Here is a 288358-nt window from a genome sequence, read left to right as displayed (position 1 = left end):
CGTGGGAAAAAATTTGGGTTAGAAATGTTAAATTCACATGAGGCACAGAATCTGAGGAAAATTTTTAAAAATGTTTTATAAATGGCAGCTAGAACCTGAAAAATTATCGTGTATGTATCCAGAAATGCTAGCTAAATGATGGAGATGTAATTGTGATGACGCTACATATTTTCACATTTGGTGGACTTGTAAGGACATTAAGGCCTGTTGGATAAAAATTTGGTGGATGTTACAAAAAGTTGTGTAAAAGAAGATAAAGTTCCTGCATAATTTTTCTTGTAGGGTATTATAACGGATTGTACAGTATCTGAGACTATATAGATTTTAAATCTAATAACTGCAGCAAGATTACTAATAGGACAATATTGGAAGAAAAAGAAGTACCAACAATAGAAGAATGGATATTGAAAGTTGCCAATTTGGCTGAGATGGCGAAGATATCAGCCTTTTGAAAGACAATACGCAAGAAAGATACTTAAAGGAATGGAAAAATGGATTGACTATATTCAACGTAGATATCAGACTAAGAGTTATCAGACTGTTTTGAATGATTATGATGTATTATTTTGATTGCTTTTGGGGAAGTTAGGAATTGATGATTGTAGGGTACAATTAAGTTGGGATGAAAATTTTTTAGCATATGTTTGTTTTATTTTTAACTATACCTTGTGCTCGTTCCGGGAAGTCGGGGGGGGGGGGAGGGGGGTTGTGAAGGGAGGGGGGAGGGGGGGCGGAAAGGGGGGAAAAAATTTTGTAAAACTTTTTGAATAAAAAAAAAAAAATACATGCACACACGCACGCACACACTCAAAGGTGGGACATTTTTCAATGGAGGGTTGCTCAGAGTGGAAATGGGAGGGCCCTTGGTGCTCTCTTGCTTATTTTCTTGCAGAAATTTCATTATCCAAGCTAGGTAATGGCTGCAAGAAAACAAGCAAGCTCAGAGAGCACCAAAGACACCCCCCCTCCATTTCAACCCTGAAGTACAAATATTCTCCTTTATTGGTACCACATTTTTCAATGAAAGGAATAATTACAGCCAAGTTAAATACTACACAACAGTACTTGAGCCAGCAGAAAACTATACCAGGACAAACTTTAATTTTCCTACCAGTGATTCCTAACAAATGGTGCTCTCCTTGTTGCGCTGTACAGGGCACATTAAGGATAGATTCTTCCTACAGTGGCCTGGGGTTGGAGTTTGGGAGGAGAAGAGGTTGACAGATGACTAGAGCAGGAATTTTAGCTATGTGTCAAAATTCACTGGGTTTTGTGTGCAGGCATGGAAGCATGACTATCAGCTGATATATCTTTTCAATAGCATTAAATTCATGTCCAAAAGGAGCTCTTCCAAGTTTAGTGCCATTCCAGAAAAATGCCAAACCCACTTTCAGAAGCATCCTGAACATCAGCTAAGAGGTGCTGCTTAGTAGTGCCATAAAGCAGCTCGCACAAGTTTTAATAAGCGGCCCACTCCCTAACTACGTCTCTACTTCTGGTCAGATGCTGATCATTCCTGATGGATTTTCACCACTTAAAGCTGATACTCTGGGAGGCACTAGGACGCAGGTTCCATCAGCCCAAAGTCACCACACCTCCTAGAATTCACTTGACAGCCTTTTGACAGCAGGAAGCTTTGCTTTTCACTTTGGTCAGTGAAGCTTATCAGAGTTTGCATTCATGGCGAAATTTGGTGGGAGAAGGAAATGGGGGGGGGGACACTGCTTTGACATCAGTACAGACTTACGGCTGCCACGGATACTGGTTGGGGAAGAGATGAAGTCCGCGACATCATCTCACAGCCGAAAAGGAACAAGGAACTTGCGAATACACAGCAACAACAAACCTTGGTTTACACCTAAACTTAAGCAGCTACGACATTCCAAAGAGGAAGCCTACAGAAAAGGTGATAAAATGCTGTACAATCAGGCCAGAAATGCACTAACAAGGGAGATAAGAGCAGCAAAAAGAAGCTACTCTGAAAAGCTAAAGAATCAGTTTTCAGCAAATGAACCAGCAAACATGTGGAAAACTCTTAAAAATATCACCGGCTATGGCAAACCTCCTTCCCAGGCTGAAGGTAAGCAACAACTGGCAGATGACCTGAATGAGTTTTACTGCAGGTTTGAAAGGAAACTACAGCCACCTATCTCCACAACCCCCATCTCAGACACACCAACAACAGCCAAGCCTCCTACAACTGACCCCATTTCATTGGGTTCACAACCCCTAGTGATCACAGAAAAGGAAGTGCAGGACCTATTTCACAGATAAAAGCCAGGAAAAGCTCCAGGCCCAGACAAGATAACTCCTTCTTGCTTAAAAGTCTGTGCTGACCAATTGGCCCCCATCTTCACCCATATTTTCAATAAATCACTAGAGATGTGTTATGTTCCTTCTTGCTTCAAACGCTCCACCATCATCCCAGTGCCGAAGAAGCCCACCATCAAGGAACTGAATGACTACAGACCAGTTGCTTTAACATCTGTAGTCATGAAAACCTTTGAAAGGCTAGTGCTTTCCTACCTGAAAACCATCACGGATCCGCTGTTAGACCCCTTGCAATTTGCATACCGAGCAAATAGATCAACAGATGATGCTGTTAATATGGCTCTGCACTACATCCTACAACATCTTGAGTCTCCAAAGACCTATGCAAGGGTCCTTTTTGTAGACTTTAGTTCAGCATTCAATACCATCATTCCAGACATTCTTCTAACTAAGCTAAACCAGCTACAGGTACCGGAACAGGCTTGTAAGTGGATCACAAGCTTCCTAACAAACAGGAAGCAGCAGGTGAAGCTAAGCAAGATCACATCAAATACCTGTACAATTAGCACAGGGGCCCCCTAAGGCTGTGTGCTCTCCCCACTTCTCTTCTCTCTGTATACCAATGACTGCATCTCCAATGATCCATCTGTTAAGCTACTGAAGTTCGCAGATGACACAACAGTGATTGGTCTCATTCGAGACAATGACGAATCCGCATATAGACGAGAGGTCGAACAACTAGCCTTGTGGTGCAACCAAAACAATCTGGAACTGAACACACTCAAAACCGTAGAAATGGTGGTAGACTTTAGGAAAAACCCTTCCATACTTCCACCTCTCACAATACTTGACAACACAGTATCAACAGTAGAAACCTTCAAATTTCTGGGTTCTATCATATCGCAAGATCTCAAATGGACAGCTAACATCAAAAACATTAAAAAAGGACAACAAAGAATGTTCTTTCTGCGCCAACTCAGTAAGCTCAAACTGCCCAAGGAGCTGCTGATCCAATTCTACAGAGGAATTATTGAGTCTGTCATTTGCACCTCTATAACTGTCTGGTTCGGTTCTGCAACCCAACAAGAAAAGCACAGACTTCAGAGGATAATTAGAACTGCAGAAAAATAATTGCTACCAACTTGCCTTCCATTGAGGACCTGTATACTGCATGAGTCAAGAAGAGGGCCGTGAAAATATTTGCAGATCTCTCGCATCCAGGACATAAACTGTTTCAACTCCTACCCTCAAAACGACGCTATAGAGCACTGCACACCAGAACAACTAGACACAAGAACAATTTTTTCCCGAAGGCCATCACTCTGCTAAACAAATAATTCCCTCAACACTGTCAGACTATTTACTGAATCTGCACTACTATTAATCGTTTCATAGTTCCCATCACCAATCTCTTTCCACTTATGACTGTATGACTATAACTTGTTGCTGGCAATCCTTATGATTTATATTGATATATTGACCATCAATTGTGTTGTAAATGTTGTACCTTGATGAACGTATCTTTTCTTTTATGTACACTGAGAGCATATGCACCAAGACAAATTCCTTGTGTGTCCAATCACACTTGGCCAATAAAAAAATAATAATTCTATTCTATTCTAAAAAGGACTTGCTGAGGGAGCTCGGGAAGCAGCCGGATGCAAGTGGAAAGAGGTTCTGCCTTCCCTCCCCAAAGAAAAGGCAGCAGCCGGCCAAACCGTACTGTGCCCCCTTCCTTTGCGGCCCTGCTGGACCCAGGAGTCGCCCCGGGTGCCTGGCCCTCTTCACCTCGGATAACCAACTTCCATTTCGCCGTCCTTAGCCAGCACCTTGGCGAAGAGCCCCGCCCAGTCTCCTCTCAAAGGCGGAGCGGCGCTATTCATGGAACCGGCCAAACAGCCAACCGAGGGGTGAGGAAATAGGCCAGGCAATGGCGCTTTCCTTCCTCTCCGCCATCTGCCTAACAGACTCGCCGCCGCCTTGATTCAAACAAAACCCCGAACCCCCTAAACAGCAACGCCCGAAGGGCGGCAACGGCAGGCAGGCGGGTGGGGGGAGCTCGGAGCTTTCTCTGCTTCAGGCGGAGCTGAGTCCGCGCCTTCTACGTTTTCCCGGGCAGAGTCACGCGCCGGCCCGCCCGCCGGTGCGCGGGCTTGTCTTGTCTTACACAAGTTGGTGTGGCGTGGATGAGGCAGAGCCGCTTTGGGACAGGGCCGCTCCTTCTGCTCAGCTTACGCATTTGAAAAGACCCCGCGGTTCCACGTCCACAGCCGATCCCCGCCTCGCTTGGAGGCGTGTCCCAGGACGGGAAAGGTAGGGCAGTTCGGCGCTACGGGCCCGTCTTGGCATGAAAAAAGTTCTCCTCCTTCCGGGGAAATCGCCGTGACATCCTGGCGCTTAGTCCCGGTGGGTTTCCAGCGGGGTGTTTGGTTGTTACTTCTTTCCTTCCCTTCTTCCTCTGCCAACCGCAGAAACAAGTTTCGTTTCCGTAGACGAAGCCGTGGAGAAGAGGTTCTTGGCTCTTCCCTCTTTCTAGGGGCCCCCTTGGAGCACCATCAGCCGATAGCCACATTGTAGATGCTACCGAGTTTGCTTACTGCCCAGTTCTTCGGTGGTTACCATTTTGACTGTCCCTTTTGTTGATTTATTCTTGCTAGATCCAAAACTGGTCTTTTTTTCTGCTTTGTTTTTCATCACCTGGTAAACAGGAACTAAATTTAGGTAACCACCTTGAAAGCTGAGCGTTTGTATTTCTTTACAGATGAAGTGTGTCCTCATTTCCAGTGAGGGTGCTGAAGTCCTTTTCTACTGGGCAGATCCCGACTTTTTGGCAATCCTACAGCAGCGATTTGGAATCCAGGATCAGAATGATGATGAAGTACGATCCGAAGAGAGAATTAGTACAAATGCAGGAGCAGGAGATTGATGCTCTTGGGTTCAGCTCCATTTAGAAATTGTAACTCTTGAAGCATTAGAGCAAGTGTACCTAAGGTTTCTTTAGATGCCAAAATGGCAGTCTGCCAGCTTTTGCAGGCTCCAGAGCCCCATGGGAATAGAAGGAGTCAAATGTTTTCAGGCCTGTTTCTACAGTATATGTTTTGTAGTTCAGGGGATTAAAGAGCACAATGGGTCCTTTAAGCCTTGCCAAATCACTCAAGAGAGGAGTAGTGGCCCTGTAAACTTTTGATATATTACTTCTTGATCTGCTGTGCAAGGCCTAATGTGGTTAGGTATGTTAATAGTTACATGTTCCTGTTTAAGAGATCATGTATAACCTCTTGGAAGGATATTGGGTTTCTGCTAGTCGAAGATATGTGTGCTAATTGGAAGACAGGAATATTTGCTGGTTTTCCTTCTTTTCGCAGATACCTTCTGTGGAAGACAGCATCAACACATTGTTTGCCCCCATGATAATCTCCTGTGCAACTATGCTAGAAAAGTTAGGAGACACATACACTTGCTTCTCTGCTGAAAATGGCAAGCATCTCTATGTGCTGCATATGGTAATTATTCACTGCTCTGTATTACAAGTAATTGGTGAACTTCTAACAAAAAGGGGATAAATATCTTCTGGATGTGCCAACTTGTTTTAGGACAGAAATGAACTGTCCGGTTTCAAAATAATATTTTCTCTCTTCTCCCAAAAGAATTTTGTTTCTATGTAAAATAGAATCTTCTCTACAACTTTGACTTTTTAAAAAGCCACAAATCAATCAATAAAATTGTGTTAAACAACATAGTTTAAAACATCAATAAGTAAAGATCATAATATTTTCCCTGACCTGGGGCCTTCTTATGTGAATTGCATTTTAGTTTTCATAAACATTAGTTCACATATCATTTGGACACAATTAGGGGAGTATTTCAGTCAAAAAGGAGAGCCAACCAGATTATTTCCTACAGTTTAGCTGGGGAATCTCTCAGTCTTCTCAGTTCTGAGTCTTTCAGTTGTAAGCAGATTTGTATCTGAGGATGTCACAGCCTAATGACTATGGCCTCAAGTCAATTTGGACTTGTTAATTGATAACTTAGATGCCATGGATATCTAAACCACATGTATCCATATATGTGCATATGAAGTCCCAAGAGAATCATCCTTCAGTATATAGTTCAACTCCTCTTAGATCCAAACTTGAAGGGAGGAGAGGGCTCTCCAAAAGGGATTTCTTGCCTGCAATGCCAGAGAGATTAATTGTTTGCAGAGCAAGTGAAAGGTCTATGTGGAAGCATTTTAAATAACTTTATTCTAATATCCTCCTTGAAGATCAAATTGGTGTAGGAGGATGTTGAGTACATGCTTTCTTAAAGTTGGCTGTCCAGGGCTATTTGCCATATTTGCTGTTGTTAGGCAAATCCTGCATGGTCAGGTGATCACCATTTGGAACCTCCTGCTGGCTTCCCCATTGACTTTGCCAGAAGCCAGCAGTAAAGATCAGAAATGGCAATCACATGACCGTGGGAAGCGACCAACATAATGTGAGTTGGTTGCCAAGTGCCAGTCATGGTCATATGACCATGGGACATTGCAATGGCTGCACCTATGAGAAACAGTCCTCTCAATCAATGATGTCATAATTTTGAACAGTTGCTAAATGAGTGATCACTGAACTATCTGTATTCTTTTCCTTATCTTTTGGTTTCAGTGTTTGAAACTAAACTTGGTTTTTATAAAAATAATTTATAAATGTCATTTTTTTGTCAACCACAAGTCAAATGCACCCTGGTCAAATGCACCATGTGGGCATGGCTTTGTGGTCAGATGACCAGGTAGGCATGGCCAATAACAATAAATAATAAAAATAATAAACAAAGTACACGAAACAATAAGAGGTACCAAAAACTAACTTTCACACTTTACACACACACACCACAACTGACTCACACACAATATAAAAGCAGCTGCACCTCACCCAAAATGGCCCCTGCAACAAGCAGGAACCTCACAGCCACAAAAAGCCACAAAACCAACTTTCACACTTTACACACACACACAACACAACACAATACAACTGACTCACACACAATGTAAAAGCAGCTGTATCTCACCCAAAATGGCCCCTGCAACAAGCAGGAACCTCACACCCACAAAAAGCCCAAAAACCAACTTTCACACTTTACATACACACAACACAACACAACTGACTCATACACACACACACAAAATGCCACATACAGCTTTGTGAGATTTTGGGTGTTTCTGTAGTTAGAGTGAAACACTACAGAAACCAAATCTCAGAAAGCTGCACAAATATTTTATTATTTCATTTTATTTATATTTTTAGATAAAAGCAGCAAATTTAAAACTTCCTTAACTTTAAATTGCTATGTCTAAAAAAAAATAAAACTCCTTAAAAAAAACCCAATTAACTATTTTTTTAAAGCTTCCCCCCCCCTTACTTACCCAATTCAAGGCAGGCAGATTGAGTTGCACACCATTGAGATGGATTGCAGGCAGGCAGATTCAGTTGCTAGCTGATGCAATTGATTGCAGCAGCCGAAGCAAGGCTTAGTGAGCCCGAAAGAAGCAGCAAGTAGGCAAGTGGGGACCGGGCGATTGGGTGGGCATGGTGGGGGGCAGGGATTTTTGCTCCGTTCTGAACCGGGAGCATTTCACCCCTGAATAAATCTCAAACAATGTTCTCTAAAGTGAACTCAGTGACTTTAATCATCATCAGTAAACTGCCTTTGACTTCAAACACGGTTTATTTAAAAATAAAAATGTGCTTAGAGTTTTGGAGCAGTAAAAAGGGCTTTTAAGTAATGTTAGTTTTATGGTAAATGTTACTAGTAGTATACTGTTGATTTTATTTTCATGTCCTTGTAGTTAATGCAGTTCTGTAGGTGTGTCTTGCTTGTTTTTCAGTTTGGTGAATGCCTGTACATTGCCATGAATGGAGACGGCCGTGAGAGTGAGGATGACTTGCGCCGTCAGCTCTATGTGCTTAGAAGATTAACTGAGGCTCACTTTGGCCTGGTCACACTGGACAGCCACCTCTTCCATCGGGAGTGAGTGACGGGATGAAGATGGGATTTTTGTTTTGCTGGACTTTTTCATTGTGGCCTTTTCTTGGATGGAACATCAACTATGCTTTTTATATGTTGATGTTCTGCTCTACTAACATTAAGCTCCACTTTTGTAATTGTGCTAAGTAACACACGAGCAAGATCTTTTTCATTTTTCTCACTCTTGGAATTTAGATTTGTATGCATTAGTAATCCTGGCCCTACTGCTGTAATATAATGTTTATCAACTTTGGCAACTTTAAGATGTTTGGACTTCCAACTCTGAAAATTCTCCAGCCAGGAGCTGGCTAGAGAATTATAGGAATTGAAGTCCATATGTTTTGAAGTTGCCACAGTCGAGACCCATTGCTGTAATACAACCATCTAGCCAATGGCAGTTCTAGGCATTGTAATTTTCAGGTACTCCATGTTGGGAATACCAGCTTCATGAAAGTCAGTCTAATATATTCTCTAATGCCTATCACCTATGTGTTAGAAGTTGGTCATAAGGTTCTGAGACAGAAAAGTTGGCATTATTTGTAATTGATAGGCAAGGACAGCAACATAAAGACTTGTATGCTAATGGTACTTATCAAGAACTGTGTTGTATTGCTTGATATATTAAGGAAGACTGAATAGTTGGGTTAAGGATAATGATTGTGGAATGTAGTAGCATTTTCCACTCTAGATAGAAGGGGGACCAATGGCAAAGTATGGAGGGGAAGGTGGTAAAAGGGAAAATTAGCAGTGGCTGTACTCAGCTAATTGGCTGGGTTTTTTGTTTTTTGTTTAGACTTCGCCCAGTAGAAACTGGACAACGAGCTCACATCTGGGGGCTTTTTCAGAGCTTGCTGCAGACTTATAACCAGCTGCGTGAGGAAGACCAGAGTTTTGCTGTAGAGGTAAAGTAGAATGGAGTTGTTGAAATGCTTGTGAGATGCATCATTTTAAGAATGGAGACGGGATGAAGGAATTTATCCTACATTTGTTTAGAGGAACAGAAATGTACTTTATGTTCTATAGGGGAATTCAAAGGCCCACAAATCCACAAGTAGGAGTGGAGAGGCTTTTGAAATATAAATGTCCTTCTGCTCATTTTTATCAGGCTGTAGAGCGGCTGATCCACCCGCAGCTTTGTGAACAGTGTATTGAATTCTTGGAGCGCCAAGTTGTACAGTACATCAATAGCAACACTGAACGTGCTGGACATGAAGTAGTGCATGCTTTTCTGCTCATACACACTAAACTACTTGCCTTTTACTCCAGGTAAAATCCTAGTTCTCTTCAGTCATCTTCTGTCCAATGCAGGTGCCACTTTTCCCAATAAAATATTTAATGCTTCCCACTATCTGGGCCTCCTCCTCTGATACCTCCCATTGTCTGGGCTTTCTCTCAATTTGCTTTCTCTGTCCCTTTGGGAAGTTAGTATATGGCTTCCCTAACAATTACATTCTTTTTCTCGGGGGCACTTTGTTTCCAGCCGGAATGCCAGCTCTCTGCGACCTGCTGACTTGCTCACTCTGCTCCTGATTGTGCAGGATCTATATCCCAGCTCTTTTAAGGACCAGCCTGTTCCCGAAGTGCTTGCCCAGGTAAAGAAATAACTATTCCATATAAAGGGAATAAGAATCTCTTGGTTCATTACCCTCTTCTTCCCTCTCTCTATCTGAAAATCCCTTTGACAACTTTTTTGGGATGGAATGTCAAAGTAGAATTAGGTAGAAACAGAATTCTGTGATAGGAATCTTGAATTAAGAACTTTTATTCATATAAATATTTATGTGCCAGATATAGAGATATATGCCACTTTTCCTTTGGAGGTTTAAGACAACAAGCATAAGCACTTCCTTCTCCAGTTTTTCTCTTAACAATAAAAGGAATTAGGCTACAAAATAGTGACTGATCAAAAGTCTTCTGGTGAGCTCTTTTGGTTGAAAATGAACTTAAATCAGCTTCTCTTCAGATCTAGTATCTTAATTACTAAACAGCATTGGCTCTATGAGATTTGCACAAATGCCCGAATGTTTGAGTCTTTCTTGACTGACATTGTTCGTTAATGATTAGACTGTTAAACTAGAATTCAGAAGATTAGTTCAAATCCTCATCAGCTGTAAATGTCATTGATATTCACTCAACCTATGTAAAATGAAGTTGAAAGATGTAATCAATATATGTTATCCTAAGTTCTTTAAAAGAAGAATGGGATGAATGTGACAATTTCTATTTATAGTCTTAGCTCCTGTAAATGCTTATTTTCCCATCTTTTTCTACTATTTTAATTTCCCACAGGGCTACAAAATTAAGTTATGATTAGGCATTGTGAAAAATTAAACACTGGAAAAATAGCTTTTTATAGTGGAACTGGATGCTGATGCCAAACCTGTCTGTTCAGCCTATAGAAGGAGAAATAAGTCTTCAGAGACCTCAAAGCAGTGAGAGTATTCCAGTGAACAGTCCCCTTTACCACAGCACTTCTGAAGAGCAGGTGAGTACTGGCTAGTCTTTGGTCCGATCTTTCAGATACTTAATGTGGCTTGGGATTTGGATGCTGATGTGGACTGGATTTCAAAAATTAGAATAGCTAGAAAACAAGAAAGCTTCTCTGAGGTTTGGGACAAGCTGTATGAGACCCATTCTTTGCCCCGACTGGTTAATCTCTGTTGCACACTATAAGAATTTCTTCAGGGTCATATGGGAGGAAGCCATGTTGAACTCTGGCTGAGTCAGTTCCATTCCGCCTTCCCTCAGATAGTGGATGATCTCTCTATGCCTGAAGAGTTCTTCACCCCCAAGGCTTCCCCTAGCCAACAGAGCACGGGTGAGTTTGAGTTCAATTGTGGAGATCATTGAGATGAGATGGAGAATGAGGGGCATTCTGTTATGGCTCTGAGTAGGACTCTTTCAGAAGAAGTGGGTTGCATATTAATTGGCTGTAGTAAATGGCAACTGCTATTATCTTAGCTGGCTGGCTGTCTTGCTGTCTTGCTTGCTTGCTTGCTTGCTTGCTTGCTTGCTTGCTTGCTTGCTTGCTTGCTTGCTTGCTTGCTAGGGACAGAGCTCTACTACTATTGTGACATTAGAAAAATAATGTCCTAAAGCTGAGAAAACTTGTGGAAAAAGGGATAGGTATTGCTTCAGTTGCTTGGATTAGATAGGGATGGTCAAAATTTCTTCTGCTAGTTACTGTCTTTTTTACTTCTTTTCCATTCTTGGAGGTAAGGGTATCTTGAGTGCTTATAAGGACCATCAATAAATAGTTATTATGCAGCTATTCCACATTTATTTTTAATGGATTTTTGTGGAAAAAAGAAAATATGTGAGAACACGGAGGCTCCAAGTGGAAGATGATTGTGACTGAACATGTCAGTAAAATTTTGTATTTGAGGCAGGGCAAAAATATAAGAAGGCTCTGTTTGGAAGCACTCTTAGACTGTATTTTTCTGCTAACTGAAGGAAGTGCCTGGACTGAGGGTGTGGATTCACAGAGTGATGGAGAGGTAAATTCTGCTGATTTCTTGGTAAGTACTTGGATTACGGTTGGTAGTGTTATAATCCATTTTTGTACTTTCATCTTTTGGGGATTTACTCTTTCCTACACTTTTCTCTAACCTTCATCTATTTTATCACCAAAGCAGAAATGATTTTAGGGTACCACCCACTCACTGCCCTTCTGTGAGCCAAGCCTTTAGCATAGGCTTGTGTTCACCTGTTGTCCCCATATGAAGAAAAGAATAAAATGAAATCTCTCAAACTCTATAAAACTCTACAAAAGATAAAATGTAGCCATAGAGAAACTCATCAGTAGAAGATGGAGAGTGGCTAGGGACTATTCTATAATGAATCAAAGAGTTCAAGACAGAAGAGCTAACAAGGGATTTTCTTTATAGTAGCTTTCCCAGACATGGTATCCCCCAGATGCATTAGACTGCAATCTCCATAATCTTCAACCAGTACAGACAATCCTCCTGGCTAGAGGATTTTGGGAGACTTGTTCTGTGATACAATACATAACTTCCATTTTGCATAATATAGATGGATAGTCTACCTATCCTGATAAGCATCCTCCAACCCAATTCTTTTTTGTCCTGGAAGAATAATTTAAGCTTTGAATAAGTTACCCCATCCTAATTGAGAAAGAAACAAACTCTGGGTAAGTGTTATTCAAGTGTGAGGAAAAGTGTGGGAAAGTTAGCTTCCTAGAACTCAGTTCTGACGAGTATGTGCCTCCTTGTGATCTGCTCTCCACATATTCCCTACTTGCTTCTTCAAATTGTCAGTAGTTGGAGCTATTGCTTTACATTGCCATCACAAATTCAAAGTAATAGAGGATTATCTTGGCACATCCTTAAATCATAATGAAACAAGTCTTGGAACATTAATCTGAATATATACTGCAGTTCATTTTATTTTAATTCCATGACACCTGGTACATTTTCTTCCTAGCTGGCTGAGGATATGCTGCACATTGTAGAATCCCCAGCCTCAGAAGCTACAAATCCCCGGAGAATATTTTTGGATGTCAATTTGAAAGAAGGCTACTGCCCCATGATGCCACACACAATGCATTGCCTTTCACTCTGGCCAGGCATCTTGCTGGTACTCCTCACAAAGGTGAACAGACTCCACAGACATTCATTTGATACCCCACACAGACTGGTGGTTTCTGAATGTCCATCCTTTAACTGTCTACCCTCTTTGCCTTTTAGAACCCCAGTTCCCAAGTGGCCCTTTCTCTCTACCAATTGCTGGATGGAATCCTGATGATAGAGAAGAAATTGAAAGAGGGACAGGAGACCCGGCAACCTCTGCGTTCTCAGCCATTATTTTTGGAGCTCCGACATAGAATGGACAAATTTGTCAAGAAGCTGGGTGGACAAGAATCGCAGGTAAAAATTAAGTTCATCTACACAGAAAACAAGTATTCTATTCTATTCTATTCTATTCTATTCTATTCTATTCTATTCTATTCTATTCTATTCTAATATGAGGAGGGTTGGGTTAATTACTGATAAAATCTAATCCAGCATGAGATAGAATTGAGTAGAGTATTGGTTGAGATCCCACTTTACTTTGGGAATGATAATGAGATTCTTAGATAAGAAAGGAGCTGAACTCTGTTGTGCAATGGATTCTGAATGCAGCTTGTTTCTCAATGTCCCTTAGTTGCAGAATACTTGGCAGGAGTTAAAGAACAAAATTTCCTCTCGAAGTGAGCCTGGGACTTCCTTGGAGTGAGTATTAGTCAAAATTATCATACCTGCTGACTGATATGCACAAGTAAATTCATCCAGAATACATCTATGGCATAGTTTAAATTTTGCACCTGTGAATATTGAGAATAGATATCTTGTTTAAAAGAATTAACAAAGAAGAAACAAAGACGTTCAAAATTATATATAGCATATAGCAAGAACTAAAATGTAAAAGATAGAATAAGCAGGAGTGGGCAACTTGTTGCTTTCAGAGCTCCAACTGATTAAGCTTGCTAAAAGCTGGAGGGACAGGAGACCATTTCCTGAGGTGGGAAGCAGATGAAAACTATAGTTTAAAGCTTAAAATCGGAATTTTATAATTAAACAAAACAAGAGCTTGTTTTGTCCAATGTCCCTCCTAAAGTTAAAGAGTGTAGTACTTCAGCTAATACTTTCATGCAGCAAAGAAAATATACAGAAAACATACTCAAATATTAGGAAAAAGAAAGGAAAAGAATTCCATATGGATAACTAGTTTTCCTGGGTTGCTGATATGCTCCTTATACAAAGTAATTGTAGAAAAAAATGCAAGTCCAAATCAGGTGTGACATGTAGAGTGAGTGTTCTAAAAACATATTGATATTTATTTTGTTTCAGGCTTTTGCAGGCATTTTGCAACGTCCGGCGGCAGCTCTGTGCTGTATACCGGCTTCTCTTCCTTGGATCTCCAGGGGCCCAAGGCCTGCCTCAGAACTTGCTGGAGCGGGTGCAGCAATTCACACAGTGAGTGAGAAGGAGCAGAAAGATGAAATTACAGCTGAGAGTCTGGTGGGTTGCAGGATTTGTAGGTGCCAAGCACTGTTGTTCATGACTTGTGTGCATAAACAACATTAATATTTTATTTATTTATTTTTCTCCACCTTGTATTGTCAGGGACAAGCTCCAAGACTGGAAAGACTTCTTACTGGTGAAGAGCAAGCGTAATGTCACCATGGTGTCATATCCTTTAATGTTTACCATTTTTTCCCCATCTTTCCATTTTGGTGGGGGATGCTGGAAGACTTATAGGAAAATAGAGAGGCTCCAGAGAAGGGAGAGGAAAGCACTGGGCAAAATACTGTTTTGAAACAAGTATGGAAGTTATGTTGGCAGAGAAGGAATTTCTTGGGAAAACAGCCTTGAAAACAAGAATTTCTTTTCCATCTTCACATGCACAAAACCTATTTAGTGTTTCCCTTAGGCATGTGGCAGAACAGGAATAAAAGAGCACAGTTCTTAAGTTTCTCAAGTTTTGGAACAGAGCCATAAAAACATTGTGTTGAAGGATAACAGAAATACAGCAAGAAGGTGCCCATACTCCTAGACAAACATTAAACTCTAAAGAAATTAAATGATATCTCTGAATAGAATCATTCAATTCTATGTTTTAAAAAATAGGGATTGGGCTCTTGACTCAAAAAATTCTATGAAGCGTTTAAATATTGTTGTAGAGAGTGTTGTTGTTTTCAAGACTGTTTTCCCAAGAAATTCCTTCTCTGGCAACGTAGCTTCCATACTTGTTTAAGTCTACTGTTTGAGCTGGTCATGGCCAAAATGGAAAAGATGCCTATCTTTAACCACGTTCTTAACTTGCTTTCATCCACATATTTGGAAAATTTCCCAGGGCTTGTGCATTTCATCTATGTGGATCGTACAGTAGGACAAATGGTGGCTCCATCACTTGGCATATCAGAGGAATCTTCTTCAGAATTAGGCAAAGGACCTCTGCTTGAATTTATAAAGAAGAAGGTAATGATTGGTGATTGACAAGTGTCTGTATTCACATAATTTCAGTGGGAGATTTTGAATTTGAGGTTTGAGCTGACTCTTAAGGAAACGTTTACCTTCCTTTTTCTGCCTTTGGTCCACAGGTATGGTCACTGGTGGCTTTGTCTCGAAGCTACTTGCAGAAGGGCTACACTACACTGATGGTCCGGGATGGAGACTATTATTGTACCTACTTCCTCTGGTTTGAGAATGAGCTGGTAATTGTGGAGGAACCTGGAGCTCAGAGGAGAAGGGATGGGCAGGATGCTATTTTACAACTTAGTATATAAAAGAGGTTGATACAGAAGCTGAAGACCCTTTCTTCAGAGTGGTGCAAATGATATACAGAGATTTGCTTTGGTATACCCAAATTAAATTCATAATTCTTCCCCTTAAATCCACAACTGGCTACTCCTAGTTTCTTTATTTAATTGGTATAATTTATGTCCAGGGAGAGTCTCTTTTTCTCCTGCTGCTGCTTAAACAACTTGGAATCAGAAAGCCTTCCTGATTTATTGCAGGTCTTTCAGATACTTACCAGTAAAGCCAGATTTACTCATCTTTGATGAGGTATTGGCCTTTCCCAGCTTTGGGGATGAACAACTAATGTGGCAATTAAGTATTGAGGACAGGAACATAGTACAGACTGACTTCAGTCCAGTCTTTCTGAAGAGCATTAAGATGAGGATGCCTTCTTTAGCCATGAACTAAAAATACATACATCTGCTTCGGTTCGAAACATCTTTTCCCTGACAATTTCTTTCTGTTTCCATGTAGGGATATAAGCTGGAGGTTATGGAAGTGCCAGTACTTTCTGATGATTCAGTTCCCATTGGGACACTAGCAGGTGATTATTACAGGTAAGCAAGGTTTCTGACTCCATAGATACTGATGGGTGCAGAAGGGATTTGATTCAAGCTCTGTGATTAGATGAAAAGGACAGTGTTTACAGCTTAATTAACTGCCTCTTCCTCCTAGCAATGGTATAATTCACAACTTTGAAGTGTACTGCCTCCAACATTAGGTCTAAACCTATACTGTAGTTATCTTTGTGTGATATGAAGTTGAAAGGTGTTGTAACCATCAATATTCTTGCAACTTTGTCTTTTACTTTGCATAACATTGGGAGATATCTTTAAATTGCCTAAAATTGTATGGCTATATTTTAAATTTTTGTAAGCCTGTTGATAGTTGAAGTCCAGGGCTTTTGTCTTTTCCTGGAAGGACCATTCAGGCTTTGTAGAACTTTCTTAATTTCACTCTTTCACCACCACCCACATTTACCCATTTTCTGACCCTCTCATACAGGAAACTGCTCCGTTATTTTGGCAGGAAGCATGCCAATGAAGTGGTGAAGTGCTATGAGCTGCTGACCATCCATCTGGGCATCATGCCAAATGAACTTATGATCCAGCAGGCACGCAGTTTGGCCCAGCAACTGTGGGAGCCAACACGCATCCCTTTGCTTTGAGAGCTTGACTGGTGCTCAGTGCAATTTGGCTGTTTTCTTCTTTCTGGACTATGTTGCATCTCAGGTCTCTGCTGATTTTAATTCAGTGGGACAGGTCTAACTTGGGCAGTGTTTTAACTTGACCTCCATTGGATTTTCAGAGCTAGGAGATCAAAGTGTTCATTTGTTTTCCTTTACAACATCGAAGAGCTCTGTCTTGGATACCAAAAGCGATTCATGTCAGAGCACAGCTACTGACATAGCATTGGCCCTTGGTGTGAACTTGTGTTGGAGAACTTGCAGTACAGAACTTCCTTTCTTGTAACTGCACATCAGAATTTTGACTCAGAAGCCCATTGGGCGCAGCTTGTAAACTTATATGTTTAGTATAGTGCCTTATTTTGTTAGGCACTTCATTATCATTAAATATTTATCCTAAACTTGAGAAATGTAATATACAATAACTTAGAGCAGAAAAGATAACATTTTAGGCCTCTTATAAAATACAGAAGTAAATCAAGAGAGTGCCATCCACCACCCTGGCTAGATCCTAGCTATCAGTCTCTTATCACTCCAATTCAGTTTTTTAAATCTTCTTTGTACGTGTCTACATATCCAATGAGAGTTCTAAATTGCAACCATTCTGGTTTTTTAAGCATTTTTAAAGAATATCTATGGGACCCAGACAGCCCTCGATTAATGCTTAAGCAAATTAAGTACATGCTCAGGGTCCCAATGGAAGGGGTGGGTGGGATGCCACAGAGTTTTTTCACCCAGTTATTATCATGCCCTTAATTCTTTCACTGCCACATTCAATTCAGTCTTTTTTTTTTTTTTGCGCAATTATTTACCTACCATGTTCAACTTTAACTGTATTATTAAAAATATTTCCTTTTGCATGGTGACTGACTAATGTTAAAAAGTGTCAATCTTAACGTAAATTAAGCAACGGAAGGACTGTAATGCATGTTGGGCTATGTTTAGGGCATCAGTTGGCCTTTATCCCTGAAGGCATAGAAGATCCTGGGGCATATTTTTTTTAAAAAAATTTCCAGAGGCTTTTTGATGGTTTTTTGGTCTATGTCTTACTTTGCAGCATGCTAGCTTCCCATGTATTTATTTTATTCTTTTAAATACAATTTCAAAAAGGTGGGCAGGGAATTTTTTGGAACACATACACAAGTACCATATTCTCCCTCTTTGATTTACAAATGTTTGTTAAGCTTGTATGCAAAAAGAGACATGAACATAATGAAAATGATGTCCATAGAAAAAGAGCTAAGGATTCTCAGCTTTAATAGTTTATACCATATCAGCTTTCATATTCTAATTGTCTAATAAAGATTGAGGCAGCTTGGCAAAGCTGGCTGTATTTGTGGTTAAAATCATCTACAGCCTCTACTATACTGTTGTTTCAGTACAGGCCAGTGATATGGAATCGGTTGCGGAAGGCAGAAATATCAAAAAATTTCTTTTATTGGCTAGGGGATTATTACAGTTGAAGTTAAGCACATCTGGAACATGGTAAGCTGGTTACGATGGAACTTAATTTTTTTCAGGTCTGATCGAAAACAGCTATTTGTCTATTCTTAGCCATGTCTGTTGTTGCCATTTTCCGTAGAACATGCTCTTACACTATTTTATAACCAGATAGATGAGCACATTTCTCTGGCTGTGTCTGGTATGAAGATGAAATTTCTACATAATGTGCAGCTGTTTTATTTTGTCTGTTTCATGTTTATCTGGAAACTGTTTCAGTATGACAGCCTATTTATCCAGGAAAAATGATAATTATACTTATAAGGATTACTGTATAGGAAAGCGAGAACCAATGTTTATTCATAATTCTTGGCAGGGGATTTCTTTATTAATAATGAAATAATTCTACAGTTCTTCTCTCCCACCTGAATTACTGTAGTCACCTGTTCTAGAACTGGCAGAAAACTACTATTCCCGTAGCTGCCCTGCCTTGTATCTGTTACCTTTGGGTTGGCTTATTGCCAAGCAGTGGTATCCTGATATTGCACATGCAGGTCATATTAAGCCTGGGAAACTGGTGAAGCCCTCTGGCTTTGCTGCATACTCATGTTTTGGCAGGAAAGCATTGGCAGGGTGGGGGTTTCAGGAGGCAGGAAATATTGACCGCTGACCCCCATCTCCTGTTTTATCAAGTATATCATCTAGTTTTCAGATGACATTGATAACCCAGTTGCCTCTTCCTCTCGTGATAAAGCAGGAGAAGCAGCTTTCTAATAAGCAGCTGCACCCCACAGCTCTGCCAGGCACCAATCAGCTGTCCATGAGCAGGGCTGTAAGTATGTCCAGTACTTTCTGCCAGGAAATGGAACAAAGGAATGGTGGGAGAGGAGACTGGAACCAGAGGAGTTAGGCAGTGACCACTACACAAGCCTGATGTTGCTAATGAGTGTTTGCTACTTCATCCCTAACAATCACCTGGCCTGCTGGCAGGATAGTCAGCAAAGCATGTCAGGTTTCATACGTCTGGAAACTGCTATAGGTTGAGCACCACTTAACACTGTCCCATACATAGGTTGACAATGAGATGAAGGCCATTTGATGGGGGTAGTGCAAAATAAAGTATGTGTTGGTACATGGTTAAGATGCAAATGAAGAGAGCTGGGCTGTATAACCAAAGGAGTCCCAAGTGAAGTCTAGCAATAGGGTGAAGGAAACCTGAGGATGTGAATGCAATCTTTAGCAAAAAAAGATCTCAAAAGAAAACTGCCCTCCCCACTCTAAAGAACCCAGGAAGGACAGCATGCTCAGCAGCCTCAACCTAGAACATTCAGTGTGTTGGAAGGAGATGGAATAGTAAATAAGGTGGAAGAGAAAAAAGGGTCTTATGTGGAGGGGGACATAACTGGGATTCTGAATGAGATGCAACATTTTGATTCCGGTTTTTCCTCCTGAAATAATGTACAAGTGCTGCAGTTAAAGGTTGACAAGAATAAAGCAATGAGATATATTCTGCATTGGCATCTGCGGGTAAACAATCTGTTTTAAACACTGGGGGGAAAAACCCTTTGTGGGTAGATTTTCATTAATGCTGGAAAGCAGAAATATTCTTCCAACCACTTAGAAGAAAGGGTGGGGACTGATAACACAGGAGCATGTGAAAGATGGCCAGGCGAGCCAAGTGGAAGATGTAATTATACCAATAGATATCAGAAGTTAATTATTTCTTTAAACGCTTGACTGGAAGCCCTCTTAATCTCAGCTGCCTGCAAATGTTGGCAATGGCTGTGATTATCCAGCTTGGGGATGGGTGGGTACTGCCTGCATTGCTGAGAAACTGAGAAAGCTGATGCTCCAGTTCTGCCTGGATCAGGTTGTCTTTTTTGGTTGCAAGCAAAGGCTCTCAAGATTTTGATTTCGTGTTAGTATGTGTATTGTACACCACCTTTTCTGCCACTTAGTTAAGTTTACCCTTAGGGCTTTCTCTATCCCTTGAAAACAGCCTTCCTTCAGGTTGTGTGTGCTGGATGGAAAATCTAGAAGCTGAATGGGGCCGAAAGAGAAGGCTCCCAGGTTAAGGAAAAAACCCTGTGTGGGGGTACCTAAAGTGCCCTTGAGAATACACTTTCCTGGTTATTTCACATTTCTGGAGCATGTAAGGTGATATGAGGACTTTGAAAGAGGCTCGTTAATTATCCATCCACAATTATTACTATGTAATGCTGGGAGGGACAAAAGGTGTTTCTGAAATTTCAGGTATCAGGTACCAAACTAATGTGGTGGACTTGATGTGAGTCTCGAGCTGGAAAGCAGCTCTGCTTTGGATTACGTCACAAAACACACCTAGTTTTTGGCTTGTTGTGCTGAGACATAGCATTGTTGATGAAGTAAAATAACACGGAAACATTTAAGCAACGACTCCCCCTCTCTCTATACTTGTGCAGCCGGGACGGTTTCCGGGCACTCCCCCTCCCTCCTCCTCCCCGCCTTCCTGAAAGCTCGTAGGACCTCCCCTGTTTCTTCCCCCGAAAGTGCGATCCGAAATGCAAAATTCAGTACGTGTAAAATGGCAAGCAGGCATTGTTGCCGCCTGGGCCCGACTGGCATTAGCCGGATTTTGGCGGGCTGCAGGGCAAACCATTCGCGGGCTGCGGCCTCGTTGAAGCGGGAATATGATGCTGTCGTGATCGGGGCAGGTGAGCGTCAGATGAATGAAGGCCATTTAACACATACGGGAGCGAAGGAGACTCCCCGACGCCAGCTATAGAGATGGTCCACTGCCCAGATAGAATTGCCTTGGTTTGGAATCAGTGTCTATCTTGGTGTCAAGAGTCTTCTTTGACATGCAAAGATCAAGCCTTGAAGTTTTAAACTAAAAAGTATTGGCCATGGAGCTTTAAAAAGTAAAGCTTCCTAGGAGCTTGCTGCAATTTTCTTGACAACAGTATAAACTTAGTTTGCCAGGATATTTTTCTACTTCCCAGGTATTTTCTAATAGTGTCCCAACCAAGTGCTGCTGTTTGCCAATATTGCATATTTATCTGGAGTTCTGCATTTCCCTTTAGATATAGCATCTAAGCAACCTTGGCTGATCTCAGTTAAGCATAGTCACTTTTGGTCATTCAAAAGGTCAGGACTAGACTGGAATATTAAAAGGCCACTTCATTATAGTTGCTAAGATAACTCTCTGAAAGGGTTAATGCAGCCTTCAAATTCAAGTATAGTTTGGAGACTTACTTTAATTCTGTACCAAACATATACAGGGATCAGCAACCTCTGATGTTTCTCCAGCTGGCTGGGGAATATTGGGAGTAAAATCCACTTGTTTTAAAATCGCCAAGATTGAGAAACACTGGTTTAGATACTGCCGAATTATAATTCCAGCATCTTCATTCCTGACCATGCTGGCTTGAGGGTGGCCGGGCAAGGCAATTCATTTGCATCTGCAGTCCTTACTGTTGATTTTAAATGTTTTCATATAACCTGTTCTTAATTGTACTATAAATTATAACTTTTCAAATGAATCTTTTTTCCTTGACCCTTTCAGGGTTGAGAAAAGTGACAAAAATGCTTGTATAAATAAAATATGTACACCTATATAAGAAGCAGCATATGATAAGTAGCTTTTCATTCTGGGAAATCTCTTTACAGGACACAATGGACTAGTGGCTGTAAGTACTGAGGGTGATGAGAAGAGGTGACACCTTACATCTGACATCGTCTAGAACAGGTCCCAGGTGCTTAAACTGTACTTGGGGAGAATCTGTTCTTCGCTGGGGATGTTTGGTTTTATAATTATGAGGTTCCACAGCAGGGATTCTTGGAAGGCAGCAGGTAGGACTATTCAGGACCAAGTTAATACTCACTGCATCCCCAGGCTGCTTATCTGCAAAAGGGAGGGTTGAAAACAGTCGTGCTGGAGAGAAGATACATTGTGGGAGGTGCTGCAATCACTGAAGAAGTCATTCCAGGTAAGAGTTAAAATTATCCAATACTTCCCTTTCCCAAGCATATAAACTTCTGGTATACCTGATCTCCACTATTCTGCAGGCTTTCACTTCTCCAGAGCCTCTTACCTGCTCAGTTTGCTGAGACCCCAGATTTACACTGAGCTGGAGCTGAAGGTATGGATTGTGCTTTGAGTAGCACTAGGAAATGCTTGGTATTGTTTGATTTCTTTTTTCCAAATTGTGCTTGTCATTTTTTTCCTGAAACCTGTTATATCCTGATCCCAGATCTGGCATGCTGTGGGTACCATTGACTGGGGACCTTCATTTGGTGGGTCCCAGGAGATGTGCCTTCTCTGCTGTAGCACCTGCCTTATGGAACATTCTTCTTCCCCCTGAATTTAGATTAGCTCCATCCCTTTTGACATTTATTTGTTTTATTTTATATTTGTAAAATTTATTGGCCCCCCGTCTTACCTCAATGTAACTGGGAGGTTTACAATCATAAAAGAAAACTATATAAATTAAAAACATAAAAAGTTAATACAAAAAGCCAAACACTGCAGTCCAATTAAAAGATAGGGAAGACAGCAGCAGTGGGGGGGGGATGTGGGGGGGGAGGGAAATAGGATTTGCTCTTAATCTATCAACCACCTCCATTGTGATGCTCTCCAATTGGAGCCCCAAGCTAACTGGCAGAGCTCATTTTTCTTCGGCGGAAAAAATGCTTTTAAAAGGAAAAAAAAAAGTTGCCCATGCCCACCCAGTCACATTACCCCCCCACCAAGCCACGCCCACAGAACCAGTAGTAATAAATTTTACATTTCACCACTGGGCCAATCCCAGTGAGATGAAATGGTCATTCTGGAAACCTGTCAAGTTTTGACTATGTTTTCAGGCCTGGGACTCCCAGGCAACTGGAACTTGCTCAGATGACTCCATTATTGAGGTGGCCATTTTTCTCTTCCTGCTCCTGTTGTTTGTATTTTTCACTTTTATGGTATTTGTTAATAAGGTTTTTTATATTGGAAATTTTTGTTTTTATTTATTGTTTTATCTGGTTGTTGCTTACTGCCCAGAATTGCCTTCTGTGAAATGGTGTGTGTATAATATATAAAAAATAAATACATTTAATTAACATTTCAATAATCAAAGAAGCAAATTCTTGAAATCAGAAACCAACAGATTATAGGTTTAAAAAAGGAGCATCTTCATGTTGAGGAGCTTACCAGGAATTAAGTCCCACTATATTTGATGACGTTTACCCCACATGTAAACATTTTTAAAGAATGCAGCCTAAATTAGCTGGTGGCCATTTGTACAATTGTTAGCGGTGTAACGCAATCGTTCTTCTATTGTATGCCAGAAAAGGGTAATTCTGGGTCCATTGTATAACATACGCTTTGGCATAGTCATCTATATGTCTGAGCGCTGTACAGAAATCTCTCTACTGTGTGTGTGTGATAATTCTGTCTTGCAGAAACATGGCTTAAAAGTCCTTCTACGTGACCCATATTCCTTCACTCCAATCCTGGAGGACAGCCAGGGTGGGCAAGTTCCTCGCTCGCTGTTGCTGGGGAACAGCATGGCTGAGACACAGAAACAGATTGCCCAGTTCTCCCTAAAGGATGCCCAGGTATTTGGGGAGGACTGATCTTGAAGGCAGAGGGGAAAGGAGCATGGAACATATCACAGTCACATGATACAAGAAATACAATAATATTTGTGAGTGCTTGGGGTGCGGAGCTGTAAGAAAAGGCTTACTCTAGAAACGAGCTGAATAGTTTCTCTTCCTTTAAATAAAAAAATTAAAAAAATATTTACAAACCCTCACATCCTGGACATAAACTGTTTCAACTGCTACCCTCAAAATGACGCTACAGAGCACTGCACACCAGAACAATTAGACACAAGAACAGTTTTTTCCCGAACGCCATCACTCTGCTAAAAAAATAATTCTCTCAACACTGTCAAATTAGTTACTAAGTCTGCATTACTATTAATCTCATTGTTCCTATCACCCATCTCCTCCCACTTACATGACTGTAACTTTGTTGCCTGTATCCTTACAATTCGTATTGATATTGTTTCCTGATTGCTTATTTGCACCCTATGACTATCATTAAGTGTTGTACCTTATGATTCTTGATGAAAGTATCTTTTCTTTTATGAGGACTGAGAGCATATGCACCAAGATAAATTCCTTGTGTATCCAATCACACTTGCCCAATAAAAAATTCTATTCTGTTCTATTTACTTTTGCAGGCTTTTCCCAAGTATGAGGCGTTTATGAACCGCTTGGTGACAGCCATTGACCCTCTACTTGATATCTGTCCAATGGATGTCGCTGCACTCACCCAGGGCTCCTTGCGTCAGCGATTCAGGGCCTTGGTGGGATTGAGAGCCCTGTTCCGTGCGGGTGAGAGACAGGTGGCCCAGGCCCTGCCATTTGTGATGCATATCCAGATTTCTCTTCAGTGGCTGTTGTGTTGAATTACGTAGATGATTAGAATCTCACCCAACCACATAGACTTTGTACTTGAATAACATTCTCTCCTTTTACCTTGCTGTAAGGTAAGAAGGAGTAAATGGAATCCCAAGGCCAAATATATTATATACCCTAGATTATTTTTTTTTGGCATGATCAGTTTCTGATCATGTTTACTAAAATTTGGCACCCAGTTTCCAACAATTTTGAGAAGAAATCACGTGGACAGTAGCATTGGCCTTAAAATAAAACCTAGCCTCACCCACATGTGTAACCTTATCTAACCCAAAAGCATTTTAACAAAAGATTACTTGTTTCTATCTTGGAACAAGAAAACAACCATATAACCCTTGGAAACTACATTGGCTGATAAATTGAGGACTGCACTCGTTTGCACACTTTGTTCTACTAATACATGTGTGCACTAATGCACGAAGAAGACTATGCTAGTTTAGTTAAGGTTACTTTGCATCTTCCCTAAATTTGATTGTTGAAATCAACATTTTCATAAATTGAAAATTGGTACTAACATCATAACCTCTGGAGGAGTTTGTGAAGATTTTTTGCCGAAGGGGTGGTAACCAAGAAATGTGATCTTGAAAGTATTTAAGCAACATGCATGGCATATCACCTGTGTATGAACAGCAGTGGAAGATGAGAGAGAGAGAGAGAGGGCGGAGAGGAGTTTTCCTGGTATGATCTTTTACTGGGGATCTTCTGCAGCTATAAGTCTGTCTTTGTGTGGGATGTTAACTAGAGTAGTTTCCCTTTTGGTTCTATATTTGAAAGGCATGAATCACCTTATTCGTTTATTTATTTTCTATAGCTGTCCATCTCAAAACACATGACTCTTGGGGTGGGGTGGGCGAACAATAACCTTGTTTTCTTCTTGCTAGGATTTGCTTTGAGAAAACAACTTCCACAGTATTATGAGGTTCTCACAGCTCCCATTTCCAAGGTGAATGGCACTGGTCAACCTGAAATAGGGGGATTGTTTGCATAGCCTTTTATTTGTATAACTGTACTATCTCCCTAATTCAGTAGGTGCTCAATTTTGGATAACTTTAATTTGAACTGTAAAAGGGTCCTAAGATTAGCCTAGCACCTGTGGGTCAGAGTAAGGCAATAAGTAAATAGAATGTATATAAATTCCTTCAGTTTCCATACAAGGCTTGTTTCTCATTCTCTTGCAGATTTTGGATTTCTGGTTTGAATCAGAGCCCTTAAAAGCAACATTGGCCACAGATGCGGTGATTGGTGCCATGGCTGGTCCACACACACCAGGCAGTGGGTAATAATATTGATCTTAATTCTTATTGCTCTTTTATAACTTAACCTCTCCCTCCTATCTCTGCACATAGCATTTCTTTCATCCTTTCATATTCATCCCCAGCCTTTATATCTTGTTGGCAATCAGTAGCCCTCTATATACCAGCATTGCTGGACACAAGGAAAATAGCTAGTAAGTTGTACCAAGCAACATTACATTTTATTTCTATAATACTCTACATTTTTGTAAGCCCTTGGGAAGTGAAGTGTAGTTATTGTAATGCACACAATTACTGTAATGCATACAGTTATAAAGACTAAGTTGTATTTGAGGCAGAAGACTGGAATTGAAAAAGGTATATAGAAAGACAAGCCCAAGCTGCTGGCCAGCATCTACATTAAAAATAAAATTGCAGCCTTCATAATATTACTTGGCAGTCCCTAATTCTTGTCCTTTCTCATAGGTATGTTCTGCTGCACCATGTCATGGGAGGAGTAGAGGGGCGCAAGGGTGCTTGGGGTTATGTGTCTGGTGGCATGGGGGCACTTTCCGGGTCCTTGGCTCGTGCTGCAACTACATTTGGGGCTGAGATCTTTACTGACAAGGTGAGTAGATTTATCAAATCTTGATCTGAGGGGTGCCAGAAAGGCCTCCAGGAAAGAGGACACTGACAAAGAACAATGAACCAAGAAAAGAGGCAGAAAATGCAATTGTTTGCTGTTATGTAAGGAACTGGGTTCTCTTTGACCCACAGGGCAGGACACAGATATTCAAACTTGGGTTTCTTTATGGAGGGGACAGCCTGAAGTCAGGATCCCTTCTACCACCAGATTAAGTGGGCAGTTTTTACTAATCACGTGAGAACCCATACTTACTTGCTGATCATTTTGTTTTTCCTCCTCAGGCAGTTTCCCAGATTCTTCTGAGTTCTGATAAGAAGGTTCAAGGAGTTTGTCTCCAGGATGGAACTGAAGTGAAGTGCCGCTTGGTGCTGTCCAATGCATCTCCACATCATACCTTTTTGGAGCTTACTCCACAAGTATGTTTAGCTTTCTGACAAAACAGGGAAGGCCTCAGGAGGATTTGTTAGAAAACCATCACCATTACCCTTATTTTTTTTCCTTCTCTTAAAAACCACGATGCCTAGATCTTGCCCCAAATATTTGATGGATTTATTTGCATTCTAGTTCTGGATAAGCAATGTGCATCTCTTGCCACAATCCAAAAGAAAGCAGAGACTATAATTTGCCTAGAAGAGAACTGGACTATGGATTTTCAGCCAAATAAGATTATTGAGAGTTCCTTTAATTGATATAAGAGAAAGACTGATAAATGCTTGGAAAGAGGAAAATGTTCCAAACGGAAAGGGGGAAAAGACTGAGCCATGTGGTCCCAGTATATGTTTCTCCATCTTCCTTTTCCAGGATTCCTACCTAATGCCGGGCAAATCTAAAGAGTGCCACTGGTATCTTAAGATTCTTCTAATTCTAGTTTGTATTGATTAACACTTTTTTTCAGAACAGTGGATTGCTTTCATATTAAACACTGAACCTCCAACTGTATTGCATTCCAGAAATGGAGGGGACCATATTCTCTGGCATAAAGTCCTTATTCTGTAAATGAACTGCCCTATCTGAGGTGTGGGTACTAACTGAACTAAAAACCCTTTTAGTGTTTTTAATTCATTTATATATGAAATAATGATCCTGTGAAACTGGGACATTTTCTGTACAGAATATGTGATATGGCACTTTATCATGACCCTTGATTAACCCTTGATGTAGGGCTTACTTGGTCAACTGCTATCATTAGGACAGTTGTCATACTATCATTCTTGGCAACTGCATACAGAAAGGGGTTGAGTGGCTGTGTGTGCCAATCATGTATGCATTCTTTACATAGTATAAAATATATGAAGAATGAGAAAAGTGAGTTTGGGGAGTTAAACTCCAAACTATTTTCCAATTTGCTTCAAAACCAAGCATTTGTGCTTCTTCTTTCTAGGAGCATCTGCCCATGGAGTTTGTACAAAGAATCTCACAGTTTGACACACGTTCTCCAGTCACCAAGATCAATGGTGAGGACCGTAAGGCAGTGAATAGGTGAGACGCTTCCATGTAAAATGTCTTAGTGGTACAATAATTTCCATGGTCCTGGGCGCAACAGGCAGAGTTCTCCCGATCTAATACCGGGTAAATTTAATAGGGCCAACTGAAACATTACAAAACGGGTAACAAATTTCTGTTTTTCAGACAGGATAGTACATGTGAAGAATAGAAAGAGCAAAAAAGAAAGAAAGAAAGAGGAATTATCTTTTGTTCTTCCAATTCAATTGTTCAGATAATTGGAAGTCTATTTTTATTTCCCCCCCTGCTTCCCACTCCAACTTTAGGGGGCTGGTGATTTAAAAAACAATGTTGACAAAATGGGAATCAGTGGCTCTCAAACTATACAGAACAGTTTATAAACACTGATCACATGTCCCAGTCTCAAAGCAGAGAAGAAAGCAGACTTGAAAAGGTAGGAGCAAAAGGCCTAGAATTTAAATCTTAAAATAGAAATTATGTAGGACTTGATTTCTGTTGCAATAGGTAGGTGTTCTGCATAAGTATGGCTTCCATTTTATCTGCAATAAATGACTTATCTATCTATGTTCTTTTGTGAGTTTCTGTTGTGGGCAAATTCCTGAATGTTGTATTAAATATCTGGAGAACTGAAATTTATTGTACTGCCTAGCGTCGTTTATAACGTCAACTTTTACTGCCCGTATCCCCAGTGGCTGTGGATCGGTTGCCCAGTTTTCTGGCAGTCTCAAACACTACCAGCAACGACCCCTTGCCTCACCATCAATGCTCCATCCATCTCAATTGTGAAAACACTCATGCCTTGCACCAGGCCTTTGAAGATGCTTGCAATGGGAGGCCCTCGAGAAGGTATGATCAGCAATTCTAAGTGGCCTCAATAGAGTTGGGGATGGAGCACCCACCTCCAAAAAACCCTGGATATTTCCAGTTACATTAGATTTTAGTTCCTATAATTCCCAGCCAACATGGCAAAGAATGGTGATTGAGAATTATGTAAACTGAGGTCCTCTTAGCTTTGAGGGAGACAACTTTATAATCTGCCTTTTCCTACCCTGTCGGCTATTCAATTCAAGTCAATTCAATTCTAATATATGAAATTATATATGCTAAAATATGCTACTATTATTTAATATATATTTAAAACTGTTACAGTTGGACCTGCTCCCAGCTATCCTTTTAGGTAGTCTTCCTAGTATTCAACCTGGAAGTGCCCTGCAGTTAAATTTACTATTTTCCTACACTTGAGAGCACAGACTTAAACTGTTAACACAAATTTCACCTCTCCAGAATTTCTAATCTAAAACCCTTACTATGATCCAATCCTGGTCTAATAAGCGGAAACTCATTTTGTAGCAAAACAAATATTATTTTCTGTTATATGACTGAATTTTATATACATCTACACAGTTTCATTAGCTATTTTAGGCACTGCAACATCTGTCAGGCTTTTTGTTCCTGTTATGAATGTAGTGCAGAAATTCTAATTTAGATGCACATTCTGCATTGCTGGTTTGATCTTCCAGTGCCATCTCTTTGCAACAACAAAGAGTTTGCTGGTGTTTTCTGTTTTTCCCATGTCTCGGTATTATCATTTATTCAACAGTTTTAAGTGCACAATACCATTTAAAATCCAGAATAGTAATTCACCTTGACACTCAATCTGTGCCTTGTGTAGAAAGGAAATTAACAGCCCAATTATATGCTTGTTTACTCACTAGAATTAAGTTCATGAAATTACTGAGGCCAACTCCCAAATAAATTGTATGTGGAATTGCATTGTTAGGTTAAAGTATACTATTTCAATCCCATAATAAATAAAATTGGAATATTAGGCCTTATGCTGGAAATCATATACTCCAGATAAGATGGTATCTATTATCTATAATGAAAACTGCCTTTTTAAAATTTGTATTTTCTTGGTTTTATGAGAATAGCAAATGGGACCCAGAACCAACAAAATGTGGATGGTACTCTAGACCAACCTTTTCTGTTTAATCTGTCGTCTGTCCAATTTCCTTCTGGTTTCCTGTTCTATTGGTCAGAAGAGCTGAATTTGCTACTAGTATTTGCTAGGGATGGGAGATTCCCTCCCCCATGTTGCTGAATTTCAATTCCGAGCAACCCCAACCAGTCTGATTAAAGATGATGCTAGAAGTTGACATTCTGCAAGAACTGGAGTGCTACTTCTTGTTCACCCTGGATTTATGTGTATTGTTTTCAGTGAGTTTTTGCAAACTCAGTACATATTATGAAACAAGTAGGACTTTGTCCTGTCACGTTATCCTTCGGTAGACTTTAGGTCTTCTCAAAAGATTTGTTTCGAGGCCTGGGCTATCTTCATGGCTTGGTGCCGAGTACCTTATTTAGTTCCCTTCTGTTGGAAACTGTTGGCAGGATTGTTTAGGGCAAATCCAGCATGTTAGTATAAAACCAAGGCATGATCTTAGCAGCCATAGGAAGAGAACTGTCAGCCAGTGTCTCTGGGGATGAGAGTCACAAGTTGCCTTCTTTCTTGTTGTTTAGGCCCATGATTGAGATGTGCATTCCATCAGTCTTGGATCCTACCCTGGCTCCCCCAGGCTGCCATGTGATTTCACTTTTTACCCAATACACCCCCTATTTTCTTGCCGAAGAAAAACACTGGGACTCCCGTGACCGAGAGGACTATGCCAATCGAGGTACAGCCAATGGCTAAACCCTGGCAGGGATAAAGGGCAAATCTTGCATTTACCTAAGGAGCATCTTCCATTTGCAAGAATGACTTCCCCTTTTCTACTCATGCATACCTTATCACTGTATCCTTGACAAAATGTTAATTCCCTTACTCTTTTAGAAGGATTTATTGTTCTCAGTTGCTGTTTCAGTACACAGAGATAACCTCTGAGAATAGCTGTGTGCATTTCCTGATGATGAACAGGGAAGTTCTTGGAATGAACAGGAGCCTAGCAGCAACTGAAGGATAATTTAATCACAGAGCATCCCTAGCTTTATGTTCTTGAAGGTTTGCACTCCAACCTGTCTAAAAGGTAGATGTTGGGGGACCACCTAGATAAATAATGATTGATTTGCCTTGAACCAAGAAACAAGTATTTTATTCTATTCGGCCAATGAGAAGACTGCCTTATATTATATCAGACCATGGATCCAACTGTTTAATGCAATGGTAACTGGGAGGAGATTCCAAGATTAAAGATAGAGGTTCTCCAGTTCAACCTGGACATTCCAGAGATTAATGTTTGGAAGTTCTGTTCTACTCCTGATTTATGGTCCCTACCAGATGTCTTCTCTCTCTGTAGTATTTGACAGTATTGAAGCCTATGCACCTGGGTTCAAAGCATCCATCATTGGGATAGATGTTTTAACACCTCCAGACCTTGAGTTCGTTCCAGGCGTCGGTGCTCCCACAGAAGGCCCTACCCTGGGAGCCGCCAGCCGACATTGTTTGGCGGACGGCACCTGAGAAGGCCCTCTGTGAGAGCGTCTGGTCGATGGGAGGCATACGGTAACAGCAGGCGGTCTCGTAAGTACCGGGTCCTAAGCCATGGAGCGCTTTAAAGGTGGTAACCAGGATCTTGAAGCGCACCCGAAAGACCACAGGAAGCCAGTGCAACCACGGAGCAGTGGTGTTACGTGGGAGCCTCGGCGGCTCCCATTACCACTCGCAGCTGCATTCTGACTAACTGCAGCCTCCGGGTGCACCTCAAGGGCAGCCCCATGTAGAGAGCATTGCAATAATCCAGCCGAGACGTAACCAGAGCGTGAGTGACCGTGCATAAGGCATCCCGTCAAGGAAGGGACGCAACTGGCGAACCAAGCGAACTTGGTAAAAGCCCTCCTGGTGACGGCCGCCAGATGTTCCTCAAAGGACAGCCGCCATCCAGGAGGACGCCAAGTTGCGAACCACCTCCTTTGGGGCCACTAACTCGCCCCAACAGTCAGCTGCGGATGCAGCTGACTGTACCGTGCCGGAATCCACAGCCACTCTGTCTTGGAGGATTGAGCTTGAGTCTGTTTCTCCCCATCCAGACCCGTCGGCTTCCAGGCACCGGGACAGCACTGACCGCCGTTGGGGTGGTCCGGGTGGAAAAGTACAGCTGAGTGTCATCAGCGTACAGATGATAACTCACCCGAACCCACTGATGACCTCGCCCAGCGGCTTCATGTAGATGTTGAACAGGGTAGGCGAGAGAATCGACCCTGGGGTACCCCACAAGTGAGGCCCCTCGAGGACGACCTCTGCCCCCTGTCAACACCGACTGCGACCGGTCAGAGAGATAGGAGGAGAACCACCGATAAACGGTGCCTCCCACTCCCAATCCTCCAACTGGCGCAGCAGGATACCATGGTCGATGGTATCAAAAGCCGCTGAAAGATCTAATAGGACCAAGGCAGAGGAACAGCCCCTGTCCCTGGCCCTCCAGAGGTCATCCACCAACGCGACCAAAGCCGTCTCCGTGCTATAACCGGGCCGGAAGCCGGACTGGAACGGGTCTAGATAGACAGCTTCCTCCAGGTGCCGGGGAAGCTGCCATGCAACCACACTCTCTACAACCTTCGCTAAGAAGCGAAGGTTGGAGACTGGACGATAATTTCCCAAAATAGCTGGGTCCAGGGAAGGCTTCTTCAGGAGAGGTCTCACCACCGCCTCCTTCAAGGCGGCGGGGAAAACCCCTTCAGCTAAAGAAGCATTTATAATCCCCTGGAACCAGCCTCGTGTCACTTCCTGAGCAGCCAGTACTAACCAGGAAGGACACGGGTCCAGTAAACACGTGGTCGCATTTTCTGTTATATGACTGAATTTTATATACATCTACACAGTTTCAGTAGCTATTTTAGGCACTGCAACATCTGTCAGGCTTTTTGTTCCTGTTATGAATGTAGTGCAGAAATTCTAATTTAGATGCACATTCTGCATTGCTGGTTTGATCTTCCAGTGCCATCTCTTTGCAACAACAAAGAGTTTGCTGGTGTTTTCTGTTTTTCCCATCTCTCGGTATTATCATTTATTCAACAGTTTTAAGTGCACAATACCATTTAAAATCCAGAATAGTAATTCACCTTGACACTCAATCTGTGCCTTGTGTAGAAAGGAAATTAACAGCCCAATTATATGCTTGTTTACTCACTAGAATTAAGTTCATGAAATTACTGAGGCCAACTCCCAAATAAATTGTATGTGGAATTGCATTGTTAGGTTAAAGTATACTATTTCAATCCCATAATAAATAAAATTGGAATATTAGGCCTTATGCTGGAAATCATATACTCCAGATAAGATGGTATCTATTATCTATAATGAAAACTGCCTTTTTAAAATTTGTATTTTCTTGGTTTTATGAGAATAGCAAATGGGACCCAGAACCAACAAAATGTGGATGGTACTCTAGACCAACCTTTTCTGTTTAATCTGTCGTCTGTCCAATTTCCTTCTGGTTTCCTGTTCTATTGGTCAGAAGAGCTGAATTTGCTACTAGTATTTGCTAGGGATGGGAGATTCCCTCCCCCATGTTGCTGAATTTCAATTCCAAGCAACCCCAACCAGTCTGATTAAAGATGATGCTAGAAGTTGACATTCTGCAAGAACTGGAGTGCTACTTCTTGTTCACCCTGGATTTATGTGTATTGTTTTCAGTGAGTTTTTGCAAACTCAGTACATATTATGAAACAAGTAGGACTTTGTCCTGTCACGTTATCCTTCGGTAGACTTTAGGTCTTCTCAAAAGATTTGTTTCGAGGCCTGGGCTATCTTCATGGCTTGGTGCCGAGTACCTTATTTAGTTCCCTTCTGTTGGAAACTGTTGGCAGGATTGTTTAGGGCAAATCCAGCATGTTAGTATAAAACCAAGGCATGATCTTAGCAGCCATAGGAAGAGAACTGTCAGCCAGTGTCTCTGGGGATGAGAGTCACAAGTTGCCTTCTTTCTTGTTGTTTAGGCCCATGATTGAGATGTGCATTCCATCAGTCTTGGATCCTACCCTGGCTCCCCCAGGCTGCCATGTGATTTCACTTTTTACCCAATACACCCCCTATTTTCTTGCCGAAGAAAAACACTGGGACTCCCGTGACCGAGAGGACTATGCCAATCGAGGTACAGCCAATGGCTAAACCCTGGCAGAGATAAAGGGCAAATCTTGCATTTACCTAAGGAGCATCTTCCATTTGCAAGAATGACTTCCCCTTTTCTACTCATGCATACCTTATCACTGTATCCTTGACAAAATGTTAATTCCCTTACTCTTTTAGAAGGATTTATTGCTCTCAGTTGCTGTTTCAGTACATAGAGATAACCTCTGAGAATAGCCGTGTGCATTTCCTGATGATGAACAGGGAAGTTCTTGGAATGAACAGGAGCCTAGCAGCAACTGAAGGATAATTTAATCACAGAGCATCCCTAGCTTTATGTTCTTGAAGGTTTGCACTCCAACCTGTCTAAAAGGTAGATGTTGGGGGACCACCTAGATAAATAATGATTGATTTGCCTTGAACCAAGAAACAAGTATTTTATTCTATTCGGCCAATGAGAAGACTGCCTTATATTATATCAGACCATGGATCCAACTGTTTAAGTGTCTTCAATGGTAACTGGGAGGAGATTCCAAGATTAAAGATAGAGGTTCTCCAGTTCAACCTGGACATTCCAGAGATTAATGTTTGGAAGTTCTGTTCTACTCCTGATTTATGGTCCCTACCAGATGTCTTCTCTCTCTGTAGTATTTGACAGTATTGAAGCCTATGCACCTGGGTTCAAAGCATCCATCATTGGGATAGATGTTTTAACACCTCCAGACCTTGAGCAGATCTTTGGCCTACCTGGTGGGGTATGTATTTCCTCAAAATCACCCCCCCATCAATTTAGGAGACTATATAGCTTGATTCTTACACAGTAACATTGTCTAAAACCCACCCACCACTCTCTTACAAATTACCATAAGGCTTGTTTTTAGCCTTCCTGCCTTTGACTGTAAAATAGTCTTGGAAATCTATCCTATATGCTATTCTTAGAATCTGAATGCCACAGGGTAGCCATTCCCTTTCTCTACGCTAGGAAATGGACAAGGACCCCTGTCTCTTCAGCAATGTCTCATCTGACACTGCCTCTGACTTTCAGAATATATTCCATGGAGCCATGTCTTTGGATCAGTTATATTTTGCCCGACCAGTGCCAGCTTACTCCAGTTACCAATCTCCAATCCAAGGCCTATACCTTTGTGGAAGCGGTGCTCATCCTGGTATGTCTGGGAGGGGCAGGGTGAGTGGTACATGAAAGGCTGCAATTTTTAAAAAAAGACATAAAAGGTGTTTGCCCATAGTGTCATTATGGGAACCTCGTTTTTTGCAATATAGTCCTGGAAGGGGCTGCTAATTGGGCTGAAAGAGTTGGGGGTTATTTGTTCAGGCCTGCCTGTCAATCACAAATATTTCTGAGTGCTGCCATTTTACTTTCTGTTGTAGTCAAGCCTCTTTCTTCCTTCAATGCCTCAATTTTCTTCCTAGGAGGAGGTGTGATGGGAGCAGTGGGACGCAATGCTGCTAGAGTAGCCTTGGAGGATTTCAAGAATCTGTGAACCAATAGGATGATTTACTGCATTGGCTCAAAACGAGAGAAATCTGGGCATTCTCCAATCCAAGCCTTTGAAACGAACTCTCTTATTTGGGGGCCTGTTTTACTAGCGTCCTCTCATATTTTTTCATCACGAACTACTCAATATACCACTACAATACATTTCTCCTGCAGTAGCATAGTCACTAAGCAAGTAAGAGCCACTGCTGTTTCATGTGGGACACAAAACATGCTATGAACACAATGGCTGAGCTTTTCTGGCAAATTTGTTTTGATTTTATAATCAAGTAACATGCTTCCCATGTTGCATTATTTAACCAGGAGTTTGTACCTCTATCTTGTTCCACAACTTACTCATCTTCTTTGGATCATTGAAGGGATGCACACTGCTATAGTTCTCCTATAGTTAGAGGGACGCTTAAAGCCATGCGAGAAGGAGAGCCCACAGTGTAGCTTTCTCTCTGGTTGAATAAGCCAATTATACTGAGGTTCGTTTAGTTCAGATTGTCTTGGACTGCTCTTTAGCAATTTCTTTTCTTCCAAAACTCCCAGCTGTGCTATTTATCTTGCTTTTTGCTTCTTGACCTATGAAAATGCAGCCATTCTGAAATGCTGCTCCTGAGAACCAGTTTATAACATAGATGATGAGTCATGCTTTCCAGAAGATCAAAACCAAGGCCAGGTTGTAACAAAATCACCTCAGCAGAGGGTTAAGGAGAGTCTGCTGCCATTCATGTCATCTAACCTTGTGCTCCCCATCCAAAGCCAGATATGCCTGACTGAGCCAGCGTCCCAAAGAGTCATATTTCTCACTAGCAAAAAGCAGCTGCTTGCAAACACCTCTCTGCAATCTGACTGCAAATCCAGTCAGGAAGTGGCCAGAAGCCAGCTGCCCTTGCTGATTCGGCCTCAGTTGGATTTTCTGCACCAGCTAATCTCAGTCACAAAGCATGGGAGCCAGAATACTTGGCTGCTATCCGTTCCATTCCATTGAAATCAGTGAGAATAAATCAGTTTAAATCTAATACTCCACTTCAGTTTTACACTTGGATTGCAAGCAAAATGTGTTGACATAATGAAGAATGTCAGTAGCTCCTCTCCCTGCATGTGATGAATGAATTTCATATGAAGCACTGATGATAAAATCATTGCCTACTAGAAAATATCCAGAGATTAATAAAGAGTTTGAAAAACGCCTTCCTTTCCCCAATCATCTTTTGTAATACTGTAATATTTCTCTTTTTTTATGGGAGCACATCAGTCATTGGCTGCTGGATTCAAAGCAAGCACAGACAATGCTGGTTGTGGGGTTTGTGGATGGGGGTTGCCATTGGTCTCACACTTTCTCAACTGCAGTTTATGAGCAACAGCCATTCATCTTGATGTGGCTTCCTTAGGAACTGGCACAAACATCGACTGACATAAATTGAAATTGTATGCGGCAGTAGGTAGATTTTTCCAAGGAAAAGGAAATTGTTAAAGGCTGACAAGTTTGTTATGTAAAGCCACATAATTTCTGAGATATCATACAAAATGATGAAATATCAGCTTTATTCTTAGGAAACAGGAAGCATGTTACATAAAATAATAGAGCCTTCTACTTCCCAAACATGTCAATCCCAAATATCCAGTCTCGGTTGTAATGCAACCCAGGGCAACTACTCCCTATGTTACCACCACTGCTGGTTCACATTGGAGATATTTCTTTGTTAAACCTAAGTTCCCCCCACCGTCCTATACATATAATTCCTGTGTTCCTGGAATTAGTGCAGGAATAATTAACTTTTCTTAATGGTTCATAGTAACGTGAGTTTGTAAATATTTATTTATACGAAGATTGTAAAGCCCCCATTTTATATCTCATCCCATGGCAACCATCTTGTGTGGTATCTGGTCAAGAAGTGTGTGCTTTAGCAGAGGAACTTTTCAGAACTGAATTGAACCCAGAACAAACAACACAGTGGAAAGAATCAAAAATTGGGCTTCATTTTTCTGCTAAGTCATGACTAATTTAGTCACAGTTAATTAAATAAACTGAAAGTGGATATGGCACAGCTTCTAGGGTCATTCAGCCTGAAAGTTCATCACTGCTATACACAAGTTACTGTATTTCATCATAACCCAACAGCCACAGTCTGTGCAACTCCTTTTTTGGCTAGACCAAAGATGGCCACAAGAGGGAAGCATTGCTGCTTAAATTTAGGGGGTTTAAAAAAGCCAAGGGCAGAATAGCCCTATTCTAATGCAGTTCCATAGTCTTACTAAGGCAGCTGTATTTTTCATTTGTTGGTGTCATATTCACATTTTGCACAGCTATTTTGGTACTACTGGTAGTATCTGGCAGTACTGTGTCCATAGCATCTGGCTTGCAACACAGTGTCTAATAATGATGGACATATGAGATTTGGCCTAGCCTGAGCTAAAACATGGGTCATCTGCCATTACCCCTTTTCCACAAACAGAAAATGCTAATGATGGAAACATTTATAATGGATTATAATAGTCGGTGCTGAGGTCCCAAAGAAAAGCAAAATCCAGTTTTCAGTACATTTCCCAGAAAATATGTGTTTACATAGACAGCTAGGCTATGAGTTGACCAATGATGGCTTAGCAATTACATAACTGGTTAGTGCAGAGTATGATAAACCCTGGGTTATGATTTATAAAGCACAGCAATGTCAGAGTTCATTCTCTAAATATATTTTTCTTTTGCCTTCAGTTTTGCCCCATGAAGATGAAAATCTTAATATACTAAGGAAATATACACCAGGTTTAAGTGTCATCCTTCACTTTTTCTGGAAGTAACTCCAAGATTTCTGGCAGAGAACATCTTTTTCATTATTTTTGACTTGATCCCTTTATCGTAAAGATATCAAGAGCTGAATCCAGAACTTCCAGATCAACTTTATTTTTGAGCTATGATCCCTCTCACTGCTCTTGCCATAAATAGCACAGGTATGAGAGAGGACTAGAACAGGCCTGTGCAAGTCAGTTTCAAGACAGACCTAAGTGCTTTACTAAGGTGTTTCATTTTGCCCTACCTGCCATTGGCATCCCAGGAGAGGGGAAAATGCTGTAATCACATAAACCAGGGGTCTCCAACCTTGATAACTTTAAGACTTGTGGACTTCAACTCCCAGAGTTCCTAAGCTTTGCTGGATCTCTGGGAGTTGAAGTCTCTGGGAGTTGAAGTCCACAAGTCATAAAGTTGCCAAGGTTGGAGACCCCTGACATAAACCGTGGAACTTTCTATTCGCATCAAGCATCCTAAGGCAAATATATGTCATATTTGTATCACTGTGTTTCTATTTTGATGACACGTGGTTTGTTGCATATGCTTTTGTTAAAACTGCATTTGCAGCAGCTTCTTAGCTGACTGCTGGAAAGGCTGAAAAAGGCAGCCACAGCAATGCACAGCATGCTGCAGGAGTTTTCCCTCCCTTTAGAAACAAAAAGGCCATGCTGTTTTCTGAAGAAGCTGCTTAAGAGGGTAGCTGACAGCAGCAATTATTTCCCTGTGCCTTCCCTTCCAAATCAGACTGGGTGATGGAACTCGCTGCTCTGTTTGTACAACATGCTTAACCAGGTCTGTTAAAGCTTTAAATAACTGCATTTGCATATCATGTAAAAGCTGGCAAATTTTAACCCTTGTTAGGCTTCCTTGTGGCTTAAAATGTGTAAATCCAGCCACTTTGGGTAGTTTATATATTGTGCCAATGTATAAAACAAATACAATTTAAATGAGTTTCATGAGTGCAGCCAGAGTTGGTCATGTCACCCAGTAGGTTGAAAACAGCAGGCTTTTCCTCATTTTTCATCCCTTTGTGTATTTCTTGAGACTTCATATTTGCACATGCCATATAGAGAGGGAGGGGCAATCTCTTTCGCCGGGGCAATGAATAAAAATTAAAAGCAGCACCAGTTTGTTTACTATACACACCAGAGATTATCCATATTTTTTTTTAATTTGAATTTATATCCCGCCCTTCTCTGAAGACTCAGGGCGGCTTACATTGTGTAAGGCAATAGTCTCATCCTATTTGTATATTTTATATAAAGTCAACTTATTGCCCCCCCAACAATCTGGGTCCTCATTTTACCTACCTTATAAAAGATGTCATCTGCCAGGTTTCTTCCAATCTCAAGAGACCGCCCTGGCATTCTGCTTCAGGTTGAAGGGTTTCTCGTGTGTTTGACCTCCTCTGATTGCAGTGTTGGTGGCAGAGGAGAGTCACAGGGTTAGCATATAAACGTTCAACATTATCCAGAAATGCTTCATGGATAGATGGATATGAATACAGATGGACTCTTATGCAGCATTTCTGATTGAAAGTAAGAAACGGGCTTAAAGGTTTTCTTACCCCCAGCTTCTGTTAGGAAGAAAATGATTACTCTGGAGGGAGGAACTGTCATAATTTATGACAAAAAGGAGGGTGAAACTGCAGTCAAATCTGGCTAGTCTGCCTTTTCTTTTGCAGTCTTTTTGGCAGTAGATTGGGCCGCTGTTTGATTGGCAGTGTGAGAGGTAGCGTGGAAAGTGTTCTCTTCCATTAGAAACCACACACCATCTCAAAAGTAATATTGTAATTTTCAAGCACTTTTCACTAGTGTAAAGCACTTAGATTTATATACCGCTTCATAGTGGTTTACAGCCCTCTCTAAATGGTTTACAAATTCAGCAGATTAGAGGAATATATGCAGGAATTAAGAAAAAGTGGAGAGAATATAGGCTTTTTATAATTCTCAATCATAATTTAGAAAGCAGAATAACACCTTAAAAATAAGTGCAGGAAGTCCATAACCAATAAATGAAAGTCCTCCTTTATCTAGCACAATAAAACTGGAACTCGCTGCAATCAGATCTGGAATTGGCTGCTAATATATAATATATATCCAGTTCAAGGGGAACTGGATAATTCCCGGAGGATTGGGCTACTAATCCGAAATGCCATACAATCCCAGGCAGCACACTTTTAAACATCTTTTCTGAAACTGATGGCTGGGGAATTCTGGGAGTTGAAGTCCACACATCTTAAAGCTGACACGTTTGAGAAGCACTGCGTTAAAAGGCAGCGTTAGATATGAGCCCCCTTTTGGGCTTTTGGCTCTGGGGCTCTTTTGGCCCCATGGCGCCTCTCAGCCTCTGCCAATTTCCTCTTCCTCGCTTTCGTCGGCGCCCCACCCCACCTGCTCAAGCGGCCCACCCTCGGCCCCCTCACTTTTTCTCGCTGCTGCTGCTGCGGCGGCGAAACAAGGGGCTCCCACCCCTCGGTTCGGCCTCGAAGCCACTTCCGCCGTGTGACGCTTCAGCCCATCGCCCCCGCCGCTGGAACTCCCACCAGCCCTTAAATAAAAGCTTCCCTGGCGCGAGGTGCTGCACCTGAGACGGCTATATAAATATTGACGGGCTGAGAATAGCTCCCGCCTGAGCTGTTTTTAGCGCCGCCTGAACTGCTCCCCAGGCTTAACCGCAGGATACATCCCGAGCCCAGGGGCTGACACGTGCTCGCCCTGCGCCTGGCGCTCGGAAGGCGGAGGAGCGCCTGCTCCTCTCCGCATTGCCACGTCGGCCGGGCGAATGGCCCTGGGTCCAGGCCATGGCTTCAGGGCAGCCTCCCGCCCCCGCAGGCGGCAGCGGGGCAGAAAGGGCCGCGGGCCTGTCGAGGACCGCCAGAAGGACGGAGAGAGGCTAGAAAACCGCTGCCGGAGGAAAGGAAGAGCAGCTTCGCCCCTGTCGGCGTCTCCCGCCTGCCTGGAAGGACAAACCCCAGATCTCATTAATCTCTGGCTCGACGTTTCCGATCGGAGGACCGTCCAGGGGCGGTCCTTTCTCCCCTTAAAAGCCTGAGAGTTGTCGCTCTGCCAGTGAAAGACAGACGGCAAAATCACATTAAGCCGGAGGATCTCTGGATCCTCCCAATAGGTCCTCCATGCAAGCGCCCTAGCTTGTTTGGAGGTTCTAGCTGGGGAGCGCAGCCGAATCAACCCTGGCGATCAATGGGGTGACAGATGTCGCAGCCGGGTCGCCCATTTGACAAAAAGCGATGTGGGGAGGAAAGAGGCTCGTTTATACCCTGCCTGAAAAAATTAAGTGGACCAAGTCAGTGGGGTGGCAGAACTCCATAGGTTACTTGCACCCCCAAGATATTTCCTTTGCATGGGCATTGGTGCGGGCATGTTTGCTGCTCTCAGAGCAGCAAACCTGGCTCGTTTGGGGGTGGATGGGGAGGAAGCAAGATTTATTTTTGTTCGTAATTCCTCTTGACCAAATTAGAGACATTTTTCCCATTCTGTCCTACCTGTTAATGCTTGATTGATGCTAGTTCACTTCGTCTAAGAAATGAGAGAGAAGGTTGATAGGGATTGATTATTTATTTATGTGATTAATACCTTTATCCCTAGAATACTTCAAGACGTTAACAATAAAAAGTAAAACAGGAAAAGTGTTAAAAATCATTATTCAGGGTATCATTATAAAAAATCATTATAGAGGGAAGGGAACTGGTTGAAAAGGAGGGTCTTGATTATGGAAGATCTGAAGAGCTTTCTTGAAAGCAGACGTGGGAGGGGTCTCAACATAACTCCCAGGGAAGGCTTGGGCATAGCAATGTGGGGCATGATGAGTTTGCAGGTGGCTCCTTCATATTCTCAACTAGGACACCTGAGAGAAAGCAGAATGTCTTCTTTTTTTGGGAAAGAGGAGGGATTCAGTTCTGATAGTGAAACCAAGTTGCTGATCTGAGCCATATATTTGAAATCACCCTTTTATTTATGATATTTGGTGCAGGCCTGTTCTTGGTGACCATTTAGTCATAGCCAATATTGTTTTCGGGATGTGGTGGCTCAGTGGCTAAGACACTGAGCTTGTCAATCAGAAAGGTCGGCAGTTTGAATCCCTAGCGCTGCATAACGGGGTAAGCTCCTGTTACTTGCCCCAGCTTCTGCCAACCTAGCAGTTTGAAACCATGTAAAAATGCAAGTAGAAAAATAGGGACCACCTTTGGTGGGAAGGTAACGGTGTTCCATGTGCCTTTGGCATTTAGTCATGCCGGCCACATGACCGCGGAATTGTCTTCAGACAGTGCTGGCTCTTCAGTTTAGAAACGGAGATGAGCACCGCCCCCTAGAGTCGGGAACGACTAGCACATATGTGTGACGGGAACCTTTACCTTTAATATTGTTTTAGAACACATGACTAATATGTACAGTATGTTGATACCAGCTCTTAACATCAAGTCCATACATGATGTGAGTAAATTGATATCTAACTACCACCACACCATCTCTTTCCTTGGATGAAAAGCAGCTGTGGGGGAAACGAGTGATTTGGGGATAGGCTACAGATGAATTCCCACTCTCTTGCCACAATTCCCATCCAGGCCTTATCCCTGGGCTCTTGGCTCCAAGAAAGAAGAAAAGTAGAGCATGGTGAAAGTATCACAGTGATGGATGTTCCCCCAAACAAATAGCACAGGGGAGAGGAATTTTGAATAAGGCATCCACATGGGAAAAAAGATTAACCTCAGCCCTCTCCCCAGTTTCCTGCTGCTACACCATAATTCTTATTTCTAATCGGCTCCCCTCCCCAACCAAATATGTTTAGTTAAAGAACAAGGTGCTGTAAGATATGCCTAGATCTCCAAGACATGAAAAAGAACCTTCCACTTTTCCAGAAAAGGACGTCCTTTTAAGTTCAGTGAATACACCTGAACCGAGAAATTATTTCTGTCCCTACTTGTAGTTGATAGTCATTCCTTGACAGCAATCATTCTCACTCATCCCTACCACGTTGCCTTCATCTTGTTCCCTAGTCCACCAGTGGCAGGCTTACGTCCAGCTTCCTCCTCAATATGTGTTCTTTCTATTATAATTCTCCAGTTGCAACATGGAAGCAAAGGAAGATGAATAGTAGAATAAGTGATCAGAAAGAGCTGCTTATTCAGACTGATGAAGGTGCATCCCTTTTCTGCTGGTCAGAGTCTTCTGCCAATCACTCCCTGGACACAAAACATGAAGCCTACTTGATATGTTGCTGCTGCCCAAATAATATAACATGAAATGGTGTAACAAACAGGAAGAGTGACATGCTGCCCTCCCTCTTTCCCTCTTCTGCATTCACTTCTAGAACGCAAAGGAACAGTTACTATGTAAAAAAAGGAGAGAAGTGGGAGATAAATTTCAAATAAATGTGATATTCCCTTTCAACCACTGCCAGCAACCCAACTCCATTTGTGATACTTGGTTTGTTTTTTCGATTTTATGATGACAGAATGGAGCTAAGGAGGGAGCAGCAGATGATGCCGTCTGGCAAAATCCTGGTGCTGGACCCAGCCAATTTCTGCTGCAGGGCCCTGGGTGGCAGATGTTTTTCCTGTGTGATGGCATATTGAAAAGGAGGACGGCAAAGCTGGAGGAGTCAGCCATCACTCTTGCCTAGCCTGCATTGCATATGCATAATCAGGACAACATTTTTTGGAATACATTAGAGGCAGGATGGGGATCAGCAATGGGGTATAATTTTATGTTGGATTTATGCTAGAAACTCAAGAATGGATAGAAAGCAATTTAACTCAGCAGTGGGCATTCTAAGAGGAGAAAAAATGCTATATAAACCTGTCTTCTTGTAACATTGAATATAATATATTTTGGCATTTTTTTCTATCTCTGGAATTAATTGTACGCACAAGTAAACTAAAGTATTTATAATTTAGATTTTTTTAATATTCCCAAATAAACATCTTCCTTTATTTATATTATTCCCCTTGTTTATTAAAAAAATCTAACTTTGTGGACATACAATTAGGAAAAATATGGCCAAGACTTGAAAGACTATGGATCAAATCTAAAATTACTGTCAAAGCTCTCAATGATAGGACCAGTTAGTTTCACTTAGTCTAACTTGTCTCATAATTTTTTTGCAATAGAGAGAGAACTGAGCTTTGAATTTCTTGAATTACAAAGCAATGGATACTGTTTGCATTCCTCTATTTTTCCCCCCAAATTTAACTATAACTAAGTTACTGACTTAATTGCGCTAACTCAGCATAGGAATTCTGGGGACTGCAGTCCCATTTGAAAGATACCAATTTGGATAAGGTTGTGTTAAACAAATTTTATTTGGATAAATAAGTGATGAAGTGAAAGCAGTTACAGTACATTAAAGTGTCATTTTAAACTTGATTAATCTACTCTATTTTTTCCATGCTTCAAATCACACCTAGAGGTTGGGCCTTTGATTATAAGAAATGTGCTGGCTCAGTTCGATCAGGAGAGGGAACCATAATATTTACAAATCTCCATGCACTGGTTTGCCCTGGCAAATCTCTCCAGAGTTGACATTGTGTCCTGAAAACAAGTTGCCCTTCCAGGGTTCTTGGGAAGGTAACAGCTCTTCTCATGATACATTCTGCCCCATCATTCATAATTTGCCTCTTCTGGGTCATAGCAATACATTTGGAAAAATCTGGTACTTTGGCAATTGCTAAGTCCCCTGTAAATTCCCTGTAAGGCACCTTTGCTCAGCTGGGCTCTTGCAGATGGGTGGGGCTAACTCCATTTATGGGAACTCAAGTTGGAAGGCACAGTTTGGGACTGTTAAAAAATTATTCATCCCAGATGGGTCTTTCCCTGAAAAGAGAGAAAAGGACTTGCCCAGAATGATGAGCTCAGGGCTATTTTGAGGCTTCCCTCCCTCCGGCCCTTCATGTCAGCAACCTACTCTTTAATTTCTAAGCAAACAGGCAGTTGCCACTAGCACATTTTTGCCTGGGATGCGGGCTACAGCCAAGGCAACAAGCTTCCTGTTTACTGCTCGTTGCTCCACTGGGCAGTGGGGAGGGAGCAGCTACTGCCAGGATGAGGCCACAGAATCTGAGCCAGTAGCAGGTGTCCAGGAGGTGCTGCGAATGTGTTGCTACTTGGAGGAGTCAGCAGTCCAACAAATCACAGCAAAGGTGGAACTGGATTACAGGGAGCTGTGGGACGAACTCAAGGTCAAGGAATGCGGAGCAAGACTGACTCATCTGGCAGGTTGCAGGTTGAGAGCTGTGTAGTGGCTACAGCCTGATCGTTTGCCTGATCCTAAAAAGAGAGAAACCTGGAGAGAATAGGCAGCAATGCCATTAAAGCAAAAGGTCAGACCTGAAATTTAGGGCTTCTCTCAGCAGGACAACTAGAAAATCCCTCAATGCAAAATGTATTCATGTTTACAGGACACATTTACCCATGGTTAACATTAACTGAGAATAGCTCCCTGAGAATCTGAGAAGAGACTTGAATATGCCTACAAAATTATTATAGAAACCGAACCTGGAATATTCTGCATCCAAAGTTTACATTTTGCCACTGAACCACACATATTCTTAGCACATTAAAAATATTTGTTGCATCCAGTAATACTACCACCCCCAAGAAACTGAAGATTGGGGGAAAGTAACCATATTTTCCAGATACATATTTGCTGTGGGTGGGATAGATATTTTTTAATATACCAATTAAGGAGAATTCCAGTCATCATAGGCAAATCAGTTTATGTTAGCAAAGCATTAAAAAGCTCTGCTTAACGCTAGGATGCATTTGTGACATCTCAGTAACATCATGGAAATATCCAATTATTGCCCATGATACTAAACCAAACACAACCAAAATATCCTGATGGTTGCTGATGACTTTATCTCAGTAAGCCTGCCAAAAAATTGTTGAGTTGCTTGTTTTGCTTGGACATCTATTTCAAGCTCTTTCCTGTTGGTACCATTGGAAATGATGGAACCAATAGTACATGCACTAAAGGGATGGTAGACAAACTAGGAGCCTCCAGATGTTTTGGACTATAACTCATGTAATTCCTTGAAGTGGCTTTTCTGGATAAGGCTGAATGAACATGGGAGCTAAAATATTTGAAGGAAAACATGATGGCCTTTTCTTATCCTCTATTAAGGCAAGACAGGCTCTGATTGGATTGGAGATGACAAAGCTGTCTACATTTTTCTTTCTTCAAGTTTTTCTCAATGCATTTAAAAAGAAACAAGCTTCATCCTGATACAGAACAGATGCCATGGATTATCTTTGCTGGTTTTGGTTGAGAAATGCAAACCATGATTCAAATGAGAGCCACTCCTTTCAGCCAAATAATAATTCTTTTCAAGATTGATTGTAGTACAGATTGTGATTAATTTTTAATGTTGTTGAAGATGAGTTGTTCATACTGAAGAACAGCATAAAGAATAAAGTTGCTAGCAAGAACTAAACAAAGAGTAGCAGTGTTCTCAGATCCTTTATTCAGTGGCTCTTAGCTGTCTAGTGACCAATCTCCAATTTCCTAAGAAGTACAACTATCATTGCTATGCTACAGAGTGTGCACATTCGATGTTAAGGAGTATAAGTATAGCTGTGTTTACATGAATTCGATGACACTGAATTTATCCAGTGAGCAATAATGTAACAAACAGGCTCTGGTGGCTCAGACTGCTAAGACAGTCTGTTATTAACACAGCTGCTTGCAATTACTACAGGTTCAAGTCCCACCAGGCCCAAGGTTGACTCAGCCTTCCATCCTTTATAAGGTAGGTAACATGAGGACCCAGATTGTTGGGGGCAATAAGTTGACTTTGTATATAATATACAAATGGATGAAGACTATTGCTTAACATAGTGTAAGCCGCCCTGAGTCTTCGGAGAAGGACGGAATATAAATGCAAATAATAATTTAAAAAAAGAACATTGCACAACATTGTAAATCACCAGAAAAGCAGGTGGTGGTGATGGGAATAGACCCCTAAAGGTTACTACTACAAACTAAGAACTATATCCATTGAGAAGTCCATAGAAGAACAAGACACTCCCACAGGCTTTTGAAAACAACTTTCATCCTCCATTATTGAGTTGCAGTTGGAGATGGAAGTGGAGCTCTTTCAGACCATAATGCAAAGCGCTGGACACTCTTTGGGTGCAGGAGGATCACTGAAAAGAAGCATTTCACCGAGTCCACCAAATCAGAGATGTACAGAAACGACTATGGTAGTGCTTTAGGTCCTCTGGTGCAGGGGTCTCCAACCTTGGCAACTTTAAGCCTGGTGGACTTCAACTCCCAGAATTCTCCAGCCAGCAAAGCTAAGATTGGAGACCCCTGCTCTAGTGGTTATCTAGATTTCAGCAGTTCAGATCTGGTAGCTGTGTCTTGGAAAGCCATCTCTTCATCTTCTAACCTTGCAATAGCCTTTCAAAATCCATTTTGTATTTCTGATGGCCTGATTAGTCCATGAGGTCCCCGATTTGAGGGCCATCCATCGGGGAACCTGCATCCTGCAAATCTTCCATCCTTGAGATGTGAACTACCCAACGTTGCCCCCACCCTTTCCTCTTGCAAAATGCCTCTCTGCCCTTCCTGCTGCTAACGTTTTTAAGTACTGCAGAAACCCAACAGGTGAAGCCTCCTGAACCCCCTCCCCCGGTGAAGAGATTTAGGATCGCTTTATTGTTGAGGTTCTGCGGCTCCTTTGGGGCGTGATGGGGGAGGGAGAAGCCTGCCCGGGCATACCCAAAAGCAGAGGGGCCGGGGGCACCTTTTTCACCCCTCTGGAGGAGGCGTCCTTTCGGGTACTGTGAGGCGTTCGCCCGCCCTGCCCAGATTCGTGCAGGAGCCAGAGCCGAAGGGCGGATGCCGCGGATAAAAAGGGTGGGACGGGACGGGCTGCTGGCAAAATTCGCGCTGGCCGCTTTCTTCGCCAGGGTCTCTTGCCAGCCAGAGGTTTTTGTAGCGGGCGACCAGCCTCCCCCCTCCCCCTGAGGTCCAGCTGCTGACAAGAAGTTGTCGAGCTCCGGAGAGCAACTCTTTCCCCACCTTCAGCGGCTGCACGTGAGTAACTGGCTGACGAGCCTACAAGACCGACTCTGGATGCTGCTGTCTGGGGGTGCAGGGAGGTAGCGTTGGGGAGTGGGGGCGTCTGCTTTCACATAATTTCTTTAACTTGGAAGGACTGAATCAAAAGTTGAAGATGGGTTAGAATCGTAAAACAGATACACACACCCCTCCCACTCACGGAAAAAAAGTTTTTAAAAAGGCTACTAATTGCTAAATACTGATAAAATACTCTACACCTCTGACTTGCCCTGGTTAAGTGTCCCTGGAGCTCCTCTGGCACTGAATATAGGGAAAGGAGCCCAATTTGTCCTTTAGCACAGTCCACAGCAGCGGGGAATGGAGAAATCAAGTCCCTCAGTGAAGTATGTTAGATTGAGATCAATGGGCACAGGGAGATGGTGATGGAGCTGTGTCTGCATGGCTGTCCCCTCTTCATATGCTGTGCTTTGCCCATGGAAAGGCATCCTCAGTGTGTTCAGATAGGAATTGGACATCCTCTGCAGCCTCTCAGAATCCTGGTCTCAAATATAGAAAAGCAACCAATCATTTCACTCTACGGATGTGGCAGGATATTGGAGGAGATGGCAAGGCCCCATCCTGCTCTTGTGGGTGGCTGTGCTGCTGTGCTATGCCTTTGGCAGGCTCCTCTGTGCCTGCTTCCCCCTTTGTCATTCTCCTTCTGGTGAGGTGGGGTGGCGGAAGAACCTGGGTCGTCTTAAAATGAGTTCACATTGCTAAGTGCTTAATGAATAATTTACAATGCATTATTATTTGCTACTCCTGATCTTTTTTTAAAAAAAATTTCCTCCTGGTTGTTTTTATACTGTTGTTATAAATTGTCTTGTCCATTTTAAAAAATGAGGAATCCTCTGATAAAAACTGCCACTGACCCTTTCTTTTCCCATGTTCCTTTATCAAATTTTCTTGCCTCCCAGGGGTCTCCACCAGCACTGGACCAGAGATGCTCCCTCTGCAGGTGTATCTTCTTACCTTCCTCCTCTTCCTCCTCCTATGTCTTCAAGTACCTAGCTGGGCAAAGCATCCCAAAATTAAGCTGCGCTTGGTGGGGCCCAGGAGCCAAGCAGGTGAAGGGCGTCTGGAGGTGCTGTACAAAGGACAGTGGGGCACAGTGTGTGATGATGACTTCAACATCCATGTGGCAAATGTGGCCTGCAGAGAGCTGGGCTATGATCAGGCCATAAACTGGGCTCACAGCGCCAAATACGGCTCAGGAGATGGTAAGGACAGGCAGGGATGGAGAATGTTGTTGATCTCAAGTACTTTTTAATGCTTGCAGACCTGAGTCGCGATACCCATTTTCAGTGCAAGAGCTGGAAACTCGCTAATAAAGGCGGTATTTAGTATGAAAGTATTCAAATTGTTGGTCTAGGTTTTTAAGCTCTATAGTAGCTTTCAAGTGAGTGGGCTATGTATTTTCCTGTTCTAAATACTGGGATTATGTGAACAAGCAAGATTTTACTTTTCCTTGGCGTCTTACAATACTGTGGGTACTTTGGGCTATGCTCACTTCAATTTCAGGTGAAAATCTGTAAGTGCCAAACATTGCCAAAAGAAAGTAGGGACAAAGTCTAATAAAAAGTAACATGTTGGCCATAGTGTGCTCATCTTAAATTAAATTAAATACATTTGTATTTAGGACGAGAATTCATGAAATTTGCTGGGCTTTTGTCCACCAATCCAGCCTTCCTCAATGTATGCTCTTCAGATACACTGGAATGCGAGTGTTATTAGCTGTTCTGATGGGGAATGATTGTATTCCACCTGGAGGGTATTTAGTTGGGGAAGACTAGTCTAGTCTGATCTCTATCCAGATGTTTCCCATTTTCCTACACTTCTATTCCTCACCAAATATATACTTAATAAGAAGTTCTTTTTGGTGATATAGAAATAAAATTATTTGTTCCGGTGTAACAATATTTGCTTGATTTTTCAAAATGATCCATGTATATTACAAGTGATGTTTGAATTGAAAGACTGGCAACGTATAAACAGAAAATAGCATGGCATTTCCTAGGAAAGGCATCAAGATTTCTGCTTCTGATCGTATGTATCTACAGGTCCCATCTGGCTGGACAATATTCGCTGCTCAGGTACTGAAAGCTCCCTGGCTGAATGTGCCTCCAATGGTTGGGGGGTGACTGATTGCAACCACAATGAAGATAGCGGTGTGGTGTGCACAGGGTCCCGCCGACTCAATTCTGCTGCTTCACATATCCAGCTGCAGGTGAGGACCTGATTAGAGACTGAAGCTGTTTCCTTTCTATAATGATAATCTGGAGCATCCTATGTGCGCACATTTCGAAGCCCTGCTGAGATCAGTAGCCGCAGAAATGTAATCTTACGGTGAAATGAAGATCAGCCAGTTTTGTCCCTGCACCATTGTTGAGCATGTGCATTTGATGATTTCACTTTTCATTAACAGCAATCCCAAAATGGAGTAATATCTATTCTTTCTCTTGGGTAGGGTTCAAGGGTAGAAGAGGTACAGATCAAACCGATACTTGCCCGGGCCAAATTGAGCTCCCCGGTCACAGAAGGTGCGGTAGAAGTAAAGCTCCAGGGGCGCTGGCGTCAGGTGTGCGATGCTGGCTGGACTCGAAACAATACTCGTGTACTGTGTGGGATGCTAGGATTTCCCTATGACGGACAGGTGGCCACACGATTCTACAGGTACGAATAAGACGTACAAGGGCTACATGTGCAATGTTATATTTGTGATGAAGAAAGAGATATAACATAAAATACCTTTTAATGGCAACATAACAGCGCATGTTGTGGCCCACCAGATTCGGACAGTGAGGAGGTTAAGGAGGAACATGGGCCAGTCCTGGAGTCTGGGGAGGGCTCTGATGAGGGCTCTGCATCAGAGGCAGAGAGGGGGCCAGGGCCGTATGCCAGTTATCAGTTGCCTTCAGAGTCAGACATCAGTGAGGCAGATGAACAGCTGGAGCCTGTTCCCAGTGTGCGCATGTGCAGAGTTGCCAGACGAAGGGAACAGCTAAAGAACAAGGGTAGACTTGGAGTAAGGCCACAAATGGACGATGATTGGCCCCTCCCAGAGGGAATAAAAGAGGAGCGAAAGGGGAGGGGAGTTTGCAGGAGACAATTAGTTCGCTTAAGTGGTTCATGACTCCTTGCCAAATTTTGAAGATATCGCCCTGGCAGTTTCCCAAGCCAGATAAGGTCTGTGACTATAAATTCACCCTTGAAAGATTTTGCTGGATGTGAATGAAAAGAATTCACCGTAACTTCATAAAAAGGGGTTTTTGTCGGGACAAGGAGTCTGCTTCGTGGTTTGGGGAAGCCTAGGTCAGAACAGTGCAGCATAAGCATCAGGTCATTCTTTAGTAAAGAAAACAGGGGTGTTTCTGTTCTGTTCGTCTTGTCTAAAATTTCCTTCTGTTTCTCATGAAGAGGCCTGTCCAGTTCCTGTGATTTTGTGGGTTCTTTTTCTCCCCACACACCGGGAGTTCCATGTGCCTGTTTCCTTCTGTCCATCTTTTACACTCCACCCACTATTCTCTTGCTAAATACAGTCCTGCAATAAGCAGTTGTGGATGCCAGGGCCATTTTACCATGTGGTCTAGCCAAACCGCAGTGGGGTAATTATATAGTGAAGACTACGCTTCCCAGAGATTGAGCAGAACCTGCACTTTCTGGTTCTGGCTTATGCATCAATTCTGTGAGACTAGCAGCCCAGGGTCAACGTCTAGACCGTCCTAACTTGGTGCAGTGTCCTCCCAAAGTGTTAGATCACAAACACAGCCATGTTTGATGGGGCAGTGGCAGAGTGCTGTGGACACATTTTTTTTCTTGACCATATAGGTAAAGATGTACTTAAAGCTCTGGTCTCCATTATCGTCAAGTACTCTCTTTTTTCTATGATGATAGCCACAGCTCTTGCAGTTTATTTATCTTTGCAGGTACTGATTCAGAAGTGGCAGGGGTTTTAGGTAATTTAGTTCTCGTGGATAGTGCTGTCACCTTTCCTAAAAGAACAAATGAGAATACGAAGGACCATAACTTCAGCGTACTTGGTAATTCATGGAAATGAGAGTTCAGGATGAGTTCTTTTAAAATATATCTAAAAATTGTCAACAAAAAAATTGTCAACACACAGTGAAGGATCTGAGTTATGTATCTACTGTTTCTGCAATGGAATTTTTAATGCTCCTGCCAAAGTGCATTTATATTAGATCATCTATCCTTTCAGGAAACTCTGGAATCAGAAACTAAAGGATCCAAGGTCCAGGTAAGGAGTTGGCTCATTTTTTATTGCCTTGCAGTAGTCAATATTTGAAAAAAGGAGATTCTAGAGCCTCTAGAATTTATTTGCATGATTGCTTCCTGGGACTTTAAGCAGTTAATTCACCAAATTTCAAAGCCTTTCCCCATTTGTGCCTAATGATGGTATTTACCTGGTCCTTTTCTGCTGTTGTCCAATAATGTTGCCATCCTTTCTTTACCAACCATAAATGGGAAAGTTTGAAGTCTTGTGTCAGTGTTAAAGCATTATTTTCTTCCTTATACTGACACCATTGAAGGACTGACTCAAGCTGTATAAATTCTGCTAGGCTTTGTCACCTTGGAGCAAAATCAGGTGACTCCAGTGACTTGAAACAAAGGCAATAGAAACAGGATAGCTAGTGAGGACAGCAAATTTCACGCTAATACAGTTTTCTGTGAACTCAAGGATGGGTGGGTAGCACTTCAATTCAGCCATGGAAAAAACCTTCTGGAGGATGGCCAGAGGGATTATTATCTGACAAAAGGCAATAATTTCTTCCCTTGTTTTGCAGCCTAAAAAGCCTGAGCAAGAAGAATACCTTCTGGATCCATCAGATTAAATGCCTGGGCACTGAGGTTCACTTGGGTGAATGCAAACTACATGTGCTTCCAAAAGCTCAGAATCAAAGTGCCTGCCCACATGGTATGCATGCCTTGGTCAGCTGTATAGCAGGTCCTGAATTCCAGCCCAAGAAAGCCAAGCTAACCAGCCATAGCAAGCCTAAGCAGGTAAAAAGAAGACAATTTTCCAAAGAATATTAATAGAGGCTCATATATCTTTAAAGGTAGGCTCAAAATATTCACGGTGAAGAGCACTGACCATAGCGAAACCGTAGGATCTACTAGGGCAAGGACCAGTCTAATTCTCTGTCAGGATGATTTCAGACAAAGGGTTCATAGTGCTTCACAGAATCAATCCCATATACTGTAGTTGTTCCATCCTAGGATAGCAGGGGAAAGACCAAAGAGTTACAGGAAGGTATCTGTGTGGCCTTAGAACTTTCATAAAATGTTAAGAATGAAAGAGGAGAACTGCAAGTTAAAAACCTTAGATGGAAGCCCACCGGTTTCACTCTTTGCTGCTGACAGAGAACAAAAGTCCATCCTTCATAAATATCACTAACCCACCCTTCTGTTTGTTGGTCCCCAATCTCTATCTCCATTCCAGCAGGAATCCCAGGTGCGTCTCCGTGCAGGTGCACACATAGGTGAAGGGCGTGTGGAAGTGCTAATAGGTAACCAGTGGGGCACTGTGTGTGATGAAGGCTGGAATCTACCTGCTGCCAGTGTGGTGTGTCGGCAGTTAGGTTACGGCACTGCACGAGAAGCTCTTTCAGGAGCACAGTTGGGCCAAGGTGAGTGGAAGGGATGAGGGAAATCATAAAGTGGGTGGCGTAAGGCTCAAAGTAGGAAATTTGCATCCTTGATAAATATGGAAGGAGAAGGAAGACTCTGGATAAGTTACGTCTAAGAAACATTTCATGGAGTTTCTCAGAAGCAAACAAAATCCAGAAAGGGTGACAAATAAATTTCAGGAATAGGAAAAAGAGGATGAATTTGGAGAAGACTGAGTTGTGGGACCAAAGTAAAAGAATGGGGACTAGGAAGATCCATGTATCCCTAGTGAGAAAGAATCAGACTGATAACTGTGCATGTGGGGAAGAATTTGGGGTGTAGTGTGTGTGACATGCAATGTGAGGGGACTCCATCCTATCAAGAATAATTCATGTTACAGGCCTAGGTCCTATCCATTTAACAAGAGTGCGGTGCAGGGGACATGAACGATCACTGATGGACTGCAGATCCCAAAAAGCAGCTCAGACAGGATGCCGGCATGACAATGATGTTGCTGTCCGCTGCAATGTGCCTCAAACAGAAGTCAAACGTCAAGTAAGATCCAGTTCTTTGGCTAAAAACCAAAACCGGGAGAGAAATGAATAATACACAGAGATGGGCTGCTTTTGCTAAACACCTCAGAAGAGAAAGTGTAGCTGACCTAAGAAAGAATGAGCTGTGTTTGGAATGAATAAAGAGTTGTTGGGGCTATGTCTTACTTGGAAAAATATAGGGTACCACAACTTGGCAGGCTGCCAAAAAAAAGAAAAAAAAGAACCACTGCCACTTGACCAATCCGAATGCCCTTCATACAATCTATTACGCATTTCTAAGGAAACTTGTATCCAAATTGTCAAAAACTCTAATGATGCCAATGTAGTTTTGGATTCACCTGTAACATGCATCTTGTTACATCATAATTCTTCTGTTCTATTAAACTACTTTTCATCTATTCAGATCCGTCTGGCTGGTGGACGCACTTCAGAGGAAGGTGTTGTAGAAGTACTGGTACCCAGAGGAAATGCCTTCCGCTGGGGTGCTGTGTGTGGGGAACACTGGGGACTCAAGGAGGCCATGGTTGTTTGTCGACAGATGGGGCTGGGCTTTGCAAGCCATGCTCTCCAGGTAAGTCACTGCCTACATTATTGACTCATAACATTAAGTACTGAGTGCACCAGCACAATTCTGGCTTGCTTACTCAGTTGCAAATATGGTACCTGATGTTCTAAACTTTCAAGTTAATCATGATTGGGAAGCCTGGGAGCTTATGTACCCCAAGACAAGGATTTCAAATTCAGAGCCTGTATTTACTTGGTTCCTACTCCCTTGTTCTTATTCCAGGAAACATGGTACTGGCAGGGCAATACAGATGCTGCTGAGGTGGTGTTGAGTGGTGTGCGCTGTAAAGGCACAGAAATGTCTATCCTACAATGTCAGCATCATGGACCCGTGCATTGTCCAAATGGAGGAGGGCGTTTTGTTGCAGGAGTCACCTGCACCCAGAGTAAGTGGAAATAGGAATAGTTTGGCCTGGCCTGGGGGTGTTTAAAGCTAAGACAGTGGGATCACATATACTAGAGCAGCTATCTTAGGCATCACAGCAGTTATGAGAGCCACCTTTTTGCCTAGGGCAAAGACAGATTGATTGATCGTTATATTGAGGTTGATGAAAGAAATGTTGAGAGTTCAAAATATATAGTATGGTATCTATGGAGATTCGCAGTCATCCAGGTCATGTTTTTCCCAAAGGTGCTTTTTCAAGAGGCAAGTAGACTTTCTGGTTTTTCTTTGAAGATGTTTCACTTCTCATTCAAGAAGCTTCTTCAGAGCTGAAGAAGCTTCTTGGATGAGAAACGAAATGTCTTCAACGAAAAACCAGAAAGTCCACTTGCCTCTTGAAAAAGCACCTTTGGGATATAATACGATGGACAAATCCGGAGAATGTGGTGTAGTTGGACTGGGATATCGACTGCCTAACATTAGGGGCCTAGAATTCACACTGTATGGATTTAAGACTTCATGCTCCACTTGTCTTTTTAGATGCTCCAGATCTAGTAATGAGTGCCCAGCTGATAGAAGAGACAGCTTATCTTGAAGACCGTCCATTGAACATGCTGTATTGTGCCCATGAGGAAGGCTGCCTTTCTGCCTCTGCTGACCGTATGAACTGGCCAGAGGGGTATCGACGCCTGCTCCGCTTCTCCTCTCAGATTCACAACCTGGGCCGGGCTGACTTCCTTCCCAAAATTGGCCGTCATGCATGGATATGGCATGAATGCCACAGGTAGCGGGCAGTTCTTGACACACCATGGCCAGTAATATGTGCTTCTTTGTCATTTGAAGTGCATTGCTATCCGCTGCACATGTGCAATTTGAAACTGAAAGCTGTTGTTAATTCCTGTTGGTATTTTTGTTTATTTATTTAAAACACACACACACACACACACACACACACACACACACACACACATCCAGACTTTTTCTTTTCTAAACCTAGCCTTTTCATCTCCCTGTAAGTGGAGCTCATGTGTCCCACTGAAAGTTATCCACCCTAGCCAGCTCCTTTATGGTGGGAGCTCAGTTTGTTACATCTGGGAAAATAGCAATGTTTATGCTAAAGCTATCATTATGGTTGAGCATGGATGAAGAGCTATAATAGCAACTGAGCCCAAAGCCCCACTTAATTCGTCTACTTTGCTTTGTTTCATGGCTCAGCAGATCTTTGCTTATCGTTGCCACAAGTAGCAGGAAGGACTGTTTGGCTATTGCCTAGACAAGCCCATTTCTTCCAAGCCATAGTTTTATCCTGTAGCCTTCTAATCCCTAATTTCATCATCCCACAGACATTTCCACAGCATTGAGGTTTTCACACACTATGACTTGCTGACACTCAATGGATCCAAGGTGGCTGAGGGACACAAGGCCAGTTTCTGTCTGGAGGACACCAACTGCCCAGAAGGTAAGAGAAAATTCATGAGATTCAAAATGGAACAGTAACAAAGTTAGAACCAAACGCTACAGATGTTCATCAGAAGCCTATTGTGAGTGAGGCAAGGCCAAATCTCTCCCACTTAGTCTATTCTCTTCCATATAGGAATGCAGCGGCGTTTTGGCTGTGCAAATTTTGGAGAGCAGGGTGTCAGTGTAGGCTGCTGGGACACATACAGACATGATATTGACTGCCAGTGGATAGATATCACTGATGTGCCCCCTGGGAGTTACATATTCCAGGTAAGTCTGATAAGGAATCTGATTTGGTCTGAGCACAGAGGTATTAACAGAAAGGCATAAATTTGGCCCTTGTTGTCAATTGCATTGTTGTGGATTTTCTTTAAACTAAAACTGAGAAGGGGCACAGAGAAGATGAGAGGCGAGCAAGGAACCTGAACTACAAACTATCCTTTCCCTTCCCGCTCCCCCCCCTCTTTTTTTTTGCCAGGTTATAGTGAACCCTAAGCAGGAAGTAGCAGAGTCTGACTTTTCCAACAATGCCCTTCGCTGTCAGTGCCAGTATGAGGGACATCGTATTTGGTTGCATGGATGTCATACAGGTATAAACACAATGGAAAGTCTTAACTACTGTCGGAAGCTAAACTGTGTACCACAGCCTGGAGATATAATCTGCCCTTTGGCATTGCCTGCTAGGTTAATAGCTCTCCTTTCTTCTTCTGTTTGTAGGTGACGAGTATGGTGCCAGGATAGAATGGGATGAGGAAGCACAAAGGAGACTGAGCAGCAACTTTGTCTAAGGCAAATATTCCAGAAGCAGTTGGAATTCCCAAGGAACCTGGATCTAGATCTTCTCATGGCTCAAAGCAACCCAACACGAGCTATGGTAGAATCCAAGCAGCTGCTGGCTAGCACAAGAACTAGATTCTGCAGACAGTGTCTTTCACGACCCTCTTTCCTCCCGGTCATTTGTCCAGGATTTTCACACACAGCGACACCACATACAGACTTTATGGCCATACTGTGACTATCACTACTTTGCCTTCCATTACACAGTCCAGCTTGTCTGGTCTGCTTTCTCTATTTATTCAGCTTGGCAACTATGGTCAAATATGGGACTGAAATGACCTGATGGGGGACACTACAGTCTTTCTCATGTCCAGCTAAGAGAATAGTTCAGAGGCAAAAAGGACCATGCTATTGCCTTGCTGGCAGAAGGGGTGCATGAGTAGCACAGCCCAGAAAAACTACCTCAGCCAGCACTATCTGCTGACAAGCTTTTATCTCAGGAGCTGGTTCATCTCAAGATATATCATTCTTTTCAGCCCCATATCTCCCCTTTGCCACAAAGGCATAAAGCATGCAACACTGCCAGTAGGCCCAAGCATCCATACCCACATTACCTCTGATACAGAAGAGCTTCGTCCTGCCATGGATGCAGATACCTCCAGATCCAAAAATTCAAGTCAGACCAAAGGATTCAGAAAAGACACCTATGAGCCCTCCTGTAAGAAGGCACTAGTTGGGCAATGCTATTAGTTTAAATATTAAGAGATTAGGGAAGTGGAACAATATTATTAACTATGGAGTTAGTAAAGTGCAATGAACCGTGATGGCTAATAGGGAGAGTAAAATACTATTTGGGGATCACTTGCTCTCCCAAGAGAAACAAAAGGTGCAATTTTGTACCACATTTTAAAGAGTTTGACCCTGCCAATAAAAGGCTTTTTGAACCACATAATAATATTCATAGTTGAATGAGACCAGCAGCATTAGATTGGTTCAGGATAGCAGAGGAAATGCTAGCAGAGAATGGTAGAGATGGGTAGAAGCAGTAATGCCTCAAATCCAAAGGGAATACCTACAGATCTCCCAGTAGGAATGAGGCAAGCCAATGTACCTATGAGGGAGAAGTCAGGCAGAAAGAGTTGATCATAGCAAAGAGGCAGCTGCCTCCCTCAGCAGCCCCACTGCAGTGTTCATCCAGGCAACAAATAAAGCCTAGCTATAGGCAGGAGCTTGCAATAGATCAGGCACTGTGGAAGGGGGAGGGCATCTCCCAGGCTCATGTCAAGGAAGGAAGAGGAATGGATGGGAGTGATTTATGCCTGCCCCCAGGAAAGCCAAGACTCAACGGCCCCATTGATCTCCAGCACCACAGTAGAGTCGTACTATAACTGTAATCTCCCCCTCCCCAAAGCAAGCTTGCTTTTCTCTTACAACTGAGCTCAATTGGAGCGCTCACTTCATTGGTAATCCTGCAATGGATTAACAAACAGCCAGAAATATGCTAATCTGTCTGGCCTTCTTGGTGATGGAGCTTAGCTTATTTCATAATGAATCCAAGGAAACCAGAGGGGCAGAGAAGCATTCTCTCCTTCAAAAGTGGAGGATGTGGGGTACACTGAGAGATGGGAACAACTTAGCAGAGGCCAACCTCTTTTTCCTTTAATGCCGCATCAGACGTTCCACTCCTTGGGAAAAGTACCTGGTCCCAAAAATGCTGATATACAATTCTTCCAAATTCACAACTAGCAAAAATGTATTGTAGCTTAAACAGAATCTTCACAACAGTGTGACTCCTCCTCTGGAACAATTCCTTTAAAAATGTTACTGGGCTGGTGGTAATCTACTTTGGGTGAAGTAGGGAGGGTCAAGAGGTTTTTAATTTCTCTGGGACCTGGGGCAATTCAGACAGTGGGACACTGATTCTCATTATCTGAACTCTCAACCGGAGAGAGAACTGATTGGTTCATTGGGTTTTCTGGGGTTCAAGACCAACAAAAGTGAAAAAAAAAAAAAGGTTGGCTCCAATTTGGGTGTGAAAATGGAGTGGAAAAAATTGTAATAATTTTATTAACTGTTACAATTCAGAAGATAAAAGCTAATACAAACTAAAAAAAATAAAGATGTAAAAAATAGAAATGTTTTTTAAGCTTGACCAAATAAACCAACTTTATATTTATTCTCATGTTTCACAATCTTGTTCTTTAATCTCTTCAAATATGTCCCAGAACTTATTTGTGTGTGTGCACCAAGGAGCCAAAATGTTCAGCATCAAGGACTATGAAGACCAGTCTTCTGTTTGGTGGAGGGAGAAATCCATTTCATGTACTTTTGACAGGAAGCAGTGTTAAGATGCTATAGAACAGAAGTATGCATGTTTTGTTGTCTTTAGAAGCTATAGAAGTTGCTGTCACACTGAAGAAATACTTTGTGTATGGAATGGAGAAAAGGGTCACCACGCTCTTCATCTCAAGTAGACTCTTGATATGGTCTTTATTCTTTAGAGTACAGGCAAGATTTCTCTTAACTCTGAAGAAGGCAGTAAAAAATGAGACCTAAGCTCTCTTCCTGGAAAACACGTATATCTTTCCCGTTTTTTTCATGGAGAAACTCCAGGAGTTTCTGGAAAGCAATTTCAACACTTTTGTACACATTATTTTAGCTGTGAGTATAATATAAGTTCAATATTTATTTGTGTGGCCAACAGTGATTACATTCTTTGTAAGCTTCTTCAGCAAATTTTCTCACCAGCTCGCAATTCATGGGGAGAGTCATTTTTCATGAAATATCTTGTATGTACAACTACAGACCTCCATCTTCTAGCTCAGTGCTATGCTAACTCTGCAATATGAGACTGATTCTATTTTCTTAGACTCCTCATCTCCTTTGATTTTTTTTCTCCTTGTCATCATTTGTATCAAGTAATTTATGTGATCTTCGCTCTGAAGATTAAATATCTCTGCTAGATGGACCAGACAGGCATAAGGGAAGCAGAAATAACTGAAACATGGGGAACAGGAAAAGCAAAAGAGAAATTGATTGCAATCTGCAGGATAGATTTAACAGAGTGGAAGCTAAAAAGAACCTTCATGGTTTAATGGAGTGCAGAGGCAAGAAGGCAACCATATTTGAAGCTTACATGGAACAGAAAGGGCATGGAAGAACATAAGAGTTTGTATTCATTCTATGACATAAAATCCTCATCTATTAATTTAATGCCATTTTTCAGGTTGATGTGTAAAAAAAAGGGCTACCACCTCAAATCTTCACTTGCTCAATATGCTCCTTCCCTACATTTTCATATGCACCATAATTCAATAAATTCTCTCTCTTCTTCAGTCATTTCTCCTTCACTTCCAAACTTCTTGCACAGCCTCTTCTTAGTTATATACACTCACATTTACCGTACTCATTTAATTCTCCATTTTAAGGAATTGGAGTATGCAAAAGATTTCTAGTCTGAATTATTTGAGGTTGAAACATCTCATTTCAGACTCAAAATGGCTGTCCCAATGGCTTCATCAAAGGTGTTTGATGCTGCTCTGACCCTTATTGAAGTGTTCAAAGATCAACATTCTTGTTTCAAAAGTACGAGTTTGTAAGGCTTTTGGTGTCATTAACTTTACACTACGTCACATCTGTGCTGTTTCCAGATACTTTACCAATCCAACTTTACCAATCAAGAGATATCATACAGTTATTCTGTCTTTATATATTTTCTGAGGGCAAAAACCCACAAGTAGTGGAAAAGATGTTATTGTCCCATAAAATTTGGAATGTATGGCAGGCTGATCAGGCAGGAAAGTCTCTTCTAGAAGTTCCTATGTGCCTGGTACTTCTGCAAAGAACACTTAGACTACCTTGTCAGATAGAAAATATGTGGATTTCAACTTCCAGAATTCTGGAAGTTAAAGTCCACACATCTTCAAGTTGCCAAAGTTGAAAAATACTGACTTAGACTGTTCTTAGGATGGTGAGGCAACTTCCATCCAACTTCCATGCCTCAAAAAGCAATTCCTATAACACTATATGTATATTTGGACAGGGAAGAAAACTTAATTTTTTCTCAGAGAGAAAGCACAACATTTTAAATAGTTGGAAAATGCATATGTTTTCCCAAGAGAAATGCAACCATGAAAAGACAAGTGAGGATTATATATACAACAGATGAACAAGAAATGGAAATTTATCACGCAACAAACAGGGGGAACTGAAATACACTGGAACGGATTACAATGATTCCTTTAATACAGGGCAAAGATCCAAACTCTCATTCCAACTAAACTGAATTAAACTGAGGACTTAAGAAATGAAGAAAGCATTAAACATATCGCTCCAGAGGATACTTATTTCATAGCCCTTTATGAAACTGCTTCAATACTACTTTTGAGTATTAAATGTTTTCAAAATCCCAACAGAGCTGAATTTAGCTAAAACATTATTTCCTGGTAAAGAAGTACATGAGTCAAAATAGGATCACTACAGAGGAGAATGGGCGTGATGCCCGAGCCAAAATTGGTCAGATCAGATTTTCCAAGTTTCTATCTTGAAATGTGCAGTAAACACATTCAATAACTGTATTCTGCAATCAACATAGCCAGGTATTCCTTAGATCAGGGGTCTCCAATCTTGGCAACTTTAAGCCTGGAGGACTTTGCTGGCTGGGGAATTCTGGGAGTTGAAGTCCTCCAGGCTTAATGTTGCCAAGATTGGAGACCCCTGTCTTAGTTACTGCAGTTCTGATATAAAAACACCTAGAAACATTCTGCCATTTTAAAAATTATTCTTGCTTTAGAACCAAATTACTGACTCTGTGTTAACACATTTCTCCTCTTCCTCTCTCCACTTCAGGAGAGCTGCAGTGAGGGAATATTCAGCATGTGAAATCTAAATAGGGTTACCAATGATCAGTGCCCAGAAAAAAACAAATCAGCTGCTGGCAGAGTTTTAGGTTTGTGCCACTGAATCTTGCAAAGGATCCAGCAACCCTCAAGAATCAATGTGGGCTTAAATTTGTGAGAACGAGAATGTAGTCAGAGGAAAGCCTTTGAGGGAGGTTGTATTAAAGCACAAGGAGAGTCAGCGCTTCCTCTAGTGCTTCCAAAAATGTCCAACTGACCAGCCCATAATTGATATCAGGGATCTCCAACCTATTGGAGTCAGAGCCAGGTTTGAGTTTTGTGAGCGCATCACAAGCACACACACCACAGGCTGCCGTGAGGGGGAGAAGAGTGGGTGGACTTGACTTTTCCCCAAGTGGCTGTTACAGTGAGCGCAAACAGCCCATTACCAGAAGGCAACTCTGTAAAATTGCTGATTGTTAACTCCTCCAGCTCCCATGATACAGTTCCCAAAGTGCCAGAGATTAGAGTGATTTACAAATATTGCAAAATAAATAAGTAGCTTTTAGCTAGCCTTTTCTCTGGCCAGATAGGCAGCCTTTTAACGAAACACTGGGCTGCAGTAACCCACCACTTGTATTTTCTAAGAATGCCTATGAGGCCCAGAGGAATTATTGTAAATAAAGATGATGCTGGAGGCTGGTACTTTAGAGGGTTCAATGTCTCATGTTTCTTTTTAGCCTGCCAATTCCTCCCCTCCCCCCCTGCTCCCAATGAGTTTGGATTGTTGCTGTGCGCATACATACTGTTACTCTAATAAGCAATATCTTTGAATGATTTCTACATAATACTGTATATCTGCGCCATATTTATATAATAGAGTTGCTGATTAATAAAAATGGGCAGAACCTGTCTTAATTTATCTACCACTGGTCAGTGTAATAGTCACTGACATGTGTTTGAATGTACTGTTCAATTTTTCTGGCTGGCAAAAGTTTTTGGGGCACAAGATTTTATCAGCAGCAGAGGACAAAAACAGAAAAAGAACCAGCTGCATTTACTTTTTATTATTTCCAATCCAATGGAAATATTGGAAAGAAATTATGCAGAGGGACCCAGGACCTTACTGCGTCTCCTCAGCACAATAATTATCTGAAAACTGAACAGACCAGGGCCAAATTTGGTGCTGGAAATAAAGCAAGCAAAATAATTTGGTGCTGGAAATAAAACATGCAAAGAAAAATTGCGTTCAAGAATGACCCAGATCAAGCCAGGGGCTACAGAAGAAAAAGAAATCCAGAGAAACCTCTCTCCCCTGTGGAGGGGCAATTGACCTTGGAGTGTGTTGTGATCTTCATTTAAAGTCTCACTTTCTGGTCAAATGTCCCAGAACAGAACTATTTTAATGAGCTTAAAGGATCCAAGCATGTTCTGTATGCTTCTTCTAAAATTAAGAAGACTAGAAAAAAACTGAAAGCCAGATGAGGCAGGGAATCTAATAAGCCCTGATACAAGCGGATCATCCATGGGCACATGAGTGCTCACAGATGCTTTTAATGCCTTCTGAACTCAACTTATTCATGTTCTTTCTTGAGCAGAGAGATTATTATGGAAGACCAGGAAAGGGCCTTTCTCCTTTAAGGAACTGCTGATGGGGATGTGTGTGTCTATGCTAGATCTGAAGCCTCTTTGCATAATTCAGATCTGAAACACTACACACTTTTGGTGTTTAGGTTTTAAAGCAACATTGAGGAGACAAATCTTAAATCTGTTTCTGGAGATAATTATAATAGTTCTCAAATTCTATGGCATGTTTTGCAACAGTGCAATCCTAACAGAAATGACAAGAGTGCAGGAAAAGAGGCCAGTAACGGATTGAAAAGACAAATCCTGTCTTAAATAAGGCATGGGACCAGCTAAGCATAGGATCTGAGGTATGCCAACTTAAAGAATGATCTGCATGTTTGCCTTAAAGCCACATTTACAAAAGAATTAAATACAATTCTTCAATAAGCTTCAGTGCAATCGTTCCTATGTAAATATGAGATTACTTGGATGGCTAGTCTACTCCGATACAAATGCTGATGGCCTTTCATGCAGGGAGGCTCTGCAAACTGCCAGAAACTATAAACGGGAATGAAACCTAATTTAGCCACTCTGGTGTATCAGATTGGAGAGTATTTAGTTGGATCAAATAGACAGGGCTTGGTTCAGATATCACTTGTTTGGCAGAGTAGGGAATCAGACCATTAGAACTGCCAGGAAAAGCAGTCACTACCCATCCGCTCCTATTCCAGAATACTGCCCACATCACAGGCAAGCACTCCACCCTGCTCAAAGGGAGACACAACCGGTTGCTGTTCCAGGTACGGAGATGGCTGTAAGTCTGGCTGGCCAGCAACAGGCAGCTTGCCAGAACATTCCAGCTCTGAGAGCTGCCTTGGCCTACTGTGTGCAATTTGACCCCAAACAGTCTCAAGCAGAATGTCCCATAGAGAGTATCTCCACTTTTCCTCTGACTAGGTCAATGTGGCATGCCAGGCACACACCCCTAGTGAACTCTGCTCCCCCCACTCTTCCAAAATGCCACCTCCAACAGGACCTCTGATGCATTGTCTTGACCCACAACTTGGACGGGGACAGATTGCGTTGATCTAGAGTTTGAGCAGCACTTGTGTCTACTGCTGTGCGGTAGCAAGATCAGACTGATGTGTCTGGATCTTGATCTCTGCACCAACTAAGCGGAGACAACCAAAATTCTTGGTCCAAGCTTAGAGGGCTTGACCCCAAGCACAGCTGGGAGTGTCTGACCACAGGAATCTCCGGCCCAGCCTAGCAAAGGTGTGTTGTTGATGTACATTTACAGGAAGCAGCCAATCTGCCTGCTTTTGGGTGGTGGTGATGCAGCTGCTCAGAACAGAAAGGACCTTGTTTGCTGGTCTTTGAGATGCATTCCTGGGGAGTGGGCAGCGGTGGTGGTAGTGGAGGGAATGCCTGTAAAGTGAAATCCAACAGACTAGAGCTGGGTTGCTTTTTACTTGTGCCTGTTTTTACAGGGTGGGAGTGACATGCTGCAAGGACTGCTGCCAACATATTCCTGCCATAAGGAGGGGAATCCCACACAAGTGCATAGAGCCTCTTAGGAACGGTTCTGCTAGGAGGTCCAGAATCTGCTTGGTAGCAGGGTCTCCCCGCTGGAGCCTGATTTCCCCATAGGGGAAGAGTTGCTTTTATCTCAGCTCTTCAGATGAATTTACGAGGGTCCCATCAGGAATGGGTTTGTAAGAGAGAACCTTTCTTCTGGGCATCTTATGTTGACTTCCATTCTAAAGGATCTGGAAGAGGAGGGTCTGAGTCAAGTCCAACCATAGTAACTCACTGAGTTGCTGTCATACCTCTGCTAACTTTCCAGTGCTGAAGATTCATAGAGTTACTTGGAGGCAGTAAAGCTGCCTGCATCACACGACACTATATAAAATCAAATCAACTTTAATAGCAAGCTCAGCATTGGGCACCTGGCCATCCTAGTGGGCCTGATCTAAAAGCTATCATGGTTTAGCCCCATCCCACTGAGCACAACATGACTCAGTGACCCAGAGAACAGATAGGCCCTGCATCCAGGCTGCTTCAAAGTAATGTGATGAGTGCCTTTGGATTACATTCTATGGCATTTAGAACAGCCCTGCAGGACTGTTAACAATACAGCAGCTCTTCCTGAGGTACAGCCAGACTCCAGTCCCACTCTTTCACAGCCTTCCAGCCAACCCGGTAGCTTGGGTTCACATGACTCATCCTGGCATGTCTGGCTACTCCAATGCACTCCCAACTCCCCATATCTTATTGCTTCCCCCAAAGGGGATGGTAGAGTCCCTCAATGCTGTAAGCACAAGCTGCCATTTGTCAGTTCCACTCCATGAGGTTTTCAAGCAGGCCTGAGCAACTTCCCTCTTCTTGCACTGGCTGCTGACTCACTCACGACCTTCCCAGGCATCTTCCTTTTGCTTGGCCTCTAAGAGCTTCCGCTCTGCAAGAGAAAATGTGATTAGGGAAGTAGCGGTCATGTGAAATAGAGCTGATCAGAGCAGCAACTTCCAGGGCTTTGGTGACCCTTAATGCAGCCTTTGTGTGCATGCATTCTCTCTTGATATCCCTCGTGACATAGAAGGCTGTTGTCTCTGCTTAGATGGTGCAGAGACCAAGAGCCACCTCAGCAAACTGTGGACATGCTCACATCATTGCACACTGGAAGTGTCCGCTCAATTACCTTGCACAGAGCGCCTGAATCCCTATCCCTTCCTACACATCCATGAAACATATTAGAAAGCTGCATTTCACCTGAGATCAGCCTAGATAGAGAATTTGCTTGTAATCTACTTGAAAGCCTACTCAGCAGAGAAGAGCAGCGAATTACTGAATTGGTAGCTACAATTAAAATAAATTAGCTATTCTTATGCACATCTTACTCTCACTATTTTGAAGCTCAGCCTGGCTCAGGGTTCTGTATTCCGGAGTAGTACTATTGTTCGGCACAGTAAACAGAACTGGAGCACCACCTAGTGTCCTTAGCCGAACACTGAAGACCTGACACAATCGCATTTCCCATATATCTTTTTCCTAGAGGGACTGAATATACCACAGCTTTCTTCCCTCAAGGCACTTAATTAGAGCTATAAACTGCTCTTGCTGCTCGGGGGAATCCTTGTTCTCTTCCAATGCCCTTAAAGAAAAAGGATAGGAAAATAAGAATTCCTAGTCCTTGTATGGATTCAAAGAGGCACACCTTAGTAAGTACAATGAAGGCATTCAATTAACAAGGCTACATAAACCTGGACATCACATATTTAACGTTGATGCTTCCCCCTCCCTAAAATATTTTTTGCACGGAGCTCATAGTATATCTGATACCGATATTATTTCTGGAAAGATGGCAGTGATTATTGGATGCATATCCTATTCAAAAAGCCAAACCAGTAGAGAAAAGCAATCTTTAACAGTTAATTACAATAAGAATGTCTAAAAAACTTGAATAATCAATACTTATACTCCAGTTTCAAAAGAACAATTGAAGAAGGTCAACAAATACTCTACAAAATAGCTGCCTCAGAATATGCCACAGAAAAATGGGGGAGGGGAGGGACTGTAGGGAAAGGGAAAGATAGAGGAGTTGAATTTACCAGAATTATTAGAGAGAAGAGGCAGTGTTAGAAAATGGAACCACCTGGAGATTTATCATTTGAACTGACAAAAAGTTGTCAGCATATTCCCGAAGTGCAAAGTGTGCTGTTAAAGAAAAATACTACCAAAAAAAATATTTGCATTGTTAATGACCTGCATTTCTCATCTGATTTTTAATACTGCCTGAATGATAACGTAAGCTTGAAATATAGCACTTTCATTAAAAGATCACAGTGCCGGTAAAACTAGCTTCTACCCTTTCTTTTCCAAAAGGAAGTCCATAGCTTCTATATTTAATTTTTTCATCCTCATTTTTTATCATTTCTGGTCCATCTGGACAAGATTCAGCTCTGCCTTCCATATCCACCAGTTCTGGCCAAAAAAACCCCAAACCACCTTCTCAGTGGTTCTGTCTAAGACTGCAAAGATCTGGATTCAGGTCACACGATCAAATTTAATTCTCAGCCCAATCTATCTCGCAGGATTTCTTTATAAAAAACAAAAACGGAAAAGATTTATCCATGAAAGCTACTTTGAGCCACTATGGAAAAGCTGGACAGAAATCTAACAGATAAATAAAATAAATAATACATTTCTTCCAAAATCTCTGAAACAGTAGGGCCTCTGGTGGCTCAGACTGCTAAGACAGTCTGTTATTAACACAGCTGCTTGCAATTACTGCAGGTTCAAGTCCCACCAGGCCCAAGGTTGACTCAGCCTTCCATCCTTTATAAGGTAGGTAAAATGAGGACCCAGATTGTTGGGGGCAATAAGTTGACTTTGTATATAATATACAAATGGATGAAGACTATTGCTTAACATAGTGTAAGCCGCCCTGAGTCTTCGGAGAAGGGCGGGATATAAATGCAAATTAAAAAAAAATTGAAAACAAGGGTACAGGTTGAATTTCTGGTTACATAATTTTCTAGCCCATGATTATCAGATGGAACAGAGGTTGTTCAGAAGATTTATCATTTCACAAGAGGAAATACAAAGGGCCGGGATAGCTCAGGCTATTAAGAAGCCTGTTATTAGAACACAGTAGCCTGCAATTACTGCAGGTTCAAGCCCGGCCCAAGGTTGACTCAGCCTTCCATCCTTTATAAGGTAGGTAAAATGAGGACCCAGATTGTTGGGGGGGCAATAAGTTGACTTTGCAAAAAATATACAAATAGAATGAGACTACTGCCTTATACACTGTAAGCCGCCCTGAGTCTTCGGAGAAGGGCGGGATATAAATGTAAACAAAAAAAATAAATATACTTCTGATTGCTTTTATAGCTAATGCATTTATTATGCTATATTTTCTAATCATTCAATATGATTTGTCCTTTATATCCCTAGGGGCAAAAAGCTGCATTGTTGAACATGTGGTTCAATTTCAGTTTTGGGCAATCCAGGATGGTGAGGAGTTGGAGATAAGCTAGGTAGAATCTTTGAAGACCACATGCATCCAGATGCCCACCATAAACAGAAGACTGGCAGTACCATAGACACTGGCATCGACTAAAGCGTCAACTAACTTTTTACTCAACAGATTATACTACTGCAGGTCAGGAGAGTTCATTTCCAAATATCCACAAGCTATTCTGCAGCAAATGGCTAGTTCTCTTTCTTCTTGCTACCTCTACCAGACAAGGGCACAGTAGGAATCTACAGATACTTTGTTGATTTCATTACAATTTCCCAGATAGAATGGAAAACTCCTTCCCCTGGCCAGAGCAATGGCTTTATCAGTGCTCTCTAGTTGGTGCACATGAAAGATAGGCAGAGAATGAGGTGCTGTGCCTTAGTAACGTTAAAGAAAGGGGACTGAAGTGCGGTTGATTCTTTCTTGTTTATCACTGTATATTTCAGGAGAGCACAGTTAAGTTTCTCTGCTGAACCTGAGACAGGGAAATCACTGGCCATTGAGAAGTTCCCTATGGTACTCAGGTAGATCTGGCAGAGTGATAACAAAAATGTTTTGGCTCACTTACTATTCTGCACTGAAGCAGACACTTGGACCAGAAAGACTTCCTGAATGTGGATAGAAAATGAGAGCAGGGCAATTTGAAACCGAGACACAAAGAAACGATGTAATTTTTTTCATTGTTACCTATGATACTGCAGATTGCGACTTTTTCATCTTAGACACTTGGTACTCCTAGAAGTAGAATAGCCATTCCTATCTTTCCCGACTTCTTACACACACACACACACACACACCCCTCCAACACCGTAGTGTCTCTGCTCCTTCATGCTTACCTCGAGCTGCTTGTAACTGCTTGCATTCAGCTTCACGTTCGGCCTTGCTCTGCTTGCTTCGCACACCAAGGGCACCTGTCACCAGTCTCCTGGCCAGAGCAGCTGAGGTCTCAGGACGCTCTTTGGCAGGTTGCAGGAATTCTAAGAGGAGGGAAAAGCAGATGTCTCAATATCTGGAGTTATTGTTTCCATTGATAGGATGGGAAAACGAGTATATTTAAGTATTAACAAATGGCTCCCTTCCCCAGAACATAGGCATTCCTTTCTACTTCAAATAATAACAAGACAGAGTGAAAGATTGGTAGCAACTTTAATAGACCTTCCCATGAAACTAGGGGGAAAAAAAGAATAATGAAGAGGACATGTTGCAATGAACTTAAGAAACCACTGGCCAAATATACAAGTACTAGCAGAGCTATACAGTTGCTGTTTCTTCAGTTCCATTAATTCTGTCCCCATTATACTGCGTTGAAAACAGACCACAATACATGGCAGTGTTAACATTGTGCTACTCACTTTTCAGTCTCACAGATGCTGGACAACACAGGATTGGAAACTAAAAAATATATCTGCTGTGTTTACTACTTAAAACATGTAGCAGCACATCATATTTGCCGGAAAAGAGTCTTGGGAATTAGTTTAGCCAACAGCAACTCAAGAGAAGATGACCGAGCATTTCATAGGTTTGACCCTTGTTAATGTTACAAAAAGCACTGTTCAATGCTAAGAGGACACCATCAACAGATGTTAGTGTAGCTCTTTCACTGGAGAAGCGTGCACAGGATTCCAAAAGCTAAATTTAAGAGGGAATGATGGATATTTCCAATGGAACAGTTTTCTTGATCAGGAGGCATTTTTATCAGCACTGAGAACCAGACCTAATCAATTTATGACATATGCAGAGCAAAGGTGGATAGGACAGTTGAAACCTGGTATAAAATCAGATGGCCTCACTTAATACTGACCCATGTTTTCCTGAAAATAAGACCTGTCTTATATTTTTTCCCACCCAAAAAAGACACCAGCTCTTATTTTCAGGTGGTGGTGGTGGTTGTGAGAATGTAATCCACTGACTCACCTCACTTGCGTGCATCACCCCTGGCCTCCTTTTTGTGATCAGAGGCCTTCAGGAACTTCTTCTGCAGCTGGCAAGGCTTTCCTGAAGGCCTCTGTAGCCTAAAAGGCAGCTCCAGATCAATCCGGAGCTCTGTTATCAGCTACAGAGGCCTCCAGGAAAACCATGCTGGCTGCAGAAGAAATGGGCCAGCAAGACAGGTGACAGGATGTGGGAGGCCTGGCTGCAACTGTCCAAATGTAAGTAGTAGTAGCAGCTCCACCCCCCATCTTAATTTTTACCTGTGTACCCTGGAGTGGGCAGGGTCTTAATTAGGGGGTATTTGGGGGGGAAGGGCTTATATTGGGCGCAAGTGTAAAAATCAAGCTAGGACTTACTCTCAGGATAGGTTGTATTTTCAGGAAAACACAGTGTAGGAATACAATATATATTACAGATATGACTCAACAGCTAGCAACAGGTTAACCTGGGAGAGTCTTTGAAACTTTCTGGACTTACCTGCATAAGCTCTGGCTTTGGTCCTTGCAGCTCGTGTAGCCTGTGACAGGGGACGGGTTTTCACCATCAGATGTTTGGTATTGAGAGCATCCTGTGCTATGGTGAATAAAGGCAATGTCAGATGAGAAATGAGAGTGAGTGGACAGGAGCCCTGAGTCTCTCCACTCAACAAATGCTGTCATCCAGCATCTTTCATCCAAGGACACACCCAGCAGCTTCTGGTTCTCAGAAGCAGGTCATACCTGTGATGGGACTGGAGAAGATACCCAGAGCATGTGTGTCATCTATCCATTTAATGTCAAAGCCTTTTTTCCTGATGAAAGCAGAAAAAAAAAGAAAGCTGGAAAATTGGCAGTGATCAAAAAAAAACAACCATCAAATTACCTGCAGCTTCAAAAAAAATATACAGTTAGGAAATGGATGTGTTCACTTGAATTTCTCACTGCAGGGCAGGAAGAATCCTTAGAGGATGGGAGGAATACAATATTCCCTTGATGGGTGGCAATAACATACTAAACCTGAGCATCATTAGAAAAAGCTGATAATAATGGCCCTGAGGCAGGGTGGCTGCAATAAAAGCAAGCAAGCAGCCAGTCAGTGACTCTTAAATAAGTCATTGAAAGGGTGCAGTTCTAATGTGTTACATCCCAGCCACTTCAGCTCAGAGGCTAGACTACACTAGAAAACTCAAGTGAGAAACAGAACCAAACTGCTTACTGGTAATGGCAGAAGACACACAGCAGATCCTCAGTGCGGAATTCTGGTGGGAAGTCATAGATTTCAATGACATGTGGCAGCTCAGAGTCACTCATGTCCTGATCAGCTGGAGAATAGTTGTAATAATCAAAATGCGGCTCCTGTAGCCTTGTGCCACGGAGAGTGCAGGTAGACAGCTGGAGGAAGGGCAGAGACTAATTATAAGCATGAAGCGCAGGATACACAGCAAAACTGTCTTTTGTTTCGATCCTTTCTTGAAAGCAGCATTGGCCACAGGTAGATTCCAGATGTCATTTCAGGGATCTACTCCATTGTCTAATTTCATATCCCAACCCTGAAACGACAGCCTCTGTCTTGCCTCATCGCAAACCTTTATGTCAGCCTGGGAATGGGTGCACTAGTTGATTGATGGGGCTCTGGAAAAGGATTGATCATCCATGGGAGATTGGGAGTTATTGATTAGGTGCCTCCTGCTGCTTGCACGCTCTTTCCCTAGAACTAGGCGGATTTCTCCCTCACTGTTTCCAGAGGAGGCGGCTAGAATGAACATCTGCTTCAGTAAACATCCATCCGGCAGGAAGCATTAGTTGCATCCAAACCAATACCTAAGATAGTTGCAAAACACACTTAGTAAAGCAACTATGGGAAGCCACATGGTGACTGGATATGGCTAGAATAGATAGGAGATAAAATGCTAAATGAAGACTGTGGCACAAGGAAAAGATCTGAGCCCATGTATTCCTTGGAATATGTTCTAGTAAACCTCTTTAAATAGATGTGTCCAAATAAATGAACACATTAATGCAAAACAGTTAATGGCAATTACAGCCAGTGGTAATTAAATGTAACACAAGATGTTTATTTTGCAATTGGAAGGCATAGCTATTTCAAGCAAAAATTCTTGGACCTGCTTTTTTGAAAATATTGCCCTGTTCTTGTTTAAACTCCAATGACTTCTGACTGTTTCTGGTCTAATACAAACTGCTGATTATTATCTTCCAAGTCTAAAATGATTTGAGACCAGAACACTTTGTTATCCTTGCACTTACTTGTCAAGTCCAGTTATTCTGCTGCCAAGAGAGGGCAAATGGTAGAGATGCATTACAAGGTTTTATCAGTGGCAGCACCTGGCTATGGAGCCCACGCCTAATGCAGACTCTTTTTCAAAAAGAGAGTTAAGTTGTCTTTAGTTTTTTTAAATCTTGCCTGCTGCTGTATTTGATCGGCTTTATTTTTTTTATTTGCGCACTAGTTTTGATTATAGCTGTTTTTTGCCTGGTGATCTTCTCAGGACTTAAATGCAATGCAAAATAATGTTTTGTAAATAAATTCATAAAATGATTATATTTCACAAAGAAACCGCATGTTTCATATGGTTTTCAACCAGAAAGGTCATCATAGCCTGACTTTTACTTCTGCAGGGAAGGAAGCAGTGCTTCTACAAACATTTATTTTTTATTTTATTTATTTATTTATTTTGTCACATCTTTGTGACAAAACATCTTTCAATTGGCAGGGTTTTTCTTAGGAAATCTTTGATGAGGCCACCAAACCTGCCTCACGGTAACAGAACGGACATTGATCCTTGCACCAAATTGCCTTGTTCTGGCCATTCCATTCTGTTCCAAAGACATGTCTCTTCCAATAAGGATGCCAAGTCATTTTGGCTGTGTTGTGATTGACAGATGGATGCTGATTACGATTGCTGCTGCTGATCTGTTGACAGAACTCTTGTCCTGGGTTTTTAATGGTATACATCAGCACATACCCTGTTGGCAAGGAGGACTATAACTCAGGCAGATTTCTGTTTTTTCAAGCATCCGTACCAGGACAAGCCACGGTTCCACAGGGAGACTATAAATTTCACCTCTCTTGAGTCAATAAAAGACAATAATTCAGATAATTCTTCCTGGAAAGTGAATTTGCGGTAGGAGCAAGTAAGAAAAAGGTGGCAATCCAGAGAGGAAGAGGTGGAACTGTCGCAATAGGAACATAAAGAAGGATGCATCTTGCTGGGTTTAATAAAACTAAGGCATGAACCTGAGCATTCAGAGTTCAAGTGAACAACACTACAGCCCAGCAGGATCAGGCCTCAGACATGCTTGATGGAGCAGAGTGCTCATAATATCAAGTGGCATAGAAGATTATCTGAGATTGTGGAATGCACACTGCATGAGCACCCCTGCCCTTCACAAACCACTGGGTGCAAGGAGGATGACAAGTCAAAACAGGACAGTTCACAAAATGCACAAAAGATTAGAATTTGCCTCCAGGGACCACTGGAAATAGAAGACAAAGTTTCTTAAAACTTTCCACGTGTATAAATTGCGATTTTAATTGTGAAATATGAGCCAGCCAGACAGCTGCTCATGCATATGTGCATCAGGTAATGCGGTGTGTAAGTAGCTTTGTATTGTTACAAGTATGTTTAAAAAGCTTCATACATAATGAGAGTGTGAGCCCATTAATGTTGGAACTTCCTATCATGAATTGCATAAGGAACTGTGAACTTAACTGCGCATAAAGTCAGCTTCAGTTTTTGGTTGAAAGTCGGCTTTCCAAAGAGTACTCATGCCTGTGGCGAGAAAGGTGGATGTTCAGGCAATGAGGGGAAGTAAGGAAGGAAGGAAGGGAGGGAGGGAGGGAGGGAGGTTACGGTAAAGAACTGAGTAGCAGAGGCTGCAGAAACCTCACTCCCATTGGGAAATTAAAGATTTTGGTGTCACTTAATATAAATTATCTTTCTTGAAGGAAAAATGATTTTCTGGCAGTCAAAATAAAAAAGGTTAGATTAATTTTCAAATTCAGATTGTAGAATAATAATTTAAAAAATCCACCCAAAACTTTAGAGTTAAGAATCAAGTGGTCTAATATCAGAGCGAAATCCTAATTTTCCTTGCTAAATGAAAACATTTACCCAAATGCTAAATTAAGTGAATAAATCTTGTTGCTTTCACCAGACAGATAAGATCACTGCAGCCTTTAAACTCATACATGAGCCGTCCCCACTTTCAGCCCTTTCAATACAGCCACTAGGCATGTTGGCTTGAAATGATGAGAACTGTGATCCAATACTATAGGAAAGGCTAAGGTTTGGGAAGTACAGGGCACAAATCCTAATTTCACATATATCACCTAAATGTATATCCCTGCCCTGCCTCACTCCAAAGAAAAACACACATATTTGTGTTCCTTCCTTTCCCTTCAATACTCACCAAGATGAAGACTAACATGATGCTCCTATCTTCCTCATGTGTAAACATTAGAGCCCTAATATACAACCTATAATCACATTAGATAATCACATTAGAAGTATTTTCTCCGGAATATGCCAAAATTTTCTCGCTTTTCTTTTTCTCATGTATAACCCTCTCTCCCTAACCTTGGTCTTATATAACAAAATGAGTTAGATTGACCTTAGAAAACTCACTGGGGCAAATAATAGCACAGATCCTGCTTTATTTAGATATGAGTTGTTTGTGAAGGATTGTTTTTTTTTATCCTCTTTTTTATCTCACCTTATTCTTTCTTCAGCACAAACAGAAAGATATGGATAAATGCACCTCTGCATTAACAAGGCTCCAGCCGCTGCAGAAAAGCCAAATTCTACCTTTTACCCTTTTACAGGAAATTTCCATTGGGCATTAAATGAATTGCATTTTAATGTATGCAAAGATCTCATACAGTAACATATGCAAACTCATTTAAAGGAGGGGCGCATCTCACAGTGAATATAACACTAAGGTAGTGCTTGCTAGTGTGAACTCTCCCTTTGTTCAATTAGGTTGCCCACCAAGAATTTTTGGGATACTTGAATACTGATTTTTCCCACACGAACAAGGAATACAGCTCACACACAGCCCAAGATCTGTCACTGTGGGCATCTCAAGTCCTGTTTTATCCACATAAAATCTTGTACCTCATTAAAGTGATACTATGGGTAATTGGTCTCAACAGAAGTCTTACACGAACTCGTTTTTCTGGCTATTGTCCCATATTCACTCTTTTTATTAACACAACATTTTTCTTCGTTAAGGTAAATTTGTGGCATTGCACCCTTTTGTGAGGCCCTCTTAAAAGAATCTTTGTAAATCCACCTGCTTCATGATCCTGGAGCCCTGTTATTTCATAAGTCTGATGAAAGGTCCTTTCTGGTAAGCAGAGGAGGAGAGAAATCAAATCTAATAACATGGATTGGGAAAGTGTCTTATTGATGCAATCACACACAGAGCTCCATGTTCATTAAAGAAAATATGAGAATCCCAAAATGCACACACACATACACATGCACACACTTATAGCCTATTTGGTAAACAAGCAATGGTGGTAGAGACACTCAAAGGAGTGGATCTGGCGCAGTGGAGCTTAATGCCATATGTAATCTGTCAAAAATCTTGGTCTGGCTATGCTGCAACCCAAACTTCCAGCAATCAGATGTTTTGGGCTCTACTTCTCCCTCTGCCATTTTTGATGACTGGTCACAGGAAACTGCAATTCCGAGTTTTGGGGAAAGCTGCCCTAAATCAATGACTTCATAGATTCCCCTATAAGATCTTCCTAACAAAGATCACTGGATTGTTTTCATTTGGATCCTGCCTTCAAGGTTAAAAGATTATGTTCCTGTTTTGGTTTGCTTTTCCTTCTGTGGCACATGGAACTGCTGGGCCTTTTCTTTTGTGAGTGCAATGGTACAGTTACTAGAGTTGAAGAAAACTGTGAGCTATAAGAGCTGCCTACTGAAAAAGGGTCAAGAGCTTGCTTCCTTGACAGGCTATATCGCCCAGTTTTTATTAAAGAATCAAAGAATCAAAATATTAAAGAATATTTTACCTCCACTTTCCCAGCTAGGAAGGATGCATTTTCTGCCAAGCAAAAAGGAAGATGTAGGAAAAAAAGAAACTATCCCTATTTTTAAGATTTAATGCACAATGTGTATTGATATAATTTCTCTTATAAAAGCAGCCACAGACTTAGTTCAACCAAGCACAAATATTCTACAATGCTGAATTCATAGTAATGCAAAGTGATCACTAGCTTTATGGTTGGAGCAAGAGATACCCTTACTGTTCCTGGTTAGTGTAGACAACAATTTCCTCTGACAATACCAACAGAGCAGACCAAGCCTTATAGAAAGCAAAGGACATAACCGTAGGAGAGATAATCTAAAATGTTTTTCCTTTCCCAATGCCTATCAGTATGCAATATAGTTTTTGAACTGTAAACTGTCCAGAGTCATTGATTGAGATGGGTGGCTATAGTAATTGAACGAATGAATTAACAAATGAATGAATGCAAATAATTCTCCTGCTCATTTTTCAGCCCAAAGCACCAAGCAACCTATCACAGCTGCAGAAAAAATGTAAACGTGGTAAGATGCTCCCTTGCACAAGGATTCATTTGCATTTACTGGGCATGGGCAATATAACTTTTGAACTGTAAACTGTCCAGAGTCATTGATTGAGATGGGTGACTATAGTAATTGAACGAACGAACGAATGAATGAATGAATGAATGCAAACAATTCTCCTGCTCATTTTTCAGCCCAAAGCACCAAGCAACCTATCATAGCTGCAGAAAAAATGTAAATGCTTTAAGAAGCTCCCTTGCACAAGGATTCATTTGCATTTGCTAGGCATGGGTGAAGGATGCCCAGTGCCTCTGAGGCCTGCCTATATTGTGAAACAGACATCCAGTGCCACTGATCTGTACACAGCAATTGCATTCCTGTTGCTCTTCCTGTTTGAGAAAGGAAAACTGCACTTGAGGTGCTGTCATGTCTGCTGAAAACATAGGAACGTAGAGAGCTCTTTTCGGCCATCTATGCCACCTGTGTGATCTGGGTTGGTAGATTACCTGCTTAGTAAGAGAGATTTAATTTCTAGACCACAAAAAAGTGGAATAAGCAGAAGTGAATCCACAGCCATTTCCTGTCAAAGCTGGCCCTGTAGAGTTTTAGCAGGTTCCATTATATGGAATTTAAGCCTTGGTAATGAGCCTGCTTAGTTAATTTCAGTGGTTTGCAGGAGCTATTAGCAGCTGAATCAACTCAGATCAACTCTGACTCCTGAGCAGGCTATATATGCAGTTTGCAGCAATATTAGGATACTTTGTTACTTTAGGTACCTTTGCGTCACTCCGAAAGTACAAGGCCGTGATATTGATTTAAGCTTTAATAAGGGTCCTCAGCCATCCAGCCAACACGGAGATTTCCTCGTAAACTGACGGCAAGGCAGCACATTCCCTGGGCTGTGCTTCTCATCGCCACGCACTCATTGCTACCCTTACAGGGCAATATGCTAACAAGCCAAAGCCAATTAAAAAACTGCCATTTTCATGAAGCTTCACAGTCCATCTTTCCATGCCTGGTGTTCATCATGCTGAAGCTGCTCGATGGCAATGCAGGCCCCGCGCACAGCACTTCCGCCTGCTTGATTACATGCATTTTATATACTGTCAATGGAGGATATTTCTTTATTGCGTTCCAGGGCCTGGCCTTGCTGAGCTTTAGCCCACTGCAGGTGTTGGGATTTATAAATAATCATTCATGTTGCTTCTCTTTGTTTTATGATTTCATCGCCAATGTTTGTGCTACAAGCTAGCCATGCAGGAGGCAGAATTTTCTTCCAATTCCCACTGCAGACCGTACGTGATCTTCCCTGCAATTTATCAAAGAGAACAGGAAGCACGTCGCCCGAAAATATTATTTAATGGTCATCCCTGATAAGAGTTTTTCTGGGTGAATTACTAACCCTCATGGGCAGCGGATGGGGGAAAATAATACAAACCTCTACTAAACGTTCAAAAAAGAGGGTATATTTTCACCAATAGAGTTGGAGCTTTGCAGATTTTATTATTTCTGGAATTTCCTTTTGCTTTTTGAAGGTACTGCAGCAGGACAGCCACGTTAGTATATGACAGCAAACAACCAGGAGTCACCTTTTCCAATTAACATATTTTATTACGAGGCATGAGTCTATGCCTTTTAATAAAGTCTATCAGAAAAGGGGTTATTGGGCTCTGGTTTTGTTTTTTCCTTCCTATGAAGGCAATTGCCAATTTTCCTACCCCTGTATACCATTTTCCAATGGTGTCTACTCTTCTTCACCTCCCAATAATGCAAAAATTAAAAAAAAAAGTTTTAGAAAAAATACAAAATTACAAAAACATTTATACGCATTTTGACTGATTTTCCAGTTTACTCTGAGCATCACGGTTTGAATTTTTCAGCAGAGAATTCTATGTGTGATGATTATGGTTTGATCTTCCAGGAAAAAGCAGGAAGTGACCAGACTGAGCTAGCTTTGATATAAACAAAGATTCTAGATTTCGAGCTGGCCATGTCACAGGTCTCTGACATGCATGCAATTCTTACCCTTTTGCTTCAGCTCTGGGGGAAAAAAAACTCAGAATACTCACCTGCTCCAATAATTGTGGATCCAAGCAATCCCCATCATCATTAAACAGGGCATCCCAGCTCTCATCTGCCATGTTGTCAGCCTCACTGTGACTTACAAGATCAGTGCTGGTGTTAGTGGTCTCTTCCGAACTAGATGGCACACGATTTGTGGGTCGTTCTTCTCCTTTGCCTTCAGAGGGATATTGCAAGCTTGTACCCAGTTCCCCCAAAGCTGGCTTTTCCGCTTCTAAGGGTGTTCCTGTTCTCTCCAATATGCTTACTGGACAAGATGCCATCTTCTCAGAGGCAGATTTCAGAGACCAGCTGGCAGTCTCCTTGGAAGGACAAAATGGCTCCACACTACTTCTGCTCTCAGGGCTCTGGTCAACCAAGTCCAAAATGCTTTCCTCTGTTGTCAGTGCAGCCTTTGCCTCAAATGTCTCACATTTATACTGGCCTGTCTCATCACACAGGCTTTTCTCCTTATCGTGTTCACTATCACCTCCCTGTAACTTTTCATCACCTGCTACCTTAAAGAAACAATTGGGGAGATCATCTATCTTCTCAGAAGTCCTGTCTGAACAACTAAAACCTATAGACACGTTTGAATTATCTGGAAGCTGCTCTGCATTCTCCATGAGCTTATGTGTCTCCGCCTGAATTAAAATGTTCTCATGACTATCAGCAGCCACTGCAACCTGATCAGAGATAAATTTAACTGAACGCTGGGAGATACAGCTCTCATTCTTGTCGCCATACTCACTTGCTTGTGCTGAAGCAGGAACACTCCCCTTTGCATCTTCAACTCTATTACATTCCTTTGGCTCTACCACAGCACATTCTAAGATGCTATTGTCACTCATTGCTGTTTGACTGGAGCTGCTTTGCTCTATATATTTGCATCTGTTATACTTGGTTATCTCCATAGGAAACCGGTGGCTTTTATCAATGTGCTCCAGCAAATCACAGTTACTTATGTGTGCTGAATCAGAGTTTCCTTCGTCTGTGTAGATGGATGAACCACCTGTATATGCCTCTATGTTATCTGGAATCCTCTGGTCTTCCGTTCCAGATATACTGTTCTTACTTATTCCGGTCAATTCTGAACCACCTTTACTTAAAAGCTTTGTTCTGTTGTTCTTGAAAAGCAACTTGCTATCTTCGCTTAGCATTTTCTGTTCCAAGGAATTCTGCCTACCACTTTCACCTGGTCCTACTGCTTCTGAGACAACTGCTGCCCTCTTGGTCCTGCTGGTGATCTGCCTTTCTGATGGGCAGATATGCTCCTTTTTCCAGGAGGTGTTGATACTACTAATCTCTGGCTGGAGATCTGCCATTCTTTCCCCTGAGACAGCAGATTGTACAGTACAGCACTCATGTGTCTCTGTTTCGCTCACTCCAGTAAGAGTTGGGTCTGGGAAGCTGGAGGAAGAGGAGAAGTGATGTGAAGTGGCCTTCTGATGGAACGTTGGACTCTTCTCTCCCTGAGCCTTTGTGCCTTGGTTTCTTTGGCAGAATGCATCATTATGGCTTGAGTCCTGGGGAAAAGTTCTTCTCTGTTTCTGAGGAGACCTGGCATTTTCCTGATCATCCTGAAGCAGCCCTTTCCTAATTTTAGGGTTTTGTCCTGCCTCACACGCTTTAACACTCTCCTTCTCTGTGGTGGAGCCATGACTCTCCCTCCCGTATTTGATGGCCATGGAAGGGCCACTTTTTGAGACGGCCATCTCACGTCTTGCTCTTGGGACATACAGAACCATGTCCGGTTTCCTAACTCGTACTCTGGTTTTGTCTGTATCTGGCTGCATGGTGTTATCAATATCTGTAAGAGAGAGAGAGAAAGAAAAAGACAATCAGTTCAATGCAGTAGCAGTTATGTAAATTAGCACAACATACTAATTAAAATAGAATTCATCAGAGCAGATTTGAGGTGGTAGTACTTTTAAAAAATTGTTCTGAAATAAGGAAAACAAAAAGGCAGAACCCAGAGGATAAAGCAGAGCTGGTTGTGCGCGATATTGTACACAAAACAGCCTCAGTAACTGACATTCCTCTGCCAAAAGCTCTACTTCTTAAATACTTTGGCATTTTGATTATTCTTTTGATCAATGAACTACTTGAGCATTTCTTATAGGTCTTGCATCAGATTTTGAGGCCATCAGATCTCCTTTGTGGTTTCTTTCTTTATTGCTAAACATTTTCTGATATTGCTCTCAAGAAAGGAGGATAATCATGCCTAAATAAACCACAGTAATTTTGCACTAGGCACACAAAAAAAGAGAAAGATATAAATCATGCTCATCCGATGGAACCTAGTATAGCTTGTTATTTTTAAAAACTGGTATAAGTAAGCTTCAACCTGCTGCCTCCTGCATGTTGGTACCCTAATCCCAGCTGCTTCATACTCTAATCAAACTCCTCTCAGGGTTTTTATCAGCTTTGCCACTATCCTGTAGGAAATCACAGTGGTGTTTGTCATAAGCTCAGCTATCCTTACAATACCCCAAACTCTATCCAAAACCAAAAGTTTCTACGTTGCATTTAAAATCCACATGAATACTTTTGTTCAAAAAGATTTTGAGAATAAGACAGTTACAGAATAAGTATGTTTTAGGACAGGTGAAGCAGCAAGTAAAATAGGTATGCAATTTTATTCTATATTGTAATTCTAGTCTCTAGCCTCAAGGCTCAAGCTGCTGCAAATATCATTCAGTGTCTCTGCTCTAGAGTGGGAGGAAAAAAATCTTTTAAAAAATACCCAGATTTATTAACCTATACTCTGCACAACTGGCAATTTGCTTTTCTCTTTATTTAAAGAATATGTGCAAATTTCCAGGATAAAAACCAGTTAAGATTCTCTTCTATTAATTAACAAACCAATTCTTGATCATGTAGAAGACACCCAATTTCTATTTGCCCTATCACATTTTAAATGTGTTGTGTATTAACTGACTGGCCAAGCTAGCTGATTTGAAGAAAATTGCTTTTATAGATATATAGGCAATTGTATAAATTTTGGAGCAATTAATGAAAGGAAGCAGAACTATCTCTTAGAAGGTGAAAAGATAATGTTCTGCTGGGTCAGTGAAGCCTAGGGAAGTATTTACCAATTTCTGCATGACACACAGCACCCACAAAGTTCAGGAACAATAGAGAACCTGCCTTATTATATTTTCTGCCCGAGAGATTAAGGGGCAGACCACAACTCAGTGATAAGACTACATGTTTTGCATGCAGGAAGCGATAGGAAAGAGTTCTGCTCTTCTGGTCAAAAGTATCCCTTCAGTTTCAGTGGACAATACTGGCTGGATACAGCATAAGATGGCCAGGTACAGATTAAACTTCCTGTTTTGCTACTTCTGAAAAGGAAGCAATGGAGGTTCCTTGCCCAAATATTATTATTATTTTTTTAGAAAAATATTGAAGCAGCATTCTTTGGGAAAATAGGAAACAAGTTATGGGAACAGGATAGTATTGTATAAAAAACTGAAAAAGATATAAGTCTTTGACTTGAAAAAGGAGTTTTCCATGGGTCGCTTGCCTATTTCATCTGAAGAACTAAGTTTAAGCTTTCAGATGCTGTATGGGTCTATAAAGAGCACCAGTCTCTAACACATCTTATCCTTTCTGCCTCTATATGGAGATGAAATGGATACTTACTTAAATCTACTAAGCTTTACAAAGGAAAAAGGAATCAGAGTATTCCTCTTCCTCCTCCTCCTCTTCCTCCTCCTCCTCATCTCTCCCTCCTTCTCCCTCCCTTTCTCCTCTCCAAATGCCATGGAGGGGATTTTGCTAAGCCCCTTAAGCAAAAGATTGACAGACTATAAAATGTCACATGTTCCAAAAATATATAGCATATATGGTATTAAATGATGGTTTACGCATTAATAAGGCAAGAGCAAAGATACTGTATTGAACATACCACAGGTATATAAAGAGCTCAGTTTTATGCATTTATCTGTATCTCCTAACAACAGTTATTGAGCGAGACAGGATTTATGGCAGGATGGTGGTATTTACACAATGTGCTTTTTTGGTTCAACAATGGGGTAAGTGTGCTATGAGAATATTACGGCTCAGAAAGGAGTAGGGCAGATTCATTTTAATCTCCCAAGCCCTGAGTTTATTCTGGTTTAAGCAATTCAAGGTGTTGGATTATCACCTGTAAATCCCTATTTGGCATAGGGTTTGGTTATGTGAACACCATAACCCAGTTAAAATGGGGAAGTTTTCTAATCCAACCCAGTCAGTCCTCCAAGAAAGAACTGGAGCTCTTTAGAGAATAGTGAAGAACTAATAAAATAAACAAAACCTTGCTTGATTAACTTCTTAGAAAGATCAATGGATATCAATATTAACTAAGATACAATTACCCTTGCACTCATTTTGTTGACAAAGTTCTGAGTAAACAGGTGGTGATAGTCTAAGCCTACCTTAGTTCATCCCAGTCATACCAACATAAAATGACATAATGTCAGATGCAAAAGACCAGGTCCACATTAAACTGATATATTACTATTCATGCCTATGCACAGGAATCTACTCAACTAATGGTTAGCAATATTTTGGCAGTAGAGAAGCGTCAATGGAATTCAAGAGGTGTTGGACTTAGTCCATTTGTGGCTACATAGCAACTCTAGGTTGATTCGTCTTTTGACTCCACCCTCAGGTTCTACCATTCCTTCACCTAGATCTGAAGAGATTCAGAAACGTACAGAAATGTTAGAAATACACTCATCATAAAGTCTACACTAACACAGAATCTTGTTCATTTGCCAGCTATCTATAAGAATACCAGTTGGCATTTCCTGTCCTGGATCAAACCCACTTTCAAACAAGGAAGAGAACAAAGAACTCTGGACATGAAGGGAATTTAATATAAATGCTTTGAGGATTCCCAAAGTATTGGAAATGTAAAGAAAATCTCTTTATATTTCCAATCCAAGAGATTCCAATCTCTTCTTAAAAACTTCCATGTTGGAGCATCCACCACTTCTGGAGGCAAGTCGTTCCACTAATTAATTGTTCTAACTGTCAGGAAATTTCTCCTCAATTCTAGGTTGGTTCTCTTCTTGATTAGTTTAACCATGGATGAATGGCCAAATTTACATTTGCAGCAGATTACAGCAGGCTAGTTTACCACTCTTGGCTCCTTGTTTTTAAGTTTAAAAAATTTCCCATGATTCAAAGCCAAGAAAAAATGCAAGGTACAGTCTCCCTTCATCATAAGTCCATATTCCCTTCCAAGACCGAAACAGCTCCATTTGTTTCCTCTTATTCAATTCCCCTCAACCTGAAACCTAACTGCTACCCCACAGCCCCAGGTATTTGCAGCCCCCTTCTGCCAAGGGATATTTATTTTTCATAAGCTTTGGCACAAACAGCCAAGGCTGCTCTCTGCCAGGCCCCAGGCCCCTATAAATATGCATCAGGTCACGTTTATAGAGACAGATGGCTTCAGGGTCTGTCCTCTGGTAAAGGCGAAGAAAGAGTTGGAGAAGGGTGTGGCCACATGATTAATCACTGCCCACTTGGTTTAGGGGTATTCATCATGGCCCGCTGTCAGGTAAATCACTGGAAAAAACACCTCTCTAGTAATTAATGGGAAGTGACGGATGGACAGCCCCTGGGTCCATTAATCTGGACTATCAGCAGCACACCAAGATTATGAATGTCAGGATGTATAAACTGTTTACCAATCAATAGCACCAGAAATTCATCCAAGGTTCTCATTTCCGAAGCTCCTCCGGTACGAGGCTGTTTTTACCTTTTTCACCCAGCTCCTCTCTTTTCATTTCTCCCCATCCTTGATTTGCAATAAAATCACCACTCAGTTCACCCAGGATAACCTAAAGAGTGACATGGGTTCTGGAAGAAAAAGCCCGCAGCAAAAGAACTAAGAAAAACCTTTCGGTGTCATCTAGGCACATAGATGCCCTCAAAGAGTATAGAACAGGGGTGTGAAACTCAAGACCCGTGGGCCGCATCTGGCCCATGGAGTGCTTAGATCTGGCCCACAGGGTCACCCTGGAAACAGTGGAGGACTGGCCCGCTGTGCTTCTGCCAGTGAAAACAGGCTCCCAATTTCCATTTTCAGCTAGGACGCCTTCCTGCAACCCTTTGCCACGAGGCCCTCCTGAGCTCTGTTGTCGTTGGCAGAGGGTTGCAGGAGGCCGTCCCAGCCGAAAACAGAGCCATTATGCTACTGAAACAGCATTGTAATCTACCACAGACAGGTAAATGATTAAGTATCTAAGTGGTTAAAAACATGAAGCTGGGCTGTGTTGTTGGGGAGGAGCCTTTTGTCAGAGTGCCATGGTTAGAAAAGAGCAAACAGTTCTACTCATGCTCTCCTCTATAGAGTCCAGCCAATCTTTTGAACTAGAAAAGCAACCTCATAATAAAATGTTTTATTTGAAGCTCTAAGAAACCATGGTATGCATGACAAATTTTATAAAGAGTCCACAGACTGTTTCATGATCAAGACACAGATAAAACAACTGGATTTTTAAAAAAATCTCCAATAAGCTACTTTAACCAACAGAATGGTTCCCTTCATCATTATTGACTCAGTGAGAAGAAAAGGTATCATCAAGACAGCTTCAGCCCAAAGGAGTCATTTTTCAGCTCAAAGTATAATCTATTTCTTTCACAATAGTCACACCCACTGGGAAGGAAGAATTGTGTTCCACAAACTGGGTGCTCTCAAGGTATCTCACAGCAACAACACTAATGACAGCAAACAAAAGCTTCACTCATAATTACTTTTCAAATATCGTATGTGTAACAGGTATAAAGTAGAGCAACACATCACAAAAGTTACAATAAAAAGAGGCTGTAAACTCAGCATTATGGAAAACAGCAGTTTCACGAGAAGGAAACAGAATAATACAGAAGTTAAGTGGGACTCCAAGGAGTACCACAAGAACAAGTAGGCTCTCCCAGTGTATCTTTGATGACTCCACAAAAGAGCGTCCCCTAACCTGGCAGCTTACACTTTGATAAGTCAGGTTACCACCTCCATCATTCATAGTCAGCACAGCTATGACAGGTAAGGAAGGAGGAGTTATAGTCCAATGCATCTGGGAGGTGCAAGGTTGGAGAAGGCTGCAATAAGCAATTTACGAGAAAATTAGCAGGACTGTGAAGATAATTGGACTGATGTTGGGAAAGCTGAAAATATGCCCTTGCCAATGTGCCTGCAAAATGAATACATATGTGAGTCCTCCTGAATATCACATTATTAATTAACTGAAAGTCTTAACGTTTGTCATGGATACAGCCAGAGCATTCTAATTCTTCTACTCCAAACTTTTATCAGCTCTGGATCCTTGTATTTCCTTCATATATTTTTCAGGATTATACAGCTCACTGAGCTTTTCTTCATCCTATCTTCTATAAGGAGTAGTCAGAGAATCAGGATAACCTAATGCTTCAAGTATTCTCTTGCAATTAGCAATCCTTTGAGAAGCTTACTATGCATGGAATATATATATTCAGCCTTCTCTTACAAATCTCCAGAGAAGATTCTGCAACTTTTTCTACAAGAAGCCTCCTTAAAGCACTTCCCACTATGCAACTTACATCTGTTCTTAAACCTATCATTTGTGCCTCTTCTGCAGTTCCAATGAAACAGCTTCTTCTCTTTAGACAGAATAGGAATAGGCAACTCCTGCTGTTTCAGACTATAGTGCAGCTCAACCCCAGCTAGTCACGTTAATAGTAAGGAATTATGGGTGTTGTAATCTAAAAACACCTTGAGAAAACCAAGTTACCTATCATTGCACACGTTGAGTACTACATTCAGAATTATGCCTGCTGAATTAATGGTTGCCTTCCAGACAAAATTGTAAAAATTTCACCCATAAGTTGCCTTGATCCCTAAAAACGTATATTTGTCCTTAGAAATTAATAGCAGTTATATATTTAAATGATAATAAAATATAAACATACCCTATTCACCCAGTTGTACTTGCTCATCAGTGAAACAGCTATTAAGGCATTTGTTGTTTGGTTAACCAACCTTAGGATTTCTGATATGCTCTAAAGAAACAGAACACAACCAGAATAACCAACAAGTTATTCTGGTTGGCTGTATCTGCTCACAAGAATATGTCATCACATTCACTGCTCAGCCACCCTGCACTTAGTTTGATGTATAACTGGTTTTATGCAATTTGGCTTCTAAAAATATAATTGCAATTTTTAGAATTGGAAGTTTACTGAGCTTGATTTCAAGCCAATCAGAGTCCAAAAGCATGATGACAACAATAAATTTAGGGATATTTATTATTGTAAACCTGCTGACATTTGCAGATTTCAGTGCTTCCTTTCAACCACAGTTGCTGAAACAAAAAGGTTCTCAGATTCTGTTCAGTGCTTTTTAGCTCATGATCATATTCAGAGAGAGAGAGAGAGAGAGAGAGAGAGAGAGAGAGAGAGAGAGAGAGAGAGAAGGAGGGAGGGAAGGAGGGAGGGAGGGAGGCAGGGGGAGGGGGAGAGAGGGGGGAAATTTAAATGAATCTGACTGCTCAAAAATGAATACCAGGGACCCTGGAAAAAAACCTCAAGTGATAATACATATTCTACATCTCTGGTTCTGTGTCAGGATTTTAATTAATTTAGGGACAGTTTCTCTTGCAAAAATTGGAGTTAATCCACTGGCAGCCTGAACTGACGAAAAACAAATATTTATTTATTTGTTAGATTTATATAGGCATCAATCCCACAAAATGTTACTCTAAGTGGCATATAAACATATTAACATTTAAAACAAAAAAAAATGAACATATATAAAAAACCACCAAGAATGCAGGAATACAACAGTCATTTGACATCATATAACCATCTTGTAACCTCACAGTGGGATCCCCAAGGTTGATGGAAAAAATACCAAGTTTTAAGGACCTTCTGGAAGGCAGAGATGGAACTAGAATTTTTTAAGACTCCAGGAACATGGCCAAAATGTTATTATTGTTTTTAAAAAAATGAAAATGTAAAAACTTTCAGATGTACTGGTTTCACTGCCAATCTGTCACTCTTAAAATTATTGCATCATCTGATGATGTGTGTGCCATGTTTGTAAAGCCCTCTCTACCAGATGATGTTGATTTAATTGATCAGGCATGAAGAGGCCAAGAAGCCAAATGAGTTAATCATTTGGAATGGATTTCCCAGACTAGAGCCTTCCATTTGTGCAGAACTACAGTCTTCCCAGCAAACATGACCAATCTTTACAAAAGATTATGGAAGCTATATTCCAAGTTGATTTGTACACATTATATGAAGACTTAACTCCCTAGAGAAGGATCCTAAGGCTGGAAAAGATGGAAGGAAAGATAACAAGATAACCAGCAGCAAGGAGGGGGACTCAGTTATGCAGCAATGGGTGTTCTGCTGGAAGATCTGAAAGACCAAGTTAGGGACAGATTGTCATGGAGAAAATCTATACATGTCGCTAAGAGTCCTCACAGTGACTTGATGGTACATAATCAATCTTATTCAATTCCAAGCTGAGTGCAGGGCACTGGATTGGAAAGGTGAGCCCAGAGAATAGCCTTAAAGAAAAGAAGTTTCTAGACACTTGAAGCAACAAGTCCTGTGCTGAGCAAGACTGGATTTGAAAATTATAAGTCTTCCTGAGAACAATTTGTGTGTCCACTCCACCACCCTCCCCTGACAACCATTCAGCCATCCTTCATCTGTGCCGAGACAATCTTTCCACAATTTGTCATCATGAAGCAGCACAACTTGCACTGTGCCACGGTCTGAAAAGCCACAGCCAGTCACACTTTCTATTAAACCTCTCTTGCTGTCAAAATTTGCAGCCGTTTCAACAACCTCTGACTCTCCTTGCCACCCTTAGAAGATCCATACTTTCTACAGTAAATGTAGTTGTGGATAGGATGCTGGTGTTCCATGTAAGGTATGAGCATCACCAATTGTCTACCAGTGTGCAGATATCTAACTCAATCATGTTTTAGACAAGTTCCCATGAATAACACAATATTTACATCTTATAGTTTTATTGTTAAGACTATACAGTATTTAAACAATATAAACCAAATTGTAAAACATGCAGTATGTCTTACACAAGGATTCAAAGGCAACCAGTTCATAGATGTTTAGCTGGGTTATATATAAAAAATGGTATTGCAGGAGTGAACAGCAAAAAAACCCCAAAACCCTCACTGATGAGACTTTTAATTTTGAAACAAAATGTTCAAGCAAGGAGCAATTAATGCTCAAATACTCAGTTAAAGAGTTTGAAAGTTATAGAGATGAGGAAAGAATAGACATATTTGATCATAATTAAATTAATTATCTGCAGATTCAGAACATATTACAGTTATTTATATCATGCCATTTTATTCATAGAATTCACTGTCACAAGATGCAACGTTAGTTGTTGGCTTTGAAACACTAGAGCAGCCTTTCCCATATAGCTTCTAGATGTCTATGACTAAAGTTCCCATAATACCCAAACTGCATAGGTGGACCAATGCCTGTGGTGGCTAGAGATAATTTAACATATCTCAGATCAAGAGTACTGAAAGAGTCAAAAATATTTTTAAAAGGCAATTTAGAAGATACTGGTCAGCTGCTGTGAGTTATAAATAGTGGAAAACTAATGTGTCTCTGAGATTATGTCTGGGAACTGCAAACTACAGACAAGACTAGATGTGCCTTTAATTTGATCCACTTCTGAAATCCTTCAAAAGCTTTATTCCGTGATATTTTAAGTCTAACTAGACTCTAACTACTGCATCGGCCTCTGCAGAGATTTTGGATTTTTTTTTTTCAGAACAAGATGCAAAACAAAGAGAACAGGAGGGAGTACAGCTCACAAATTTTATTTCTCAAGATCTTGTATCTCCCTTGTATCCGCAGTCTATTACACACTCCATCAGATGCCTCCCCCCCCCGCCACGCCTCGGCACCAATCCATTTCATGCTTAGAGGATTGAATCAGTGTCCCTTGGCGTGTCTCCTTTTCACACTATGCTGAACAACACAACTTCTACTTGTTCTCTAACTTCTGTAGTAAGTCCCTTAATCTATACCACAAGACAAGGAAACTGAAAAACAACACAAGGAATTATCTAACTTCAAAACTAGGCAGGATGTCAAGCCAAAAACAAAAGTCTGAGACTAGAGATCAGTAGATAACAGCTTCTAGAGCAGGGACCTGATATTTAGCTTATTCTGACGAACACTTTCAATGATTTAATAATGCCAAAGTACGACACAAAGATTTGATTTCAAGTTTAGCTATGTTTTGTGTTCACTATCTATTGGTCCTACTTCCCCTCTATATTGTGCAACAGGCTCTCCTATCCCTCTGCATGTTTATATTTCTTAAACATCTGTTAGCTTTTCTTCTTTTTCTGTTTCAAAGCATGCAGCTCTTTTTGCAGTTCCCCTTATAGCCTCATTTTCTTTCCATCTCTCTCACACCATTTTATCCACTTTTTCTGCACCTGAAATAAATTTCTAGCGCACCATATTAATTTTCCCAAAGTCCACAGGGTATTCTCTGTCCCCCCGTTATTCTTTCTTCTTCTCATTCCTTGTTTGAAAGATGCTTCAGTGGATCCTTCTCTCCCCACCACCATCAGAAGTATGTTTGCTCCCCTCACCCCATGTATCTTTATTTCATTGCTTTATTTTATTACAGTTCCACTTTTCTAGCAATTTATACAATTGAGAAGCGGGTTTGTACAAGATGGTTAAACAGTAAACCTGGCTCATTTGACAGCTGTATTTACACAATATGCTATGCCATCTCCCAAATTAAACCATATTATGGCTTAATGTGATATCGTTCAATGATACATTAAGATAATAACTAGGTTTGCACAAGACAAAGAACTGCAAGAAACTCAGCTCCAATTTAGTCTAGTCTAGCATTTTCTGCAAACCTAGAGATGGTAACAACTCTTCCACATGTTGTTGAATCTACAAAGAAAAGCATAAATTAGATATTCTACATTTTCACCTCCATCTTAAAGCCTTATTCTAGATGTATCTACAAAAGGATGGGAAAGGACCTTAAGCAAATGAAATCCGAGATCCCTCAGTTAGTCACAAAAGGTCAAAGAGACGATTCCAATCAGTGCTCAGATCCAGATGTTGCTCTGCCTCATTCAATAAAAAGTGCAATACAGGGAGTCTATTGAGAAACAAGACCCAGAATAACTATAGTGGCATGATGGTAAAAGATGGGAGGGGGAAATATCCCCAAATTGTGCTAAAAGAACTAATCCATCAAAATGTAACTTGCCTTTAATTTTTTTAATTTTTTTTACTATAGCTGCAATTGGGGTCTTCCTATAGACAACTTTAGAATACATTCCTGCTGGAGCTCTAGTCTTGACAGCCATGTCAAATGAACTGTGTTCACAGGGAAAGGCTTCAGCAATTAGTTATGGGTAAAGTGTCCATTCCTTTAAGGAAAACAGAGTCAAGTGAGATGTCAGAGCGTGAGCTCTAAGAGTTTGTGCCCTAAGAGCACAAAACCCTTCTCCAATAACTGCACAAACACAGCTGCTAGTAGTAAAGGCTGTAGTGGCACCCATGAGCTTCTAGCAGCTGGTAATGCTTCCTGGCAGCAAACTGTATTTTTAGCTTTTGAGGTTTCCGATTCCACTCAATCCATTACTCCATCAATAGCATATTTACCTTACAGCCTCCTTACTTAGGAGAGAAATAACCACCCGTTTAGCTTGACAAAACCCAAAAGCACTAGATCTTTGCCCCACAGTTCTGCATAGGTGGGGCATACGCCAACTTTATTCCTGGCCCTAGGGATTCAGCTTCCACCCTCCCTGGGGTTGGCAGTGACCAAAACCCCATCTCTCCTTCCCCCTGCCTCCGCTCATTTTGCACAAAGGGAACCGCTCTCAATTGGTGCTTAGGGAGCAGCAAAGTGCCCTTGCATGACAGCACCATGTGTCATTTAGCACTCATACATACGCAATGTCACTCTTTATGGCCTACTGTAGACCTGAAACTTCTTATAAAGTAACAGTATTAGTAACAAGAGAGAAGTGCAAGGAGACTCCAAACAACTTGAATTAGAAACCCCTTTGGAATGGTCTACTCATTTAGTCTCCAGGCACATGAAAACAGTGCCTCTTCCTCTCTGCAGAGCATCAATAGAAGACTTTGCCAACAGAGATCCAGAGTCCATCTGCACTCCCCCCTCCTCCCCAAGACACTAAACTGGTACAATACGACTGGGACTGCATGTCTCCCAAATATCTCTGTTGTTCTCAATAATATATATAGCTCAAAGTAGTAAGTGTTATACCTCCCGCTCCCCAGAGACAGATAGATAATACCTCATCTTGTGAAAATTAAAGACTGTTCTCCAAACACCTACGCATCTGAAGTCAGTGAGCCAAGAGTAAGCAACTTATTATAATCAGGGTTTGCAGTTTAATTCTTTTTAATTCTACCCTCACAACGACTGCACACCAGAACAACTAGACACAAGAACAGTTTTTTCCCGAAGGCCATCACTCTGCTAAACAAATAATTCCCTCAACACTGTCAAACTATTTACTAAATCTGCACTACTATTAATCTTCTCATCGTTCCCATCACCAATCTCTTTCCACTTATGACTGTATGACTGTAACTTTGTTGCTGGTAATCCTTATGATTTATATTGATATATTGACCATCATTTGTGTTGTAAATGTTGTACCTTGATGAAGGTATCTTTTCTTTTATGTACACTGAGAGCATATGCACCAAGACAAATTCCTTGTGTGTCCAATCACATGTGGCCAATAAAAAATTCTATTCTATTCTATTCTATTTTGACCTCCCAGGGGCATTAGGCACGGGATGGGGGCATACCTAGATGTTTTAGGAGTGGGCAGCATTATCTTCAATTATTTGAGATGGGATCTGAGAGTTTTTACAAGGCAAAAAAGGTATCTTTCCACTCCTAAGTCATCCCAAACATGTTCCAGTTTAGGAGAATATGTTCCAGTTTAGGAGATAGAGGTATGGTTTTAACCCTGAGATGTAAAAACAAGGCCAATTATATGCCATTGTACCAGGACTTTGGTAGCTGCATGCATGGATAAAACTCCTGATGAAAAAAGAAAAGAGATATATAAAGAAATGACTTTCCTCTTCATCATGACAAGCATAAGCAATTTTAGTAACTTATCACTTTCTCTGATATTGCCATAAAAGTTCTCTTCTTCCCATATCTCTTTTTGTCTATAAACAAATTTTACAGCCTCATCATCCAGTCCTGGTCAATGAAAATCCAATAAAAGTTACCAGAAACAACAATATATATATTTTGATCTTGATCTAATAAACCAACTTTATATTCATTTCCTTTGCTTAACAATCTTGATCTTTAATCTCTTTAAACACTATCCCAGAATTTGATTTCTTTTCATTTTCTGTGTCAACCCATGGTCCTTCTGTCTCTTCTCAGAAGCTGTTTCAAAACTTTAACACATCTCTTTTATAAAACCAAAAGAAGAAATTGCACCTTAGGCATCTTTGTAACACTTGTCATAAGCCAGTAAATAGCTTTGAATCCAGCCAGGTGGATAGCAAGAAATCCATATCCCACCCTTGCCCTAATCCTCCTTCATCTTTTAGAACCATAGAAATTCACATCTATTTGACCAATGACCCCTTCTCCAGTTCAATAACCACAGGATATCTAATTCTACAGCCCCTTCTTGAAAATAAAAAACTCCTTTCATGCAACATTTTTCTCTCTAATAGAATACAAAGACCTACACAAAGAGCAAGGAATCAACCGCACATTAAAAGGAAATTCCAAACATGCAAAGATAACACTTTTAAAAAAATATGAACGTACAATAGAGGAAACAGTTCATTTTTTTTTCCATTTCAGTTTCCTTGGAATAAGCACAGCTACTAACACCAATACCAGGAGGAAGCTTGGAGTCAATGATATTCATTTAAACTTGCATGAAAAAAGACAAGGCAACAAAGAAAAAAAGTGAATTAATGTCTGACGAAAGGACTAAGGGAATTAGGCAGGATTGTATAGATATATCAAGGGCAGAAGCCCTGCTAGAGAGCACATCAATAAATAACAAAAGAGATGAAATTAACAAGGAGTCCAATAGGAATAAGATTATTTAAATCTGTCTTGAAAACCAGGGGAAAAAAGATGAGAGGAATGGCCTTGAGAAAATACAGCAATATAGGTACATGCTACTAAAACCAGCCACTTACAACCATAAGCATTCCAAAGTAATCTAAGCAAGTTTAACTAATTAATATATAGATTCTGAATAATTAATTAATAATTAATGAATTATAAAAAGACATTGGTGAGGAAAGCTTAGCAAAGGGTAGATTTGGTTGCCTTTGTGGCAGCTTGTCCACAAATATGGTCTGATTTCTAGCATTTGTAGCTATGCAAGTTGGAAAGTTTCTCCTGCCAAACGTAGGATTGCTATAAAGAAAAAGTATATCAGGGAAAGCGAATATAAGACTGTTAAAGTTGCATTCATCCTAGACAGTGAAGGAATCATCTATGATCAGGATTTAAAAAGTATAAGCCTTTATCAAAAACTGCCATCAAATGATGCTGGGGAGAAAAGCAGCATTACAATTCAATTCAACTGATCTTTGAGGTTAGTTTTTCAAATTTTAATTTCTAAATGCTTGGCAATTACATTTGCAGATAATACTAAATTTGAAACAAAGAACTGAGAGAATAAGTAAATGATTCAAAGAAAGTGAGTGAAGTTAGAAATAAAATACAATTCAGGCAAGAAAGACATAGCTTCTGGAGACAGGAAATGCAGACACTGAACAGGGACAGAAACCTGGAAAGGATGAGAGCAAAGTAGAGATGAGCTGACAATGATGAAAGAGCTGCTACTATTTCAGTCTGCAGAAATATCACGCCCCAAAGGAAGGGCGAATGGCAGATCGGACGCATCCATGATCAGGAAGATCAGTTGCCCAAAGCACCCTGGCTGGAGCTGAGAAAGGATGACACGACACTGGAGTAAAATTAAGTAGAAGCAAAAAGAAGCAGCGTGATCTCCCAAACAACTCTTCCTCTAGTCTAAAAAATAATAAACAACACTCTCTGATTCCTTCCATTTAATCCAAAGTGGATTTCCACAATCTAGAAAAAACAAAGGAGAAATTTCCTACCAGTGAGAACAACCAACCAATGAAATGACTTGCCTTCACAAATCGTGGGTGCTCCACCACTGGAGGCTTTCAAAAAGAGACAGAAATAGTATAGGGTATCCTGCTCAAGCAAGGGGTTGGATTAGACGACCTCCAAGGTCCCTTCCAATTCTATTATTCTATGTTCATAAAGGTGCGTTCTCAAGAGCACCAAGAAGAAACCTCCTTGTAAACAGGTTTCTATAAATTTCTCAAAACCACAAGCCTAAACTATAGGCCTCAAACTGGGCAAACAATACAATCAGCGGAAGAGCTTGTGGGAAAAAGAGCAGGCTTTAGAATAAGAGGTAGAATGACAGCATAGCTGTCCTCTCCTCAGTATTAACACTCATGAAAATAATTTATATCCATAACATGAAAGGAAAGTACTCTTTGCTTTCAATATGCCAAATCCTGGTAGCACATCCTCTTTAAACTTTTCTCAGTTATTGGCATTCAAAGAATTCTCTTTAAATAAATGTAGCAGAAAACTGAAAATAGATTCCAACTTCTACCACTTCACATTCTCCAAAATCTTCCTACTCTCTTTTTTTTTTTTTTTATATTCAAAAAGTTTTTATTAGTCAAAAAAGGTTTATACAAATACATTTCAGGTATGGTAAATTTTCATTTTTCTTATCTAAAATAAGAATTTTACTCAAATTTTTTAACACATACAACAGCCATATGGCAAGCAGGTGACACGAAGTAGCTAAGTTTACAAATTTTAAATACGTAATAAAGAAGAGTCAAGAATAAACAGAATATCGTACAAAAGAGAGTAAGGAAAACCAACACAATCCCAAATATCTTTATCACTTCCTAGTTTTAGATCTCAGAACTCTGGGTTCAGCCTGACCCAACTCCAGGGCCGCAACAGCGGCAGCCGCTTCCTCCCCATGATCTATAACCTCCCCTTCTTCAATTCCTGGGTCATCTGATTCCAGGAGGGCTTTGTGTTCCTCCACATAGGCCGTAGCCTCCGCAATTGTACTGATTTTTTTCGTAATGCCCTCCCGGAAAATCATCAATCCTCTGGCATCAGCCATCTGAAGCCCACTCCTTCTGGTACAATTTGCTTGACAAAAATAATATTTCTTTCTTTTTCACGTACCTGTCTGGGAATCTGCCTCAGAATGGCTATCTCCTGCCCCTGTAAATCAGTGCCCCACTCCTATGTTTTCTAAGAATTTCATCTCTCGTCTCTCTTCTCACAAATTTGACATGAACCTCTCTAGGAACTGCATGCGTGCGTGCATATTAATTAACTCTATAAACTCGATCCACATCCCAATTCATGAAATCAACACCTCTCCCAAGAAATTCTCCCAACAATTTAGTCACAACATCTCTCAAGTCTTCTTGGTCCACTTCTTCCAAATTTTGAAACCTAAGGAAATAAGACATTTTATCCATCTGTAGTCCAAGCACAGCATTGCCTGTCGTCTCCTCTCTTTTCTGCACTGCCCGCATCTCACCCTCCAAACCTTCCACTTTCTGCTTGTTTTCTGCTGAAACTTGTTGAGTATCCTTTAAATCCTTTTGGATAGTCACAATTTCTGCTCTTATTTCATCCAATTTCTTGTCCATATTAGATAACTTTTCCAAAATTCTCCATCTCTCCAGCAGTTGGTCTCTGACCTTTGCCATTAAGGAAAAAAATACAAAATCCTCAGGCAGGCACACTATCCTTGTAATTTCCTCCGGATCCACCAGGGGGCACTCACAGGAGCAACCAGTCCAGAGTACAGTTATTCAACCACGAAGCCGACGGGAAGTGATCTCATCAAAATTCTGATACTGTAGGCGGATCCTGCACGCCCCCACTGTTCCCCAGAACGAGGGCGGCGCTCTAACCTTCCCTCATAAATTTCTACTTCACCTCTTCTCCAGAGCTCCACAAAACCGGTAATCTTCTTATTTTAAGTTCTCCTCTCTCCCGAATAACTCGTGCTCCTTCCAACCGCAGGGGAGAAAAAACCCCCCCGCACTCCGGAGCACTCCACTCACATTTACCGATATTCCCTTCCCTTCTCCTCCTCAATTCTTCTCCGTGCCCTGTTCACCACCAGGCTGCTGCAGTTATAAATCCAATGCCCCGGTGTCACTGGGCACAGCGGCCCAGGCGACGACCAAAATAATGGCCGCGGCCTGTGGCCTCCAAACCCCGCCAAGCCTAGGACGCGCCAGCATTGGTCCCCACAGTCCTGTATGTCGGCTGGGAGACCCCTGGCGAGCCGTCCGTGCGGCAGGTGTCCTTTTCGGAACACCTGGCCCCTGAGGGCCTCGGCGGCGGCCGGATTCGGGCGCTGGAGGCAGGAGAAGCCTTCCAGACGTCCGTTGCCGCTGGATACCGGAAGTCGTCTCTCCAAAATCTTCCTACTCTCATATCTTTCTCTAATCATATAAATTCCTCTACTGAAGGCAGAATGGCTCTGTTTGCATGACCAATTCAAGTGGATGCATAGGATGTGACCTATGATTACACAGCTCAGTCAAGTGGCAAGGACAGGATTAATTCTAATCCCAGACCAACTGTCCCTTAGGTAATCTTGGTGCCAATATGATGACAAAAGTGGTCCCACAAAAAGCCTTCTCTAGGAAGTCTGACTCTGTACTTTTTACATTTTAAGTCTTCCCTCCATAATTCCGTGCAGGATAGAAAAGTGGAGGAAAGTGGTGGAATTAGATAAACCTCCTTCCCAAGAGATGCCTGCTGTGGTATTGTCACCAATCTGGATTTTGCAGATTATTTTTCCCTTATTCAGACAGGAAAAGTTAATAACCAGAAAATATTGTTCTCCATCTTCCTCTGCAAGAGCTAGAGTGGCTTCAAAAATGGTTACTACTTAGTTGACTGGGTCACCTGGATCATATGCGGCAAGATGGATAGCAAATTTAACAAAATAAAATAAATAAAATAATAAAATAATATGCTATTGGTGCAAAAGGAACATAACATTTTTCAAGTATAGCTATCATTTTGCTCCTAATCCTACCCCAAATCCCCTACCCTTCTAAATCCTAGGACAAATGTTGTTCTTGCTCCAAAGTGAACATCACACTATTGGTCACTAGCAGCAATCTGCGCATAGGCAAGGAAACTGAAACAACCATGATAAAGAATAGCAGCTATGGCATTTTTTGGCAGGAGATAGTGAAAAACATTGCGGGAGGCTGGAAATGAAGGGATATATGTTTAATGAGGCGTCAAGAGGGACTGCAAGTTTGCCAAGAGAGGAAGGAGATGCTGCAGAGCACTAGCAAGGGACACCATATAACTTCCCCCCTGCACGGATTCTGATAAATAGAATCTCTTTGTAATTCAATAAAGTCCCAGCAGTTACTGTGGTTCATCCATCGTACCCAGAAGACTACAACTGCTGCTCACATAAATTTTCCAGACCAATATGCACAAGTAAAGGACTTACTGGATGGTAAGTCCTCCCCAAATGCAGCATCAGCTCCCAGATTCTGAGGGCAGCAATAAAGCATTACCGGAATTCAAAGAAAGCCCTCTACATTCTGCCAAACAGTCACAATTTATTTTGTCCTACAAATAATGTTCTATTAGATAGATTTTGCTTGTCAGTTTTACAAAATAAAAATTGTCCTCTTTACCGAGTGCTATATTTAATCATTTTGTTTTAATTGCTCTAGGCCACACCACATGATGGTCAAGGATGGGAATATAAATTATTTTTACATAACCTGTGGTAATAGTTTGATACTGCCCCAGACAAATTAAACTAGGGCAGGGATTAACAATGAGGGACTATGTGACGACCTCTGAAATTTTTCGGTAAGAAACCATTTGCACCAGTTATGTAAAAGGCACATTACAGCATCCAATTTGTTGGTATTAAGAACTATCAACTTAGTTTCAAGATATTCTTAAGCACAGACTTCACCTGTATATTTTTGCCTGTAATCAGTAATCAATTCTGTTCACAAGCAGAGCCAGGACAACTTCACTGCCAGTGCCCACTGTGCAATCCTTTTCTGTTAAGGACTTTTAGCAGAGGACTAAGAGAACATTCAATGCTTCACTTTTTATTGCTCCCTTTCTTAGGATGGCTGTATATGCCAAAGTAATTTCTTAATACAATTGCTTCTGAATATATCACTATTTTATTCGTTCTTTGCATATCACTTTGGAAGGATTCAATCCTAAAATGCAATTTATAAATAGATTAATTAATTCATGTAATTTTATACTAAACATTTTGTATCCTTTTCCTCTAACAGTTACACAGGTATTGCTTGTAACCAATGAGAAAGTTTTCCTCCCTGTAATGGAATAACAATTCATATTGAAAACTGTTTTATAAATGTTATGAAGAAAGAAAGAAAAAGAAACTTTCCAAATTACTATATTTCTAGGTTGTCTCAACCCGTTTCTTATTAGAACACGTGAGAAGAATCTGTAAAATAGTACAAAGATTTTCAACGTCTTTTCAAGATGTAGTTCAGTGGTAGTCAACCCGGTCCCTACCGCCCACTAGTGGGCGTTCCAGCTTTCATGGTGGGTGGTAGAGGTTTTGTCCGATACTGAAGCACTTTCATTTTTTTTTAATTAACTTTTTAAAAAAATTTCATAGCATTATTTAAAAACATTTTCATTAGTTTTCATAAAATTCCCCGTGACAATTTAAATTTCTGAAAATATACTATTTGTATCACCCACTCATAAGTTTAGTTCACGTTACCTAAGTGAAACTAAATGGCGTTACAGTGTGACCACAAACAAAAGAGCCTCGTCCCAGAATAGCTCGCACATCTCCCCCCACACCACCCAGCTGTAACAGACAAGCCGAGCTGGTAGCCGGTGCCTCCCCAAACCCAATCCATGATGCGTGAGAGGCATGCACAAACGACGATACACGGCGCATTACTGTGGAACCAGTGGGCGGTTAGAAAATTTTACTACTAACAGAGATACAAAAGTGGGTGGTAGGTATAAAAAGGTTAACTACCCCTGATGTAGTTCATAACATCTAATATATTACAAGAGCTGGTCATAGATATTTCCCTTTTCACAAAATGGAACAAGTGATAACTATGGATTAACAAGACTTTGGACAAGACACTTGCTTTTTATGATTTGAAATTTTAAAGAAATACTGTTACTTATGATTTGTAATTGTATTAAATAATGATCTCTAGAAGCAGAGGAAAAATGCAAGAATAGAATAGTCTTTGTGATTTCAGGACTATTCTCATGAAGATGGAAAGGTTGGTGTGATTGCATGACCATTTCAAGAAAGGAAGTTGAATGGCTGCTTTCAGATCTATATTAAATTTATGTAAGAATATAAGTGACAACTATGGAATAATTTTTAAGGAAGTTTTGAGGAATGAGGGAAAGATTAATTTAACAAGACTTTGGACAAGAAAGTTGTTTTCTATCATCTGAAATTTTTAAAGAAATATTGTTACTTATGATTTGTAACTGTATTAAATAGTGATTTCTAGAGGCAGAGGAAGAATGTAAGAATTGAATAGTCTTTGTGATTTCAGGACTATTCCCAGGAAGAGGGATAGGTTGGTGTGATTGCACAACCGCTTTAAAAAAGGATTCTGAATGGCTGCTTTCAGATTTATACTAAAGGTTTTAATAGAGAATTGTAAACTCTTAAGAATGTTTTGGGAAATGAGGGAAAGATTACAGATTAAGATGGGGAAGGAGGGAAATGAATATTGAAGAACTTAATAGGCTATTTCTTCATTTTCTGTTTCTCTTCTTTTTTTCCCTAAGAATATGTGAGGAATTTAAAATGTTTAGTGATAAAACTTCCAAGGAAATAGTAACAATTACCACCCCTCTCAATTTTTAAGCTGGCTTTTGTTTTTGAGAATTGATGATATGGAAATTTCTTAAGCATATGTTACTTAGAGGCAGAGGAAGTTGATAAGAGGGAATAGTCTTTGTGATTTCAGGACTAATCCTAAATAAGATGGAAATGTCTATGTGATTGCAGGGCAGTTTTATGTAAGGGTTTTTAGATGGTCTGACCTCTGATTAAAAGTAATTTAGATATGTTAATTTGTGGAATTTAATTATTAATGAGGTTTTGGGGAATTTAAATATGGGGACTAGACTTCACTTAAACTTTAATGGTATGGAACACAATTTTTACTAGTGATGTGCAATAATTATTAATTTGAATGAAGGAGAAGGAAATATATTGTATAAAACATGAAATTTGAAATATGTTTAAAGATGTACCTGACTGACAACCTGTTCACAATGATGTTTTTTATTATTATGTTTATAAAAAATATTTTTTTTTATAATAATAAAAAAAAAACCTGTTTCTCCCTTTCTCATCCAGGGAAACACAGTATTCTGCCTTCTTAATATTTCCCAAAATATTTCATTCTTCTAGGAGGGGTGGATGCTAACTTTCTTCAACTATCCGTTAAGCAACACAACTGAAGGATGAGCAAACACTTTTGATCCTTTCATCCCTACTACAGAATGCCTTTTCACTAGGAACATTATTTCAATGGTATCAAACTAGTGGACTGCTAGATGCAAGAGATAGAGGTAATTTTACCTGTTAACAGGGTATAATTATATTAAGAACATGTGCTGTTTATATAACAGGAAAGAGAACAAGAAGGGGATAATATTTAATACTAACAATAAACACAAGCTGGTAGCAGTTCTTGAAGGAAAATTTAGAAAATAGGAGCAGTGAATTAAGGATTTATTAATCCAAAGGCTACAAAAGAAATTGACAGTGGAAACGAATCATCATGAAGAAAACAGCCAAACAGGAATAACCTCAGAACAATAGCAAGAGATGTAAAAGTTGTACTATTTGCTGGAACTCAGTAACCATTTTCAAACTCTTACAGCTGAAAGAAACACTGAAGAAGACAGGATGGTGGAAGTTAAAAGGTAGAGAGATGCAACTGTATCCTGCAAAAAGCCAAACAGAAGACTCAGCACAATAAGTAACTAAAACATATGTATGCCGACTGGACCCATCAATTGGCCTGAATGAGAATCAGGAACTTCCAAGATCTACCAGGTCACCTCCCAATTTCTTTTTCTGATAATACACGAGGGGACAAATAATATTGCAAAGAATGGCTTTGAAAACTTTGGAACAAATCTCTGGAGATGAGGTGGTATTCTCATCTATTTTTTTAGTTCATGGGAAAAAAGATTTAAAAGAGCAAGAAAGATACTGCAATTCAATAACTGACTACACAATAACTGGTCAATGACAGAGATTTGGTTTCCAGGATGATGGTCTCAGTAATCTAGGTGATGAACCACTGTCACAAGGTAAGTTTTATATTCCGAAAGAGTGTTTGTCCAAAGCATGTGAAACTTGATTAGAAGGGTTTTAGCTGAATCCTATGGCAGGCAGAAGTAAAAGAATTGGAAAAATGTATTATAAAGAGTGTTTCTGCAATGGAGCCTCTTAAACCATTCAAATAAAAGTCAGCAAGATCACTGGTTCATGAAGTTTACGACCTTCATTGATTATACACTAATACTCAAAATATAAGATATAAGCAAGATGAGTATGAACTCTCAATACAGAAAAACTAATATGCTTTATTAATTTTAATGGAGACCTAGTGTGGTGACTTCCAACTGAAAAAGAGCAATAAAGAAAACAATTTATTCAAAAGGAATAGAAACTATAGAAAGGAGAGGAGTTCCACTATCTTCAAAATATCAACTTCTGCTCAGAAATCTAAAGAAATCTACTTAAGAGAGCATCTAAAGTAAAATAACTAGTGGAAGAAATAAAAGCAATATTGTTGACGTCTGCCATGGGATGGGTCATCCAACCAATTAGGTGTAGATACCTTTCAAAAGCAAACTGCGGCTTTTTTGAAGCAGCAAGAATTCACAAAAACCCAGCAAACTACAGACCAGCTACTCTGACATTGATAGCAGAAATTTTCTAAAACAGATTATAATGAGATTGCTTCTGAAGTTCTTATCTATCAAGGCAATATTACACAGCTTTCCAGACCAATTTTATCTCATTTTTGAATGGGTAAGTTCCTTAACAGATTGTGGGATATATTTCTGTGGACATAATATATCTTGACATCCGAAGTGCATTTGATAAATGCTGATTAACAAAGTACCTTAAGTGTGGGCTGGATAGCATCACAATTAAATGGGAATATAGCTGTCAAAAACCATACTCAATAGGGTGTTCATCAAACTGAAGAGAGGTATCAAATAGGACATCATACTTATCAATCCTGGGCTTTATACTTTTTAATATTTTTATTAATGACATGGAGATAAAGAAATATTTATTGAATTTAAAAAATGGGTGAAATTGCTAATTCCCCAGAATGCAGAAATAAAATTGAACTTGAACTTAATAGGTTGGGAAAATTAGCTGAAATTAACTGAATAAAATGTAACAGCTGAGCAAAGTTTTTATTTAAAAAATAAAAAATGATATGGGGAATTTAATTTCATATTTATGGGAAAAAATGAAATAGTAATTGATTGCAAAGAACATATAAGTAAACAATTTGATAAGAGTACAAAATGTTAAGTGCGATTTTAGGCTGTATTATGAATAATATATTATCCAAGTTACTGAAAGTAACAGTACTTAACTGGCCAGACCCCACCATGAAGTACTGTGTTCTGAGCAGTGATCTTTGACACAGAGAAAATCAGAAAAACTGGATTAGGTTCACAGAAGCCTGAAGATGGTCAGGGTAACAGAAATTAACCTATATACAAGGTATTGAATGAGTGGAATACATTTAGTCCTTGGAAAAAGTTAAGGAAATCTGACAGCACTTTCAAAATACCAGAAAGGATATCATATTGAATTTAAGGTGCAGGACCTAGAATAATACATTTAAGTTGCAGGACCCTTAATAATGCATTAAGGAAGGAAGTTTTTGACAATGTTAGAAAATACATCCTCAAAGTAAACGCAATTTGATGTGGGAATCAATTATCTGGGGAGGTAAAAGTTTTTCTGTCACTGAATGTATTCAAACGGAGGATGGATAGCCATCTGTTTGAAAATTTTTACCTTGAATATCTGTACTGAGTAGAGTGAGGTTCTATAATACTATTTTCTATTGCCAACATTGCAAAAAAATCCCATTTTTAATAAAATGTACACTATTAGTTATTTGATCTATATTAAGAAAAAAGTGTAATATAATTTTCTTCTTTTTCAAAACATTTTGTAAAATCCACCAAATTTTTATCCAAAAGGCCTTTATGTCCTTACAAGTCCACCAAATGTGAAAATATGTAGCATCATCACAATTACATCTCCAACATTTTGCTTGCATATCTGGATACATACACGATAATTTTTTAGGATCTAGATGCCATCTATAAAACATTTTATAAAAATTTTCCCTCAGATTCTGTGCCTGCGTGAATTTAACATTTCTAACCCAAATTTTTTCCCAAGTTTCCAATAATATTGGCTCCTGAAAATTTTGTGCCCACTTTATCATACAGTCCTTTACCAAGTCCCTTTCAGAATCTATTTCAAGTAACACATTATACAATCTCTTTATATGCTCCTGAGACTGATTTCTAATTTGCTTTACCAAATTTCCCTCGTTCTGCTCTATACCAATTTTCTGATCTTCCTTCCATCTAGCACGTAGTTGCTCATATTGAAACCAAGTATAATTTTCCCCTTCCTCTCTTAATACTTGCAGAGATTTTAACTGCAAATTACCTCTTTCAGTATACAAAAGATCTTTATATGTAATCATTTCCTGATTCTGTTCTATATTTATATTTTCTATTGTATATAATTTTCTTAAATCTGTATTTTAACATTATATGTTTTTTCTCAGCTTTTGAACTGATTAATTAAAAACTCAATAGTACTTGAATACCTGTAATCAATGAAAAGAATTGGAAGTTTTAAGCATTTCAGGCTTCTTATATTATTAGGGTTTTACTTGAGTTTGAATTGTATATCTTTATTTTTATGTATACATTAAAGTATGTCACCAAGCCTTCAAACATAAAATTTGAAAGTTCATCAAATTTTAAAAATTGAAGTTTTATCCTTGAACCATAAGAAAAATTACCCAGTTTCTCTCTAGTTCTTGTATAGATTGGCATTTGCAAGGCTCTTTTGGCAACCAAAAGCACTAGTTACGTAGGATAGTACACTAATATTGTGCATTAATACTCTGAAAGCTTCCTAGAGCGATACTCTTAGAAGTGGTATTAAATAATAAAATTAATATTTATAATTGTAACAGTAAAGAGTTAATTTGGGCCTTGAAATGAAATCAGAATGTCAGGATTCATCCCTTAAAAATTGAAACCCTAAAAAAAGATATATTTAAGAGCCCTTTGTCTTTCAATATTTTTCCTCAAACATACTTTTTTTACTGCTTCATGCAGACTGACAAACCATGCAACATTTCTGAAATGGAAAGAACTTTCCTCACAGGATCAAACCATATTTTTTCAGTTAACTTACATATAATTATAGTTTTAGTTTACTGAAAGGGGGAAGGAAGGTAGTAATTTCTTGATTGATTAAAAAAATGAATCAAAGCAATGTAAATTTTATGCATAATGTGGTTCAGCCAGAAATCCTTAAACAAGTGTTATCCTTCTTGAAGCTTGTCAAAAATATTTAAGACTACCCTGTAAAACAGCATTGGCATTAGAGAAATGCATGATTAAAGTTCCCAAAGTCACAGAAAAATGGAATACCCTCTCAACAACACAGTGTTAAGGATTCCAAATATTTTTTTTTAATTGTACCTTTATTGCACAGTATGCTGCATGTTTTCCAAAATACATACAGGGTCGCGCGGAGTTCGAGAAAACTGAGGCTGATTTATGACATGATTATACAGCATAATCAGATAATGAACTTTAATTTTCTATATTAGAAAATATTATAGCGTCTTTCTTTCCAAAGATCAATTGCTGCCCACCTGTTGCTTGAATGCGAACTACTGTAGCGGTAGTATCGCCAGCCCAAGAAGAGCAATCAGAATTGGTGGAGACCATCAACTATCACTTTCTGGTTATGGGGAACACGCGAAAAGGAAGAGAACGGCATTAAGGACCCCATACATCACCCAGAAAATAAGGGGACGAGGATGGGAAGCAAAGGAAGAGAGACATCTGCAAAGCCCAACACGGGAAGGGGAGAAAAGAAAGAGTTACCGAGTACAAACAGGACCACTCCACCGCAGCCGCTTCCGCCTTCACTAATTCCGTCCGACCCTATCCTGTTTTATGCGTTCTTTCCGCAAGGGCCGCTGGGAAATGTAGTACCATGAAGTCACTCTCTTAATTTGGCGTTCCTTCACATTTCTTTTTCCGATCTAGTTGTCCTAAGAAAAGTCATAATTAAGCGCCTTAAGAAATTCTTCTTTTGGATTTGCATCGTCTGTTACGTTCATCTGGTGAATATCGGACGTAATCTAACCTTGTTGAAGAAGCGCGCCATGCGACCGCTTAAAGTTTACGGGCTGGTTTTGTCCTTGAATTTTACCAACGTTATGTACTTAGTGGTAGGAATAGAAGCGGTCTGCTCTGCACATGCGCAACAATGGTTTTTTTTTTCCTCTTACTGAATTGGAAGGAAAAGATCGATTTCTTATTTAGCGCTGATAAAGTGCCACATTCTAAAATCGGCAGACGTATTTTAATTTTGAGAAAATTTGATAGCGTGGATGCCATCAACACACTCCGAAGTAGCTCGCATTATCTCCCCATCCGCTGTTTGACCCGTGTGAAATAGAAAAGGCATGGAAAATACATAGGAAAAAATTATTTGCCTCCCATTTTGAAATGAGCATTACATTGTAGGAAGTTAGCACTCAACCCTCTCCATGAAATATGAATGAAATAAGAATGAAATATTTTGGAGGATATTGAATAGGGCAAAATATTCTGTTTCCCTGGATGAGAAAAGGAGAAACCTGTTTTAAAGACAAAACAGCTTCCTGCCTCATCACACCTTTGTCAATGGGCCATTAAGGCTTCAGGCAAGCTCACTCATTCCCCCCACCTTTGTCAATGGACCATCATCTGCAACACAATAGGACTCATCTAGCAACAGAAACTTACCACATGGCAAGGCTCAAGCAAGCTTGAGAGACAACCTACAAAGTTAGCTAAGACCCCTAGACCACCTGGGAGTTGACAACCAATCAGGGTACATTTCTTATACAGGAACAGGAAACACCAAGGAGGGGCCCCACAGAGAGTATAAACTTAGGCACTCAGCATCTTGTCTCTCTCTTCTCCCCTTCTCCCCTTCTTCTTCTCCTTTCCTCTCTGGTTCTTCACCCAACACCTTGAAACGTGATCACCTTTTCTACTCAGGAACGCAAGCCATGTGCTCCTGTTCAGGAACTCAAGCTATGGGATTCCTGTCCACCATTAAACCATCTTTCCAAGCAGTCTCCATGTTTCCAGTGTCTTTTTCCCCACTTGGAACTGAACCCAGATGAGCATTTCTTCTAACAATATGTTCTGTGCATTTTTCTCCTAATAGTTGAACCGAAGCCAAAGTGTAGAATTCAGAATCACAAGCTGAGGAACTCAACAAATTTATTAAAAATTATCAATTGAAAGTTATCAATTGCTCCTACTCCTCTTATTCCTCTGCATTTTCTTTCTTTAAGAAACTCACATTATCTTGAATATGCCCTTAGAACATGGATTCTTAGGGAAGACAGTGGGAGAGCGTTGATCTATCTAAGCTCACCAAGAAAGGCCAAATTGCCAATAGACGAGAAGCACTGTACCCATCCTCCACACTTCTATAGAGGTCCCAGAATACACAAATCTGATACATACCTCTCCATCCATTCCAATTGTATCATTACCAAGAACCTCTACCTTACAACGTCACAAAACAATTAACAAAAAAGCTTGGGCACCTCACAAGAGGAAGCAAATACTTGAGCAACTCCCCACTACAGTGCCTTCAAACAATCAGAGACATGTTTCTAGATGAGATGAAAGCATAGTCCCATTTGATGTCATAGCCCTTTTCATTTTCCTAGATCCAGTTAGCCCAGACTCTATGACCACACTGCTCCACAGCACACCTGACTTAATGAAGATTGAAACATTCAGGATTATGGATTTCATAAACCTCTGCCTAACCATAAAGTTGCAATTTGACAGACAAATTAAAGATACACCTATGAGGTCACTACTTTCAGGATTTTTTTATTTATGGTATTTATAAAAGTTATAGGCTACCTATCTTACCTCAAAATAACTTATAGTAGAGGTCATTATGCAACGTCTAGAAGCCATAGCATTTCCACAAATGCAACCCAAAATACAGATCAGATACATGGACAAAACTTTCATGATAATAAAAAGGACCAATTAGAGAACACCTACCAAACCATCAACAACATATTTGAAGGAATCCAGTTTATCAGAGAAGAAGAAAACAACAACTCACACCCTTTCTAGACATCCTGATCAGCAAAGACCACAAACTAGAAACACAAGTGTACCAAGAGGCGCTATGTAAGAACTTTATTTAAAGAGCAGTGCTGCTCACTGCAGCAACCCTGAACAGCAAGAAAAAGAACACAGCATCTATACAATATCTTCCAACAAAATGGATAGCCACACAATTTTATCAAAAGTGCCCGAGCACTCAACCCAATACAGCACAACCAACACAAGCTCTAAAAAGAATAACACCGCAACACATCAAGAATAGCTCAGACTAGGGGCCTCTGTGGCTCAGACTGCTAATGCAGTCTGTTATTAACAGCAGCTGCTTGCAATTACTGCAGGTTCTAGTCCCACCAGGCCCAAGGTTGACTCAGCCTTCCATCCTTCCATATATACTGAGAGCAAACCTCACTCCTTACTAGCAATGATGATGTTATCTAGTTTGAGTAATGAAATATCTGGAAGAAAACAGACAAATTCAGGGACCCGTCATTTCAATACAAATATTCTCCTTTATTGGTATCCAAGCTTCACCTTTATTCTTCCCAAAGATTACTGGATGACTTGAGTCATGGAATATAGATGAACTGCTAGATCTTTGCTAGATATTAAAATGGCGTAACAGCTGTGTTTTATTGAGACAATCTATGCTAATAAGCTCTCAATATACTCTTATTGTTTGCCTCAATACTTTCAAATGAACGAAGTGAATATGCTTTTCTGTGATATACCTTTTGCAATGGCTCAAGTTACGGAAGGACGTTTGGTTAATGCGCTCTACACTGAGATTGATGAATTCACATATGGCTCAACTTGATGATTTAGAGACATATCTTTGAATCCTCTTAAGTTCAACAAGCATCTGGAATTATTTTTAGTGATATTGATTATTTTTATGTTCCACCTTACACCCACAATATAAACCTTTAGTCCTTCTTCCTTTTGTTTCCTCATTAAAAAATAAAATAAAATTCTAAACAATATTTTAAAATGTTAGAAAAGCTTCACACTACAGAGCAAGTTAACAATAGAACAAATTTTCCACAGAAGGTATGAGCTTTTCTTGACTGGAAGTACTGAAGCACAAATTAGGCAGCCATGTGCTGAATTTTTTTTACATTTATATAATATGTACTTGCTCTCTACTCTCACTAAACTGAGTTGGACTCAGTGACCAAAGTGAACCATTTTGATTCTGTGATCCTAAGTGATGCATATCCAGCTGAAAAAAATTACACTCAGATATTAATCAATTAATCTTCAAACATAATTCAATGCTGCATCTTGCATTCTTCACCATTTTTAATGACTTGTTATTGAAGTTGTACAATAGACAGATTGCTTATCACATTAGTGTTTGACCCTAATTGGGCAAGATGGCTAGTACCCTGTAAAGTAGAAATACAATTCAAATTATCTTGATAGATTAGGCTAGACTTTCAAACTTTCTGCAAGCCTTTACATTTTGCTGGCAAGCAAGATAATAATTATGGTTATATTTATGTAAGATTTCTCATTCACTGCATTTTAATGGCTTTTTAAAACTACATTTTATATCATTTTTAAAAATCCAGGATTAAGAATATATTTCTCACTTGAATAATTTTATGTACACAATTGTGTATTAACAATTCTTGGAAAAACTTGCTGATCAAGAATATTCTTCAGTGGAAATCTTTCAATAGTGAAGAGCTGGAAATTGAATGGAATGATATCCCACTGAAACTCCTTTTTTGTATATTATATTTCTTATTATCACTTCTCTTTTGGATATTTGTGTGAGATATCTGTATGAGAAACATCATTTGTTGTAAATTTGTTGATGAAATTGAATTATAGAACATTTGCATAAAATATGCAGCTTAATGTTAATATGTTGCTGAACATGATAAAGTTAATATAACATGGAAGTAAAGCATGCACCAAATTACCTGGAATGCTTAGTAAATGGTTGAACACTGAGAAAATGATAAGACAATGTTTTTTCCCTTTGGTTGTTTGATGTTTTTAGGGATAAATGTATAAGGAAAGTTTGTGTAATGTTAGAGGTACATTGTTGGGGACATGAACTTTTTGTATACAAATTATTCCATTCCAATGATGCCCTATAACAATCTGAATTATTTGTGGCAAAAGTTGAATAGATTGTATAATGCAACAAAGAGTATGGATCTGAAAAATGCAAATGCAAGTTATATATGGATGGCAAAAAAAACCCAATAAGTAGATTAATTTAGTAGAATGCTTACTAAGAATTAAAAAGTGAAAATGCTTTAAGATAGATAGATAGATAGATAGATAGATAGATAGATAGATAGATAGAGTTAGAGGTAGTATTATGCAGATAGATAGTGAATACTATACAGTCTATTGCAAGGAAATTTGTTGTTGAAAGAAAAATGGCTGGTATTAGACTGTACTCCTTCCCACTTTATTATATGAAAATGACTGTTGGTATATCAGAAAAAATATAAATATGAGATGGGTACACTGGGAATTGGGTGATGAAGAAGTGTGTCTGATAGAACAAGAAAATATAGAATCAGAAATGGGTGTTATGCATGTGGACTAAATACCAGGCCAAAAGTATGTTGAGGTAATTTGGTCATGCAACAGCAAATGAATCTCAGAAGAAATATAGGAAAAAGGGAAATGGGTTGAGAAAAAGGGGACGGGTTGATTAGATCGTCAAGAAATGTCAAGGTATGAGGTAATGTGCAGATATGGTGGAAGCAACATGATATGCAAGTATAGGAATGGCGAGGGATAGCAAATATAAACACCATAGCAAATATAAACACCATTGGTATAGTATGATAGCAATCCTCAAATAACTGAAAGGATGGAATATAGAAGATGGAAATCTGTTCCACATTATTCCAGAATTCAGGATATGGAATAATGGAGAAGTTAAAGGAAAGATGGAATAATAAAGGGAAAAAACTTCCTAATAATAAGAGCAATTTGGCAGTGAATTATTTACACAAGGAAATGCTGCTTCTCCTTCACAAAAGTGTTCTCTTATAATCAAGACAGCCATATGTCTGAGATACTTTAATTTGGATGCTGGAATTGAGTAGTGACTTTGACTTCATATGTCAAAGACTGGTGGTTCTGTCTTTTGCAGGCAATCAATCTAGATAATTTCATGATAGTGCATAGGTGATAGAAACTAGGATATAAAAGATTGACCCAGCTGGGTTATTAAATCCCTAGGTATTCATGTTCAGAAGAGGAGCTCTGTCTGGACTTCTTTTCTGTCTGAATGTGTCTGTTTGATGCTGCTTATCTGATTGTGATGAGAGTATTCATGTGGTACTGAAGAATGGCAGTACCACATTGCAATGTCAGAAATACCAGCCAGCAGGATCTCTTGAGAAATGCCAATGCTAGAAGGCTGGTGCTGATAACAAGACACTGACTGAATTGAAAATGCACATATTTTGAGTAAAGCTAGAACTAATGGGGAGGACAGATAGAGAAATAACATCTGGTGAAAATTTGCTGTCAGGGTCTTACTGTAGTTAGGATTCTGGGTAGAAGATTTTTGTCATTAAGTCAGTAGAAAGTTGCGATATAATTTGCCCAGAAATTCTGGGCATTATAAATAACAATGTTAAAACTGTTAGTCTCATACTGTAATTTGCTTACCCAGTATATGTATAGATGATTGGTTATTCTGAAAACTATGTAAATACATCTGATCAAATGTCCATAGACAGTTAATTGGTGAACACTTAATTTGGGAACACAAGTAGCAAAATCTTTTCCCGTAGAATTTGGGATAGTCGACATGAGCTTTTTCCATCATTGCTATAAAAAGGTAAAGGTAAAGGTTCCCCTTGCACATATGTGCTTGTTGTTCCCGACTCTAGGGGGCGGTGGTCATCTCCACTTCAAAGCCGAAGAGCCAGCGCTATCCAAAGACGTCTCCGTGATCATGTGGCCAGCATGATGAACCGCCAAAGGTGCAAAGGACCACCTTCCCAACAAAGGTGGTCCCTATTTTTCTACTTGCATTTTTTACGTGCTTTCAAACTGCTAGGTTGGCAGAAGCTGGGACAAATAATGGGAGCTCACTTTGTTACGTGGCACTAGGTATTCGAACCCCTGAACTGCTGACTTTTCGATTGACAAGCTCAGCGTCTAGCTGAGCGTCCCATTTCATTGCTATAACATCGCACGTATTTTGTATCCACACAGAGATAACTGTTGTGTTTCTGCGATATCCAAATACTGTGTCATTCCTGAGTTTATCAGTATACTGCATGTTCCTCCCAGTTGATGAGATGTGCACAATACAGTATAATATAGTGTTTAGATTAAAGATGTTCATTTGAACAGAATAATGTGAAGTTCCTTAGCATAAAACTGGACCTTAGTTACATTTCTGTCATATTAGCCAAAATGTTCCAGTATCTGATTGGGTATTATGGTTTAGGCATGACAAAGCTGTAATTTTATTTACTTTTTACATAGCTTAATAAAAAGAATTATGTTAACATTTCAATTTACAAAACCATGATTGGTGGTAATAATCAAGGCTCATCTATGGAAAACATGATGTTTGGAAAATTATGACTTAAAATAGCAAATGATAAAAAGAGAAGGGAATAGCTATGGAACTAAGCGGTAATTTTATAGAGGGTTGTGTTGTGTTGAAGCATTGAAACAATTGTTTGTACGTATCTCCTTTCCGTACATTTGATATCAATCATTATCTTCTTCATTAGAAAAATCCCAGAATAAAATCCCATTATTTTCAAATTCTATATGAATTTTATTGACTTGGTTCATTTCATTTAGGTTGTCTAGAAATTTCATTAGCTCCCTTTTTCATGTTGCCAGATAATGAAAGTATCATCAATGTATCACAGTAAGCCAATAATATGTCTATATATGGTTATATTCCAAAGCCAGGTGCTCAAAATCTTCTATAAAGACATTGGTAGTTGGTGCAAACAGCATTCCCACAACTGTTCTAGATATTTGTTCATAATGTTTTTCACATCCATGGGAAATGTGTTATTTTACCAGTGTGTGATATCTTTATTATGTGTATATCTGGTGGATCAGGGAAACTAAATCTGCTGATAAATAATAATGTAAACCAAACCAGACTGTCATTTTCAGTTTTATAAAGACATCACTGAAATGCTTTGAGTTTGGTTAGTTATTTTTTTTAACAAACAGGGCTATTTTCCAAAGAAATATTTTCTCAATATACAGTGATGTCTATAGATGGGTGGTTTGATGTTGCTGACAATGGGCACAATGGAGAAGGTAGATTTATGAATCTTAGGATTCATGTTGATTTGTGTGATGTAGATATAGGAGCTAACTGTTCATTTCTTGGAAATATATGAGCGGTTGATAATGCTTGTTCCTCAGTTTTTGAAGTGGGTTGTAGGAATCCTTTGGGAAGGGGGTAATTATGTCATGCTTCAGAAGTAGGAGCCCTGGTGGCGCAGTGGTTAGAATATAGTATCGCAGGCTAAGTCTGACCACAGTGGGGAGTTCAATCCTGAGCAGCTCAAGGTTGACTCATCCTTCCATTCTTCTGAGGTTGGTAAAATGAGGACGCAGATTGTTGGGGTCAATATGCTGATCTTGTAAACCATTCACAGAGTGCTGTAAAGGACAATGAAGCTGTATATAAATCAAAGTGCTATTGCTATTATTATTCTGAATGTTTTCATTGTAGTTGGCTCTATATATTATGATTTGCATTTGAGAATAAGTGATGTAGCCATCAAACCAAAAGAAATTCAGCACCTGTATAATGCCCTTATAAATAATGAATACACTGAAAAACGTTATTAGAGCAAGAAAAATATCAGAATAGCCAAAGAAGTATAAACAGCATGCAAACCCTTCACACATCTCAGATGTGTTTAATTTGATTAGAAATGTTATACAAAAAAGTATAGCAATAGAATTTGGGTCGATGGGCAAGATATAACAACAGTTATCTCTAATTAAGATAAATTGTAATCTAAGAATTGAGAGAGTATATGGTCAGTGAAGGAAACACTTACATTGGACAAATGAGACTTAAAGAGTTAAAGAACATGAAAGGACATTTGACTTAATGAATAAGAGCCAAATCCAAAATAGATTTTGTGAATGTCAGCATCTTGGCACACTGTAACAAATCTGCATAATTATTAGAAAGGCAATAGAAATGCATAAAGAGCCAAATAATTTAAATATGGAAAACAATTATCAACTATTATTTACATGGTGGTTAGCAGATGATTATTGATTGTGGACCATATATAACACTGCTAAGTTCAGTTTCAGATCTGCTTTTAAAATAGCAGCATGGCTAGTAAGATTTCAGCACATGTTCATTATCTCATATGGCTTTACCCGAAAGTAATTTCACCAATATGGTGGAAGGCAGGAATTGATTTAAATATGCCTGAGAATGGCATGAGCCACATCATTGAGCAAAGTTTGGGAAGTTCATTGTAGCTAAATGGCAAGCAGGGGTATAGACTAGTTTTTTGCTCTTCTGCTGCTCATTAAGAAACTTATGAACATAAGAAAGACATTCCATTGTATATCTATTGCTGTGAAGAAAATGTATGCTTAACAGAATAGGCTTGAATTATGGAATATTTTGCATGAATATAGAGTTAAAGGTTGGTTGCAGAATTTGATGAGAATGCTACAGAGTGGAAGTAAATCATGCACAAAAATAAGTAGTATGCATAGCAAATGGTTCATACGAAGCATCCCTGTTTATTAAATGTATTTATGGATAAATGAATAAGTAATATTGTGATGACATTAGAAATGTGTTGAGTGGAGAGATGAACACATACACACATTAACACAAATACTATATGTGGATGGATAACATAGTGGTTAGAGGGCTGCTTTTGACAAGGGGATAGGTTCAAATTCTAGCTGGCACCTACCTTATCACTAGATGAGCAGAGATGAGTTAACACTTTATCAGCCTATCTCAAATATAAGTGACACAGTTAGGAGAGTCATATTGACTCGGACATCACCCAAATTAACAAAGTTTGTATTAGATGTTGGGGAGCTACGATAATCTGATGATAAGTGTACTACTTGAGTAGACCACACATGGACAAGACAAGAGAACCTGGAATTTATGGAAAGCTTATGCTACCACAAAAGCAGATGACCAAGAGGAGATATATGAAATGTATGATGGAAATATGGATGGACAGAAGACCTGCATCCACACTAACTGAGAAACAGCTAGTTATCTAATGCTTCAACATAGTGAAGAGGAAGCTGCTCTCACAATTTGAGGTAGACCAACTATACATTACATCCCATATTCAAGAAGATCCAGAAGGATAACTAGATGTGCAGCCAGCCCCTGAAGCTGGACAATCACTATCACTCTCTCCATTATAGAGCACAGATGCTGACATCTTCCTACTTGAGTCTTCCTACTTGAAATCAATAGAGTCATTAAATTATATGTACCACGAATGACTACCATGTCCAAGAAAAACAAACTACCCATATCAATAAAAAAGCTTCAATCAAAAAAAAAAATCCCTCTGGAAAAGAAACAAAAAAGGCTATGTTACAAATTTCAAAAACCGCTACAGAAACATATGCAACCAAATAAAAACTGAATGCACAAATTACCACACCAAGCAAGAAGAGAACCTTCTACGCACAAATTCCAATTGTGCCTTTTATAATTTTGTCAACAATAAACTTAAAGACTCAAGATCCATCCCACCACTAAAAGATTCTAACAACAAAGAATGCAATGACGAAACAGTCAAAGCAAACCTCTTCAACATTTTCTTTGGCTCAGTTTTTGTTAACTCCGATAACACATATCCAACATTCCACAAACGAACCAGCAATGACTATGATGATTTAACTCATATAGATTTCACAGAAGACAACGTTGGTAAAGCTCTTCACAACTTAAAACCATCGCTTTCTATTGGACCTGATGGTCTATGTGCATATTTCTTAAAAAAACTTTCCATTAATATAGCTGAACCCCTAAGTATTATCTTTGATAAAGCTTTCACTACCAGTTCTCTTCCCAAACTTTGGTCACTAGCCACAGTCATCCCCATCTTCAAAAAAGGAGACCCCAGCTTAGTCGAAAACTACAGACCGATCTCCCTTTGCTCGTCACCTGCAAAGTCATGGAATCTATCATCAACCAATCCATTACCTCACACTTAGAAACTAACAACCTACTCTCCAACAAACAATTTGGTTTCAGGAAAAAGTTATCATGTAACTTACAACTTCTCCACTGCAAAAACATATGGACTTCAAATCTAGATCAAGGCAAATCAATAGATGCAATCTACATAGACTTCTGCAAAGCTTTTGACTCAGTAGTACACGATAAACTTCTCCTTAAACTAACATCCTATGGCATCTCAGGACCCCTCCACAAATGGATATCTGCTTTTCTGTCTAACAGACAACAAGTGGTCAAAATTGGCAATGCTTTATCAAATCCTGTTCCTGTCAAGAGTGGCGTTCCTCAAGGCAGCGTCCTTGGACCAACACTCTTTATTCTATACATTAATGATCTTTGTGACCATATCTCAAGTAATTGTGTTCTCTTTGCTGACGATGTCAAACTATTTAACACCACAGACAACACTTCTATCATTCAAAACGACCTTGACCATCTAACCGCTTGGTCTAAAAATTGGCAGCTCCAAATTTCAACCAGCAAATGCTCAGTCTTACATATAGGAAAAAGAACTCTAAAACTAAGTACATACTAGATGGACATTACCTTACAGACGACCCCATCCCGTTAAAGACCTTGGAGTTTTCATGTCAAATGATCTAAGTGCCAAAGCCCACTGCAACTACATAGCAAAAAAAGCTCTAAGAGTTGTAAACCTAATTTTGCGTAGCTTCTTTTCCAAAAACACCACACTACTAACCAGAGCATATAAAACATTTGCTAGACCAATTCTAGAATACAGCTCACCTGTTTGGAACCCTCACCACATCTCTGACATCAATACAATTGAACGTGTCCAGAAATATTTTACAAGAAGAGTTCTCCATTCCTCTGAAAACAACAAAATACCTTATCCCACCAGACTTGAAATCCTAGGCTTAGAAAACTTGGAACTCCATCGCCTTCGACAAGACCTAAGTTTAACTCACAGAATCATCTATTGTAATGTCCTTCCTGTCAAAGACTACTTCAGCTTTAATTGCAATAATACAAGGGCAACCAATAGATTTAAACTTAATGTAAACCGCTTTAATCTAGATTGCAGAAAATATGACTTCTGCAACAGAATCATCAGTGCTTGGAATACTTTACCTGACTCTGTGGTCTCTTCCCATAATCCTAAAAGCTTTAACCAAAAACTTTCTACTATTGACCTCACCCCATTCCTAAGAGGACCATAAGGGGCGTGCATAAGCGCACAAACGTGCCTACCGTTCCTGTCCTATTGTTTTTCTTTTCTTCTTCCTATATATGTTTATATGTTTATATACTATATAATCTTTTTGTATGATGTTGTGACAAAATAAATAAATAAATAAATAAATAAACATGGGGCATAAATTCATGGATAAACTAATCAACTCTTAAAACAGTTTACCAAGGTTCAGTGGAGAAGTACCATCAGATAGTATGCTATTTGATATCAATAGGGGCCTCATGACAATCTCTACTACCATCATAACTCAAACCAATGAACTAGTATACAGTACAGTTACTGTTATTCTGGAGATGTTTGACTATCCAAACAATAGAAACAGCAATTCATACCCTTCCCAGAAAACGAGTTTAGAGACTAAGTTGAAGGCAACTTGGAGTGAGGTTAGTCAGATGGCGGAATTATAGAAGGGTGCGAAGATTAAGGATAAGACTCAGGTACTGAAAAAAATACTTCACCAGAATCCTAGAGTCTGCTAAATAAAGACATCACACCTAAGAGCTAAGGAGATACACTAGAGAAGCAGGGGCCAAGAAGATAAATGCCCTGTTTTTCAAAGGTATACTCCCAAGTGCAGTGCAACAACACAGTAACAGCAGAGACACCAACAGCAGGCACTGAAAACTACTGAAAAATCATATAGGAGAAACAGAAGACCCATAACACCAATCCTGAGGGGAGACCACAACAATCTCCCAGAACAGGAATCAGTCACCTTCACAGTAACAGACATCCAAGAGTAGATTAAGAACATAAAGATATGGACAGCACCTGGCCTGGACATTATTCACATCTAGAATAGAACAGAACAGAACAGAACAGAATAGAATTTTATTGGCCAAGTGTGATTGTACACACAAGGAATTTGTCTTGGTGCATATGCTCTCAGTGTACATAAAAAAAGATACCTTCATCAAGGTACCACACTTACAACACTTAATGATAGTCATAGGGTACAAATTTAACACTTAATGATACAACACTTAATGATAATCATAGGCTACAAATAAGCAATCAGGAAACAATATCAGTATAAATCGTAAGGATACAAGCAACAAAGCTTCAGTCATAAGTGGAAGGAGATGGGTGATGGGAACGATGAGAAGATTAATGGTAGTGCAGATTTAGTAAATAGTTTGACAGTGTTGAGGGAATTAGTTGTTTAGCAGAGTGATGGCATTCAGGAAAAAACTGTTCTTGTGTCTAGTTGTTCTGGTGTACAGTGCTCTATAGAGTCGTTTTGAGGGTAGGAGTTGAAACAGTTTATGTCCAGGATGTGAGGGGTCTGTAAATATTTTCACAGCCCTCTTCTTGATTCGTGCAGTATACAGGTCCTCAATGGAAGGCAGGTTGGTAGCAATTGTTTTTTCTGCAGTTCTAATTATCCTCTGAAGTCTGTGTCTTTCTTGTTGGGTTGCAGAACCAAACCAGACAGTTATAGAGGTGCAGATGACAGACTCAATAATTCCTCTGTAGAACTGGATCAGCAGCTCCTTGGGCAGTATGAGCTTTCTGAATTGGTGCAGAAAGAACATTCTTTGCTGTCCTTTTTGATGACATTTTTGATGTTAGCTGTCCATTTTAGATCTTGTGATATGGTAGAACCTAGAAATTTGAAGGTTTCTACTGTTGATACTGTGTTGTCTAGTATTGTAAAAGGTGGAAGTATGAAAGGGTTTCTCCTAAAGTTTACTACCATTTCTACGGTTTTGAGAGTGTTCAGTTCCAGATTGTTCTGGTCGCACCATGAGGCTAGTTGTTCAACCTCCCGTTTATCTACTGGATAAAGAAGCTAATAGCACTGCATAAATGTCTAACAGCAAAGATGAACCCATGCTAGCAGCAGGTTCCCACCCAGACTGGTTAATACAATGAAGGGTAGAGCTGATTATTAAAGCCTCCTCAAGAGAACAGCATCACCCATCTATTGGCCAATAACCTGCCTCCCCTCAACATAATAAGTCCTATCGGGCATCATAGTGCCAAGTTTTAGGACTACATGGGATAACTAGCACTAACACTAGCTCCTCATAGATAAAGTAGTTGCCTAAGACTCAAGTTCTAGACCGACCAATCTGAGCACAGCCTGGATTGACTACAACTCAATGCCATACACATGGATGTGTGAATACTTGGCACTATAGAAGGTCTTTAGGACACTATAGACCAGGGGTGTCCAAAGTTTTTTTGGTGAGGGCCAAATACAGAAAAATAAGCAAAGGCCCGGGCCACACACTTTCCGTTGATTTCTTTAAAGAAATATTCATTTTCCCACCGTGTTTGAAATCTTCTACACTCACTTGCTATCTTGCGTTTCTTCGGTGCTGCCATTTCTGGTGACTGGTGGTAAATATTTTTCTTTGCTTAATTTTGTTTAGTGGAGAAGCACCTTTTCTGTGACTGGCTCCATCTAGTGTTGAAACTGAGAAGTGCAACAGAGTTGAGCTCAAGCGCCATGTGCAGGCCATATTCAATTATATTTTCAGAATTTGCTGCGGGCCAATAAAAACTGACCCGCGGGCCGCAGTTGGCCTGCGGACCGTAGTTTGGACACCCCTGCTATAGACCTTCCTCAAGAGCTCAATGGGATTGTGGAAGACAAAACTGGAAGACAACTCAACACAGCTCACACAAGTGGCCATCAAGTGTATCAAGGTGACACACTGACCCTAACTGCTGTTCTGCATAGGCTTGAACCCACTCAGCCAGATAATCATAAGGACTGGGTATAAATACAAGTTCAAGAGTGGAACTATCATCAATCACCTCATCTACATGGATGATATTGAGTTGTATGCTAAAAGTGAACAAGACTTGACTCACTGATCCATCTGACATAGATCTAAAATGAGAACTGGAGAAGTGTGGCTGGATGGTAGTCAAGTTAGGAAAAGCAGTTGTGACTGATGGCATCTGTATACCTGCTATATGGCACACTGGTAGAGCATGCCATATAGCAGGTATACAGACCAAGTACAAGTACTTGGTATTCCACAGTCACAAGTGAGTACGCAAAGAAGACAGAAACATCCAAGTATCATCAAAGTATAATATAGGTCCTGAAGAGCCAGCCCAATGGGAAGAACAAGATCCACGGCATCAACATGTTTTCCCTGCCAGTCACAGATATCCTGCCAGTACAGTAAGCGAGCCAAAACAGGACAGGAAAGGTGCCACTGTGAAAACCTGAGATGTCTTCAATATGTATTGTATAGAGGTTTCTGCCCATGTCCAACATCCAGAAACTGTACATCAGCCAGAAAGTGGGCAGGTAGGGTTTGGTGAGTGTCAACCACCACTGTCCTAGATGAAAGCCAGAGCATCCAAGAGTACATCAATAATATGGCAAGATGAATTGCTGGAGAATGCCTGAGGCAGCAGAAGGCATGGGAAGATCAAGTAGAAGGAGTGCCATGGCAAGATAAAATCCTGCAAATGGCTGAGATTGCAGACATTGGGAAATCCTAGCACTGCCTAGAAAGGACGGGACTAAAAGATAGCATGAGGCACTGATCACAGCTTAGCACAAGGCTTACCACAGTAGACAATATCCAAGGTGCAGAGGGGCCTCAGAGGCAATCTAACACATAGTGGCAGGATGTAGGACACAGGCAGGAATAGCATATACACCAAATGGCACAACCAAGTAGCTGGCATTGTGTACAGGAATATCTGCTCAGGGTATGGCCTAAACCATCCCAAGTCCCAATGGGAGATTCCATAAAAGTCTGTGGAGAATAAGAGGGATGTGATCCTGTGGAAGTTCCAGATCCAGAAGGACTGGCAGGTATTGGCAAATTAGCAATATATCATGGTAGTAGACAAGGATCAGAAGACTGTGGTGGTAATAGGTGTAGCAGTGCCAAGTGACAGCAAGATCAGGAAGTAGGAGGACTTGGGGCTATGACTCCTAAGCTGGGGTAGTGACTTCAACACATCCCTGGAACCACATCGGAGGTCACTGTCCAACAAAGTGCAATGCTAGGAACAGCTAAGCTATGGCAGAGAAGTGTTAAACTCCCAGACCTCTGGTAGAAGACCTGAGACTAAGGAAGATACATAGTACCCATAGGGGTGAGCAGGAATTTATTATTATTATTATTATTATTATTATTATTATTATTATTATTATCATCATCATCATCATCATCATCATCATCATCATCATCATCATTATCATTATTATCATTATCATCATCATTATCATCTGAGAACCTCAATGATTTGTAACAAACATATAATAGCAATAGCACTTTTATACTTATATACCGCTTCACAGTGCTTTAGAGCCCTCTCTAAGCGGTTTACAGAGTCCTCATTTTACTGACCTTGGAAGGATGGAAGGCTGAGTCATCTTTGAGTTGGTGAGGACTGAATCCCTGGCAGTCACCACAATTAGCCTTCAAGCATTCTAACCACTGCGCCACCACGGCTCTTGCAAGCAGAAGGATGAATCTGAACATTAACCTATCAAAGACCAAGGTAGCTTTGTTTTACTAGAAAATGCAAATAATAATTAAATGTTGTATAATAGTGCCAAAAAGAACAAGAGCAAATTGCTGAAATTGTGCACCAGGGTACAACATGAAATAAACATGGGAAAACTGACAAAAAAATTTTAAGATATGCAAATAGTGGTGGAATGGCAATCATAGGTCATCTATTGCAAGGATATTGCATGGCATAGGGCCGGGTTATCTACGGGACCGCCTGCTGCTACCGAATACCTCTCACCGACCCGTGCGCTCTCACAGAGAGGGACTCCTCAGGGTGCCGTCAGCGAGGCAATGTTGGGCGGCAGCCCAGGAAAAACCTTCTCTGTGGGGCTCTCTGGAATGAACTGCCCCCAGGACTTGTCAGCTTTTGGGACCTTGGACCTTCCGGAGCTTAAAACATATCTATTTAACTGCGCAGGACTGAGTTAGATTTTAGTTTGTGGTTTTTATCTTGGGTTTTAATTTTAATTTTTATATTTTTAATTAAGGCTTTTGAATAAGTTTTTTAATTGTTTTTAGAATTGTATTTATTGTATTTTTTGTTTTTTAAATGCCTGTAAACCGCCCTGAGTCCTTTGGGAGATAGGGCGGTATATAAATATAAACAATAAATAAATAAAAATAAATAAGATATAGTTAAACGAAGTAAAAAATCAGTGTCATTAAAAACATGCAGCTAATTGTACTGTATACCAATGGAATGACAGCAAATCAAGGAATTTGATTAATTCAGCCCAGTACAAAGCAGAAACTATGTTGCACTTACTGCACTTTTGCACTTACTGCAAAAGAACTGACAGCAACTTGTTGATCTTCCCTGGGCTCAGAAGTTGGGGCTTGCCTGGTAGCAATTGAAGAAGAAAGTCCAAAATAATTCTAGGGCTGCAGCTAGATTGGGGAGTAAAAAAAATCCAGATGCAGGAAATGGAAATCCATTACTGTATTGTTGTCCATTGTGTTGCTAGGAGTTGAGTTCAAGTTAAGAACAACTCCCTTGTGTCTGTGAAAAGATTTAACAGCATAACAAGCACTGGTCTTGAATTTTGCTTGTTCACATGTATACATAACAACAGTCCTGGTTCTCATCGTGGTATAAGAATCTCTATAACTTGTGGCAAAAAAAAATTGGTAATAAGTATGAAATCCTAAATTTCAAACTAATTGACATTTCCACTTAACGGTTAAGGTGAAAGCTAAACAAAAATCTCTGTGTTAGGATGTTGGTGGGCATAAATCAATTTATGAGCATTACTGGTTTGCCATTAGACTGAACATGATCTATTTGACTATGTTTTGTGTTGCCATCTCCCATTTCAGCCTTATTGTCAGGAACCAGCTCTGTCTTAGGCCTCTATTCTTGAATCACTGTCAGCCTGTTTGTTTCTGAAGAGATTGACTCTCTGGATGTTCATCAAAAATATCACAAAGAGAAGGCAATAAAACTGTCATTATATCATAATTCATTAACTTTCTGGCAGGCAGCATCCTGGTCTAATGCCTGCCTTAGCTGATGCCCTGATGGGATATTTTCTTTTCCAGAGACTCAGATGCCTCTAGAAAGAAGCCAACATGCATTGGGATATCTTTTGAAACCTAAGCTTTTCTTACCCTGACCTTTCTCCATCACAACCACTTCTATAATATAATTAATATATTAATTGTCCTATTGCCAGTCTCCTGAGGCATCATGCAATAGCAACAGATTTTTATAATTTGCAGTTCCCTTTATCATAATGAGCATCACAAAAACATATGCCTTTTAATAAATTGTGTTAATCAGAAAAGATGTTAACAGGCTTGTCCTGAATTCTTCTAAAAAAAGATGGAATAATTTTACTTGTGCTGTATTTGTCCTGCCATTAGACAAAGTGAAACTATAGCTTCAGGCAGCAGATATTGGAGGACAACAATGAAATCCACTGAGATGATTCTTCTGTGGCATCTCCGTAGTATTAGGCCATTTTCATCACTTGGATCACCAAGCAGTATATGCCCCATGGTCTAGCCGTCATCCCCTAAAATAGCCTGCTGTCATTGTCAGATGTGGGGAATGATCCGTTTCTTTTGTTAGAGTTGAACTCTGATTGAGCTGCCAGTGTTGTCGTTGTCTAGAAATGGAATGGAAGGACAGAATATCATCTTGTCCTTTCCTCTGGCAGCCATGTCTTGGGTCAACCTTTGTTTGTGTCTCACAGAGTCTGGAGTCAGGCTAATGAATACTAGAGGAAGGTCAGTAGCAACTTATTTGTGCTAGTCGAGGGAGCAATGAGATTCACCTGAAGCTAAGAAACTGAAGGCTGTACTATGGGTAACATTTACAAATCCAGGGATGACATTTCAATTGAAAACAGAAGCCTGGTTAAAAGCCCTATATGCTTTCCAACGATGGAACAGAAGTGCAGTAAAGTAGGCATCTACAGCATGAGAAATCCGAGCTTTCACTGTTTTATCTGTCAGCAGACCAGAAGATTTGCATACTTGTCCCATTCTGGATTTTTATTTCATTCTACATTGCAACTTAATGTTGGTTTTCTCCCATCCTATCCAATTACATTTTCTATCATCAGTAAACTAATTTTAAATTACCATAATTGGAAACAAGTGGTACATCATTTGAGGGTGAGTTGTAGATTTGGAATACAAATTATGTAGGAAAGGAAAAACTTGGCTCTCCAAAAAAAAAAAAACACCCAAATTTGCAGCTCAAATTGAAACAGGGCTGGGAAACCTGTGCCCTCCAACTATTGTTGATGTACGATTCCCACCAACTTCAGTCTTTAGAGTTTTAGAGGATTCATAGGTAGCCCACCTCTCAGTTAGAGCAATTAATAAAAACATAATAATATTAGGAACAATGAGGGTAAATATGATGTAGAGCAATGAAGACTATTAAGGCAACACAATGAGTGGCAGTAGCTACCATTCTACCCACCCTTTCTCCCCCTTCTGCTTCTGCTTCTTTTTCTCTTTTTTTCTACCCAAAATATCTTGATATTTCAGTCAGAAGAATTGAAAGCCAATGAATAGAGATTGAGTTCAGCTTTCCTTTATAATAAAATATCTAATTGTCATGATCTCCGTCTGAACTGGAGACCAGGACACATTACAGTGAAACACAAATAACTTTACTGACAGCCCTAGAGGCAAATACAGGCTTAAAGAGAAGCAGAGTCCTTCTTTACAATTTTATGTAAATTAGAATATACATGTGATTGAGCAATAGAGCAATCTGGAATTTCATTGGGCAATGCATATCATTTGAGGCTATTAGATCTAACTGTGAGGTAATGGGGTAAACTACAAAGGCATTGCAGCTTTGAAAGAACACAGAGGTAGTATATCATGAACATAGTTTACTTCCGGGAAGTTACTTTCTTCTGCTTTCCCAGAACTCTGCTCCCCTTCCAAGATCTTTTCCAAGTTTATCAGCACATTTTGGTCTTCTAAATATTCCATGACTGAACTAAGTTTCTTTTTTTTTTTTTTTTTATTCAAAAAGTTTTACAAAATTTTTTTTCCCCCTTTCCCCCCTCCCTTCGCAACCCCCCTCCCCCCCCCGACTTCCCGGAACGAGCACAAGGTATAGTTAAAGTAAAACAAACATATGCTAAAAGTTTTCGTCCCAACTTAATTATACCCCTACAATCATCAATTCCTAACTTCCCCAAAAGCAATCAAAATAATACATCATAATCATTCAAAACAGTCTGATAACTCTTAGTCTGATATCTACGTTGAATATAGTCAATCCATTTTTCCATTCCTTTAAGTATCTTTCTTGCGTATTGTCTTTCAAAAGGCTGATACCTTCGCCATCTCAGCCACATTGGCAACTTTCAATATCCATTCTTCTATTGTTGGTACTTCTTTTTTCTTCCAATATTGTCCTATTTGTAATCATGCTGCAGTTATTAGATTTAAAATCAATTTAGTCTCAATTAGTGTACAATCCGTAATAATTCCCAACAAGAAAAATTGCGGCAGGAACTATATCTTCTCTTTCAGAACATTTTGTAAAATCCACCAAATTTAAATCCAAAAGGCCTTTATGTCCTTACAAGTCCACCAAATGTGAAAATATGAAGCGTCATCACAATTACATCTCCAACATTTTGCTTGCATTTCTGGATACATACACGATAATTTTTAGGATCTAGATGCCATCTATAAAACATTTTATAAAAATTTTCCTCAGATTCTGTGCCTCGTGAATTTAACATTTCTAACCCAAATTCTTTCCCACGTTTCCAATAATATTGGCTCCTGAAAATTTTGTGCCCACTTTATCATACAGTCCTTTACCAAGTCCCTTTCAGAATCTATTTCAAGTAACACATTATACAATCTCTTTATATGCTCCTGAGTCTGATTTCTAATTTGCTTTACCAAATTTCCCTCGTTCTGCTCTATACCAATTTTTTGATCTCCCTTCCATCTAGCATGTAATTGCTCATATTGAAACCAAGTATAATTTTTCCCTTCCTCTCTTAATACTTGCAGAGATTTTAACTGCAAATTACCTCTTTCAGTATACAAAAGATCTTTATATGTAATCATTTCCTGCTTCTGTTCTATGTTTATATTTTCTACTGTATGTCTAGGACATGCCCATATAGGAACCTTATAATTTAGTTTATAAGAGTATTTTTTCCAAACACGCAGAAGGGCATTTCTTAGCACATGATTTTTAAAGGCCTTATCCACTTTTTTGTCATAAATTAAATATGCATGCCATCCATATAACAAATCATAACCTTCTATATTCAAAATTCTGTCCTCTGTTAAATTAAACCAATCACTTATTGCAGAGAGCAGCTGCTTCATAATATAATTTAAAATTAGGCATTTTAAACCTCCCTTTCCGAGAATCTTGAATTATTTTCATTTTAACCCTAGCTTTTTACCTTCCCATATAAATTTGTTAATTCCTTCTGCCATTCCTCAAGATTCTTATCTTTCTTAATTATTGGTATCATCTGAAAGAGGAATAAAAATCTAGGTAAAACATTCATTTTAATAGCAGCAATTCTCCCAGCAAAGATAATTGCAATTTTTCCAAACAATCAACTCCTTCTGAACTTTTGCCATAAAACCTCATAGTTATTCTTATACAATTTCACATTTGATGACGTAATATAAACCCTAAATACTTAACCTTCTTTACAATTTCAAATCCTGTTACTTCCTCTAGTTTTTCTTTCTGTTGTCTGGCCATATTTTTATTATCACTTTTGTCTTTTCTGATTTACCTTAAACCCTGAGACATTCCCATATTGATCAATTATTTCCAACAAAGATTTACTAGAATTTATAGGGTTTGTTAAAGTAATCACCAAATCATCTGCAAAAGCTCTTAACTTATATTCATACTGTCTAACTCTAATTCCTCTATCTCCTTTACTTCTCGTATTTTATCCAATAATGGTTCTAGAGTTAAAATAAACAATAATGGTGATAAAGGACATCCCTGTCTTGTTCCTTCGCAATCTTAAAAGGTTCTGTTAAGCTACCATTGATTATAATCTGTGCTGTTTGCTCTCCATAAATTGCCCTAATTATTCTTAAAAAACCATCTCCAAATTGCATCTTTTCTATTAATTTAAATAAAAAATCCCAATGCAATCGATCAAAAGCTTTCTCTGCATCGAGAAAATAAATGCTGCTGGAATAAAATTTTTCTTTTCTAAGTACTCCAGTAAATTAATAATCTGCCTAACATTATTCCTCATCTGTCTCCCTTTTATAAATCCAGATTGATCATTATGAATTCTTCGCTGCAGAATCAACATTAATCTATTAGCTATTATTTTAACAAAAATCTTATAATCATTATTTAAAAGTGAGATTGGCCTATAATTCCCAGGTTTAGAACAATCCTGTTCCTCTTTGGTATCAATGAAATAAAAGAGGTTCTCCATGAGAATTCCCCTCCTAGTTGTATCTGATTAAATAATTCCTTAAGTGGACCTAACATCTCATCCTGTAAATTCCTATAATAACTAACTGTAAGCCCATCCGTACCAGGAGTTTTCCCATTTTAATTGTTTAATTACCAAAATAATTTCTTCCGAGGTTATAGGCCGATTCAATTCATCCGTTTGTTCTAAAGTTAAATTTTTAACCTTATATTCCTTCAAATACTTATCAATATCCCTATTCAATATATTATCTTTAAGATATAAATTTGTATAATATTCTAAAAAGCTTTTTAATTTTATCCTGTTGATATCTCTCTTTACCTTTGTATTCTATTTTTCTATAGTACGTTGTTTTGTCTTTTCCTTAAAGTGTATGCTAACCACCTACCAGGTCTATTTGCATTACAAAAGTATTATGTTTGGCATATTGTATATTTGTTGCCACCTGATCAGCCATTATCATATTAAATTGATTCTGTAGTAACTTTATTGCATCTTTAAGTTTTTGATCATGTGGGTTATGTATTAATAATTGTTGTTTCTTATAGATTTCCTCTTCTAAATACCTACGCTGTCTTTGTTGCTTATTTCTCTGTCTATTATTAAGATATATTAATACACCTCTCATAAAAGCTTTACTGCAGTCCCAAACCATTTCTATCGATGTTTCATTATTCAAATTATAATCAAAAAATTCTTTCATCTGCTTTTTACATTGATTTACATTATCCTGATATCTAAACAAATTTTCATTTAATCTCCAAGTTCTTCTACCCTCTTTTCCATATTGCAATTCCATCCAAACAGGACTATGATCAGACAAACATCTTGGAAATATCTTAGTTTTCTTCACCCTAAAAAGCAAATCATTAGAAATTAAAATAAAATCAATACGTGAGAAGGATTGATGCCTATCAGAGAAAAAAGTATAGTCTCTTTCCTCCAGATTCCGCAGTCTCCATACATCTCTTAACTCAAAATCTTCTATCATATCAAAAAAGGATTTAGGCAGCTTTGCATGTGCAGGTATCTTCTTGGAAGAAGTTCTCTTGTCCTTTCGTGTATCTATTACTCCATTCCAATCGCCCAATATAATACACGATTTATAATCCCATAGGATCAACTTATCATATAACATTCTATAAAATTTTTCTTGTTGCTGGTTGGGTGCATATATACCAAGCAAGAGAGTCCTTTTTGTTTCTATTGTAAGTTCAATAGCAATATATCTTCCATAAATATCTGCCTCTATTAACTTGGCTGGTATATCTTTTCTCAAATAAACCACTATGCCATGTTTTTTCTCCAAAGCTGAAGCAACAAAATGTTTACCTAACTTTGAGTTTATTAGGTACTTTTGATCTGATAATTTAATATGCGTTTCTTGTAAGCAAATAACATCATTTTTAAATTGTTTCAAATAATGAAATATTTTTCTTCTCTTCTGAGCTGAGTTCAAACCATTGACATTCCAAGTCAAGATTTTATTTGCCATTACTGGGCTGCTGAAGCCTTTGGGCAATCAACTGAAGATCGTCCTCCCGTATCTTCGGCCGTGCTCCTCCCACCGCTTCTGTAGCAGAGTCCTGAACTTTACTTTGAGTTTGTTGCTCCTTTTCTTTACGCTTAAGGGCTCCCCTCGTCAGTCTTTGTTCTTGTGGTTGTTCCTCTGATGGTAACATCACTGGAATCACCTCAGCTTCCACACCCATTTGAGTCTCTTGAATTCTTTTTTCTATTATTTCTATTTCAAATTTCAGCACTGTAGAAAGAAAATCTTTGGCCTTAAGCACTGTGTCAATACGATATCTTCTTCCCTGATAATACACTGTCAAGCCAACTGGAACCTCCCATCTAAATTGAATCTGGTATTTCTTAAGTTCTTGTGTAAAAAATGTAAAGTCTTTTCTATCCCTTAACATCTTGGGAGGGATCTCTTTCAAAACCTTCAACTCCTGTTCCCTATTTTCAAGTTTTTCTGAAAAGCAACTTGCAAAATTTGATTCCTCACTGTTCTTTTCAAAAATAAACCACAATGTCTCTAGGAAGTTTCTTTTGCCTAGCAATCCAAGAATTAACTCTATAAAATTTTGTCAATTTGATAAGCAACCTCTTGTGGATCAAGTTCAATAAATTCAGCCAGAGCTTCTGATAAAATTTTTTTTAAATCTTCCCCTTTGTCTTCATTCAAACCTCTAATTCTCAGAGCTCCTTCCATCATTCTATACTGCATCACCACCACTTGATCTTCATTTTTATCCAATTTGATTTGCATTCCCCCCATTCTATTTTCTATTTGTTGATTTGACTGAACAATTTCTTGCACCTCCTCCTCCACCACCTCCAGTCTTTTTGCCAAACCTTGAAAAGCCATTAAGATATCTTCTCTTATTTTTTTATTATTCTCTTTTATTTCTTCTCTTATTTTCTCATTATTATCCATAATCTCCTTAACCCTTTCTTCACACACTTTCCTTGCTCTTTAATCAGATCTTCTAAAGCTGGTTCAGAACCCTTCTGCCCCCAGTCTTAGGTGGTTTAGTAGCCATTTCAGTTTTAAAATTCACAAAATATAAGTCTAGAAACTTCTCTTCTCCCTTTAAATATAGGAGAGCTCAGTTCACTTCATTAAAATCCACACATAACATTTCTTATCTTCTTAGTTGCACAGACTGTTTAAAATTCCATTCGTCATTTTCACTCCCGTTCAGGCGCCATCTTAGAGTCAATTAGAACAAAGGGGAAAAAAAATTCTCTTTTTTAGAAAGTAGAAGTCAGGAAATCAAAAATACTTGCAATCCAATAATCGTCCGCTTGCACTCATTCCGTCTGCTTAAAGAGATCCATAAAGATAAGACAATTAGCAGAGATGGGCACCTTCTTCTTTTCCTGCTTTTGCAGACACGCACTGAAGTCGGAGATGGCAGAAATATTTATGGGACCCATCGACCCTTCGAAGCTCTGCTTAATTAAAACAAAGCCTCTGGGGAGGTCTACCAACATTCCTGCGCTCTTATCTTTCCTCTTTCATCCAGAGAAAAAGATTAAAGCCGGCTTTTCCTGGCTTTTACGATGTTCAGTGCGGAGCCCCTTTAATTAGGGCTCAGCGAAGAGGTGGAGCCACCCGGAAGTCCACTGAACTAAGTTTCTGTTTCCTCTGAGAAATGTTTGTAGAGGGGATAGTTGCCTAACTTGACACTGCATAGCTGAACCTGTGCTTTGTTTTCCCTGCCAAGGTGTATTTGAGCAAGGGGCTTTTAACTTGGCTCTGTAAGATCTCATATACCTTTACAAGAAGAGCTTTGTGGAAAATGTTTCAGATAAATTCTCAGTATTCAGCAGCGTATTCTAGCCAACCCCAGTGTATGCCACTTTTGTTAATTTGAAGGCAGTCTTTAGCTCAATAGCTACAGAGAATCTATGGTTGAAATTGGCAGAAAGAACTGTAATGTTATATACCATAAAGTACCGTAGTTTACATGCAGGTTAAAAGCACCATCTTTGGCAGGTTTGGCAATACCGATTAGAAAAGTTATTAAGGATGTGCTTGGTCTCATTTTTCAACTTTCAATCAATTCTGTCATTCAAGCTCTGTCTAAAACCAAGTTTCCCAATCTCTGACTCCTTTCTCTGGAAATTAATTTCTCTACCTATTGGTTTCTCACAAAGTCATTAAGGCCTATTTTAGCAGGTCTTTTGGCACTCCAGGAATCATTTTTAGTCCTTGTTATTTGTCATGTAAGTTGTTATTTATTATCCTGTTATATTATTAGATTGTTATGCTTATATTGCTAATTTTAATTGTAACCATATCATTTTGGAAGACTGTAAACTATCCAGAATCGGTCATGGCACACTACAGTCAATCAACGTTGTAAACCGCCTGGAGTCACCTATGTGTGAGTTGGGCAGCTATATGAATTTGGCAACAATATTGTTGGCAGCTATATTAGCAACAATTTGCAATGAAGAAAAATTGGCCACCCACTTTCAGAAGTTTTGTTCACTAAAAGGCAAGCTAACCGCTTTTACAAGTGCAGATAATAGTATCTGTAACTGAACAAGTCAAATATTTGTCAAATATCTAGATATCTTCATCTAAACATCCTCAACTTTGAAGAAACCAAAATTGTATAGGTACACAATAGTTCAAGCCCCAAGATCTGGAATGCCATAACTCAGTTTGTTAGCTGTAGTGGGTATCATTCTGAAATCAAAATGTTCAGATGTAAGATGTTGAGCCTCATGCTCTGTGCAATGTAGTCCTGCTTTTATAATGATAATGACATGAGAGCCTTAGAGGTAATTCAATCCACAAGAACTATGTTATGTATCTCCCCATATGTGTTAAGTGCTCTTTTGCACTTGCAATTTAGCTTTTCCTCTGTGGACATTTATAAAAGATCTTACCAGTTAAAGTATGGAGTAAACCTTTATAGAGGAATCTTTAGCCCAGCTAGCCCTATGTGATAAACGTGTTTCTTTTTAGAAACAAAGCATGACTACAGTATATAGCCTAGTTCTTGATGATGCTGAAGTTTGAGGGAGCTAGTTTAGAGAAAAGAAGCAAGTTCTTGGCCTAAATTTACAGTGAAAGAGGAGGAAAGTTCTTGCAATTGTAATGGCGGCCTATGGGGTAGATCTATCACATTGCCTGTTTACACTGATTACACATCAATGGTTGGGGAGATACTTAGCTGACAAGGGAGATACCATGAACAAGAAGGGTTTTTTTCTCCAGTTCAGACTCATTCATTATAATGTGGGTGTGCTGATCCATGTAATTTCACCAAATGTGGAAAAACGCGACTATATGATTTATTGTAATGGAGGACTGTGTTCATGCCTACTCCTGAAAAAAATAAAATAAAAATGGTTTGGAGAGGGAATTATGTAACATTCTATCTCAAGTTTGCCTATCTCCCTTTGGATTAAGGCAATTGATACCATATATGTTGCTCTCTGTATCAAGCCTAGTACTCTGAATTAATGATCTCTGTGCTAGTCAATCATTTAGTTGGTCAGAAAAAGCAAAAAATTCTTCTTATTAGTGGAACCATCTTCAGAAACATGCAGGAGGGTTGCCAAGATTTGTGTGATTGTAATAGCCATAAGAGGGTTTAATACTGGAAATTATTAATTTAGTCATTTTCTAATTCTATTCATTTTACTAATTGTTTGGCTCTTATTCTATTAACTTCTTGTTTGGTGTTATACAAGTGTGATTTTATTCATTTTAACTGTAAATTAATCACAACTATAGAACAGTATTTAGCCTCTGTGAAATGGTACCAACAAGATCACATCGGAACTAATAGGAAAAGGATGGTGGCATGGTGGAGAAGGAGATATTATCTTGTCCTAAGCAAAATAAAGGGCTGCTGCTATATGATTATGTCTGACAGCCTCTAGTGCCCAGGACTCCACAAATGCTCCTTGAAACCAGCATGAATCAGCTCCACCTATGCTTAATTACCGGACCTATTCCTGTGTTACAAGAATAATCTTGTATCATGTTGTTGATTCATCGACCAGAGGCAATTTCAAGACAGTAACTAAGGTCAAAAATCATTAAATTGTAAAATGTTGTTCCCTGTTCCCCTTCCTCATCAGAGTGGATAGACAAGTACAACTCCACATCTTCGTTATTACAAGTCCTTTAGTATTCTAATGTCAGATCACAAAACTGTTCAGTCCAATTACACAACAATGTAAAAAAAATGAACTGGATCACTGAAATCTAAGGATCCATTGATAAGAAGATGTGTGCATATTAGTTTTCCTGGAGGCAGTAAAGTTAATTAATCTGTCTCTCAGGTAATGAAAGAGTAATTATCACAGTGCTGAGCATGCCACATGTATCCAACCAACACTGTTCAATACTTTTCTGCAACTGTAGTTCACCTCACTTTTCTATCAGGAATGTTGCCAATTATTTATTCTGGATATGAATTAAAGTAAAAGTGGAGATGGTTCAGCCTATAATATTTTTAATTTCATATGCTAGCAAAATAGTGCTTAGGATCATCCAACATAGATTAGAGGAGAAAATGAGAATAGAGATGCCAGATGTTCAAGTTGGCTTTAGGAAAGGCCAAGGAACACTTTATTGCTGATGCATGAGGATAATTGAGAAAGCCAAAGAATGCCAAAAAGAAGTCACTGTGGGTTCCATTAATCATAGAAAGGCCCTTGATTGTGCTGGTTGCAGAAAAATGGGAATCCCAGAACATCTCATTGTTCTCATGAGAAATGTATATATAAGTCAATCAATTAAAATTCAGGGAAAACGTGGTGAAATAGACTGGATCCAGGTTGGCAAAGAGTGTGATAAAACTCCAGATTTGCCATTATTTATTCAATCTCTATAATGTATATATTAAGAAAAGCTGGATTGGAGAAGATGAGAAGAAAATTGGAGGAAGAAACATCAATAATCTGTGCTGTGCTGATGATACTATACTGTCTTGATAGCTAAAAATTCAAAGGATCTGCAAGCTGTAGTAATAAAAATCAAGAAGCAAAGTGAAATAAATGGGACTTAAATTCAATATAAAGAAGACCCAACTAATGACAACAGGTAGAAGAACTAGTGTTAGTATTGATAATGAAGATGTCAATGTGGTGTATAGCCCAAATGTGCTTTTTCAGGAGGCAACTGGACTTTCTTGTTTTTTCTTTGAAGATGTTTCGCTTCTCATCCAAGAAGCTTCTTCAGCTCTGACTGGATGGTGTGGAAGAAACTTCTTGGATGAGAAGTGAAAAGTCTTCAAAGAAAAAACAAGAAAGTCCAGTTGTCTCCTGAAAAAGCACTTTTGGGATAACCATGACCTGGATGACTGAGAATCGCTACAGGCCTGTGGTGTATAGCTTCTGCCTTTTAAGACCAACCACCAATAAGAAAAGAACAAGCAGCCAAGAAATACACCACAGATTAGCACTTGGTAAAGCACTCATGAAGGCCTTGGAAAAGATATTCAAATGTTGTGATATGTCTATACTTACAAAGATCAGAATTGTGCAAACTATGGTGTGCCTTGAGACACTCTATATACTCTGAATAAAGAAATAAGATAGGAACAATACTGACATTTTGAACTGGAATTGGAGAAGACTCCTGAGAATACAGTTGGACAGTCAAGAAAACAAACAAATGGACCATCAAACAAATCAACTCACTGGAAGCACAAATGACCAGGCTCAAATTATCTTCCTTTAGACACATTATACAAACACTTAGCTCTCTAGGGAAAGGAAAGGAAAGAGAAGAGAATGACCAGCAGCAAGCTGGGTGGATTCAGTTACAGAGGTGTTAGGGGCACTTTTAGGAAGACCTAAAAGACCAGATTAGGGATAAGTCATTATGAAGAGAATCTATCTACATGGACGCTAAAAATTAAAAATGACTTGATGGCACATAATCAATTTATCAAAGCTGGAGATATTCACCTGCTCTATTTTTTGATAAGGATAGGCAGGATGCCTCCAAGTCATGAGAATTTCGCTTTGGTGGGACAAACAAGTCTTAAGTAGGCAACTAGCTGAGACAACAAAGATAGTATCATTATGATAGATTCAATTATTTCTTTTGAATTGCCAATCTAACACTCCTTTGTATTATTGGAGGATATACAGAATATGCACAATTGGAGAAAAAAGCTTCACTCTGGGCACACAGCAGTAGGTACCAGGTGCTGTGCCTTATATTTTGGCAGGAGCCAGCACAGGCGATATTAGCTGGTGTGTTGCTCTCTGCTGTGTTTAATTTACTAAGCAGGGAAGTTTTACTGATGCAGATGATAAGTGCCTATTCTTCTAGGCCAGGGAAGATGTAATAACAGTAACAATTCCTGCTCTTCACTCCTGGAATATGAATATACTCCCTATTCTTTGTAACTTTGCATTTTCAAATGCTTGTCAGGACATTTCTACAAGGGGAAGAGGAGAACTGACAGAGGGAAAGAAAATATTCCGTTCACCCGTGTTAATTTCAAATTCACTTTTTATCCTGGCTTCCATTGTGATTAAATTCTGCACTAATTTAAATGAGTCTGAAACTGAACTGCTGAATATCTGAGTTGGAGTTTCTGGTTCTCTGGGAAGAAATTGGCAAAAATTAATGGCCCACTTTCAGTCTGTATCATTCTGCTAGTTATTAAACAACAAACACCTTAACCACAGCACCCAAACAGCAGAGTCAGACAGGCACTTTCTATGCTCCAAAACCAGGCTAAGTTTATAAAGTAGGAGGTGGGCTGAGTAAAGAGAACCCAGCTCCATACTTTGGCCAGGATTTCTGAATTACTATCTACCCTGCAATTGGAGCTTTGTACCTCCAAAAAGGCAGAAACACCTGTTACTTCTACCCCCTCAAATATACATCCCTGGGTATAATTTAGGATGGCATCCACCATTTAACAGATGATGGTAAACGGGGAAAAAAGTTGCATCTAAAATAATGATAAATGGGTACATGTTTTTTTGCTGTACACCTCATTGTTCATACTTTTGAAGGGGTGGTACTGCATGAACATCCAGCTAGTCATGGGATACAAAACTTGGCACAGCTTGAAACACACAGCACCTGGCCCCTCTAACTTGGCAGGGCCCAACAACAGAGGCCCAACAAATGCCTCTTGTGTCTTGCACTTGCAGCAGAGGGAACCCTGCTGTTGCTGGGATTGATTTTCCCATTACCTTTTAATGTTGCATATTAAAGGTATAGAGATTCACTCGGTTACTCTCCTGTTTTATTAGTTTCCGGCAGGGCTGAAGTGACATTGCTGCAATTTTCTAGGGCTCTGGACTTGGGCTGGAAGGGCAGGGGGGAGAGCCCTCTGCTAAGTAATGAAAGAATCTATGCATGGCTGCACTCAGAGGCACCCAGACCAGGATGCTGGGACAAATAGATTGAACGCTAGGGCCACAACAAGAAAAACGTGGCAGCAGATGCTGCTGAATTTTCACAAAGCAGGAAGTAGAGAATTCAAAGCACAACATGAGCAGGTGTGTATGCATGTAACCTCTCCACCCCCATAATCACATCTCTTTCTTTTCAATCTCCTTTTGAAATTATTTTAGCCATTAATGACTGAAAATAACTAGCTTCAGGAGAGAAAAAGCAATTTAAGGAAAAAGGCCCAGGTAGAGCTCCACGCATACCTGCCCACCCATTCTCTGCTTTAAATCTCTCCCTTCCCACTTGTCCTTTTGCATAACCCTGTAGAGGACCAAATTAAATGGGATAAGGGTACTCATCTGCTTTAAAATTTATATAACTACTCCATTTGTGTGTATTTTGTTGTATTTTTAAATTTATATTTTATATTTCTAAATTTTATATGAATTTTAATGGGTTTTTAGAATTTTAAATGTTTTAAAGTTTTCGGCCAATTGTATAAGAAGTTTTTAAATTTTGTTTTAATTGTATATTGTATTGTTTGGGTTTTTATTCTGGCTGTACACCGCCCTGAGTCCTTCGGGAGAAGGGCGGTATAGAAATCTAATAAATAATAATAATAATAATATTTCTATGTTTTTCTATCTGCAACAACGTTTGCTTCAATACAATATTAGGTGGGGGGGGGGACGAAGATTGCCTGGAACAACTAAGGAAACATAGTGGTCGTATATATGCCTGACACTTTTATCCAATTATCTCAAGAAATAAAAGAGGGACATCTCTAAATCCAAACTTTAGTCAATGTGAATGGATCAATTAAGACAGGCTAAGGTGGAACAAAAGACAACAACAACAAAGAATGGGGGGAGAATAGTTAAAAGCAGGGTTACAGTACTACACATTTACACCAGCACTGTACCCTCTTCCTAAGAGTAATGCCAGGATGCATGTGTAACGTGGATTGTTTACTCCAAGGCCACCAGAACCTGTATTGGGGCACTCCCAGAATATGTTGGGACATTGTAGCTCCATAGAGAATATTTATTTGTGAATCCATAGGATATGGAACCGAGGAGATTACCTGATCATCTCTCATGAAAATTCTAAAAATATGGTTAATACATAATTGCCTGTTGAACCTGCTACTGTTGGATGCTGCAAAAGAAATAAGAAAATGTGTAAAAAAAGACAGAAACAGTCAATGAAGTAACTGTCCATGGCTGCCGTCTTCTAAGCACATTTTGTGTGGAAGTGCATTATAATGAGATCAATAGAATATGCCACTAGGTGTGCATTTTTCAAACGATTCTCACTTTCTCAAGGATCTTAATCCTAGCTTCTTGAAGCCTGCATCACTTGTATCTTGCTTTGTGCTTGTCTTGTGCTCATGCATATGTGTGCACAAAGGGTGAATTCTGCTGAGGAACCAACTTTAGACCATATCTTTGCAGAAACTGTAAGCATGCGGTTGCTCTGTTGATTTATTATAAAGATTCTGATGCTTTAAGGTTAGCAAAGACTTTGGAATAGGATAGGGGACTGGAAAATCTTCCGCCATGCACTATCCTATTAGCCAGCACTTTTTATGGAACCACCAATTCTCAATTACTATTAAAGGAGCATAGGGGCAAGGAGGTTTAAAGTAAGTGAGGTTCTGTCCCGTTGTCCATTCTTACTACGAGGTCACATCATGTGAGGATCTGAAGTACAATAATAAGCAATGATGCTATGGCAGAATTATATTTCCATCATGAATAAGAAGCCACACATCCCTCAGGTACGTGGGATTAAAGGGCAAAGTGGGTGCTTATTTCCAAACAAAAGGAGGCCCTGATTTCACAAGCCTCAAATTCAAGCTAAAGAAAAATCTGCAAAACAGATTTTAATTTGAAAAGTTTTCTACAAGAATTTTAGACTTCCAGCAAAGGATGGAGCAGAGGATAGAAAGAAAAAGGGTGGTCACACTTACTTCAATCATGACCTCTCCTAGTCTTCATTATGGCCTCACAACTAATGCCCCACAACTAATACATCCCATCCCAGCTCCCCATGGAAGGTTCCTATCCCAAATATAAATTTAGGGCAAAGGCATCTCCCATGACAAATATTTATCAAAATAAAGTGTTGGGAAAACCAGAAATGCAAGATCTTTTCTTGCCACAGTTCCCTTGGATATCCTTTTTTTTTTCCTTGCTGGAGAATCTTGTGACCATAAACAGCATATGCCTAGAGAGTTGCAAGTGTGTTCCTGGTCTAGCAAGATCTGTCTCCTCTGTCTGCCCCACACGCCAGCAGTACTACAAGTTGAGTTGGAACATGAATCGTGGGTAAGAGCCCCTCTGCACAGGTAATCAATAGAGGGAGCCCCAATCACTCCAAGAGGGATTATTATTTTCTTATGCATGTGTGCATGGGAGATTTATCGCTGAGGCTGCTACTGCAAAATCAATTATTCATGTTATAAATTAGAAAATGATTTATGGAGGTTAAGGGAGTGGCTGGAAGCCTGGTCTTGTGCAAGATGCATGAAGTTTAGACACATTTGTGCTTCCATGCTCCTTCTGCTAGGAATTGTCCTCTGTCCTTTGCTTCATGCATGGCCTCTAACCTCTGGCCCTTATGCCAGGAATAAACCCTTCCTGCCATTAAAAAGATGGAATTGCAGTACCTTTTCTCTGTGAGACCTCATAATAGATGTCAGAGAAGAAATCTTATCTTAGTGGGATAGCATTCAAAAAATATTGGCTTAAATCAGGTTGTATCACCTCTTCGTGCTAACATTAGCATGTTGGGGGTTCACAGTTTGGATGATGTGTATGCAGGTTATCAGAGAAGTGAAAGGGCTGATCGTAAATTGATAATTAGTTTAATGGGCTGCTGTATAAATTTCCCTTTCAAAGATGCCCTCCCATCACATTTAAATCTGACCTGCCATGTTTGAAGGTAGAAACTTCAATGGATGAGGCCAAAGGGACTTTCTTCTAACATCAACGTTGTCTCACATGTGAACAGAAATGTATATTTCAGCAGCAGCTTCTGGTGGATTCCCTCATTTGGTCCTGTAAGGAAACACTACTCTTTCAATCATACTACTTTATCAAGATTGCCTGACTTCCTCTTCTCTAATCACTTCTGGCCAGAAATGTTACTGTAGTTCTTACATTAGGAACATTGAGGAAGACTGCTGGGAAAAGAGTGAAAATTTTTGGTATTGATAGAGCCACACTCTGTCAAATTAACATTTTTGAAAACAGATACCTGATCAGGGCAAGGATGCAACAAAAGTGGATGTGAGTAGGCAATGATTGAGAATTTTTCTCCCTCTCTTTATAGTTTTGGAAGGGAAATTTGGGAATTTTAACAATGTTATTTCTAAAACATTTCTCTAGTATTTTATTTATTTATTTGTATCCCACCTTTATTATTTGTTACAAACAGTCCAAGGCGGCTAATGTATCAAACACATCTTCCTCCTCCTATTTTCCCCATCCCCACAACAACCCTGTGAAGTGGATTGGATTGAGAGAGAGAGTGATTGACCCAAAGTCACCCAGATGACTTTCATGGCTAAGGTGGGACTTGAACTCATGTCTCCCGTTTTCTAATCTGCTGCCTTAACCACTAAACCAAGCTGCCTCTTTTAAGTCTTCTTTTAGGATTTGCTTTACATTTTTCATGTTCAAAAGCAAAATGGCAGGAAACCATGTTCTTGATTTTTAGCAATTGCCACTGGAAGTGGCTACAAAGCTGCAAGAAAAAAAAAGGTTTTGTAGCTGTAAACCATCATCAGCCTTGCTCTAACATCAATATTGTAGGGAATGAACTTGGTAAGTTGAAAAGCAGGAAATATTAGGGTTTCCTCTTAGCATCACCCTATTGCTATGCAGGACAACCTGGTGTGTTAGAGAAAAGCTTGAATTAATATTTACCAGAGCTCTCAAAGCCCTCAACAGACCCGGGCAATTCAGCCTACACTGTGGGGTCTCCTGTCAGTCCAACTATGGACATTATTCTGATTTTAGCTGCTGTTTCCATAGCAGCAGTAGCAGAATAACTGTTTACTACCAAGTTTCTAATGCAGATTCTCCCCTCCCCTCCCTCACATTTCTTAATACCACTGTAGCATCCTGAGTGCTAAACAGCTAGTGAGGGGGGCAATTATACTGCTATTCAATCCTCCTTCAATCTACACAGGCCATTGTCCTCTTTCCGTGATCCATGCACACTCACTGGAAACCTTTTGCTTCTAAAGAATCTCCAGAAAACTTAAAAATTCATTGGCATCCAGGCACAAAGGAGGGTGAGGAGCCTGAAGCATGAGAATTTTTTAAATAAAATGACTGCTTGGGTAAAAGATGATACCGTAAATCTGACCACTTTTGGTACTTGATAGGAAAGGCCTATTAAGTGGAAGACACTGCAGAAGGGAGGGTTGATGCCAGTTTCAACTCTTTTTCTATCCTCATGGATCCTGGAGAAAACTCTGCTTGGATTTATGTAGCTATTTCAGCCCAGCAACAGAATCTCCTGCGGCAAGTAAGGCCTTGAATGAGGAAGGAGGAATGATATTCCCCATTCTATCAGCAGAGTTGCCAAATCCATCCACTAAGAAGACACCTATCCTTTTAGGAGTTGCACAGAACTGAGAATTCAGTCTAATATAGCTTTCCTATCAGTGGACTGTCATGATGTTTCAGAGAAGAGGATGTCCTTTTTTTAGGCAAAAACTGATCTTAATATGCTTCCTCAGATTCAATTATTTCAAATATATTTCTATAAAACAGCCATCCAGTTGTTCCAACAGCTTCTCCCAGAATTCCCAGCTGGAATGCAGTTAAGAACATCTGGAAAGCATTAGACTGGAAAAGTATGCAACAAAGCATATTTAAAATAATAGTTTAGGAGACCTCTTGGCTTCTGCCCCTGGAAATCTAGAGCTTATACACTGGAGACAAATGCCTTTTGTGTCCAATTACACTTGGCCAATAACAAAATCTATCCTATCCTATCCTATCCTATCCTATCTTATCCTATCCTATCCTATCCATTGGCCACGGTACCTAATTTCTTAAATCCTATCTGTGGTGGTAGGAATGTTCCACCTCAGCCACTGTATGCCAACCTTTTTGAGTGTCTCTTAAAGGGCTTGTGCATTCTTCTCTAGTGTCCTCTTGATTCAGTTTTGATGATGTTTCTGGGTCTGCTGGCTGTTATCTCTCTCATTATCTGCTGATCTGTAACTGCAGTTAGAAAGGCCTGAGGGACCTGGTGACTGAAAGGATGAGCACTCATGAGGAAGGAGCTATCAGTCTTGCTATGCTGTTTGAGAAGGCCTTTTAGGGCCATCAACCACTGTCCCCACAATGCAACAGGAGCCCTTGGTTTTTTTGGAAAAGGAGCAACCACCAGATAGCCAAATCAAAAGTGTTGTAAGTTGAGAACACCTACAGCATTGTACCAGGGCAGTTTCAATGAGGAGGAAGTGCCTTAAAATAAAAAAAAAACTGTTTAAATATAAAGTAACAATCATTTTGTATGGCAAGAAAAGTGTCATTTTTTGAAGGAACTATAGGTAGTCCTCTACTTGCAACCATTTGTTTAACGACTGTTCAAAGTTAAAAGTGACTGCTTTCATACCTAAGACTGCTGCAGCATCTCTATGGTCACGTGTTCATAATTTGATTGCTTGACAACTGGTTCATATTTATGATGGTTCCAATGTCCCAATGTCATGTGATCACCTTTTCTGTCCTTCTGACAAACAAAGTCAACAGGGAAGCCAGATTCATTTAACAACCATATTACTAACTTAACAACTGCAGTGATTCACTTAACAACTGTGGCAAGAAAGGTTGTAAAATGGGGCAAAACTCACTTAACCACTGTGAGAAATGGAATTATTCCTGTAAAGAATATAGCCTAAGTAACTCCATATTGTACCCTTACTGTAACCTGAGTTAACCTGAGCTATTTTAGCAGCGTAAGACATTTAATAACGGAAAGTTTGTGTAATGCCTGTTCTGAGGAAACAAGCCATAAAATGATGTTTGCACCTGTTGAGCAGGACAGGCTGACCTAAGCAAAATCATATTTCATTTAAATGACCTAAGGGAAGTATGATCTCTGGGGCACTTTCCAGAGGAAGAAGATGGTGCAGAATGAGCCAGAAATGTTATGTAATGTGTGAAAAACAATGATAGCTGGGGGCATTGTAACTGCCCTGTTGATTGTCTGAAAAATGTATTTAAACCATGTATTCGGAGCTGTTGGACGTTCTTTCCCTTGCGGAGAACCGTTTTGCAAAAGCTTTTTGATAAATAAATCTGCTTTACACTTGTTCATGGTTTCCGTTGCCTTTTTATGGGATTTACCATTAGTTTCTTTCTCACAACCACTGTCTCACGTAGCAACAGAAATTTTGGGCTCAGTTGTGGTCATATGTCGAGGACTACCTGCATCTGGTGAAATTAAGGTCATTCCTTAAAATAGAAAACATCTCATAATTTCCATGTTTAGACTCGGGACATGTTTAGTCTTCTAATGGTCTGATTGCTCGAAGCTGTTGAGAAGAAAGGCTTCGAGCAATCCCTTGGATCCTCAGAAGCAGCATCACAAAAAAGCAACTTTTAAGATTTTAGTCACTGTCCATCATCTGCACTACTGTATCTGATGAAGTGAGTACAGCTCATGACTCAGTAAATCTAATATCATTAAGGAGCTACAGAACTGACAATTTTTTCATCATTTATATGAAATTTTGGATTTCAAAAAATCATAGCATTTGTTTATCTATATATACTAAAACTTTTGTTGTCATGAACTTTAACTGGGCAAAATGGTGCATCACAGAACAACAATTTGAACCAAGGAATTTCAAGTGGTCTAACTTTCAGAACTTGTCCAAAATCCAGGACCCATGACTCCTGAGAAAATAACATTTGGGGAAGTCCTTCAATATTACTGCCTGCTGCTGTGCAGCTGGACTGCTGCTGTGATCATGTGGTCTCCATTTTCAAAATTCCCTGAAAGTTTTCCAGCAATCCCTCACTCTCTCCTTCACTCAGCAGCAGCCACTTATCTGCCTGGTGAGAAAGGAAAGTAAATGAAAGGAACGGGATATTTCCAATACTTCCTGCCAGATTCCCACAAGCAAATTCAATGGGGAAGCTGGCAGGAAGTCTGAAGGTACTCTTGCTTCCACTGCCTTTTTGACTGCCAGTGGTCATTCCATTTCTCTGTTTAGGTCAAGAAAATGTCTTTGAAAGGTGTGGTTATCTAATATTATTAAAGAAAGTTTTAGTCCCCATGGTTATATCAAGAGGACTTTAAAATATAACAGAATGTCTGGGAAATCTTTGGCATTCCTATTTCTTTTTCATTGTTTTCTACAAAATTATAATCCCTAGTTCACAAATCCCAAACTTTTTATCCATGATCCTTTTTACATTGTAGGGAGAGAACCAAATGCTAGGATTTAATAAATCAATGGGATTCCTTCAGTGGTGGGTTGCTACCAGTTCACCCTGGATCGGGAGAACCAATAGCGGTGGCGGCAGGAGGCTCCACCCACCCACCCGGATGCTTCTGCACATGTGCTCGTGGGCACATCCACGAGCAAACTGGTAGCGACGGGTTTTGAAACCTGACCCTGGATTCCTTGATCCAGAATTTGGAAAGTAAAAGGAGGAGAGCGAGAGAGAGTCTAGTTTAAGTTATATTTTAGAAGCAGTATACAAACATTCCTAGGACAGACTGTGTAAAATTTACTTTTTTTCATCTCTTGAAATAGATCTGAATTTTCTTATTTCAAAGTACCTCAGATTAGGCAGCGAATTCCACCCCTTGATTCTGTAACATGATTGCACTATTTTATTTTGTTTAAGCAAATGTTAAATTTTTAAAAAAAATACATTTCATCTGGAGCTGGCAAATTTAGACCACTTTCAACAAGGATAAAATAAAAGAACAACCAATTACGAGCAAGGTCTAGAGGGATTAATCTGCCAAGATTTGTTCTAACACAAAGGCCTCCAATTAATGTTCATTGTTACATTGATGCTCTGATCATGGCTTTTGATAAAGCAATATAAAGAAAGACAGATCCTTGTCTCGGGATGGCTCCAATCTAACTTCCAAAGATAAAAGCAAAAGCGGAAGAGTAATTTCCCTAAGTAAATTGATAATAGATCTAGAATGAAAAGCTGAACTTCCAGTTGCTAGGAATGGCCACAGTCATTTTGTTGTTGGTGACAAAAATGGTGTCTATTTCCAGCGGTGGGTTTCAAAAAATTTTACTACCGGTTCTGTGGGTGTGGCTTGGTGGGCATGGCAGGGGAAAGATACTGTAAAATCTCCATTCCCACCCCACTCCAGGGGAAGGTTACTGCAAAATCCCCATTTCCTCCCAATCAGCTGGGACTCGGGAGGCAGAGGATAGATGGGGGCGGGGCCAGTCAGAATTTTTACTCCGAACTACTCAAAATTTCCGCTACCGGTTCTCCAGAACTGGTCAGAACCTGCTGAAACCCACCTCTGCCTATTTCCCACCGCACATGAAGATAATGGCAAATCTGGTTATCAGCAAAGGAGTGAAATTCACAATTGTGCTTGAAACATGGGAGGTTATATGGGAGGTGTCATGCCTTTCAACAGCACTTTTATATTCCTTATAAAATACTTTTTTAAAAAAAATATCATAGAATGTTCTCAAACATAGTTGTTGCTGTTATTCACCATGACTGTAAAGAGCCATTCATCCTTCTGTTAGTACAAACCATGGCACTTAGCTCTTATTTCTTCTTTAGCAAAGAGTTTCCCTTTTTGGACTCCTGGGGTAGGTACCAACTGGTGGAGCTTGAGCAGATTCTATGAGCAAGGCTAATTATCACTGTCTCCAAGTAACATCACGGCCAGTACATCCCTAGAGCATCTTGGTGGATACAGACGTGATGCTGTCAAGCAAATTCAAATTGTGTTTGTGACCTTGCTGCAGAAAGGGTTAACTCCCAAGCTCCTAGCACATGAGGAGATGAGAGCAGCAGCTGTGTAAAATGATACAAAAGGATGTATTTAGCCTCTCTGAATTCAGGTTTCAAGTCTCAGAGCTCTTCTCATATGTGGATGGCCTGGCCTGGCCTGTGATGGAGAAATAACAAAAGGATCTTAAAATACACTAATAGTGACAAAGCAACTCTATACCAAGGACTACATAGACCACTAGCATGAGAAATGCAGAACTTGTGGGCTTTCATCTAGGCAAGATCTAAAGCTAGGACCAGTAAATATTTTTGCACTTGGAAACTGGGTTTTAGGAAATGTCTTCTCTATCTGGAAAAAATGATGCAGTCACACAAATTCAGGTTGTGCTTGTGACCTTGCTGCAGAAAGGGTTAACAAGTGTGATTCAACTGGCAACCATTTCTGAGACTAGACATTACTGATGCAGCCCAGATCTTTGGACTCTACTTTTGGGAGGAGATAGGTTAGATTGTTACAATGCATTATGCCTAGTATTTGGCTGCACTCATTTCAGTCCAGATAGTGGTAAAAAGATGCTCCTTATCAGTGTGCACCGGCCCTGACTGGGAGGGACGGTTATGTCAGGTAGCATCCATTTGAAACCCAAAAATTATTGGTAGACAATAATTGGAAATGATTAATCAACATGATCTGTCGTATGCTAATCCATCTTTCATGAGGATCAGTAAAGGGGAGCTGAGTGAGTTGGTCTTTTCTGTCCTGCTTTCATGGTAACTCATGTGTCTTCTAGCTATGCCATTTTCCGAAGGTTTCTGTAAGCACATGTAATTCAACTTCTGGATTTCTGTTTCATGCCACAAGCTAATTTAGCTTCTCCATGAATAAAGAAATTATTACTATTAAAAGTGGACCTCAGAAGCAGTTGAAAACACAACTTTGGCTTGCTTTTTTAAATAGCTTCTTCCTAGAAGTTATAGTGAAAAACAGATTTCAAGACACCAAGCTTAATTTGCAAAAGCCTATAATACCTTGATAAATATGACAAATACTGATATTCTTCTTACTCCCGAGATCACATTTCTTTAGCCATGGAGTACTAAGATGCTTTACTGAATCTCATTTATTGAATGAAATGCCAAACATGAGAAGTGCTAGCCATGATGCAGCATCGCAGCACACATAACATGTATTTTGGCAAAAATGTCCTGCAGTGGGCTCCAAATTCTCTGAAGCTTGATGGGATTATGAACACTGATCCAATGCTGATTCTGAAACAACAGCTTGTCACTAGCTGCCCCCTATTCCTAGTGTCCTGGAATGAATTTTCTACCTCTGGCATCAGCTCACCATACACACTCCCATAATTTTCTGATAAAAAGACTCTTGATGAAACAGTAGTCTTCATCAGTTCATTTTCATTGGAGAATCCCTTTTTTAATCGCTTTAAGACCCATTTAACATAGTAGAGTTCTAGTTATATTATGGGCATAAGAATCAGGCTTTCCGGTAGTATAGAGAGGTCAGTGGGCATTGAACTTTGTGACAATATATGTATATCTGAAGAAGAGGTAAATCCATCGCCTCTTCTAATATCTCCAATGGCAGTTCTTGCCCTTGTTCTGTTCACATGGAGCAAGGGGGGGAATTCTTAAAGAGAAAATATACTACTATTCTCAAAATATAAAAAATCAGGGTGAAAGAAGGGCACAAAAAAAAGAATATTTATCTAACTACAATATTACTTGACCTGAATATGACATAAAAAGGAATCATTATATATTTAGATGTTACATTAATGTGTACATAACCCACATCTATTTACTTGCTGCTTATACATGCCATTCCTCATTACCTGTACATTCCTCATTACCTGTACATTCATTTATCATACATTCAGTCCACATAACTGTACATGTTAACACTGCAGCAGAGATCAGGCTAAAGGAAGCGTTGAAGAAATGCTACAAAATGCTAATCGTCAAACTACACACAGCAAATAGACAATTCTTAGGCAACAACTTCATATAAAAATATAAAATTTCATATAAAAATACCTCATCTTTAGCAGTTTCTATCACTGTGTGTATCACAGATGGGACAATCTATGGCCCCAAATGGACTCCAAACCTCTTTTATGCGCCTCTCTGGGCATAATTACTGAAACTCAGGGCATGGTTTCTGATATTTTGAGGAAGGAAACAGAAGAAAACTTCTATGTTTTTAATATGATTTATAAAACAAAGACCCTCTCCCAAACTCTATCCCAATATATGAGAAAGAAACAAAAGCCTGGCCGCATTGCCTCAGCCAGTGTGGCCTTTAATTCCTCTCCTCCTGCATATATTAACTCTCTAGCATGAATGGCAATGGAATGAGAAAATGAATAGGTCCCCATATTTATTTGGACACTTAAAAATTTGAGGCTCAGGCTTTAGCATATCTGATTCTTAAGACCATTTCCATGTACTTATGGATAGAATCTGCACAGCACATAACTAAGGCAGACATATCAGCAGACAGCCAGAATCTGCAAAGACGAAGTCAGGAAAGCAAAGGCTCAGAATGAACAAAGACTTGCAACAAAAGTCAAAGATAACAAAAAAAGTTTCTTCCAACATATAAATAACAAGAAAAAATCAAGGAAACAGTCGGTCCACTAAAGAGAGAAGATGGCAAGGAAGTAACAGGCAACAGAGAGAAAGCAGAGCTGCTTAACTCATTTTTTATCGGTCTTCACGCAAAAAGAAACTATAGCCCAACCCACCAGAAACCTAACTGTAAAAAACAGACTGGAAATAAAAGTTAAAATAAGCAAAAAAATAGTAAGAGAACACCTGTCTGATCTTGATGAATACACATCACCAGGACCTGATGGATTACACCCCAGAGTTCTAAAGGTGCTGGCAGATGTCATCTGAGAATCATTGCACCACATCTTTCAAAAATCCTGGAACACCAGGGAACTACCAGAGGACTGGAAAAGAGCTGATGTGGTTCCCATCTTCAAAAAAGGAGAAAAAACAGACCCAGGAAACTACAGACCAATCAGCCTGTATCAATACCCAGTAAGATACTGGAAAAGATAATAAAAAAACATCTGCCAACACCTAGAAATGAGTAAAGTAATAACTAGTAGTCAACACGGGTTTGTTAAAAACAGATCGTGCCAAACCAATCTTATTTCATTCTTCAACATAGTGACTAAATTAGTAGACCAGCAAAATACTGTGGACATAATATACTTAGATTTCAGCAAGGCATTTGACAAAGTAGACCATAACCTAGTTCTTCGTAAGCTAAAAAAACATGGGATAGATAGCTTCACCACCAGATGGATTCGCAACTGGCTGACAAACCGTACTTAATGAGTAGTCCTTAATGGTCTAAGTCTACATGGAGAAAAGTAAGCAGTGGGGTGCCACAAGGTTCCATCTTAGGCCCAGTACTCTTCAATATCTTCATAAACGACTTAGATGAGGGAATAGAAGGGGAACTCACCAAATTTACAGATGATACTAAGCTGGCAGGAATAGCTAACACCCTAGAAGATAGGCTCAAGATCCAGAAGGATCTTGACAGACTTGAATACTGGGCCCTATCTAACAAAATGAAATTCAATGTAGAGAAAAGTAAAGTCCTACACTTAGGTAAGAAAAACCGCACATATAAACTGGAGGAAACCAGGCTTAATAGCAGTGACTGTGAGAGGGATCTTGGAGTCTTAGTGGACAACCAGCTAAATGTGAGCCAGGAGTGTGCAGCGGCAGCTTAAAAAGCCAATGCAATCCTAAATTGCATTAACAGAAGGATATGATCAAGTGAAGTACTAATACCACTCTATAAAGCCTTAGTAAGACCACACCTAGAGCATTGCATCCAGTTTTGGTCACCACACTATAAAAAAGATGTTGAGACTCTAGTAAAAGTGCAGAGGAAAGCAACCAGGATGATTAGGGGACTGGAAACTAAAACATATGAAGAATGTTACAGGAACTGGGCATGGCTAGTCTAGTGAAGAGAAGGACCAGGGGAGACATGATAGCCATCTTCCAATACTTGAGGGGCTGCCACAGAGAGGAGAGGGTCAAGCTGTTTTCCAAAGCACCTGAAGGCCAGACAAGGAATAATGGATGGAAACTGACCAAAAAAAGATTCAACCTAGAAATGAGGAGGAACTTTCTGACAGTGAGAGCAATCAACCAATGGAACAGTTTGTCTTCAGAAGTTGTGGGAGCTTCATCACTTGAGACTTTCAAGAAAAGATTGGATTTCCATTTGTCAAAAATATGAGTGAGGGGTTGGAATAGATGACCTATAAGGTCCTTCCAACTCTGTTAATCTGTTTGTCTGTCTCCCTCTTTGGAAATACTATATAGATCAGGGGTGTCAAACTGACGGCCCATGGGCCAGATGCGTCATGCACAGGCCACACCTACCCCAGCTCTCCAAAGGCAAAAACTATCAAGATACATCACAATACGTCATGTGACGCGATCAAGTTTGACACGTGTGATATAAACTATGACGTATTTAAAGGGCAGCTGCACAGTGTCCCTCAGTTCTTCCTAATTTGCCTTATATTGCTTCAACAATGCTTCTAATGTTGTCAACAATCACTTTTTTGCAGTTAATATTATAATTGGCATTTAGTAATACCACTCCAATGTGCTGCAGGATAGAGGAAGAGTAGGGCTGTTTCATGCCATCTTCCCTCCTCACTGCTACCAAGCAGCAACCTTTATTTCTGTTGGTTAACTGACTATAACTTTAAGCATATTGTGCATATTTCATCTTGTTTTCAGTGATGAGAAAATAAGGTTTTACACTTAAGCAACCTTGTTTTCTTGCTACTTACTCCGCATCCCTTTTTCATTGTGTGCCATGGATTTTAGAGTAAAAAATTAAAGGAAAGAACTTACTATTGATCTGGGTAAGGTGTTCTAAAAATCTTTTTTTTTGCTCAAGAGTCGTAGGCTTACACAAACAAATATAGGGTCCTTGGTGCTCTCACAGAGCACCAAAGACCCCACAGCTCGACCCTGAGTTACAAATATTCTCTTCTATAAGTACAAGCAAATATTTTAAGCAAACCTTCTTAGTTTTGTAGGTGAAGCCACCCCAAAATTTAGCATGTGCAAAAGATTACATCTCATATAGATAGAAGGAGATAATATTGCCTATAGTGGCAAAAAACAACAACCCTGGGAGTCTAGGAGCACCTTTTCCGAGTAACATGATCTTTTGTGCATTTAAACCTTTTAATAAAGCTCATTAGTTGGAAAAGGTGCTATCAGGTTGCTCATATGCAGAAGTTTGACTATCTTAAGGTCATAATCTAGGTTGATTTTATCATGGTATGGTAAAATGATAGGGGCTATTCAGAAGCAATAAACCAGAGTTGGAAAGGACATTTGAGGTCTTCTAGTCCAATCCCCCTATTCAAGCACGAGACTTTATACCATTCCAGACAAATGGTTGTCCAATTTCTTCCTAAAAACCTCCAGGGATGGAGCACCCACAATTTTTGGAGGCAAGTCATCTCACTGGTTATTAGATCTCACTGTCAGGAAATTTCTCCTAGCTTGGATCTCTCTTTGATAAGTTTCCAACTGTTACTTCTTATCCAGCCCTCAGGTGCTTTGGAGAATATGTCAACCCCCTCCTCTCTTTGGTACCCCTTCAAATATTGGAAGACTGCTATCAAGTCACCCCTAGCCCTTCTCTTCATTAGACTAAGCATGCCCAGGTCATATAACCATTCTTCATGTTTTATCCACCAGTCTCCTAAACATCTTTGCTGCTCTTCTCTGTACTCTTTCTACAGTCTCAACATTTATTGTGGTGATCAAAATTGGATGCAGTATTCCAAGTGTAGTTTTACAAATGCAGTATAATGTGGTACTAGCACTTCATGTAATTCTACTCCTATCCCTCTGTTGATGCAGCCTAGGACTGCATTGGTCTTTTTGGCAGCTGTAGCACACTGCTGGCTCATACATACAGTAAATGGTTGTCCACTAGGACTGTTAGAACCTTCTCACAGTTACTCCTGTTGAACTAGGTACCACCTATTCTATACTTGTGCATTTGTAAGTACACTGTGGTCTATTTTGTCAAATGCCTTATTAAGTATACAAATGTCTATAGCATTTCACTGGTTCACACTTTGGAACTTTTGAGGAAAATTCTTCATGATGGCACCCATCATGGAAAAGGCATTCCATTTAATGACCCATGCCTTCCTGAGAGATAGAGTTTCTTGCTACTGTCTATGAAATTCCTGGAAAGTCAACAATCACCTTGAAGCTAACTAGGCAAATGCACACCTTGGTGCCTGGCCAGATACTCCCAGCCCCCTCCCACCATGACTGTTAGCTAGTGGGGAGGTGACCACAGAAAAAGGGACTGTGTGGCTCCGGTTACACAGCAATAGCAAATACTCGAGAAAAGCAAGACAGCAAAAAGGGCTTTTAGTGAGAATGAATAATTCACATTTTGAGCAATGTCCTGGTGAGTGGCGACAGGAAGATTTCAAATAGCTCCCCAGGGCATAGCCCACCAAGGGAACAGTGGGGAGACAAGTCATGAGGAATGGGCAGCATGGCGGGGAAAGCAGAAGAATAAGATGGAAGAGAAGCAAGCTGGAGTAGCATTAGTGGAGAGAGCAAGCCTGTAATAGTTGCTAAAAAGAGATACATTTAGTGAATAGGATTTCTCATTGTGCTGCAGAACTACAGTAACTAAGACAGGGGTCTCCAACCTTGGCAACTTTAAGACTTGTGGACTTCAATTCCCAGAATTCCTCAGCCAGCAAAGAACTCTGGGAGTTGAAGTCCACAAGTCTTAAAGTTGCCAAGGTTGGAGACCCCTGATCTAAGAGGCATCTATCCTGGATGATACTCTTTTAGCTGATAGGGAAAAAAATCCTGTATTGTGATGGAGCTGGTGACATAAACCTTGGTCAAGGTATGCCATGTCAACAGAACAAAAGCAGGAGAAATCAAAGAGTACTGGCAAAGTACCCAGCCTCCTATACACACAGCAAGGTTCTGGATTCATTGAGAGGAAAGTCTCTTTGATAGCAATTTGGGGAAACTTCAGTTAGGTCCCTTTCTCCTCTTGATCATGAATGTTACTGATATTAATGCAAACTATATGCATAACCTCCTTCCACGGGTTATATGTCTTTCTGAGTTGCTTTTCTTGTTCAAGAACATCTGTGCAATACAGTAACTGAAAAACATTAAAAATAAGACATCCAGGATAGAGAGGAGAAAACATGTTACGCGGTTCAATATTAATGTGCGTTATGGGGAAAATAGCAGATGAGAAACTGAGTTCTATTTTGTCCAACGCCTCTTATGAATCTCTCACTATGAAGAACATCTGGACTATAGTGATACAATGCAGAAGTATATCATTTTAAAATATACAGGAGGAGGCAGGCAATGTAGCACCCTCCAGATGTTTTGGTCTACAGCTCTTCTAGTCCCTTGCCATAGCCAATTGGCTGGGACTGATGGGAGTTGGTTCAGCACATATGGAGTAGCCTGCAGCTTGGATTTCTACTATATCTTTTGAATCTTGGGGCAGAGAGATAAACTAACAAGCTAATCCAAAAGGGAAAGAGGTCTTTGTTTGCTCCTTTTCTGTTCAAGCTGAGGTTTCTCTCGACTTGTGTCACTCTCCAGTACCCAAACTTTCAGTTTATTCAGAGTATGAAAGGTAACATTTAGAACAAGTGATTTTTTTTAAAAAAAAAACCAACACAGAAATGATTATTAGGTCAGTTTATTTTAAAATCATAAGACAAATTGGTAAGGAAAAGTCATTTTAAATTTTGGACAAATGGTCCTGTTTTGAACGAAATAATGTCTAAAGCATCACAAGCTTGGAATATTCATTGCACTAATTTGCACTTACAGAAAGGAGCAATTTAAATTGACAAACTATAGCAAACTTAATATTTATACTTTGAAGAATCTTTCCCACTGCCATAATGTGATGAAGTGAGAATGCATTTAAGAGGAAACTGCAAGTCCCAGCTGCCATTCCACAGTGTTTTTATCTCTGAGACACAATTAAGTCATACAAAGCTCCTAACATTTCTACAGTTCTTACAATTTGTTGGTGTTGATGTATGCAGCCTTTCAATACACTTGCCATATTTGGACTGAAAAGCAAAACACAAAAAACAAACCCTCCCCCTCCCCACCACTTACACCACCTTCCAGCAGGCTCTACCAGGCCTTTCACCGCCATATCTGCCTGCCAGCTCAACTCTAATATCCTGTTCATTGTTCCCAGCTCCCTGGTCTGCACCTCCATTGTCTCAATGCCTTCACAAAAGTCACACATTTCCATTTACTGCCCTCTGACATTTGCTACACTTTCTATCGTCACCTCTCTCTCTCCTTGCTGTACTGTCTGCTGTTTTGACACCTCCCAATTTAGTATAAACTGCCAATATCATTAGCACTGTTTATTCTTCTATGTTTTTAATGTGAATTTAGAACCCAAGCAAGAGGCTTTTCGGGGCATTCTTCACCAGATCCCAGACCCTGCCTGTATCATTTGCTCAGCAATGCTCCTAATTCAGTAAAAATGTGTTTATGAAAGAATAAGTCACTGGGCCTTAGCTGAGAGCCAAGAACAATTTCTATGAAGTAAGATCTCTTTTTGGTGCAAGTAGCTTTAAAATAAATACCTGCATGAGAGCAGTTTGCTAATTTCTGTATAGGGATACTGTAGCATTGGAAACATTCCTTGTCCCATTTACAAGAAGATTAGGAATGTTAGATTATACTTGAATTGGAGAAGAAATAGGAAATTATATTAGAACAATTTATAAAAGAAGCAGTTTGTAAACATATTGAAGAAAATGTCTTGATTCCAAAGAATCAGCATGGATCTGTCATCCATTTTCTTCTTTAAAAAGGTAGCTACTTTAATGAACTAGAGAAAGGTTTTGCATGTGATCTTTAATTTCAGCAAAACTTTTGACAGGATTCCACATGACATTCTCATTTACAAGTTGTTGAATTGTAGTTGCAATGACTCTACAGTTGGTTGACTAACCACACTCAAATGGATTAGATCAGGTTGGACAGCAATTACCAGTGTGATCCTGCAAGGTTATGTCTTAAGTCCAGTATTATTCAATTTTTAATTGACAATTTAGATAACAAAATTCATGGGCTGCTTATCAAATTTGTGGATGACACACAATTGGGAAATCTGGCCAATATCCAGGATGACAGATCAAGATGGCAATCTCATTTGGATAGGCTGGAAGACTGAGATAAGAGGAATAAGATGTCCTTCAACAGGGAGGCATCTAACTATTACAATTAGAGAGGGCAAGCTTCAGCACACACATATAAGATGAAGATTCGTGGCTTGGAAGCACTATTCTGAGAAGGATTTGAGTACGGTTAAGGACAACAAACTGAGTATGAGTTGGAAGTGTGAGACAGCTGCTAGAAGGGCTAATACAGTTCTGGGTTGAATTAGAAGAGGATTTGTATCAAAGAAAGAGAAGCCCTTATTCCCCTCGATTCTGCATGGATGAGACCATGCCAGAATACTGTTTATGACTCTGGATACTACAATTCCAGAAGGATATTGATAAATAAGAACAAGTTCAGAGGAAGGCAACGAAGATGATACAGGAACTTGATGACATGCCCTATGAGGACAGGGTGAAAGAACTTTCAGGCTATCCAGAACTTCAGATAGTCAATCAGTAGAGAAGAAGATTGAGCAGACAGGTGGTATCACTGTCCAAGTTCCTTTTAAAGTGCCATAGGGAACAAGGACAGGAAATCAGAGTCTGCTGGATTAGGAGCTATATTGGACTTTATGTGGCACATTAAGGGCTGCAGTCCAGCGATGCAAAGAGCCATTTCAAATTTAACTTTAGTTTTTACTTATTTTATTTATTTTGGAAGTGCTTTAAAAAGTATGCTCCCACCCAAGTTGCAGTTTTGTTTTCCATCTGTAGACGACAAAATAACGTAACTCCTCTTTTTTCAAGGTCATAGATCTCACTGCTGAGAAATTAAAAAGTGGCCTTTTTTAACAGATGACAGAAGAAACTAGCAGAAGAAATTATGTATATAATACTGGAATCAATAGGGCTAAAATGTTCCCCCACATTTGGGGCATGTTTTAGAGATTTAAATATTTACTTTTGTTGGGATAATGACCTGAAGTTGAGGGATTCACCTAACTGTATGTCCACTAACCAAAATTGGTGAAAGAAAATACACAATCTTTTGGTGAGTTCCTTTGATTTATTCTTTGTGTGATTTGACTAAACTGAGAAAAGTCATTGACTCCACAGAAGCTTGTGCACTTCCAGATTTCCAAAGGATTTGTGCTTGTGTCACATTTTCCTTTCTGCCCCATTCCATTATATTCAAGCCCTTCCTAACTCTCCTTAAGTGTTCCCAAAAGATAAGTTGCTTACATCATATTGTAAACCTCTCGTCCATTGACCACATCCTCTGAAAAGTAATGAGCCAATTGCAGCATATAACAAATACCCCTAGTTCAATATAGTCAAATGAAATGGGGATGAAAATAGCAGAATATGAATATGAGATTGATGGAAATCACAGTCTTTAGGGCTCTTCCGCACTCCAACTGCTTCTATTCCTCCATCCTCAAAAGATTTTCTAGATGATTACCTTAAAACCTGTTGCCAACCACAAAATGTTTGGAACAACTACGATAGCAACAAATGCTCTATCTTCTCTTGCCATCAGTTTGATAGCATCACAAATGCTTCCCCTGTCCAACTCATAGAAAAGGAGAATGAAAATAATCATTTGTATATTATCCCAATAATACCCTTTCTTCATTTTTCAAACATTTATCTAGTTATATACAACCCTCCCTGACCAAACAGTGTCTTATAGCTATAGTACTTAGACTATTGCACTTAGACATAGACATAGCACTTAGACTTACAATAGAATAGAATAGAATAGAATAGAATAGAATAGAATAGAATAGAATAGAATAGAATAGAATAGAATAGAATTGGCCAAGTGTGATTAGACACACAAGGAACTTGTCTTGGTGCATATGCTCTCAGTGTACATAAAAGAAAAGATACGTTCATCAAGGTACAACATTTACAACACAATTGATGGTCAGTATATCAATATAAATCATAAGGATTGCCAGCAATAAGTTACAGTCATACAGTCATAATACCCTGTTTTGCCCAAAATAAGACATCCCCTGATAATAAGCCCAATCAGGCCTTTGAGCACAGGGCAATAAGGCCAAGTGCTTATTTCAGGGTTCAAAAAAATATAAGACAGGGTCTTATTTTCAGGGAAACATGGTATATACCACTTCACAGTGCTTTACATCCCTCTCTAAACAGTTTACAGAGTCAGCATATTGCCTCCAACAATCTGGATCCTCATTTTACCAACCTCAGACGGATGGAAGGCTGAGTCAGCCATGTGTCGATGAGAAATGAGCTGCCAAACTGCTGGCAGCCGGCAGTCAGCAGAAGTAGCCTGCAGTACTGCAGTCTAACCACTGCACCACATGGCTCCTCATGAGAGGACTTGAAAAGTCCTTACTCTTGAAAGACCTGATCTGGGAGGTGTCCTGAATCAGAAAAATGGGCTATACAGATATACAGATGATGGTGATAATGGTGGCAGTGATGGCGATGATCATTTCAAATACACCGTAACTGAGAGCGAAATAATTCAGTTCACCTCTTGAACACAGTTGACATTGATTAACAGAAATCTGGAGTTGCCTTTGAACTGGTGTGTTATCCTTAAGTTTTGGAATTTTTTTAAAAAAAACTAGGGCACAACATTTATTCCTAATATGCAAGTTTTCTTGTTCTTTTTTATTCCATTCAATCATACCTGATATTTGAAGTCTGCCTGAGCAAGTCCCTGCAATTTTCTTCACAGGGTTTTTCATAAGTGGTTTGCCATGGCCTTCTTCTTAGGGCTGAGAGAAAGACTAGCTCAAGGTCACCCAACTGGCTCTGCTTAATGTGGGATTAGAACTCATACTCTTTTTAGCCTGTTGCCTTAACCACTACACCAAGTGACTTCCTACTTGCATTCAAATATGGAGAATTGGGTGGTGGTGGAAATGATGTTCTGAACTTGTATAGTCAAGTCTTTCCCATCAGTTCAATTATTCCTATAAGTTGTATATAGTGCCATCTGTGTAAGGGTATTCTTTCAAGGCTTTAAAGGAATCACCTTTTCTGCTTTCAAAGCAAATAAGGTGCTATATGAACCACAACTTTTAACAAATGCATTTTTCTACTTGGAAATAATTATTAGATAAGAGATGGTGAAAATGCATTGTGCAGTTCAGCAGATATGCCTATTTGGCCAGTGTACGTATGGTCTATTCCCTTACATGTGCATGTGTTTGCACATGTGCATGTATCTCATGTCTGTTTATTATCTTATTTATCTCAAACTCCTCTACTTCTTTGGAAGAAATTCTACCTTGTATAAAGCAGCCCAAAATTTCTCAAGAATCATAACTGTATTTCTGTTCTAGTTAGCTGAGAGGAAGGAGTTCATAAATTTGTCCCCTAAAACCAGCTGTTTTAGAGAAAATATTCCGTTCTCTACTAGCTCTGGTAAAAGAAAGTAATCCATTATGTTTCCAATTCAGTTTATAAGCACAGAAAACATGAGAAGCAAACATTTCCATTTGGCCACCCATTGAATATCAACCATAGCTGAGCTTATACAGTTTTCAGGTTTTAGTTTCCACCAACAGTTGTATTAATGGTTATTTCTAATCCAACAAGATCATTAAAATCTTCCTGTACCTTTGAAGGAGTAAACATTCCAGACATTAAGCCCCTGTCAACAAAATTCACACAGATTCCATGCATATTGGTATCAAGAACCAGTTGTACCCAGCTGTATTAGGTAATTATCGTCCGGTCTCCATTAATGTGTGGTGGCATGTCAATTACCCCGGTACCTGGATGAAACTGTCTATCTAGACCCGTTCCAGTCCGGCTTTCGGCCCGGATACAGCACTGAGATGGCTTTGGTCGCGTTGGTTGATGATCTCTGGAGGGCCAGGGATAGGGGTTATTCCTCTGCCTTGGTCCTATTAGACCTCTCAGCGGCTTTTGATACCATCGACCATGGTATCCTGCTGCACCAGTTGGGGGGATTGGGGGTGGGAGGCACCGTTCATCGGTGGTTCTCCTCCTATCTCTCTGATCGGTCGCAGACGGTGTTGACAGGGGGGCAGAGGTCGGCTCCGAGGCGCCTCACTTGTGGGGTGCTGCAGGGGTCGATTCTCTCGCCCCTTCTGTTCAACATCTATATGAAGCCGCTGGGTGAGATCATCAGTGGCTTCAGTGTGAGGTACCAGCTGTACGCTGATGACACTCAGCTGTACTTCTCCACACCGGGCCACCCCAATGAAGCTATCGAAGTGCTGTCCCGGTGCCTGGAAGCCGTACGGGTCTAGATGGGGAGAAACAGGCTCAAGCTCAATCCCTCCAAGACAGAGTGGCTGTGGATGCCGGCATCCCAGTACAGTCAGTTGCAGCTGTGGCTGACTGTTGGGGGCGAGTCATTGGCCCCAATGGAGAGGGTGCGCAATTTGGGCGTCCTCCTGGATGGACGGCTGTCCTTTGAAGATCATTTGACGGCTGTCTCCAGGAGAGCTTTTTACCAGGTTCGCCTGGTTCGCCAGTTGCGCCCCTTTCTAGATCGGGATGCCCTATGCACGGTCACTCACGCTCTCGTGACGTCTCGTCTGGATTACTGCAATGCTCTCTACATATGGCTCCCCTTGAGGAGCATCTGGAGGCTCCAGTTAGTTCAGAATGCGGCTGCGCGGGTGATAGAGGGAGCCCCTCGTGGCTCCCATGTGACACCTCCCCTGCGCAGACTGCACTGGCTACCTGTGGCCTTCCGGGTGCGCTTCAAGGTTTTGGTAACTATCTTCAAAGCGCTCCATGGCATAGGGCCGGGTTACTTACGGGACCGTCTGCTGCTACCGAATGCCTCTCACCGACCCGTGCGCTCTCACAGAGAGGGACTCCTCAGGGTGCCGTCGGCTAGGCAGTGCCGGCTGGCGACGCCCAGGGGAAGGGCCTTCTCTGTGGGGGCTCCCACCCTCTGGAACGAACTTCCCCCAGGACTCCGCCAACTTCCTGACCTTCGAAACTTTCGCCGCGAGCTTAAGACACATCTATTTATCTGCGCAGGATTGGACTAGAATTTTAAATTTTGAATTTGGTTTTAATGGGGTTTTATTATTTGTATTGCTATTTTTAATTATTCGGCCTTATGTAATAAGTTTTTTAATGGATGTTTTATCGTGTATTTATATGTATATTTTATCTGGCTGTGAACCACCCTGAGTCCCTAGGGAGATAGGGCAGTATAAAAATGCGAAAAATAAATAAAGAAAGAAAGAAACCTTCTAACATTTTCAAAACTAACATACTACAACATAAGTTTTCTCATAATGTCTATTTGGTTAGATACATGTTATCAGAAATCTATTCTTAATTATTATGTCTCTGCATGTAACAGCATGACATACAGTTTTATTTCTCTAGAGTCGTGCATCTGATGAAGTGGACTGTAGTCAATTAAATAAAGCTAACACTACAATACTATTGTTTTTGCTACAGCAGATTAATGAGCTAACCCCTTGATAATCACATGTTTTTATCATAATATATAAGAGTGAAATGTCTGATGGCTAGATTAGAAGTGGGGGAAGATCAGTGACTCTGCATATGGTTAAAACTGCAGGGATATATTTGAAAGGGCATATTATTATCTGGTGCTTATGATTGTAAATGTACATAGCATACATGTAAGCAGAGACGCAAATTTGGGTAAATTAGCATTGGCAGCTGACTGGACTACTTGCAAATGGAACTGTATTACAAAAGAGATACTAGTTCTATTTCACTCAAAGCTTCCAATATGATTGCTTCAGAAATGAATGATCTCTTACTATTTCCATTGCATGAATTCAGCCACTGACATATTACACATCTGGTCAATGTATTTCTAATGTAAAAAAGAATAAGAATTCCTATGCTGTACTTGAATCATCCTAACATAAAGATGCTTTCTTTCTAACAGGTACTATGTGTATGTGGGAAATTATAATACGTGAGGCATTATAATAAGGTGTCTAATGTGACTGAAAAAAAGCAGTAATTAATTTTGCTATTCTATTGATATTAGAGATGTGAGGTGTTGTCCCCCATTAAACTCCATATTTGGTTAAGAAGAAGCTTCAGTGCAATTAATGAGTTAGTTAGATAGCAAACCAAGCTTCTAAGGATCAGGGATCTGTTCTCGTGTTTTTATATCATGGCTATTTTCTTAGTTGATTTGTTTCTTCTGTAAAGTCCACAGGTCTTCAAAAGAGACTTTACATGGCACTGGTTGGACACATAATTCTGTAGAGGCATTCATTCTTCTCCCCAAAGTTCCTCTAGCAACAGAGTTGTAGTACAGCCAATGCCCACATCAACTGGAACTGAAGGCAGCCATAATTCAATACATCTAATGGTGCCAGGTTAGGAAAGGCTTTTCAATAGTAGTCGTATACGTGGCCTCAAAGAATCCCTTCAAACATTCTTTTTAACCCAATGCAGTCTCCAGGAATGCTTGCTGCTTTTTGGCATCAGGAGACAATTTCAAAAACTCAAGATGAAAATGTTCCTATTCACCAGTTGCACATTGGGAAGAGGGACGTGTGTTTCCAATAGTGACCATTTCTACTTCATGAACAGCAAACTATGGCGATCATAGAAAAACTGTGCTTCCAGCATCCTTAACTTAGCCATGTCACAGTATGATGCAGAGAGGCATTGAATAATATGCCCTCCAACACAGAGAATCAAAACTAATGTGCTTAGGCTGCCCAAACACGCAAAGCCAAAAATAAAGGAATTGAATATTTGCCTGGTTACTGGGCATGGTGGGCACAGTGCTGAGAACTTGGATATCAGGATCTGCCAAAGGAAGCAAGGACTCAGGAAGAAGAGAGGCATCTCCCCTTCTGGCCCTCAAGATGAAATTTATACAGAGCCTGTTGCTTAAGAAAACCTTGGAGTAGCTGAGACGGGAAGAGTGGAAACTTCAGCGAGCTCCACGGTCCTGTCTTCCATCTTTTCCCTTGTCTCTCGCTAACAGAGAAGAAGCCAGGTTTTCCCATCTTCAACCAAACTTGTGAGGCAGTGGAGACACATGGCAACAAGTCATAGGTGGCGAAGATCATAGGGGGCATCTAAGATGGGTGTTAGGATCAATGGGGAACGGGGCGGTGAGAGCGAATGTCCGGGGACTTTGGACACAGCGGCAGGCAGTCGGGGAAGGGGAGGAGAGGGTTGTTACTGGAAGAGGCGCCAGCGCTGCTCCCTAAGGCCACAGCCCTCTTGGCAAGCCCACTCCCCTCTTCCATCCTTGGGATGCGAGGGTCCCCGGCTTTACTTCGTTCATCCTTGCACGCAGCCTCTCCACTTTCCAGCCAGTGCACTTTTCCTCTGATCTTTTTCTCCACGTAAAAGATACGGGATAGAAGATAGTCCGGTCAGAATTGGCTTCAAGAGGGCGCAGGACAGGTGGCACCTGCGATACCCACGCCCACTCAATACGCTGCTCTTCTTTGTGGCCAAGGGTGGTGTCGTCGGAGATTATTGCTCCCTTATAAAGGTTACACGCCTGCTCTTGAAAGCTGCTTCCCCACCACCCCACCCCATGAGTGCACGGATACACACACACACACGCAAACCAGCTTCACCGCCCGTCACAGTTTGGCTCCGTATTGATCGGCGCTGCCTGGCCGCGCTTCCCCTGCAATTCCAGGTAGTAAATCAGTGCCAGGCGACTCCACCTCCCGGCGTTGCCATTGGGTGCCTGCTGTGCTCGGGTCGCAGTGATTGGTCGCCTCGCGGGCGCAAGCCTTTACATAAGAAGGCGCTCGCTCTGCTGACTTGATAGAGCCGGAGAGATACACATTCACGCACGCCGAGACCAAAAGAGCGGTGGCCGGAGATCTGACACTAAAACGACAAGGATCCGCACGTGAACAGGGCAGTCCGCCCGCCTGCCCGCTCCGGGTGCTTCGCGGCCAGCTGGTAGGCATGGAGCTGCCCCGGCAATCCACTTGCCCGGTGAGTAAAACTGTTTCCTGCTCTGCTGTGCCCAAACCGACCGGGACAAAGTTTTCCAAATTCCCAAAGAGATGGAGACTTTGGGTGGGAAGAAAAGTTGCAGTTGGCGAATGATGCGGGGCGGGAGGAGGCTATGAAAGCATAGTCGAGTGCCACGTGAGACTGGCGGGCGGAATTTTGGGTTGAGGGGTGGGCTTCTGGGAGAGAATGGTGGGGAGGGGCCGTATGGAAAAGCCCGGGCTTCGGAAACCAGGGAGTAAGAAGTGGAAATGAAGGTTTGATAGAAGTGATGGGGACGGGGAAGCACTTTTGTGCGCTGGGGATGTGCTGAAGAGCCGCTGTGGAGACAGCTATCGGCTGTCCAATGGCACGCTGGATCTTCCTGAGCAGGGAGCCGTTTCTTGGAGTGCTCGCCTCCGGCAGCGAGCAAAAACTGAGTGCCAAGGTGACTGCTGCTCTCCAGATTGCACTAGTGCTGCTGGTGGCAGCAGCTGCTAGTAGTGGCAATGCCAGTGTTGAGGTTGGCTTGATATCCTGCAGTTTGACATGGCCGAGGAAAGGCATGGTTCCAACTCTGAAGTGTAACTCTATGGGCCCCGGAATTCTGGCTGCTTCCTGAAGATCTGATAGGTCTGGTTCCAAATTCTTTGATTTTGTGGGAGAAAAGAATATCACTTGCCTGCAGTATTAATGCAGGATCTGGGCTGGGAATAGCAAACTCTGGAAAGACAGCAATGCAGACAAAGCCAGTAGCTCTTTCTTGTTAGTGGCTTCAGAAAGAAAAAAAAATTTGGAAACAGAAACAATACTTGGTCATTACTGAAGCTCAAACCTGAATTTTATGATATCAGTGCTTTTGATTGGTTGAACCCGTTTGCCCTCCTGCACTTTGAACAAGAATTTGGTGGGTTGGCATCTTGTGACATTTCTTAACTAGGTTGATATCAGCACACGTCATTGGCTGAACAGACATGATGTCACTGAGAAGGATAAAGAAATCCATTTGGACAACAACTCTGTGAACGAGTGATGTCACTACAATGAGACAGAAAACCCTGTATCATTGTGAGGCTTTTGGAAAACAATCTATATTATATTGGTGATGTGATTCTATAGGAGTTCAACTATCATTTAGGAAAATTGCAGAAAGTATGGAGTAGAAACTGCTTGCTAATGCGGAACAGCGGTCCACTTAAAAGTTTCATTCTACTCATTTGAAAGTACAGGATTTGCCAGGAGAACGTGTCAACTGAGAAAATCGCATGCAATTTCTTCTCCCTTCCTCTGACCAATGGCAAGAAATCAAAGCATGCATTTATTAGGGGATTATTGCATAGTGTTAGAATGTTATGCAAATCCCAATTTCTTTCCGACAGAAGAAATCTGTTTTCACCAGCCCTACTGGTTTCTGCATATATGGGTACAAACAGCAGTGTGGTCAGCCACACCCTAAGAGATCATGAAAGTCATGGAAATATGCAGCTGCAGACATACCCTCTTGAAGCGCCTTCTCTCTAGTTTGACAATACACATCCCTGCTCCAAACACTATTCTTTTAGAAGCTTTTCATCCAGTCAGCATTTGGAATCACATGATCAGAAAACTAGAAGACAACTACAAAAAGCGGGATTATTATCACAATCTTGTGTTTTGGGGGAAATTTGCTGCAGCAGGGGTTCAGAATGGGCATTTTGTCCACACGGCATTCTCTGTGTTAAGAGCAGACCCTTGGTATAATAAAAGATCATAAGGTATAGGGCATGAAATCATGCAGATGATTTCCATCAATGTCCACAGCAAGAACAAAATGGCGTCCACTGTTTTTTTTCCAGCTACCAAGGACATCGAAAACCATATCCATCCCTTTTAATCCTAACAGACACCTAAGGTTGTTTCTGATCTTGGTTTGGTTCAAGAAGTAAGTGGATTCAATCTTGAATCCTCTTAACCTACCCGTATCTTCCACTTTCAGAGCCGACTCGAAGACGCAAAGGGAAGCAATCAAAAACAACATAGGAGGCAGCACATGAATGCCTCGCTTCAGTCCATTGCCTTTCTATACAATCCTGTTTGAACACGGGGATGGAGAGATTCTTCTTGCTTTTCCTTTATCGTGTCATGCTGCTCTCTTGATTCTTGCAGCCTGTCTATGGGCATCCAATGGTGATTTTGCAGGCATATCGGCAGTGATTGCTGAATTGCTGCCCTCAACCCAGGAAGTAAAATCCCAAAAAATGAGAACAAAACAGGGATAGGCAACCTTTGGAGTCCAGTAGACGGATTGGGAATTTTGAGTCATATCATGAACAATATCACAAAATGGCTGCCATAGTCACAAAACTGTCAATTTTTAAAAAGAGAAACATGAAACTGATCCCCACCACTCCCTTTGGCCTCAGCTTCCAATCCAAAATACTCTGTCCCACGCTCAGCTTTATTTATTTTTGCTTTGAGATTATTTTGGAGGTCCAGGAAGTCCTTTTCTAAACAAAGTCCTGAGCTGCTACCACCTACCATTTTTGTTTTCTAAGTAAGTTTGAAAATCGTAGGTGACTTAGAGGTGCTCATAGGAATGATTCTGGAGCCTTGCTTTTGCTATATGCCAACTTTTTGGTTCAATTTTTTATTTGAAAAAGAATTAGTAGTATCTACTGAGTCAGGGAACCCAGCAGCACCAAGAGAAGCATTCACCAGTTTTTTGGTGTACAGGTACTCCTCAACTTACAAAGGTTCAGTTAGTGACTGTTAAAAGTTACAATGTCCTTGAAAAAAGTGTCTTATGACCATTTTTCACAACCATTGCAGCATTCCCCCATGGTCATATGATCAAAATTCAGATAAGATAGGATAGGATAGGATAGGATAGGATAGGATAGGATAGGATAGGATAGGATAGGATAGGATAGAATTGAATTGAATTGAATTTTTTAATTGGCCAAGTGTGATTGGACACACAAGGAATTTGTCTTTGGTGCATATGCTCTCAGCGTACATAAAAGAAAAGATATGTTCATCAAGAATTCTAAGGTACAACACTTAATGATAGTCATAGGGTACAAATAATGCTTGACAACTGACATACTTATGACAGCTGCAGTATATCGGGATCATGTGATCCCCTTTTACAACCTTCGGACAAGCAAAGTCAATGGGAAAGTCAGATTCACTTAGCAGTCATGTTACCAACTTAACTGCAGTGATTCACTTAACAACTTGGCAAAAAATTGTAAAATGTCTCACTTAGCAACAGAAATGTTGGGTTCAAATGAGGTCATAAGTCAAGGACCTGTACTTGGATGTCATTTTGTTCACCCAGGACTAGAAATTTCACCAGCCGACTTGGGACTACCAGTAGATCACGTATGGATTTAAATGGAGATAATAACAATTACACTATCTTTCTCCTATCTGACATTCTTCTGATATATTGGGGTCCAAATTCCAGTCATCCCAATCTAGTGAGATATGCTGGCTAAGATTAATGAGAATTAGCTCCAATATTTGGGCGGAGCTAAAGTATGCAAATTCACAAAATTGAATAGATTTGTATTAGAATCTCTAGGAAAGTAGTGTATAAATGATAATGCAGGGCCAATGCAAAAATGAAATTTGGAGCTGCGGATATGATTAATTTTTAATCTATATGTCTTTTCTTGTGAAATACTTTATAGTGGCTATAACATATGATGAAATATAGGATCATGGTTCCTAATCAGTTTTCCTCAATAAACTATTGGAAACTGTTCAAAATAAGCCTAAACGGAACTATTTTCCATCTAAGGATTTTGTAATGTGTTCAGCAACTTTATCTGACAGCACTAGGAGCATAAAAACCAGGTCTTCCAAGGTCCAAGGGGAAAGCTGAAATCCCAGAAGAGGAAGAGCAGGGGTTACAAGGATCAAGTACATTTTCTTCACTGCCCGCGCACAGGTGCAAGCTCTGAGTGCATGTCTGTGCGTGTTTAGGAAGGCAACTTAATTAATGGCCATTTCCCTAATGATCTATCTAGAAATGCACACTGATGTATGAGTTTAATTAGCTCAAGCCAAATGCTGGGAGCGCGACAGAAGAACACGTTGTCTTTGTCACCAGGCGCCTGTTACTATCCTATGTTTATGGAAACTTATTTAATGAAGAGTTAATCTGTGCCTAAACTGGAGGATAATACCAGCTACTAGCCTTGTATGATGGATTGTTTTGCTGTGGAAGAACACAAGAAAGATGCATTTGCTCTTGTACTTCCTACCTGGTCATTTGACCTATAGATACCTATGAATGGCTCCTTCATTGTTTCTATACCGAATAGGTAGAGGTTTTCCTGATGAGGACTAAACCTAATAGCTCCTGATATTACATTATAACTATTTATAGTAATCATTATTAATTGCAATTATGTGCACCCAGGGCCTCCTCTCTTATATAATGGGAATAACCAAGTTTATTGAGACTTTTCAGTTTTTGTTTTCAGTAGGTTTCTTATATTTCAGGCCACATCATGAATTCTGCAGCCCTAAATTCTATTGCGAAGCGTAATGAAATAGATAAATTTCATCCATTGCCTCTTTAGAGAATAAATTTGAGCATATGGTGATTTCAATGAAGTCATGGAAAGTCTTGGAGGCTTGCTGATCTTTGAGCAGGAGGAGAAGAAGCTTAGGACATGCCTAGTTATAGTACCATCTGCCTATCAGTGTAGGTAGAGTGGATACTCACAATTGTTCAAGACCACCTCTGGGTTTGGATCCAGGAGGAAGATTTGCAAGAGCTTACCTTGAGATCTGTTTTGTAGAAGTGTTAATACTACAGGATACTTCTAAGAGGGGTTAGGACAGTCCCAAAAGGCCAATAATAGAGCTAATGAGTTATTATCTGTAGAAATGTTCACAAGACAGATTACCTATTCCATAATGTATTTTGACAGCCTTCTTATTCACACAATCAGTATGGATAAAACATGATGAAACGATGGGCTTCTCCCCCTTCACACTTTCATTCCAAGGGACTTTAAAGGGACTATTGATTCTAACCTACAATACTGATTATAAGAATACTCCAAACTGACAACCCTGGCTGGGGGAGGAAAGATAGTTATTAACATAAAATATAAGAGTTTTCATATGTGGATACTGACAGAATGAAGAAATGCCTTTTTTCTTGCTAAGCTTTAACTACTCTTGTTGTGTTTACAAATGAGGGGAAGAGATGTTCATCTGTTTTAAGGATTATTTTTTTTAATTTGCATTTATATCCTGCCCTTCTCCGAAGACTCAGGGCGGCTTACATTGTGTTAAGCAATAGTCTTCATCCATTTGTATATTATATACAAAGTCAACTCATTTTACCTACCTTATAAAGGATGGAAGGCTGAGTCAACCTTGGGCCCGGTGGGACTTGAACCTGCAGTAATTGCAAGCAGCTGTGTTAATAACAGACTGTTTTAGCAGTCTGAGCCACCAGAGGCCCTGGATTAATGAATCTCATTGCAAAATTGCTTTCTCATGAAGTAAAAGAGGCTATCCTATCTCAGAGCCTACCTTGAACTGAAAGGTGATTCCTGGCACAAGATGCTTTATTTGCTGCCATCTTCTTTTTTGCATGGACTACTCCAGAGGAGAGATCAACAGACATTCTGTGGTAGTGCTTTAATGTTGAGAAGATCCTGCCTCAAGAAGCAGACTGGATGGCCCTCAGGATTGTCTAATCTTCATCAGAGTTACTGGAAAGTTATGAAGCAGAATGTGATCAACTTAAAACAGAAATGTGATGTTATTAAAATACTTGTTCACATCGCTCCATTTGGGTTTCAATCTACACTATGTTGCCTGGTGCTTTTTTATAGATTCTTTCTCTGTCATCTTCTAGCTCAGGGTAGTCAAAAAATCAACTCCTACTCTTTGATGGAATCAAAGAAGAGAGATGGGACATTCTTCTTGAAGGAATGAATTAAGGTCCTTTTGTCAGCGTTCCAGAAAACCCCTCTTGCAGAAAAGACTCCGAAACCAACATCTTTCAAAGTTCTTTTACTAGCATAGGTAAACTGGCATAGTTGGAGGAAAACCGAAACTGGGGATTCCGGTTCCTCCCTCAGTAATACAAACCCCAAAATCTCCATCCTCATGACCCCTCTGCTGGTCACATGCTCCAATCCTCAACCATCCCATCCAGCCACTCCTTCTCCAGATGCGAACCCAGCCTGACCTTGACTGGCAGAAAATGTTATTATGTCTAATCATCCCTTGCACTACCATACTCCTCCCCTCCTTTCCCACAGAGGAGAATTGTGGCAGCGCATGGAAGCCTTCGGCCTAGTATGGCTTCCAAAGCTGACATCTTTCTCTTTCTTTTAATTCTGATGAATGAACGTGAGATCTAATGGTCTAACCTAGTGTATTTTTATTTCTCTTCAGCAGGGATGTGGAACTCTGAAGCTAATATGGTTTCACATCCCAGAGTGAATTCTGAGACAGCTGAATTGACTTTCAGTCCTGAAACTAGATGTTTGGTACGAACTATAGTGTCAGCACATCCTGCTCTTCACAACAGCTGAAATTTTCCATAGATCTAGCATTCCAATGCTTCCCCCTTAAAGCTCAGAAGATAAAGAAACAGAAGTTTCCTGTCCACAATAAAGTAAAAAACAACATCTCTATTGATACTTGAGCATTAGCAACTGCTGACCAATCCAGAACCAAACCAAAGTCTCCAAAACCGCTTGCCCAATTCTGCAAGGGGTGGTAGCAATGCTATCCCTAAGAATTTATCAGGATGGTTATATCCTGATAAATTATCATTATCCCTGCCAATGCTTATCTGCATGGTTAAGTAGCAGTGAAATGAGCAAAGTAAGCTAGATTTTGAGCCTTGCTGGCACATTGATTAGAATGTTGTATTGCGGGCAAATTCTGCCCACAGCCTGGAGTTCGATCCTGACCGTCTCAATATTGATTCAGCCTTCCTTCCTTCCTTCTGAGGTTGGTAACATGAGGACCCAGATTGTTGGGAGCAATATGCCAACATATGTAAACCAATCAGAGAGTGCTGTAAAGCAGTATGGAACAGTATATAAGTCTAAATGCTATTGCTATTTTCCATAGTTTTATAATCTGTTACAGAATTCCTGCATTAAGAAAAAAAATTCCCAGCTACTAAGTGAATGGGTGATGTAGCCACATGCTTCTCTTTATAGGTGCCAAGGTTGCTGCTGCTGCTGCTGTTGTGGAGCCTGGTTCTGCCTTGGCCTGGTGAAGGATCCCAGCGTAGTAAACCCATGTTCACAGCAATCACAGATCAAATCCTTCCCCCTGACTATGAGAGCAACCCGACTCAGCTCAACTATGGTGTGGCTGTGACTGATGTAGACCAGGATGGAGACTTTGAGATTGTCGTGGCTGGGTGGGTACCAAGAAAAATGCGAAGTATTGCTAGATGCATGGGAAGTTGGTGGGTGAGGGAGGGGCTGCCACCTCACAAGGAGTCATATTTGAGGAAAAAGAATAGTCTAGAGCAGGGGTCAGCAACCCACGACTCTGGAGCCTCATGTGGCTCTTTCATCCCTCTGCTGCGGGTCCCTGTCACTCAAAATATGCATCATAACTGGCAATGTGTGATACCCGCCAGCATGCGATTTATTGAGCTTTTCGACCCCTGATAGACCAACCATGGATAAATCCAAGAAAAGAAAAGTTTCAGAAGAAAACAGAACGTTTAATTCAACTACATATGCTAGTTCTGTGGCCTCTCAGAAAATAATCAGGCACGGGAAAGGTTTTGTGGCTCCCCGTGTTTTCTTTTCTGTGGGAAACGGGTCCAAATGGCTCTTTGAGTGTTTAAGGTTGCCAACCCCTGGTCTAGAGTTAACAGGATGCAAGGAAGATGGTTACATCCCAAAGGGTGGTCTCATACAAAAGGTAAAAAACAAGTTCAATATTATCATTATCATTATCATTATTACTACTACTACTACTACTACTACTACTACTATTATTCATTGCACAGTCAGCCAGATGTTCAGACTAGGTTTGGTATTTTTTCTACCTATTGAGTCCTTACCAAGGACCTGGGATAGGCAAATCTGGATGTTTGATGGTGTTACAGATATCATCACAGGATGGAAGCAGTTCCAAGTAAAGCTGCCTTCTGCAATTGACTGATGGCAAATTTGTCAATGCCTATGGTGTTCAAGTGGTGCTCAAGTTGTTTCAGGACTGCACCCAAGGCACCTATTACTATTGGTACTATCCTTGCTTGCCTTTGCCATAGTCAAATTATTATTATATACTTTATTCATTAAACATGAAACTCAGTCAACTCAGTCAAATTATTATTATTATTATTGTTATTAAATTTATATATTGCCTTCCTCAAAATCTCAAGCAACTCTGGGCAGGTTTGGCTAACTGCCATACAATATATGAATTAGTATGTGTACTGCCATACAGTAAGAATCAAATATATAGATTTGTTTGTAAGCCATGCCACAACTATTATTTATTTTCATCATGGTATATTGAACAAGCTATAATGGTCCAATTCACATATAAGAAAAGCCTTAAATCACCTTATACTCACAATGGCTGGGTGCATATATTGTATTAATTCAAAACTAAACGAATCACATTAAAGTTTAATACAGTGTGTGAATTCAAACCCTGTTTGTCAGAAGAACTTGGACACTGCTATGTTTGTGGGGTTTTACAAATGTTCTGGACTAAAACTAACATTCCCAGTTAGTGGGATCTGATTGAGACCTATGAGAAATGTCTTTGAAAACCCCTGAAGGGCATTTAATTGATGAAGGCTGTAAAAGGAAGGAAAAGTATACATGTTCATATTCTACTTTGCTCTTAGGACATGTAAAGATTGATATGGATCCTCTGGAATAAGCCAAAAATAACATCTGTGCAATGATTCAATTCCAGATGTGTATGTGGGTTTTCAGTGGAACTAATATATAGTTACATCCTCAAAGCTTACAGCTTAACTGTCTCCCACATGATCACTTCCCTGATTAACTACCTCTGCCAGTACCCTTCTCAGCTCCCACCCCAGCTTCCCCAACCTGTCCAGGCTGCAATCATGACCTAGGACCATGAGGGTGAACCTATGGCATGTGTGCCGGAAGTAGCACACAGAGCCAGTTTGCCTGGCACGTGCGGCGTCGCCTATTCCTCTTCCGAGTTTCCGGTGCATACATGCGCATCGGCCAGCTAGTCTTCTGGTTACTGGTGCTCATGCACGCATGACAGTCAGCTGACTGTCGTGTCCCACCCCCACTCCGACGAACGAGTCAAGGAAGTCTGTAACAAACTTGGCAACGAAGCCTCTGCAGCTTGCCAAGTTCCTTCGAGGTTTATCAGGCAGGAGTCCAAGTTGTGACTTCAGCGATAGGGTCCGGTATCAGCAAACTAGATAAGACTTTGCTTGACTCAAGGTTGGAATGCCAAAAGCAGGTCCTTTATATAGGCTATGGGGGGTGGCTCCATGACTCAGCATTTATCCAGGCCTGTCCCACCCTTCCTTCTGCTGGCGTCGCCTCTCAGATCTCCGGAAGCGAGGGTCCACCCCTTCTGCATTGTCTTCAGCTGGATCTGCTATCAGCGTCTGGGAAAGGGAGGGGTCAGAGGAAGTAGGTCCGAGTAATTCTAGCACCTGGCTGGCTTCCTGCTCTGAAGGCTGAGCCAAAGGAACACACGCTGTATGAGTGAGGTTTATTGGGCTACTCCTTTCACTCCTGGAATCCTCTCTGGGCATGGGGCCAGGGCCGGGGGCTGGAGGCATGACAGGCCATTCATCTTCATTATCAGACTCGGAGTCTGATAAAAGGCCCGGTTGGAGACGGGAGGGGCCCGGCTGAGGAGAGGAGGGAGGACGAGTCACAACACTGACCTTCACATGTGTAGCAGTGCCAGAAACTAGAAGATCAGCCAGCCAGCTGATTGTTGTGCACACATGCGTGCCAGTAAACAGAAGACTAGCTGCTGGTGTGTTCCCTGGGACACCCCCTTGCCAGCCAGGAGCACTCCCCCAGTCGCTCCTCTGCACCCACCCGCCTGCCCTGTCACTGACTCCAAAGCTGCACTGCCTGGGATCCACATGGGCTGCTGCAGGGGGATGCCAGGCATAGCTGGCTAGATGCTGCCTGGAGTGGAGGCTGGCAGGAGGATGAGGAACCATCAATGCCTCTTCGCCAGCACGAATGACCTGCTGCCACAGCCTGCCATCGCCCTCGCTGACCCGCCAGCTGCTCCTGCCACTGGAGCCAAGAGCTTCCCTGTCTCCCCACCCAAACAGACTTCTGGTGCAGCCCCAAGCCTTCAGCAGGGAGGGAGGGAAGCCCTGGCCCACCTGTCCTTGCCGCCGCCACCCCTCACCCCTGGCAATGGGGGTTCTTGCACTGCTGCTTCCCTGGCAGCAGCAGGAATAGCAGCCTGGGGCTTCCCTCCCTCCCTGCCAGAGGCTTGGGGCCACTCGGGCAGGGAGACAGGGAAGCCCCAGCCTAGCCAACAGCTCTGCTCCTTTTCCTCTTCTGGGTTCTGGCGTGCCCCCTCACCTCTCGTAACCAGGAGAAGCAAGCTGCCCCCAGGAGGTCCAGAGGATAGCGTAGTAAGTGGTAAGAGATGCACTGGCTAGGAAGTGGTCATGCTCCCTTGGAAGAAGTGGAGAGGATTGCACCAACCTTTGCCAGTGTGAGCGGCCATGCTGGATGCTGGAGAGGGTTGCACCAACTTTTGCCAGTGTGAGCGGCCATGCTGGATGCTGCCTGGAGCTCAAGGCTGGCAGGATGAAGAGGAGCAGCGACGGCAGACCATTCATGCCGGCAAAGTTTGGTGCAGGAGCCAAAACAGGGAATGGGGGGGGGACACGTATGTGTGGATGGTAGTGGCAGTGTCTCAGCCGGGCCACCTCGGCTTCTGAATGCGTGGCCTCCGCCGCCCTGCCTGCTGCACCTGTTTGGCCGGTGGCTCCCCGCGTTTGGAGGCTGAGGTGGCCCAGCTGAGACACTGCCACCGGCCATTGAACAGCCGCTGCTTTGTCTTGCCAGGGAACAGGCTGCTACCCGGTTGTCCCCTGGACCGGCGATGCATGCTGAGTTTGCCAAAAGACTCACAGTCAGCCGGCCATGAGGCATCTGGGTTGCTCAAGTGCCCTGACCCACCAGGCGAGGAAAAAGCAGTGGCGGGCCCTGTCCAGCTGTGGCCCACAGAAAGCCCAGCTGCCAAAGCGGCTGAACGGCAGAGATTCGGCCATCAGACCAAGAGGCCGCTGGTCTGTGGCTGCTTGGCTTCCTTTGTAGCCTACACATGTATTGAAAATGACAGATGAATAAAATTTCCAAATCTCAGCTTAAAAGGAAAAAAAATTCTATCTCAACTGAGAGTAAAAAAAAATGCTGCCCCTTGCCCCCGAGCTGGCCAGTTGGGCGGGGTGGGTGGGAGGGAAGCCCCGGCCCGCCCGTCTCACCACCACCGCCCTCTCGCCCCTGGTGGCAGTGGCTGTCGCACTGCCACTTCTGGGCATGGAGCAAGCCATTCCCACCAGCAAAGGTTGGTGCAGGAGGCTTTCCAGGCCCAAAGTGGGGCATGGGAGGGGGTGGGGTGCATGCGCAGGGAGCTGGGGGCACATGCGCGGTCGGGGTGTATGCACGGGGTCAGCATGGGGCGGGGTCATGCATGCATGCGCAGTGGGGTACACATTGCATTATGGGTGCTGGCACGTGTGTGTGTTGTTGCACACTTTCGGTACCCGGGGAAAAAAAGGTTTGCCATCACTGACCTAGGAAGTAGGGGCCAGAGAGGACTGTCTCTTTATAGCTGGCCGCTGCTCATATAACTTGGACTGACATAAAACATGTCTCAGTTGCACTGAGCTGGAAAGAACATATATCCATTTGAAAAGCTCTTCTGTCTAGGATTTCCTAGAAAACAGGGAAATTGTTTCTGTAACCACATTCATTTCACTGAGCCTTCTCAATCTCTTCTTGGCCTTGATTTTTCCTAGCTCTTGCTAAATTGTTTTCCATCTATTCATACCATCCCTATAGCAGGAAGAGAAGATAGCAAGTCTGCTTTAAACACGTGGACTACTAAGGGCATAGTTTTAGAGGACCACATTCTTCTCTTTCATCCCCACTGGACTGCCAGGGATCTCAGTTGCCCTGAAGTTGCATTCAATCTCAGTGGTCTCTTTCACTAACAGATTCACATCTCCATGGCTAGCAATTTTTCATTTGGATTCATCTGTATTCCACCTCTTCAAAGGTTGCTCATATCAGTAAAACATTAAACTGCTCCACAAACTGTAGTCCCCGCACTGCTACGCAGGCTCTATGGAAGAGTGGTCTTCAGCCTTACTGAATGATCACAGAGAAGAAGCCACCCAGACTGGATGGGGAAGCTGTTCCAGACCAGTGCACAGCATGCAAAAAAGCCTGCCCTCAAACATCCATTTTTTTCATGTCCTGGGTGGACATGCAGCATATAATTTAACAATTGCAGTGATTCACTTAACAACTGTGGCAAGAAAGATAATGAAATGGGGCAAAATTCATTTAACAAATGTTTCACTTAGCAGCAGAAATTTTTTGCTCAATTGAGGTTGCAATTCGAGGACTACCTGTAATTGGAACCTAGTTCTAAGCACCAGGTCAAAGCTGTTACTATATCTCCTTCTTGGCTGAAGTGGAGCCATACAGTCCTAGTCGTACTGATAGTTTTAGCTACTGATAGATAAAAGAATGCAAGATAAGACTTGACCTCTTCTCCCCCATCAACACTGATTTCCCCAATTTGATTCTCCACTGATTCCCCCTCTCTCTGTATATTATGTGTATACACACACACACACATACATACTTATATACACACACATACTTTCAGGCTGGGGAACTTTTTCCTCTCAATTCTTCGTGCTGACTTTCCCCAACCTAATGCCCTCCAGTTGTAATGACAGCTTCTAGAATTTTCCTGCCTGGAAATTCTGGGAATTGTATTCCCAATGTAACTGGAAAACTTGTTTGGGAAATGCTGCATTATACAAAGGCTGTGATCTTTAGAACCCAGATTATCTTATTAAGTCTAGAAAACTGTTGAAAGACAGCTCTTTCTCATAGGTGAAGAAAAGTTTAGGCAAGTCAAGACATGTGGAAGAGTGCCCTGGTTTGACCTGCAGAAAAACAAACTTTCTCTCACTCTGAGGAGAGGCAACCTTCTCTCTCGCTCTTCTGACAGCCTCAGTGTGCACCTTGACATTGTGTTAATTGGCTGCAGCAGAGTGAGAGAGTGCTTCATCGCATTATTGACAGTGTGCTTGGCTTGAGTTGGTGCACAGGAGTGAGCAGGCATTCAGCTGTGTGCTCCTTGCATCCCTAATCTGACAGTCCCTTGAAGAGAAAGGATAGAAGGAAATGGAAACCAGCCTGGCCAGCTGCTCAAAGAGGAACAGCATGTTTTGCCTTTAGGGTGATCATGCTGGACATACCTTGACAAATGTGCGTATGGAGAAGTGGAAGTTTCCCATGAATGAACAATCAGGAATGTGTTCATACTTGCCAGGGCTACTTTAATGTATCATTAAGAAGAGGCAAGTTATCCCACAGGAAACAATACCTTATTTATTTATCACATTTTAAAACCTCACATCTCCCTCACGAAGGAACTAACTCTATGTTAGAACGGTATGAGTCCAGCTCTTAAAGGATCCTAATAATCTCTATCTAGGAATTCTATAATCCTGTCAAGAACAGTTCAGATAATGAACTGACTATTTTGACTAGGCTGTTGTCACAGGTAGACTTCAGGTCATTGGCTTCCCCAGCCTGCTGCCCTTCCACTTGTTGGGCTGTAGTGCCTCACCCCTAACTCTATCTAGTAGTTAAGAATGATAAGGGCTCCAAATTTGGAGAAATCAATTCTAATTCTCAAATATTATGAAAATAAATTAATGGTCCCTTCTGAATGATTGTAAGTGATGCATTAACACATGGAGACTAAAACTGAGCTGCACATTTCATATTTAATAATATTGCAATTACTTAAAATAATGATGATGGATAATCCTTGTAAATGTTATAAAATTCTAAGTGTGGGAATCAGCACTAATCCCAATCTTACTGACTACAAAATCACGTTTCCTTAGATTTGTAGGCGTCTTTACAGAATATCTACCCTACAGCTTTCCTTAATTTAGCCCCCTCTAGATATTTCAAATAACAAATCCATAAGACCCATTCAACGTATGATTGGAAAATATACGGACGTTAGTCCAAAACATCTTGACAATGCTCAAATGGGAAAGGTTGTAGCTTTCCTTCAAAAGATGGTGTTTAGGTGCATTGTGCTACAATCCTAGAATTGCTAGCCAGAATGCTAATTCAACCAAATTTACTGGGAATGCTGGAAGTGATCATCCGCTTGAAAGCGGGTGGGGGTGGGGGTGGGGTGGGGCTTTTTACAGTAAGATATTCCTCTGGGTAGGAATGATATTCAACCTGTTCCTGATTAATCCCTGATTGCTTCGATTTCTTAAAAGGCAACTTTACCCGGCAAACTTAACTCATTAATCTATGTGTTCACTGAATCCATCCATCCTTTTTATTCCCGTCATTCCTCTGACCTTCCTTCATGGATGTGCATTCCAGACGCGACATCTCCATCACTCTGTCCTAAACTGTCACCACCTTGTTAGTATTCTTACTAAAGTAGAAACATTGTGCTAGTTCTTTAGTTATGGCCTTAACACAGGCAAGCAGAGCAATTGGACCCTCCTTCTGAGATATGATTTATTTGCAGCCTGAAAAGACTTACTTCTGCTTTTGCTACACTTCGTCACATTTAGTCTGAGGTGCACTGTAATTGTCAGTCTGTCCATCCCCCCCCCCAAACATGCATCTTTAGGGCACAATAGTGACTTCTTTGGTATTTAGGCTTAAAGCCCCTTGACAGAATTGGAATGGAATACAATAAAAACAAAAGAAAATGTTATCATAATATATTTAAAAGGCAATACATTAAGAAACAATAACAATAATAAACAAGTCACCTAAATTCCTGTGAGGGCAAAAAAAAATGTAATCCGGTAGTGAAAAGATACGTCACTTTTGTGGAAGGGGAATTTGATCATAGCAGAGGAGATCTTAGTACTGAGTAGTACCTTGGCTTGGCAGGCTGGCACACAGGAGGCCCTACAAGCAGTAGCAGCATATTCCCTTGCCAGGGCACTCAAAACCCATACTTTGGATTTCCTAGTTTAAGAGTGAGAAATATATTAGAACTGCTGCCACCAGAAGACAGTCTATGCAAAGTTTGCAAGTATCATTTGCAGATCTAATATACCTGGTATTTCTAATTTCCTTTTGATATTGCTCTTAATAAAGAATAACAAAGCATCTCATTCAGCCATGGGCTGCAGTTGCCCATATTTAGACAGCTTTGCATCGCAGAGTACAACCTTTTGCAGGAAGATTCCCACCTTAGGACTGCCAGTGCTATGCTTTCTAATATAGCTCATTTCAAGTCTTGCAATGATTAAATTAATTAAAGAATATCATTCTGAAAGAGGTGCTGGAACAACCCAAAACAATGTTAAGCCAGACATGTGGCTTTTATTACATGTAAGTTTCTTTCCCGCTGATCTTTCTAGAAGAAGAATATGGGAGATCTTGGAGTTAGTCAAATAGCTGAAAGATTCCAAGAGGCAGATTATTATATCATTATATAGAGGGGTGAAATCTAAAAATTTTCCCTGCTGGTTCTGTGGGCGTGGCTTAATTGGTGGGTGTGGCTTGGTGGTCAGATGACTGGGGGGCGTGGTCAATAACAATAAATAATAAAAATAATAAACAAAGTATACAAAACAATAAGAGGTACCAAAAACCAACTTTCACACTTTACACACACACAACACAACACAACACAGCTGACTCACACACAATGTAAAAGCAGCTGCACTTCACCCAAAATGGCCCCTGCAACAAGCAGGAACCTCACACAGCCACAAAAAGCTCAAAAACCAACTTTTACACTTTACACACACACACAACACAACACAATACAACACAACTCTCTCTCACACACACACACAAAATGCCACAGACAGCTTTGTGAGATTTTGTGTGTTTGTGTAGTTAGAGTGAAACTACAGAAACACACCAAATCTCAGCTGCACAAATATTTTATTTTATTTTATTATTTTATTTTTATTTTTTAGATCAGGGGTTTCCAACCTTAATAACTTTAAGGTTAGTGGACTTCAATTCCCAGAGTTCCTCAGCCAGCAAAGCAGGCAGATGAGTTGCTCGCTGAGGAAATGGATTGGAGGCAGGCAGATTCAGTTGCTAGCTGATGCAACTGTTGTAAAGCATGGCTTTGCAAGCCTGAAGGGAGCAGCAATTATAGGTAAGTGAGGAAGGGGGATTGTGTGGGCATGGGTGGGGGCTCTTGTAAGAGGTTATTTAAAAAGTGATTTTAAAAGCCTGTGATGATCAGGCAACTCATCTGGGATTGCCAGAGGAAAAAAAGTTTTTAAAAGCTCCTCTGATGATCCCAACTGAAGTTCCCTCATAGCAGCCCAGAACCTCTTAAAATAATTCGGCTAAAGAGCTTGTAGTAAACATGTTTTTTAAGGCTCTGATGATGAGGAACTCAGCTGGGATCTCCAGAGGAGTCTTTTAAAACCTTTTGTTTTTACAACCTCTTCGGCCTAAGAGGTTGTTAAAAAAAAGAGTTTAAAGGGTTCTGGCAATCCCAGCCGAGCCATGGGATCATCAAAGGCTTTTTTTTAACTTTTAAAGGCATGTTTTCGGCTGAAGAAAAACTGCTTTTAAAAGTTAAAAAAAAAACCTCTGATGATGGCACGGCTCAGCAGGGGCAGGGGGAGGGGGCAGGGATTTTTGCTTCTCCGAACCAGCAGCCACCATCGCTACCGGATCGGATGAGCCGGTCCGAACTGGGAGCATTTCACCCCTGATTATATATATAATAATTTCAGCCATAATATAAACTACAGTGTTTTCTGAATCGACTTTTATTAAAGGCTGAAGAATCAGAAAATATATATATATTGCACCAAATATGAACAAGACACACATCTTAAAATAGAGGATTACTATGTTTTCTAAAGGCAGTTTTTCCTACTTCAGATTACAAAGTCCTCACTTCAAAATACACTTAGAATAATAGCCAAAATGTGTTACTAAGGCCATTTCATAGAACCACTGACACATAAAATTCAGCCTCTGATACAGGCTTGGCCCTTTGCATTAATTGGTTTCTTGAAAGGCTCGCCTCTTAATCTCCTTTGAGGACAAGATATTTTCCCCTGGGTTTTCAAATATTTCCCTCAAGGTTTTACCAAATTCTATATTTATTACTAGCTACTAGGGCTCCCTTCCTGCCCTCCTCCTCTGTTGTATTTTCTCTCTGTGCTGTACATTTTCAGCCTTAGCTAACTCTATGCTAACCACATTAGAGTCACACATCATTAGCTGCCAGATGAAACCACTCAGGCGTTTCTGCAACTTTGCATTGTGTGATGTTAACATGGATGGATGTCTCAAAGAATTCAGAACTCTCCCTTAATCAAACAAGCCGAATTCAACACAACTAGAGGAAGGGTATACTTTGGCCAAATCCATTAATAAGACTGATAAGTAGTATATAAAAGCAGTATTCTTGATCTGATACTGCAGTAATTTAAGTTTTTGTCAGTGCTGTATCACAGATCTTCCCAGTGTCTCTTCCTGACAAGGGCTTTAGGTCAAACCCATGTAATATGCCTTTTAACAATACAGCTGCAGATAAATCCCAATTCCTGAATAGGAGGGGAAACTTCTATTTGCATCTTGCATACATTAGTTGTCTGAAATAAGATAAGAAAGAAATTCTTTTGGGCCTTTACCATTTGGTTTCCATTTTCCTGAGGAGCCCCAGTGGTGCCTGACTTAATCCCTAAATCCTTCAGCATGTCAGAAAAGATTTAGAAAAAGAACTCTGTCTCTATAAATATAGGAAACACAAAATCCAACCCTTCTTCTTTAACCTATTTTTCCAAATGAATCTCACTGATCTGAAGAAGGAAGAAGGGAACAGTATAAGCTATGTAGTAAAACAAAATGATTTAAACATGCATAACTATAAGTGGCAAAACATTTTTATGCGCATTTGTCTTATATTGGATGAAAAAATAGACTTTCCTAATATTTTTTTAAAATATAATCCTAAACTCCATAAGCATCACTCTTCCTGAACTTTGTACTTTGTCCTATGAAGGGTTTTAATCAACTTTGGTGATTTATGTGTCTCAAAATCTTACCAGATTAATGTATTAAATCTGTACTTCAAAGCATTTTCATAAATGTGTGATGTGTTCAGCAGACATGAGGAAAACAATGGCTCTATTCCTTTTTCTCTGTTGACTTTTTCTCACAAAATAGGACAGTTTTTTGGAAAGGTAGCTGTGGCAGTTGCTGAGAGCCTTGTGACTCATTAAAATCTAACAAATCCATTATGGCAGAAAAGAGGCAGGGAGGTGATTAATCCAGTGTGCTAGAACTCAGGCTGAGTTACTGGCTTCTTAATAAGGCGGAGCGGTGCAAACGATGAGAAAATATGGAAAGCATATTGGTTCCCATCACTGTTCTCTTCATTAAAGTCCATTCCTTTCTCTTCTCCAAGAAGATATTGGGAATGCTTGGTTGCCTAATTGAGGAACTACATTAGCAGCAATGGAAGACTTCACTTTGATAGGAAAAAAGAGAGAAAAACTATTGAGAAGGCCTAATATCTGAAACCATTCTTGCTCACTCTTGCTTCATTTCTTACTCTCTGTTTCTTTAGGTACAATGGACCCAACCTGGTGCTGAAGTACGACAAGGCACGGGGCCGGCTGTTAAATCTTGCAGTGGATGAACACAGCTCCCCCTACTATGCACTGAGGGATCGCCAGGGCAATGCAATTGGTGTGACAGCCTGTGACATTGATGGAGATGGATGGGAAGAAATTTACTTCCTAAACACCAATAATGCCTTTTCTGGTGTGTGTCAAAGTCATCCATCCCTAACATTTAACTTACCATTGACAACCAAATTAACCCATCAAACCTTTTGAATGTTCTTTGCATTTCCCTTCATCTTCTGATATCCATCTAACTATGATATACAACGTACTGCATGTCTGGAAATCATCCCATTGTAGCAGCTTAACCAGTGCTGACTAGTTCCAGCATCTCTTTAACCTCCCAAAAGAGGTGACAGAAACTAGAAGTGATTCTCAGAGGAGACACATAGTGATGTGGCTGGATGAAGACCAGGAGTCTGTTCAGACATCTTTCTTTCTTGTTTGTGGTGTCCTGTAGGCTGCCTGCTGCATAGTTTACTCTGGGACCTCACCTGCTAGCCTTGTACCACTGGCGTTCATTTCCTGACCTTCACTGGCCACCAGGGTGGGATGTTTCAAGCCTGGAGTTAATTTCCCAGCTGAGTGATTTTGTCGATTCTCTGGCAGCAGTGGGGCTGACAGACGGAGTGGGGAGGTGGGGGAGGTGGTAGAGAGACTTGGCTGCTGACTCAGGGTTTTGCCAGATCTTTAGTTGCCAGCAGCGACTGCAGCTCTGAGGGCTAAGAATTGCAGGGGATGAAGGAGCGCCTCTGGGACAATGTTCCTTGAGGTGAATAGGACAGAGAGAAAATAGCAAACCTCTGAAGCGTCTAGGGCTCTGTGGCTCCACTGACGTTATCGTTTTCCTTTGGGAGTTTGAGTATCTAACTGCTAGGCTGGCACTGGACTCCTTTACGATACGCTCTTGCCGAAGTCACATATATAGCCCTAGTCCACGTCTGTACCCTGCCGGCATAATCTTTATGGCCTAAACCTTGCTTAATAGAAATTGCAGTTAGAATAACAGGCCTCTTTTCTTTTTCGAGCATCAGATGGGCTTGTGGGATTTTCTGGGAAATGCTGCTTGACCATTGGCTTTTCTGTTAAGATTCCATGCTGGATTTTGGCTGCTTCTAGATTCTTTCTGAATAGCTTATGGCAACCCTGGAACAACGAGTGCTTTCCTCCCATTTGCTCAAAGCTCCTCTTTAAATCTCTGTGGCCCTTTCCCTAGAAAAAACACCGTCAAGCTCCTGCTCCTTCCAGAGTTGGGCTGGGCCATTTACCTGCCTCATTGATCTACTCTTGGTTCTGCTTATCTGTCTTCCTGACACACCTAATTACAGCTTTGCAGCTACCAAAGACTCCCACTCTTTAAATCAGCCAATCACATTACTCCCGGCATCAGGGTCTGGCCATCGATTTTTTTCTTTTCCCTTTTCCCTTTATGATGTACATGGCTCCGTGCTGCTTTGGCACATTTTTCCTTAATGAATGTATTCTTCTGGACCTCCCTTACCAACACTTAAGCTTTGTTGGAGTTGCTGCATTCACGGCAGTGCAGTCCCAGTCACAGCCCTGCATACTAGCTAGCAGTTAGAGATTCACTGAGAGTGGGTATTGGAGTGGAGAAGCTGTAAAGGCTGACAATCAGGAACTAGGTAGCAAAGCGGACAAGAAAAAAAGAAGGATTCAGTTTGTAGTGATAAGGTGGAACAGGGATTGTGCGATGGTCACATATACAATCTGCACGTACATAAAAATTTCACATCTGCATAGTGCAAATGTGTTGTTTCAGGAGGAGTTTATGCCAAATATTTCCACCTCTGATCGCTGGAATCTTGGAGCCCTTTTTCTTAAGGACTCAGCTGAGGGTCTAAAGAAAACACAGCTCTGCCTGGTTCCCCATTTTTGACAAAAGAAAGAATGTACTGAGATGGAGGACAGCCTGAAGCCATAAGATGCTTGATGTCTTTCTTTCTTTCCCAGGTGTAGCCACCTATACAGATAAACTATTCAAGTTCCGCAATGGACGCTGGGAGGACATCTTGAGCGATGAGGTGAACCGGGGTGTGGCAAGCCGGTTTGCTGGGCGTTCCGTGGCATGCGTAGACAGGCTGGTGAGTGCATGAGGTTGGCTCACTGGGGCTATCATCTCAGAATCGCTGGTCTCTGGCATATATGCGGAAGAAAAGAAATTGGAACCAAAGAAGCATAATCTAAGCTGCGTAAAGAGAAAAAAAATGTTTTTGAAGAGGCCTTGTTCTCCACCCAGTCTCCCTATGACCAGGCTCTGCCCCCTCCCCCACAGCTGTCAGGACTCCCATCAGGGGCTGCAGTGCCAGGCGAGTGCCGTGCTGCTGATAAACACCGCCTGTCTGGGTGATTTATGCCCCTGTCACCTGCATTTTCTTCTCTCTCTACCTTGCGTGGTTTGTTTTCCAATGATTATTGCTAAATCAGGGTGCCATGGGAGAACAAAAGGGGGCAGATGGTGGCTGACAAAGAAGCCTGGGGCAAACATGGGCACGTGAAGACCTGGCATGTTCCTTTTGGAAGCCCCCTAGCAAGGATAAGAAAACAACCATGTCTGAGTAGACTGTTTTTGCTTGTATGTTCAAGGGTCTGGCATGGCATTTTCTTTACCAGACTTATAAGGATAAGGATCATGGCTGTGGAACTGCAACTCACTGGAGGCACCCAATATGCCAGACTATGGCTTCAATATTTTGTGGCTCGTTGTGTTTTGGAAACTCAGCCATTTCATTATATGAATCAGATTATTGTGTTACACCATCACTATATTATTTGAGCATAATATAGGAACCTAGGAATTGTGTTTTGTTCCTCTGGTTTGGTGGGTTCACATGTTATGTGAATCTAGCTATTCTATCCAACATGTGGGGAATAGATGGGAATGTTTCATTGGAGCGTGGTTCTCAGCGGTTCTACTCCCTTCCTTCCTTCCTGCAGGGGTCTGGCCGCTATTCCATTTACATAGCTAACTATGCCAATGGAAGAGTTGGTCCTCATGCCCTCATTGAGATGGACACAGCTGCCAGTGACCTAGAGCATGGTATTGTGGCACTGAATGATGTGGCTGCAGAAGCTGGAGTCAATAAATTCACAGGTATGAGGGAAGCAGAAAGTTGCTATATTGCTGAAGAAGACCTGAGGATATAAACTGGGGAGACCTTTGATCAGAATGAACTGCAGGTTTGAAGGAACTCTTACAAAATGTTCTCCGTGGGGTTTTCCTTTGTTGTGTTGCCTTAAGGTTCAAAATAAATTTATCTTTTAGTGCCATAGAATGTAATTGATGTTTTTTTCCATGTTAGCATGTCCTCTGAACAGCAGCTTATATTTTTTCCCTGAAATTCTCCATTCCATAATGCACTGGGGGGTGGGGGGGATAAAATATTCCATCGGTCCCTTCTTAAAATCCTACACTATCCAGGCACAGCAGCATATCTGGAGCTTTAGGGCAACACAATTGTAGCCACCAGCTGAATTGTGGCTGCCAGAAACAGACCCTCTGAGATGGAGGGGAAAACTTGCCTCACACAATGCTGGGCCAGTCTCTGACTCTAGTTCCATTCATCTTCAGAGGTCTTGGCTTAGCATTCAGTCTCAAAGGCCCTGTATTCTTACCAAATATTTTCGTGAATGTTATGGAACTTCAAGGTAAAATAGGGATCGTCACAATGAATTTCAGTGTTTTATCAATTCATAGGATTCACTGTTGACAGAGATGTGAAATAGGAGAATGAATCCATGGTTAGGGTTTTGGTCTTATATTCAGGCTAGGATTTATTTCCAGTGTAGTTACTGCTTCACGGGGAGCAGATGATTGGGAGTGCTCTGGAGCTTTCACTCCTCTTGTTCCCAGGGGGTCGGGGCATAGCGGTGGGTCCCATTCTCAGTGAAGCTGCCTCTGACATATTTTGTGATAATGAGAACGGAGCCAACTTCCTCTTTCAGAACCAGGGCGACGGTACCTTCATAGATGTAGCACCCAGCACTGGTGAGTATGCAGCCTGGGCAAGGGTATTGGGGGCGGCATGCCTTATAAAATTAAAATGATTTATGTAGTTGCTGGACACTTGAAATCCTACTAGAGTTGAGATTTTTTTCCCCCATCCCAGCCTGCCTACTTCTGGGGAAGGAGGGGGTTATAAGTGCACCCAGGCTCAACCACCAGTTATTTAGCGTCTGGCTGATGATCACTGGAGTTTAACGAAATGTCAGGCTGGCATCCATCACCGCCGTGCTGCTGATGACACCTATTCTCTTTAGAAACATTCCTTCCATGTCATCAAGGGAATAGGAACACATTGGCGAGAAGGAGCTTGGGCGGAGGTAGGGGGAGGTGAAAAGCAGATTGCCAGCCCCTCATATGCCTTCTCAGCTAAACTAGCTGCCAGAAAATCCTCTTCTGTCCTCTGCCACCATCGAGCCTAAATTCCTTGAGGTCCAAAACAGCATAAGATTCAGTTCAGTATAGTACGTGGGAATGTTCATCCAGCTGACTTCCCTGTCATCCTCCGTAGGGTTGGATGATCCCTACCAACATGGTCGTGGAGTGGCCCTAGCTGACTTCAATCGTGATGGCAAAGTTGACGTAATCTATGGTAACTGGAATGGACCACACCGGCTCTATCTGCAGGTTAATGCAGGTGGGCGTATCCGCTTCCGAGTAAGTGCCATCTGAAAAAGGGAAGTCCAACACCGGCATATGCTTGGAATGTCCTGGGCTCTGAGCAGGGAAAGGGGATGTGGGAACTCTGGTAGTAAAGTATTGTAAGAAAGAATGGAGCACATAGATTAGGTCCAATCGTCAAAGAGACTGATGTCTATACCCTAATTGGATGACCAGAAATTCCATTTTTTAAGGATTATCTCCCAGCTCAAGAACACTCCTTCATGAAACTATATAGACTTTTAAAATTGCCTGCTGCAATTAGCTTCCTACTTTTCAGCCCAGCAACAAAGTCTCCAACCACCTAAATCTATTCCTAATCTTTACTTCCTCTTGGTCCTGCTCAAGCCCAAGCCCTGCCCCACTAATCCCCGTCCTTCCCCCAGGACATTGCCACGCCCAAACTGTCCATGCCATCACCTGTCCGCACCGTCATCGCTGCAGATTTTGACAATGACCAGGAATTGGAAGTCTTCTTCAACAACATCGCGTATCGTGGCTCGTCTGCCAACCGCCTCTTCCGGTGGGTGAGAGCCACATGGCCACCAGAGGCTAGGGCAGTGGGCTCCCTATCTTGCTTGGCCCTGGATACTGCAAGAAAGGTTTCCCAGCAGAGTCTGGTGGAAATCGTCCTGCCTTTAAAAAGCTGTGCATGCAAATTGAGAACATGAGAGGAGACAGCTGGGAGGGGTAATTCTTAATCCATTGTACAGTGGTATTTACTCTCCTGTGTTATAATCCACAGGAGTAAGGTGGTTCACCCAGAATGGAAAGGGTCCCATTTAGTTCCAGCCACTCTTTATACAGTTGACAATGTTGTGACTATCTCACTACTGATACAGCAGTCTGTTCTGCCTAGACCAATCCCTGGAGATTCTGGCTTTCACTAATTAGCACTTATGCACAGTTCCCATTAATTGTAGGCAATCAATGGCTTGTTAAACAGAGTTGCTTACATTTCTCTGACTAATAAAGTGATAGCAGCAGCATATGGTAAGTCTAGGGAGTCCGTGCCAAATTTATCATTTTGCAAATGTGCAAAGTCTCTTCCAGAGAAAAGAACAGTGGCAAAAGCAGATGCAGCCTAGAGATCTAGCCTGTAGATACAGGGTGGTGATCACCAGAAATAGACTTTCAAAATTAAGGTCCTGTTCAGGGAGGACAACATTCATTACTGCAGTCCTTTTCTGCTGCAGGGTTATCCGCCGAGAACATGCCGACCCAGCTATTGAAGAACTAAACCCTGGCGATGCTGTGGAACCAGAGGGGCGTGGCACAGGTGAATCATTGTCATGTCTTTTGTGGAGCATGATTATCATGCATCACTTAGCAAGAATAAAACAGATATAAAAGAGGTTGCTGTAACCTATTGGCAATGGTTGGGACAGACCTTCTGCCAGTGATGAATTGTGTACCAGTGACCCCTCTCTGTGCCAGGAAAATCTAGATATCTGGGTTGTTGGCAGTGGGCACAGTTAGGAAATGTCAAATTGTGAGTGTAATGGTTTCAAATAACAGTGTATTTATATGATAAATTTGCATTAAATCTGTGTTTTGTAAACACTCAATGAACTGACGCAAATATTGCAGGTGTTTGAGGGAGAAAGGGAGAGACCAGCAAATCTTCACCTGGGTCCTGTGATGCATCATAACAAGATCATAATTATTTGTATTAGGCTCGGAGACAAAACATCCATGTGGCCTGACCCCATGGCCTGTGGGTTGTTTCCATGATTGGCTGCCTCTTAAAGCATATGAAGGAAGAGAAGAATGACCTTTGTGTGTGATACCTATCAACAGCCAGGAGACTTAATTCCTGAATATCAGGAGCAGAAAGGGCTCTTATTAATAGAGGATTTGGCACTAGGAAAAATAGTCTCTGTGGAGTAGATAGCACAACAAATACCACTGCAGGGAAACTGAATGGAATCAAGCGCAGAGAAGAAGAAACTATGTTCTGATTTTCTCATGTTGGGCATTATATCATTCAATATCACGGTTAAGTAATGTGGCCCTTTCACAAAAGTGATGAGCAAAGATACATTTCTTTACTGAAATTATATCATTTTAGGAGGAGTGGTGGTAGATTTTGATGGTGACGGGAAGCTGGATTTAATTCTTTCACATGGTGAATCCATGGCACAGCCACTCTCAGTCTTCAAAGTCAATGAGGTAGGTTTAGAAAGTTTCCTCTCTTAATGTGTTTAAAATCAAATCTATATGTCAACAAGCATGAAAGTCCTTCCTCAGTTCCATGACCACTTCATCCTTTGGCTGAGTCTGTCTGTCCATCTCCACAGGGTGCTGGCAACAACTGGCTGCGGGTGATTCCACGTACACGCTTTGGGGCATTTGCTCGTGGTGCTAAAGTGGTGCTGTTCACACGGCACAGTGGTGCCCATCTGCGCATCATTGATGGAGGGTCTGGGTACTTGTGTGAGATGGAGCCTGTTGCCCATTTCGGCTTGGGTGAGTGAGGAGGAGTAGAGGCAGGGCTTGGAATGCAGAGTGGTGTGTGGCCCCAGGGCTCTTTTGCCCTAGCCATCTGCCTACTAGTCCAATACAGGTAGTCCTTGACTTACAACTATTTGTTTAGTGACCATTCAAAATTGCAATGGCCCTGAAAACAATGATTTATGACTGTCACACTTACGACCTAGGATCACGTGATTAAAATTCGGACACTTGACAAACGGCATGTATTTATGATGGTTGCAGTGTCCCAGGATCATGTGATCTCCTTTTGTGACCATCTGACAAGCAAAGTCACTGGGAAAGCCAGGTTCACTTAAACAACTGTGTTACTATCTTGACAACTGCAGTGATTCACTTAACAACTGTGGCAAGAAAGGTAGTAAAATGGGGCTTAACAACTGTCTTGTTTAGCAACAGAAATTTTGGACTCAGTTGTGGTCGTAAGTTGAGGGCTACCTGTCGTATATAGTACTAGTTATTACTTATTTCTTCTTCCAAATCAAATTTGAGAGAGAGAAACCTGGTGCAACCTAACACCACCTCTGAATTTGATAGGGTCATATGCAGACAGATAGTGCTATATGACCCCGAAATTGTTGCAAACATGGGTCAATTATTAACAAACTTCAATTAATATTTCTCCACTCTGTTCCACACTGCTTTTTTAATTTTTGAATTCTTTCTTTTTCTTTTTCTTTTTCTTTTTTTGAATTTTGAATTCTTGAAAACTCAAAAGCTTGCATGCTATTTTCTAAACCCTAACTTAAGAAAGGCATTGCCTTAATATGGACTTCAATTTTGTTTTCTTGTGACCGATTTAGGTTTTTTGGGTTTTTTTATGGATCTTCCTTGTCTCTCATCCTTCCTAATACTCACCAAACATCACCAGAAACGCTGCAAACTAGTAGTCTGTAGAGATTCTCAGTCATCCAGGTCATGGTTGTCTCAAAGGTGCTTTTTCAGGAGGTTTTTTCTTTTGAAGACTATCCTGCCAGAGCTGAAGAAGCTTCTTGGATGAAAAAGCAAAACATCTTCAAAAGAAAAAAAACAAGACAGTCCAGTTGCCTCCTGAAAAAGCACCTTTGGGACTGGAAATTAGATAAAACATTAGGTTTGTCCTTTCACTAACTAACTTATATCCTTATCTTTCTATTCCTTCAAAAAAAATTAGTTCAGAGCCTCATCCCTACCGTCCTACAATTCTACTAAGGTCGAGCGAGCATACTGAAAAATCTTCATTATAATACATTTCATACTTTTAAATGTTTTCCCAAGTCTGCCAATTCAGCAGCAACTTTTTTAAGAGCTGTAGCAGCCCCCTACTTTATAGGGGATCCACGGACTACTAAACTACTGTTGCAATAAAGCCTATTATCCAATCATAATCCTTTTCTTTGAAAATATTTAGCAAGTTAATGTTATTATCTTATGTATTAATGATAGCTAATTCTTCCTCAGGAGAATAAAGGGTGTTCACAGTAATTTGCATTCCCAGAAAGTAGACTATTTGTATTACAGCAAAGCCCTGATTTGCTCCTTCAGCTGTTTTTTTTTTTGCAGAAGGCACTGCATTTCTTCACACCTCATTACCCTTCTGCATCCTTGAGGTGGCTTAGTTTAGTGGGGCATTGCCAGGTTAGATTGCGCTGTAAGTGAAGCCAAGTGGCTCAGAAATTCAAGGAGCCTCTATGCCCAAATATTCCACAACCCTGCTGGTCTTGGCACAGAGTAGTTGATGGAACAACACAACTGCATCACATCGCAAGTTCTTTCATCTCTGTTGGGAACAGCTATTAAAATTTGGGAGGAGGAAAACTAAGCATGAATCTGAAGGAAGGGTAGTTTTTAACAACCATTCCTCTTTCTATGGTGGCTGCAGTTTTCTCCATTATTCAACAATTCCCTGTGTTTTTTCCTTGTAGGACAGGATGAACCTAGCAGCCTGGAAGTGACTTGGCCAGATGGCAAGTTTATCAGCAGAGCTGTAGTGAGCACTGAGATCAATTCTGTTCTGGAGATTCTCTATCCCAAAGACACACCAGGGTCACCCACCATTTTAGTTCCTCTTGAGGTAAGCTTCACAATTAAGCCAATTTAAGTTGGGTTTCAGTGTAAGGAATGTGAAGTCATTTTCTCCACAATGAAAGCAATGAAACTAAATGGGTCTCAAGAAACAAGATACCAATATCATGCTTGTTTAGTAGAAGTATTACAATAATTTTAAAATAAGATAAAAGGGACTGATTTTCCACCCAATTTTACCATCCAAAAATATTTAAATAAGATATCCAGTGACCCAGGATTGTGAAATATGGACTCCTGGTGGGAAAAGAAAAAGAGCCAGGAATATAGGGGCAGAAAAGGTGGCAGTGTTGGTTTGTATGACTTTTTTACAGGCCTAGATCTGAAGCGAAGGTGTGCCTGGATGAACAGGAGTTGCTCCCAGCAAGAAGGGAAGATATTTGGATAAAAGAAAGGCAGATGTCAGAGGATGCAACCAAATTTGATCATACACCAAATATGAATCTTCAAATTTATGTAGCTACAATATCATTCTAGAAAGGTTGCACCTGAAAAATGTGATGCTTCCACAAGGACTGCCAGGCTGATCTAATAAATTTCTGTTAGAGCTCCTTCTTTAGTTTCCTTTGCTCTTTTCCAAAGTTTTTGATATCTTTCTTTATCAGTGGCCCAGTTTCTCTAGTCTCATAGAAGATAATATATTTGGCTTAGGGTTCTTGCTGCCTTCTGAGCTTGGTTGTTTGCTTGCAGACATTTCATTACCCAACTATGTAACATCATCAGTGCAAATCTAAGACTCTTTGAATTGTGATAGCTACATTAAAAGGGAACAGAGAAGATAAAGGGTCTAATAAAACTAAAGTGGTGACGCTGCTGCAAAATTTGCTGTTGTCACCAGAGTGACTTCCAATGTTAAAAATCTACTAGCATGAGGTAAGGAATGGCCAAGTTGTCAGTGTAAGAAAGCTATGTGATAGTAATTGAAGCTTAATAATAAAAAACTGCTGAAATCTGGAAAGAGAATTTGAATGTGCCATCTTTCTAATGAAACAATTGGGTTGGAATCTGTAGTATTAGATCACCATCTTCAGGTAGTTTTGTTCCTCTCTTTCAATTATATTGTTCATGAAACCAGAAAAGCTTGAAATTGTTCAGGAATCTGGATGGGAGGAACAGACTTTGGCTTGTTCCTCAAAAGATTAAGTGGCTGGGGCTGTCTGGGCTCCCAGGCAGGGAACATTTTCACTGTCTTGGAGGGGGCTGGATGGGGTCCCCATTTTGAGACTGGTGTGCAAATTGGAAGTCTTCCTGAATTTGCAGCTACTGCTCAAAGCAGGGGTCTCCAACCTTAGCAACTTTAAGACTTGTGGACTTCAACTCCCAGAGGAATTCTGGGAGTTGAAGTCCACAAGTCTTAAAGTCGCCAAGGTTGGAGACCCCTGGCACAAAGAGCAGGTGGCAGCCGTGGCCAGGAGGCTTTTGCATAGGTTCATTTTGTACATCAGTTGAGTCCTTTTCTTGTCCAGGAAGCCTTCAGATACTCATTCAAGCTTTACTCATCTTGTGACTGGACTATTGCAATAGACTCTACATGGGGCTGCCCTTGAAGACTTTCTGGGAGCTATATGTGTAAATGGTAGAAATACAAGTACTTCTTGTTATACTCATATGCCAGTGTTGCTACTTGAGCTGCAATGGCTACCAGTTGGCTTCCAGGTGCAATTTAAAATGCTGGTCATTAACTATAAAGCCCTTCATGCCACCGGGGTCTGGTTTATCTGCAGAACTGCCTTGTCACCAATCATTTCTGCCTGCCTGGTATGTTCAGACAAAGTGGGTGCAGTCCAGGTCCCTTCAATTAAATAGTGTCACATCGTGAACCAAGGAACCATGTCTTCCGTGTTCCTGCCCCTGATGTCTGGAGAAGGATCCCCCTAAAGATGGCACCTACCCTCCTAGGTTGAATATGTTAGTGGAGTCCCTGTCATGATTTTTGTACTGTTACAGCTGTTTTGCCTGGGCTGTTATGTGTTTTGTTTTGATTGTTTCAAATTGTATATTGGATGTTGCCTATAATGGGATAATGGGGTTTATTAAAAAAGAATTGCTGAAATTTGGATACAGAATTTGAACATGCAACCTCTGTAATGAAAAGATTCGGCATAAAGGCTTTACTTGGAGCAGCTTATATCCTGTGACAATACCTTTAATATTATTGAACAAGAACATCTGCATTTATTTAATTTATTTATTTATTTATTTAATCATATTTATATACCGCCCTATCTCCCGAAGGACTCAGGACTTGATAGGTCCAAGGCCAAACTGAGTCTACACATCTGGCTGATTGTACAACCAAGCATAACAATACAATAACACAACCTTCCCATTTGCAAATACTGGTTAGTGAGTTCTCAACTACATTCACAATAAATAGTGAAGATGTTCAAATTTGCACTGACTGATATTTAGCCAGTGCAGTTTTTTCTTCTTGCTGCTCCTTCTTATCCAGAAAATCTACTGTGTGCCCTGATTTCCATATGATGGTTTTGCTGCCAGATAGGAAACACTGGGTTCTACGTTTATTGTACAAGAGGATCAGAAGGGGTATATACAAAAATACCCGCTCAAGATTGGGAGCTATATAAAAATAGTCCTCGACTTACAACCGCAGTTGAACCCAAAATTCCCATTGTTAAGCAAATCAGTTAAGTGAGTTTTGCCTCATTTACAACCTTTTGCTACAGTTGTTAAGTGAATCATTGCAGTTATTAAGTGAATCGAGCTTCCTGCATTGATTTTGCTTGTCAGAAGCTGGATGGGAAGGTTACAAATGGTGATCATCCCGGGTCAGTGCCAGGATGATCACCATTTGTAACCTTCCCACCCAGCTTCTGACAAGCAAAATCAATGCAGGAAGCTCGATTCACTTAATAACTGCATGAGTCACTTAAAAACTTCAGTGATTCACTTAACAAATTCATGCCAGTTGCCAAGTGCCCAAATTTTGAACATATGATTATGGGGATGCTGCAGTGGTGGGTTGCTCCTGGTCTGGTAAACCGGTAGTAAAAGCGGCAGGAGGCTCCGCCCACCCACCCGGATGTCATCATAGATGATCTGCGCATACACAGAAGTTGTGAACTGGTAGTAAAGGCAAGTAGAACCCATCTCTGCGATGCTGCAGTGGTTGTAAGTATGAAAACCAGTCGTGAGTCACTTTTTTCAGTGCTGTTGTAAGTTTGAATGGTCACTAAATGAATGATTGTAAGTCGAGGACTACCTGTATTAGTATATGGTCTGAGGCAGAAACTGCAACTACACAAATTCAGGAATAAATCCCTCAAAATACATATGATAAAAATGAGATTAAAGATCAATGGTCTCCTGATGATCTGTTTTTCCATTTTCCCCCATAGTGTGGCCAAGGATTCTCTCAGCACAAGAATGGCCGTTGTGTTGGTGAGTCACCTGCCAAGAGAAAATCAGCAAATGCTCCTGGGATGACAATTCTTGATTCCCACAGCTGGGTTTCCCTGAAGTAGAATGATGCTCTTTGGTATTCAAACCCACCAGGGTGGCTTATTTCTGAGACTGCCAGCACTGAGTCTGTCTTTTATTATTTCCCATGCTTTCTCTCTCTCCTCTCTCTCACTTCCTTTCTTCCCAGACATGGATGAGTGTGCAGAATTTCCTTTTGTGTGTCCAAGAGGCAGACCCATCTGCATCAACACATATGGTGGGTACCGTTGCCGCAGCAACAAGCGCTGTAACAGGGGCTTTGAACCCAATGAGGACGGCACTGCTTGTGTTGGTGAGTGATGACATGGGCAGAAGGGAATACCCTTTGAAGCCACTTCCCGAAGTCAGCTAGGAAATTCATAAGAAGCTACCAGGCAGTGAATTCTGAAATCCTTTGTTAGATGGGAAGGAATGCTTGGAGCGGGAAGCAAATTAACTAACAAGCTCTTAAATTTATCTTAATTAATAACAAATTATTGCAGAGGGCAATACTTCCTGCTCTGTACCCTTGTTAAGTTGAAGAGAAGAATGATAGATACTTTTTCCAGGCTAGGAAAATTTGGTATCAAACATTCTGGAAACTACTAATCATTGCTGAGCAGCTACTCACCAATTGTGATTTGCTAGAGGGAAATGGCAAATGGAGACAAGGGTGCTTGCTTTCCTTATACCTGTTGCTTCCCAGCTATCACCGGCAGTTCCATGGCTAGAAGATGGTGGCTGGGATTTTTGGACTTCTGTGTGTAGCCCTGCATCCATTCCCCTAAAGGCCGTCTCCTTGCTAAATGCCACTAACCAGTGTTCTGTCCTTTCTGCTTCTTTTTCTCTTTTTCTCTGTGTGTAGCTCAAGTGGCCTTTTTCGGTGGATATCCTTCTTCAGGGAGCTGGCTGGGCTCGACCTTGCCATCAGCCCCTCTCCTTTCACTTTGCCTTGGACTCTGCTTTTACTCCTATGCACTTTAAGCCTTGCCAATAAAGGACAGAAGCAGCCTTTATGGATGACTTAGCCTTCCCTCTCCTCCTTCCCTCCATATCCTCTCATCCAGTTTTCTCATGGTGGTCACTGGAAACATAAACTGAGGTGGGAGCATCCATTATATAGCCCAGCTGATGACACCTGGCACTACCAATATACCCTTTGCATGTTTTCTGGGAAAACAGAGAGGGCAGAGGCCCCACTAATGTTTGTCACCTCTGTATGGTGGCCATTTTCTTAGGAGGAGCTTGCCTATAACCAAGAAGGTAGCTCTTGCTGGTAGTTGCTTGCTTGGTTAAATCAATAGAGTTACTCTGTGCCTGCTGGTTTGGCCTATGACACAATTGCTTCCCGTCCTTCCTTGTGCTCCTTCTTTTCCTCCTCTCTAGCCCAATACAAACCTGGATCTTGGTTTGTCTGCAATTGAAATAAACAATCTTTCACCTGGAGAATTGTTCTCCCTTAACAGCCCCACCACCACCACCAATAAACTCTACACTGTCGACAAGCATCTACTTGCAACTGTGCTTCAGATGTGGGTGAAACTGAGGGCAATAGCTAATATTCAGAAGAAAATAACCCAGAAAATGAGATTAGTGTTAAGCTATATGCCTGTTTCCTTTATGGCAGACTTAAAGCAGTTGCATAAGCAGACATAAGTTGCTTGGTTTTACTTCATTTTAAAACATGTAGCAGCCAGTCCTGCTGAATTCTGCTCTCCAGTGCTCAGCACATCTGATTAAAAGTCCTCTCCTGGTAGCATCTCTGACTGAAGTTGCTTCCATGCTGCAGTGACACATTTCCCACTTGACCTTTCAACATTCCTACTATAGATGCCTTTTTTTTACTTGTTTAGCACATTCTTCCCACTCAAAGTCCCTTCCAGATGTATAAATGACAAATCCTAAGATTCTTAGCAGAGGTAAACCTGGCTTAGAAATCTGGAATTGAAATCCATGCATTTGGAAGATTCCCAAGGTAGACCATATGCTAGTTGATCTGACCCAATCCCGTGTCAGTGTAATGGTTAAGATGTTGGACTAGGACCAGAGAGACCAGAGAGACCCCGGGAGTCCATCCACTTTCAAACATGAAAGTTCATTGGGTGACTTTAGTCCAATCTCAGTTTCTCAGCCCAGCCTGCTTCAGGAGATTGAGAGTAGGGGGTAGAATTGGAGGAGGGATGCGATGCATGCTGCTTTGAGCTCCTGGAGGAAAGGCAGGATATAAATCTAATAAACAGGCAATTTATGGACCAGATGCAGCCTTTAATCCTTCTTCTGCAGCCAATAGAGTTTCACTCACTTTGCTAGGCCACGTATGGGAATAATCATTAGCTGAATGGCAAGAAGGGTGTGTGTGTGTAGGAATTGAAGTCTTGCCTCTGAGCAAGCTTGTTCCAGGTAGTTTTTTTTCCATCTGCCAATGGCAGCAAATTATAACAGGTTCATGTTGGGGGAAGGGCTAAAACTTCTCTGGTGAATGAAGTTCACCAGTTGGGAAGTATATAACTGAACTCCTGTTGCGTAAACATAAGTGGAAATGAGACAACAGGAGTGATTATGCTCTCTACACATGTGCTATATCTCTGTGTATTATGATTCTATCTTCAAATTTTGTCCACTTGTACAACTTAGATATGTGGGGACCAAATCATTCTTCCTATCCATGATTTTAGAAGTTTATTATATTGTTGCAAGCACAAACTAGATGTTAGCAAGACACTTTCTTTCTTTTTTACTAAATATTGTGATTATGAGTAAAATGAGCCAAGGTAGTGCAGTGGTTAGAATGCAATACTGCAGGCTAACTATGCTCACCAACAGGAGTTTGATCCTGACCTGCTCAAGGTTGACTCAGCCTTCCATCCTTCCAAGGTCGGTAAAATGAGGACCCAAATTTTTTGGGGCAATATGCTGACATTGTAAACCACTCGGAGTACATAGAGTAAAGCACTATGGACTGATATATAAGTCTAAGTGCTAATGCTAGTACTAAAGGAGGAGATATTATGATCTTCTATTTGTTGCACAGTAAACACTATCCCTTTGTATGGGACCTCTTGTGAACACACAAAGCACATGTGCCAAGGGAGTTGCAATAGACCACAGATTGTGCTCTTTGTCTACAAGTGTGTATTCCAGAGGTCTTCAAACTTGGCAGCTTTAAGACTTGTGGACTTCAACTTCCAGAATTCTCCAGCCAGCATAGCTTGAAGTTTGAACACCTCTGGTGTATTCCATCTAGTAATTTTGCTCCTGACTTAGATCCACTGAAACCATGACTGCTATATAAATGGTGAGGTGGAGAAAGGCCAGAAGGCACACCAGGCGGGCCAGAAGAAAAAGAGCAGAGTGGTAATCATTCTACAGGTGTCAACCAATGTGAACAGATGCCTGGGAATTCCTACCCAAATTCTGAAATGAATCAGTTAGTTCCTACTGAAAGAAAAGACTGTCATTTATTTTTATATGGTAAAATTATTATTATTTAATTAGTAAAATCAATAGTGGTCTAGATATTATATAACTTCAAACTGAAACACAAATCCAGATGGACTCTTGTATCTCATATGTTAATGAAATGCAAATATCATATTTTGCCAGTTTTTCCTCTGGCTTAGAATAAATAAGAAGCCAGAGAGAATATGAATTCTCTCTCCTCTCCCCACCACATCTCTTTTACAAGCCTCTATATGGGTGTTTCTCAACCTTAGAAACTTTAAGCCAGAAAAGAATTCTAGGTCCAGACATCTCAAAGCTGAGAAACACTGATCCATATCCTACAACCTCCCATCTGACATGCAGCCACAACAGCAGGGTAGGCAGTGGAAAGAGGCTTGTGAAAGAGATGTTTCTTTTCTACCTGCTATGGATAAAGGACTGGTGATGGGTTCAGAGCAGTGGTGAAATCCAATTTTTTTTACTACCGGTTCTGTGGGTGTGGCTTGGTGGGCATGGAGTGGGGTGGCTTGGTGGGCATGGCAGGGGAAGGATACGGCAAAATCCCCATTCCCACCCCACTCTGGGACCAGGCAGAGGTGGTATTTACCGGTTCTCCGAACTGCTCAAAATTTCCACTACCGGTTCTCCAGAACCTGTCAGAAGCTGCTGGATTTCACCCCTGCTTCAGAGCTTGTTACTATTCCAAGTCTCAGTTGCTACTGGGAGAAAGTTTTAATAGTGGATTAGGAATATTTGAGGGGGGGGGTTGCTTCTGAATCTAACAAGAACAAGTTCATCTATCCTTAAATAAAAGGATATGTAAAAAGAGGAAGAGCTCAAAACTTCAGAGAAGATGCCATTCTTTTCTGAACATTCTGGAAAAACAAAACCCATTATTTAAATTTTATATACATGTATTCAGTGTTCTCTTTTTACCAGCTTTCAATACATCTGGAAAGAGTCATTTTGACAAATGTTACTGTTAAGTCACTTACCTATAGTGGGGGGTTTTCATTTATATTTTCATGTCTTGAATTCATATAAATCTTCATTTTTCCTGTACACTAAATAGGCTAGTGGGCAGTACAGATTAATTTGCTTTTTTATTCTTTTTGGAATTTTCTCTTCATAGCAATGTAAAATCGGATCAAAATATTTGAATATCCTTGGTGCAGCTCTAGAAGATTTTCTGTTAACCCACCTCTGCTTGCAGCTTTGAATAGGTGACACATTGTTTGCACACTTCACATCACCTTGTTGGAAAATCCAGTTAGTCTCACCCTGCAGTGCAAGCGACATCCTAAGAACTAGAGGTGCTTTATTTCTGTATGCGTTTCTGATGCACAAAATGTAAAGGATGGTTATTAAAGGATCATGAAACAATGTTGAAGAAGCATATATTGCTACTACCAACTACAGCAGCCTTTCCAGAGTTGCTGAGAATTCTGGAAGTTGGGTCACACGGTTGGAGTGCACCGGGTTGTGAAAGACTGGTTGGATCATTTCACTCTAATTTCTTATTCCTAAACATTCACATGACTGTCATGACTGAATATGTACAATGAAGTCTGCATGGCTAGAAAACTCACCTGAGGTCTGAGGAACCACTGCTATTCTGGGTAGACAATCTTGACAAAACGAGGTCCATTGCAGACTGAAGAGTCAGAAGCGACTAAATGACAGAATAAAAATGCTGAACTGAATGAACCTTTGCTCAACTTTAATATTAGGTAGCTTTCTAAGTTTCTGGATCTGTGGGATGAATTTGCATGAACAATAATAAAACAGCCATTTGCAGTTTTAAGGAATCTGGTTTCCTGGAATGCTAGCACTTTCTTAGGTTCCAAGGCGAAAGTACAGGGAACTGTGATACAAAAGTGCTTTTACAGCTGTTCTGTCACTTATAGTTGAATGACTTCATTCCTGCTATGTGATTAAAAAGATCTGTTATTGCATAAATGATGAATCTGTCTTATCACACAGCTGACTCTTAATAACAGAAAAGACCTGAAACAGAGAGAGACCATTCAAGAACTAAGCTACACATGATTAAAAGGAACATTTTTAATATTCTTCAGAGAAGTACAAATTGTAGTAGCTTAGAAAATATCAAACATATTTTGAGCATGTAGAAATGGTAGCCTGGATAGAACCTTTCATCAATGCTTTAAAGGTAGGATGTTGTATGTTGAGCTGGAAAGTTAGCTGAGAAGAGACATGGGCAACCAGTTTGTTCAAGATATTTTTGGCAGTCAAGGGCCATAGAATCTTGACAGTATCATAATAATATGACTGAAGGCTACTGAGATTGACTTTTTAGCCCTTCTCATTCTGGTCTGTTGAGATAAGAAGTTAAATAAAATGGGTGCTTTAAATCTATCAGAAGCTAGTATTTACATTTTATTTGGCAAATAAATTTAGAAAACATGTTGCCATTATAAGGAAATTTGTTGTTGATTTTAGAGTATGCTAGAGGTTACAAGTGCAGCTACACACCACCCCAAAATTCCAGGTTGTCCATCTCTGATTTAGAACCAGATGGCCATCTAGCAGCCAGTCTCTCTCCTTACTCAATGAAAAGGGGGCTCATTCTAAATTCATAATTATCTCCCCTGGCATCTTAGTGATAACCCACCATTCTCTCATTTTGGAAAGAAAGGGTCCCTGCTAGAGTAGAAACAATGCAACCCACTCCCCCATTTTTTTAAAGGGGTACTGGCTAAGTAGCATGTAAAGGATTAAGTTGCTGTTTCAAACCTGGCTAATGAAAGTCTGAGCACAAAATGCTGCTTTTCAGATAAACTCTCAGGGACAAGTTAGCAAAGCCATTCAAAGCCACAATGAAATAATCAAAGACACTGGGCTCTGTGCAAAAGCTTCAGTAGAGAATATCAAGGTTTTGTCTGAAGTTGAAACAATTGGCCTTTAGATGATCCATTGGATGTTTATGATTCTGTGCTTCTGCCCAAAATTTAGTAGACGGTAGGAGGACTGCTTTTGTGCTTCATGAACAGAAAATTGCTGTAAGTAGTGATATTTTATGGCAAGGTATTGGAAATTCACCAAATCATGCTAGCTAAAACGAAAGCAAATATACGTGTCAAACACATTCATAGTAGTACACATAGTCCTCGACTTACAACAGTTCATTTAATGACTGTTGGAAGTTATAACAGCAATGAAAAAGTGACTTATGACCATTTTTCACATTTACAACCATTATAACATTCCCATACTCATGTGATCAAAATCCAGATGCTTGGCAACTGACCCAGGGGTCATGTGATCCCCTTTTGTGACTTTCTGACAAGCAAAAACAATGGGGAAGCCAGGTTCACTTAATTTAACATGTCTAGTGATTCACTTAACAACTGTGGTAAGAAAGGTCATAAAATGGGCAAAATTCACTTTAAAAATGTCTCACTTAACAACAGAAATTTTGGGTTTAATTGTGGTCATAAGTTGAGGACTACCTATACTAAAGGGAAAGAATTATGTACAAATAATTACAAATTGTAAGGAATGCCAGGTGAAAGAGGGAAGTGTCAAGTAAATCACAAACAACAAATGAGGCTTCTATTTCATCCTAGCCTGATTTAGCAGTGGCTCTGAGACGCTGCTTCAGCTAATAGTGGCTGAATTCCTTGCCTGCCACATCAGGTTGCTCAGCTGTGTAAAATGCCTGGCATGTGATTTCATCCAAATTCCATGAAAGAAAAATAAAGAGACAGGTTACATGGCCCACTAAGTCCAGAAGCTTAGAAATAATTACTGAGTATTTCCCCCTCCCAATGCATAATATCATTAGTGAATTGTAAAAACAGTTATGAGGCTAGTGCCCTCTAGAGGACAGAAACAAAATCAGAACAACAAATGGTTTGAAGCTTCAGGCTGAAGAATGAGAAAAAAGCTTTCAGACGGAGTGGCAGACGTGTCTTCCGAGTGTTACTTCATACCAGCCTGCCTAAGAGAGGTGATAAAATGTAGGAGACAACAAATTCCCCATCCTTTTGCCACTAGCTTAGATTTTTGAAAAGGGATCAAAGAAAAATAGTTGAAGTTCATTACAGTGTGTTCCATTAGCCATCTTGAACTGCTATGTAGTTATGTAATACTATAAGCCCATGCTAAGGCTGCGCTGAGGGAATGACTGGGATTCTGTACTCCTTGCTCAAAGAATTGGGGTGTTTGCTCAGCCTGCTTGCTGCTAAACATTTTCCACATAACTTATTTGCATATAATTACAGTCCTGACCGAGTTTCCACTAGCATACTTCAGTAAGAGATTTGTAGGTCTTTTCAACACATGCCTGTAAATACTGTAAAAGACCTCTTGGTCACTCTCCCTGCCCAGGTATTAATGATTTGGGATGAATAACCGTGGGTACATCTGTGTCAAGACATAGGATGGGTACTCCTTTACTACTACTGTACCAGGTTGATGGCAGTTATATTCATCAGGTATGTAAACAGCATTGGCTTAGCAAAGAAATAACATTCAATGCTTTCAAACAAAAATTAGAGCTGTGGCCCAGAATCTCCTTCTTTAAATCATCCTGAGATATCCCTTAACACAAATGTATATAAAGGAGTGGTTTGAAAACAGTCCTTTACAGACTGGATTAGATTACTATTTTGTCCAAAAGGTGTGGTGAATCATTAAGAAGCTCATGATCTCTTCCATTAAACTGAGGACGTTGCCTCAAGCAATGGAGGAGATAATGTTTAATGAAGAACCTCCACTGTACCTCTCTGTTGAGTTTGTGCAATGGAAGAGACAAACTCGTCATCATTGTGAAAGAGACATTCAGTTATAAATCCAGTTGGCATATGAATCGGAGGGAATACAATCTTGTACTCATCTCAGATAGCAAAACTCTTGAAGCAGCCCTAATTAGATGTAACTTAATTATGTTTAATTTGTATATGGTTATGATCAAGGAGATTATTTTCTTTGCCAAGGCACGGAAATCTTACTGCTCACAGTAGGTGACATTCCTGTTGTTGTTGTCCAAATATGGGTGAGAGAAATCAGCCCATGTGTTCTTGAACTGAACTGATACCTTTCCTTGCCACTGCCTGCAAGGTTTCTCCTTGGAAACAGATTTCAGTGTCTTCAGAACTGATCAATGCAATAAGCTTCCTTAGTGAACACTGCCTTGTACTCTGCCTGAACTGCATAGCATGCATTAGCTCATGTAACCCCTTCATATGGCAAGTAAACTGTCCCCATTGTTAAATGGTACAGGCAATCATTTCTCTCTCCCAATTTAAGACAGTCTTTCCTCTTCCATCAGAGCTACAGTTTAAATGAGTGAGATATTCTCTTTTTACTTGAAGCCAAGATAAATGTTTCCTTACTCACTCCATGACCTTCATTGGGAATGTGGTAGTTTGCACCCTTCGGGTGTTGCCTGCTTCTTTTCTTTTTCCCCGGTGATGCAACAAAGGAGAAGAAAGTTCTGTTACCCCAAAGAGGTATTTTTCTAGGCATGAACACCAAGCAAGATGCTATCAATTTACCACTTTTGAGCTTATAATTCTCAGTCAACAAATGTCACACGACATGAGGTAGTATTGCAATATAAAATGTTATGCAGGAAATCTAAGATCAATTATATTAACAGGAATATTTACAGTAGGTAGAAAATCCAGATCTATAGACGAGCTGGGCAAAATCCTATCCTCATCCCCATTGCTAACCTTGTGATATTTAATATACCACAACATCACTTTCAGTAACATGGTTTTCAAGCAGAAAGAGTGATCCACATTTTACTTATGTTTTTATTTTGATTGCTACTGTGATTTTATGCTGAATTACACAAAAGCTAATGGCTTTGCTCCAAACCAACTTAAAATTAATATTTATTTTATAATCAGGTAGGAAATTTTTTTAGCAGCACACATAACCTATTGAAATTTATAGGGTAGGGGATGTCTTTTATATTTGAGTAAGCCCTACTTTCTAATACAATCTACTTGCACATTTAAGTTCATTTGGTTATATGGTAGGGCAAAGTAAAAGTCAATGAACTAAGAAATGGATTATTTAAGAACAAGCTAAAGGAAGGAAAATATTCCTTTACAAGGGGATCTATTTATAGGAGTATTTTAGAGGCCAGACAAGGAAAGAAGAATCTACGTCTTAATTCTAAATTCTACCTGCAGCGGAATATTATTAAAACATTAGTGTAGCACTCTTTGATGTAATCCTCACAAAGATTATCTCAGTAATCCTTTCTGTGGATACATGGGAACCTGCAGACTATATTTTCCTGTTCCCTAAAATGGGTCTGTTCAGAACTCTTTATCAGCCAACTCTATCAGGATAAGCTGAATGGATAGTAGTTTATCTAAGAGCAATGGCTAAGGTTATTATCAATGAGAGATTGGAACAGGGAGCTTCCTAGATCACCCTCACACTAAAAAGATTTAATTACCTCTAAAATTTAATTATCCATCTTTAAATTTCTCAGCCTAGCTTCTGGTATTTATCATTACAGTACCAATTCTCCATCTACTGGCTGTTTTTTATTGGAGTGAGAAGAAAACCTCAAAGGAGTTTCTATTGGGCAAAAGAACGTTAGGTATTTGTGAGGAAAAAGCAACCTGGCACTCTGTTGTTGCAAGGTTGTATTTTAGGGGAAATTCAAAGTGATTTCAGCAAAAGGTTTCAGAATGCGTGTTTAAGGCCTATACCAGAAGTGGTCCATTCTTCAGCAGAGATAGGTATTCTGCTGTGAGGCTGACCACATCTTTGCATTACCCAATAGCCTGCCTTGATTGTTGGACTCTGGTCTCTGAAAATTTCCTGACATTTTGCTCAACAGACTTCATTTCATCCAGCCAGGCATTTCCAAGTTCATCTCACCACTAGTTCAGTAGTGGGCTAATCCTGTTGCTCCCGGTTTAATTGTGGATGCGTGCACGCTCGCACATGCGCAGAACACTTCTGCACATGTGCAGAGACATCCGAGCAGGTGGGCAGAGCCTCTGGCCACCGCCGCCGGTAGCAACCTATCACTGCACTAATTGCTAATTAGAAGACCATTATATAATCTTCTCCATTCTCTTCCTTTATAACAAAATTAGTGCTAAAAGCACAGGAAAGATGCAATTGAAAAGACTGGTCATGGAACCTACCCTTCCCAATTCCACATGGCCAGCAAATGGATTTGGGTAGCCAGGGTAGGAGGAAAACTGTGCATAGAACAAGCAAGGGAGAATATCCCTGTGCACTAACTTCCATTAGCACAGGTCTAAACTATAAAATGAAAGGGATGTGATGGCTTAGTGGGTAAGACACTGAGCTTGTCAATCGAAAGGTCGACAGTTCAGCGGTTCGAATCCTTAGTGCTGCGTAACGGGGTGAGCTCCTGTTACTTGTCCCAGCTTCTGCCAACCTAGCAGTTTGAAAGCACGTAAAAATGCAAGTAGAAAAATAGGGACCACCTTTGGTGGGAAGGTAACAGCATTCTGTGCACCTTTGGCATTGAGTCATTGCAGCCACATGATCACAGAGACGTCTTCGGACAACGCTGGCTCTTCAGCTTTGAAACGGAGATGAGCACCGCCCCCTAGAGTTGGGAACAACTAGCACGTATGTGCAAGGGGAACGTTTACCTTTACCTTTAAACTATAAAATACTCAACATGTTTTTAAAAAACTATAACTGTCTTTGAAAAATTAAGACTTTCATGTATTGTATCAGGTTTCAGAAACTGTTATGATGTAAAAAATGTAATGATTATCACACATATCTAAGGCAAAAAACTTGGATTTAATCTGGTATCAGTCGTCACATAAAATCAGTGTGAAGCTGATTTTGATCTAATTGGGATAAGTGATCTAATTCTCAACTCAGATAGATCAATTCAAGCTTATAGTGCTTATAATTTTTTTCAGCGATGCCACATAATCTTATAGCTTTAATTTAATATCTTCAAGTTGGGAGCATTAAATATTGTACTGTGTTTACAAAATGACAGGGTCGTTTATTATCTTATGCTTGTCCAAGGTACCTACCTCATGTATTATATTTCATTTCATTGATGTGAAATGTTGAAGGATGTATTGTATCACCAGAAAGGTTTTGATTATATATCAATTGCCTAAAAATTACATGTTGATGTTAGATGTGCTTCCTTTCCTTATAGTTTCAAAAACACACTACTCCCACAATTCCCTGTGATCTTATCTGAAGGGCTTAATGAGGCCTGCTGGTTATGGTTTTCTCTTATCCAGCCAGCAGCAACCAAGGAATAGAGCAATAACTGCAAACCAGAAGAGTCTTCCAAACCAAAGGAGATTACAATACACATCAGTTAAATCTAAAACATTGTCATAAGATAAAAAACAGAATGCCAGCAAGCCCAGCTCGGGCACTTACAACTTGTAGATATTATTTCCAACACTAGCTTCTTTTGAAATCCCAGAAGCTATAATCATCCACCCAGCTAATCAGCATCTATTCCTTCCAACATGAAAGTCCACTCAATTATAGCTCCCTTTGATTCTCTACCTAGTGATGCTTTCACTCTTGTAGCCCAGAGGTTCTTCAGAGACTTTCTGCTTAGGATCTGGAGCAACAGATCCTGTACTCATGGGGAAAATGCCTATCTGCCTTATGTGCTGGGCCAGATTTCATTTAAAAGTGTGAAATTTTCTCATGATAGCGGCAGAGGGAAGTTACTGGTAGACTGCCTGAATAAACATGCAAACTGAATCCAGTGAGTTTAAGAACTTGGCTAATTACTTGATTCAGAAGCAAACATGGATTCAAAACAAAAGGTCAGTTTAACAGTTCTCTGGAGGTGTAGCAAAACAGATCCAAAGCAAAAATGCCCTCTATATGTACACTTTATGCACCAAGAAAAGCTCTGGTCAAAAAGATGCTTCTTTAGCTCCATCTGGTTGCTATGCAACTTATAATGAGTACAGTTCAATTAGGTCTTCACTCTGCATCATTCTTGCCATGATGCAGAATCTAAATGCCTTTAAAAATAAAATCCAGCAACACCTCCCCACCCTGTTGTGCAGGTCTAATTTAAGAGGTAATCACATCATATTCAGCTTTCTTGAGCCTCAGGAATGGGGTGGCCCTCTAAGGCACAGTTGTCAAACTCGTGGTGTCATGTTGCTGTCATGTGACATTTTTCACCTCTGCGGAGCTGGGGTGGGTGTGGCCTGTGTGTGATGCATCCTGTCTGTGGGCCACCAGTTTGACACCCCTGCGCGGTTAAAGGCTAAGCAAATTGCTGATGAAGTGGGTTATGGAAAGAAATGGGACAATAATAAAGAGAGTATTGCACAGATGCCTGCCTCTATTACTCCAAACCTGGGAAAACACCTCTTTGCATCAGTTTTAAGTGGGCCAGTCTCGCCTTCAGTTGATGCAGCTCCATATTAGGTAAGAGCTCAATCAGGCTAATGGAAATTGATGGTAGCATGAAGATAAAAATGAAAGAGGAGGAAATAAAGAGGTCTTTAGGAAGGAAGGGTTTTCTTACAGAAAATCTAACTTTTACAATACCAGCTTCCTATATTAACAGAGAAGTGCAAATAAAATGAACTTCACAAAATAAAAGAATTTTGAGTTGGCAGTTGAGCTGGGGAAATAGTTATCATGTAAACTGAGAAAAGAAAGCGAGAAGAAAATAATATTCAATTTATAAAATGAGAATGGTATGGTAACAGATAATGCAAATATGCCAAGAATATTCCACCAGTATTATACAAAGCTTTGTAAAGAAGAAGAAATTTCCCCAGCAAAAATGGATACTTAATTTTTTTTACCAAAGATAATGACCAAAAGCAAATGATGAATGGAACTACAACAACAAGAACAATCTGTGATTTTATAACAAAAGGAGTAAGAGAGGAAAAATTCCTGGCCAAATCAGACTACTAGTCCCCTAATATAAATATTTTGAAGATAAACTGTTACGACCTCTTCAAAAATCATTAATTTCATTCTGGATAATGTAGGATACCAGAAAGTTGGATAGACACAAATAAGGCATTAATTCCTAAAGAAGGTCAAGATTTGTGGCAAAGGTTGTCGAGAGTGTGGTTGCACGACAGTTGCCCCAGTACCTGGATGAAACTGTCTATCTTGATCCATTCCAGTCCGGTTTCCGGCCTGGTCACAGCACGGAAACAGCCTTGGTCGCCCTAGTTGATGATCTCTTGAGGGCTCGGGACAGAGGTTGTTCCTCTGTCTTAGTCCTATTAGATCTCTCAGTGGCTTTTGATACCATCGATCATGGTATCCTGCTGCGCCAACTCGAGGGACTTGGAGTGAGGGGCACTGTTCATCGGTGGTTCTCCTCCTACCTCTCCGACCGGTCGCAGACGGTGTTGTCGGGGGGGCAGAGATCGACCCCAAGGCGCCTCTTATGTGGGGTGCCGCAAGGGTCGGTTCTCTCGCCTCTTCTGTTCAACATCTATATGAAGCCGCTGGGTGAGATCATCCGTGGTTTTGGGGTGAGTTGTCATGTATATGCTGATGATACCCAGCTCTATATTTCCACCCCTAACCACCCCAACGAGGCTGTTGAAGTGATGTCCCAGTGCCTGGGGGCCGTACGGGTTTGGATGGGGAGGAACAGACTCAGACTAAATCCCACCAAGACCGAGTGGCTGTGGATGCCGGCGGCCCGGTACAGTCAGCTAATTCCATCACTGACCATTGGGGGCGAACTATTGGCCCCCACGGAAAGGGCTCGTAATCTGGGCGTCCTCCTGGATGCACGGCTGTCTATAGAAGATCATATGATAGTGTCACCAGGGGAGCTTTTCATCAGGTTCGCCTGATACGCCAGTTACGCCCCTTTCTGGATCGGGCTTCCTTATGCACAGTCGCTCATGCCCTTGTTACATCCCGCCTGGACTACTGTAATGCTCTCTACATGGGGCTCCCCTTGAAGGGTACCCGGAGACTCCAACTGGTCCAGAATGCGGCTGCGCGGGTGATAGAAGGAGCACCTTGTGGCTCCCGTGTAACACCCCTCCTGCGTAGTCTGCACTGGCTCCCGTTGGTCTTCCGGGTTCACTTCAAGGTACTTGTTATCACCTTTAAAGCGCTCCATGGCCTAGGGCCGGGATATTTACGGGACCGTCTACTGCCACCATTAACTTCTCACCGACCAGTGCGCTCTCACAGAGAGGGCCTCCTCCGGATACCGTCAGCTAAACAATGTCGGCTGGCGACCTCTAGGGGGAGGGCCTTCTCTGTGGGGGCCCCTACCCTCTGGAACGAGCTCCCTCTGGGGCTTCGTCAACTCCCCGATCTCAGGTCCTTCCGCCGCGAGCTGAAGACGTTGCTGTTTCAAAGAGCAGGACTAGCTTGAACGTAGTTTTTAAATTGGGATTTTTAAAAAAGGGGTTTAATTGAGGTTTTAAATTTGTATTTAAAAGTTTTAGGGCATCAATTGAATTTAACTGTCTATTCTTTTAGCTGTTTATATGTATTATATGTTTTCTGTTGTTTTTTGGCTGTGAACCGCCCTGAGTCTTTTGGGAGATGGGCGGTATGCAAATATAATAAATAAATAAATAAATAAATAAATAAATAAATAAATTTAATTTTGCCAAAAAATTACTGAGCAATGTCAACGATGAAATTAAACAATGTTATAAAATATTTAGAATGGTTTTAGCTAAAAGAATGAAAACTATCATGCAAGAGTTTATACAATGTGGCTTTTTCTCAAGACAATGAAGAAACAATAAAGGTAGTCCTAGACTCAGAATTGTAATGGAGCCTATCCATTATGGTTGCAAATAATGATAGTTGTTAAGCAAGATACCCATGTGATTACCTTGCTTAATGACCCCAATCCCTGCTCTCCTGTTGCAGTTGTTAAGTGATCATGCAGATTGTTAAGCGGGGTGCCTCAGAAATGAGAGAGGCCTTCGGAGGCCTAGCATAGGCCCCAGCCTACATGGCACCACCTCCCCAACTCACATGTTGCGCAGGGGTTCCCTCATCCCGATACATCTGTGTTCTGCTTCCTCTTCTCCCAGTTTACCAGAGCTCTATAAAAACATGTATTATTTTAGCCTTCATCAAACAAACCCTATTTTCTTTTCTTTTACATCTAATATTCTTGATTTTTAATTCATTTAAATGTTGCCTTTCTTTTTCCTATCTTCATCAGTCCATATTTTTTTTTGTATCAATAAAAAGTCTGTATCAGAGTAGTTCTCCCGGCTTTTCTCTATCTTGCAGCCCACAGTTTTCCTAAAATTTGTATTTTCAATGTAAATGCTTTGTCTACTTTGTAATCCACACTTTTTTATTCACTATTTCTGATTCCACTATTTCTGCATTAAATTTATTTCATCTCATTCCTTCATTAACATATTTGGATACAGCCTATCCATAGAACCAGATTTTGTTAATGATGTTGTTGATATAATTGCTACTAATTTCTGGCCCTGTTCTTTGAAAATCTTCTTTAATATTTCATATGTTATAGCATTTTGTGTCATTTTGTAAATCGCAAGCCTGAAGAATTTTCACCTGGACTTTAGTTCCCTCTAGTGTCCAATTTTGACATCTCAGCAAGGTATGATAAATTTAATATGGATTTCAAAATCATTGTGTAAGAATATGGAACAAATATAATCCCAGGTTGTGTCCCAAAATACCTTAGCATAAAAAGTATTTTATAGAAAAGAAACATCAGGCAAAGAGAAATAGTTAACATAATAGTTAACAAGGGTCCTTGAGTGGCTCAGACTGCTAAGACAGTCTGTTATTAACAGCAGCTACTTGCAATTACTGCAGGTTCAAGTCCCACCAGGCCCAAGGTTGACTCAGCCTTCCATCCTTTATAAGATAAGTAAAATGAGGACCCAGATTGTTGGGGGCAATAAGTTGACTTTGTATATAATATACAAATGGATGAAGACTATTGCTTGACATAGTGTAAGCCGCCCTGAGTCTTCGGAGAAGAGCGGGATATAAATGCAAAAAAATAATAAAAAAATCAAGACTTATTAATATAGGGATAGATTAATCTATCAAGTCAAGAGAATAATTAACTGCAGAGATAATTTTCAATGGTTTTAATAGGCACAATTATGAGAAAGATTTAATAAAGACCAAAAGGTAATAGGAACTGAATAAGATAAGATGGAATTTGAAAATTAATTGTTACAAATGATGAACACGTGGTTGCAAAAAATATATAAATATTGGTTGAGAGTTGAAACAGAAGAGGAATAAGTTAAAGGTTGCATGTTAAAATGGACTAAGAATTTTGATTACAATATACAGAAGACAATGGGAGACAATGTGGATAAAAATGTGAACTGAAATTCACATTGTGTTACAATTTAAAGAATTTTTTTTAACAAAATGAGCTACCATTGTCATATGAGATGACATCAGAGAAATTATCTAAGATATATAAAGATGTTTCTAATCAATATTGGAAAATATATCCACAAAGACAAATATTGAAATGCCCACAATGGAGGAATGGATTATGAAGATGACAAAACTAACAGAGATGAAACAATTCACTTGTTTGATCAGGGACAAAACAATAAGTACTTTTTAATAAAAAAAAATTGGAAACATTTTATGGACTTTTTGCTGAAAATGGAAAAACATACAGAATGTTGCAATAATCCAGCTGAGGAGTGACTAAGGCATTTGTGATCAAAATCAGTGCCTCCCAATCTAGGAATGAGTGCAACTGTTATATTAGGTATAATTGTGCAAAGGGTCTCCTAGGCATGGCCCAGACTCCATCAGCCACCTACTATGAACTGTTCAAATAGGTGTTTTAGCCTTGCAGTGGTGGTGGTGGGGGCAGTGCTCAAAAACTCCAAGGCTAACAGGAAGTTATCTAGGATAAAGACTGTTGCCAACACCCCGAACTCCAATTCACATTGCCATTGTTCCAAGACAAAAACCAGATTTAATACGTGACCCCAAGTGAGATTCATAGCATCAGTGCAGCAAGAACAGAAGAAAGTCAAGAGAGACAACCAATTGCTTTACCTGTCATTCAAATAATCAGAATGGCACCATTCAGCATATAGTAGAGTCAGAACAGAGACTATAAAGATATAATGGAAATTCGAAATGGGGGCAGCAAATTTCAGGATGGAGTTTTCTGTGATTCAGGGATGGCTGGATAGCACTTCAATACATCAGTGGGGAAAGGGGTAAATACAGGTTAACTCTTAAATTCATTTGGGTCTCCTGCCAGCATTCCAGCAACAGTATGTATGTAGCATCCATGTATACAGCAACATATGTATGTATGCATCCATCATATATGTACTATTTGTTTGATTTGATTTGTTTGCCACCCATCTTGCTTTTGTGCCGGGTGTACTGAGTCTCAAACTCCAAGTCCCACCCAATCCTTCCCTTTCTCTGCAAGGGATAATCGTGCAGACATCTGTTTTCTTCCAACATGACATTTTTTAAATATCAAAACATCCTTAGCAGATGGCACCAAAAATTGAATATGAAGACAGAACCAAAGATTCCTTTAGATGTTCTTCTAGTTAATTAGGAAGGTTCTGCACTAGTCTCTGTTTGAAGTAAAGCCAGACTTCTGTAACACTACAGGCATCACTGATGAGGCTTCCAATCTGCTTGAAAGGCAAATTAAGTTTCCAAGGATGTTGCTGGGCAATTTCCATCATGAGAAAACGGGAGCTCTTCTTGCTATAGTAGCAAGGCTGTGTGAAAACAGAAGTTCTCCTTCATTCCATGCTACTAAAAATATTTAGATTTCTCCTTGGTTTCTGAGATTCTCACAGGTAGATATTTTCCCGTTGCAAATACAACAATGTGTGATTAGAAGGGAACTCTGTCCAATGCCCATTACAGCAGACTGCAAAAATCCTGCATATTTCCTACCGTAATTCTGGTTATCAGTTATATTGACCATCAGGAAACACCACCTGGCCAGATTTTCTGGGATTCATCAGACATATGAAGCAAGTTGTTATTCTATGGAGTTCAAACTGTGTTCAAAAGTGACCTTCACACTTCAGATGACCATACACAGTATCATACACAGTATGATACAGATGGAGCTTTGGGCATCACATAATGTAACATGATATATTATGGCCTGAACTCCTTGAAATATCATCTAGGAATATATGCTTGATGAATCCCCAAAGGATGAAATTGGTGCCTCCTAGTAGTTAATGTAAATGAAATCACTACACAGAATATATACACTGTGTAAAATTAGAGAAATTTCATACACATACACACACACCAAGGAGGAGAGTGGAAGACCATGTATGCAGGGTCATGACATAATCTAAAACCAGTTATCTTTCTGCTTTGAGAGTTTAAGGGAAGGTAGACTGTCTATTCCATTCTAGTTATAGTTCTTCCGTCACTTGAACATTTGGGAGTGCTGTTTACACAATTATGAATCTAAAAAGATCATAGGGATTTATAATCACAGACATCTATTTTTGTTTGTTTTTACAGGAATGTTTAAATTTACCTTCAGATTGTTTCTACTTCGGTATAATCTATGTCTCATTAGAGAACCAATCCCCATTTTTCATGTGTGTTATAGAGGCTGGAAGGTAGCAGCTCCATGAACACTCTCTCCATAGTCAATGCTACCAGGTTTACTATTCATTTCTTCAAGCTTGGGGAGAAACAAAGCAGCTTAAATTCCTTCAGACATGTCCCCATACAAGTAATCCATAATGCTCATGCCTCGTGATATTAAATGAAATCTGCACAATCCACTCCATTAATTAAAATACCTCTTTCATAACTTTCATGGTCCAACAAATTGTCACCAAATGTAAGGGGAGAAGGAGACAGCAGAAGAAGCCATCTTCACTTTTTTTTTCTGGTTCACTTCACAGCTTCAAGAAAACTAAGGTAAGAAAATGGAGGGAAGCTGAGAGGATGGAAGGATAAAGCAGGAGCTGCAAATATTGGAGGGCAAAATAGATTAGCAGATTTCCCCCCCTCCCCCTGAAGTTCCGATTGCCTCTGAAAAAAATTACCAAGTGTAATCTAAACCAGGGGTCTCCAACCTTGGCAACTTTAAGACTTGTGGACTTCAACTCCCAGAATTGAAGCTGGCTGAGGAACTCTGGGAGTTGAAGTCCACAAGTCTTAAAGTTGCCAAGGTTGGAGATCCATGATCTAAACTAATTTATATTTTTTAGATTAATCTGAAATGAGATTCAGATAAATACGAATTTGTGCTTCTGAGATAGGTTGCATCTTTTGTGTATATGCAAGTCACATTGTTGAGACAATTTCCATGTGGAAGATGATTTTCCTTCTAGGAATGATGACCTGGTTAGCTACATACCATCACAGGCAATTTGGACTGAAAGTTAAGAGAATATTGGATGATTACGTTTTACGACGCATTTTGTTCGAAAGATTTACATAGCCCTTATATTAACTAAACGATTTAAGTAGTCAGTCATGCACACATTTGAAACTATGATTCAGAATTATTATGCATGAAACAACTAGCCATAGAGTGGGAACTAATATGCTGTTTGTAAAGGTGATTGATAAAAAGAACAAAACACAGATAATTTCTCACTTGCCATTTATTGTTAGAAATTGTCATGTAGCGACATATTAAGTTGAGTAATGACCAGATTCATGTGGCAAAAATGATACCCAACATATGGCATGAGGAGCAACTGCTCAAGGCATCTGGGTACATCTGGCCTAATGTCTATGCATCGGCCATAGCCTCTGCAGTTCCAGTCCCAGAGAACAAGGTTTGGTCAATCTCCAATTCTTTTCTCACTTTCAGGGAAATCCAATTCTAAAATCAAGGTGGTCTCCTGTAGTTAGTGAATTCTTAACATGGTTGCTGCTGAAGAGACCCTATTTCATTTGGGAATTCTGTAGCCACATCTCCTATAACTTCTATTATCGCAATCTCTGTAAGGTGCCCCACTGCTGGTTACTTGTTGCCCCTTCCAATCCCTTATGTCTCCTTCACTCTTGCGCCTCATGAGTATTTACAATAAGTATGAAAGTTAATGTGGCATCTTTCTGTCCCATCCTGTAACATGTATTTTTCCTTATTTTTAAAGGTCCGCATAAGCTTTTCCCTCCTTTTTTTGTTCTCTCCCCCAACTTTTAGGAGAGGCTATAGGCCTGGCCTTAATCATCATTCTACAGTGTATCCATAAGTGCCATACCTAGAGAGGAATGGCCAATAGCAAAAACAGCAAGCAGTCATAGTTGGCATGGCTCAGACTTTACTAGGAATGTGGGAAGCAGGTTCACCAAGTCAATGAAGGGTGAGAGTCATAAGGGGAGCAATGGATAGAAATAGTGGGGAAACAGTTATTGATGCAACAAGAACTATCCTACAGAAGCACCAGACAGGGGACTGATGCCTGCTATGGCATGATTGGCAATGTATCTTTATTAGCACCAGGGCTTTCAGCAGATGCCCCACCATGCCCCTGAGTAATGACAATGAGTTGCAGCAAAGTTTCTCAGGCCAGGCATTCAGTGAATAATAATGCCCTAGTGTGCACTCAACTTAAGATTCCCCCATCCTTAGACATGTGTACAGTTTTATTCTTTGAGGCTTCTACACAGAGACAGATGTGTAACATGTGAAAAATTGGAAGTATTTAAGGATCTATTGTTTGTTGTTGGAGGTAGTGACAAACTTCATCCATGATTTGAATACTGCTTCATTGGACAACCTAGCATCCTCTTCTTTTGATCTATCTTGTTTCACAGAGTGGCACCAAGGGACTCAGAGAAGTGGCACTGAAGCACCAATACCTAGAGTTTCTTAAATATTTGTAGGACCCAAACAGCTATATACAGGATGAGAAAACATGCCACAAGGAACAGCTTGTGCATACAAGTGATAAGGTGATATTGCAAAACACCAGTGTTGGGAAGTAAGTTAAAAGCTGTAGAGAAAAACACTTACTCTATTAGCCTTGGGGAAATATTCTTTCTTGTGACTTTGTGTACCAACTCAGAGGCAGAGCCAGGATGAAGTCTAGATAGTTAGAGCTATAGTAGATATTTACATACATACTTAAAATATACTTCTTGGGCTGGACTAAGTTAAGCAATAGATAAACCATTATCCCACCCCTCTACCCACAATGCACCTTTAAAGCCTCAGAATACCTTTAATGCTCTCCATGATCCCAGAATTGTACTGAAATCTTTTGGAGTTGGCCAGAGTCAATGAGGTGCAGACTTCCAAATTTGGAAGAAGTTATAGTCTTCAGTAGTATTCATGCTACTGTCCCAGACTAAGGACCAGTTCCATTCTGTGACTCTATATTCTTTTCTAGGGCCCTGAAAGAAATAGAGCATAAGGCATGTTCTATGGTTTCCAAGAATAGAAGACATCCTAGCATCTGTGAAGACATGTTTTGGAAGTACCAACACTAGAGGTATAGGAGAGAATGCAGGCAACTGAAGTGGAAGCACTATGGACACTGAATATTCAAAGCATATAGCATGCCTGAAGTTCAGGAAAGGAATATACATAGCACCCAAAGGCAGGAGCTAAGGTAGCCTGTTAAGGAACAAGGCAGGAACTCTCAGTCATGGGATTATAACTTGATTTTTTAAAAATCTCCTGTTTCTTCAGCCTACCCCATCCCAGCTCACTATGCTGGGTTGCTATTTGCTGATCACTTGACTTCAGCTAGCAGTTGTAGCCGGTTCAGGTAATAAGCCCATAGATTGAGGACAGAATTGGAGAAATAATCTTTCTGGGAAAATCAGGTGCCATCATGTCTGCAGGAACTCATAGGAAGTGCCAATATTTCAAAATATAACGAATTCGGCCACAGAAATTGAGCTCCTTCAGGGGTAACAGCCACTCAAGTCAAGGTCAGGAATCCTCTGGGATCCAGGATTTCACTGACCATTGTAAATCTCAGGGGTGTTGCGATACTCCTTGCTGGCATCCTGACCCCCCTGGGGGAACTCAGAAACGGGTGCTCTGATAGCGCAGCCTGCGAATCTCAGAGACCCCATCATCCCGGCAGTATAAGTCCCTGCCGGGACTTTGTGCCAGTCACCGGCCCCCTGCTCCCCCACCTCCCCCAGCACTGCTGCTGGTGCTGCTGGTGCTGCCTGAGCTGGAACTGCTGCAACGATCTTCATAGATAGAAATCTCAATCTGAAAGCAAGAAGATAAGGACACCAAACAAATGCATGAAAATCCTGCTTCACCCCACACTCAGCTAAGGAGGCCCACTCTCAAATATACTTTCTCTACTGGAACTCAGCGAGTCATATCATTGTTGGCTAAGCAGGTATGGCTACATTATGTCATTCATGTAACTATACTCTTTTTGCTCACACACAACTTTTTGCTTTTCCAGGGGGAGAGGAGGGAGAGAGAGAGAGAAAGAGAACGAAAGAAAGAAAGAAAGAAAGAAAGAAAGAAAGAAAGAAAGAAAGAAAGAAAGAAAGAAAGAGCAGATCACCTTACCTCTTTTTTGTTCCCAAGCCAAGCTACTGGTTGCTGTCTATTCATTAACACATCACAGCCAAATCCCAAGTTGGCAAGCCAGTGCATAGTTAAGTCTTCAGTCAATGTGGAGTCCATCTTCCTCTGTCCAACTCTTCTGTAGGGCAGACAACCAGGAAGAGCTACAGCACTACTGTAGTCTGTCCACCTCCTAAGACCTCAGCTTCTGGATTCATATAACATACTTGGAATCTTAGCAGATGCATGCACAGAATATGCTAACCTTAGCTTTAATTTTATTGCAAGCTCTGAAAATAACTTAACTTCAACAACCAATTTAAACGCACTTTACATGGCTGTACACCGCCCTGAGTCCTTCGGGAGAAGGGCGGTATAAAAATCGAAATAAATAAATAAATAAATGGGAGAGATGAGCCAACTTGGGGTAACAATAGTGAACTCAAAAGATGTGCCTCTGAAAGATGCAGAATTTACTTAACACTTCATTTCCCTTCATGGTAAAGTTAGGTGATAGCTACCCAGATCAACTGTGCATTGTGTAAAATGTACAGTGTATGTTTTATCTGGCATCTATTGTTAAAGGTGAACTTGAACCAAGGACTCCCCATTCCTAGACCATTACATCATTGTTGCGCTCATGAAGTCATCTATTGTATCCTATTGTGAACGTAAGACCCTTTGGGAATTACTATCATTATCATTTACAAAAATTGAAAAATAAATAATATCCACATGATTCAAAATCTCGGTAGGGCTAGGAAAATAATAACACATGTTATAAGGAGTGTCTGTAGCATAAATCAGAGTTAGCTGCCTAGTTTTAGGCAGTAATGTATTCTATTTTCATCCCTAACTTCAACCAAGAAGGATACAACTCTCATGCCCCGCTCCACCGGGTCAGTCAGCAGAAGCCCTCGTGGTGCATAAATCTTCTCATTCTGCTCCTGGATATACTTGGAGATCTTCTTCAGAACCTGAAGAAATAATTAGTGAACCAATCAGAACCAAATAAGTACCCGTTTCATGTTCCCAGATAATATATAGCACAAAGTTGAGAAGAAAGTTATTAAACAAGTTCCAAGATCTCTTAGAAATTGTGCACTATTATAAAAATTAACAAAAATAATAATAATCCTGGCTCACTGTTAATTGCACTTATTTATCCATCATATTTTATGTTCATATTCACTAATTTAGGGACTTTCTTTGGTTCACTCAACCATCCCTCCCACCTCTCCTGCTTCATAGTGCAGTTCTTTCCATGCCTTGTTAGATGACAGTCATCCTCTTTCTGGACACGGGTTTGGTAATATCCCAAAAATAATATAATTTTGGAATCCTATTAAAATGTATTCAAAATAGCACTAAAACCTATATCAATATTATCCTCTGAAAATTGTAGCTTTTGTCACATAGGTTTTCCCCCCGCCCCCCAGGGTTGACTTAAAGTGCTACCATCCAGACCTGTGCAAAACACAAATCCAGAGTGAGATAAGATAGATCCATCATCTACTAAAGCTCACCTCTCTTTCCAGCCACATTGCATTTGTAGGGTATAAGTCAGGGAATCTATATCTATTCTCCTTAACATACTCTGTGGATCATAGATAAGGGTAATCTTCTTTGCCAGCATTTTGCCTGTGGCAGGATTGTATAAAACTGATTTTATACTAATGTAGACTTCTATCAGTAAAATAATAGGATGGTAGCACTTTAAGTCAACCTTGGGGGGGGGGGAAACCCAAGTGACAAAAACTACAATTTTCAGAGGATAATATTCTTTTGAACTATCTATCTAGTACCTGGGATTTAACATTTGGATAATATAAATGGATTCTCTGGGCTCTTACTATGGCTAAAGACTGATCTTGCAGCATTGGAAAATTAAATGTATGGCTCTATTTATTTGATGAATTGAAGATCTGGTTGCACTTGCCGCTTATGAGTAGATTGCATATAGATGTAAACTTTGTATAGACAAGTATGATTATATAATGGGACTCATTTATACAGAATATGGTAGGTTTAAAAAACAGCTGTATAAATATATTAGAAATATATACATATTTGCAGGATCCATAATAATAACATAATAACAGAGTTGGAAGGGACCTTGGAGGTCTTCCAACCCCCTGCCCAGGCAGGAAACGCTACACCATTTCAGACAAATGGCTATCCAACATTTTCTTAAAAATTTCCAGTGTTGGAGCATTCACAACTTCTGCAGGCAAGTTGTTCCACTTATTGATTGTTCTGTCAGGAAATTTCTCCTTAGTTCTAAGTTGTTTCTCTCCTTGATTAGTTGCCACCCATTGCTTCTTGTCCTGCCTTCAGGTGCTTTGGAGAATAGTTTGACTCCCTCTTCTTTGTGGCAACTCCTGAGATATTGGAACACTACTATCATGTCTCCCCTAGTCCTTCTTTTCATTAAACTAGACATACCCAGTTCCTGCAACCATTCTTCATATGTTTTAGCCTCCAGTCCCCTAATCATCTTTGTTGCTCTTCTCTGCACTCTTTCTAGAGTCTCAACATCTTTTTACATTGTGGCAACCAAAATTGAATGCAGTATTCCAAGTGTGGCCTTACTAAGGCATTACCAAGGCATTATAAAGTGGTATTAACACTTCACTAAACCAAAAGTTTAGTCTTCCAAGCTTTTGGACTCGTGCTGGAGCCCATTGTGCTGGAGCCCATCCTTAGGGAACCTTTTTCTCACCAGAATGTATATACATATTTCAATATTTGCATTAGACAAGTACATATAAAATTGTAATTGTGTATTGTTATAATGATATATCATTTTCTCTTTCATATTTCTTTCCCTTTTATTAGAGCACTTTTTATGTATGTAACTCCATTAATTTTATCCTTGGGTTTGGCTCTTTTTTCCTCTTAATTAAAAAGCAATAAAGCAAAAAAAAATTAAAAGCCTTAAAAAAGAACTCTGATTTATATAATTAGAAAGAAATTACATGGTACGCAGTGCAAATGAGGGCAAATTGCTTGGCCACTGCGCATTATTTATTTCAATAACTTGTAAAATTAAAATAGTTATCTTGATATTGTTTCCCTACTTTGGGAGCCCTTAGTACAGCATGATAAACACCTACGGTATTAACTATTGTAAATCTTCTCTTATGTCTCCAAACCTTCTCATAGTGGGTCTCCATGCAAAGGAAGATGAAATAGGCTGTGGCACAGGCCAGACATCCCTCCAGATAAGAGCTGCCCCCAATTTTCTCAGCCTCCGCATAGAAGTTGTTCAGTGTCTTCACTGTTTCCTCAAAAAATTGCCGCTCAATCTTTGAGATGGGAAAAGAAAGGAAATGACATAATAGTGATATGCAGCATCAGAGGTGGGTTTCAGCAGGTTCTGACCAGTTCTGGAGAACTGGTAGTAAAAATTTTGAGTAGTTCAGAGAACCGGTAGTAAAAATTCTGACTGGCTCCACCCAGGGGTGAAATCTAAAAATTTCCCCTACCGCTTTCTGTGGGCGTGGCTTAATTGGTGGGCATGGCTTGTTGGTCAGATGACTGGGTGGGCGTGGCCAATAACAATACATAATAAAAACAATACAAAACAATAAGAGGTACCAAAAACCAACTTTCACACTTTACACACACACAACACAACTGACTCACACACAATGTAAAAGCAGCTGCACTTCACCCAAAATGGCCCCTGCCACTTTATTTATTTTTTTAGATGAGGGGTCTCCAACTTTAGTAGCTTTAGGTTTGTGGACTTCAACTCCCAGAGTTCCTCATTCAGCAAAGCAGGAAGTCAAAGCAGGCTGTAATCAGTAGCCGAAGTAAGCATTGCGTTGCCAACCCGAAAGGAGCAGTATACAGTAATTATAGGTGAGGAGGGGGCATTGGGTGGGCATGGGTGGGGGCTCTTGTAAGTGGGGGCTGTTAAAAAGTGATTTTAGAAGCCTGCTAGGATCAAGAAACTCCTCTGGGATCGCCAGAGGGAAAAAAGTTTTAAAGTCAGCTCCTCTGATGATCTCAGCTGAAGTTCCTTCATAGCAGCCCAGAACCTCTTAAAATAATTGTTTTAACATGTAGAAAACATGTTTTTTAAGGTTCTGGTGATGAGGAACTCAGCTGAGATGGCCAGTGGAGCCTTTTAAAGCCCCCCCCTTTTTTTCCTTTTTTCCCCCTTTGGCTGAAGAGGTTTTTTTAAAAAAAAAACTTTTAAAGTGTTCTGATGATCTCTGCTCAGCCCCACGATCATCAGAGGTTTTTTTTTTTACTTTTAAAGGCATGTTTTCAGCTGAAAAAAAACTTTTTTTAAAAAAAAAAAAAACTTCTGCTGATCGTGCGGCTCAGCAGAGGCAGTGGGGCAGGGCCAGGGATTTTTGCTACCGGTCCTCTGAACCAGCAGCTGCCATCGCTACCTAATCAGGTGAGCCGGTGCGAACTGGGAGCATTTCACCCCTGGCTCCGCCCCATCTATTTTCTGCCTCCCAAGTCCCAGATGATTGAGAGGAAATGGGGATTTTGCAGTAATCTTCCCCTGGAATGGGGTGGGAATGGAGATTTTACAGTATCCTTCCCCTGGCATGCCCACCATGCCCTGCCCACCAAGCCAGGCCACACCATGCCCACCAAGCCACACCCACAGAACCGGTAGTAAAAAAATTTGAAAACCAGCACTGTGCAACATGTCATTATTAATGACTACTGGTGTTCTCTTTTATGGAAATGCCAAAAGGCAGTACAGAAACATTGCTAAATCTAAATGAGATATGTTGTAAGAAATATCCATTTATGTGGGAACATTTTTATTTGAAAGAAATCACTCTGCTACTGTGTAGTTAATGTGTGATTGCTTTGGTTAACCAGTTAGGAAAAATCCTTCAAAGTGTCAGATTTATTCACAACTCTTCAGATACTCAACCCCACCCCTTTGCACTCTGTTACTAGCTAACAGCAGAACTTCAAGGACTCAATGCAGTTAGGTAAGAACATTTTTACACACTCTGTCTATGCAAAAGAACAACTATGACAGAATTCAGAAATCCAACGTTGTATGAATGTGTGGGTGAATATGCCCAGGAATTAAATCCTAGAACTCTTTTGTGGCAACAGACATTTTGTTGTTGTTTTTCTCAGACAGGAATGTGGAGGACACTTGCATCCTGTTTACATAACAGTCCTGTCTAGTCTGAAATTCTTTGGTTCCTACTTTGCTACTTCAGCCCTTCTACAAAAAAGTACACCTACAGTAAATTCAGTGGGGCCTGGAGGTGTGCCTTCGTTGGAGCTGCTCCAGTCCTTTGCAACAGCTTCCCAACTGAAATTGGGGGACGGAAAATGGCATCCTAGTAGCCTACCAGAAGGCCCTGAAGAGCTGGCTCTTCCCCCAGGTGTTGGGGTACGATGGAGTTGATTCAAGTGGTTAATTTTATAGGTGATTATGGTCCCTTGGTAGGAAAAAATATAATGTGCTTTAATGGGGTGAGTTGCCTAGGTGAGGTAGGCAGCATGTAAGTTCTTTAAATAAATAAAATAAGGAAGTCACTGAAACATTCATGGAATGTTAATGGGACATCATAGCTTAATCTGAGCTCCAGTCTACTCATTTGGTTTGATATAAAAGTTTGCTATAGTGTGTGAGCCAGGAGAACCATATGAAATAACAGATTGTACCCGACTGTCCAGTTCAGGAGGGAATTTGGTCTGGAATTGACAGATAGTCCCATCACTGTAGTCTCGCTGTATAAAAACCTTGGTAGCCAATGAAGCGCTCCTCCGCAATTCTTGGAGATTGTGGACCTGAAGAAAATTGAAATCAGGAAGTTACAACATGGGAAAATCTTCCTATATAGTAGAACTGGTGGGAGCTCACGCTGTATCCTGATACTTGCAGATCAAATGCATGGACTTTTTTCACTCCTGGATTGCTCTATGCTTTACTTTGTACTTTTCTTCATTTTCATTCAGAGACAACACATAATTCTCCCTTAATCTCATTGCATATTAAAGTTTTCCCCAAAATAAATTATACACTGATAGGTTGTTTTGTTTGCTGCCTTAGGGCGGAAATATTAAAGAGTAAGTGTAGTAAGGGAGCAAATGCAATGCACTCAGCATCACAAAAGTGTATGGGTGTTAAAGACATTTTAGAGCATTTAATCTTTTACATTTCAATTATTTAATTAACCATTTAAGAATTATCAATTGTTCTTAAAGCCACTGGAAAGCCACTTAATTATCAGGATTGTTTTAAAAAAATATAAATGACCTAAGTAGCCTCAATGATTTCTGCTTCCATGGAGATTCGTACCATCAGCACCACTCAGGCAGGTGATCATTCAACTATGTATGTACATAGTTACTGATCATTGCATATACTGTAATAGGAACAATTGGAACTATCACTAATATCTGCATTAAAATGCATACTAATAGGATATGGATAGAATGCTGAAATTGTTTTTAGATAATGTTTCATGAGTCATTTTGGCACCATCTTCAGAGGTATTTATTTTTGTATAAGCTTTTCAGGCAGTTATCTGCAAGTGCTTCTAAGTATACTGCATACTTCAGTTAAAAATTTGAATTTGCACATTTTAAATGAAAAATATTACTTTATTACCTAATGATTTAGATAAATATCTTCTTAATTAGTCAAAATATAATTAAAATAGTCTAACATATTTATTATACATTTCCATGCTACACCCTCCCAAAGCATTAAAGGATCTTTTGAGAGTTGAAATTGAGAAAACCAATATTCCACTATTTCTTAATTCTATTTTTTTCACCATTCAAATAGCAGACACAGAATGGTCCTATTTCAGTTCTGATTGGGATCATCAGAACTTGGTTCTCATTATAATCATAGAGCATATCAAGCTGAAAGAATATATTTTCCTCAAGCCACCCAATAAACATCAGGGTTAAATGGTGATATAACTGGATTTCAATCTCAATTATTTATATTTGAGTCCAATGTAAAGATCATGTTCTCAGGACATACTGAAATATGCATTAGTGATCTACATTTAGACTAGTGTATGGTTATTAAGATAAGTGGGGGTTCTTTTGTTAACTAAGGTCACAAAATAGAAAATAACTTAAATTAGCAACCTGAATGAAGATGTTCAAGCATGTTACCAAAGATGATATGTTATTGGATATTTCACATTATACACACACACACACACACACACACATACAATAGCCTTTAAGTGAGTACAACTTGTTGAAATACAATCAGAATTAAACAGGACAAGCCTAAATTAATAAGGATTATTTCCTTTTCCCATCCATAGAGGGAAACCTCTGCATTGTAAGAGCTCACTTAATAACCATCTCCTTATAAGACTCAATTTCTTAGCCTGTGGTTGCATTAAAAGCATTGAATTGGCTAAAGTTGTGGATGATATCAAACTTGGAGCAGATGCAATATGATTTGAAAATAGGATGCATTGAATTTTATATGAAGTTTATGTAAAATTCATTAGCATTATCATCACATGATGGCTACTTAATCAATTCATAGTGGGCAGTTTAAGAAATATTAGTGTTGAAGACTCAGTGTTGCTGCCTTTAAGTTTATTTCTCACATTATACGTTGCTTGACCCTAGAAGTTGAAGTGATTCAAAATGAAATAACAGGTTATAACATCATAACGTTAGACAAAAATGGGCCAGGAAAGCTATTTTTATGTTCTTAAAGGTCCAACAAGTTTTATTAGTTTAAATATGAGATCATCCAATTCAATAAAACTTCCTAAGTATTTAGAAAACTAACAGATGTACTGAATTTGAAAGTAACCCTGATTTCCTCAATAGAAATTGGACCCAATATTTATCTTATTCTATGTTTAAATGAAAATCTTCCAAGATCAGAAGTCCCAAAGGTGCTTTTTCAAGAGGTAACTGGACTTTTGGGTGTCCAATTGCCTCTTGAAAAAGCATCTTTGGGATGACCATGGGCTGGATGACTGAGAATCGCCATAGACATCCAACAGCAGAAGTTGAAAATTGAAATTAATTACTTTAGGAGTGGAAGAAAGTTGAAGTTAGATAACTATAAAAACAACTACCTATTATTGTGTGTGTGTGTGTGTGTGTGTGTGTGTGTGTGTGTGTGTGAGAGAGAGAGAGAGAGAGAGAGAGAAAGAGAATTAAAGAGAATTTGTATACTTATCTATTTTCTTTATTTCATGGTCTAAGGATATCTCACTAAGTCTTTAACAAGTCCTTTGTGCTTCCTGCCACCCGCCCTTCCATGCCCTCAGGAACTGCTGCCCTTCCCCTAGCAACAAGCAAGCTTTTAGCTATTTGTGATCTGACTCAGATTAATTCTCCTGTTCAGGGGCACATCTTTTATTGACAAACATGATTTTACTAGATGAAATGGGAACATGAGAAATATGGGACAAGAGCAATAATGATTGTGAAAAAAATCACTGAATGATAGGATTCTTGATACGGGCTGACTTCAAAAGAGTTTTGAAACCAGAATATAGCACCATTAGAGAAAACACTTCGTAATCTCTTTCCCTTCCACTCCTACTGCAGTTTTAACCTTATCTTAACAAAAAAAATCATATTATGGACCTGCTTCTGAGTCCATAATTGATTAATCTGAATAATGGAGCTTCCATTTATTCTAGAAAAGCATAGCTCTTGTATCTCTTTCTTCCCTGTTCACAAAAGGGACAATTGAAACTAAATCCAAAGCATCGGACATAAGGCAGCCTTACCCAACCTTGTTCCCTCCAGATTCATAGCACCACAATAACTATCATCCTACAAGCATGGCTATTGACTGGGCTGCTAGCACAGTCCAACTGAGGAGTGCTCCCCTGGGCTTCTGGTTTTCTATCTATGGGTGTCTCCCGTGTGTTCAGGGAAATCCATTGATTCACAGCTGAGCAAAGGGCCACCTGCTCCTCTTAACAACTGCCTGCCTTGAGGGGGGGACGTTTGGAAATCAGACAATTAACTTTGGAGTGAGTGATGGTATTCTTAGCCCTCAAAGACCATCGGGTGTTTTGTTTTTTTTTACTTCCTTTCTTTATTTAACCCGTACATTTGCTGCAAAAAAACAGAAACTCAGGAAATGCAAGCGACCCTCAGCACAACAAACCAAAGAACATGAGGCTACAACAACCAATAACAGCTAACATTAGGGTGCCTGATTTAAAGCTTCCTGCAGCATCAGAGAGAATAAGCACAACCCAGGAAAATATGACTGCAGCTCCAATGATTCGGCAGAGCCACAGCCTCCAGAACATGTGTGTTCTACCTTGCCGGTGTTGCTCACCTCAGTTGCCATGTTTCACCAACGTGGCTCAGTGCTGTTCCTCCACACGGGAGACTGAAGCTGTGACGATAGCAATTTGGTGAGGAAGAAGACTGCTTTCCCAGAAAAGGCGCTGTCCCTGGTGTTGTAGTCAGAGGAAGCGCTCAAATCTCGAAGCTGCTGCCAGCGGGGGCGGAATTCAGTCTGCTGCGTTGAGGTGGCGCCTGCGGTGGGAAATAGACGCAGAGCGGGTGGTTGCTATCCTTGGTCCTGAAACTTGCTATTTGAAAAACAGGAACTGGAGGCCAGCCTCTCATCTAGCGTTGACGACCCATTTCCCAAACTGATCCCTCAGTTGGTAGCTCAGCTTCGTTGCACAGGCTGGCTCAGTTAGCGGCATCATAAGGGGAGGGGATCAACAGCTTTAAGTGGGAGCTGCACCCCCCCTCCCCTGCATCCCCATGTTGGAGGGACAAGATCCAGCTCGAACTCAGGGGAGGGACTGTGAGAGGCGGAGCTGCCAGAGCTAGGAAAAGAACTCAGCTGACGTTCATTTCCTGCTTGTCTTTTGCAGGAGCTTGTAAGCAAGCAAGCAAGCTGCTTGGCAGCACTTTTCACCCTTGAATTTCTGAGGCTTTGGATTGCACTGTTTCTCTGGAAAGTGCCAAGACTGCTCCCACTTCCAGAATTCTTTTTTGGTCTGGTGAAAGCCCAATAGCAGCTGTCGCATAGCTGCCCTCGGGGCCAAAGAAAAACTGTTGTTTTTTTTAAAAAAGTCAGATTAATTTGCTTGCTAATGTAAATCTAAGATACGGTTTCTTAAATTTACAGAGAAACAGTAAAGAGACCCACATTCCATAGCACAAGTGATTAATTCCACAATCTATATATTAATCAAATTTAGTTATTTTAATGCCTTTGCTTAGTTTGCATAATTCTGCAGAGTGTGGAATGGAATAACAGTTATGTATGATAGTGTAGACTCTTTTCCTTCAGCTTCATTGCAACCTCCATGTGGCTTTGGAATTCTCATCAGTTATCTTTGGTTTTCTAGGTCTTATTTTCACATGAAAAGGGTTTTTTTGCCCAATTTGAACACAAAAACTGAGGTTCTCAGGAAATGGAAATCTGCATTCAACCTCATACTTATCCCCTGCAATTGTTTAGTGTCAGAAGCTTTACATAATTCTTTCTGTCTATTTTCATTTTCTGTCTAGCTAAGCAATTCGTTTTGTTCCCTCACAGTCACTGAACTGTTTAAATTATTGTGACCTCTGTTATGAAAAGAGAGGATGCTCTTGAAAGTTCTAAAATCTCACAGTTGTTTGACTAATTATGGTTGGGCATCACATTATTAATATATAAGCTAGACAGACATCTCATTAGGAGTTCTAGCAAGTGAATGATGCCAAAGAAAAGCTTTAGAATTTTCTATGCCTGGAGGCTTCCTTCAACATTTGTGAGGAGGAGAAACGGAGAACAACTGTAGGCAAGGCAGAGGGAGACTTTGCTGCATATGTCAATAAGCCTTGGATTTTCTGTTTTTCTCTAGATGAAAAAGAAGCATTGCTTATTTTTAATCTGTTAAACTTAATTTAGAGGTATGCTATTTTTTTTAATGCGTGTCCTGCCTGAAAACAGCAGAAAATAGAGGTTCTGATTTGTAGCAATTATAGTCAAGGAACTCAAAATAGGGACCCATAAGCTGCTTATGGCCCTGGGCCACAAGTTGTTTACAGTGAGTTTTATGTATTATGTTATTTTTAACTTTCTTTTGTTTTTATTTAACTTTTATTTGCTGTGCTGAGAACTTTGCTCTAAAACTGCTTTTCTATTTCTTTTGTTCTGTTGGTCCTATTTTATAAAAGACTATCAAGTTATGGTAGACCTGTAGACTAGTCTGGGAAGTAAAGGCAATGCTCCATGCTGTTGCCAAAAAAACTGCAGAAGAAATCTATCTAAGAAACACATTCAGGTATCACAATTTGGAAACAAAGAGATAGGATGGTTGGGACTGCCTGAGTTAGGGAAGGTGCAAGTAGACCTTACAGTGATGTCATGTGCAGCATGACATCACTACACAATGGCATGAATAATGTAATTTATGTCAATCATATCATGGTGCAAAGTGTCAGATGTAACTTCTGCGAATTGTATGATGACATTATGATGCTTGTTACAATCTTCACATTCCTTATCCCTATGAATGCTCCTAGAAAAAAGCAGGTCTGGGAACAGCACAGGGAAAGGATGTGTGTTTTAATTATGGAGCAATGATTAAACACTTTGCTGTGATAGGCCCTGTGGACAGCGCACACTGAATAGGAATGTAGAATGAGAAAGGAAAATTCTTATATTAATTGTGATTTTTATATCTTAAATCAATGTGTTATAGTTTGGTAAGAACTAAATCTTTCTGCAGCTCAGATTACAAAGCCAAACTCAGAGGACTTTTTTTTTTTTGGCTCCTACCATTTTCCTAAAGATTTAAAAACAAATTTCACAGTACAACATAAGCTGCCTTTGGGAAGGAAATATGCCTTACAAATCAGTGGCCCTGTGTGAAAAAGGAAATCTACCAACAACAATGTCTTATAGCACAAAGTTATGCCTACTTTCTGGGCTCAGGCTACACTGTTTAGTTTATAGATGCTACTACAAGACATATTTCATTGCAGCTACTCTTATAGAATGTAGAGAAGGAATTTTACATAACTCAAAAATAATCAAGAATGCAGCAATAATTGGAACTCTAGTAAAGAAAAAAAATAAGGGCAATGAACTTTGCTACTTTGTAAAATGTGATTGGCTGGTATGTGCTTCCATGTGTTCTAGAAACTGAAATAATTGGGTTACTTTGGATATCCTAGTTTAATCAGCATATTGTGCCAATGCAGCCACCAGAAGCTACTTGGTCCCTCCTTTTCTCTTTCTGCAACTATCTCATAGACCAGCTGAGTACATCTATTCCTTTGCCACATGTCTGTCATTCCATTCATGTTGTTAACCACAAGTCTTCTCCAGCTGGCAGAAAGGGATATGATGTGGTTTCTATAGCAACACTTCTGCCTTTGGATCCATGAATAAGACATTCCCATTAACACATTTATTATGGTCTGCAACTCCTTTCTTGAAGCAGAAATTTGGTTCTGTCGTTCTATTTCTGAGATTTTTTTTTTCTCCAGGAGGAAAAATGACTTTTACAAAACACTAAGCCCCAGGTATCTACTTCCTAACCCCTTACTTGTTATAGTGGAACTTCACTACAGGGAGAAAAAGGGGAGCCTATTTGTTGTGGTTAAGAGCTACATGGTATCCAGGACTGTATTGCTATCTCAGCGCTATCCTCCCCATCCAAACACAGCATTTGGCAATGTGCCAAATGAAACATCTCGTCAGCAAGATGGAATTTCTATAGTTTATGATCACTTCCTTTCAAACTTTTCATTTTCAGCCTGTTATACTATAAAATAACTCAGAAGACAAATCTGGCGGAGTTGAACTCTAACGTTTTCTTTCAAGCAGATATCTGAAATACACATACACCAGATTAGCATTCAGGATTAAATGTTGGACAAAGTATGTTTTCCCAGCAACTGATTTGTTTTTTAAGTTGGAGAAGCCACAATCATTGCCACCTTGACTTCCTCAATTAGGCTATAACATGAAAGGAAACTTAGTCATTGATCTGCTTCTCTTTTTTCCATGGCCCAAGTTGTATTTTCTTGTTTATTTAGAAACTTATATATCTGTCCATCGTATACATGATTATCCTATGCAGCTCACAATAATAAACAGTAAAAGCAGAATAAAACCAACCAAATCATATTTCTCTATCACAGTGCTGCAATATTCCATAAACTCTACACAGATTTATTTTTGCTAGGTTCTAGGAACTAGCCTAGTTTCAACCCTGGACCAAAAAACAGGTCTTCACAGCCCTTTGGAAGGCTAATAAGGTGACTTCTCTGAATCTGAAGGACGAGGCTATTCCAAAGGGTAGGAGCAACCATGTAAAAGGCATCTCTCCAATGTCACACCAAATGGCAACATTTAAGGGAAGGGATCTGTAGTGTGCTCACGCCACCTAACCTGGTGGAATAGGCAGTCACCCTCGGGGAGGTTGTTCCACAAACAACCAGGCCCCAGGTCCTATTTATTTAAATATATATATTCATAAGCTAACAATAATACAAAAAAGGGATTCCTCCCCATTATTGTTGCTGTTATATTATTTTGCTCAGTTCTTCGTTAATTTGTATTCTATCTTTAACATTTAATAAAGTTGGCTTAACAAAACACAAACATTCAGAGTAGGATGCACTTAACCCCAAGACCACCGAGAGGGGCAGTTTTTTTTCTGGAGCAAAATTTTGGCAGCCAGCCCACCAGGGATGAGGTCTTGAGCTCAAGCAACTGATGCAATCCTGCGTAATCCTCTGCTGGAGGCCTCAGTGTTTGAGGAAACTGTTTTTCTGCAGGTAGCAAGCAGGGCAGGCAGATGGTACAGTACATTTTCATTCTCTTTCACCATCTAGTTGGGCCAAGTAGTGATCTCAGCCTCTACTGGGGAGAGAGGCTAGAACTGCATCTGAGCCGATCGAGCTTACTGTGTCAAGTTTGACTGCTGGGCTATTTAGACTAGTATTATCTATTCAGAGACAGAGGCCTTCCTAGTTCTTTTGAAGGAGAATTCAAGAAACCTTAGGGTCTTCTAAGTACAAGGCAATATCTGATGTATGATCTTGCCATTATTAGGACTTCTCACATAAGAAACAACTGACAATTCTTCCAAATAAAAAAACTTGAGAATGAGTGTGTATGAGAAAAGTAGCAAAATAATCACTGTTGCTTCCTAAAAGCTTCATCAGCATCCCGCCCTGTTCCCCACCCCATCCAAAAAACCCTGGAAGCTGGACTGGTGGGAATCTATTTAGCCACACTGAATAATTAGTTCTTGCCTAAAACAGATGCAATCTGTTGAGAGAGGATACTTTCTCGAAGCTATGAATCTAATTATGCATTGTGAAAAATACAGAATATTTATCCATGAATTCCCCTAAGCTAAAAGCTCTTCTGGGAACTTTTGTATCTTAATCAGAGTTATTGTTCATTTCCTTATTCGATCCATCACTTATTATACTTTAGCAACTACAAAGTAAGCATAAGTTAAACCATCTATAGGGCTAGAAAGGAAAGAGTTGTATAATTGTTGTGTATATGCATGTACATATTTCACCATTAATTCCAATACTACTCTAATTATATAATCACTTTTCAAGTAGCAGAATTGTATTAATGTAATATAATGTAATGTAATTACATTAATTAATGTAAAAATAAAACATACAGAGGTAAACTCTATAGACATAGCCAGGATATCAATGCATTATAAGAATCTGTTATTATGTTATGAATCATTTATCAGGAACACAAAGAAATTATGATAAGATCTTGAACAGCAGATGGATTTAAAGCATTTTGAATAATTATTTTGTCCATATCCATCTGCTGTTGTCAGACAAATGTGAACCCCAATGCAAATATTGTTTTCATGTAATGTGCCTCTCAGATCATGCTAATAATGCCCACCAACCTCCATCATTTGAACCTGCCACAATATTCAGAAGAAATGAATGAATCAAATCCAAAGTATCACAAATATGTCAGGTAAAGCTAGATGTCTAGTCCTTTCCTGACTTGCATTTCACCATGAAAAAAGCATTTCCTGGCAACCTTTTGTTACTGTTATATCTTCATCTCATCTCGAGCCCATAGTTGAGGCAGCTTAAAATGTTCTATTCTAGTGTTAAAGTAACGTTTTATCCTTTTAACAGATAAGCCATGTCTATGTTGTCATATTATGCCAGAATATGTTGTATTCACTGATCTTTTAGTCCGTTTCACAGTCAGGTGATCCATCATGATAGTGTTGGTCTAATCTAATCATCCAGAGGAAAAAGTTTGTCCAACAAAGCAGGATAACTTTGTCTGCTTTCTCAGATACAGATGCCACCTGCTCTTTGTGAATTTTTCCCTAGGTCCTAAAAATCCCTCATGTGTAAGGCTAACTGGAAAATGGCCACTGCACCCAGAAGTCTCCCATAGACTACTCTATTTTGGAGTAGTCAAAATAGCATTAAAACAGACAAAATGGCACTGAATTGCTGCATTTATGTGGAATATAGCTCTGTAAATTGAAGGCTGGGGCTAAAAGATCAACTATCATTTCACCTCCTTATGCTCACTAAAATTCATGAACTATTTAGAAAAACACAAATGATCACCTACACTGGAAGCAGTATATTTATATTCCAAAACTGTGATACATTTCAGATAAAGCATCCAAATAAGACCTAAAATATACCTCATAAACTGAAGGAGGGTGAGGCTTTATGTGGGAGGTTCTTATTGAAGGGCAGGCAGCTCACCAGTCCCAGATGAAATGGTCATGGAGGGCAATGACCAGTGGCCAGAGGGAAGGAAGTATGCTCACTACAACATCTATTAAGTAATTGAAGTGGCAGCATTGCCAACAATGAAATGAAGTTCCACAAGCATCACATGTACTGATAGAAGTTATTTTTGTTGAGAAGCAAGAAAAGACGGAAGGAAGTTGCCTTTGTAGTATGCCAGGGACAGGTTGAGGATAATATTCATACCTCCACAAATGGTTCCTGGGGCATCTTTGATCCTGAAGAAGCAGGATGTGCTGATTCTTTAAACACACATCTTGACACAGCTACCTAAAACCCTTTTATTCATATTGTTTTTAAGTCATTTAAAACAAGTGATTATCCTCTCTCAATATGAAGCACAGCCCTTTCTAATATCTACTGTGATTCAATTCAAGTGCTTCTTTTCCCTGTACCTTCCGTGGTTTGATTTTTTTGCCTTGTACTTTTTCCACTTCAAATCTAGGAATCTGTCCATTTTTGGCAAAACTGACATCTTTACCCAGAAAGTCGGGTGTTCAACTGAACTGCCAAATAATGATTTATGGTATAGCATGGTATAACTAATTGGGGGCTTACTCAATAAATCAAAACTCAGTATAATATGCTGTCTCTTTCTGTAACTGATAGACAATGCAGTGTTTTGTTAGAATTAGGGAAAAATGTAGACTGCTTCCACAATCTCAGTAGTCTACTGTCAAGCAAGTAATTACTCAAGGACACATTATTCCAGTTCCTGCTGTGCAGCTGTTCCTATCAGTGTCTAAATTGACAATATAAACCCTACAGGTAACCCCTGAACCCTGTGTGCTTCAATATGTTTTTCTCATCCTGTCTCTAAATAACAGGGGGGAAATGATAAGGAACTGCTGTTAGCACTGTAGAAATACTCTTGATCAAAATCAATTTCATTGACTCCAACCAGAATGCCAATGGCTGAAAATAATGGAAATTTCACTCTTGACATAGAAGTTGTAATTGTTACCAGTAGTGCACTAGGATTATATCAGTTTCTTAAAGGATCAGTGGAGTAATTCCACTGCATATTAGGTAATCTGTGCCATAACCTAATATGTCTCTTGAGATTTATTTATCTAATTCCAATTCAGATAAGTGTAGCTGAATGGCATATATCAATAAAGAATAACCAAAAATTAAATTACAATTCAAACTACAATTGTAAAAGCTGAGAATCAGTTTGGTGTAATTGTTAAGATGCTGATCTAGAAACCAGGAGATTATGAGTTCTAGTGCTCCTTTGACATGAAAAACCACCTGTGTGACTTTTGGCCAATCACTTTTTCTCAGCCCAAGTCACCTCACAGAGATGTTGAAGGATTAGTAGGGAAATATTGGTATGTTTGCTGCTTGACTTGAATATGAAAAAAGATGGGATAAAATCTAAAAAAAAATAGAAAATTGGGAACCCTATATACACCTTGCAAGGTAAGATCCTGGCCCTAGCAGCCTAACATCCTGGCCCTAGCATCCAGGGGGAAAACCAAGTTCTTAATGCCTTCCTAAAAGTTTACAGGGTTAGGATCAATCAGGGGAGTGAGGGCTATCATTCCAGAGGGCAGTTGCAAAGAAAATGCTTGCCTTCTGAATCCCATCAGGTGATTTTGCTTTAAGGGACAATGGAAGGGTATATGTCCCCCTATTAGAATGTGGGAAAGGCAGAAATAATTTGAAAAAGGTAGCCCTGTATGTGCAGTTTTAGAGGAACAACCTTGAATTGAATCCAGAAGTCTATTGGGAGCTAGAGCAGTTCATGAATTCTCATACTGAAATCATATATATGTTTATATCTCACATAATTTGAGGGAAAATACAGTTAGGAAAAAAGCTGCAATTTGTGTATACTGTACTAATCTGGGGCTTACTTCACTGAATACAATGAGACTTCTCTCTGAGTAATCAAGTAGATTTTCACTCTTAAACCTCCACATTAATCACATGCAATGAAGGAATACTTGTATTTATCATCTTTGTATTTTCAGAGGAGAAAATTAGAGAAATTACAACTTCAGATGTCTTAGAGGAACTAGACTATAGGTGTTATATCACAAGTGAGGTGCTAGTTATGAACTCTGTCACATGCAAAAATTAATGACAGAGGTGTTATATGAATGTCTGGCATACAGTTGGTATATGATGACTCTTAACTGAAATATGAATAGCCCTAGATGTTAATATCATTTCTCATTCTACACAGCATTTCTTCTCATCATTTCTATCACCCATCTCCTTCCATTTATGACTATATGACTGTAATTTTGTTGCTTGTATCCTTACAATTTATATTGATATTGATTGATTCCTGATTGCTTATTTGTACCCTATGACTATCATTAAGTGTTGTACCTTATGATTCTTGATGAACGTATCTTTTCTTTTATGTACACTGAGAGCATATGCACCAAGACAAATTCCTTGTGTGTCGAAACACACTTGGCCAATAAAAAATTCTATTCTATTCTATTCTATTTTCTAGATGCTGCTATCATACAAAGAATTGAAAAGAAATGGTATCTGAATGGGTTGTTTAGTTCTGCAGGTTTCCAAAACAGAAGAAAAGAACTGGTGCAGCACATAGAAAGCATTTTATTGATTGTAGGCACATTTGAAGAGAAATGTATATTAATCCATCCATCAACAGAATCTATATATCAATATGATGATACCAAGCAATACATCTTAGTCCTGAGTTGAACAGGTGATGCTGTTGCAGTACTTAAGAGGCTAACAAGATCTGGATGGGGAGGAATAATCCTGTGTTCGCTCCCAAAAAGGTAGAGGCATACTCCCAAAAAGGTTATTCTATCTCTGCTGGTTTTGGACAAAGTTGTGTTCTCTCAAACTGAACTAGATTATTACTTGAGGCTCTTCCTAGACTCACAGCTCCTGGTCAAAGAACAGGTAGCACCTGTGGCTGAAAAAAACTTTGCACGGCTCACCTAGTATGCCATTGTTCTTTCTTGGAGCAGCATGCTTTTTTCAAGGTATCTCCTGCTTCACGCTTCTCCTACTTGGATTGTTACAATGTACTCTCCATGGGATTGCCCTCAAAGAGAATCCAAAAAGCTGTAGCTGGTCCAAAATATGTCAGCTCAAGTAATTATATATATGTTGCAGTTCATCCATGTAAAACTGCACTAGTAACCGGTTGGTTTATGGAATTCATCTTGCTCAGGACAGCAATTCAAAGCAAAACTCCCCTAAAAGAGAACATTTTAGCCTCTGCTTGAATATATCAGGTGAAAGGGAATCCATCATCTCCATAACTGATAATTTTTGTCCCCTTGAAACAGCATTGTGGCTTTTCATCATCTCCTTTTAATCCTTCTGAAGCATCCAGAACTCAGGAGAGGGGAAGAATCAAGGAGAAATTCCCAACATTCCCATGAGAGTATGGCAGTGATAATGCTGAAGGGACTTTCAGGTAGCAAACCTTCTGGGATTCCCTATTGTAGGTTTTCCATTCATATTTCATATCTTGCTGCCAGCCCGCCCGCCAGCCATGCTAGACAGGGAGCACATTATAAATATAACAAAGCAGGAAAGACATCAGAAGAGTTTATACCCCCAAAGCACTGCAAAGACCACCTGCTGCTCAAGGCCCTAGGTTGATCAAACATTTTCTAGGGAAAAGGATTCAGGCCATGGAGGTGCAAAGACAGCAAGCATATCATCAACCCACCTACCAATCAGGAGGAATGCATTAGTAGCTGAAGCTGCAGCATAACACAAGACTGAGCAATCCCCAGATGCAGTTTACTCCTTCACAGCTGAGGTGAGTTCTAATTAAAAACATAATTCAGAGCTTCAGAGACAAGAGTTTGCATATGCATCATAGAGATAAGTCAGGCTAATAAGCCAAAAATAATGTGAGGCCAATAGAATTAGAATGTGGGCATCCCTAAAGGGTCCTATGAAAAGCACCACTTCTCGTGCTGCCATGGATTGGTTGGAAGAGCTTCAGCCAATGATTCCTTTCTATGTATCACAAAAATTGCCCAAGTCTGAAGGCCACATTCAAAATCTAAAGAAGGTAGTTTCTTATCATCACACAGTTTTTTCATTTTATCATCTAGGCCAGGGTCTCCAACCTTGGTCCCTTTAAGACTTGTGGACTTCAACTCCCAGAGTTCCTCAGCCAGCTTCAATTCTGGGAGTTGAAGTCCACAAGTCTTAAAGGAACCAAGGTTGGAGACCCCTGATCTAGGCTCCCAATACTTCTCTGTATGTATTCTTCCCCTGCCTTACCAAAGTATTTCATCATTTCCCTTACAATCATCATCTTCAGACTTTTCCACCATTTCCTGTGATTTAAACAGTCAGTTATAACTAACAACTTCCTACAAGAACATGGAGCTGCTGGAGATACAGAGCAAATCAAAACAGACCTGCGACTGGACCAAGAATTCTTTGGACCCAGGACTGTTCATCTAAGTCAGTGTTTTTCAAAATGTGGTCTGAGGAACTCTGAGGTTCCCCAAAATCTTTTCTAGGGGGTGCGTGAAATCAAATAAATAATATTTTAGTATTTCTAATTCAGTACAAACAAATATATACATATAGCTCCCACAAACCAAAGGTCTTTGGGGCTTTCAGTCATTTTTAAGAATGTAAAGGAGTCCAGAGATCAAAATATTTGAGAACCACTGATTTAGGTGAATAGCCCACCAGGACTGGCTTGCAGTGAACAGAACATCAATAAGAAGGATAAATCCTGTTCCATAATAGCCTTAGATCTGAAATCATAGCCTTACAAAAGAAAGGACTTATAGTATGGCAATTAATAATTTTGTTGTGAGCAGCCTTCTAATCAGAACAAAATGTTATTCCCATACCTGCAATGCAACAGTTGTCTGCTCCTAGATGAGGATATATCAATGCATTTTCAGATAAACTTTGAGCCTGTACAGATCTGTGGTAAACACAGGATTCTTCCTGTCTCTCACACTGCTCCTGCTGAAAGGTTGGGCTAACCCCAGCATGTCACTGACAGGCACAGGTGCACCACAGGCCCCGTGAATTTGCAAAGCAGTTATTCATTCTCTGAGCCAGCTTCGTCTGCAAAACCAGAGGAAGCTATAACTGGAAAGCAGTCATAAAACAAGAAAAAATGGTAAAGAGCTTCTAATGCCTTGGTTCCCCATTTACAATTTGATCAAAGCTTTAGCTCAACAAATCCATATCCATGGAAGATTATTTTTTTTCAAAGTTGAGGAACTGAAGGAACTGAAAAGTCATAACACACTGAACGCTTATGTTTTCTATATAAAAGGCAGGGGGGCATTATAGAATAGGGGGTGAGTAGAAATTAAGTGCGCAGAGTATAAATTACCTGGACATAAGAAAGCAGCCCAATCCAGTCAGTCAGAGTCATGTAGCAGGAATTTGTTGCATTAATCTTTCTTCTTTTCCAAAGATCAATAGCACTGAAGTCCCCTAAGCTAGAAGATCAGAGAGGTAGTAATGAGGGTGTCTTGACAGACAGGAGTATCTCTCCAGCTGGCTTTAAGCCTATCCTGCACAGGCCTTTCATCAACCCTTGAACAGAAAGGTAATTCTGTGGCCTTTTAAGTTTATTTTTACTAGACTCTGTGCTGACATCTGAGAAAAGGCCATCTCAAGACATTTTGCTGTCTGAAGGAAGAGATGGCACCTGGATTGGCAACTTTAGCACTAAGTTCAGATAGTAGACTACTGCACACTAATTTAGGAGGCCTTAAACAAACTTAAACTAGAAGCATCACTAGAAGCCAAAATCACAATACTACGTCTGATTTACATTAGCCATGAATGTGTGCAAATTCATTGGAGAAATCAATGATGCAAGGATCGGTTAGTGAATCAGAAAGAAGGGGTAAGCAAAGAACTCGCTGGCTTGATACCACCATAACTGATAGAAAGAATGAACATCCATCAGCTGACAGAAGCTGTGCTTGATAGGGTAGCATGGGCAGCACATAGAATAGAATAGAATAGAATAGAATAGAATAGAATAGAATAGAATAGAATAGAATAGAATAGAATAGAATAGAATAGAATTGAATTTTATTGGCCAAGTGTGATTGGACACACAAGGAATTTGTCTTGGTGCATATGCTCTCAGTGTACATAAAAGAAAAGATACGTTCATCAAGGTACAACATTTACAACACAAATGATGGTCAGTATATCAATATAAATCATAAGGATTGCCAGCAACAAAGTTACAGTCATACAGTCATACAGTCATACAGTTTTTTAAGGGATGTTTTTAATTACTGTGTGTATTTATATTTTATCTGCCTGTTCACCGCCCTGAGTCCTTCGGGAGAAGGGCGGTATACAAATTAAAATATTATTATTATTATTATTATTATTATTATTATTATTATTATTATTATTATTATTATTATTATTATTATTATTATTATTATAAGTGAAAAGAGATTGGTGATGGGAATTATGAGAAGATTAATAGTAGTGCAGATTTAGTAAATAGTTTGACAGTGTTGAGGGAATTGTTTAGCAGAGTGATGGCCTTCGGGGAAAAACTGTTCTTGTGTCTAGTTGTTCTGGTGTGCAGTGCTCTATAGCGTCGTTTTGAGGGTAGGAGTTGAAACAGTTTATGTCCTGGATGTGAGGGATCTGTAAATATTTTCACGGCCCTCTTCTTGATTCGTGCAGTATACAGGTCCTCAATGGAAGGCAGGTTGGTAGCAATTATTTTTTCTGCAGTTCTAATTATCCTCTGAAGTCTGTGTCTTTCTTGTTGGGTTGCAGAACCGAACCAGACAGTTATAGAGGTGCAAATGACAGACTCAATAATTCCTCTGTAGAACTGAATCAGCAGCTCCTTGGGCAGTTTGAGCTTTCTGAGTTGGCGCAGAAAGAACATTCTTTGTTGTCCTTTTTTGATGATGTTTTTGATGTTAGCTGTCCATTTTAGATCTTGCGATATGATAGAACCTAGAAATTTAAAGGTTTCTACTGTTGATACTGTGTTGCCTATAAAGTCACCAAGAGTTGGGCACCACTGAATGGTTAAAACTAATTAAACAAACTATATCATAGTTAAGCCTAATTGAGGATAACAATTGGATACTTGAAGAAAAACAGGATACTATTCTAATTCTAGCAGCTGTATTCTAAGTTGGTCTATCATTCCAATTTGTATAAAAGTAGGGCCAACAGAACCATGAAATCATGGGAATTTGAATAAGATGGTGGTAATACTTAGGGGCAGAATACAGGCCTTCATATGGCCATGATTTAAGGTCAAGAATTCTGAGGTCAGGAATCTAAATAAGCAAAACCATACATGTCGCTTTGGGCCTATGTGTCAAGTCACTTAGGAAAAGTAGTACCTACCTCCCCCTGCAGACACTAAAATGGAAAATATATTTTTGTACATATTACTCTGAGCTGAGCCTTCTCCTAATCCACAATATTTGTAAAATTAAAGTTCAATAATAAAACCAGGAACCAGAAACCAGAAACATAGCAAATGGCAGTAAAACATCAAGACTTGTTTTGAACTCTAACAGTGTTCACACAACACAGCTGACACTGTCTGCTGCTACCTCAGAATAAACACTAATAACCATGAGCCAGTAGCAGGCAACTCAGATGACTTGATCTAAAAGAAGTTATCTTCTTGACAGGAAAGCCAGCTACTCACTACAAAGAAAACTGAGTTAGTTAACCTCTCTCCCTCCCTCTCTCCCTATCTGGGAAAAGAAAAAGACCCATAGTGGCTTTACTGCAATCAAAGCAGACAGTGTAATAGGAGACTTTATTTATTATTTATTTATTTTGTCGAGTACATATTAGATAATATATATGTATAAGCATGAATCAAATACATAAAATGAATAAAGGGAACATTAGGACAGGGATGGTAAGCACACTGGTGCTCTTACGCACGCCCCTTATTATATACTTATAGACTTAGACCAGTGGTTCCCAACCTTTTCTTGTTTGAGGCACAACCTTTTCTTGTTTGAGGCACCCTTGGAAAGCCTTTCAAAAGTTCCCGGCACCCTTATAAGGAAATAGATATTTAAAATCTCCGTAGCTCAAAAGTTCCCGGCACCCTCAAAAGATCTCACGGCACCCCTTAGTGCCGCGGCACACTGGTTGGGAACCACTGACTTAGACAGTCCCATCCCTTTTTGTGTGGTGGGGGTCATTAAAACTGTCAGACAATGGGAGTTTCTAGAAAAGGCCCCATATTCTTCCCAATTCATTTTTGTTCCAACAACAAAAAGAGAGGGTTAATTCTCTGTTAATCTTTTCTTGTGTTTACATAATGCAGCTGTTTAGGGGCAATTAGTTAATCCCAAAACAAACCTGGGATTATAATTAGGAAAACTTAGTATCTTCTGTCATACTAGTTGTGTGATCTTTCACCAATACATAATCATTCTTACAAGAGGAAAATGACATTGGGGGATTTAATTTTAGTAGGATCTTTTTTTTAAAAAAAAATGGGATTTTATTTTTATTTTTAAACCTGTTAAGTCATCATAGTTATTTCTCACACCCTCCATCAACCATTTCTTTACTGGAGCACCGAAGTTTGTAAATTGTACCTAAATATCGTACACAGTAAAATTTGACAAGAGGGAAGGTACTGTGTACAGTAAAATTTGACCAGAGACAACTCGATCAAGAGTCATAGAGAAAATGTGAAACATCTTTGTGCCATCCAGACATCATACAGATTCTTCTACAAAAAAGCAAGTGAAAGCAGGAAATACTATATTTAGGATCAGACTTCCTCAAGTAGACGCCCTTCACATGCATGGGACTGCAGCTTCTGTAATCCTTGGCCAGCACAGCAATGGAATCTAAGGATTATGGGAGTTGAAGTTCAACATCTGGAGCATGAGGTTGGGGAAGATAAAGGTATTTAACATCTCAAAACTTGGGTAGAGTGCTCAGGGGGAAAAAATACCCCTGGTTTTTATATATGCAGAAGGCAACACTGGATCATTTCAACATATAAATTGAGAGAAGGCTAAAATACAGCAAATCCTGGAGAAAGCAATTAAACTGATTTATCCTGTTCACAGCCAATAATATTAATATGTTGTAGCTGTCTATGCTAAAGGCACAAATGGTATGTGTTGCTGTAGTTTTCGGAGGAGACAGCTTTTGCAGAAACTCCAGGCATGGTTCAATTTTGATGGACAAGGGACAGATTGTAACAGGAGGCAGCAGGCAGACTATGCTATAAAGGAGAAGAGAGAAAGCAATAAAGATACACTTAATGCCTGGACAAGCCTGCTCTCATAATCAACATGGCAGACCAGGCAGCAAGGAGAGTTGTGATATTTTTATAGATGAGCCATAATGTGTTTTTCTGCAAACCGCATTCAACAGATGGTCCATTTTCCCCAACAGAAGTATAGATGATCATCAGTACAGCTGGATAAGGCAACAAAAGTCTGGTAAGGAAACCAAGAGCAATCTTGGAAGCAAAACAGGCTAAAAGACCTCCAAACCAGCTGATTTTTCCAGAGTGAAACTACTACAGCTTTTCAGAAAAGACTTGCAAATGCTTTTCCTAAAATGTATTGTGCCACAGATTACTTTTAAAAGTCCAGAGGAGTAGTTAGCGCTTTGCTCTAAAGTTAATTGGATCCCTTTCTGTGTGTCTATATTCCATTATCCTGGTCCAATCAACCTCCACATTATCAGAAAATGATATCATGCTATCAGTATTCTCTTCTATTTGTTTAGTTGCCTAGCTCTTTTGTCTTTTTATGTCTCACACTCAAAACCAGTCGTCATCCCCACTCGCTTTCCATTGAACTGTTCCCAACCATCAACGTCCTTATGAAAGGGAAAGACCACAGGCCCACACTTGGAGCTTGAAGAATATATTTTCAGTAAATGCATATTTTGTTATTTTGCTCCTGGTTCTCAAGGTTTAGTAAACTTTGAAGGAGATCTGAAATCTGCTACTCAACAAAATTTTAGAAATATTTGTAATTCCATAATCCTGGAATAGTCTCTGGGCTGATCTTCCCAGCTAAATTATTCTAAGAGCTCTTGGTCAAATATAACACCACCATTTGACCGGATTAGGTCCATGTTTACAAAAATGTAGTATCCAAAGGCATCACTAATTTGCCTGTACATCAACATTTAAAGAAAAAAAGACATTTACACTCATGAGGTGCTGAGAGAAAATAAATTGCATCTGTCACAGATTGCAAAAGGAACTTCTTTCATTCCTTTTGTATACTTAAGGACATCAAAGAGACAGACAAAATTCTGATCTTGGCAACATTATAATCACATAAATAGAATTGCTTAAGATATGTGTTACAGTTATCTGTACCCTCCAGATATATATAAATTTATATATATATATATATATATAAATGAGTATAGTGCACTTGTGTCTTAAGTTCTCCAAATTTAGGGGAATAGCTAGAACACAATACCATTTAGCAAGAGAAAAAGATCTCAATCCAGTTCCCCATGTGATTATAATTACTCTGCAAACAGCCATATTAGCTGGACAATGATGAAAGATCCAGGTCAGAGGAGGTGAAATCACACAGAAAATGCACATGAGGGTTTTTTTTTAATCACATATTTCAGTAACTACGCAAAATGTCCATCTGGACATTCCCTAGCTAATAACTTGTAGGAAGTTGTCAATCTACATGATAAGCAGATCTACCTAGTAATCTACAATCAGTAGAGGCTGCCACACCCTCCACCCTTATTACCAATACCTGGTTTCCCTCTGTTTTCCTTTCTACAGCAATACCTCAACTCTCTCTACTCATTTTCAGGGTGGCGTCATCCTGTCTCACCATAATGTCTCTTAGTGAAAAGAACAAACAAAAAGACCCCACAGGGAAATCAATTTGCCCCTCCCAATTGGCCTTTGAGCATAACTGCCTATTCCCCCAGCTAAAGCGTGGATTTAACCCCTGCTTTCTAACACTTTGATCAAAATTAACCCCTTCCTTCCCTGATCCTAGCCATTTCTCTGGACTCCAGTGGCCTGCATATCTCAATCACTAAGTTACAATAGTAAACAAATCTTCATTTTCAAATTTAGGACAAGTGTCGCCATACATCTTGAGGCAAACAGAACAAGAAATTATAAGTAGGTTGTATAGACTATAAAGAAACCATTAATAAGGCTAAAAAGCCAATAATACCTCCTACACCTCCGTCATAAGAGAATGAAAAATCCTCTTAGTATCACCTATGCTTAAATAGTATTAGATATACTGATTGGGTTCATACAACTCACTTAACACAGATTAACAAAGCACAACTGCTATATTCATATAAAATGATACAGCAATAGAAATAAACCATTTTATGGCTTAATGAAATTACATTGTTTGCTCTACATGCCAGAGCAATGGCTGAATTCTCACAATAGGCAGAACCACAAGTTAACCTCATTTTAGGCTGAACTAAACTCTTGTATAAACATAGCCACAAACTCTTACCTGAATCTTCAAGGTTGTTGCCTCCAAGAGGAATAAAGTTGCAGGATAACAATCCAGAATTAAATAAATCACCTTTTGGTTTGATTGAGGTTGTTCTTAACCCCTATATTTCCAGATTGATCATTCCAAAATAGCGATCCCTTACATTTGTCATGTAGTCACTCTCAGCAGTTTCACCCAAAATATCCATCTCACCTGCTCTAGGCATTTATACAACAAACTCATTTAGTGGTTAGAGTCACAAAATATGCTAGTTTATTCGTATTGTGAGAACCCAATATCTTAAAATGTGATTGGCCAAATAATGGATGAATGTACCATATGAATTCAGGCAATCAGTTTTATGATTCAGTTAAGATTAACGAGGCTCAATAAATCTCAATTTACCTTGGTGTAACACAATAATACATCTATTTTTTTTCTCTCTCTCTAGAACTCAGAGTGATGGTGAATCCTCTAGTTTCAGTTATTGTATCTTGAATGTTCTATACATATTTAGGACATTAGGAGGAGGAAATATAAGACATGGCACATCTGAAGAGCATGAGGTCAAGAGGCTGGATAGCCAGAAATCATTTGCTTGTGATTCTGTTTATAACCAAAAGCTTTGGAAACATTTGTTTCAATTCAATTCTCTTTTTCTACTGGCTGTGTCAGCAATCAGGGTAGTCAAGATATTCTACCAGGTTTAATGCAAATGCATGTACAAGTGGGAAGGAGGCCTTAGGTGGAGCCTCTCTGTGGCATACTTTAGCTGGAGTTTGTTAAGCTGTGTTCGAAGGAACTGACAGGACAGCTTGTTTCTGGATCCTTCATCTTCTCCATTCTTGGCCCAGGCTTACTAGACTTCTTTCACAGTAGTCTACCATTTGGGAATTATTATATCTAGAAAAAGAAACCGGACCATATGAAGGAAGATGTCTGAAGAAGTGCTTCTGTATATTTGGAGCACTTTCTGAACAAAAATGATCTTGAGAATTTAGCAGGCCATTCATTTTATTGCCATTCATAAAAAAGACAAATAAGTGGCCCAGCCATCTTTTCTAAGTGGGCGTACAGTCTTTTCAGGCTAACAGTTCCTTCAAGCAAAAGAGAAATAAAATTCACTCCTTCCTTAAAAATAACATAATGAATAGAAACAACCAGCAGTTAGCCCCAGATCACCCAAATGGCTGATTCATACACAGTTTTGTTTTCACACTCCTATAAATTCCCACATACAGTCTCACCTTGTGATACTCACACTCCAAAGCCTGTCATTCTTCCCCCTCCACATATTGTTCATTACCAACATCAAAACAGCACATTCATCAGAAGCCAGTGATTTTCTGTCAGTGCCAGAGAGCTTATCTTGTTCTTAGCTGGGATAACTGGGGCCCTGAAGCCATCCCCTTCACTCAAGTCAATGGGCTTGATAAAGCCATGTCTTTATCTTATCTGAACTCCAGCGGCAGCCACCAATTAATATGCTTGAGAGGGGGTGTCTCTCCACTTCAACTAAAAAACAACAAAGCTGGATCCCACCTGGAATCTATGTCCGCAAAAGTTATCTTTGCACTGAGTAGTATAGAAACTTATTACTTCTTATACCAAACAATGTCAAGGTGAGATTCTGTTGAATGTCCTTCTCATGCTTACTTCTTTCCCAGAACTGAGTAATCTTTTTGAAACTCTTTCCTTAACTTTGCTTGTTCCCGCCCCATTCCCAAGGCCTAGTGGGTTCAAAAGCCCATTTGTGTTGTGTGTGACTCTTGATCCAGTGACATAGTGGCCATATTTCACAGCTAAGGCTCTCTTCATTGAGAATAGTTTCTGAGAATATCAAAGAAGGGTCTTTGATATATTTTCATATAACTAGGTTATTATTTAGACATTTTCTGTCGTGCACTTTACCAAATTGCTCATTTACAACATTTTGTCACAATCGGGCAGGGATGCTTTTAATAGCTATTGAGCAGAGATCATTTAATTAGAAGTTCTAATGACTGCTTATATTCACTGATTAGATTCAATGTTAGAGAAAGGTATCTTGGTTGATTTTGTCCATTTAAAGCACAAGTTTATCACATAAAATGAGCAGGTGATAAACCTAATAAATTGCTCTTTTTAAACACTTGTAAATTTGCTAAAAGTATACCCATTCAATATTTGGAAGAAAATCTACATTAATTCTACACATTTCTACACAGTGGTAGCATATCTATTCTCCCAAATAATGTTATTTGGTGGTTTTCTGACTTCATTTTGCTTTTATTCTGAACTTTGAAGTAATTTTCTAGTGATGTTGGCTACAACATATTACAAGATTTATAAAACATTGTTATATTTAATAAGTAGCTAAGTTTCCCTCATTATAATGGGCTCCAGTATCTATCCCAACCCCAAAATTTTTCAGGGAAGACTGTTTCTCTTTAAAAATAAAGAGTCTCTTTCTTTAACTTAGGGCTACAGTATAAGATTTGGACTGCAAAAAATCTAAATAACCACTAGATAGAAGCAACAGGATGTTTATGTATTAGCTAACATTTAGCTCTCATCCAGAACTTTGCAGTTTTTCACAACCTTATTAATCACAAACATGGGTGACGCAACTGTATACCTAATCCACTTATTTAATGGAAATGGTCCTGTGAATTTAAAGTATTTAACAACAATCAAATCATTCAACAGCAATGGAGAAAACTACACCAGCTGAATTTCTGCTGATCTCAAGATTCTTGTTAGAACACAATGGCAATTTCAACATAATATAAAGCAGGTTTGCTTCCTCTTTTATTCTAGTTACTGTATGTATATTTATATCAAGGGCTACCAGATATGAACTGGAAAAATACAGATAGCCAATAGACAGCTACACGCACACACCAAAAAACCCCACCTCCATTTGACTCAGTGCTATCATTTCACAGTTGGCCCAAGTAATGGAGCCCAGGTATAGTGAATATATTAGCAAAACTCCAGGTAATAGCTAAATTTATTTTTTTTCCCAGATGTTGGATTGCAATTCCCCTCATCCTCCAGCTTATCTAAGGATTATGCTGGCTAGAGATGTGGTGCATTGTAATCCTACATATCCAAAGACAGTACAAGCAGATCTAAATTGCAGAAATCCAAACTACCACTAAATGGCAATACAGGGACACAGAAGTGTTATGTCTTTGCTGCCATCTAGATTCAATAACACTTCCTAAAAAAACAGGAGTGGTTTACATCGCATCAAAATGAATACATGCCACATTCAATAAGATTCAATGCTGCCTTCCAGCCACATTCATACTAGTTAGCAAGGGCACAACCTTCTGTCCTTTAGTTCAAGTAGATGTTTGGTTTCAGTCTCAATTACAGATGTGGCTGTGCATCATCACTTATATCAGTGGCTAGAGAATTCTGGGAGTTGAAGTCTACACATCTTAAAGTGGCCAAGTTTAAGAAACACTGAACTACATGGAATTTACAAGAAGAGCAGACAGATATTCAAACCCATCTGTTGTTGTTTTTCCCCCCAGACGTGACCTAGCTGGAACACAGACTAGGTAAGGAACATGTCAGGGTTTATCACAAGCCCTGTAGTGCTATCTTTATACATCACAGCTGTGAAATATTAGGTAAACTATTAGAAATCCTAACAGGCTTTATTCTAGCTATCTTGCCACAAAAGAATTGTGATTTGTTTTAGCTATGACATATTTTAAGCACAGTTTTCTGAATCAGAACTGACCGAGTTATTTATTAAGCCAAAGGGGGGAGGGGATGGGGGTTATCAAAGCCCTTTCTCCAGAATTTTCCCTTCTCTGCTACAAGGCCATTAGTGTCAATTGCCCTGGGGAAAGGGGTTTAGAAAATGTTTCTGTGTTTGTTTGTTTAAAAATAATATTTTATTTTTAATTCAGAATTATCTGTGTTGCTTGAAAACTATTTGGATAGAATTGGAATTGGAAATGGAGGATGTTAGGATATAAATAATAGTAATGAGTACACAAATATTTGTGCTTTATTTCTTTTTTTTTTTAGTTTTTATATTCTTTATTCTATAGTCTCCCTGACTCACCCCAATAAAGAGATTAAAGAGTTGTAAAAACAAAACAAAAAATATTTATTCTATATTTTACTGTCCATTAAATACCACACTGTAGTTATTGTTTTAACTGTAACACTAAAAGTTTTTGCTATGCAGAAAGGTGGCATAGAGATTATCATCAATTATAGTGGATAAACCTAGTCATTGTGGTTAATTTAGTTTAATGTATTGTGCAAACTCCAGTAATCAAGGTAATTCAGTTAATCATGGGTTTTCATGGTATAACAGCACAGCTAATATGTGAGCCTGGTGATTTATTTTAGCACCAGCTCTTTATATGGGAGCAGCTCTATATCCCACAAATGACAGACCTAGCTGTCAGAGACTCATTTGTTTGCCACCCAGAAGGCTTTGGTGAATGGACAGTCATATAAGTATATTACATAAAATATATGAGCACATACCTTTTGCAAAGAGTTTTCACATTCTGTCTAGTGAATAACACTAGACATTTATTCATCTGATAACAACAATGGTTCTTTCAAAAGTCTCCCATATGTTCCCCATGATAATTTCTGGTAGCCTACATGGTTCAAGTTCTTGTTCTCCAGGAAGCATACATATCACCTATTTACTTGTCTGGTGTAGGGAAGAGGCGGAAGAGGATGCTTCTCTTCATTCTGAGTGATCATCCTGACAAGACCCACTCATTGTTAACTTTGCTGAAACCGACAACAAAGTTGCTCTCCTTTGTCTCTCTCAAAAAATATTGCCAAAGAGGTGACTGTATTTTCTGCCACCCTCACCAAAATCTTTACCTATAATCTCTACAGGAAAAAGTCAAAATGTGATTGTTTCATTGTTTAACTAGTAAGGCTAAACATTTGTCTCAATACATTGGAGAGACTGCTAATCAAAACAGACAGGTTTTTCATGGGCTTATCAGGACTAACATATTTTGCACCTGAAATAGGAGCGGAGAATGAAAGCCGCTTTATACTAATCTGCTCATTTTTAATGCACTCCAGAAATGAAGCCTGGGGACAGAAAATCTGTTGCCTAACGATAGCTGCTTTGTAGTATTTCAAGGCAATGGCAGCTGGAGCCCGATGCCATGCATCTTATGGAAAAGAACTAGGCTGTTGTGAAAGGCATATGAACAACCCAGATGGTCCAGAGCAGGGAAGAAGGGGGGTGGAGTCTGAGGGTGGAAGAGCAGCCCAGAGTTAGAGGTGGGGGCATCTTTGTGGCTGGCACCCAGGTCAGACCTGGGAGGAGGGAAGCTTGCTAGTGAAGATTGGCTGCTGGCTACCCCCAAGAGGCTCCTTTGCAAACTTAGAAGGGGTGGTGCTAAATAACCTGGAGCAGAGGCTTTGCGTGAATCCAGCTTCAGCTCCTTCCATCTCACTGATAGTGACAAATATAAAGAGCCACTTGGAGAGCAGAGATTTGCTTTCCTGGGCATAGGTACCTGGTTTCCATAGCAGGTACTGGCAGTTCAATTTGGCAGGGATTAGAACAGAGCAGTAGTTAGTTGCCAGTGGCACCTGCGGCAACTCACTTGCCTCTTTTCCATCAAAAACAGCGTTATCTCTGGACCATGATCTTTCTCTATCGGTGGAATGTCCTGGATGCACTACTACTGGTTCTGGTGCAAGGCTGTGTGCAGTCCATGAGTCAGGAGTATGATTACTACAGCTGGCCTTCAGATAACTTTCAGCATGGACGCTTCTATACCAAGCAATCACAGTGTATGGACATCCCAACTGATCTGCAACTCTGCCACAATGTCGGTTACAAACGCATGCGCTTACCTAATCTGCTGGAGCATGAATCTATGCCTGAGGTCAAGCAACAAGCCAGCAGCTGGGTACCTCTCCTGGCCAAGAGATGCCACTCAGACACACAAGTTTTTCTCTGCTCTCTATTTACACCCATCTGCCTGGACCAGCCCATCTATCCATGCCGTTCCTTATGTGAAGTTGTGCGTGATTCATGTGCGCCTGTCATGGAATCCTATGGCTTCCCCTGGCCTGATATGCTCAACTGCAACAAATTTCCCTTTGACAACGACCTCTGCATCACAGTGCAGTTTGGAAACAACCAAGTTACTCAGCCACCAGGTAACAGCATGGAGGCAGGGGAGGTGGGGGGAAAATTTATTAATCTATTTAATATTAATCTATTAATCTATTTCTTACACCATTTCTATAGAACCCCACTTTACAATACTCCTTGGACTTTGGTTCCTAGAAACAAATCTTATGCATGCTTCTGTCTATATTAGTGTTTCCTAGTGTCAGCGCTTCCAGATGTTTGGATTTCTATTGTAGGTAGGCCTTGACTTATGAATTTTGATCATATGACCATGGAGACGCTAGCACAATTATAAGTGAAAGGATTGGTTGTGACTTTTTTGAATATTGTTGTAACTTCTAATGGTTGTTAAACGAATCGTTGTCATTCAAGGACTACCTGTACTAGAATTCTCAGCAGTCACCATGCTGGCTGGAAAGTTCTAGGCTTGAAGTCAATACACTTAAAAGTCGTCTTAGATTGGAAAACACTAGTCTGGACTCCTACCCTTTATGTTTTACAAGTTCTACATATTATGTAATTTGTACAGACATTAGCCACACAACATTGTACCCACATCAATGTTTTTCCCCTCTGTATTATAAGAGCAGGAAATTACCTTCTGCTTCATTATCCTCCTACCTTGAGGACACTGGGGCTTTCGTTCTCTCTTACTGTCTATATATCCCAGTATCTTGTAAATAATGTGTGTGTTGCCATTGGTGCAAAATACAGTCTGTGAATAGCCTCATGTGTAATTTGTTCCTTCTAATGATTTCAGGATTGCTGTACACAGAGTTTCTTTTGCTCTGGAATATTACTTCCAAGCCCAATTACAAAAGCAGTAGCATTCATATAGGATGAAACATCCAACATAATGTGACTTTTTCTCTAGTATGCTTCTTTTAGGAATGCAAACTTCTTCACGTAATAAACCCTGAAGGAGCTCATCCTCTCAGGCATGCAATCAGGGAAGATGGATACAGAGAGATATTAGAACCAAAACCAATAAATGTTTGCCCACACACAGGCATGCACATCTGCTATCTACAAGTAGTTGTTTGCAAATTCTTTGGCACAGCAGCCAGCTGGAGGCACTGTCTGATCAAAAGAGAACCCAGGCTAATTTCAGAGGTATTCGGATCATAGAGCAAGCTGGAAAAAGAACACAGAAACTCCTTTTTTCTACACCTGGGCTTGGTGAGCACCAAATCTGTACCTGTATGAACCAGTCTATATCTGGGAAGCATCATTTTCGACAAAGAGGCTTTTGAATGTAATAAACAGTAATTATGGAGCTTAGAGCTGAAGAAGCTTCTTGGATGACAAGTGAAACGTCTTTAACAAAACAACTACCAGAATGTCCAGTTCCCTCTTGAAAAAGCACCTTTGGAACAACCATGACCTGGATGACTGAGAATCTTTATAGATAGATACTGTATGGAGGCAAAGCATATTACTTTCACCCCAAACATCACAGCATAATTTCAGAATAAATGTTATGAGGATGTCTCCCTTGGACAAGAAACAGATATAGCCAAGCTATTTCCATAACCCAGGCCTTAGAAGACGAAGCCCAGCAAACTCCAGCACATAGTGTTTCTCAACCTTGATTATTCTGGGAGTTGATGTCCACATCTCTTCAAGTTGCCAAGGCTGAGAAATAGTGCCAGCACAGCTTTTAGCTCCAGGTCCTTTCATTTCAGAATTGCTCTGCTGTACAACCTATGTCTGATCCCTAAGACAGCCAGAATGATTCAGAGTGCTTCCATCAACAAACTTTTATTTTCCTTCTTTCATTTTTTTTAATAGCAAGAGGAAAAAAAACCCAGCAGGAAAATAGAGGAATATTAAAATGGATGGTTTTGAAACATCAGCAGTAATCTGTCTCTCATACACATACACCAGTCCTATTCACTCAACTTGCTAGACTGAATCAAGACATTAGTATGATATGACCCTAACCCTAACCTTGTCACTGGGTATGGAAGTTTTTTTGTCTAAGACAATCCTGAAGCAACTTCTACCTGAACTCACCTCCCCCACTTACCCCAGTCCCCATCAGCTGCGTCCTCTAAACAAGATTGCAAAAATTATTTCTCTGGCTTGAATAGGAAGAGACTCAAAATCATTGTCCGCAAAATTAAATTTCCCTAGATATATTATCTGTATTTTCATTTTCTGTCTCAGGTATCCAGAGATACCACAGCCATTCAGGAATGTTTGATTAAGCTCCTCCACCCCAACTCGCTCTAAGGACACTAATCCCAATCAGTCATGTAGAATTTTAATAACCATCCACAAGAAGCAACTTCCCCCTTGCCTATTTTGTGCTGGCTGAAGAATGTCTCTATAAAAGAAAATATTTGTAGCTCAGGGTTGAACTGTGGAATCCTTGGTGCTCTCTGAGCTTGGTTGTTTTCTTGTAGACATTTCATTACACAATAAGATAACGAAGTCAGTATCACTGTTACTTGTGTGAAACATCTACAAGAAAGCAACCAAGCTTGGAGCTCCAATGGGGAGTATCATGATGGACCAATAGCAGCTCTCACTTCCCCTCCACGTACATTTTGCTCCCTCCCCATTAATTACCATAATTTTAAGTATACATATTTTGATTGCTACTAATTTTATTGCCTTTAACCTTTTAAACCACCCAGTTGCCCTGTGGGTGGATGAATGGATGGATGGATGGATTGGATGGACTGGATGGACAGATGAACAGACAGGCACCCGCAGAGCACCAAGGATTCCAAAAAGTCACTATTCCCAGTTGGAATGAGGTATACATGCTGCCAGTGTAGGGGGAATTTGTCCCAAATCCAAAATTTCTCATGGGAACATAATCACTATGAAATGTATTTGGAGATAATCTCTACTAACTCCCATCCCATTGGATACTTAGGAGCAGCTAATGTCTTCTGATGGGGTTTCTTTCTGCATGCTCCAAAAGGGCAATGCAGATTTTATTCTGTCCTTACTATCATTTTTGGTCAATGACTTGATTTAGAATAATGTTTGGCAAACTGAAGGGGTCCTTGCTAGCAAAGTTCTTTATATGCTGGTGTATAAAGCAAGTCATGTTTGGTGCTTGATGCCGAGTCCAGGAAGTAACAAAAAGGCTAAAGAAATAATGATGCAATGTATTTTACAGTACATAGCCAGGATATATCTTTAATTCAAACTCACAGTATGGTTCCAACTTTGTGTCTTTCTTTATCTGAATTAAAAAGAAAGATGTAACACTTCTTGTATTTTAATATTCATATAACAGCAAGAGCCTTAGCCTATCCAGTTTAATAAGTTGGAAGAAAACTAGACCACCTGGATTTTTTTGTGGGTAAAAAAACCCTTTGTCCTTTATTGCTTTTTTTCTCATTTTCCTCTTTCCCTTTCTTCAAGTGCATACTAATGTAGTAATTATGCAGGTCTTCCTAGATGTTGATAGAGTGCAACCCCCATGTAGGATCCAGAGTAGCAGCTAGAGAACTGTGCTCTAATAATGCATCCCATTAAGTCAAACATACATTTGTGAACAATATTCCCTTTCCTGCTGTCTTGGTCTCACTTGCCTATTGAGTAGAATGCTAGGGGCTGCAGTGGATAGATATGGGAGAGGCAGGTAAAAGCTAAATTTGATTATATTAAACTTACATTTCATATAAACATGATTATTCCTCATTATTTAAGCATCCCCATTGACATGTTAAAAAACACAATTCAGGAGCTATACTGAGATGGTTCTCCAAAGGGGTGCATCCAAAGATTTGAATATTGCACAATATTCTTTAGCCTATAGGTTTGGTAAAGGTCTATAGCTCTCATTATCCAGTGGCCAACATCTGACTAGGATATTTGGAGTTTATTCCTTGTATACCTAGGTAGCACCAAATTGAGAAAGTTTTTGATCAATATCTATCTTCTTCTATCTTCTAACAGCTAACACTTCAAAAAAAATTATATTGATAGCAGATCTGTGTTATTTAGCCTTTACTTGGGGCTTTTTGTTCCAAAGAAATCAAAGAGTTTTATTCATTTTTTTACATCTCCTTATTTATGAAGTTCCTTCAGAGACAATGTATTTTGATTTTCCTAATATCTTTTGTACTCTTTTATAGTCAAGACTTCAAATTCAAAAAGTAGGAAAAATAAATGGAAATCAACTGGGGCAAAGTTGTCTACATAATAAAAGAAATTGGGAACAAAACACAGGAATGACTATATGGGAAAAAAGTTTCCCTGAAATATATTCCTATCGCCACTATTTTCAGTATGAAGTCCCTATCTGGATAGGGTGAACTCTGTATTTTTTATTTGTTCAGGATATCTCAGGACAATTAAAAAGTTCATAACAAGGCAAGATAATTAGGAAATCATTATTATCACTTGAAATCAATTGCCTATGAAAACAGACAGGAATATACATGGCATAACGCTAAATATGCCCAATTTTTCTGAGCTCACATTCATTTTTTCTCTTACAGTGTCAAAGATTTGCACACAGTGCGAGATAGAACACAAAGCAGATGGCATCATGGAGCAGATGTGTTCCAGTGACTTTGGTAAATCATACACACAAAGCAGCAGTGGGGATCTGGGATGAGCAGCTGTTGGGAATATGTCAAATATTTGTTATTCTTACTTCCCTTTCCCTGCTAGAACTCCACCTATTTTCAATCAGATCCTTCAGCAGCTTCCAGGTTGTTTCTGGGATCAAATCAATGTGATTTATTTTTTTTTGACTCACAATAGCCCTAAATTCTGACTCCAGGAAAAATTCTTTGTCTGAACCCATCTCATCCCTTAATAGATTGAATTAGGCTATTTTCTCACATTTTTAAGCAGCTTTGTCACTTAGGTCTGCCTGATTTATATCTTTGAACACCCTTCAATATTTTCACTTTTGAAAAACAAAGTTTTAATAACAGCCTGTTTATAGAATTCATTTTGAAGAAATCTCCAGGCACTAATAATAATATTTATCCCCTATAATTATTAGAATTTCGAGTACTTTTCTCTTGTTAATTTTGTAGTGCTCCATTTAAAAGGGGGTATCATTTATTTGCTGCCTTGACTAGTCCTTATAGAAAAGTCAAGGCATACATTTTCAATATAAACATAATAAAATATTTATGTAATTATAGTTCAGTCCTTCAAAAGATGAGATCAACCAGATACTTAGAATAATCAATCTAGGCAAACAGAACACTGAAAATAGCTGTGGTTAAAGATGGCAGATTTTTCCTTATCCAAGAACTACTGTGTAGGAGACAAGATGATACCAGCAGCAGAACAGTTTACTCCGATGCAGAACATGATACATTTCATGTACATTTTCACACCCTCAGAGAAGCTAGATCTACCCAGACTAAGACAGCTGCTTCATAAGGGTAATTGTTGCCATGAAAGGAAAAGTTATTACCACAGGTGAAGGTGGAGATAGATAGGGGCTTGCAGGGTATTCTACTTCTGGTGTCACATTAAAGTTGTCAACATTGAATTCTTCTTCATTTAATTCAGGGATGAGCACCAGTTTCTTTTTCCCCCAAACTGAAATAACTTTTAAAAAATATTTCACTTCAGAAACACAATTTATAGCATTCCCTTAAATTTTTCCCAGGGTTTTCCCCAATAGTTGTCATAAATCAATACCTGACCTTCCTTTATTTCAAGACTGTACATGGTAACAACAAGCTCCTCCCTAGGTAGCACATTCCCCCCCCCCCATAACCAAATATAAATTTGCTCATTTACTTTGGATGATCGAGTTCTTGTGTTTTTGGAAGGTCTATTCATATGTGTATTCTATTAGAAACAATCTGTGCTAAGTCACCCAAAGAATTCCCTCACATGAGAAAAGCAAAAGATGAAACTGGTGGTACATCACTATAACTTCAGTAATTCCCATAAATGCTATTACCTGCGTTCAATGCTGTTGTGCTCTATAAATTTTTTAACAATCCAAAAAAACCTTGAATTCAGTCTGTAAAATAAAATTGGGTGATCTGTACCTTTTCCAGATACCCTCATTACTGAAACAATAATGGATTCAGGGATGACCAATGTGACATAGCTAAAAACCTGGTAGCTGGGCCTTGAAATAAAATAGACATCTGTCATGTGCAAAAAAGTAGCCAGTAGGAAAATGTGGCAAGGGATGAATAAATCACTCTGATTTATTCATGCAGCTTCAACTTGTCCGCCATCTTATCTTTGGTCTTCCTCTGACAGCATTTTAACTGTCAATTTTGAAACTTAAAATCAAAGTAACTATACTCATCAATTCCACAATTTGCACACTTACAATTCTACCTACTTCTCTACTTCTCCCTTCACTGATTTCCCTCCTTAAGTTGTAATGTTTTCAGGCGATTTATGATCTATCCTCTCTTCCACAGTGGTCAAGATGCGCATCAAGGAGATCAAAAAGGAAAATGGGGAGAGGCGATTAGTGGCCACTCAGAAGAAAAAAAAACTGCTCAAAGTGGGGCCACTGAAACGCAAGGATACCAAAAAGTTGGTACTGTATATGAAGAATGCAGGCACCTGTCCTTGTCCTCAGCTTGATGACCTCAGTGGCAGCTTTCTGGTTATGGGCCGAAAAGTGGGTGGGAGACTGCTAGTCTTGGCCATTTACCGCTGGGAGAAGAAGAACAAGGAAATGAAATTTGCAGTTAAGTTCATGTTCTCTTATCCATGTTCCTTGCACTATCCATTCTTTTATGGATCAGACCCCCACTGAAAGCCCCACACACAAATATCCTTTTTTTGTGGGCAGGCTGACATCAAGATACAAGCTGTTAGAGCCCATTTTTCCAAGAATTCTGTTTTTTGCAGGATAATTGGGTTTGATCAAAAATATTCTGAAGAATCCTGCATGTTGTTGATATTCATATGACTTCAAAGATCTTACAGAAATTCTTCCTCATCCTTCATATACCATCAGCTGTCAAATCAGAAAAGTTTTTGTGGCTTCAAATTATAACATCATCACACCCAGTGTATCTTCCTTTCATCTGAATTGCTCAGTGTTTTTAATGGAAACATATAATTAAACTGGAACATTTGAAATAAATTCCTCCATTTTCATTTCATTCTAATAAAAAGTCTTAAAATACATAGATTAAGAGCAGGAAATCCATATTTAATGAACCATTTATTTATACATTCTTTTAATCCTCTCTAAAGCGATTTATTACATTATTTTTTAACAATAGTCCAGGAATCAGGTTCCAAGTATGGCTGATCACCTTATTCTCATGTGCTTGAAGAAATACATGTTGCTCAAACTAGGATCTACTGGGCCTTACCAAATTTTGGGCTTTCTTATCAAACAAATAGAATTTCAAGCAAAGATTGAGCAATTTTTTGAGATGGTGCTAAAAGGCAGTCAATAGTTTTGAGCAAAAGGGATTCTGGGTAACATAATTTCACTTAAATACATCTCTGCCATTAGCAGCTCTATCCTGAAACCTGTGGGCATATTTTAAGGCCAAGTTGCTGGATATGTTTTGAAACTATTTCTAATATTGTTATGGAGGCTGGCAATGTGTCAGAGTATCGATATTCCTGTGTTTGCCTTCAAGGAAGGATGCCAAACCAACCAGGCCTTCCATGGTGGCTATCCACCATGCAGGATGCCAGACCACCAAGAGGATGGATGCCAGCCAGATGGTAAACAGGGTGAAATTGCTTTGTCTCCTACAGCTGGGCACACAAATGCTTGTATAGCATTAACGTGGCTGGGAGATGGGAGAACTGCCTAAAACAAAGAAAATGGAAAGGAATAATCCTGCTTGCACACAGATACATTTTTCACAGGGACTTATTCCTAGCCAAAACTTTCAGAGAAAAAAAGGGGATGAGAAGAAATATATTTTCCAAATGGGATAAAAGGTTCAATCTGGCAAGTCTAAGATATGTGGACTTTGAGTTGTGGGAGTTTGCAAAATTTACATATTTAATTTTATTTTATTTTTAATCCCGCCTTTATTATTTTGTAAATAACTCAAGGTGGCAAATATATGTAATACTCCTTTGTCCTATTTTCCCACAACAATTCTATAAGGCAGGTTGGGCCAGAGTGATTGGCCCAAAGTCACATGCCTAAGGTGGGACTAGAATTCACTCTCTCCTGGTTTCTAGCATTGTGCCTTAACCACTAGAGCAAACAGTCTTACATGACACACAAACTTGGGATATCAAGATTGCTTCTGCCAACATAGTTGCCACAACTCTTTTAAATATTTGTCTACAACAGGTGAATTTTCATAGATGAAAAAATGGACATTTCTGAAGTTTTAGAACAAAAATGGGTGGTGAGGAAGAGGAAAGGAAAAAACACTGATAGGTAGGTAATTTGCACCAGACAGAATTTGAAAAAGGAACACTTTGAAAGTTGTCTCTTAAGAATCAGTTATGTAGGAAAAAAGCATTATATCGCACTGGCCCTGAATATTTTCTCATAGACTCTCTGAGTTTATATTTTAATTTGCTATCCATCTATTTCTTTTCTATTATTTTTATCCCACTAAAAGTATTTTTCTTTGGGGTTATATGATGGCATTGCAAGCAACAATATCAACAGCATTGGTGGCTTATTTTCAATTCTCTGTCCTCCACTGTATTCCAGACCTTATGTTGTGCCAAAATGGGTGGGATTGCCACCAAAGATAAATATTTTGGAGTAATGAGAACTTTTAGTTCCTAAATCTCCAGATTTAATTACTTCTAATGTAATCTGTACTTTTCCTTGCAAGATGATTACCTATTTGCTAATAAAATAAAATAAAAATAGATTGTTAAAAAGTGACAAAACACATTTCTCCAATTAAGCTTCACAACTATGGCATTGTGTGCCCCGTACAGACATAGATCAAGTCTTTTCCTCATAAAATCATCTCAAACACACACACACACAAATGCAGTTTTGAAAGTTGGAAGCATAAATGTGTTGCTGACACACGGAAATTGACCAGTTGTGGGATTCCATTTATTCAACTTTACCTATCAATTGCTACCTTTGTCTCACCCTTCTTCAAAACATCCTCTTAAATTACTTTCATGACAGAACTTTTGTCTATTCTTATAAACAAAACCTCTTCATTCTGCTCTCAGACTAATGCAACCCAAACTCATTTAAAAGGTTAGGGTTCTCCCCAGGGAACCTACCAGTTCTGTGGGTGTGGCTTAATTGGTGGGCATGGCTTGGTGGTCAGATGACTGGGTGGGTGTGGCCAATAACAATAAATAATAAAAATAATTAACAAAGTATACAAAAAATAAGAGGTACCAAAAACCAACTTTCACACTTTACACACACACGCCACACCACAACACACCACAACAGACTCACACACAATGTAAAAGCAGCTGCACTTCACCCAAAATGGCCCCTGCAACAAGCAGGAACCTCACACTTTCACACTTTACACACACACAACACAACACAACTGACTCACACACACACAAAATGCCACATACAGCTTTGTGAGATTTTGTGTGTTCGTGTAGTTAGAGTGAAACACTACAGAAACACACCAAATCTCAGAAAGCTGCACAAATATTTTATTTTATTATTTTATTTTATTTTATTGTGGACTTCAAATCCCAGAGTTCCTCAGCCAGCAAAGCAGGAAGTCAAAGCAAGCTTTTTTTTCCCCCTTCAGTAGCTGAAGAAAAGCATGCAGTTGCAGCCCGAAAGGAGCAGTAATTATAGGTAAGTGAGGAGGGGAAATTGGCTGGGCATGGGTGGGGGCTCTTGTAAGTGGGGGCTGTTAAAAAGTGATTTTAAAAGCCTGCTAGGATCAGGAAACTCCTCTGGGATCGCCAGAGGAAAAAAGTTTTAAAGTCAGCTCCTCTGACGATCTCAGCTGAAGTTCCCTCATAGCAGCCCAGAACCTCTTAAAATAATTGTTTTAACATGTAGAAAACATCTTTTTTAAGGTTCTGGTGATGAGGAACTCAGCTGGGATGGCCAGAGGAGCCTTTTAAAGCCCCCACCCTTTCCTTTTTTCCCCCCTTTGGGTGAAGAGATTTTTTTTAAAAAAAACTTTTAAAGTGTTCTGATGATCTCTGCTCGGCCCCGCGATCATCAGGGTTTTTATTTTTTATTTTTAAAGGTATGTTTTCGGCTGAAGAAAAACTTTTAAAAGTAAAAAAAAAAACCCGCTGCTGATGGTGCGGCTCAGCAGAGGCGGGGGGGGGGCGGGGCCAGGGATTTTTGCTACTGGTCCTCCAAACCAGCAGCTGCCATCGCTACATAATCGGGAGAGCTGGTGCGAACCGAGAGCATTTCACCCCTGGTTCTCCCTCTCCAAAGATAAGTTGTAAAAAAAACATCCTACATGGGGTTTCTTTTTTCACACAAACATCACCAACATTATCCTGAAAAACAAGTTTAAAGTTGACCACCAGGAAACAGAACTTTCAGTCAGTGAACTCTGAGCACTCCCATAAATTGTATCTTTTGACTAATAATAATAATAATAATAATAATAATAATAATAATTAAAAAAAAAAAAAAAAAAATAAAAATAATTTAATTTGTATACTTATATTTAATTTTTTATTTGTTATAGTTCCTCTACATCATTTTATATCTATTAAATCTGCCAATGTGAGATCCACCTTTGTTTAAATACTTCCTGAGGGGGAAATCATTTGCAGTTACCCTATTTTCTTCTCAACTCTACCAATAATATTTTTTAATTCAAGGGAGAACAACAACAGGCTTCATCAAGCTAATTTACTTTCCAAATGATCCTTTAAGTTTTTAACTTGAAGGCCATAAACAAAATGACCCAAATTTTTAATGTAGAAAAGCTATTAAGTCGCACATAAAATGACCTGGGGGTGGCTGAGACTTCAGGGCAACAGTCCTGACCCAACCCCTGCCCCATTCAGCACCTGGCATGACTAGTTTCTTTGCAAGTCCTCTGACTCTGTGGGGAGAGCAGCAGCAGCGGCACGGTTTTCTTATATTTCCAATAAAATGGCAATTAATCCAGTAATAAAAGGTTTACATTATCTTAGCAAGAGGATTTGGCAACAACTATCAGGATAAACTGATCTATCCCGGTGCAATTGCGTATGTGCAGCTTGGGAGACGGGGACAGGAATTCCTCACTTGGTCAGTTTTTAAAAGTGCACCAGTCATAAGGGAAATTATTAGAAATATTATATGAGTGGTGTATAAAATCTGAAGTAATATATTATTACTGCTGAATTGTTACTTATATAGGCCTCCTTTCCCAGCAGTTAACTAGCTTATAGGTGGGTGGGATGAACTATTTACCTCTTCTATGAATTAACAACTTGAAGCCTAATTGAAGATGTTGTGAGAGTATTAAACAGTATGTATTTTACGGACATAGAGTGGCTATGGATCAGACATGACTGCATGGCTGCTGCTGACATTTTACAGACACCAAAGTCTCCATTTTTTTTGGACATTTTAAAAAACAGCAGGAAGTAAACAAGAAGTTTTATCTTTTTTCTAATTTATAAGCCATGTTTCTCATGGGACCTCCCATCTTTCCAGAGACTCCTCTCATAGAAGCTGTTAGGCACCTGGTTTTACTACACATTACATATTAAAAAATAATGCATTACAACCATTGGGAAGCTGATATAAAGAAAAATGCCAACCTTCAGCATCATCTTTATGATACTGTACTCCAAAACTTCATCTGAAAATAGCCACCTATCCAGAAAAAGGACAAAGCTTAGTAGAAGTAGCAGTGAACTAGGGGTGCTTGGAGAAACAGGGTAATAGTTGGTAGCGGTAGTATTCTAATAGTCTGGACTCCGGAGCAAAGAATAGCAGTCATTCTGTCAGTAGAAAATCCTTTCTCTGCCCCAACAGTCATTTTGTGAACATCCACAATACGTTCTCAAATGAAACAAGCAACTAAAAAATGTTGTGGGTGCCTGACATACTGTGAAGATTTATAAAATGTCACTCCACGTCTTAAAGTAAGTCTCCATCTAGTCCTGCAATATATTTTTAGCACTGGAAAACCAAATGCCTTTGATGACATGTACAGTCTATCTACAGTCAGAAATGGGGAGATTTAGTTCATCTATTAAGTCAAAAGCATAGTGTTCTGAATCTATTTTCAGCCAGGCTTTGTATTTATGTTTCTAATGTCCCCAAAGCAAAAGACATTCTCGGTTACATTCCTATCAGGCATACCCAATACTTCACCATGGTTGAGTCTCAAAGGGACTGTCTGAAATACTGTCAACTCCACACAAAAAGCATTTCCTTTTGGCATTTAAGTTTACATATATTATGCTCTATCTCATATCCCACATGTGTCAGCACATTATAGACACAATGTGTCTGTTTTGCAGAAACCCATCGTATCCTGTATTGTCCCAAAGAACTGCTCCATTCTCTTATTCCCTACCATGCATCCTATGTTCCACTGTTCTAATGAGGCTCTTCTTCCAGAAATATTTATCCATAGCAGGGACCCTCTAGTCCTCACAGCAATAAAAATTACCTCAGACTCTGAAAATGTTGCCTTCACACCCAAGGATATTGTTTATTGGTAGGATATATATTACTCTGCAATAGTCCAACAATGTCCCACCTCTGCAGAAGTGGTCTACTTCCTAAGGAAGCTCCCTGACTTTCAGCTACACTGTGCTATTAGCAAAAAACCCAGTTAACTACAGCAACCTCTGCCTTCTAACAATGCAGGGATGAAAAGCACATTTCCCAGATCCTAGTCTGACCATGATAAAAGGGGCTTTAGATAAAAACTAACAAAATAAAGTCAATGGCATGGATATGGAAAAGGGAGAGAAACACTATCCTCACCTGAAATAGGCAGAAAAAGTAGATCCAGCTACCTCACCAGTTGGACAACCACAGTTGACCCTCTTGGCCCTGCAAAGCCTGCTCTCAGAGCCAACTAGAATTATCATCTGAACAAAGACCCAGCCTTCATTTCAGAACACACAGACACACAGAAAGAGAGCGGTGGCACCTCAGCAATAGTAAAACACTTTGAATGGTTTGAGGAGTCCAAGTGTCAAGAGTGACCTTTCAAAAATGAGGACAGCCAACCGCCTGTCCTCCGCCAAACTGCAGGGGAGAAAATGCCAACCTTCAGCATCATCTTTATGATACTGTACTCCAAAACTTCATCTGAAAATAGCCACCTATCCAGAAAAAGGACAAAGCTTAGTAGAAGTAGCAGTGAACTAGGGGTGCTTGGAGAAACAGGGTAATAGTTGGTAGCGGTAGTATTCTAATAGTCTGGACTCGGAGCAAAGAATAGCAGTCATTCTGTCAGTAGAAAATCCTTTCTCTGCCCCAACAGTCATTTTGTGAACATCCACAATACGTTCTCAAATGAAACAAGCAACTAAAAAATGTTGTGGGTGCCTGACATACTGTGAAGATTTATAAAATGTCACTCCACGTCTTAAAGTAAGTCTCCATCTAGTCCTGCAATATATTTTTAGCACTGGAAAACCAAATGCCTTTGATAACATGTACAGTCTATCTACAGTCAGAAATGGGAGATTTAGTTCATCTATTAAGTCAAAAGCATAGTGTTCTGAATCTATTTTCAGCCAGGCTTTGTATTTATGTTTCTAATGTCCCCAAAGCAAAAGACATTCTCGGTTACATTCCTATCAGGCATACCCAATACTTCACCATGGTTGAGTCTCAAAGGGACTGTCTGAAATACTGTCAACTCCACACAAAAAGCATTTCCTTTTGGCATTTAAGTTTACATATATTATGCTCTATCTCATATCCCACATGTGTCAGCACATTATAGACACAATGTGTCTGTTTTGCAGAAACCCATCGTATCCTGTATTGTCCCAAAGAACTGCTCCATTCTCTTATTCCCTACCATGCATCCTATGTTCCACTGTTCTAATGAGGCTCTTCTTCCAGAAATATTTATCCATAGCAGGGACCCTCTAGTCCTCACAGCAATAAAAATTACCTCAGACTCTGAAAATGTTGCCTTCACACCCAAGGATATTGTTTATTGGTAGGATATATATTACTCTGCAATAGTCCAACAATGTCCCACCTCTGCAGAAGTGGTCTACTTCCTAAGGAAGCTCCCTGACTTTCAGCTACACTGTGCTATTAGCAAAAAACCCAGTTAACTACAGCAACCTCTGCCTTCTAACAATGCAGGGATGAAAAGCACACATTTCCCAGATCCTAGTCTGACCATGATAAAAGGGGCTTTAGATAAAAACTAACAAAATAAAGTCAATGGCATGGATATGGAAAAGGGAGAGAAACACTATCCTCACCTGAAATAGGCAGAAAAAGTAGATCCAGCTACCTCACCAGTTGGACAACCACAGTTGACCCTCTTGGCCCTGCAAAGCCTGCTCTCAGAGCCAACTAGAATTATCATCTGAACAAAGACCCAGCCTTCATTTCAGAACACACAGACACACAGAAAGAGAGCGGTGGCACCTCAGCAATAGTAAAACACTTTGAATGGTTTGAGGAGTCCAAGTGTCAAGAGTGACCTTTCAAAAATGAGGACAGCCAACCGCCTGTCCTCCGCCAAACTGCAGGGGAGAAAAATGCCACAGACTAGAAATGAAATAATATTGGCTCTTGGAATTGGGGGAAGGGAAGGAAGCCTACAGTAGTTTAGTGCATGAAGAATCCTCCACACAACCAGGATTGCAGGAATCTCCTCAGTTGCTTTCAAGAAAGAGAGCAGGAGCACATAGAGCAGTCAGTAGGTTAGATGTGCTAACTCTCCTTTTTTTTTACAAGTAGAAGGAGGAAGAAAAGAAGCAGTGCTGTTGCTTGTCTCCCATCAAGTAGCAGCTAGTGTAGTGTAAAATCCCCAGCAGATTCATCCGAAGATTGGATTCCATACGGGCTCCTCACTTGGTGAGAGCTTGGTTACACTGCCCACATACAAAGACAGTCTCCCGCTGGGCATCTGGGGCTGCAATTAGAAACACCAATCAGAATTTCAGGACTAACCAAAGCTTATGCAGTTTCCCACTCACTACAGGTAGTCCTTGACTTACAACAATTCATTTAGTGATCATTCAAAGTTACAATGGCACAGAAAAAAGTGACTTATGACCGTTCTTCACACGACTGTTGTAGCACCCCTATGGTCATACAATCAAAATTCAGATGCTTGTCAATTGACTCATACTTATGACGGCTGCAGTGTCCCAGCGTCATGTAATCACCTTTTGAGAACCTCTGACAAGCGAAGTCGATGGGGAAACCAGAATCACCTAACAACTGCAGTGATTCACTTAACAACTGTGGCAAGAAAGGTTGCAAAATGGGGCAAAATTCACTTAACAACTATCTTGCTTAGTAACAGAAAATTTAGGCTCCATTGTGGTCTTAAGTCAAGGACTACAGTACCAGTACCCCTTTCCAGGCATGTCACATCTTCAGAACATCTATTATCTCCCACTATAGCAGGTCAAATTTCCCCTGACCTCCAATGGGAAAGGAAAATACCCACCCACAGAACTTTTATCTAAATGATTCTCCCCTCTGTCCCCTTTCTTTTTTTGTTAATCACTTACCTGTAGCCCCCATGTAGCTCTTGGGGATTTTGAAAGAACAACACCTGGAGCAAAAACTGTTCCCACAGTTACTGCAGCTTCGCTAGAGAAGGAAAAGATGCAAGGAGATGAGTGAGTGAGCAGGCTGCAGAGTTCAGTCTGAGATCCACAAGAAGATGATGAAGCAGGGAAAGAAGAAAATGGAACAGGCCAGGCAGGGAGTTGGTGGACTGGAGAAAAGACTCACCCTCTTCTTCAAGACAGAGAAAGTGGCAGAACAACTTGCACAGTTTCCTGCAACAGAGCAGAAGGATACAAGTAACTATCACACCTAATCACTGCTTTTCTTCTGTTAGTAAACAAAACCAAAATCCTGGCCTTCCTTTCTTTTTCCAACCACTGAGTAAAGTCTTTGTTCATCTACAGTTCCATCATGCCATTGATAGCTGGATTCATACATAACTCACAAAAATCAAGTCTGGTTCACATTCAGCCAGATTAGTTTGGAGTCAATTTGTACCAAGAAATTCAGAATGAGAATCCCATGCAAGAATCTGAATATGATAAAATTTGGATTCAGCAAAAACAAAACACTGAACAAATATACTCCCTCTTTGGAGAGAAACCAATTCTAAAACCTGAAATCTTGAATCAGGGGCAGAAATGTAAAAATTCTATATACACATGGAAATTAATATTGGATGAAATATACCACCACCCCTCGCGCCTTAAAACAGTCAGGAGGAACCAAAGATGTAGTGGACATCAGATCTTAACAGATGAAATAAAGGAAGACTGGTAGAAAATGTCTCACCTTACTGAGTGATTCTGGTCAAATTGCTTTCTCAGAACACAATTAAGTATAAATGAATTAATTCCATTAATTAAGCTACTGAAGTTCGCAGATGACACAACAGTGATTGGTCTCATTCGAGACAATGACGAATCCGCATATAGACGAGAGGTCAAACGACTAGCCTTGTGGTGCAACCAAAACAATCTGGAACTGAACACACTCAAAACCGTAGAAATGGTGGTAGACTTTAGGAAAAACCCTTCCATACTTCCACCTCTCACAATACTTGACAACACAGTATCAACAGTAGAAACCTTCAAATTTCTGGGTTCTATCATATCGCAAGATCTCAAATGGACAGCTAACATCAAAAACATCATTAAAAAAGGACAACAAAGAATGTTCTTTCTGCGCCAACTCAGTAAGCTCAAACTGCCCAAGGAGCTGCTGATCCAATTCTACAGAGGAATTATTGAGTCTGTCATTTGCACCTCTATAACTGTCTGGTTCGGTTCTGCAACCCAACAAGAAAAACACAGACTTCAGAGGATAATTAGAACTGCAGAAAAAATAATTGCTACCAACCTGCCTTCCATTGAGGACCTGTATAATGCACGAATCAAGAAGAGGGGCGGGAAAATATTTGCAGATCCTCGCATCCTGGACATAAACTGTTTCAACTCCTACCCTCAAAACGACGCTATAGAGCACTGCACACCAGAACAACTAGACACAAGAACAGTTTTTTCCCGAAGGCCATCACTCTGCTAAACAAATAATTCCCTCAACACTGTCAGACTATTTACTGAATCTGCACTACTATTAATCGTTTCATAGTTCCCATCACCAATCTCTTTCCACTTATGACTGTATGACTATAACTTGTTGCTGGCAATCCTTATGATTTATATTGATATATTGATCATCAATTGTGTTGTAAATGTTGTACCTTGATGAACATATCTTTTCTTTTATGTACACTGAGAGCATATGCACCAAGACAAATTCCTTGTGTGTCCAATCACACTTGGCCAATAAAAAATTCTATTCTATTCTATTCTACTATTAATTTTAAATTAATTTAAAATCAAATTATGTTTGATTTTAAAAATCAATTTTATGCCCTGGTTCCCTTCATTATCTTACATCCATACATTTTTCGGCCCAGCCCCCAGCCTCTTTTTGTACCCCAAGTTTCTAATACAGTGTTGGTGAAATTTAGTGATACAACTTTTTTTAAAGAAATAACTAGTAAAGCAAGTGAATTTAGAAGAGATTAAGTTGGATGCAGTAGAAATTGATACATTAAAGAGGGCAATAAAAGGTTGCCCATCCCTATACCAAACTACACAGAAGATGTTTTTTTTCTTGGCCCTGATATTTGTGTATACATAGTTGTGGTCAGGATGATATTTTTTTGTCATGACCCATGTAAAATTACTCAGTGCTAATTTCCTCTGCAGTAGCTTTTGGATCAAGTCTCCTCTTCTGCCAATACTCTTGAATAATCCTGTTTCATTCCCAACAATATGCACCTCTACGAATAACCCTCTACCACTTCCCCTTTCAGTCCAGTACCAAGGTTGTTGGTTGGATAGCGTTTGCGCAGTCGTTCTGTCAACCGTGACACCCTGCTACGAATCACTTCATTCTTGCTCATAAAGGGACTGTCAGGAAGGCCAAGTTCAAACTCCCCTGAACCCTGAGAGATGTCATCTTCCTCCTAGGCAGAAAGAGAGGTTATGAGGAATGCAGTGTACATATTGTGTGGGGAAAAATCTAAGGCATAGAGATAAGGACATCCTGAAAAGTACAATCCAGAAGAACAGTTCCAAACACTAGGAAATGCTGGGCCAAGCCTGGAGAAGGGATGGGATGGCAGAAAAACTTTAAAGGTAATCCTCAAACAAATGACGGCAAATATATGTGTCTCAAGGTAATATTGCAGGATCCAATCTGGGTCGGTCACCAGGACCAGAGGTTTAGTCTTCTGAGCTTTTGAACTCATGCTGGAGCCCATTCTCAGGGCACTTCTCTCTCACCAGAACTTTCTCACACATCTTGTGAAAGAGAAGTACTCTGAGGATGGGATCCAAAACAAGTCCGAAAGCTCAGAAGATTAAACTTCTGGTCCTGGTAACCAACTCAGATTGGATCCTGTAATCCTTCAATTTGGAAGAGTAGATAAGGAGATGGGATATGATCCAGACAAAAAGTATAGCATAGACTGATTCTTAAGACATTAGGGTTCACAAACAATAAAAACAAAAAGGGAATTCAAGCTCAGGACAGAGCAGCCCAGTTCTTACACTCACCATTACAAGCAGCTGAGTCTCCTGTTCTTGCAGCAAAGACAAAAGACAAGAGAAGATGGCCAAAAGACAGAAAACAGTACAGCCCAATCCCAGTATCATGTCTTTAAACGTATTCCTTTCTATTTATAGGCCAGTATACTATTTAAAGGTCCCTTTTATTTCTTGCAGTTATGTAGTAGTATTTACATCATAGGTAAAGAACTTGACCTAACTTGAACATCTCACTAACCTTAGAACAAAAATGGTGAATTTATTTATTTTAGCACTTTTTATAGCCATTCATTTCTCTACCTCAATTCTGAGCAACTAATGAGAAATTAAAACCAAAACAACAAAAAATCCCAAATTAATTTGAAAAAGAAATTTCAACAACAATCAATTAATATGTGCCATGGGTTCAAATGGATAATGCCATCTTAATCAATGAGAAGCATTAACAAACCAACCAATAAGGCTCACCTAATACCCTGGTCCAAATGCCACATTTCATCCACTGGTTTATTAATATTTCTTTATTCCAGTCTTCCCCAACGTGGTATTCTCCAGAGACATTGGACTATAATATCCACAAGTTACATACAGCACAGCCAAGAACTTGGAGTTAAAGGCCAACATCTCTGGAGAGCATTGGGCAGGGATAAACTGATTTATTTCTCTAGGGCAGACCAATCTAGATTCTCAAACTACAGACCTCAATTGCATCCTTGAATTCATCATCAGGTTCTGCTTCCTCTGCTTCCTCCACACTGCCAGGAGTTAAGTCCTATAAAAAAACTTGGAAGTTATTATTAAAGGAGCAGGAGTTCAGGAATAAACTTAGAAAATTAGTAAAGTAATAGGACTAAGATGAAAAAGTATAGTACAACAGAGAAATTAACAACTCATTGTCTTTAGATGTAAACCAGCATTGCTTCTGCCTAATAACCAGCTGTTCACCCTGGCTCCACAAAGGCAAAAAAGTCATGATACATCGCAATATGTCATGTGACATGATCAAGTTTGACACCAGTGGGCAATCCTTAGGTCACCAGATTTTTATGCCAGGACAGACAGAATCTTATAAAGGGGATTTCAGCATGTACAGATTTAATTATTTCTCTGCTTTGCTCCTTCCACCAAGTCTTACCTCAGTCCCAGTCAGGGTAGGTGTCCAATCTGATAAGACAGTAGCTTCCACTTCTCCAAGATCCAAATCTTCAGGCTCTGGAGCCGCAGGGATGGATTTGAAACCTAAGCGCTGCTCTACAGCTGACTTTAGGTCCAGCATCACTGGAAAGAGAAAAAGAAATGGCTAGACATCCTCCAGAAACTCAAGAGAACTTCTCAACAGACCAGGTCAAACTTCTGACACTGGCAGAGCAGCAGGTCATTCACTCCCATCACCAGTCAAAATGCCAAGAAATCAAGTACAGGCAGAAGAGCAACCACTGTCTGAGTTAATCACAAAAGATGAACTCACATGCTACACTAGGTCAGGACAGGGATCACTGAGCCCAACTACTGTGTTATGTAAAAATATTATTTTTGTTATATGTAACCCAAGTTACTATGATTTATTGAAGAAACCATGGATAAAACAAAGCAATACTGAAAGTGATGTGTGAATCCAGTCTATGTTTAGAATGAAGTAACACTCTAGTGCTTGCTGATCATTACACTGCCTGCCACCACACAGAAAAAAATAATAAACCAGAAGAGACAAATATGGCTACAAATGCATTTTCCAGAATACACTTCCAGCACAAAACCTGAACACTGTAATGCCATTCAGTCAAGGTTTATTTTCTTCCACACTAATTTCCTGCTATCCACTAATAAGAGGTCTAAATTAATTTCTCCCAGATTTTTTGTGCACAATTCACCTCAGGAAATTGGCCTAAGAACTCTGCTTGCTTTGTAAAGTGAAGAAATAAATATTTCTGGAGGTGAGGGTTCCCTAAATTTTATATGGGATAAAGTACGCAACAGGGCTTTCAGTCGATTACACACCCAAAATGGATCTCTGCAGCATATTTTCTCCTGAAAATCAAGTTATAGAAGAAAACGCAATTGGAATAATGAGACAGCTTCACTTTCTCAATACAACCCACACCACAGGGCTTTCTATCTGAAGATGGCTATCCCCTTAGTGACCTCATCACTGAAAAGGTACTTAAGTCACACACCTCTAAAACCTGGGGAAATGGATCACAAGTCTCAATTTTCAACTGTGTGAAAGATACAATAATCACCCACTTCCCAAGCAAATGTCAAAAAAATAAACAAATACAAAAACCCCACCAGGCTCCAAATCTAAGTCCAGCATTATTGTAGCAATCTATGATTCTGACAAGTAGACAAAAAAAACAGTAAGAGAACAGCAATTAGAGGTGGGTTTCAATGAAATAGCTAAGTTCTAAAGAGGTTTTCCTCCATAAAATTAGCCATTTCATGGGTGTGTTAAATATCTGCAGATCATTGCACTCCCATTTTTATTAAGACTCAAATGTTCAGTTATCCTACTTCTTGTTATCTGCCAGTGTGTTCCACAAGAAACTGCAAACTGAGCTTCTTTGAATGGAAGGCAGAGGTGAATTGTAAAAATGTTTGCTACTGGTTCTGTGGGTGTGGCTTGGTGGTCATGTGACCAGGCGGTCATGGCCAACTTGACGTCACTCACTGTTAGACCAGGAGCTGCACATTTTATTACATTCTGCCCTTCTGAAGCCCCCAACGCTTTGAGTTTCCCTTCACCACCCAAGCAAACATCGGAGCCTTTGCTTGCAGAAGCAGAATCCAGGCACAGAAAGGGAAAAATGGGAGGGGGGGAAGGGGGAGGAGAAGGTGTAAGAAGCGGAATCCAGGTATAGAAATGGAAAAACGGAGGAGTGGGGGAATGGGGAGGAGAAGGTGTAAGAACTTGTTTCCTTAGATTGCTGACGTTTGGCGATCTAAGGAAACGTCTTCCAGGTCTTCAAGATCGACTTTAAGAAGCCGACAGCAAAAGTGATGGCAGCGGGGAAGACAGGGACGTGTGTGTGTATGTGTCCCCCTCTGCAAGGACTTGGAGGCAGGCACCACCCCTCTTAGGAAAAGAGGAGGCATCCCCCCCCCCAGTCAAGAATTGCTAGAATGTTTAAGAATAAATCTGAAAAATGTTGGAAATGTCACCAGACACCCAGTTCATATTACCATATGTGGTGGACATGTGTAGAAGCTAAAAGATATTGGTCTAAAATCCACACATGGTTGGAAAAGTGATTAAGAAACATATTGATTTCAAACCAGAAGTTTTTTTATTGGAAATTATATCTGAAACATATAATAGAGAAGTGAGATATTTGATTATAAATATTTTAACAGCAGCTATTTGCCAAAAACTGGAAAAATGAAAGACTTCCATTGCAAGATGAAATTATTATGAAAATGTTAGAATGTGCAGAAATGAGTAAATTGACATTAGAAATTAGAGAACAGGAAGAGAAACAATTTTATAAAATATGGGATCTCTTTTATCAGTGGTTAGAGAGATATGTTAAAGAGATTTAAGTAAGATCATATAATGGAAATGTTAAATTATATAATTGAGTTTAGGGAATGAGATTGGAGATGATTAATATTAAATTAAGTAAGCTGATTAGAATAGAGAAAATGAAATGCTATTCCTAATCGAGATTAATTGATTAAAATGCTGAGAGATGTATTACATTGATAAAAAAAAGAATTAGATAAATCAGTCGCAATGAATATGGTGATCTACAATCAACCCACCGATGTATTTGAATTGAGGATGGTTTTATGTATGTGTGTTTGTAAAAAATAAAAAAGTTTTTATTAAAAAAAAAAAGGAAAAGAGGAGGCAGCAAAGCCCTGGCTGTCACCTTGGAGAGGAGGACCGAGGAGGGGGACATACAGGCACACCCCTGTCACCCCTGCTGCCGCTACTTTTGCTGTTGGCTTCTCGGAGCTCTTAAAGTCGATCTCGAAGAGTTGGAAGATGTTTCCTTAGAGGCTCCAAACAATGAGTTTGGCAGCGTGGAAGGCAGGGAAGCATGGCAGGGCTGCGGGCCTTGGACCAGTTTGGGGGCGTGGCCAGCCAGCAATTGCTACCGGTACGGCAAACCATCCCCATTCTCCGCTACTGGTTCTCCCGATCCGGTCCAAACCGGTAGCATTTCACCCCGGTAGAAGGTCTTGCAATGACAAGGCTTCCAGCATTATCAGAGTTACATTGCAGGAAATGGCATTGTCACCTGGCTGATATGAGCACCAAAGGATGTAACATGGGACTGAGGAAGCAAAAAAGGAAAACAACTCTTGCTCTCTCAACCCGTTCCCTGACCTAAAATGTTTTATTAGTCCACTTACATTAGGTGTCAGCCACAGAATATAATAAAATTGATTCCTTGCCTCATACAGATATCTAAAGGCGTCCACCTTGAAAATCATTTTCAGCAAGCTTCTCCAATTTTCTCTACCAAAATCCCAGTGCAATAGAGAAGTTTACAGGTGAAATGATTTGTTTACATTTTAATGATACAATCATTTACAGATAACCCATTTCCCAAATGCTATGTAATGAAATTACAATTCAAAAATCCTCAACAATCTGACTAGAGAAGCCTAAGACCATCATCAACACCCAAATGCTACACATAATAAAAATGTTTTTAAGATCTTCCTATAATCCAGGAAGTTGGTTTTTAGGAAATAGCTTTGAGGGACTGGAGAAAGAACCACCATCAAGGTAACAATCAAATAATATTATGAGTCCGAGCCAAAAAGTAACATGAATAAACATCTAACTCCTACCCTACCAGTTCTCACAAAGAAAAAGGGAAAGGGGAGGGGGGAAGAGAGCAGATCCCGACTTGCAAAATTCTGTTGCTATAGCTATAATAAAGTAGCATTGACCTACATGATACTGGTCACCTAATATGGTCTACCATGAAGGGCTGACAGGGCCATTTTTTAGGGGGCAAAATATTCTAAAAGGTATGGGATGAGAATTCTTAGTATCCTTCTCTTAAAAGAACCTGGGGGCTAAACCATGTGGGGTATCAAAGGTAGCAGCAACTACTTTCAACTGGACATGGACACCAACTGGCAGCCAGTCCACAATCCAATACAGGTGGTTATGCTGTTAAATTAACTGTGTCCAGTTAACTAACAAATCACTACACTTTCGTTTAGATGAAGATTCCAAGTCAAAGGCTGCCTTGTAGAGAGCGTGTTATAATCTTAGATAACTTACCTTGATAAAATGCCACATTGCCCAAGAAAAGGGCACTATTAAGAAGAACAAAGATCCAGCAGAGGGGCAGCAGGTAAAGGGCACAAACTGAACCCATCAGCATCCCATAAAACCTAGGCAGTAGAGAAAAATGGAGCAGAAGACACATAACATACCTGAACATCAGGATGACACTTAGATACCAGTGACTGAGAAGTGGGGGTGGGGATTTAGGAGGCAAGTTAAAAGCTCCCTAACTCAAATACAATTTCCCAGGGAAAATGAAAACACTGGCTCCACTGTGTGGTGTCAAATTGGGCCACTTCCTCCTTTATAAATACTTGTCTTTGCATTGTTTTCATCCGTTTTCCCTGATCTTGCTGCATCCAGGGGATATACTAGCTGCAGTCCTAACTTTCCATCTCCTTTGAATTAGCACACTAATAACACTTTTTAAACTCTAATTTCTTTTAACAATATTGTTCTGTGCTGAGTCACTTTCCCCCCCCCCCCTTATGTTGTTTTTTCTCACTCTTGATTTCAGAGGTTTTGGTAAAATACATATATTTACATATATTTCATGTTTAATTAAATAAACCTGGGCAAAGGAAATTTGAATTTGGGTGAGTTGAATGTAATGGCCAATTTTTAACTATGGGTATAAAAACAAGGTTAGACATATTTTTCTGTATGTCTGTATGTTCTGTATATTCTATATGTTCTGTTTTAATTTTTTAATTGTGTATTATCTTACAACCATAATCGGGACCAGAATTTTGGTCATAAGCCATTAAATAGAGGCAACAACATGAAGAAATCTGATTTTATAACCATTTTTATGATAATTGTTAAGCAAATTTCATGGTTGTTAAGCAAAACACACTCGTAAGTATAAATCCATTCCCCCAAATAGGTATTTTTTGCAGGAAATTAGTAGAAAATGGTGGGAACTGGCAAAAAACATTATAAATCACAGCCATGTGACCACAGGATTGCAGCTGTAAATGTGAGCCAGTTGCCAAGCACATGAAATGCGGTCATATGACCTTGGGGTGGACAGTGTGACATTTTATGATGAACCGAAGTACTTTATGAGTTATAAAGCACACCTTGTAAGGCTCCAAATGGTCATTAAATAATCAATCGTAAGTCAAGAATTACCTTCATTAAGTAACATTTATTAAATATCTTATTTATTAAATTGTTTTATATAATGCTGAATTTAGATCATATTTCTAACTTGCTTTTGAGCCTTTTTGCGTAAATGAACTTGATTTTTAAATTATTATCAAGTGTCAATATAGGGAGTTGCTAGTTAATTAGACAGCTGTTATTGTTGTTAGTTGCAAAGTTGTGTCCAACCCATCGCGACCACATGGACAACGTTCCTCCAGGCCTTCCTGTCCTCTACCATCCTCTGGAGTCCATTTAAACTCATGCCTACTGCTTCAGTGACTCCATCCAGCTACCTCGTTCTCTGTCGTCCCCTTCTTCTTTTGCCCTCAATCTTTCCCAGCATTAGGCTCTTCTCCAGTGAGTCCTTCTGTCTCATTAGGTGGCCAAAGTATTTCAGTTTCATCTTCAGGATCTGGCCTTCCAAAGAGCAGTCAGGATTGATCTCCTCTAGGACTGACTTGTTTGTTCGCCTCGCAAGAGTCTTCTCCAGCACCAGAGTTCAAAGGCCTCAATTCTTTGGTGCTCAGCCTTTTTTATGGTCCAACTTTCACAGCCATACATTGCAACTGGGAAAACCATAGCCTTGACTATAAGCACTTTTGTTGGCAGGGTGATGTCTCTGCTTTTTAGTACGCTGTCTAGATTTGCCATAGCTTTCCTCCCCAGAAGCAAGTGTCTTTTAATTTCTTGGCTGCAGTCCCCATCTGCGGTGATCTTGGAGCCCAGGAAAATAAAATCTGTTACTACCTCCATTTCTTCTCCATCTATCTGCCAGGAATTGGGAGGGCTGGATGCCATGATTTTAGTTTTCTTAATGTTGAGTTTCAAGCCAACTTTTGCACTCTCCTCCTTCACCCACATCAAGAGGCTCTTTAGTTCCTCTTCGCTTTCTCCCATTAGAATGGTATCATCTGCATATCTGAGGTTGTTGATATTTCTTCCAGCAATCTTAATTCCAATTTTTGATTCATCTAGCCCTGCCTTTCTCATGATGTGCTCTGTGTATAAGTTAAATAGGCAGGGTGATAGTATACAGCCTTGCTGGACTCCTTTCCCAATTTTGAACCAATCAGTGGTTCCATGTCCAGTTCTCACTGTTGCTTCTTGACCCGCATACAGGTTTCTCAAGAGACAAATAAGATAGTCTGGTACTCCCATCTCTTTAAGAACTTGCTTCAATTTGTTGTGATCCATACAATCAAAGGCTTTAGCATAGTCAATGAAGCAGTAGTAGATGTAGACTTCTGCAGAAGTAGAAAACCCCATAGACAGACAGCTGTACTGCTTTTTAAGTCTGACTACATTTATTTGTATGTACAAAGAACATTTTAAAAAACCTAGTTTCTGAGATGGAAGGGAATAGTCAAAGTTATATATTTGAGAACATTTTGAATGCCAAAGGGTGCCAAAAAAAACCTAGGAAAAGATCCTGGGAGGTGAGTAGAGTTCCAGAAAAGCAGAAGTAATTTTCTGGAAGTAAGCTATGTTCATGAAACACTGCCTCTTTGCCTTTACAGTCCCGGCCCATTACTTCATAATTACACTTAATGGCCTTGTAGACCTCAGCAAGCAAATGATGTATTACATCCAATGAAATGAAATGTTATATCCAATTACATCCAATCATATGCATATTCTAATTTGCCTGAGTCCATATCCAACTTCTAAGAAAGGCAAGACCAGTAGTGATGTATCAATTTTCATGAAGAGTTCCCAACCTTTTCTTGCCCAATGCTTCAGTCGCTAAACCACAATTTGGTGAATTGCAAGATGATGTATTTGGACTGACGAAAAAAAGACAAACAAATTTACAGCTTGTTTTGAGCTGAAAGGGTCAAATAGTTCTAAGCCAACACTTACTGGGACGAGACAGTAGGGTTCTCCCAAAAGAAGACACGATAAGCTGCTTCACAGCCACCACAGAGCCTGTTCAGGAGCGCTTCTAATCGGATCAGACTAAAAAGAAAGGACAACAATTTTAAATTTAACTGTGCTGTCTAGCTCACAGCCAAGTAGTGTCTGCAGTCACCGAAGTCAGTGACTGCAACATAGAGACTTCAACAACCTAACCTCACAGATAAAGCTTTCCCCGGCCCTTTATTTATTCCAGGGTAATCATAGAAAGCAGCAACACTCAGAAAGCAGAACCCTTGTCCGCACATAGAAGAAGCTAGGATTAATATTGCCACCACTATTTAAATTTAGTCAGGTCTAATAAGTTTTTTTTAAAGCACAAGTCCCAAGCATTCCAGAAAAAATTAATACATTTGTAACTCAAATCAAGATGGGGTAAGTTAATACATACTTTTGCCACATGTGCATTTAGCATGCCCTAGGTATCATATTTCTCCTACTTCTGCACATGCTTCAATGCCAGATGCTGTGAAATAAGGCATGTGTTGTAACAGGATAGAAAAATGTGCTGTCACAAGACTTTATCTTGTGACCTGCTGGATGAGGATGAATATATTGCACATGCCAGCAAAAACCGGATGCAGAAAGTTGCAGATTATTTATGTGTTGAGAACTTTTGTCTAATTTTTAACACTGGATTAGTAATTGGGTGAGTAAAATATCAATTACGACATGCTAAGCTCACCCATCATAAGTTGGGGGAGACCTGCAGGAGCTTCTTATGCCAGCTAGCCCTAGATTGGCAGGCAGAGATGGAAGCAAAAAGCAACTGTATCAGTTTCCCAGACTAGATGAGACTCAGCATGATCCATTACAACAACATGTGATGTATTCCAACCCAGATTGCTGAATCCCTGCTGAACCATGAAACTTTATTGGGCAATCCTGAACAAGCATCTGCCGTAAGCAGAAATTCTTTAGAGGTAACAATGGCAAGCAACTTTGCAGAACCTCTTTGAAGGTAACAATTCCATTCTACACATGCCTACCCAAACGTAAATTATTCAGACACTTGGAAATAAGCGTATGGAGTATTTTAGCATGATTAAAACATGCACTTAAAGTCACTCTATTCAAAGGAAGACAAAAAATGATCAGTTTTATCATTATAGAAGGTAAAAGGGCAGTTGGTATTTAGAGAAGTAATGTGCATAAATAAAATATTCCATGCAAAATACTTAAAGATGCATTTTGATTGATTTCACAGCACAAATTATGTATTTGGCAAGATGATAATGTTGACACCTGGCCAAATTAGTTCCTTATCTAAGAAATGTCCTGACCAACTACACCGGCAAAAGCATGTATCCTTGCTAACCTCTATTATCCATCATGGCTACGAATTACCTCTACTGCTCTCCTATCCTAATTGTGAATTTCTCCCCAATCGTTGTGGGAACACAACATTGGGCATGGTCTTATTCTGATCCAGCACATGTCTTATACTATATACTGAGGGAGGGGGGAGTGAAAATAAAGATCATTACAATATAGTATGAAGTAGAAAGTAAAAATAGTAAAGTGGAAAGACAAGATAAAAGCTACACTCTAATGCAACTATACAATCATATGAAAATCAATTGATGTGCTAAATCTATAGTAATTGCTGTAGAGTTGTAAACATATTAAAAAGTTTATTAAAATCAATGATTTAAAAATGTGTCTTCTTCTTTAGTAACTGAAATCAATTCACTATTCTAGACTATCATTGCATACTTTTGTGAAATGGACAATGAAATCATTTATATTCCCAATAACTCTGCATCCAATATAGAGTTACAAAGTAATGATATATGATATCCCCAGTGGGTGAAATGAGGTAATGCTTCTTACAAACAGCTAATCTATGGGGGGAATCCTTAGAGTGGCAGTGCAAGTAAACATGTAATGATCATCCAATGTTTCTTAAGAGAGAAACTCTCCACACATGCATCATTATTTGGTTATATTCAGTATTGCACAAGTCTTGTTTACATCATATCACAAACAGTACAGTGTGAAATCTACAGCAAGTCATGTGGCATTTGTGATGTCATGTTAGTTTTCTTCAACACAAGCAGTCCCTTCCCAAAATCTTGGAAGACTGGAAGAGCATATAAACCAGTCAGGCAATCAGTCAGTAACCTCTCAAATTTGATGCAAATGCAACTGTTGGCCTCTAAATTATGCCACTAAAAGAGTGAATTTATTGGAATAAGGGCCAGATTGGAGGGTGGAACACCAATGTGTCTTTCTCCACCCTGCTTCCCATAATAAATATGAACATACACATATAGGGCAGTTCATAATGTGGTTAATTTTTCCTTGAGTGAGAAGGCTGTTTCTCAACCTTTTCAGGAAGTGCTGGTTCACCCTCTCCTCAAAAAACTGGATCCCACTATACTGGACAGTGTTTGTTAAATATCTAACTTCCCCTTTTGGGGAAAAGTGGCAGAAAAGGCAGTCATGCAGTCACTTTAGAGGAGCCTGGATGAAGTGAATTATCCAGATCTCTTTCAATCAGGATACAGACCTGAACATGGGATGGTGATGGCATTGGTCGCACTTTTAGATATTCTCTGGTGAAAGCAGAATGGGGGCTGTGCGTCTGTCTTTGCTGTACTTGACCCCTCAATGGGGGCTTGTTGATCACGTACCTGGCTCCTTGCTGTGTGACTACAGCCCTGCCCGAGCTGCTGGAGGTGCTTGCCGGGGTGGTGGTGGAGACCCCCAGACTTATAGTCAAGGGGGACTTTAACTTACCATCAACCGGCTTGTCATCAACGGCGGCTTGGGAGTTCATGGCCTCCATGACGGCCCTGGACCTGACACAAATAGTTGATGGCCCTACTCACGTTGGGGGAGGCACACTGGATCTGATTTTTATCTCTGGACGGTGGTTAAATGATCTGGATTTAGGAGATTTAATTACCGAGCCATTGTCATGGTCAGATCATTTTCTCCTTCGTCTAGACTTTCGGACCGCCGCTCAACACCGCAGGGAGACGGGACCAACACGCTGGTTCCGTCCCAGGCGCCTGATGGACCCGGAGAGGTTCCTGATGGAGCTTGGGTCACTTCCTGAGGATCTGGCCCACGGCACGGCTGAGGAGTTAGTTGCGGCCTGGGAACGGGCTGCGACTGGTGCTTTAGACCGTGTCGCGCCTTTGCGGCCTCTGACCCGGCGCAGATCTCAACCAGCACCTTGGTTCTCCGAGGGGCTGAGGGAGATGAAACGCCGGAGAAGATGCCTAGAGAGTGCCTGGAGATCCAGCCGTTCCGAGGCTGACCGGACACTAGTTAGGTCTTATAGTAGGACTTACCTAGTGGCACTGAGGGAAGCGAAGCGTTCTTATGTTTCCTCCCCATTGTGTCGGCAGATAACCGCCCGGCGGCCGTTTCGGGTGACCCGCTCCCTCCTTTATCAGGAGGTGCGGGATGACCCCTTACAGGGCCGTGCGGGATGACCCCTTACAGGGAGTTTAGTGGTTATCTATACGATAAAATCGTTCAGCTTCGGGACGGATTGGATCAACAGTGGGTAAATCCAGGTGAGGAGCTGGAGACACGTCTTGTTGAGACTATTTGGGATGGATTTGACCCTGTGACTCCCGAGGACATGGACAGGTTGTTGGGGCGGTTGAATGTCACCACATGTTTATTGGACCGGTGCCCCTCCTGGTTGGTGCTGGCCACACAGGAGGTGACACGAGGCTGGCTCCAGGGGATTATAAATGCTTCTTTGATGGAGGGGGTTTTCCCCGCCGCCTTGAAAGAGGCGGTGGTGAGGCCCCTCCTCAAGAAGCCCTCCCTGGACCCAGCTGTTTTAGGAAATTATCGTCCTGTCTCCAACCTTCGCTTTGTGGCGAAGGTTTTTGAGAGTGTGGTGGCACGTCAATTACCCCAATACCTGGATGAATCTGTCTATCTAGACCCGTTCCAGTCTGGCTTTCGACCCGGGTACAGTACGGAGACGGCTTTGGTCGCGTTGGTTGATGATCTCTGGAGGGCCAGGGACAGGGGTTGCTCCTCTGCCCTGGTCCGATTAGATCTCTCAGCGGCTTTTGATACCATCGACCATGGTATCCTGCTGCACCGGTTAGGGAGTTTGGGAGTGGGAGGCACCGTTTATCGGTGGTTCTCCTCCTATCTCTCTGACCGGTTGCAGACGGTGTTGGCAGGAGGGCAGAGATCGACCGCGAGGCCCCTCACATTTGGGGTGCCGCAGGGGTTGATTCTCTCGCCTCTCCTGTTCAACATCTATATGAAGCCGCTGGGTGAGATCATCAATGGCTTTGGGGTGAGGTACCAACTCTACGCTGACGATACGCAGCTGTACTTTTCCACCCCAGGCCATCCCAACGAAGCCATCGAAGTGCTGTCCCGGTGTCTGGAAGCTGTACGGGTCTGGATGGGGAGAAACAGGCTCAAGCTCAATCCCTCCAAGACGGAGTGGCTGTGGATGCCGGCACCCCGGTACAGTCAGCTGCAGTTGCGGCTGACTGTTGGGGGTGAATCATTGGCCCCAGTGGAAAGGGTGCGCAACTTGGGCGTCCTCCTGGATGGACACTTGTCTTTTGAAGATCATTTGATGACCATCGCCAGGAGGGCTTTTTACCAGGTTAAGCCTGGTTCGCCAGTTGCACCCCTTCCTTGACCGGGATGCCTTATGCACGGTCACTCATGCTCTGGTTACCTCTCGCTTGGACTACTGTAATGCCCTCTACATGGGGCTCCCCTTGAAGAGTACCCGGAGGCTCCAGTTGGTTCAGAATGCAGCTGCGCGGGTGATAGTGGGAGCCACACGTTGCTCCCATGTAACACCACTCCTGCGCAGTCTGTACTGGCTACCTGTGGTCTTTCGGGTACACTTCAAGGTGCTGGTGACTACCTTTAAAGCGCTCCATGGCTTAGGGCCAGGGTAGTTACGGGACCGCCTGCTGTTACCGAATACCTCCCACCGACCTGTACGCTCGCACAGAGAGGGACTCCTTAGGGTGCCGTCCGCCAAGCAATGTCGGCTGGTGGCCCCCAGGGGGAGGGCCTTCTCTGTGGGGGCTCCCACCCTTTGGAATGAACTTCCCCCTGGACTTCGGCAACTGCCGGACCTTCAGACTTTCCGCCGCGAGCTGAAGACCTATTTGTTTCTTCGCGCAGGACTGGCATAGGATTTTAATGGGATTTTAATTAGTTTTAATGTTTTAACATTTTATAATTTATGGGGTTTTATTCTAAATGTTTTAATTCGGCCATTTGTGTAATAAGTTTTTTAATTATGGTTTTACGTGTATATTGCTGTTGTTTTTTACTATGGCTGTAAAACACCCTGAGTCCTTCGGGAGAAGGGCGGTATAAAAATTTAATAAATAAATAAATAAATAAATAAATAAAATAAAATAAAATAAATGGCTTTCAATATATGATATCCTTCTAGATACCCTCCAGGGATTGGGAATGGGCAACACTGTATTTTGGTGGTTCTCCTCCTTTCTTCAGGGTTGCTTCCAGTCGTGTTGCTTGGAAGTGAATTATCTCAACCTCTTCTTCATATGATGCTGTGTGTTTCAGTGCCCTGTTTAACTTCTACATGAAGCTGTTGAGTGAGTTCCTCTGTCACCAACTGGTGAAGCATCATCAGTATGTTGATGATGCCCAATTATACATCTCTGCCCATGATGAATTAAGTGATGTTGTTGATGCCTTATCACAGTTCCTGGGGGCTGTGGGGGCCTGGATGGGGAAAAACAAGCTCTGACTAAACCCTAGCAAGAGTGACTGACTTTGGGGCCTTCTGATTCTAGGATTTTGCCACATTTGGTACTAGATGAGGTTGCACTGCTACAAACAAACCCAATGCAGAACCTCCTAGATTCACAACTCCTCAAAAAACATCTTTAAAATGTAAAAGTTACTATAGTGGACTCCGCCTATTTAGCATTTCCTATAAGATTTTTTCTGCCTTTCTTCCAGGAGCTCAAGCCAGTACAAAACATTCCCCTCTCCAGCCTTATTAGCTCAACAAGCAACTTATATCAAGCAACGGCCCTTCAGTTCCATGCTCAAACAATGCCCAACCCCGTCTCTCCCAAGCAGACTTACAAGCCCTTAACTTCAGCCACAGCCTCATTTCGAGAAAGTTGAACTTTTCTCACATCTTCTCGCCGCACACTGTGATACCTACGGCGTGCCAGCTGCTCTTCAGTAAGACGGATGCGGCATGTTTCCTGTAGATAGCCGAGCATGGCAGGCACTGAGATTAGCAGGGCACACAGCCCATACCAAGCAGCTACAATGCAAGATGGAATAGATGCAGAGTTTATTAAGATACCCACAGTTTATCTAATCAACAGTCGTTTTATTGTCCCCCTAACATACTGCCTCATCATTGGAAGTTTCAGTACCAGCTGTCAGTGCAATTTTCCCACTATACATGATGACAACCTCCTGCCAGCCTTCCTAAATGTTTCCTGAACAAAATCATATTCTACTCTCCTCCCATTAACTTAATCCATCTCATGATTTCTGGGAAAACAGGTCCCAGAATTGCCCAGCAATCCATCCAATTCTCACCTTCACTCAGAGTAAGCAGCAGAAAGTTGAGGCCCAAACAAGTAAGGAGAGAGCAGAAGGGCATCTGCCAGCTGTGGAGTAGAAGCAATCAAAAATTTACAATCTCAAAAGGATGCTATTTATTAGTTATTAATTAAGAACACTGAGGAAAAGTGAATAAAGAAGACTGCATAAGGGATTAGAAAGGATCTAGTATCATATATTTTTTTCCTGGGATTTGAACCAATCCAAAATTCTTTTTTAAAGTATGTGAAATCTATATAACACCTTATGTTAAAAATCCCTTCTGTTTCCAGCATCAATAGGGCAGGAGTTGATTGCCAGCAACTATTTCATCATAGTTTAAAAGCAATGTGAAAAGGACCCTAAGAGCTAAGAAAATGAGGTATAGGAGCTACACGCAATCTCAGAATCACAGCAATTACGATCCTTAAAAATTGTATTTGCATAGAAGACTGGTATGGGAAAGAATGCCAAGTTAGATAAGCCTTTTTATGGTCTAACAAAGCTTCTTTCTATGGTCTTAAAATGAAATGAACTAACACCAGAACAATAAGACAAAGGAAAGGTAATGATCATAAGGTATGGTACATCCTCTGATTTAAACATTTAGGCCATAAAGGCTTCCCTTTTTCCCACTAGAAAAAGCAAATTTTACAAAAAGAATTTATTCCTCTATTCTCAAGAATGACAACAGGCATAGATTTTGCTGAACTATGATGTATGAACTATGAAAAAATAGCTATATAGGAAAGCACCAACCTGAGGAGGAACCACACTCCTTCAGCAACATCCTGCAGTGGTTCCAGGTACAGCTCTAGTTGCTTATAGGATACCACCAGATTAAAGAGGTCCAAGGAAGGAGGCTTAGGGTGAGAGGGTGAAACTTGCTGGGCATCAGATGCTGTGGCACTGTCTAATCCATTCCCTGTGGACACTCCACCATCACGTTCTGATACCTGCATACTATAAATATGCATTTGTGATTTAACTTAATTATTTATTTATTTCTCTGAAGGGAAAATTAAGCTGAACAAAGATAAACATTTCTGAAATAACACTGTTTTGAAACATAAAATTATCTATTAAAACCTAAAATTCAAAGTCTGTTAAATTGTGGAAATTGTAAACACAAAAATTAATGAGCAAACAACAAAATAAACTAGCAACACATTTCATTTCTGTGCCATTGAAGTGAAACATAAATTACCATTTATCCATGGGCTGCATACTTTTAAGGCTATAGAAAATTATATTTCCCATTCAGACAATAATGAACAAATAGAGATTGCAAGAAGAAGTTGCATAAAAATCCAGTGGAAAGTGCATTGCAAACAAAATAAATTCATAAAATCATTATATTTAATTTATTAATTTACCCCAATTATCATTGTTTCTTTATGAACAAAATCTCTGTTCATAAATATTGATTACACAGAGGGGAAAGCTAGAAAGAAAATAACATCGTATATAATTATTTTACCAATATGCTGACAAGTGCTAACAAATCCTTAATTTATGCTCTTTATCAAAAGTTGAGAGGTGCATCTGTGATTAAAAAAAAAGACCAAATCACATTCTGCATTATAGTCTAACTGGGCAATCCTATTACCTGAATCAAATAGACACACTCACAAAAATACCATGACAGATGCTCTCTTTCATCTTCTCAATACACATAACAAAAAGGACCCTAAATCCTTTTCCAGAAATGAAGAAAGTTTTCAATTTATTCATAGATGAAGAAATCTGTGATTAATAACTACCAGATACAAAGAGATCCAGCATCTGCATTCTCTCCATCCCCGAGTCTGCAAGCCTCATCAACCGCATTTCCCCTTCACCGGCATGAGCATCCTTTCAGGAAGGAAACCACAAAAACCCACAACTTAAGTCTTAGAACTCTGAAACCAATTATAACGATAGCAAACGTTCCCTACATGGCATCTTTTCCCACCTGGCGCCGTCCAGATGCACTGAATTACAACTGCCAGCACAGCATCCAAACACGTCCTTGTCGCGCTGGCGAGAACTATAGGAATTAATGGCATCTAGAGGGTTCAAGGTTGGAGAAGTTTGCTTCATGCGGGAAGGAAGGCACCGATTCCTTGGACCAGATCACGGAGACCTACTGGATACCAAAGCCTCACCTCGATCCTGCTCCGCTCCACACTCACCCCAATCTCAAATCAGGGGAAGGGGCGGAGCCTCCCCAGCGACCTCCCGTAGCCGCCCGCACTTCCTACCAAGAGAGACGCGGCTGTGCCTAAGCTTCGCTACTCAGCGTAAGCTTCGGGAAAGCGGCGGAGGTACCCGCCCATCAGGGGCAGCGAGCCAATCAGAGGTAGCGACACAATCCGAAAGGCGTGAAGGGTCACACCGGCGGATGGTCTACCCGGAAAAATTCACCTCCTATTGGTTAAAAGCCTCTGGTCTTCAGCCTATGAGAGTTGGATTTCTTGCTCGCGGTACTGGCAAGCTGAGGCTAGAGTTCCTGGAACCGGCTGCGGTGGTTGCGGCCTGCGCGTGCTCCGGCTGTTTGCCTCTGCACCCTGTGCCAAAGTTAGCCATTGATCGTCCAGCTGAAAAGCTCCAGTCATACAAGAGTAACGTAAACGAAAGGTTGCGTTCTGGAAACTACCAGAGCATTTTTCAGTCAAGGTTCCTAAAATCGCCAAGATTGATTTCCTGATGAGATAGTTGATCATTGAAGACTTATTACGCGTTAAGCAGAATTTTCTAATATTTTTCAAATTGTCTCATACTAAAGGAAA

At 40.3% G+C, this 288358-nt stretch overlaps 8 protein-coding genes and 1 long non-coding RNA gene across 26 annotated transcripts; 5 read left to right on the top strand and 4 right to left on the bottom strand.

Moving 5' to 3' along the window:
• The first annotated feature begins 4119 nt into the window (after positions 1–4119).
• HPS1 (HPS1 biogenesis of lysosomal organelles complex 3 subunit 1) lies at positions 4120–17624 on the top strand. Of its 9 annotated transcripts, none has more exons than XM_058188903.1 (19): positions 4123–4677; positions 5033–5179; positions 5637–5774; positions 8135–8277; positions 9068–9176; positions 9380–9540; positions 9755–9866; positions 10667–10759; positions 11023–11092; positions 11728–11792; positions 12718–12885; positions 12981–13160; positions 13438–13505; positions 14124–14249; positions 14400–14469; positions 15114–15254; positions 15377–15490; positions 16050–16132; positions 16581–17624. In XM_058188903.1, exons 2-19 carry the CDS (start codon positions 5033–5035, stop codon positions 16741–16743), a joined length of 2151 nt encoding a protein of 716 aa, XP_058044886.1. In that variant the 5' UTR covers positions 4123–4677; the 3' UTR covers positions 16744–17624. The 9 variants fall into 9 exon arrangements, 8 of the variants coding, with proteins under 8 accessions (XP_058044886.1, XP_058044885.1, XP_058044888.1 ...); XM_058188902.1 differs by having other exon boundaries at positions 4124–4584; XM_058188905.1 differs by having other exon boundaries at positions 4125–4677; positions 5033–5149.
• Positions 17625–17760: 136 nt separating this feature from the next.
• PYROXD2 (pyridine nucleotide-disulphide oxidoreductase domain 2) lies at positions 17761–38259 on the top strand. The gene is made up of 16 exons (XM_058188914.1): positions 17761–20894; positions 21850–21869; positions 22076–22169; positions 22249–22322; positions 23626–23781; positions 24411–24564; positions 25530–25591; positions 25827–25924; positions 26367–26508; positions 26808–26942; positions 27908–27980; positions 28680–28836; positions 30511–30665; positions 34700–34806; positions 35097–35217; positions 35483–38259. The coding sequence occupies exons 1-16, from the start codon at positions 20765–20767 to the stop codon at positions 35551–35553; spliced, it is 1749 nt and encodes a 582-aa protein (XP_058044897.1). The 5' UTR covers positions 17761–20764; the 3' UTR covers positions 35554–38259.
• A 6889-nt stretch (positions 38260–45148) lies between these two features.
• Positions 45149–60593, top strand: LOXL4 (lysyl oxidase like 4). The gene is made up of 15 exons (XM_058187914.1): positions 45149–48402; positions 49344–49646; positions 50487–50653; positions 50894–51099; positions 52643–52681; positions 53229–53445; positions 53885–54071; positions 54452–54606; positions 55009–55176; positions 55393–55555; positions 56092–56335; positions 56895–57010; positions 57146–57282; positions 57491–57602; positions 57730–60593. The coding sequence occupies exons 2-15, from the start codon at positions 49370–49372 to the stop codon at positions 57798–57800; spliced, it is 2259 nt and encodes a 752-aa protein (XP_058043897.1). The 5' UTR covers positions 45149–48402; positions 49344–49369; the 3' UTR covers positions 57801–60593.
• Positions 60593–107356, bottom strand: R3HCC1L (R3H domain and coiled-coil containing 1 like). Of its 3 annotated transcripts, XM_058187912.1 has the most exons (8): positions 107109–107356; positions 106874–106962; positions 79756–81557; positions 72340–72515; positions 71865–71935; positions 71623–71718; positions 70050–70190; positions 60593–66651 (listed from the first exon to the last, which is right to left on the bottom strand). In XM_058187912.1, exons 2-8 carry the CDS (start codon positions 106947–106949, stop codon positions 66596–66598), a joined length of 2418 nt encoding a protein of 805 aa, XP_058043895.1. In that variant the 5' UTR covers positions 106950–106962; positions 107109–107356; the 3' UTR covers positions 60593–66595. The 3 variants fall into 3 exon arrangements, 2 of the variants coding, with proteins under 2 accessions (XP_058043895.1, XP_058043896.1); XR_009155695.1 differs by lacking the exon at positions 107109–107356 and having other exon boundaries at positions 71623–71713; positions 106874–107102; XM_058187913.1 differs by lacking the exon at positions 106874–106962 and having other exon boundaries at positions 107109–107355.
• A 56751-nt stretch (positions 107357–164107) lies between these two features.
• CRTAC1 (cartilage acidic protein 1) lies at positions 164108–200685 on the top strand. 3 transcript variants are annotated; one of them, XM_058188283.1, is made up of 15 exons: positions 164108–164293; positions 171481–171686; positions 183125–183321; positions 185154–185284; positions 186138–186294; positions 187054–187188; positions 187715–187860; positions 188250–188386; positions 189060–189142; positions 189935–190035; positions 190164–190332; positions 192261–192409; positions 195780–195822; positions 196031–196174; positions 200435–200685. In XM_058188283.1, the coding sequence occupies exons 1-15, from the start codon at positions 164264–164266 to the stop codon at positions 200440–200442; spliced, it is 1836 nt and encodes a 611-aa protein (XP_058044266.1). In that variant the 5' UTR covers positions 164108–164263; the 3' UTR covers positions 200443–200685. The 3 variants fall into 3 exon arrangements, with proteins under 3 accessions (XP_058044266.1, XP_058044265.1, XP_058044267.1); XM_058188282.1 differs by lacking the exon at positions 200435–200685 and adding an exon at positions 199126–200396; XM_058188284.1 differs by lacking the exons at positions 187054–187188; positions 200435–200685 and adding an exon at positions 199126–200399.
• Positions 200686–215583: 14898 nt separating this feature from the next.
• Positions 215584–239485, bottom strand: GOLGA7B (golgin A7 family member B). 2 transcript variants are annotated; one of them, XM_058188155.1, is made up of 7 exons: positions 239353–239364; positions 238204–238299; positions 228066–228268; positions 224435–224560; positions 221929–222081; positions 219649–219750; positions 215584–218461 (listed from the first exon to the last, which is right to left on the bottom strand). In XM_058188155.1, exons 3-7 carry the CDS (start codon positions 228075–228077, stop codon positions 218357–218359), a joined length of 498 nt encoding a protein of 165 aa, XP_058044138.1. In that variant the 5' UTR covers positions 228078–228268; positions 238204–238299; positions 239353–239364; the 3' UTR covers positions 215584–218356. The 2 variants fall into 2 exon arrangements, with proteins under 2 accessions (XP_058044138.1, XP_058044137.1); XM_058188154.1 differs by lacking the exon at positions 238204–238299 and having other exon boundaries at positions 239353–239485.
• A 10877-nt stretch (positions 239486–250362) lies between these two features.
• Positions 250363–259070, top strand: SFRP5 (secreted frizzled related protein 5). Its single transcript, XM_058188512.1, has 3 exons — positions 250363–252123; positions 256564–256641; positions 258478–259070. The coding sequence occupies exons 1-3, from the start codon at positions 251601–251603 to the stop codon at positions 258819–258821; spliced, it is 945 nt and encodes a 314-aa protein (XP_058044495.1). The 5' UTR covers positions 250363–251600; the 3' UTR covers positions 258822–259070.
• A 148-nt stretch (positions 259071–259218) lies between these two features.
• Positions 259219–264795, bottom strand: LOC131201022 (uncharacterized). The gene is made up of 2 exons (XR_009155768.1): positions 263729–264795; positions 259219–259841 (listed from the first exon to the last, which is right to left on the bottom strand). It is a non-coding gene; the product is annotated as an uncharacterized LOC131201022 (long non-coding RNA).
• An 824-nt stretch (positions 264796–265619) lies between these two features.
• Positions 265620–287873, bottom strand: ZFYVE27 (zinc finger FYVE-type containing 27). Of its 5 annotated transcripts, none has more exons than XM_058188617.1 (14): positions 287735–287873; positions 287351–287441; positions 286347–286550; positions 285585–285655; positions 285114–285300; positions 278982–279077; positions 275967–276079; positions 271860–272002; positions 271425–271496; positions 270734–270754; positions 269997–270141; positions 267870–267916; positions 267644–267725; positions 265620–267036 (listed from the first exon to the last, which is right to left on the bottom strand). In XM_058188617.1, the coding sequence occupies exons 3-14, from the start codon at positions 286547–286549 to the stop codon at positions 266972–266974; spliced, it is 1245 nt and encodes a 414-aa protein (XP_058044600.1). In that variant the 5' UTR covers position 286550; positions 287351–287441; positions 287735–287873; the 3' UTR covers positions 265620–266971. The 5 variants fall into 5 exon arrangements, with proteins under 5 accessions (XP_058044600.1, XP_058044598.1, XP_058044601.1 ...); XM_058188615.1 differs by lacking the exon at positions 287735–287873 and adding an exon at positions 287542–287680; XM_058188618.1 differs by lacking the exon at positions 287351–287441.
• Between the last annotated feature and the right edge of the window lie 485 nt (positions 287874–288358).

The sequence above is a fragment of the Ahaetulla prasina genome, chromosome 6 (genome assembly GCF_028640845.1).
Source record: "Ahaetulla prasina isolate Xishuangbanna chromosome 6, ASM2864084v1, whole genome shotgun sequence".
Taxonomy (NCBI): domain Eukaryota; kingdom Metazoa; phylum Chordata; class Lepidosauria; order Squamata; family Colubridae; genus Ahaetulla; species Ahaetulla prasina.
The sequence above is the reverse complement of the archived record's forward strand: the minus strand, read 5'-3'. Positions and strand labels throughout refer to the sequence as shown.

What these genes read in the sequence shown, in the direction of transcription:
- HPS1 (XM_058188903.1), top strand. Translation starts at nt 5,033, where the DNA reads ATGAAGTGTGTCCTCATTTCCAGTGAGGGTGCTGAAGTCCTTTTCTAC. An exon ending in ACCAGAGTTTTGCTGTAGAG is followed by an intron (nt 9,177 to 9,379) that starts GTAAAGTAGAAT and finishes CATTTTTATCAG; the next exon opens with GCTGTAGAGCGGCTGATCCA. An exon ending in GAGCCTGGGACTTCCTTGGA is followed by an intron (nt 13,506 to 14,123) that starts GTGAGTATTAGT and finishes ATTTTGTTTCAG; the next exon opens with GCTTTTGCAGGCATTTTGCA.
- PYROXD2 (XM_058188914.1), top strand. Translation starts at nt 20,765, where the DNA reads ATGGCAAGCAGGCATTGTTGCCGCCTGGGCCCGACTGGCATTAGCCGG. An exon ending in CACTGAAGAAGTCATTCCAG is followed by an intron (nt 22,170 to 22,248) that starts GTAAGAGTTAAA and finishes ACTATTCTGCAG; the next exon opens with GCTTTCACTTCTCCAGAGCC. An exon ending in AATGGGAGGCCCTCGAGAAG is followed by an intron (nt 28,837 to 30,510) that starts GTATGATCAGCA and finishes CTTGTTGTTTAG; the next exon opens with GCCCATGATTGAGATGTGCA.
- LOXL4 (XM_058187914.1), top strand. Translation starts at nt 49,370, where the DNA reads ATGCTCCCTCTGCAGGTGTATCTTCTTACCTTCCTCCTCTTCCTCCTC. An exon ending in CTTCACATATCCAGCTGCAG is followed by an intron (nt 50,654 to 50,893) that starts GTGAGGACCTGA and finishes TCTCTTGGGTAG; the next exon opens with GGTTCAAGGGTAGAAGAGGT. An exon ending in AGGAGTCACCTGCACCCAGA is followed by an intron (nt 55,556 to 56,091) that starts GTAAGTGGAAAT and finishes TTGTCTTTTTAG; the next exon opens with ATGCTCCAGATCTAGTAATG.
- R3HCC1L (XM_058187912.1), bottom strand. Translation starts at nt 106,949, where the DNA reads ATGGTCTCCACCAATTCTGATTGCTCTTCTTGGGCTGGCGATACTACC. An exon ending in CTTCTCCAGTCCCATCACAG is followed by an intron (nt 71,719 to 71,864) that starts GTATGACCTGCT and finishes TATTCACCATAG; the next exon opens with CACAGGATGCTCTCAATACC. An exon ending in GCAGTTACAAGCAGCTCGAG is followed by an intron (nt 66,652 to 70,049) that starts GTAAGCATGAAG and finishes TTTCTCTTGCAG; the next exon opens with AGCGGAAGCTCTTAGAGGCC.
- CRTAC1 (XM_058188282.1), top strand. Translation starts at nt 164,264, where the DNA reads ATGGAGCTGCCCCGGCAATCCACTTGCCCG. An exon ending in GTGGGCGTATCCGCTTCCGA is followed by an intron (nt 187,861 to 188,249) that starts GTAAGTGCCATC and finishes TCCTTCCCCCAG; the next exon opens with GACATTGCCACGCCCAAACT. An exon ending in CAAGAATGGCCGTTGTGTTG is followed by an intron (nt 195,823 to 196,030) that starts GTGAGTCACCTG and finishes CTTTCTTCCCAG; the next exon opens with ACATGGATGAGTGTGCAGAA.
- GOLGA7B (XM_058188154.1), bottom strand. An exon ending in CTCCTGAACTGGACAGTCGG is followed by an intron (nt 222,082 to 224,434) that starts GTACAATCTGTT and finishes CCCATCTCAAAG; the next exon opens with ATTGAGCGGCAATTTTTTGA. An exon ending in TGGAGCGGGGCATGAGAGTT is followed by an intron (nt 218,462 to 219,648) that starts GTATCCTTCTTG and finishes TCTTGCTTTCAG; the next exon opens with ATTGAGATTTCTATCTATGA.
- SFRP5 (XM_058188512.1), top strand. Translation starts at nt 251,601, where the DNA reads ATGATCTTTCTCTATCGGTGGAATGTCCTGGATGCACTACTACTGGTT. An exon ending in CCAAGTTACTCAGCCACCAG is followed by an intron (nt 252,124 to 256,563) that starts GTAACAGCATGG and finishes TTTCTCTTACAG; the next exon opens with TGTCAAAGATTTGCACACAG. An exon ending in GATGTGTTCCAGTGACTTTG is followed by an intron (nt 256,642 to 258,477) that starts GTAAATCATACA and finishes TCTCTTCCACAG; the next exon opens with TGGTCAAGATGCGCATCAAG.
- ZFYVE27 (XM_058188613.1), bottom strand. Translation starts at nt 287,669, where the DNA reads ATGAAGCAAACTTCTCCAACCTTGAACCCTCTAGATGCCATTAATTCC. An exon ending in AATTCAAGGATGCAATTGAG is followed by an intron (nt 270,755 to 271,424) that starts GTCTGTAGTTTG and finishes CTGCAAGAACAG; the next exon opens with GAGACTCAGCTGCTTGTAAT. An exon ending in TCTCTGTCTTGAAGAAGAGG is followed by an intron (nt 267,726 to 267,869) that starts GTGAGTCTTTTC and finishes TTCCTTCTCTAG; the next exon opens with CGAAGCTGCAGTAACTGTGG.